We start from the raw sequence: 288,358 nt of genomic DNA, 5'->3' as shown, positions 1-288,358 counted from the left end.
CCTAGCGCAAGCTGCTTCCTCCACCTCGTGGAGAATCGTGAGAATGATCTGCAAACCACAGACACCAAAAATTGATAAAATACACAATATTTAAACAAACAAACAAAAAAAAAAACACTAAACAATTCTTTCCCGGGCCCACAGTGTTCCAGAATTTTTGGAAATAGCTTCCTGTTCCATCTGATCTGTCATAAGTGCTTAAAATCTTCCCTTTTTCTTTTTAGTAAAGAACATCGTTAAATAAACAAGGGATTCAGAGAAGCAACTTAGAGATCACTACTGAAAAGGAATGGGCAGATCTTAAGCTACTTGGAAAGTTATAACATTTATGAATTGTTTCATCATTAGAAAATGGGGAGAATCTTTTCAATCAGGGTGAGTTTCTTCATCTCACCATGCTCAAAAGTTTGTACCAGTAAATATTATTGTTACTACACAAGAAAACAACTCTGTTACCACTATTCTGGAACTGATATATTCTTAGTGGTTTTATTTCACTGGCGCTTATCTTTGTTTCATCAGCTGTCTTATTCTCCGTTATTTCAAGTTTACATGACAGTATCAGATTAATCTTCTCCTGATCAGCCCATTTGTCAGGTTCTACTTTACTTGATACCTTTTAAAATGCTTTTGTGGATTTAAAATTTCCTGTATTTCAATTCTGGTTTTGCTGGGTTTTTGTTTGTTTGTTTGGGCTGTTTTGGGGGCGGGGCTTAGGGGGGGTTGATGGGCTTTTTTTGGGGGGGCTTTTATTTTTGTATAAGAGTAATTAACCCTTCATTCAAATATATTTTGATAGAATTTAAATATCACCAGTTTTCCTGGCATATTCTTGCTTTCATTGCCTCAAGTTCTGTTTGCTCATAGACTGCTCACTTCCCTTACAAAGATGTTTTGGTTGAAGTATCCATAATGACACCCACCCCAACACAAAGTACAGGACCACACAGCTGAACTAACCCAATGTATTCACTGTGTGCTAATTGCATAGCAAGCAGCAGTGAAATTAGGTTTTAAAATCAACACTGCATTAAGACAGCTGGAAGAAATTCACACTTTGCCGTGCTTTTGTGTCTGTCTGCCTACAGAATCTATACATACTGTTCTTTCTGAAAGGTAGTCAAAATGTAGAATAAAAATGCTCTGCAGGGCAAATTTCAGCTTTTACACAGATTTTAGTGTTTACCAGCCCTCCATTCCTTCTTCCTTCTGAGAAAAAAAGGAAAGTTGAAAAAACCTCAACAAAACAAACACACTCCCTAAAGTTCTTTATCCAGGGATACCAGCCTAAACCCACTCACCTGGCTGAGGGCAAAGGAGGTCAGAGCCCTTTTTAGGCTCAGTGCATCCAGGGCAGGCTCTGACATCCACACCCAGCTAGTGCTGCATGTCCCTGGTTTGTGAGGGCTCTGTCCTGGAGGGTCTATCCAGTGCCACATGCAGGAGAGGAAACAGAAGTGCACAATCCCGAATACAATTTTTAGCAAGTACATGTACCCAACTCCCTGGCCCTGTAAATGGCTGTTCCCAATTGCCAGGGCCAGCAACACTTTCACTGCCACCTTTACAGGCAGTAGCTCCCAGCTGGATTTACCCTTTTCCCTGCTGTGGCTGTTCCTTGCCCAGCCAGCTGCATGGCAGATTGCCCCCTGGCTGCATCCATCACACCACAAAAGCACTAAATAAGTAATCATGTTTTTATCACAAGGGACAGATTCCAAAGGACAGAGAAAGCAGAGGCTCAAGTGTCTGCACAAGGACTGGCTACGTTTGCCATCTGTGCTCAGAGAGCAGCTGCCAGCTCTGCTTTCACCGTGAGCTGAAGGAAGAGATTGAGACTGGAGGGGGGAGCTGGCAGCTACTGCAGCAGTGGGTAAGAGACCAGGCAAAAGAGATTGTGGATGAGGGTGGACAGAGAATATTTTTCATGGTGAAAAGAGACAAGACATGTTAAAATGCAGAGCATTCACTGTATCCAGTGAACATTTTATGAATGACTGCCTGGAGTTGGAGCTACAGCATGTAGGAGACTTCCCAGCAGAGCATCAGTAGCTGCTGGCATTTGGTGAATGTTCATCCACAAGACAGCTCTGCTGAAGATGATTCCTACTTTTCTGACAGTTGTTATTTTCTGTAAAATACTAACCATTTGGCTGGTAACAATCTTTTAACATCTTTCTCACAGTAAATTCTCTTTCTAGGTCATAAAAAGCAAAAATTAATGCATTTTTCAATACACACCATCACTTATATGATCCTATAAAGTTCAATTGAAAACTGCAGCCAGTACTGCACACTTAAATAACCTTTCTCCACAATGTTAACTGAATATTATTAGCATAGAGTTGTTAAGAATGAACAGGATGCCTGGAGGTCACCTTGTCTAGGGCCCCTGCTCAAGCAGGGTCACCTGGAGCACATTTCCCAGGACAGTGTCCATATGACAAAGTACTGCAGGATTTCCACAGCACTGCTTGATGTCTCAATCAATCACTCCATCTTAAATTGCCTCATTTCTTCCCTAGGCTTATCGTTTTTAGTAGGTGCCTTTGGTGAAGGAAAGGGATGAGGCCATTGCTTCAATGCCCTCAGAGACCATTGGCTGCACCACTACAGACAGAGGAATAAATACAGTCTGCCTATAAAGATTAAAAGGATAATTACTGCAGCACGAAAAAAAAAAAAAAAAACCTGTGTGAAAGACCAGCTGACTCGATGCTGTGTAAGAGAAGTAATATCTGGGGGGAAAAGTCTTCACAATGAGACTTGGTTACATTTGTATAACATTAAAACCTCCTCTCATTACTCAAAGCCCACCAGAACCACCCCATTTGGCACAATTATTTAAGACTTTCTACAGCTGACCAAGCCCTCTACAAACTTGCCAAGCAAGAAAAGCCAATTCACAGATTGACACAAATTCACCTCCCCATTGAGGCCGTGAATCACCACATACATTAAACTAAATTTAAACTGATATGACTGTGGATAAATACATCCTTGCAAATTTTTTCCAGTAGGAAATTGACCCACGTTTGGTTTGAATTAAACTCACTCATTGCACTGAAACAAATAACTAAATGGAAAGATATGAGTCCCTTTGAAGAGAGTGCAAATCAAATTTGGGTGATAATTAGCAGCAGATAATTGAAACCTACTGTTTATTTGCACAGAACCTGAAGTTACTGAGCTACCTCCGGAATGGACAAATAGAGCTGCATATTCTGCTTTCCACCCTGCTTCTCATTTTTAAACCTCTTACAGCACATTGTCAACTCACCCATGTCAAAGCTCCTGCAACCTTGCTAAGTAAATGAGGGGACAGAGGAAGCAAGTGAAAATACCCTTTTTCTTCTGTTCTAAAAACCTTTAACAATTTACATTTGCTCCTTCTCCTCTTCCTCTCCATGCACACAACACCACTGGATTTCAAGGTCCATCTTGCTTTTGGATTGCAGTACCAACAAGCAGGTCTGTATTAGAGTATACATTTCTAAGGCTCCTGGTCACACCATTTGTGGCGTGGTTTAATCCAGTCTTCAGTCTCAAATTCTTTCAATGCCTGGACCCTGGTATAAGAGCCATAAAACTACTACTAACACCTTCAAGTCTGAAAAGCATGGCAGATGAAAGAAAAAAGTAAATAAATCCAGTTTTCCCTGCCATCAACAATCTTGCCCTGGTATTTATTTCTACCAAACCAGCCAGGTAAGGAAGAAAATACCTTCACTCTGATTGGGGTAAATGCTAAACACACCTGCACGCAAATAGCAGAGGGGGTCTCTTAGCTAGAGAGTTTACAAACTAAAGACAAACATTAATTCCTCCAAAAGTTACAGAAAATTTATGGAAAATGGGAGCACAGGTAAAAGATGATGATTTTTTGTAGGATCCTGCTTTATCAAAATTCCTCTGAAACAAACCATGCAACTTCTGACAGAAACATTGCTGAAGAAACAGGTCAAAGTGACTTAAGACTAAAGTATCCAGGAATGATTTATTACTTGGGAGATTAAAATTTGATTGCCAAAGGATAAAACAAAACAAAATCAGAGTGGGGTGGTACCTCCCTTTTAGCTTTAACAATATCATGAGTGTCAATATTTCACTTTTAAAAAAGCAGTCCTCAACTTCCTGGGAAGTGAGATTTAACTCTCAGAGGACTAAAACTTCCCTTCTCAATAGAGGAGAGTAACATCATGCGTTTTCATAAAGGGAATTCTAATTACTGCAGGTATCTTAATGTTGTATGTTTTCATAAAAACTCAAAATTAATCAAGTTTAACCTCAGAAAAAAGCCAGTATAGAAGCAAATAGATTCCATACCTTCCTTACCTCTTAATAAAGACTTACATTGTCAATGACACTCATTCAATAGCATGAAAATACCTCCCCCATCCCAGAATACTTTGGAACTCTCAGTTCTTAGCAATGTTCTTGCTCAAATTAATATCAAACCTTGCATATTAAATATGTTCTTGCACAAACAGCTTTCAAAATGTGTGTGAGCCCATCCTTGCAACTGTTAAAACACACAAACCCTCATCTGAGTAAAATATTCACTAAATCCATTCTTCACCCAGGTGCAAAGACAAAAAGAACAGTGTGTTTAACATTAATTATCTTATCTAATACATAAACAGATACAGTACTGTAAAACTTCCTGTTTTTTTTAAAATCAGGTTTAAGTCAATTAAATCTCAGACCCCCAAAAAATCCATCCTGCACACACCTACTCACCTTCCTGCTCATCTCTTCCGAACCCTGGAGCCTCATCTCCTTCAGCCTCATGTGAATTTCCTTCTTGGGACACAGAGGTTTCTACGTCCCTATTCCTGAGCACTCAGTAGAGCAATTTCCACAGGCACAGCAGACACTCTATTTGCCCTTGCTAACAGAGGCTTCCAAAACCCCTGATTCATTTTGCCATGAAAGCAACATGGAATCGTTCAACCTCAATAGTATTAAATCCATGAATTTTTATGCTGTTGGCCATTTGTCAGCCCCAGATACACCCAGCAATGCCTTGCTGTGAGATGAGCTATATCAGGTTTCCAGTGATGCAGACTCCACTCCCTGGGCAGTCTATTGCAGTAATGAACAACATTTCTTTCAGTGAAGAAATCCCTGTTATATCCAGCCTGGCACAGATTTGAGTCTTTGTTCTATCACTAGCTGCCTGGGAGAAGAGGTCAATCCCCACCCTCTATATATATATATATATATATGTATGTATGTATGTATGTATATATATGTATATGTGTGTATATATATATATATATATACACACACATATATACACACACACACAGAGACAGACACACAGAGACAGACACACACACACAAATATATGCGTGTGTGTGTGTGTGAAAAATACAGAAGAGTCTTAAAATTCTGATGCAGCTAGTTCCTCCATTTATAAAACACTTTTCCCCCACAAGGTAAGATATAAACTCTAGAAAAAATAAAATGGGGTTTATCCTCAGCATACAGCAGGGCAACTTTAAAGGTTTTTGCTTTACACCAAAAATATTGGTTCAGCTGGACACTCTGTGTCCTTTGCAGGTTTCCTCCCCTAGTGCAGGAGGCTCCCTCATGCTTACTTGTTGTTTCCCTATTGTAACTCGTTATTATGCACACTCTTTCCCATGTCCAATACGAGGACCAGTTGCAAGATTAGCAGCACTCGCAAATGCCAACCCAAAAATCACAAGTAACTCAGTATACCCACCACTACTTATTTGAAATCTGTGCACGCATTGCATCTGTGCACCAGAGCTGCTATGAACAGATCTTCACCAGACCTCCTTCTCTTCTTCTGTGATTTTCTTCATCCAAAGTGAGAGCTGACCTCTGGTCACAAAGACAATTTCAATTTCTTGAAGCTGTCTGACAAATGCATTGTTGTGAAAACTCCAAGGAAACGTGTGTATGATTTGAAAGGAAAATTTCAAAGGCTTATTAAAAAAAAACTTACTGAAGAGAGAAATTCCTCTAAGTTTTAAAATTCTTTACACTTACCTTTCCTTCTGCCAATCTGATCTTGGCTTTTTTTTTCCCTTCATTCAGATCCTCAAAATGAATGAGGTTTTGACTTTCTTAAATCAGCTGTGCATTAACACACACACCCAAATCTTCAGAAATTCTGCCCCATAAATTGGAATAAACAAAACAAGGCCCAGTATAAAAATGCTATTGAAAAGCAATTAAAAAAATATGCCATAAATTCTTATAAGAAAGATATTCTCGGGTGAAGACACCTGCACAGTAGACTTCACATAAAATGTTTAGGAATACAAAAAGTTTGCCTGGTGATTCTACAGCGATATGACAAAAAGAAAAGAAAAAAAAACAAGCCCAAGATGCTTAGTTATCCGGACCCAAAAAGAGATTAAAATATAGCATATAACTGATTTTATTCATTTTTTTACTGTCTGAATTCATGTGGGAAGCATTCAAAAGGTATATCTATTTTGTCTCATTGACAAAATAACAAATACTAACGATGAAGATCTCTACCTTTCAACAGAGCAGGCCCTACTCCAAGATGAAAGGCAGTGCCCTTTACCAATGCTCCACTTCCACAGCCTCCAAAAATAAAGTGAGGAAGTTCCAGGCGTAAGAGATTTAGTAGATCAGAGTCTCAGCATACTCTCTGAAAAACTCAATCACAGTAAGAAAAGGTTCATCACCCCTCTAATAAAAGCAGGAAGATTCCCTGTACCCCCTGCAATTGCAGCATCTTCTCACAAAATACCCAAACACAAGCATCTACAACCAAATGCACCTGGCACGAGTCAAACCAGCAGTGTGGATGCAGTGACCACTTCATCCAAAAGCCTTCTCACCTTCCATCTCCCTGAGGCATCAGGAAGATGATGCCTCTACCTTGTGAAAATACACCAGAGAAGGAGAGCAAGATGTCTCAAGAACCTTGCTGTGGCAAGACTTCTAATACCAATAAGGCAGGACCATTGACTCTCTTGTAATTTGGAGATTAACATTACTGAATGTTAATATAATGCCACACGCACCAAATCCTAATAGTGTATGCTCAGAGAGATGCATAAGGAGTATGGAAAGTTGGCCTACTAAGTATATTACAACAGAGCTGCATCATGAAAAGCAGAGGAGTAAGACTTAAAACTGACACCAATCATCTTTTGGAAATATGAATATTCAGCTTGGTTAAATCAAGACAATCACAGATAGACATTTTTTCCCAAATCTTTGGCTGTATTGCAATGGTTGTTTCAATTTGTAATCTCCAACTAAACATTTCCTATCCATGGATTAACAATATATTTACTGACTTGTGTCTTTTAACAGTATTTATCCAACATAACAAAATAAACTGCAATTTGTTATACTTTTTTTTTTACAAAACATTTTATAAATATTTTTACAAAATGTATACAAAGCAATTTCAAGTGAGACATACTTTACAAATGAAGGTATTTAAGCAAATAAAGTCCATACCACGCTGACAATAAGTGACACATCCTCTTTAAGTGAAGTCAGTCTGTAAGGCCTCCCTACTCTAACAGATAAATTATACCAAAATCTTCAAAATGAACATAGTTTTCTTAATTGCCAGTTTAAAATTTGTTTTAATATTAGGCAGTATTAAATAACATTGAAATCACAATGCTGATCCAGCAAAATAATGAAAACATGTTTAAAGTCATGCATATTCACAATACTTTGCTGGACTTGAGCCCATATGATTAATAGACTTCTTTTAAGCACCACAAAAATACAATTATTTCATTTACTGCTTCACCACGTACCAGAATTCCTTTAGAATTGAATTCAAAGGAGTGAACAACAGAACATTAACAATCTAAGATCAATCTTACTAGGATTGTTCAAGGGGTCCCTCTCAGCAGTTCAGAGAAATGTGTCTGACCAAATCAATCACAATTATTTTTTGCAATTTGTCATGTTTTATATGCCATTGTCCCTCCTTCCCAATGAGACCCAAGAGAAGACACACAACCTGATACTTCAGCTATGTATTTGCTGCAGAGAGGCTGGAAACCCCATACCCATTTTGAGGTGGTACAACAAGCAAGGGGACTGATGAATGTGCAACTTCACTTTTTTTTCCTCAAAAGAAAAATTTAACTAGTTAGCATACAGCTGTGTAACTTACTGCTCTCCTTCCTAAATAGTTCAGAATGATAAATTAATTAAATTTCCAAAATTATAAAATAAAATATGCATCAGAATACACAGCCATGAGAATATTATTAAAACCTAAAAAGGCAATAGGTGAAGACTATCTTGTCAGTTTTGCCAATAAGAAAACAACTAACTGCCTGAGAGTCTTTTCTGTGGACACCCAACCAAAAATTTAAAACTGGCAATACTTATTAAAATGACATACAACACTTGGGAATGTTGGGTTTTTACAAACATGTACTTTAAAATTGGCACAATTTTTTTAAATGGCAATAGGTAACATATAAAACCAGTACTTCCATTCATGTTGAAGGGGAAATGAATTTTAAGGAAGTTCATCTCTCTCTCATTGCTTTCTAGATTTGGTTTCCTTTAGTGGTCAGACAGTGGACTGCAGCTCAGTACTGAGTTGCACTGTAATGTTCTACTATCCCAAGGATCTAATTCTGCTTCCTTCCATGCCATTCAGATGGACTGAATTACACACCAGCAAACCTTTTGGTTTCTCTCCTGGCAATCTGACAGACAACCACAGCTTGTCACAATGAGCCTCTTACATCCTGAAAATCATAATCAGCAAGTCTGGAAAAGGGCTGGTAATGTTTCTGTGAAATGGTGGAGTAGTTCTGGGGGAGAACGTGAGCATACCTTAGAAACCACAAAAGCTGTATCCTCCTGAGCAGACATATGTACTACACACACGTGACCAACGTCAGCGCGCTTATGTGCACAGAAGCACTCATGACCAAAGTAAACTAGAACAAAGCAGCATGGGCAGCAAAAAAAAAAGTCATAGATTAAAATAAATAAATAAAATAATAAGATTCTATCTCAACAACATGACAGCAAGCCAAATGCAAACCATGCAATGGTTTCACTTGGCTTTACAATATGAATTAATAATTACACATTTTTTGATATGTTTAAACAATGGGATTGCTGATCAACTTTGGTCTGTACATATCTTGATAATAATGACTGCTACGGTGGATGATTTAACATTCTCTGACAGCAAAAAGCAAAAAAAAAAAAAATAAACACTGGCCTTTAAATTTACTCAGAGTAAGGCTAACATCCTCTTAAAATATAAGCTACAAATACAGTTTTCAAATCAAAGTGCTTTTGACACTTGGTCTAAAAAAAAAAATATCAAATAAAAAAAACATTTATACCACTTCAGAAAGACTCAAGGCTGACTACATCCAATTATAAAATGCAAAATCTTTTCCTCAAGAGATAACATATATATGTATTATATATATAAATTCATGGCTCTATCATGGCCTCATCCTGTACACTTTGCTATTTACTGGCTTCCATTCTACCTTCCTTAGTCAAGCATTTATTACTTCATATCATGCCACTGTGACTAAGATCATATAATATCATCCCACAGACTAAAGTTACCCACTACAAATATATCAAGTACTAGTTTCTGCTCAGAAAGCAATAGAAAAGCACTTAAAGTTTAAATTATGAAGCCTTGTAAACACACTGATGATTTCCTTCCAACTTAAGAATCCTAGAATACAGATTCATTAACAAAGCAAATAATCACTTCTGAATAGAGGTACAGTGGGTTTTCCAGAAAAACTAAAAATTTGATGATTCGTGGAAGAGAAGGGTAGGGGAGAATTGTTGCTTCCATCACTCTTTAAAAACATTTTCTTAATAAATATATCCTTTCAAATGACTGTGATTGTCAGTATATTACCGTATTATATAGGGCCTAACAACCTGCAACCCCTGTTACGTTGCAGTACTGCTCAATAATCAAAAGCACTATCATAATAATACTTGAAACAGTAAGGCCCTAACAGACTGCATTCTAACAAGGATTAACTTTACTTGGATATCTCACTGTAACCACAATGAGTATTGCTCTCAAACACAGAACAGAATCTAGTTTAGAAAGGTTAACCTTAAATGCATGTCAGGCTGTACTTGTGGTGTCATTCACATTTGCTTCTGCTAAGAGAAACATAACTTGTCCATGGTACTGTAACTATTAACACTCTAAGATACTATTTACAGCTGCTTCTAAAATAGAGTCAGTTTCTACAACACTTTCACTGTGGTCTGGAATAAATTTTTCCAGGCAGTTCTCTTGTGAAGCGATAGGTGAAAAATTAGGGAACTCTAATTCAACCGAGCCACTACTTGTTGCCTCATTTTGTGGCTGCCTCCCAGCCTTTTTAAGTTCCAAGATGTTTTTAAATGTAGTTTCTAAACTCTTACTGAGCAGTAAGTCTTCCTGGGGCTCACCAGAGCCTTTCCTGTTATCAGGATGCAAAACCTCATTCTTTGGAGAGCTTCTCAGAGTTTTGTCTTGAAGAGAATTATTACACGTTACCTTTGAGAAAGGCTGAACTGCATTCCTTGATATTTTATTGTGTGTTCCATGACTGCCTCTTGACACTATTTTTGACAAGTCTTCAGAACTCGAAGAATTCTCAGTGGACTTGGCAAGATCTTTCCCACTCATCCTTTCTTCAGAAAGAGACACGTATTGGCTCTCAGAAGAACAATTAGCTTTTTCAAACTTTAAAGCTTTAGTGAGGCTCTCGGATTTTTTAGTAGAAGCTTTTCCTTCTTGTGGTGTCAGAATGTTGTTAGGCACTATAGGAAGTTTACTGTGATTTGTGGACTCTGCTGAGCTGGATTTTGGTCGGTCTCTGGCTTGGGTTTTGGTAGTCTGACTTCGAGAAGGTAATGTTTTGCTAGACTGATGGTCACTTTTGCTGGACTGTGCTTCTTCAGCTGTTTTCTCAAATTGTTTGGCAGAACAACAAAAATCGGCCTGATAACCATCTGAAAATTAAGTAACAACATTTTACTAAAATTACCTACACATCCAAATAACTGACACTCCAACACAGTTTCTGTGTACTGAAATTCAAATAACATCCACAGTTTACAGATCTGGGTCTTTAAGAGATGTTCATATGCTTAAGTGTTCTGCTGCGTACAGTGCAGGAGATCAGCACTAAATTAATCAGCACACTGCTCACGCATGTGCACCATAAAACCAGATTAAGGGCACTTCCCAGCATTCTAACTATGCAAATATGGTCTCTGAAGATTAATACTCTCTACAACACAACCTGTGAATATCTTTTAAAATATGCAGATCATGCAGAACCTTTAAACAAATCGTAGCTGTAATCTTACACAATTAATGTGCTTCCAGGTGCTATGTTTAACAACATCCCAGATAAAAACACTGACATTTAAATGGCCATGGCACTCCAAGAGCAACACTTCATTAAGATGAACAAGAGTACTAATGCTTCAAACAGTGCTGGTCTTTCTGGTGCAAGCAAACTCAGAGATTCTTCCCTGCTAGGATGGAGGCACTGCAGGAGTCATGACTCATGTCAAAAGCAACTCAAACATCTCTCTGCCAAACAGGTAACAATATTTTTTCCCCACAAATAACTGTTTCAATCCTACAGCGTCTCTGGATTGTTTAAGTCTGGAGTTATAAAATGTTATCTTGCAAATGCTTATTCAGTATTTCACTAACTGGAATCCACAGCAATCAGTGCCTCACTGTGGCCACAACTATTTTTAAACACTCCACACTTCATTTCGAAGTTAAGCGTTACTTACCAGGATCCACAAGTGCAAGACGCTTTTCCCGGGTCAGAGATGCTCTTTCCTCCTGGTTAAACATCCTATCAATCATAACCATTTCTGCAGAGGGATTTATCCGCTAGAGGAAAAGGAAAAAAAAAAATCTCTGGAGTGACTCATATGTCGGTATCAAATCAAAACATTGATAGCTTAGTTAAATTTCAGAGAAAAGTAATAAACACATAATAAACTTCTTTTATTATGTATTTGTGAACATTCACAATTCAACAGTCCTGTCTCTGACCCAACCACTACTGAAACTCAGTCACGAAATATTACTCACATTGTACTGCAAATTTTATTTGGGAAAGACTTTAAAACAGGGAATTGCTATTCCAGTTGTATGAGCTGTACTTTTTTAGGACTGAGTATGCTTACTAAGCATTGTATACCACAATTTTTTTACTTCATACAGTATCATTCTCTTTTAGGGGATCAACCAGCAAAAACTTTGAACTAGGACCATCCTATTATCTTCCCTGCACTTCTCTCCTATCCTTGTAACTAGTTGGTGCAGAGCTGCACTTTACTGACAATGCCTTCAAGCCAGTTTGATTCATCCATCACAGAAAATGCTCACTGCACTAGGCTATAACATAGGCAACTAGTTTCAAACCTGAATGTTATGTGAAATAAACCTTTCAAAATTATTAAATGGGATTTGCCATACAACATACCAGATGCTAAAACAACAAATCTCAACCTCCATCCTCTCTTTGCATCTGCAAACACTTGCAAATATTTAATGGCTAGGATCTTTTACAATGCAACCGCTAGTTTTAAAACCATATTAATTCTAAGTTATATTATGTATTTCCATCTCTAAATATCTAAATGCCTATTACACTCGAATTCAAAACTTTTCCAGGTATGAAAACTAGCATCTCTGAGGTCACAATGGCATTTCCTGACCCTTGTAAAACACATTCTTTAACTTTGTCAGTTTTATTTTACCTCATACTTGGAATTGTGAAAGTACTTAAATCAGAAACACTTCTGATGAAGTTCCACCTAGCTTTTAAGGACAATGACTTCCTAAATTGTAACATGATTTGGCTCAATTATAATATGGCTGGAGGCCTCTGAATGGACAACATCAACACTATTTCAGGTTACATCAGCCACAGAAATACACAGAAATCACCCTCCTGACTATCAGAGGCTGTTTCGGTGTAAGAGCAAAGCAGAAGCAGAGAACAGAAGTTCATGCATCTGTTCTGTAGGTACTGTTTTAACAAATTTAATCCCATCCCTTAAACTAAGTGTACCTGGGTTCTACACCTTACCATTGCATCTTCTATAAGCAAACATCTGTATTTGTTCAGCATAGCCTGTGTCCTCTTCAGAAGCTGTGTAGCTACAGATTCAAATTCACTGTCCACTAGAAAGACAAAGTACACTTTCAAACACTGTTCTTCAATAACCTGCACAAATTTTAAATGATCCTTTTCTTATTGCTCTAATTTACATTAAGAATTGTCTCAATACAAACTGATTACAAACTTACTGCCAAATTTTAAAAAGAAAATTACCTTTTCTTAAATCTTCTTCTGTGGGCAGTGATCCCTGGCACACATGGTATGAAAGGAGTCTCTGAACTGCATCATTTAACGATCTGAATCGACTTTTATCTGGTGTCACAGCATGTACCTGATCCTTCTGTAACTGCTGCAGAATACTACAAAAAAATGAATGATATATACTTAACGTACTGTACAGAGTTTTTACATTGACAAAAGTAAAAATTAAGGTTTCTGAAACAGAATTAAAATGTGATAATGACTTACAAAGCTCCTTTAGTTAACTGTTTAGCAGCAGGCCTTTTCTGTCCAACTAAATGACCATCGACCTAAGTTCAAAATAAAAGACAAATTACAAGACAGCCCCACATTTGCAAAGCCTAAGTTTAAGGAGTGGTTTCTGTCAGTTAGGTACATCACCAACACTAACTGTAAGCACCACATAAGTATAAACACTTTCAACTATCTCCTGTTTTCATAGGGCACAGTGTATCCACAAAAAAGGGAAGTGACACAAACCAAATGTCTGAAAAGCTGTTTGTAGACAAATTCCACTGTTGTTCATTATACACATTTCACTAAGAAAGAGAAGATCAAAGTTAGCAGGTGCAAAGAAAGAGAGGTACAACTAAAGACTTTTACAAATAAATCTGCTCATACACACCATCTCTGCATTCCTCAGAAGATGTCATCTTGCCTGATATTGATGGGTTAGAGTATCTATGAGGAAAGCAGGCTAAGGTTGTGCAGTTAAATTCTCAAAAGCCACAGTGGATGGGGGGATTATAAAAGTCATTCTAGGAATTCTATTTCAGTGTCAATGCTACAGATATGCCCATCAGGTAGAGATCTAAGTAATTTTCTCCTCTGCTTAGATATTTAATGAAATCTTGATTTTCCTGGGAACACTCTCCTAAGACCTGAGGCTCTCTGAGGGGGTAAAGATTCATGGCAGGCACACTGGAAGAGTATTTGCCTCAAAAAGCCTCCAGCTTCAGAGCACAAAAGGTAGTCACCACCAAGCAAAATGAACATCTGACCAACTATTACACAACTAGGCTGACCTCCTAACTGAGGTACCTGTACCTTCTGCTCTACTTGTACATCAGTAAGACACAGAAAAACATTCCTGTCCTACTGCATTGACAAATACATTTACAAACAAAAATTTTAAGTCAGATCCTCTCCAAAATAACTCATCCTGGACAGTGTTTTTGTACATACTTGCATTATGTGGGAGAACTTTTGATGGTAAAAGAAGACTGCAGTAAAGAATAAAACAAAGACCAGGTGGAACTGTTCTGCTGCTTCTCACAAACCACTGTCTCCCAATCAGCTAGAGAACAGTTTGTAAGAAATAATGAGAAGAGTAGGTCAAACTATTGGCCAACTCAATGAAGAATTGCTATGTCATAGAAAATTATCTTCAGGGAACAGTACAGTCAGACTCCACTTAATGAACTAAATCTCAAAGCAGCATTCAGTGCACCAATTCGCAAAATAATCAACATTTACTATGTCAAGGTAGGATTTGTCAAGTTTGAGGGAGTTCATATACGCTACAAAAAACCTACAATGATTCCTTATTTGTTTACTCACTACCTCCCCTCACCCCAGTGGAGAGGAGAATTAGGAAAAAAAGTAAACCTTGTGGGTTGAAAAGAACAGTTTAAAAACAGAAACAAAAAAAAACAATATAGTAATGATAGTTATTTTAAAGTTGTAATAAAAAAGAGCAAAAGGGGGAATTAAGCCCCGGAGAAACAAGTGATGCTCAAAGCAATTGCTCAGCACCCTCTGAACAATGCCCATCCCATTCCTGAGCAGCTATCAGCAGCTCACAGGCAATTAATTCCTACATTTCCACGCAGAACGCCATGTTCCACAGAATGGGATATTCCTCCGGCAGTTTGGGCCAGCTGTCCTCTGTGTGTCACTGGAACAGCATGGGGCACTGGAAAAGCTGGGACTTGCAGAGTAAGCACTGCTCAATAACTAAAACACTGGTGTGTTATCAATGTTATTCACAGCCCAAATCCAAAACACAGCACTGTACCACCTACTAAGAAGAAAATTAGCTCTATCCCAGAAAAAAACAGGACAGACAGGGAAACATATAAATAGAGGCGTTCTTTACCTGTATACTCTGCTGAACTGATGATGATCCTATCACTTTTTCTTGTGGCTGCGCTGTTCCTAGAGATTGTTGTATGATTTTTCCTCCAGAGTCCTGTCCTATAAAAAGAAGTTTAAAAGATTCTTGTCATCCTAAGCAAGAGGGGAATAATTTTATATACCTATCCTGATAATTTCACATGAGTTTTTAGGAAAGCTACATCTTATGCTTGAAAGCATTAGTGCAACTGTCCTGTGGAGAAACCAGCTCATAACAATTATACAGGACTGATATTTTGCCTGGAAACAATAAAAATCCTCATATATAAATCACATCACACTATGGTACTGCAACATAAGAAGAAATTCAAGTTCTGTAAGTTTAGTGTCCCAACAATTTGCCTAAAATCATACAGTAAATTTTATCAAACTTTTCAATACCAATCCTCCCTCAAGTGAATTACCCAAATTTTTCTAGAGCTCCTGGAAGTACTCTTCAAGGACAACAAGCATATTTCTTCCCCTAGATTTTTTTAGATAGGCAGACCTCCTCCAATTGCCTTGCTTCATAATCCAAACAGCATCTTATCAGTCATGCTATCTTACAACCAAAACAAGTAAGAATTTATTGGGTTTTTTCCCCCCAAAGACACCCAGCATAATGTGCAGATTGTACAGAATTGCCTGGACAGCTTATACATAACAGTACACAAGGGGAAAAAAAGCAAGGTAGAGTGTAGAACCTTATTCAAAAGGTTACTTATGTACAAAGACATCAGGAAGGTTACTGCATTTTTCTGCTTGCCTTGAAGGTACTGGTTTTGTTCTTTCAGTAGCACAGTGCTGCTTGAAAAGCTGCTGTTTTGCCCTGAACAATGCATGAACTATTCTAACTGAAAGGGACGCATTCAAGACCCAAGTGAGTGATGACAGCCTGCACATAACCTTGTAATACCTATTTCTCTTCCCTCTGTAACTGAAGAAGTCACCACATTCAACATTCTAGAACTTTCATGGAATTTTAGCAGATGTCAGTATTTTGAAAATAAAGTATTTCTATTTTCCTAAGCTGGAAAAAAAAAAAAAAAAAGAAAAATGAAAGAAGGTACAATTTTGGATTTTAGAGAGGAGAGAAATAATTGCTAATTGCAAAGATTCAACTTTTCTCTCTACAAAATGAAGTGCCACAGTTGCGAAAAATCAAAGCACACAATTAATACTGAAAAAATATAGCTTCAATTCTTCTAAAAATAAAATTCCAGCGACCTTTAGAACCATATAAGCATGAGGCATCTATGCAAGTCTGACACACTGAAGCAGAATGAATCTCTGTTGCTGCAGAAAATTAAGAAAATTATGTTAAAAAGACCTTAGTTGACCTGATAGTGTGTTGCTCAGAAGATTTGTTAGCTGAGGCTGTCTCAAATTGTCCTGTGTCTTCGATGCAGAAACTGGTGATGTCTGGTTCACAGCCTTTTTCTGTGCACATACATGAAATAAAGAAAAAATTTTTTAAAAATCACAGTGAAATACTTACCGAAAGCTTTAAGAAAAACAAAGAAAAGGCACCTAAAATTCATCTCCATGTATACTTTTTTAACTTCAAACTCATCAGCGGTGAAATTTCACACATCTCAATCCCTCCAAGTTCAGGAATTTTATAAAGTAAATCAGAAGGGAACAGAAACTACACTAACAGCACAAATATATACCAGTTGCATTCTACAAGACCACTCATTTCCCACTACAAGTGGGCCTCAGAAAACACAGCTTCTCAGAGTTCCAAAACTGCAAGATGATGAAGTTGCTTTCCCAACAAAAAAAAAACCTCACAGTGGAACAAACCCTCCACTGCTTAGCAACTGAATGATACATGGTTTAGTATAAAGTACAATGTTTAAAATGCAAGTACAAACAAACTAAAAAGATTCTGGCAAATAGCGGCATTTGTTCTCTGTAAGTGCCCATTTACAGCTCTGAAATTTCAGCACAAGAACAAAATGATCTTTTACAGCAATAAGAATTAATCTGCTTTTATAACTGCTGAAACTCACTGACCCAGCATGTGAGCTGCAAACAGTAAGATGCAGACACATGAAGAGAAAGTCAGGCCTCAAACTACACATCTGCAAACAAAATGTTACAACCTGCCCCAGAAGTCTTGGCAAAGACTACAAATGTGTTTCTACAACATCTTCATAGTAATTTTTTAAATGTACATTATTTTCTAAGACATTATTTCACAGCAGATTTTGGGTTTGGTTAAAAAAAAAAATCCATCAGGCCTTTGGAAACAAAAAGATCTAAGTAAAAGGAGTAAAAGAAAAAAGAGAAAGATCTAATTAGTGCAAATGCACTATGAGTGTTTCAAAATGACAAAAATGACCAGTATTTCAAAATGACAAAGAAAAAAAGTTTAAAAAATGACAGAAATTGAATAGCTTGTTGTTAATTGTGTGAAAAGTCACCGAGTTAAAATTGGCAATTCACTCTAAGTTTATGATTTTTTTTCTTTTAAACTTTTGACTGTTTATAAGTTCGCTTATGAAAACAGAAAAATTTGAGTTGAATATATACTGCAAGTGTATCTACTGGACAAAATAGACAACATCAAACCTTAAAAGTGAATTCCAATTTTTTTTAAACACTAGCTTGACTTCTTAGAGGATTATTTTTAATGTTACGCTTTTACAAACTGCTTTCAAAGGTATTTCTTTTTAAGGATTCTAAGAAACATTTCTTGTCTTTGCATCAAATTTGAAAGCTTCTAACTTCTCCACACACACATAACGAAAGCATCAATATGAAAAATAACAAAAGAAAGCCCAAGAAGCCTTTTAATCTCTAATTTCATTAAGTCAAAACTTGAAAATGCATAGGTTTTAGTGAGGTCAAAAGATTTTAAAGTGCTAAGATTTTTAACCTGAGCCTTTACATCTGGCCTATGGTAAGGTTTACAGGAGAGCTTGCAATTGTATAAACTTACAATGCCCATTCTTTAAACAGGAGCAGACATAAATCAATGCTAAGCACTTCTGAAAACAATACTATAAATCACCAACAAAATCTTTGGGATTAATCAAAGTGGCAGTGTTGTTCACTGAGTGACAGATTTAGAAAATACCATGTGAAATGACAACTCTGGGTTACAGTAATTTTCAGCAGTTCCACAGTATTTGTAACTATACAAACCAGCAAATTAACATTCTGAGTATTAGCCAATTTTAGCACAGCTTAGAAGTCTTTCTTTGGCTACATTCTCAAGCAGCTTTCATACCTGACCAAAGGCAAACTGCTGTTGTGTTACTCCCACAGACGTGTGACTAAAGGTGCTGACAGACTTGGAGGAGGATGCTGGAAGACGATGCGATGCACTGACGGCAACTTGAGCTCTGTTCTGGCCCAGCTGATCTCCTGTAAAGTTCCCTCCCGACGCGACAGACTGCACGGATGCTCCCAGGCTGGGGTGCACTGAACCAGAAGAACTTGCAGCAGCAAATCGACTAGAAGCTGACATATTTGAGACTGTGGACTGCCCAGGTGACATGGTGGTGAAACTCGACCTGCCTTGGGAAACACTAGCTTGGCTGGGTGACAAATGCAACACCGTTGGCGAAGCCTGCTGCAGTGGCACCTGACCACCAACAATTTGGGAAGTTCCATGATTTACTATAACTTGGTTTCCAGGAGCTGTGAATGTCTGGCCTGAAACAAGCTGAACAGCTGTGTTCTGATTATTCATCATCTGTCCTGAATACGACTGGTTGGCTCTTAGCATGTTTGTAGAGTTCCTGTTGAGCATTACGTGCTCAGTAGACACTTGGCCAGGAACCAGCTGGGAAGGCTGAGTCTGAAGAAGTTGTCCATTTATGGCCTGGACATGATGAACTGAATTAGAATTAACAGACAAACTTGTCGGTATGAGAAACTGGTTTTGAGGTGCATGAGGCTGTCCCATAGGAGAATGGATAACAATACTACCTCCAGCATTGCTAACTGTCTGAGGTGTAACTGATTTTCTTGTATTTTGTTGTTGATTAACAATATTAACAGACATATGAGGACCAACTACTGAACTTTGAGGTGAGTTTGCAGAAGCAAATGGAATCCCTTGCTGTACATGATGTTGCTGTATTCCCAAGTTATTCACATTGTAAGCAGTCTGCTGACCCATCTGAATAGGCTTTGGTTGGATATTAATAGGAACTTTGTTAGAGTTTGGTGCCAAACCCCTTTGAATGATGATATTATGGACAGGCAATGAAGTCTGAAAATTTGTGCTGTTAAATGGAACAGTTACAGGTTGTGCTACGGGACTTGAATTTGAGTTACTGAACAGCGAGTTCCCGTTTGGAGTTTGTCTATGAACCAAGAGGCCACTGCTCATGTTCGCAGGTGTTTGCTGACCATTGCCCTTCAGTATTATCTGAGATCCATCTAGGTTATTGATGGTCATCATGGAAGGTTGATTACTAAACGAACCAATCAGCTGTATCTGCCCAGAACCACTAATCTGGCTGCTATTAGACAAATGCTGGCCGGGAACACTAATTCCGACGTGTTGCATAAAGCCATGTTGCACACCAACTGTATTGCTTGCAAAAGATGCTCCAACAGGTTGCTGTACCACTTGAGTAACTCCTATAGGTTGCAATGTCTGACCTGAGTAATTAGAAACATTAGAAGCCTGAGTAAAGGATGCTGATGAAGAAGGATGAAGCTGAGCTTGTGCAAACTGTTGGCTAGAACCTACGCTGGCATCCAAATATGCCTCTTCCGCCAAAGTCTGTTCAGTAATATTGGCCTCCTGCAAGGACTTCTGAAGAATATCAAAAGGCTGATCCTCAGTAAGATCAGGTAAAGGAGAAGACACAAGTTCATCTTCCAGAAACTGAAGGCTACTGGACAGCTGCAGTCCATCACTAGGCCCCTCTCCAAGCTGACCACTTACACCTTTTACAGACGACTTAGGATCAGTGTTCTGAAATGCAAAACAAGAAATAAATCACTTTCAGAAATTCCAGCATCTGCTTTGTTTCCTCTTTAGTTACTTTTCCATGCAAGCAAACTTTCTACATAGAATTATACTCTTCCCATAGCATGTGCAGGGTGATGCTGACCCCATACAGTGAGCCATCACAAACAGGTCATGGATACCCCGCTCACACCCTCAGACAGCTGGAGAGGCTTCTCTCCCTTCTCAAATCTCTCAATACACAGCACTTAGCTCTGCAGCTGCACTGTTTCAAGAGGACATGAAATGCTCTCTAAGTGCCATTTTCCCTTCCTCAAGCTGAGCACTCTACTGAATAAAGGCTAAAAGAAACGAGGAGGGATAACACCTCCACTCTAATTCAGTTTGGAGCAAGGCTTCAGTAGCAACAGTAGAAGCAGAGAAAAGGCTGAAGAAAGCTTTTCTTCCACTGACTTCTATCAAACAAGATTTGCCTCCAAAATCCTCCAGCATTTCTATTATCACTTACTGTAAACTAGTGCCCATTTCATAAAGTTAAGGCATTATGCTAATTCCTTGCTTAAAAAAATTTAAGAAACAAGAGAGTAAGGAGAAAAGTGTTACAGACTGTGGTTTATGCTCATAAAAAGATTGCTGAGAACTATAAACATTGGAACTACCACAAACATTAAGTGGCACCTTTAAAGAAAAAATTCGTCAAATCCACATCCATTAACACCATGATAAGGAAAATCAAAACCTATTTACTCTGACCTACTGTCAAGATTTCCCTAAAATAAAGTTCTGTCCAGAAACTCTAGACAACACAAGCATCATGTTTCTGCAGATAGAATGACAAATTTAAACGCATGATAATACTCATGATAGTTTTAATTTAGGCAAAGTACACCCTTCTAAATTGCATGATCACATCTCAGCTATTCAGAAGCAACAACCAGTTTCTTTTTAGGTCAGGATAAATGGAAACTGTGGGTGTGCAATTATCAGTCACACTCACACTCTGAGCCTTCACTCCTTGAAGGTCACAGACGCTTGTTTTCACCTCATGTAAACAGTGTGAAGATGCTGCAAGCCATAATTATCACCTGCAATGATGTCCCCACCCTAACTTCAGTTCCCCAAGCATACTTATTCAGAATTTTACCCCAATCTGATTCTGAAAAAAACTGTATTTTCTGAAACTTCAGTCATGTTTTAAAATATTAAAAGATTTTTCTTAAGATTAGATAAAATATTTCCAAGTTACAACTATTAAACTACAACAAGCTTTTAACATTTATGTTAATAGAGAAATTAAACCACTGCTTAAATGTGTCAGCGTCTGAACCTCAGGAACACCTAAAGCTACAAATCAGGTTCTCAACTGTACCTAGCTACCACTGGGCAGAGTAAAAAGGAATCACTCATTAGGCCATAATTAGGACTCTTAATGTCAGGTTCAGGGGGATTCCCTATTGCATCTCTAACTTGTCCCCAAGTAAAGGACTAAACTGAAATCTTTTACAACTGTGTAACTTAAACAGCTCCAGTAATGCTATTCCAGTTAGTACAAACAATATAACTGTTACTACAACCAATAATAACACTAATAAATAATATTACATGCAATCAAGATTAATAGCTTAAAACTCTCCCAACGGAACAGAGAATCCCAAGTTTCATTCCCTGCTCCCAGGAGTATTTAACACTAGAAAACAACTTCATTTGCAGAAACTGTAACCTTCCAAGTTAACATCCGAATCATTACTGTCCAGATTCAGAAGAGCCATGCAGAATGCCATGCTAAGTTCAAGAAGAAACCAAAGCCTCTGCAACTTCATGAATCTGCTGCTCAACAAGAAGAGTCTTATTCTCACTGGCTCCATGAATATGGAGCTCTCTTGTTCTCTTCTCTGCTTTCTTATGCTGTCCTATTTTACTGTAACAGGAGAATGGAAGCAGCCACCCAGTACAAGCCAGGTAATAGGGCAATGGCTAAGGAAGCCTCTCATGACAACTGCCACAGGAAACCAACCTGGAATCAGCAGAGGTGGTACAGACTCAACTCAGGGAAGGTTGGGATGGGGCATGGGGGCCAGTGTAAGGGAGTGGGAAGAGTGCTTTCTTTTCCTTCAATCAGTAGGAACTTCATCTTACTTGTGTTAGGTGTTGGCTGAGCATGCTTACCAGCTGAGGCACTGAACCCTTGACACTGAATTTGTAAACTCTGCCACTGAAAGGCTGAGACAGGCAGCAACACAGTCAATCCTACTTCATGGTAGCAATTCTCAATATATACAAGACAGAACTTTCAATATCTGCAAAAAATTTAATGACAAAAGCCTCTGAAGCATTTAACTTTTCAGGTATCTCATTTTATAAGCAGGGACTGTGAAATGATCTGTTTATGGCAACACTTGCTCCTTCCCAATGAACTGTAAGAATCTGTGTTTGTAATCAAGTCGTTCTTCACTTATGTCAGCACAGGAGAGAGGAGGGAAGAGAAGATGGCATTGGTTTTCCCTATGAAGATGTAAAAGGATGAGGACAGAGCATGCTGAGAATTAAACTGTAGTATGTCATCCTAGGAACAAATGCTAGGAATCCCTGCTCCTCTGATCACCTGTCTTCTGGATTACTTACTCCCAATTTAACACACCAGAAAGCTCTTAGCTTTCACCAAATATTTTATTTCTTCCAACTGCTATTCCCTAGGTGATAAACCCACCTTGTCCAGAATCTCCCACTGTCCCTCAAAATTACCCAAGGAAACTCACTTTCTGAAAATACACCTGAAGCACCTGACTCCTGCCTACCTAGTCATGCTCATCAGAAGGATGTCTACAAAGAACAACTAGGAAGTCTAGGCTATGACAAATGCATGTCATATGTCACCCTTTTTTCCCCAAACCTGTTTTTTTCTCAAACCCCACCTTTGCCAGTGCTGCATACAGAGAGCTTGCTAATGGCCACAGCCTGGTACCAAGTCAAAGCCACTGTTCCCCATCAGCTGAAAACTGGGCATGCCCTGTTACTCTCGGTACCCTACTCCCTCATCATTATCTCAACCAGCTTGTCTTACACTACTGTGCCTACAGGAAATTCACTAGTTCACACACAGATTAATAATTTTCAGAATTTCTTCATGCCAATTATTTAAGCCTACAAGTGAATCCATGTATCTGTTATGAACATGAGACAAAGAGAAAAGGTAACAGTACAACACAAAGAGGCATTACCAAGAAAATCCTATTCTATGTATTCAAATAACTTAATTGTGGGATTAACAATTCAGTTGTTTTAAAAAACACACAAATGAAACCAAAGAAATGTGGATCTGAAGGGATCTCTTAAGTCATCCAGTCCCATGATCTACTCAAAGCATGACTACCACCCACACTAGAGCCTTGAATTTATCACCAAGGATTGGGATTCCACAAGCTCATTGTGTGAAACGTGGTCCAGGGCTGCAAAACACTCCTGGCAAGAAGGAACACTGAAGACTTCTTGCAAGACCTAATGAATTTAAAGCAACTTCACTAACACTGAAGTTACAGGAAGGACACATCCCAAATTACCTCCCGAAGTCTAAAGAAAAAAAATACAAAAAGAAAAAAAAAAAAATCACTCATTTATTAAAAAAAATCTGCCAGCTCAGAATCTACATAAAGTAAGACACAAAAGGTATTCTAACACACACAGAGAGCATATGAATGACTATCTTTCAAGGTCTATCTTTGAGCACTACTACTCCTACAGTGACTAAAGCCACGAATGTAGTTTACTGGAGAAGTACACAAGAGAGTATTTTTCACTGCTCAGCAAGCTGCTTTACATATTTACAAAACACATCCCAAGGGTCCAGTATTTTTCAATTAATTCCCCACTGAAATACTTAAAATACCAACAGCACAAGATAGGTTCAGAGTAGGCTAGTATTCAGAGCTTTCACATGAAAAGGCTGAAACCCACATCTACTTCATTCAGTTTTATGAAAGCCAAGTAAAGCCATACAGAAGCATGCAATCTCAATACTAATGTAATTTATCTCCTCACCACTTACATTGGAGTTGGCGAAAATTGAATTTGAGTTGGCTACAGAATATTCTGCATTAGTCAAGTCTTCATTGCTCTGGTAAAAGACAAAAATAATGTTTAGATAATACACTCAATGAAGCTTATCTATGTCTAATACACAGCAATGTACTTACAGATTTACTACTAGGTCCATGTAGAAAATAATTCAGCGCTTGTGGGTCCCTGGAGGGGGGAAAAAAAATAAAGACATTAACACTTTTTGGAAGTCCTTTTTACTAATGAGGCTAAATTAACTAAGCCACATACTGCATTCATATAAAATCAGGTTTCTAGTAAAAACACATCTTTTATTGAATCCAATGCAAAGCAGAAAGTTTGTGTCATCTGGGGCTCTGTGTTTCTGTATCAGCACAACTTCCAGATGCTGATCATATCTGCTGCCATTGTAACAAGGCATTTCAAGCAAATAAACTATGTTGATCACAAAATTTTAGCTGCACTCTACTGTATTTGCCTTTATGAGGGTGATATTCATATTCTCTTGAAAAACATGGTATTTTATGACAGCACATAGTACAAAACCTCAGGAATACACTGCCACCAAATAATGTGAGAACTAAAACAGGTACCACCTCTCCTACAGCTAAACTGTAATGCCTTGTTTAGCTAGCATCTAATAGGGTATTTTCAAACCTGATTCTTTGACGGGTTTTCTGTCATTTTTGACACAAGTTAATAAAAAGTTATGATTGCCAGAGTAACAGTCCCCTCATGAAGAAAAAGTGGCACCTTCTCCAAGTGAAACCAACCATAGAAATAATTGACTAAATATTATGAATTTCAGTGTATTTAATTAACTTAGCACTAGCACTAAATAAAACTCATAAAATGTAGTCTGACAGAATGAGTGTCAGAAATTCAAACAAATACAAATACATTAATTTAGCTGTATGTATAGACCAAGTAAAAAGAGTAAAAGGCTGTGTTACATGGGATTATTATAACGCAATAATTATACAGCATTTCCCTTAGCATAAAGAGTAAACTGACATGGGTTTCTTTGATTTTTAAAACATGTTTATGGATTAACAAGTAATAATAAAACAATTTTTAGAAGCAGGAGATTATAATGTAAAAAAGTAGCTAAAATTGTCTCCTTCTTGACTGATGGTCCTAGAAAATAAAGAGGCATAAAGTCAAAGATCTTTCAAGCCCACAATTACTCTTCTAAAAGGACAAACACACCTCTACTCCCTTTTCTTCCTTTATTAAAAAAAAACCCAACTGTGTTCATGGGTTTACAAAAGACATGACAGTACTTGGCAGGGACTTTATTGTACTATTACGCTTTCAATATTGAAGTGGTTACATATATTTTAAAACAAATGTCATTTTCATAGTAGACTTCACAGAATTTCAAAAATTAAGGAGCACAGAACTCATGATCTCATATAGGGTTCTATTATGCTCGTGAATTTTATCAGTAAAATAACCAAGCTATTTAACACTAATCACTCTCACTGTCTTCCAATCGTGCAAAATGCAATTAAAAATTAAGAACACTTCATAACCTTAAATATTGTCTTTATTAAGGAAGGAATTTTAAATGGCACTTACCAAATCACAGATCAGATTAAAAAAAAAAATGTTTTCAATTCTTCTAGATGCTTAAGACAATAATTGCTGCCAGCAGCAGCAAGAACACTGTAATTTTTCACACAAGCACTCATCTGTATAGAGAGCACTTCATTTTCTGGACCACCTGTGATCTTGTAGCTGGATCCTCATGATTCATGCTCATGACAGAGCACTTAATTGTCACATGATCATCTTTATGTTCATGTTCCAAGCAGGAAGTGTTTTCACATGGTCACAATCAGTAACCTTGCACAACAGTTACTTCACAGAATGTAACTGAGCCTTTACTGGCAAATCTTTTGCTACAGCATCCAGAGCAAGCCTCAAACGACAGCAGCCACTCTGAGGCTGCTTTGGTCTTTCTGAAGCTACAGCTCTCACTGGTTTCACTAGAAGTTTTCAGGTGTGTGAGAAAGGTAAAAAGCACAATTATTTCCTACACTTAGTAAAAAATTCTCTTATGAACTGGGAATGATCTTTTAGCAGCTGCTATGAGACTGGTGTCAGTCTAATTTCTAGTAGAGTTGTTCAAAGTATTGGGCATGAAAAGCTCAATTCTCTTCTTGTGTTTTATATGCATTTATAGCATATTATCTGTTCCCGAATACTGACACAAATGATAGCCAAAGGAAGGCAACTTGTCACATATACAATCCACACAAAACTTGTTCAAGCTTCAGCTGTCCTAATTATTTTTTGAGATTGCCACATAGAATTATATAACTCCATATAAATCTGTTATGGAAATAAGGGGAGGGGTCCATTAAAAAAAAAAACCACCAACAACTCCCATGTCCATTCAAAGTCCCTGATTTTATTAAAATCAAGTATATTTGACCAAAATGCTGGTAAATTTTTGTTGTGAATAGGAAACAGTACAGAGAGCTATTCTTTTTTTCTAACATTTAGATGCAAATATGTATTACTAGTAGAAATTAAATATTTAAGTATTTCAAATTTAAAAAAAAATTTTACTCTTTCCTTAAAATACAACCCTAGTATTAAAAAATTATCTAGTTTCATTACTCAAAAAATTGACATCTTTGGGGATTTGATTAAAAAAAAAGTTATTTGCTATGAAGTTTGCAGTAGCATCCCTAGTAACATGCATCAACACTGATCTGGTATTAGCACTACCTGAGAAGAGAATCCATTCTCCATGAACACACATTCCTTAGCCTCTCCTGAGGAGAATGTCAGCAAGTGGACTGTCAGCTTGCATCCACTGGGATTAAAGGCTCTGCACTCCACACATCTCCACATGGAAGACATGAAGCATGTCTGCTCATTTCACTGCAAGTCACCTCATCTTTAGACAACACCAAGAAAGAATCATCTTCTAGAAGATGATTTTGCAAAATTATTATTCCCAACTTTTCTGCAATAATTCTTGTGGAAAACTTACCCAATAAGATCAAGGAGACAGGATTCATCATCGTCATCATCCATGACAACTAGAATAAAAGAGAAGGTGGATATTTGACGTGTATCACACAAAAGTTTGTTTTCAACAACAAAACCAATTTGGAATATCTCAGTATTTTTATTAAACAACTTAAGAAGTTGACAGTTGTCTACTATTGACAAAGTTTTTAAGTAGACCTGAACCTTCTACAGATGTCTGCTGATTTATCTCAAAATCAAATTCAGTCACATGCAAAGATTTATGAAATCCCATGCAATGTTTTACCATCTAGGGGGTTTTTAGAATTTTAAAATCAGAGAAAGACAAATGATTAACCAAGCTGATTAAAAAGAAGTTCTACGACTTATAGTAAAAATATCAACACTGAATGCAATCTAAGACTCCAATTAAATTGCTTCTATAGGAATTTATTCCCAGCTAATCCCAGAGAGGGAATAACTAAATACTACAGAGCCTACAAAGACTGTTACAAATCAGTGGCTGTAGCCACTAATTTGAGCAGCCAAAAAGGTAAATAAACTTAAGTCAATGTCACAAGGATGCTGCTACAGCCTAGAATCAAAACTAAAGCCAAAACATGAGTAAGCATTAAAAGAACGGCTGTTTTCTAACAGACCTTTCTTAGCAATAGCTAAGTGTCAATGTGGCCACTTCCAGTTTCTCCTCAGCAATATTCAGGAGTGTACTTAAACTTGAGTTTAACAGTACAGAGTTCTGACAGTCCCTTTAACAATGGGTAGGGAGGGAATTTATGTGCATTGCCCAACCTGAGGGCAACTATCAAATGCAGAGCACATTTAGCCTCACAGTGTCACAACCACCAACTCCTCACACACTGCCTACTCCATCAGGGACTACTGCACCAAAAAGTCTCACACTCACTCTCCCCTCCAACTGCTGCTCCTTCAAAGCTTCTGTTTGCATATTCTGGGTCCTCCTATTCACCTCAGAATATCATCCCCCTTGTCGGTAACTGTGAGGCTCCCATCTAATCCACCAGTTCAATTATCAAATGATGTTAGTGTTTCCAAAACTTCTTGGTACCCTGGCTTCCTTTAAGTTATCCAATCTCATCTTTACCATATTTTCTACTCACATCAAGTTGATCACTGCATTCCATGCTTGTTTTTTTCTCAACTTCCCTTAAAAATCGTGCTGTCATACTGATCACTCACTGTAACACAGTTTTGGCTTTAATTCATTCTGCTCTCTCTCTTATTTCTTGACAAATACAAACTTACTGTCCCTGACCAGATCCACATGAATCATTCCTCAATCTGATCTCCATAATGATTAAAACAGTGAAGGGACTGAAGCACCTGCTTACAAGAGACTGCGAGCACCAGGACTGTTCTGCCTGAGGAATGGAAAACCATGGGGGAATCTTTATCTTACATATAAATACCTGGTGGGAGAGTGTTAAGAATACTAAGCCAAACGTTTCTCAGTGGTACCCAGGGAATGAACAAGAGGCAAAGGGCACAAATCAAAACACAATAAACCCAAAAGTCTATGCAGACAAAAGAAAAAACTTTCCTTTTTTAAAACTCTGAGGGTAGTCAAATACTGGCACAAGTTTTTCAGCAAGGTAATGGAGTCTCCATCCTTGAGATACCCAGGACACAGCTGGACCACAGCCTTGACCTGCCTGCTCTGACCCTGAGCAGCCTGCTCTGCTCTGAGCAGGACAGAGGATAATGTGATCTCCAGATATTCATTCCCACCTTGGCTGTCCCATTCCCACCTTGGCTGTCCTATGATTCTGTAACCTCTTTCCTGAAATTTTTCTGTACTCCACTGGTTCTGAAAATAGCTTATATTGTAGACTAGCAGAGGGTACTGTGTCCTCGATACTGTAGAGCCTTATTTGGATTTTGTCTATCTCTGTGCTTTAGCTTACAGTGATGGTGAAGCAGAAATGGAGTGTATGTCAGTGTGAGGATTATTCAGTATCACCTCTCAGGGAAAACAGAAAAACAATGCACAGCTACAGAGAACTACCTCAATGTTGACAAAAATCAGCATTCATGAGGTGATTATGCACATTAAGAAAAGCAATTTCTCCCATGATTCAGCAATCCAGCTGCTTACTCTTGCATAGAGCCACCAGCTTGAGCACTGATATTGCAAATGGCATGACATAGTATGATGTCATAAAATTTAAATATAAATGTGTATTACTAAGAATAAATTAAAAAGCAATTAGCATTCTGTTTTAACTGTACTGATAGTACTACTTACAGAAAGCTGTTATTTCCCCTAACTGCTGAAAGCATACCCATGTCTCAAGAACAAGGTTCCAACATCTGCTAGCTAACCAAAAGCAAAAATTTATACAAAGTCAAAATTATCCTTGTTTTCACACTGCAAACCTACTTTTGTATATCCCAACCCATGTGTCTGTGGAAATACTGACAGCATTATTGTAACATCATAAAATGTCTTTCCTTTACATAACTAAATATTCTCTGTAATTTTATCATAATAAGGTTTCACTACTAGCTGAAGCGATACCACAGAACTTTCTTCAATTAATACTCTGGAGGTATTAAAACAACTGACACAAATTAAGACAAATTTGTTAAATTCACTGAATTCTTCAAAATTTGTATAGAGTGATCGGAAGGAAAATAAAAATGCATGTAAATACTGGTGTGAGAAAATCCTAATAGCAATACATAATCTTCACTATTACACCCACTACTGAACATACACTTGGCTTTACTAGCTAAACGTGATACAAGAAAAATCTAACCAACATACTGCAAACTCCTACCAGTTTAACCCAGATAATAAAGTTCTATTGTTCCACATGATGCCATATGGTATGGGACATTCCTTTGGGCAGCTGGGGTCTGATCTGCTGACTATTTCCCCTCCCAGCTTCTTTTACACCTCCAGTCTCCTCACTGGTAGGGTGCTGTGAGAAGCTGAAAAGTCCCTGACTTGGTGCAAACACTGCAAAGCAACAACTGAAACATCAGTGTGTTATCAACTTTATTCTCATCCTAAATCCAAAACACAGCTACTAGAAAGGAAAGTAACTCTACCCCAGTCAAAACCAAGACAATATCCACCCTTTATTCCAGACCAACCTCATCATGCCCAGGTCCCACACTTTCCAATGCATCCCACATAATTACAACCACCTTTCCTGTCTTTTGCCATACATGCAGACATACAAGCCCATAATCTATGGGCCACCCCTCAAAGATGTCCACTGAGTTCATTTAGTCCCAGACTTTGGGCTCCATCAGTCATATCATTCCTTCAAAGTGAAAGAGATGGTAAATGCTGTTGGGATTATTACACGCTGAAGTCTGGTTCTATCATCGCTGCACTATGCTCAGTTTCATCAGCACTCATTCTTCATTAACCTGAGCAACCCTTACAGCAATACCATAAAGCATGACATGGCATGGCATAAAGCAACCAGAGTAGTGATGAAATACAGTATTATAAAGCAATTAACATCCTCATTTGCTGTTCTACCCCAAAATCAAATCCCCTTGAGTACATACCAGACTTCCTCATCCCTCTGCATTACCCACTAAGGGCACACAGGTGCCCTTGAGCAAATCCAATCCCATGGATGGGTCTGCCATTGCCTGAGACAGGAACAACCCAGACTGCCTTCCACAACACAATTTTCTGTGTGCACTATAGGAAGTTTATCTACTTCTACAGTATGTGAAAGTTTTGATTGGGCAAGGCCAGCCCTTTTAGCAGATCCCCTATCCCAATGTCTTTATGTCCCAGTATACCTTGCTCTCAGAGCGGCCTTGAACAGTCCCTTGTATTGTTGGATTTTCCCAGAGGCTGATGCATGATAGGGAAGAAGATATATCCAACTTTTCCACCTAGGAGTCCATGAGGTTGCTGTGGAAATGAGTCCTCTATATCCTGTGCCTTCCATGTGCCAAATCCACAGTCCAATAAACCTAATAGTCAAACCCGGTTGTCCCCTTCCTTCACCCAGCTGGAGGCAGGGCCCTTCTAGTCCTGGTCAGTATTTATTATTACTTGCAAATACAAATCAGCCCCCACACTGGCGGGGCAGTATGGTAAACTGAAAAGGCCTTGGCTTGGAGCAAGCACTACTTTGCAACAACCAAAATATCAGTGGGCTATTCTCATCCTAAAGCCAAAACACAGCACTGTTCCAGCCACTAGGAAGAAAATCAACTCTGTTCCAGCCAAAACCAGGACACTGCAAGTTTAAACCTTTTTAACTAATGCCTGTTTTCAACAAGGATTACAAAACGATTAGTGCCCTGTTAATTTCAGCAGAGCAGCAGAGGCAGCAGCAGAGTACTTGCACACCCAAAAACAAATTCACCCAAAAGTCTAGTTCAAAAAGAGGAATTTGAGCAACATGCGACCTTGACACAGATGATCATTTAAAAGTGTGTTAACAAAAGCAAGCCTGTGCTGAGGAATTTTCCTAAAACCTTTCCTATGGCACAAGCAATAGAAAAGTTTGTCACTTTTCTTGCCAACTATCTTTTCTAGTTTTGTGTCCTCCTCACTGTTTGTTAACATACAGTGGGCCACAGCAATGAGTGATGTATGAAATGGGTATAACCCATATTAAGCCATGAGAGTTTGAAAATAAAACCTGCCACAATGAATGAAGTAAAGAGTTATGAAGCCTAAACCAGTGGTCTTGAAAGCAGGATGTGTGCAAGAAAATCCAGTGGGATGCAAGAAGAAAATATTAAAACTTCACTAGTATATGAAGTTTTAATATACACACAAATACTTATGTATGCAAATTAATATAAATATATTGGGGGTGCATGCTCAAAAATCTTGCCAATAGGGTGTGCAATCAAAAAGATTTGGAGACCATTGTCCTAGACCCTTAAACACTGATTCACTTCTACATTCGGCTCAGTCTTTGGAGACTTCAGCCAGTGGAGGCTCTAGGTGAGGCTTGGCTGGGCCATTGGGACCCATCAATGCATCCAGGGCCCTGCCAAGAGCCTACATTAGAGACAGCTGGGGAAAATACACTTATGGAAGAGTCACACAAACTGCCGGAACACTGTTACAATGTAGCCAATATCTAATTATCCATACTGGTCTACAGTGTCTTAAAAAAAAAAGCCACCAAAAAAATCTGCTTATAAGAAGTAGACCAAATTCAGCCCTGCTGGTGCATCCAACTAATTTACAAAGGGCAATCCTCACTAATTAGTCACAACCCAGCACAGATATTCCCTGTAGCTTATTAGCAAACCCCCTACCATTTTATTCTGTATCTCTGCTACCACACTGGTGAATATAGGATATATTGCAACTTGGATAACATGTACTTGTGCAAGAAGCCCTGCCTATCCCTTCTGGGAAATAACCAGAGTGCCCTTTATCACATGTTCCCGAACAGAACATAAGAGAAGTTGAAAGTAATAAAACTGACAAGGAAATCCCAGCTATGCAAGCCAATCCTCTGGGAGACTCTTATTACTTGGCCTTAAAGCCTCTGCCTTCATTTCAACACTCTGACCTACTACAGAGCAAAGAGCAAAGAGAAGATGAATAAAGCAGTCCTGCCCTCCTCTCATCCACTTTCCCTGGGTCAGCTCACAGCTTTGAAGAGTCATCTGGAACAAAAACTGATCTGATAAAATACATTGATCTGTTTCAACTTAGGCTGAGCTTCTTGATTGGTTCTGCCTTGCCACAGGGCTACAGCAGCACTACGGGCAGCACAAGAGAGGGAAGGAGGTAGGTGGATAGTTAAACACAGGGGAAGGCAGCAGTGCTTCAGTCACCTTAAAGCACGTGTGGGGCTGTAGCACATGTGAATACAACCACATCACCACAGTGAAGGCAGCAGGCCAGTGGAGCAATTATTCCCTTTCTACCAGCACTCGTGAGCTCCCAGCTGAAATCTGTTTGGCTTTTACACACAGACACTGCTCTTAAAAGAAATACAAATCAAAGTGAAGGAGTCCAACAGAGTGCAAGTAAAATCCTGTGGTCACATGAAGAAACTGCCTGTCTTCAGCCTGGACAACAGAAGGCAAACCCAGGTGCTACCTGCAGCCTGCTAAAAGGGGAACTAAGATGAGCCAAGCAGGTCACCTCTCACCAGCACACAGCAAGACACAAAGCAAGAGCCAAAACATGTAACACAAAAAATCCCAACCAGATGCAAAGAAAACATTCACAAACAAGATTGTTCAAGCAAGGGGGTGGAATCACCCTCTTTGGAAATTTTCAAAACTCAAATGGCCCTGACCAGCCTGTTCTAACTGTGAAGCTTGTTCTGCTTACAGCAGGGGGCAGGGCCAGGTAACCACCAGTGGTCCTTACCACCCTAAATTTTTAACCAACATGGTACACAATCCACAGTATCATGTAACACATGCAGAGCCTACAACCTCCAGTGACATTAAAACCAGATTTGCCCAGAAGCAGTCCAACTATTCACACACTTCGTATACTATCCATTTTATAAGAGCTGCAAACCCTGGATTTTAAATTTACTCAAGTTATATTCCAGCTTGCAACAGTATAATTATTTTTCTCAAAGTCATGTATAATTTCATACAGCCTTAATAGATCATTTCAGATACAAAGCAATAAACCTATTTTCACTTTCTGTGAAAAGCACAAGCTTAGACGAGCAACATCTAGAACATTAATTTCCAAAAAACGTGATATAATCAACATCAAAACTTGGTAAGTCACACATAAATCCGTCTGCAAAACTGTTGGAAAAATCTAGACTTTAGAGTTTTGTGCAAATGCACAAGATCAATTTCTGATTGGCAGCATGACTCCTGAGAGTGAACGCTGACCTTTGGAAATCAATGCTTTAGAGCAAGGTAATGACTGCTGTAGCTAAACCTTTAGAATGGGAGATAATCAAACTTGCACTCAGTAACATCCCCAGCACCTGAAGCAATTAGTGTTGGAGTTATGACATACACCCACTGATCCTCACAACTTCAGTGTGCCTTTGTACACATCCTGTCAGCAGGAATTCTGACAAGATCTCTCTCATGCTTTATAATGAACCTGTCCTATAAAATCTTCTAAATTGTTCTGCTGCTTTATCATTCTCCATTCAGAATTTTAATCTACAATCCCAACACAAGTATGGAATATCTGAAGAAATGCATTGCCACTGGAAAAACAATCATCACAACAACAAAACCAGAACAAATCAGTTACTGCAACAGTCACTGCAGAGAAAGGTACTGCTGTGAACTGAGCGTGCTACATCAAATTCGTGGCATTTTCAGCCCTCACAACCTTTCTGAGCATGGATGTAGGATAACTCTATTTAACCCAATCCATCCCTTGCTAAATTACACAAAAGGATTGCAGCAGCATTAAGTGACTCCACACTGACTGCAGAGATCAAACATCCAGAACTGAAGTCCTTCCCTCACACAAATTTCCACCAAAACTCTCATTAATTTCCACACTGCTAATATTTTGCTCTGTGTGCTTCTGAACTAGGGGGAAAAACCCCAAGCTGTTTCATCATTCCCTGGGTATTTTATGTGCACTTCAGATTGCTAAGGTGCTGTAAATACTGCCTGCCTTACCCTGTCAGTTCTCTCTCAGGTTCCTATCGAACAGGCAGCCTCGGATTCAGTGAAGGAAACTCCTAGACAGGGACAACCAGACCTCATTTGCATTCTCTGCAACACAGAAGTGTAAGAAAAGAGTATAAACTCAAACCCTTATTATCACTTAGTTCATTCTTACATTTCAAGTCAATACTACTTTTGAGCAATCTAGTATCTTGCAAAGTGAATTTCAGACTCTTGTAAGTAACCAAGACTCTATCTGATAATCAACTTAAGAGCTGCTTACCATGTCAAACCCTGTTTTCAAGAAATTGATTTTTACATGGATGGAATACAAAAATTGATATTAAGAGGTATTTCCACCTCCCCCTCTCATTATTGTAAAAAAATTATTTGCTGCAGAATAATGACAAGTACTCAATGGAAAAGAGGTAAATATTGAAAAATTCATTGCAAACTAAAACCTCACTCGGAAGTCGTAATTATCCAAAAATGGTCATTTCAAGAAAACAGGAGTAAGGGAAAATAATCACTTTTAAATGCACTTTGTGAAACACAAAGACTTACTATTCACTCATAAACTAACTATGCTGTACTTATATCCTACAATATGGAATTACTCCTTATGAACATTTTCTTTTCCAGAGTAATCAAAAGTTACTACACGATTACAAAATCTACCAAGAACTGTGCTCTAAAATACAGCTAAAAAACTAAGAAATTTGGAATTCTAATCTAGTGACAGACTGCCTTATGCGAGCATTGCCTTCTTAATATTCAAAAATAACTTTTCATTCCAAGAATCTAAATCTGAATAGAACTTGTAAGATGAATTTGCAATGCTTGAAATTAGCTGTAGAACTGAATTTAATCATCAATATTTCAGACATCTCTATGCCACAAAGTATGGGAAGAAATTGTATTTTTAAATATTCAAAAGAATGATGAAAAAGAGAAACATTTCACGAATCAGAAAAATAGCAACAAGAAAAGAAACACAAAAGTGCTTCCTCTCAGGAATTGCTAGGCACACCATTAGGCCTCTTCATGGTTTTTAAGATCTGGCAGAGGAACACCCAAGAGCATAGGATGCTTATACATCCAGCTCCATACACAGAAGGGTAAATAAAAAACCACAACCTACAATAGGCTGTTTATCCAACTCCTACATTTCCTTTTAGCAGGCCCTTAAAAAAAATACTGATTTGAGTTTGCCAAATGCGGCAACTTACCAAACTTCCAAAAACTACAGTGATATTTTAGTATGTTAGGGAAGGAAAGGAAATGTGCAGTTCAACTAACAGTATGTATGACAGTATGGCTAATCCAGCTACAGCCAACACACCAGGTACACGTGTGAACACCCTGTGTGGCTGTCTACAGTCAGTCTCCCTGAGATACACATGTTCAGCACACAATTTCTGATTTATTCAATACAATTTTTTTCCTACTGCATCCACAGCTGCTCTTGGCAATATCAAAATCCTAACAAGACTTTTATTAGGAGACAGACTTTTTTAAACCACATAGAGAAAATCTAGAGTAACCTCAGCCTGAAGGTCAGGATGCTTCCTTATCCCATGCGATCTCCCAGGCTAAAGGCTGGGCTCAGACCTTTCCTCCAGCAGTGACTATCCTCATCACTATGCTATGGCCTGTTTTGGGCTCTGTCCTCCATGCTGCTCCACCACATACACAATTCCTCAGGAATTTCAATATTCATAAAACATTTTTAAAGGTCCCAGTTTCATCCCACAAGATGCACAGGAGGCAGGATCTCAGCAGTTCCTTAGGAAGGAAACATTCATCTGCCCAGAAGATATGAGATGCTCTTAAGCATTTCTACAAACTACTCTATGCTATAGTACAGACTGTTAGTATGTGTTCTTTGTGCAATACTCCAAGAAATGTTCAGTCAGTTCCTCAGATGGTTTTTACTTTGTTTCTACTTGAGAATACTCAAGTTTCACTTCTCATTGTGAGCATACAGTTTACAGAGATGTTGAAAAAATATGCTGCAGGCCCATAGCTTCTTTATGAACTGAACATTTCTCAGTTCATTTATAAACCAATGTCCAATTAATACCTTTTCATTGCCACTCTAGTCCATACTAGTTTAAAAACCAAACTTTGCCACAAGCATGGTTCAGATGAGCTAGTTAGTATCTGCTACCAACTGCCAATAATTAGCTGAACAGCCCTTTACACTCCTTTCAGTATATCATATATATATTATACTCCTTTCAATAACTCATCCAGTTATTATGTTTGGGAAATCTGTTGAAAACTGAGTAAGATTAATTGACAGATGTGTAACTACTTCAGCAGTGCAGTCCATATCAACACCCCAAATCCAAGCTGAAAATTCTCCATGCTGTCCTTCTTGAAGCCAATGTCTTGCTGACTGCCAGTGGAAATTTCGCCACCTATTTCAGTGGGGCCAAGATAACTTCTGTAGTTGACTTATCTCAATAAATTCAAGCTCCAACATCAGATCTTGAAATTCCACACTTGGATCAAGTTCACAATAAAACTACTGCAAGTTCCACCTGAGACAAGGCATAAGATCAGACTTTACAAAAATAATCAGACTCTCGCAATGAAGTCAAATCCTCCTCTCCAGACCTTCCCTCTCCATTTCACCACCCCTTCTCAATACCTTCAATGAGAGAAAAGTTACTGTGTTAGGTTTTTACAGTGATTTTGCCTGCTTTCTGTTTCTTTTGGTAAGGATTCCCTTAACACTAGAACATTTTTAAACTAGTGCAAGAAAAGGAGTAAAAAAAAAACTTGATAGTCTCTCTGTGCTAGTTAATGACTGTAATCTTTATTTTGTCTAAAACCTCAACAATTTTAAAATAAAGCAAAATATTACAGACTGAGTAGTTGGGGTTTTTTTCAACTATGAAAGCAGGAACAAATTAACACTTGAAAAAAAAGATACACATATTCATTTAACTATGTGACGACCTGGAAAAAAACTCAGTTCAGGTTGGTGCTAATGCATTTATGGTGGTGTAACAAGGGCCCTGCCAAAAAGGCTCACTCTTTCAAATTAAAACAGTGGCAAGTCACAATGAATGTTACAACAGTTTATTATTGTCACTGCTTCTCCTCTACCATAAGAAAGGAAAACACACTTGTTTTTGTAGACAATCCCTATGTCTATACGGCAATAAAAAACCTTTCAAGTACAGATGCAGCTTATTCCAGCAGAACCACTGTAAGGAATTCTGCCAACTCTCTGAACAGTAACTACATTATCAAAGAGGCTCTTACGCCTGCTCTGTAGCCACTACTTAGACAGCAATGACACACTTTCACGCTGGCTGCTACATCCACCCTAAAAAGCAGCAGCCATTAGATTTACCACAAGCCTAATGCAGCATGAAGAGGCACGATCATTGACCATTAGAGCCTCAGTGTGAAACCCAACTGCAGTTATGCAGATACAACTTCTCTGGAAACCATGTGCAAGTATACCAGCAAAACTCTGGAAAGGCAGCAGGCAGCACACCCAGGCATCTGCACACTGCAGAGCTCTTCAGTTCTAGCCATGGGCCTACGTCTGCTGGAAAACTCCATGAATACAGAAAGGGACCTTGGAGGAAACTGGATATGCAGCTTATACCAGCACAACTTTGGGGCCTTCCTCTCAGTAGAACTAAAATAAATACATAAACTGTACTGGAAAAGAACATGTGAAGGAGCTGGGGCAGGAAAGCTGCACATTCATAAAGTGATGTAAATACTTAGCTACAGTACAACCATCTCTGTCGCACTGACCTCAACTGAATCCACAGTTTTAGCAAGGGCATTTTCAACCCCAGGATACAGATATCACACACAAAGCAAGCACTCCAAGTATGCACAAAACAAGCACACACCTGAACACCCGAGTATCACACCTGTGAGTTAAGCCAAGGTGTATCAATGGAAGCACAACCAGGCTACTGTATCAACATGGTGAGCTCTGCATTCCTCCAGCAATGTAAACAAGCGACACCCAATGCAAAGTGCTACTTGCAACAACAGCCACAAACTTTTAAACTCAGACAAAAACACATCTAAAAAGAACAGGTCTGGAATATTTAAGTAGTAGCCAACAAAGATCTCAATGCAAGATGAGAATATAGTGTGCTTTAATGCAAGCAGCCCGCTGCAGAGATTATATATAGTCATTTGGCAAGTACTAGGCCCTGAGAGAATATAAACCCGTCATTTTTATCCCATTTCTGCCATTTCTTCACTATTTTCACAAATTAATGAAGAAAATCACACACAGTCTTCCAGACATTCAGGCATAAGAGAGAAATTTTATTATTTATAAATATGCTACCATTAAAAAAAAATTCACTACCTTGATCCCAAGATTCCAGTTAACGAAAATAATCACTTCAAGAAGCAGCGAATTTAATGATTTCTGAAGTAGGTGAACAAATATTGTATTCCACATTCAAAATCTTTGTAAAGAATTTAAGGTTCATAGCCAGTGTTTTTTTCAAAGCTAAAATGCTAACAAGTCCCCAGGAAAGTCTTTATAAAAAGACAGTTTATATCCAGACAATTTTTTTGTATATTTTGAGCAATAAGTATATTTCAAAGAAATGTTATTTAAAACCCTTCAACTGGCAAAAAATTTGAACAGCCTTTAAGATTATTCCTGAATTTTAAAAAAATCTCCCACTTCTATCAGGAATGAGCAATGAGAATGGGGAAGCCCTCCTCTGATGTGTCAAAAAACATAAATCCAAGAACTACACAAGCATTCCACACTCCTTAGCGGGCACAGCATAAGCTGGTTTGGGCAGCACACTTTGCTATTCCCAGGTACAGGTGAAGTTGGTATTAAACTCAAGCCTCATGAGCTCCGAGCAGATCATACAGAAATGTTTTTTTAAAAAAAGGTGGTTTTGGAAAAAAAAAAAAAAAAAGTATTTGCAGTGCTCTTCCTACAAACAGCACCGGAAAAAAAAAACTTTAAAAATATATTAAGGTGGAGCTGTCAAATTAAGTAATTTGGAAAAAACAGCTTCCCCTTAGACATAAAGAAGCAATAAAAACTTGAAAATATGCTAGTCCCTTCCCCCACCAAAATATTACTAAGACTACAGTAACAGCAACAAAATAAGAAACCTACCCACCAAAAAATTACCTATGCACTTATTTTTGCAAGCACTACTGAAAACCTCTTCAATGAAGAATACATTGCCCTGTGCACTACACCGGATCATTTTTTAAAGGTGGATTTCTTTTTTAATGTCATGTTTTATTTTTCGGCCATCCTTCAGAAAAAATGTTCTCTCAAATATTTTTTAATTCCTATACGCTGAATGACAAGAAACGCGTATTTCAGAGGTAAAGAAAACAAGCTTATAAGGGCTGTTGGCACGATTGAAGCTGCGCGCACGGGCCCGTGCGAGCCAAGCCTGTTAAACCGCTCCTCAAGACGGTGACCAAGGATTAGCAAAGGAGTGGGGGGGGCACGGCAGGGAAGCAAGACTTTTAGGATTTCGGGGAGATCTCGGCTCCCAAAGCAGAAATGCTTCCCAGACAAGACACAGAAATATGGCCCGAGCTGGGCGCGACGGCACCGCCCCACACGGCGCGGCGACAGCAAAAAGGACCTTAAAATGGCGCCCGTGGGGGAGGAGAGCGGGTGAAACTGCGCAACAAACGCTGGCAGGGAGCCAGGCAGCGCCATCTTCCCGCTCCCCCGCGCAGCCGGCGCTGCCTGCCCGCCGAGCCCGGGCACGGCCGGGGCCGCCGCCGGAGCCGCTCTCCTCTCTGCCCTGCAGTCCCTCGGCCACCCCGCGCTGCCGAGGCCGGGGAAGGAGAGGAGCGGCGAGCAGGGACTGGTGAAAGGCAGAGGCCTCCACATCTCATTCCTTCCCACAGTGATTAGGAACAGCTCTAAGGAAATATAAACGTGCCCTCTAGACGTCGTTCGATTTTGCCCGGCTTTTAACATCTCTATACCTGTTTTCTGCCATCATCTGTAACTGAATTCTTTAATTAATACCAAAAAGCAAAATATAATTTACATACTAAATACCGCCCATGACTCAATAAATGTGAACAGTGACCATTTTAGAAAACCCCCTTCACAACCGACTACTCTTTTAAGCCACAAGTAAAAAAATCTATTTACAAAATATTGCTTCTTTTACGCAAAATAATCCCAGCAGCACAAAGGATGGGGTTCACATCCACTCCATAGCGAAGCCAAAGGGGTCACTCCAGAAAGAGACGCTTTATTATGTTTTAAAGAGGCGTTACAATTAAATATTTTCTCTCTCCAAAAGAAAAATAAAAAATTAAATAAATAAAATAAAAGGCACACCGAAAAACTTGATCCCGAAAAGGCGAAAAAAAGTCGCATTAGCCCAAACCTACCGCCCGAGCATTTCGCGCACCCACAAAAAGCGGCACCGTTTCCATTCCTCGGTTAAAAGCAGGAGGCACGGAGCGATTCGAAGGAAATTGCAAATAAAAAACCAAACAAATCAAATCAAATCGAGTGGCGACACCGAAAACGAGGAAATGAGTGAAAAATAAATCCCCAGCAGGTACAACTCTGAGACACAAGCTCAAAGAAAAGACAAGATTAGGGTGATGGCGAGTGGAAGGGGGAAAGAAAAAAATCAAGCCATGAGCGAAAAAGGAAAAAAGAAAAGAAAAATCCTTCCCAGCTGCACAGCCAGGAGAGAGACGAAGTGTCTCCATTTTCCCGACGAGGAGGAAGAAAAGACTGTTTCACAGACCACAGAGCTTTAGAGAAAAGCAAAGAAACGAGGGGGGAAAAAAAAGAGGGAGGAGATTTGAAAAGATTATTTTTCTTTCTCCCTCACACACTCTCTCTATCCCCCTCTCTCCCTCTCACTCTCTCACACACACACATACACACACACTCTCTCTCCCTCCTCTCCTCTTTCCATCCCTCTCTTGATGGCCATCAAGGGGGCGGAAAAAAAAAAAAAGACAACAACAACAACTAATTTTAAACCGGCTCAATCAATGAGTCATTAAAAGAGATTTTTCTTCCCTCCTCTCCTGAATTTGCATGGCATCAGCAAGAAAAAAAAAAAAAAAAAACCCACCCCAAACCTCTCCCCTCTCTGCAGCTATCAGCCTGGACCTGAAACCTTATCTCTCCCTTCAACCCCCCCCCCCCCCCGCGCCTTTATTTTAAGAAACAACTTTTTTTTTAAGTGCCCTCAGCAGCCACCACCACGAGCCTCGCGGAAAAAAAAAATTAATATATATAGTTCATTTCCATGTGAATCCACATCTGCCCAAACAACAGCCACCCACAAAATATCCCTCTTCTTCCTCCTCGTCTCCCCTCTCGCTCGCTCTCTCTCTAGATATATATTTATATACATAGCCCCAGAGCCAATAGCTCTCTGGGCTGAAACCTAATATCCTGGTTTTGGCAACTCCTGGTTGTTAATTTGCTCCTCTTTCTTTTCTGTCTGTCTGGAGATAGATTTCCCCCCTCTCTTTTCCCTCCCCGAAGGAAGGGAGGAAGGAGGTTGTGTGTTTTTTTTTTCCTTGAAATTTTTATCACAAAATTATAATACACTCAAAGGGAAACTCACCGTCATGAAAAAGCAGTGCCTTGTCAACGGGGTTTCTTCGCCATCACATCAGGGGCTGGCAGTGTAGGAGAGAGAGAGGGAGAGCGAGAGAGCGAGGGAGGGAGGGGGGAGAGCGAGCGGGAGAGGGAGCGAGCGAGAGAGGGGGAAAGAGAAAGCGAGCGGGAGGAGAGCGCGGCTCCGCTCGGCTCCGCTCCGCGCCCGCACCGCCACCGGCACCGCACCGCCGGGCCCGGCACGGCACGGCACGGCCGCGCAGCTCCGCCGGGACACAACGCCGCAGACCGGCGCCCGGGCACACGCACCGCCGCCCTGGCATGATGAGTCCCCAGCCCCAGCGCGATCCTCGCTCCGCGTTTAAAGCCAGGCCCTTTAAAAACTTCGGCTCCTTTTTTTTGGGGGGGTTGTGTTTTTCAGAAACTCGTAGGTCTGGAGACCTAGCCTAGGCTTCTGGCTTTAGGTTAAAAGTTGGGGTTTGTTTTACTTGTCTGTAACCCCAAACAAAGTTTTTATCCTATTAAAATTAACATTAACGTTAACAATTTGGCTGATTTCCTTCTTATTAAAGCTGTAAATCACTATAAGCTTTGTGGGTGGGAGGGGATCCCCAGAAAAATAAATCCAAGTGCAGGGGGCTCCCCAGAAAAATAAATGCAAGGTCACCTTGAAAAATACAAGATTTGATCCCCTGGCAAGCTACACTATTTTAAGTATTTTTAGATATGTTCTTATCAGCCTTGCTGGAAAAAAAAAAAATACACGAACTTCAACGACTTTAAAAAGTTTTGGGTAACCTAAAAATGTTAATTTGAATTCAAAGGTTATAGCATTGAGAGTTCATTAATGCTATTGTACAGTTCACTTCAGCTAAAAGCATTAATAACTTTGTTCAGAGCTTTTTTGTTATAGAAAACTATTCCAATTTCCACCATTCACTTCATTCATTGATTGAAAATTTAATTCTAAAAAATTAATTTTTTTTGCAAATAATTCAGAGAAGCTTGGTTTATTAAAAAACTATTTTGATTGAAAGCAGATTTTTAGCATGCAGATATATGTATGGTAATGCTTTTAAAAACAATAACAAAAAATCTCTAAGACCCTTTTTCTACTAGTTATAGTAATTCCCAAGGACTTTACTATTTTACTCCTAAGTAACTTTGTTAAAACTCCTTAGAGACAAGGATTTGAAGACTTTATTTAGTAGCACATCCTTCTTTATTAGCTCCACACAGCTGAAAAAAAACCCCTCTCACAATGTTTTAGGTTTTTTGAGCAACTATATCAAAATGGTTACGGGCAGTGTACTAAGAGGACCTTCTCAAAGAAGTTGGCCAGATTGCTTATCTTAAAATCTCACCACCTCAGCATTGTTTTTCAATTAGAACCTGTTTATATTATTTTTTTAATTAATCAACCAATTCCAAACTTTTGCCAAGGCCAAGACTCACCTACAAACCTTGTTTACATGCACACCCCCAGTAGAAAAGTGAGGTGAAGTTTCAGATCACTCCCAAAGTGGAAGGGTTGGGCCCAAGCAAACAAACCTTAGCACAAGTCCAGCAGATCCTTTGTGCAACCCAGACTGAACCTGCACGTGGCTGTGCCTTGGCCATCAGCCAGATTATTAACTGCACTTTTCATGCAGCAAGGACCCCAACAGCCACAGTATGGACAGAAACACCACAAGAGCTGTAAGCCTATGCTCCTGACACCAGCATTAGAAAATCCAAAAAGCCAACACTTCAAGGTTCCTAACTTCAGTAAATGCTTCAAGGCCAAACTCTGCCCTGAATTCAAACCTACTCAGCTTCACTGGCTTTAGAGAACATGGGCCAAGTGAGAACTTGTATGCGGGAACAGCACCAGCATTCTCATTTGGTTAACAGGAAGGAACTTTGCTTCAGAGGTTACAAGGCCGAGCATCTGATCAGTATGTTGTTATTATTACTCTCCCAGTCCTACAGAAACCACAAATAGGAAGTAGGTAATGCAATACAAAGAAGGAACTTTGGAAAAAGGAAGGCAAGTGATTTTGAATGGATTCTGTTACCATAAGAAACACAAGGAATCCTACATAGTTTTCCATGATGGTACCATAACTTACTTTCCCTGAAAGATGTTTCAAGGCAGCATTGGCAAAAACATTACTAAGCAGGAACAGTACAAAAAGGGAAGGAAAACCAACATCATCTACACAATGAAGCACCTTGCAGTAACTAGATTTCTCCACATCTACACCCATTTGCTATATTTGTTCACAGGTAGAAATGGTTACCAAAAAAATCAAGGGTTGGATGTAACTTTGTCGGTCATACTGAAGTACGCACTTCATGTTACCTTCAATACTAAGAGGTCCGAATGCAGTCATCAGCTTTAATGTTACCACTTTCAGGTGTACTGCAGAATTTCTCAGACCATGTTTGTAAAGAACTACTGCTTTTTCCTGGTACCCATGCTGTTTTAAGAGCATCACATGGTGTTTCAGAACTGGGTGTTGCTGCCCCAAGAGGTTGCCCCTCTTCTCAGTATCTTACTGCCCGAATAGAAAAGACCCTTTTATATCAACATTCTTCTACCTCAAGGTCACCTGCTCAGAGCTGTCATCTTCAACCAGAGTCCTCTGTACAATGCACAATCAGTTGCTGCCTTTCTTTAGCTTTCACCATCATATTAATACATTTTCTTTCCTGATACATTTTCTTTCCTGTAGCAGCTTTATAAGGAGCAAGGGGAAATAAGCACAAGAAAGGAAAGACCAATGTCAAAAGGAAGAAGAGAAATCTTTGGAACACCGAGAGACATTGGTGTAAAAACAGCTACTGGGAACGTCATGTGCACTCATCACACAACAAACTACTTGGCTGTATTTTGACACCAGCTGTCAAACTGTGACCATGCTGTTTAACAAATACCACTCTCATAGGTGTGCAAAGACACCAAATGACATTTGGAGTGATCTGATACATTGCCCTGAAATGACAGACTGTGGAGAGCTGAAAACTATGCTTAGATATTGAGAGGGAGAAAATAAGGGGGTACAAAACACCCTCATTCTTTCTGTCTCCAGGTTTCTCCTACATCAAGTCACTTTGCTGATATTCAGTCTATTTTTTCAGGTCTGCATCACATGCACTCCAATTCTTGTGCAATCATAAATTAGCACTCCAAAAAAGGTAAGGCAGCAATAGATTAATAATGAAGAATGTAAGGATTAAACTAGTGCACTAAAGGAATTATTTCCACAGCCATCCCAAGATTTTTGCATTAATAGATGGTTTGTAACCTCAACTCACTGCATCCTTTCAGGGATACACTGCATGGAAAAGAATGCCATTTGCTTCACTGCAGCCTTACTTCCCCAGACTGAATCCTTCAGCTCTATTGATGGCACTTCTTCCTCCCATGCTTTCTCTTTCCGTTCATTAACACATTTCTTATGTCAGCTCATCACCAGTCACACCTTTTACCTATCTACATATGGCTTAAATAATTATTTAAGTTTAAAAAAATAACTAAGCCTGAAGGCACAGAAACAAATAGGTCATCATTAAAGGGCACAGGCAATAGAGAGGTAGAGGTCACTTGAAAAATAGGGCACCCAAATACAGTGGCATGAAGGCAGACAAAGACTTTAACTTGGATATAAATGTAACGTACCACCAATAAATTCAGTTCAATATCCACCAAATTCTGAATAATTACCACCACTATTTTGATGACTCACCCATAAAAGTTACCTAAACATTACCATGTTCAGCTTAATACCATGCCTTCCTTGCCCAAAACAGTACTTACAAAACCTGGGTCATAATTGCATGATGTCATTTGTAAAGCTGCATGACTCCAGTATCAATCATCACACCAAAGACAGGACTACTTAACCAAAGGTATCCTAAGGGGTGATTGGTAAGGACATAGGTGGTAAGAGGGGGTGATGAAGAGTGAACCTCAGAACAAGAGATTTACACCAATACCAGAAGACAGACAGAGACAGACAGATTTCTGTGACTGGAGACTGTGTGAAGCCAACAGGACTGGTCTATGATGAATCTAAAAAGCAGATTTTGGAGAACTCTGCTTCTCTGAGATGGGGATCTGACATACAGCAGACAATTAAGTAGCAAAGAAAACATGGTGACTGGAGGTTCCAATTCAAAATTATTACTGGAACAGATCGAGAATTACTATATCATTATCTATGTTATTTAAATATAGTCTCATATTCTTCGGCTTAAAGTACCCTAAAAAGGAGAATTAAGTTTGAAAGATTAATAGCTCTCACTTCCAAGTTAGAATAATCTTAAGATATTCAGCCACTGAAATGTATCAGAAAAAAAATAAAAACACCCTCACCTCTGGAGACAGAGCTTTATTACAGAAATAATGGAGAAGTAATCTTGCCCAACTAACACTGCCAAAACTGATGGAAGAATTTAAACTAAAAACGATGGCAGAAACTGGGACAACCTTCTACCATATTCATAGTTAATTTGGCTAGCACAAATTAATGGAAAAAAAAACAGATAAGTAAGGATACAGAAATACAGATGAGTAATGAATAGATGGACAAAAGGATTTGGGTGCTTTTTGTTTTTGCCTTTTTTTTTAAAAATAGTACTAATTAAAAACAGCAGCCTGGCAATGAAACTAACAAGAGAAGCATTCCTAATACAACTGAGGTATTGTGGATGTTGTTTCAAAAAATATATAAAACCCAAAAAAAACAGGAGGAATTTAAGCAAAAAAAGGAGGCCTAAATCATGAAATGAGGTGATATAGGGATACAGAAACACAGTGGAATAGTAAATGATACCAAAGGCATTTGTGTCCTTGAAAGAAACACAGACCTGCTAAGCTGTACTTGTATAAGGACAAGACAAAATGGACAAACAGAAAGGATGTTACAAATAAAGCACCACCTAAGTCAGAACTTTTGAGACAGAATAGTTTTACTTGGACATGTCTGAGTCCCTGCAATGAAACCAACTGGGTAAGATTTGGATATGAATGAAGATTGCTGTAAAAGTAGTCTTTATATTATGACTAGAAAGGGTATCAATATGAATGGAATTTATTCTCAGATTTAGACTGGAGAACAAATGCTAATAATAGGAGGAGGAAGCCCTCATTCAAAATTATAGCTGACAGACTTTTTCCTAAGATGAATAAATGGCAAAAAGAATACAAGTATAGTTTTATCCACTAGGGAATATACTACAGGAGAGCTAATAGGAAAATTTCTATATGACTTGGAGTTAATTCTATTTAAATCACTCAGAAAGATAAATGGAATATGTTTGCAAGTAAGATTCACAATTCTAAAATAGAAAACTTTGATATGCTATTGAACCTAGGTGGTCCATTGAATTGGCTAGTCCAATAACCACAGTTTTCTGAAATGCATTTAAAAAAATAATTGTAAAAGTATCTGAAATGTAAAGTAAGGCAATGAAAAAAACTCTCAGAAACTCCATAACTAATAGAATAATTGCCTCAAAGGGAGAGTCCGTAAAGCAGTAACTGTAGCTTACATACTAAGTCTCCAGAATTTAACTACAGTCAATTAGCAAGTTAGGATTCTCTAAAGCAGTCAGCAGCTAGACCTGGACCAAACCTAAGTCATTTCCTGCTCTTGAGCTCTTGTGTTTAGCATATTTGGGCCTTGCTTTGTTAATCTGAAAGTACCTTTTGTCAAAGTGCTATGCTTTGAAGTCTGTCCCTGGTTTTGAAGGATGACTCATTTTTGTAGAAATGATTCTGCTTCTCCACCTTTGGCATTGGAAATATCATGTTCTCAGAAGGGACCAGTTCAGACTAGTTTCAAAACAAGTGCACCTTGACTGGTTGGAATATAATTAGTATCTTAAGCATTCCCAAGGATTACATTCAAAGCTTTGGCATTACTCACAGCAATTAAGTTGCACCAAGTAAGTCTCATAGTTTTAGCTTTAACACTCAATAAGTGATTTAAAAACACAAGTATTTTACATTGTCCTGCCTTTCCATATGGCCAGATATATATAAAGCACAACATTTTAGTGCAAACAAAAGCTTTAAAAAAAAAAAAATCAGTATGCCATACATAATGTTCAAAGAATTTCTTTTTTCCAAATGAACCGAGATACAGTAACTCAACATTCACTTTTAATGAAGCCCCATTGCACCGTGACAAATGTGCAGCCTACAGTATCTTAAATGAATCATAATATGGCTTACATCTTTAATGCCTGATCACAGTGCCAGAGGAGTTCAAAGAGCCCTTACTAAAACCATCAGTAGAAACGCTGGTTGCACAAGCCACTGAAGTACCTACTTTGTAGCCAGAAGTAATTACGTTGCTCTGCTAATCTCTGCTGCAGAAACTCAATCTAACAGACAGAGATCACATCTATCAGATAAGGGCTCCATGCAAGGCACAGAGGCTGCTGCTTTTCTTGAGAACACACACAGCATTTTTGCGTGTGTGACTGTGCAACATACATGCATAACACCTTCTGGAATAAAAATTGTTACTATTGGGAATACATACTGATGAGAAGGAATAACTCCCTTCCTTCCTCTGCTTGAGAGACTGCAAATCTACATCTTGAGATCACACCACATCTATGAGGTCCCTGACTTTTACAAGCACAGGAACCTCAGGTGTAAGAATCCATTGTTATGAGGCTGAGCACACAGTTGCCTCTGTGATCTCCCTTTTATTCCCCACTCTTCTTAAAATAATGATGGAACGAGACAGGATCTTGAACCTTCAGCTGAACTACACAATACATCTCACTTAAAAGGCTATGAGGTAATGCTGTTGAGCTATAGCAAATCAGTAGGAAATATTTCAGGCAGATAGCATTCATGACTGATAACCATGGGACACAGATTTAAACCTGGAAGCATGCACGGAGCTCATGTTTCCAGAGTTTCACAGCACTAGATCAAAGTAAACAAGTGCAACCTGCAACTTCACATAAAATAAATGACACTGTACGGTTCAAACAATGGCAGAAGGTCTTACTGAAATGACTGCTATCTATTTTCAAACCAGAAAGGAACAAAAGCACAGGCAAGAGAGGAAAAATAGGAAAAAAATATAACACAGAGAATTATGTACCTCACTTTTTCACATATCCTCAAACAGCCAAACTACTTGTTACAGCTTACCCAAGTGACTCCAATCCTGAGCTAGAAAGCTTACACTTTATTCAGGTGGTTACTGTCTGGCACACTAAGCAGCCTCAAAACATCGAAGCTGCTGCCAGCAAAGTCAGGAAGAAAATTGCCAGTCTTTGTATGACCACTAAAAAAAAAAAACAAAATGCACATGCCAACATAAATTATACAAAACCTCAAATTGTAAGTGTGGAAAGTAATTTTGGAACATGAGGATGAAACAGCTGGAAGAATTTTACAGCTCCCTTTTTAATTTTTCATTATGGTCATACATTTCACCTTCTTGTCTCTGGGAATATTTTTGCTTTTGACCAAAAAAACAATTGTGCACATTAACAAGGTGAAAAGTTTCCAGTCTCTCCCAGAAGTTCCTATTTACAAGGCTATTTGGTACTCATTAATTTAAACTTCCAATCACCTATAGAAAAAACAATTCAGAATACCTAGCATCCTAAGTGCCCCAATACGATAAGGAGTAATTATAGTACAGCATAAAATTAACATTTACTCTGTGCTGTGCACACTAACGTTTGCTTGCAATCCTTCCAACATGAAGTTCTTGTACCCAGTGCAGTTCATCTACTGGCTCACATCTGCATTAACAATACCAAAGCCATACTCCAGGAATATTTGTACATATGAAAAACAGCAAAAACCTTTTTTTGTCAATATCCTCACGTACAGGATAAGCACTTCCATCACTGTTACCACCTGTATTAGCTAGGCTTATGGGAGCATAAGGCAAACAGAGCCTGCTAGCTAAAATGAACCTTCCACATCTTTCAACAACATGGAAATACAGATTTTTTTTTCTTATGGAAAATTTATTGCACCGTATTCCTGCCTAATGGAACATTGCTGGTTAACTACAGGAGTGGATTTGACTATTTATTAGAAAAAAATACCCAATACTTACTACTAAATGTATAATTTAAACACATTGCTAGGAAAAAATATCAAGTGAGAATATTTCAATACCCTTCCTTTTTCAGGACCGAGACACTCCCATTCTACAGCATAAGAGGTTTTAATTTTTAAGACTCAATCTAATTCTTCAGAACCAAAATTCTGAACACTGCAGTACTGCAACAGATGTAATGCTGCATTAAGAGCTGTAATGCATCAAACACTTCACCTATCCCAGTGCCCATCCAACCTGCTCCAAAGTGGTACCGTTACATAAGGCCCCCTGCTATGCCTTTAGTTTATATGCTAACACTGTTAAGGAAAAAATACTCTCTATTTTAGTGTGAGTATTTTGCAAGGATTAAAGATATTTCACTGCCTTTTCTCTGTCATCCAAACTGGACTGACATTATTGCATGAAAGATTCAGGTACTCCACACATTCTAACAACATTATACCTTTCCTAACACAGAAATTAAACCACATTCTCAGGAAACAGAAACAACAGCTACTTTGAAGCTAAAGGTACTTTCAAAGGCTAACCTTAAGGGACATAATCTGTACATCCAAACAGGAACTTAAGGTAAGAAACTCCTGCTATTGCCAAAGAGAAGACAGAAAAATCAGATTATCTGCTATGGGTTTGCCACCTTTTTGTTTCAATTGATAGTCTTAGGTCCTGTGTCAATTTGTTACAAGTAACTTCAAAATGACAAGGGAAATGGGATGGTGTTTGCAGAAAAAGACAGGAGTTAGATTTGTTTTCACATTCCTAAAAAAGTGCTTAGTGTTAACTTTCTTTGCACAAATTAAAATCCAAATAATAGAGAAAAAAAAAATCTCAAATGAATACAGCAAAACAATAGTCACTTTTTTACTTTGCAGACAGTGCACTTAATTTCTGCTTCCTGCAGCAAATTTACTTTAAAACACTTCTCCTAATTATAAAAGCCTTCCTTCCCATGTTTCCATATAGGCCTCTGTGGATTGCTCATAGAGCCCTCCCTCTGGGGCACAGTAATCCACGGGCACTGCTCCCTCTTTTCCCTCAAGAACCAAACTCTCTTCTGGAACAAAACATTCCAGAAACCAAATCAGCAGCGAGGAAGAAATCGATCCACCTGGCAGCACCTTTGCAGTTACCTGCAAGGCTCAGCAGCCTTTTCCTCGGCCACTTCACTGCGGGAGAGGGAGGCAGCAGGGAAGGTTTATTAGAGCACGGAGCCTCCCGAAGGCGCCGGCCGTGTGAGGCTGCCGGGGGACCCCACCCGGGCAGGGGCCGCGACCGCCCGGCGCCTCCGGAGCACGGGGCAGCGCGGGTCGGCCCCGAACCGGCCCGGGAGGGCAGGTGGAGCTCTGGGCTGCGGGCCCTCCGCCCCGAGCCCGCCCGAGCCCGCACCGAGCCGGCCCTTCCCTCGCCCGCCCGGGCCCCGCCGCTCGCGGGAGCCCCCGCGCCCAGGGCCGGCGGCGACGGGCGCGGCCCGGGAGGGGAGGTGTGGGTGTAAGCACAACAGCAGGAAGAAGCGGGCAGCTCCGCGCGGGCACAGCGGGGGAGCGGGGCGGGGGCTTATTTATATCCCGAGAGCTAATTTGGGAAGCGGGATAACCCGCCCCGCACGGCACCTGCCACCAGCACTCACCCCATCCCGCGGAGAGGCGGCGGCCCCTTTAAGACCGCGGGGGACCCCTCCCTCCGCCCCTCCCGCCCTCCCCCGCCGCGCGCCTCCCGGGCCGCCAATCGGCGGCGGCGACGCAGCCAGGGCTGCGGGCAGCCAATCCGCGCGCCGCTTGGTGACCGCAGGGGAGGCGAGCGGCAAGATGGCAGCGCCGGGAGAGGCAGCGGCCGTAGCGGCTCCCTCGCAGCCCGAGGTGGCCGCGGGTTCGGCCGCCTCCGCCGTGGTGCTGCCGGAGCGGCTGCAGCGGCGGGAAGCGGAGCGGCAGCAGGGCGTGGAGCGGCAGCGACAGAAGAAGGAGGCGCAGGTAGTGAAGGAGGAGCAGAGCGAGTTCTTCCTGGCCGCCTTCGCCCAGGAGCGGGAGGCCGTGGAGGCGCTGCTGGCGGCGGGGACGCTGGAGGAGGCGGCCGCCCGCCTGCAGGCGCTGCAGAAGCTGCTGACGGGCAGCGTGCGGTTCCTGGCGCCCTACGAGGTGCGGCAGGGGCAGGAGACCGTGGCGCGGCTGCAGGGGGACCTGGCGGCGCGGCGGCAGCAGCTGCAGCCCAAGAAGAAATTCGCCTTCCGAGCCCTCAAAAAAGAAGCGGCCCCGGGCAGCGCCCCGCGCCCCGCCGAGTCCTCCCCGCCGGACCCCGCCGCGCCCGACCCCGGCCCCGGCCTTGCCGAGGGCGAATCGGGCGGGCCGCCGCTATGCGGCTTCAGCGGCGCCCAGGACGCGGAGCTGGAGCTCGGCCCCGCGGAGCTGCTACAGCGGGACGTGCTGCTGTCGGAGCTGCGCGGCTGCCGAGTGCGGCTCCGCGGCAACCCCAACACGCTGCGGGTGCGCGACTGCAGCGGCTGCACCGTGCTCTGCGGGCCCGTGTCCACCTCCGTGCTGGTGGACGGCTGCAGCGACTGCCTGCTGGCGCTGGCCTGCCAGCAGCTCCGCACCCACCGCACCCGCGGCTGCCGGGTCTACGTGCAAGTGACCAGCCGGGCCGTGATCGAGGCCTGCTCTGAGGTCTCCTTCGCCCCCTACTCCTGGAGCTACCCCGGTATCGAGCGAGATTTCGAGTCGTCTGGGCTGGACAGAAACAGTAACAACTGGAACCTGGTGGATGACTTTGACTGGCTGGCGACTGACAGGCCTTCGCCCAACTGGAGCCTGATCCCCGAGCAGGAAAGAATCGCTTGCTGGGACTGACTACGGAGGCAGCTCTGCCGTGCAAGAGATCCTCTTGTAAATGCACTGATCCACAAACTGTGGGACTTAATCCCCGATATGCCATTAAATGATTCCATTCTGTATTCAAATTTCGAATTACAATATATGGCTGGCTTTCTTAGTTGAAGCATACCAGTCAAGTAGAGTTTACTGTTCTGGCACAAGTTGCTGCTATACTCTGTATGTATCACTGTGGGATTTCCCAGTTTCTGAAGTACCTCATTGTGAGTTAAAACTTATTAAGGTGGGACAGAGACCACTGATACACAAACAACAATGAGCCTCTGTTAGAGCTGTTGTTCTGCTTTCACTCACTTAGGCAGACTCTGAATTAGCTGCATGTAGTGCAAACTGTACTGGAATGAAAAGATCAAATACCAAATTTCCCATGTTTGTGTAGTTCTCATGTTCTGATGGCAGCAGAGTGTATCTTAGGGGGAGTGCAGGGCAGTACTGGTGTGAGGTAATGGGGTGAAAAAAGGTTCTTTCAGAGGGAGAGTTTGTAACTGCACGGTGCAGCAGACTTGGCTGTGGTACAACGGTGAGCCAGTTTCTGCTGATTCGGGTTACATCTCTGAGTTGGCTTTAGGCTTTTATTTCAAATGAGAGAAGTCTAAAGGAAAAAGGTGTTCCAATAAATATCTAATGCTCTCCTAATATACTGATTACTCGAAATTTAGAAACCTAAGGAGTCTGTACAAATACTAAAGCTTCACCATCTATAAATGTCATGTCAAAGGATGCTGCTTCTGTAAGCAGCTCAGAGGCATCCAGCGAGTGCTGATGAACATCACAGAAGCTGGGTTAACTGTTCCTCTGCAAGCTGAAGCTTCAGGGGAAAGGTGTTCAGGGATGTCCCTCTAGTTTTCCAGACAACAGGCTTTGTGTGCTGTGATCCTAATTTGCAGCACTCTGCTGCTGCATGTGTGCAGTCTTGGCAGAGAGAGTCAGCAAAACAGAAAGTTGAGGTGCTATTTTCCAATTCCAGATTTGCATGTTACCATGCATAAAGTGCAGAATAATTTAAGTCTCTTCACTCCTGCTAAATAATAATAAAAAATAGCAGCACTGTGGAATGCAATGTCTTTACAGTGCCCTGTTAGTGGTGCTGAAGTGAGCACTGTCCATATATAAAGTATACATAGCAGTTTTAGGTTTCTAAAACCCCTCCTTAACTTGTAACATTTTTCAAGAAATATTTGTTTATTTTGCCTTAGCATAAAGCTTTTCTGTAAAACTTAAAATTGTTTTTGCTGTGCAGCCATCATCTATGTGCCTCTAACAGACACTAAATCTTAGCTGAACCATCAAAAAACTGCATCACTGCCAGGAGAAGTACCTGAAACTTCACTTATGTGCTTGTCTGGTTCTGAGCAGAAAATGTTTTTATATAAGTTGTTTTCAGCATATTTAATTTAAAGAGGGGGGGCAAAAAGGATTTGTTTTACTATTCCTGACAATTTTCAGTTTTGTTTACTTCTGTTAATGTATGTTTTTTGACTGAGTTGGATTTTGCATTTCAAATATACATGTTTTGAATTATTTTAGTTGTTCCTTTACTAGCGAGTCTTCTTTGCACTGACAGCATCATAAAATGATTTAAACAATACACCCTCAGTCTTACTTTAATGTACATAATTTATATCCTTTGTTAGAGGGATGTGATCAGTTGAGGCTGTCAAGTTATTTTAATTTTAACACATCCATCTTGGTACAGAACCTGATTTTGTAGTTAATTGTTCTCTAGATCAATCCTGTTAGCATCCTCTAGCCTTGAGATTGCAAAATGTTCAGCCTGTAAGAACTGCAGTAATGCCTTTGTTCTGCTTGCCCCAAGCTCTAAACATTTACACCTTCTTCCTGTGGTGATGGATCCTGGCAGATCCAGACAGGGAAAGAGACCCCAGGCAGGTACCAGGCTGCACTGAGGCTTCCCAGCCTTCCTCACATGGAAGTGCCACGTCCTGTTCCAGCTCTTGGCCCATGGCATGCAGTACTGCCTGAATAAACAGCAGGAGTCAAAACATGGAAGTTTAAACTTCAATTTCTCTCTGAAATTGCTTCCTAGGGGATGTTTTTCACAAACCAGTTATTGACATCCCAGTTCCTACTGTTTTCTTTCCTCCACATACTTAACTTTGGTCAAACCACAGTTAGCAGGTAATACTTTTCAGGAACATGGTGCCAGACAATTACCCTAAAGATTTAGCATTACCTTTGTAATACAAAACACATAACTGGCTCTTGGTCTCAGGCATGGTGTGAAACAAGGAAATTCAATCTGAGAACAGAAAGTCCAGAAAAATTTGGTCAGGCAAATACCTAAATGTGATTTATAGTTCTAAACATACAATTTCATATATATATATATATATATATATATATATATACACACACACAGAGTTGCACATGTTTCCATACACCTTTTTTAAATTATACTTTCCTGATGTAGGATCATAACAGAAATTCAAGACTGTTTTGAAACAACAGTCTGTTAATGTTGTATGAGAATTTAAGCACTAGCAAAGGTTTACTAGCATGCTCATGGGCTATTCAGTATAGAAATTGCAACTTTTTTGGGTCTCTAAGGAAGAGAAGGCAAACCCCTAAGTATTTCTAATCAGCTAGCAATCACCCTGCATAATGTACAACTGAAGTGAACAAAGTCTCTTCAAGAACTCTAGCTCTGGTTTGCATCACGGTGACAACAGTTCCACCAGGACCTTCTTTAAAAACCATGTACTTTAAAGAAATTAATGATGCTAGACATCACAAGGGGCTGAAAAACAAATGCCTGCTGGAGGCATGGGATAACAGAACATCAGCACCACAAACCTTGTGCAAATTTGCCCTGAAGAGAAGCGAGCAGGCAGAAAGTTTATGAAAATAGGAGGGGGACATTGATCTGCAGAACCCTTTTCCACAGGGAGTCAGGAAAGCAGTCCTGTTGCAAACATTCTTGAAAGACAGCCTAGTTGGACTGGCCTCCTCCAGCCAGTGGCCTCACCAAAGTCTTTAAGGCCAGTGAAGCTTCCTTAGCCCACCACAGGGCAGTTACTCAGCGTTGTAAAGCTCCTGTGTGTGTCTGTGGAGGGAATAAAAACAGTTCTGTGCAAACACACACAACTCTGAACCCGTGGGGGAAAACTGAGGCTGTTTTCCAGGCCACACAGAGCTTTGAGTGTTGCCATTCATTTGTTGAGGCACTGAGGGGTGGCACAGACCAAAACTTGCATCCAGAGAAGCAGCCGGGAGCTTTGCTGCTGCTTCCATGGGGCCATCCCCTCACCCCGAGGTCTGTCCTGAGAGGGATCAACCCCCCTGGGTTCCCTTTGGAGGACTGGCATTTCCCTCTGTTTCTGTTTCAGAGAAGCCCCTGCTTCTCTGAGTAACAGAACAGAAATGAAAGTTACTTCCATTCTCTCTTCAGCCAGCTCTCTTTCATTCAAATAGATTCTGATGTGAGCTGCAGTATAATTGTTTAGTGAAAAAAAAAACAGGTAAGAAATACATGCATAAGACAATTTCCTACACACTTTTATGCATTATATTTTTGAAGGCTTGGATTTTTTTTTTTATAAGTTTCTTATTTAAGCAATAGCTGCATGTAGACAAGGTTCAAATCATGGTGATTTTACCTGGAATTGCTTCAGGTTTTACTAAACAGCCAATTTCATCATGTACAAGGAAAGACAAGAATAGCAAGAAAAAGAATCTATGCAACTTGGGGAAATTTCAGCATTTCCATTCACATCATGATCTGATTTATCTGACTGACTGGGGGATCCACCTGTTGTTCTGAGATGTTTTCCAGCAGTAATTACTATGATGAGCTTTTTGTAATCTTCTTTTAATTCTCAACATATGTCTTTCCTGTTTCTGCAAATACAAATTTTGATTTCTAACTCTTATTTTTTCAGCAGTGAATGCTACACCCCAAGCATCACAATAATACAAACAGATACTCATAATGACCATCTTGGAGACGAAAAAAAAGCTATGTTTTCTGAACATGTTACACAGCCCCACATGAATGATGGCTGAAATTCTGAGATTGCCCAGAGCAAAACCACACCAAAACCCCCACAGTGTGCCCCAGCAAAGTGCAGGAGCCGCAGAGTACAGCAGGTCAAATCACTCTTCCTAGGATTTACAACAATCCCAGCAGTGAATTGAGAACTTGCCTCTGTTTCCAGCCTCAGAACCTGCAGTCACCTCACATGCCACAAAAATAGTAGCCTAACAAGTTACCTGTGTAAGGAGGTTTAAAAAAAAGTCATAATCAGACTTTTCTCCACCTGATAATCGTACAGTAAGGTACAGCATTTTTATCACATTGTTCCTCGAGAGTGTCCCTGTTCACACCACCGAGGTACAATTGAAAGCAAAACCATAGGTGAGGGTACCGTGTAGAGCAAACCTCTCTACACAATAGCTTGCCATCAAAGGTAGAACTAGACATCATTATTCCTGCAGTGAAATACAGCCACTCCTAGGGAAAGGAAAGGGGTAAAAAAAAGCCTCAGAAAGACACACATTTCATATCATAGAGGACTGTGAAAGAAAGATTGGGCCAGGAAATTATTCTTTTTACCGAGGGTGCTTCCATAGTTTAGGTCTGTATGTATTTTATATCTTACACCCCTGAAGATGTAAGACTTAAGATTCGTCCAGAGCCAAGCACCAGACTGTTTAACAAATACCAGATTAAATAGTTTACATTCCTCTCTCTTAACTGATAAATTTGTACCTTATATGTAGGTTAGCAGGCATAGCTTTTTGGAAAGGTATCAATATTGTGTTGTTATACATCCACATTATAATTTTTAACTAGATTTTGAATTTGAACAGATTCATGGTGAGATCAATAATAATTTGAATATTTTATACTACCATTTTTTCTCCAATATTGGCATATGAATTATACAGTTGAATTTAATAGACAACCTCTGAGGAGACCATTAACTCAAACATTCTTGCAGCTATTAGCTTTTATCTGCTATGGATCAATTTCAGCATTTTCTATTTGAAGAAGTAGTAAGTGCCAAACTAAAGACAAATCGCAGCCAAGAAAAAGCTTTTTAAGAAAAGCAGATGCCAGGCAAAAAAAGCTTTTTTTTTTAAACTATCCCCACCCAAAACCGCTTCTCGATGATCCCCCATCACCTTCCTCTCCTCCAGGCTGCTCTGCCAGAGACAGCCCTTGGCTGGCTGGTTTGTGCCGATGCTTGCACAGGGTTTGTCTGTTCCATGACTGGGACAATGGGGAAGCACTCATTCCCACTTTAAAAAGTGTTAACCAATCCCCTTGAAAACCCCCAAGCACGGCGAGTCAAGTTGATGGGTGGGGTAGTTTTTGCCGCTTGAAGTCCCCCGCTGTTGAAAACTACTTGAATAAACAGCGCTTTTCCTAATCCGGGCTGCTCATCGGCTGTGCCCGATGACTTTAGAGGGACCACCCGAAGTCTCAAAGGTCTAATTAGTAGGTGAGTGTCCCTTCCTGAACATCAGATCCAGGATTTTTCCTGATCATCTCCCATCTAACGCTAGCAATTTAGCAGTGATTTATGAGGAACCCTCCTGTTTCCTTTTTTTTTATAGGCCGATGAGTGAATCTGGAGGCATCGGTGAGCCCTGAAGCATGTCCTGCATGCTCTACTTCAATACTTTGATTGCTGAATTAGAGGAAACACCGTAGTGTATGCACTTCCGTGATTTTGCTGCATCAGATTTATCATGGGTATCTAATTGTTAAATTATTAAGCTGACAGATATTCAGATTCACCTGTGCTCCTGAATACGAAATGACCCATATCCAGAGCAGCACCAGGCTTACATCTGCTGCGGGCAGGAAGTATTTCACTGGTTATCCTCCTGACCTGCAGACCTGGTGCAGAATTCTTTTCCACTTTAATTACAGCTTCACAGTCATCACTGACAAAAAAGGAAATGGTTTCAAGTTCCTTTATCTAGAATTAACTCCAGGCTGTCAGATAAATACATTTTCCAAACTCAAGTCTCTTAGCTGAGCCCCGACAGAGTCAGTGAAACACAGCATGTGCTATAACGGTTGCGGGATATTTTGCCAGGAGAGATGCTATTTCAGAGCCATTACTTATTGCACAAAACCATGAATAGGCTCTCTCAAGGAACAGCACTTCTCACCCACTTCACGGCAAGAGGAGAGAATAGTCCCTGATGGATAATCACCTTCCCTCTCATCTTACACACTCACTCTTCACCAGCAAGGGCAGCAGCATTGCAAACCACCAGGCTTGCTTTAGAAAAATCCCAGTTACCAGCTGCTCTCCAGCTCCGTGCAACAGCACCAGGATGGGCTGGGAAAGGTCCACCACAAAAACCTTCTGTTAGGACAGGAAGAGGTAGTGAGTTTTGCCCTTCCCGAAGGAACCTTCAGCATTCCAGGATCTCAAATGATAACTGAGAAGCATCCACGGTACCACAGAGCTGCAGACCATCAAAACGTTATTTTTCAGTGCTTGGGCTTTTTAATTATTTGTGTTATTATTTCTCACATTCGCCTTCATCCTAGCACGTTCCTTCTCCTCTCTGTCCCCGGGGGCTGGTGGCCATGCTGCTGGCAGCCACTAGAGGATGCCCCCAGGGACTTGGATGGTGGCAGCAGCAGGTCTGGTTGACAGGCAAGAGAGAATCCTCCCAGTCCCTCTTCTGGAGCTGCTCCTTTCTCCCCTGCAGCATTAGCACCCACGCCCTCACACACCTGCAGGGATATTTTCCATTGCTGGGGGTAGCCTGAGGTTAATTTTGCGTTGCGGTGGCATGGGTGAGGCAGTGCAGGAATCTCCCAGCAGCTCCAAAGCCCTGTGGGGCGAGTGGGAGATGGTATTTCAAAGCAAGCAAAGCTCCTCGAGCGGTGGAACGAGTGGAAGCCCGGCCCCGCTGCTTGCCCGGCACCGCCGAGTGCCGCAGGGAGGAGGCGGCAGCCGCAGGAGGGGTCGGACCCTGCTCTCCGCCCGCCCCAGCCTGAAAGCACAGCCGGCTGCAGGTCCTTCAGCAGAGCCGCAGGACCCCCGGGATGCCTCCCTTGCACTCAGATACAACATCCCCAGGTCCCTCTCCAGCTACTGAGTTGAATTGCTCCCTGATGGAAGCTCCCGGGTGGGTCTCCTTGGGCAGCCCTGCTCCCCTCCCTGGCCCGGTGATTATCCAGTAAGCTGCTCATGCCAGCTCACTTTTTATGAGAGCACCTCTAGATTTCAACCCAGGGTTTACTTATTGAGTTTCCCTGCACTTTTCCTTTCTCCTGCTCTCCTGCCAAGACCCAGAGATGGTACAAGCCCTGGAAGTAAATAGAAAATGCCAAGCTTAGTTTTTTTAGGTCACCGTAAACTACGCGCTTATCTGCTTTCAGAAGACATAAGCCACAGGATGTCATCTCAAGTCAACACAGAAGGATAGGGCCTAGAACATAGGTCTGGCTGTAGACATGAATATATTGGGATCACAATGGGGAAGTGTATGTTTGTATACAAGCAGCCTTTTTTAATCCAGAGCCCCTTTCCTTTTTCCTCCTTCCATATTCTTCTGGCAACAAAGATCTTTTTATATCTCTGGGGTTTCATATTCCCCCCAGCAGCCTATCATAAGAGAGCACAAATCTACTAAATAGTAAAATGAGGGATTACTTCCACTCATCTGTTGACGGACATTTCTCCAAATTGGATCAAATGATTAAAGGTATTAGAATGACGTCTTGCAGATCCAGATCAAATCATTTGAAACCTTGAGAGCGTTTCTCCTTTGCTTGGAAGAAACCACCAGAAATAGTTGTAGGTGCTAATTGCCCATTATTCTCACTAATGTGAAATTGTTAACTGGGACCTTTGAATATTTTATTTACTTGAATCCTAACCAGGGGTCTTCAAGATGGAAGGACTGTGCAGCGGCTTGCTTCCCGACGTGCCCTTCGGGATCTCTCCCGACGCCTGAATGGTTCTTCCTCGAGTTGCTTACGCTGAGAAGAGGGGTCCAGGCTGTGAAGTCTTCCAACATCTCCCACTACAAAGATGGCACTGCTGAAAGTCAAATTCAATCAGAAGAAACGGGTAAAACTAGCGCAGGGACTATGGCTCATGAACTGGTTTTCGGTGTTTGCTGGGATCCTTGTTTTTAGCATGGGATTGTTCCTCAAAATCGAGCTCCGGAAGCGAAGCGAAGTGATGGACAATTCTGAAAGCCACTTTGTGCCCAATTCTTTGATATTGATGGGTATATTATCCTGCGCCTTCAATGGTTTTGCTGGAAAAATTTGTTACGATTCTCTGGATCCCGCTAAATTTGCCAAGTGGAAGCCTTTGCTGAAACCTTACCTGGCACTGTGCTGCGTCTTTAACATGCTCCTTTTCTTCGTGGCTCTGATTTGCTTTCTCATGCGGGGCTCCCTGGACAGCACCCTGGCCCAGGGGCTCAAGAACGGCATGAAGTTCTACCGGGACACGGACACCCCCGGCAGGTGCTTCATGAAGAAGACCATCGACATGCTCCAGATTGAGTTCAAGTGCTGTGGCAACAACGGCTACAAGGATTGGTTCGAAATCCAGTGGATCAGCAACAGATATCTGGACTTCAGCTCCAAAGAAGTGAAAGAGTAAGTGACTCGGTGGGGTTTGTATCACGTAGTATCCATGTTTGGTCAATGCTGGCCTCGAGTGCCAACAGGAGCTGACTGGAAGGGGGTCTGTGTAAAATGGGGTCTTGTGTAATAGATCGTCCCAAATGACCTGCTGGATTGCTTCCTCCCCTGACAAATTCCTCCAAAGTCATCCATAACACAAAATAAAAAGCACCAAACAACAATTCCCACTCTTACTCAGTGTGATATAGACTGGCTAAATAGTTTTTACTGTCTTCTACTTTATAAACCCATTACCTTGAGCCACACTCCCAAAATCAACAGGAAAGTATCAGAACTTTACTAATCCTTAAGCAGATGTCAATGTGATTGATTAATTTACTAAAAAAAGAATTCCTTGGAAATATATTCTTGACACCACTTTTAAAACTCCACTCAGATATTGGCAGCTAATCATGCATGGAAATAAATAGAGGCAAAAAGACTTTGCCAATAACTCATGTCCTTCAGATCCTTAAGATTTAGAATTTTATTTTTATATTCACTCAATGGATTGCTTTAGTGCTGTGATAATACTGAGCATCAATTGATGGCCCTTGCTTTACACAGTGGCCGTTGTAGCCATATGTATTTTAAGTTCTGTCCTGTGCCTAATTTTTTAAAACCTCACATGAAAGCAGCAGTTTATTGTTTCTATACAAACCAGACCAGGTTGTTGACCAGAAACACCTTAATGGCTTTGATGTCAGTGCCCAAAGAGGCAGTAATCCTAAAATCAGGTTAGATGCAGTAAGCTCAAGCAGAAAATAAACATAAGAACAAAATGAACTTTTGAAATTAAAAAAGTAGCATTAGGCATAAATGCCCACAACCTTTTAAAAAATGAAGCACCGGGGAAAGAAATGGTTATTCCGGGTTCTCTGGGAGCATCATTCATTAACGTTTATGCTCTGTGGTTGCATAATGGGCCCTGTAAACTGGAAGCAATCTGCCTTTTAAATATACTGCCTGTATTAAAAATGTCTGAAGTAATTTTGAAAAAAAGCTTTGTGGATCTCTTGGGATCTCTCGGGATCCCTGCCTGACTGTGTAAATGGTATTTATCTTGTGTGTGTCTCTCTGCGTGTTCTTTTGAATTGTTGGGTGGTCTGGTTGTTTTTGCAGTTCTGAATGAGGACTTTTTTTAGTGAAAACTGTTACAGATTTAATCTGTTGCACTGCAGGGTGTTATAACAAATACATTCACTATTGAATAAGGGGATGTTTCCATTGCCAAGGTATACCCATGGGTATAAATAACTGCTTGAAAAAACCTCGCCAGCATTATATGGAGATTTGAGAGCTGTAGCTTAATCCAGCAGCAGTGGAAGGGCAAGGCACTGAGGGAAAACAGGGTTATACTGTCCTTAATAACCCATGCCTTGTTTGGGACTGAGACTCTTGGTAATTTCTTTGTACTACTGAGGCAGGAACTAGGGCATTAAAAATGTACAAATGGGTTTTAGTGAACTCAAGGTTTGTACTGTGTGGTGGTGCACAATCTCTGCTCCCATTCCTGGTGGGATAGTCTGGCCCCTTTGAAGCCAATAGTAAAGCTCTCCTTAGTTCCAAGGAAGGAAGGAGTCTGTCCCCCACAGTGGGATTTTTATATTATTTGTAGAGCAAGGGCCTGATCCAATATCCAATTTCTTAGAAACTGGTGGAGCATTTACACATGAATGGGAATTAGACCCAATCCAGAGCACACTTTACATTTAGAGAGAAAACCTCAGCTGCCTTTGCTGTTTAGATATATTTAGGTCATGATTGCAAAGTGGAATTTCCCTTCACCAGGTTGATGGAATCACCTCTCTCTCTATTACACAATTTTAAAATATCCATATAGAAAGCTACAAAAGACACTCTAGAGGCAAAAAGATTTTTTTGCCTCTCTACACCACTGGGACTGTCCATTCTGTGACTTTCTAAGCAAAATGGCCTGTTTTAAAACTGCAGTCCTTTTATTATAGTCTTGCTGCAGAGGCAGTGGAACATTTGCCTTGCAAGTTATCTTGCATCTAAACATCTCCTAAGACACCAGGCTAAATGAGTGTTTACAGAGAACAACCACAGTGTCAGATGAACAATAGTTGGGGAGCTCCTGCAAGGACTTTGAAAATTTCAAGGAATTTTGAAATTTTGCAACATCTTATTGCTGAAGCACATTTCATGTTTTCAATACTGGCTACCTTCCCAAGCCACGAATAAATGCACATCCCCTCCCTGGAGATATTATCATCTAAAAGAAGCTATTAGGTTTGCTGGATCAATGGGTATAGTGGGTTCCAAGGCTGTTCTGAGTTCTTGTCCAAGCTCTGGTCAGCTCCAGCACTTCTCTTCCATCCGAACTATGCTGTGATCATAGTTTCTTTTCTGACTGCCCTTCCCGAGTTCTCTCGCCATTTACTTTTGTTAAAAATTAATTTCTTCGAGGAAGTGACCCAAAGGCGTGCATTTCCACCAGGAGGAGTTCATTACAGACTCAGTGTAGCCTTGACATAGAAAAGGAGAGAACGGACAGAGCGAGAGGGCACCCTGGACAAACACCGCTCTGTGAACGAGGGGACAAGGACAAAAGGCATGGTGGAAAATCCTCCTTGCCTTTGCTTTCTGTCCTCGTGCAGATTTGCTCCTGGATGTCTTTGTGCGTGTCTGTGTGTCTCTGTGTCTGTGTGCATTCACGCTCCCTTCTGCCCTTGCCCGTAGCCGGATCAAAAGCAACGTGGACGGGAGGTACCTGGTGGACGGCGTCCCCTTCAGCTGCTGCAACCCCAGCTCCCCCAGGCCCTGCATCCAGTACCAGGTCACCAACAACTCTGCCCACTACAGCTACGACTACCAAACCGAGGAGCTCAACCTGTGGCGCCGCGGCTGCCGGGAAGCGCTGCTCAACTACTACAGCAGCATGATGAGCTCCATGGGCGCCGTCATCCTCCTCGTCTGGCTCTTCGAGGTAACCCTTGCCCTCAGACACACTGCAGTCAAGGGCCAGCTCTGCAGCAGCAGCAGGGGGTTTTTCTGAGTGAAAATCAAATCTGGTTAAAATAAATTTCCCCGTTGTTTGGCTGAGAAAATATCTGATAGCTGAGGTAAGGGCTGAAAGGTCCCAGGCTGGAAACAGAGGTGGAGTGAGTGTGGGATCACAGATCCCTCTTAGCACGAGCCAGAGCCTCGAGTATCCCACAGCAAGAGGGGAAAAAGGGAGTGATCTTCTGTCCAAGGCAAGGTGCTGAGCAGGGAAGAGAGTGCAAGGGCTCTGCTGTCCAGATGCATTAATTTTACATGTGTCACCATTTGTGGGGAACAAGAAATACAAAAAGGCAGCACATCAGAAAGATGTGACAGTAATTAGTGGACAAAAAATGCAGTTAAAGGGTTACACCCTGAACAAAATGAGGCTTTAAGCCACACACAGTGGAATGATTTCAAGGCAACATGTGGACCTTCATCAGCTCCACCAAGGTATTTGGTCAGAAAAAGTGGTTTACGTGGAGCAAGTGGATTAAATTCATTTTATTCTACTTCCCAAAACACGATGCAAATGCAAACAGGTGCCAACACTGCCCAGGGCAGGTCTGTGGGCACCATAACCCAAAGTGCAGCTTGGCTGATAAAATGCTGTTCATCCAATGCAGTGAATCCCCTGCCTCTGGGAGATGGCCAGTTTCCTAGCCAGGGTGTTTAATCAACACTAATGCTCAGGGAGCGTGGGCTGGCAGTGGCACGAGGGCTGGAACGTGAGGTGCTGGATGTGGAGATCAGGCAGGACCTGCTGGTAAAAGGAAGGGTGCAGCTCCCTGGGGTGCAGCAGATCCTTTCCTATTCTTGGAATGGCTGCTGCAAATGGCATTGCCTATTTTAAATGATTCAGCTGCCTTTTTAAAAATTTAGATACATGCAAATTAAAAAAAGATGAGTTACATTTTGATACAAGCACTGGCCTACAGCCTTCCAGGAATGAAGATGCTTTTTAGAAAATAAACACCTACCTAAATCTGTGAACTGAAAAAAAAATAACCCATGAAGTTGCTTTGTTTTAAAAATAACTGCTCCGAACTGCAGAGCAATGAATTACCTCTTTGCACGGTTATTCTGCTAAGAAAAGAAAGAGAAGGTCTTTATTTTAGCCCAGATTCAAGTGCAAAGCTCTTGAAGAGAGGGGAATTTCAGCTGCCTTCACAAGTCAAAGAAACTCAAAAACTCAGGGGGAAAATGCACAAAAATACCAATGCCAGCTGCAAAAATCATGACTACATACTTCTGCTAACTTGCAAGAGATTAATGACAGTGATATGTTAACATTAATAGCGGTGATAAAAATGCAGTATTTTATGCCTAACTCTTCAAAGTACACCTGGGTATTTTTTTCAGCCGGTGGCATAATGAGAAATAAGATCTTCTCTTCTTTTCTTTGTCTTTTTCAAAATTGAAGGTGAGACTTTTTTTCAGGCAATCAGAGGACTTTTAGGGCAAAACTTGAAAGAAACAACACTGTCCTGGGTTACAATAACTTGCCCTCCTGAGTATTTATTACTTGCATGATATTCTACCATAAAAGGTCCAGATTTGGGTCTGAAATTCCCTTTGCTTTTAAGGCAAACTTTGAAGGTAGGAGGCAAAGCAGGAAACTGACATTAATTTAGTCTCCCTTGAAATATAACAACTTCCATTAAATTCCAGTCAGGATAGGAAACAATTTTATGCTGAGTAGGAGGGCAGCAGAGGTTCCAACTCCTGGCCAAGGTAAGTGTGGGTCTGAGCTGGGTGAGCCCAGGGGCAGTGGTTGTGCTGGCTCTGTGCTTCTCATTTCCACTTTGACTGACTTCTGGGAAGGTTCAGGAAAATGCAAAAGCAAAATCCTGGGTTGCTTTACACCTGCAGCCACCGTGGACTCAAACCAGGTGCTTCTCCAACCAAGCCCTTCTGGGGACTGTGGACAACTCTTCCAGCTGGGCTGCTGGAATTGAGGTGTGGGAAGGGGGAGAGAGTATGGAGGGGGAATACTAACCACAGCTGTTATTCTGAGCTGTAGAAAAAGGTAACGTGCCAAACAGGCTCAGGGACCTCAGGGAAGGCCATTTCTGTTTCACCTTTCTATGTTAGGCACAAGGAAGAATGAACCTATTTTGAAACATCAGAACTTCTGTTTGAAAAGAATGCTAATATCTAGAAGCTGCTTTTCCTAACAAAAGCTGTAGGCTTCCCTTGTGTGACAACCAGTCATGAGGATGACAAAAAAAGATCACACCCTGCTCTGGCTAAGCCGCCTCAGGCTAAACCCTGGCAAACAGATGGGCTTCGCTGCAGAAGGTCAAGAAGAGCAAGCCTGGATGTCTTCTTGACCTGCCTCAGCCAGCAAAGGGGAAGAGAGGGGTTCAAGGGTGCCCTGAATAAGGCATTTCAAAAGGAGTAGAGAGCTGAGGCTGGTTCTTGAGATGCTCCAGATCCTCCACTTGTGCAAACATGTGGATCTCAATAGGTCACAGCTGCCACAGCAGCCAAGACCCTGGGATTCACCTCATGTGCCACAGAGTGTGCCCGGGCTGAGCTCCAGGGGGGCACTGAGACATTCACAGGAGGCACGCTGCATGTCCTGTATGGAGAGCAAACCCTCTGATGCAGTAACAGCAGGAGTGAACCCTGGAGATCTCCAAAACCAGCCCACAGGAGCAGGGACCCTCCAGAAGGACACAGTTTGCTCAGCTGGCTCTGCTGGAGGCAGGGGATCCACCAGCCCAGCCCCTGCAGCCCTAGCCCTGGAGAAACACTGTGGCCATGTTCTGGCACTTTAAAGCTGCTCTAAAATGACAAGGAAATCATCCCTCAGCAAGACTGGCCTCGCCCCGGGGCTCTGACCCCGCAGCCTTCTGGGCTGGGTTGTGGTTAAGCTCAAACCTGCAACTCACAGACTGGTTAAGGCTGGAGGTTTAGCTGTGGCCTCAGCAGGGCTGAGCAGAGGGGAAGAAGGATCACATTCCTCAACCTGCTGGCAATTATTCCTCTAATGCAGCCAAGGATACTGTTTTCCCACTCTGCCACAAGGGCACATTGTTGGCTCAGGGACAGCTGGGTGTCACCCAGAGCCCCAAGGCCCTTTGCTGCCAAGCTGCTGTCAGCCAGTCACCCCCAGCACATACTGGGGCATGGGGTTATGCCTTCCCTGGTGCAAGACTTCAGCTAAACTGGGGGTCCCAGACTCTCCGTGATCATACAGGAGAGAGACTAATTTAGCAGACACTTGTCTCAAACTTCCTGGGCTCTCTTCTCATCTAGCAGAGAAGGCAGGCTCAGATCAGTGGAGGTGACAAGGAGACAGACATTTTGCATTGCTTTTAAGGAATCTCAGCTCTGGGGACTCAAAATCGTGCTTAGAAAGGTTTTTAAGGAAACAGAGTCTTAAACTGAGAGAAAATGTCACAAAATCTCTTCCAAGGACAGGTCAGACGCTCAGTGCTGCACAAGCACATTCCTTTTTAAAAGCATGATAATATTTAGTGACTTAAAGCCATCCAGGAAGCCAGTCCACCTACTTTGGCTGCCAAATAGTGGCACTTGGCAAGTCAGTCACAAAACAAAGCTCCTGCTGACGTGCAGCAAGGCAGCACAAGTAGAGAGCAACGTGGAGGCCATTTCCTGCACCCAGCCCTGTTAATCTGCACTTGCAACAGCCTTTGATTTCAAAGCTATCAGCCCCATGAGTGAGAGCAGCAAAACTGGGACTCAGAGTGGAAGGAAGATGTCAAAGGCTTTAAATCCCAAGACTAACGTGATGGGATTTGTCACTTCTTGTGACTTTTATAGAATAGTGCTCTAACTGATCTAAGTCATCATATTATTGGCTAGATGAGACTATTTCCAGACTCAGAGCCACTAGAAACTTCCTTAGTGACCAAAGTGTGGCTAGTCATACGTTCCTGTGTTAAGTACTATGGACATTTGCCTTTGGATATGGAAGTATTGGATGAATACCAAACATTGGTTTGTTTGACCAATGTTTTTCGCTTTCTGATCTTGAGTGAAGGCAGAGAAATGCAAACATCTGCAAAGGCTGAGAGTAGACAAATGTAGCTTCAGTCTTCCAAGAGTTTGGAGACACTGCTCATATACAAGTAGGATGACCACAGCAGACAGGCTGATGGATGGCCCATGGAAGCACCTGCTTGGGCAGTGCCTCGATGTGAATTCTGCCACTGGCCTTGCCATGTGGCTGCATCCCAGCCTCAAACCTGTCAGCTTCCTCAGCCATCAGGGTTGAGGAGGACCAGAAGTAATCAGTTCCTTGGGAAATTGGATAGTGTGACAGAAGCCTTGTACTTCCCTTAGAGAACAAATCCTGTGAGGTCCTGGCAGCAGTAGGTGTTCTCCATCTGAGCTTTACCCAGCACGTGAAGGACCAAACCAATCTTACTGCTAGCCCATCCCAGCTGCCAGCCCTGCCTCTTCTGGGAGCTGCTCTTCTGTCCTTCTCTACTTCTCTCATCAGTCACTTCACAAGCACCACAGGGGAGAGGTCAGATTGTTCTGAACAGTGTTAAAAGGCAGGAGACTGGCTACAAACACACTTTCTCTCTGGAGGCAGGTGCAGGGTGTTGCCAGTGTCAGCAGTGTTACACAGTACAGTAGAAAAAGTCAGGGATGCTGGGACTAGGTAATATTTAATCAGAAATATAAAATTTGTTTTAGGTGGAATCAGGGAAGGATCACCTGCTGCCTTGGTTTCCTTATTTGCACATACCTATATTAAAACAAAATCAGAATCTGAACCAGACAAACTAACGGCCCAAACCCTAACTCTGCTCCGTTCTGCAGAGACACTGATTCATCAATATCTCCTTGATCAGCTTAATATACTCACCAAACATATTAAGGTCAATGCAAAGTCAAAATATTTAGCTAAAACTAAGTGGGTGATGGCCAAGGACAGTGCTGCACATCCAAACTGCCTTGTGGACAGCCAGTGCACAGCAGCCAGGGATGCATTAAAGCCTCCCAGGAAGGCACCAACACTGAGGGGGCTCATGGAGAGGCCCCTTGGGCACATGGCCCCTCGGAGCAGCAGCCCAGGGCACAGGGAGGCTGGCAGCAGGAATGCCCAGGCTGCCCAGAGCAGGGCACAGGGAGGCTGGCAGCAGCAGCAGCCCAGGCTGAGAACAGCAGGGTCAGGGAGGCTGGCAGCAGAATTCCCAGGCTGCCCAGAGCAGGCCCAGGGAGGGTGGGACGGCGGTGTCCAAGTCTGGCTGACGCTCTCTGCCTCTCCCGTGTCCCGGCACAGATGTCGGTGATGGTTGGCCTGCGCCTGCTGCACACCTCCCTGGAAAGCATTGCCAATCCCGAAGACCCCGAATGCGAGAGCGAAGGGTGGGTCCTGGAGAACAGCCTGAAGGACACTTTCAAATCCGCGCTGGAGAACTTGAAAAAGCTGGGTAAGTTCAACCAGGTGGAAGCAGGAGCCGAAGGGGCCGAAGGAGAGGAAGGAGGGAAGACGCCAGCCATCACAACAGTCAGCTGAGCTGCTCACTGAGGTGGACTTCTTCTCAGAGAAAAATAACACAAACTGAGAATTGTGAATATATCCACATTTTAAAAGCTATGTATCAACCAGCAGAATACACATTTCTACGCACGTTCACTTTTGTACATGGGAGCAGACAACATAGTGCACCTTGGGATAAAACACTTATCCACAAAGTGAGTACACCATATCCTTTTGGGAATATGACCCCAACTAGGACTTGTAATATTCACATGTTCCCTTATCAGAGACAGTTAGTTCTTAAGATGAAAAAAAAATAAAAAAAAATAAAAAAAAAAAGATTGCTGGCATGACATGGCGATCCATTCCATCTTATTTTGAAATTAAAAGTGGAATTTGAAAAGTTAATATTTTTTGCTCAAATTGTTTCATAAGCGTACTTTCTGTACTTCAGCTTTTAAGGACAAACAGATTGGGTTTCTGGAGAGTAACATGATAGAATTCTAAGAAAGAAGGATTTCCAGAATTGTACATAACTTAGTATACAGGTATTTTGACAAACCTCTCATATGTGATTTTTGTTAATGTGCTAAGCAATGGTATTTTCTGCTGTATTTTTAAGACGTACATAGAACAAGGTGCAAACCTATGCTGAGAATTTATGTACTAAGCAAAAATTGTAATTTAATGAAGCAGCCAAGCATCATAAAAACAACATTCAGGTAAGATTGAGGGGGGTTATTTCTCAGGGGTTTTTGCAGGCTGTGTATCTTGAATGTATGTGTTGTAGACTTATGCTTCACCTTGTATTTAAATTCTTTGCGGAAGCTTAGAAGATTCATCTTTTAGTGGGTGGAATCCAGGCTATGAGCATGTGCCAGTAATGGTTACTCTGGACATTATACAGAGTATGTCATCTCATAACTTGCTCCAGAATATTCAAGCCCAACTATTTTTAAGGCAATAAAAAGACAAGCTCAAATCCAGACCCAAATCCAGGCCAAACACTTTAAATGTTTTCCAGGGGCCTAGAAAGTGGATACCATTCATCCACAAATACATCAAGCCTCACCCTTTCAGGCCAGGGAAAACTGAGTTTAAATCAATCCCCAATGTGCAAATTTTACTTTATCAGTGATGGAGTACTCCTCATCCTATCTTTTAAATCAAAGGGAAGGCACATTTTGCATAGGCTGCATCCCTCCAAACATAATGTCATAGCTGGAGGATCCTGTTCTCAAGTTGGAATAAAACATGGGAAGAGTTTGCTGTGGCGTGCAGCCTCTAATAAGGGAACAGAGCATCATCTTGAGTTTATTTTGCCAGATAATTTCAGCTAAAGGGAAGGAACCCCAGGAGAACAAGCCCCAGCCCCCTGCATCAACGATTGCAGACACCTCAGTCCCTCCCTACAAGCCAGGCACCACATTTACTTTTACCCTGGCTGTGGAAACCCTCTACTTCTCGGGGTGTACCAGGGAGAGGTTTCTCAGTGGGTCCCTTCTCCCTGGCTGGTGGCCAGCCCTCAAAGGGAGCAGTGTCTGCAGCTGCATCACCACTGCACAGACCCCTGGCTTTCGTTCTTAATCACTTGTGCACTTGCCCCAGCAGCAGTCAGCTCCTCCAGCTCCTGCCCCAATTCCTTCCAGGATGGACAGATCAGTTCAAGGCAGGACAAGCAGGGATGTGTCCGTCCATCACGCCGTAGTTTCCATCTCAGTGTCCAGGCTGTTTCAGGCCACTGCACGCAAGGCTTGATTTTGACAGGTGTCTGTGGTGTCCTTTCACTTTCTCAAAGCTGGTCAAAGCTTTCAACTTTAGTTACGGTCATGAATTTAGTTACAATAATGAATTAAAAAGTCACTCTTCTCTTCTGTGCATAAGACTAGGACAAGGGCACTGACAAAAGGCCAACTTGCTACTCACCACAGCCTATCGTCTCTTGCTCTGCTGAGGGACAGAACTGTACCAGCCAGAGCAGCTCCTCCCTGCTCAGCAGGACGTCACTGGGGCCAGCTGCCCCTCTCAGCTGGCCATTAGAGAAGAACAGGATTGTGGATGGCACACAATGTGGCCACATGTACCAGAGAAGAGCTTTTCAGAGGAGTCACGTGTGGATAGGAGCTGCGATACAAGGATTAATTACAGTCTCTCCTTGGGAGGCTTCAGCGAGCTGTGATCTATGCCAGTTATTTGACTAGAATAACTTTTCAAAGAGATCTAGATTTATTGCTGCCCTAGAAATCTGGCTTAGGCCACTAATTTAGACAGGACTCTCCAACTATTCGTGGTCTCTGGTTTTTATCAGATTATTGCTAAAGCACCATAATGAATTTTCAAACCATTCTTTCAATGCCACACTGGAGAAGCCAGTTCCCAGAGCAATGGTGTCAGGCAGGTAAAGAGACCATCTGAGACAGGTTTATGAAGAACAGTACTGGAACCAGGGAACAAAGAGTATGTGGGCTAATGCTGTCTAAAATAAAGCCTCCTGGTTGATGAAGATCTTTGTGACATCTTATGATTACCACAAGGTTGTAACATGACTGCTTTGTACAATATTACATGTAATATATCACTCGTCCAACCTTACACATACTTACTTGTGATACTGCAAATGCTGTTCTAGATAAAGATATTTCTGCTGACTGCAAATGTAAATTTAGGCATTAAAATGTTATTGCAAGCAAAGATCTCTTTAAAGAAAATGTTTAAATATATACAATTTAATACAGATTTCTTTAATTTGCATTTACTGCTGACTTTTTCCTTCTGATTTCAGTTTTTTGGATCTGTTTTACTTGTTCCTATATGTGGGAAGGTTTTCCCCACCTCTATATAATGCTCTGAGAGGAAGCAAACCTTCCTCTTTTAACAGCTAAGCTCAGGATGTGCAAGCAGACCCCTAAATCACCTGCTTTTTACTAGAAGCAAAATATGCTGTGCTATTGTAATGGCATCCTCTTGTAGCAGATAGGAATTAAAACATCTCCACAGCCATGAACGTGATGTTCTGGTCATGCTGAACCAGTGAAACCACTGGCATCCTCAGGGTCTTTGACAATCAGCTGGGTTTATAACCCCTTTTTCTCCCCCTGTTTAAATCTAACTTGCAATGGACATTCAAAAGAACACATTGTTCTTATTTTAAATTTAAGTCTAAAGCTCACAAAGTCAAATCTCCCTGCAGCAATCCGACGACTTCCAGAGCCATGCCCTGATTTTCAAACTAATAAACTTCAGAAGGATGTGAACTTAATTCATGCAAACCAGGCCACTTCTTTTTAGGTACCTCCATATGGATTAGCAGCTTAAATCCAAGTACCCAGACCTCAGAGTCAGCCCAAGGCCTTGAAGTGTCAACCCTTAAGAAATATCACTTTTAAGAGAATGACAAAAAGTACATTATTTTAGCGATGACATTTATTTGAAGGGACACAGAACATTGACTAAAGTGCTTTAAAGGAGGAAATATAAACAGCTTCCTTAAAGCTATTAGTTCCTAAGTAGCCTTAATACAATTGATAAGATTAGCCTCCATGCATTACATGGGCTTGGGCTTTTGGTAATACCGCACAAATACAAGTGTGCAGCTTAGCAAAGAGCATGGGAATGCTATATCGGGCTCACAGGCACCATGGGCCTCCTCGCTGATGGGCTGGGAAGATTTTCAAGGCTGATATAAAGAAAAAGGGATCCCAGCAAAACAGTTCCTGATTTACACCCAGCTTGCTTGTTTTGTGCAAGGAGCCAACGCTGTTCTTAGCATAATCAATGGAAAAAGGGGACGGATCACAAATGCTTATTTAAAAAAAAAAAAAAAAAAAGAAAGAGCATTATTAGAGATTAGTTAATTAAGAGATAAGGCCAGAAAAATAGAATGGAGCCATGTGATAACAGCCCCCTGTGGGGAAGGCACAGGCTTAGGCAAATTTATTTCTGGCAACAGCAATGCAGCTATCTAAAATCTGAAGTCATGGCTACGTGGACCATTTTCTGATTTATATCAGACCTATAGTGTTCAGTGACTGGCTGAAACACTGAAGTAGTAAAACACCTCTCTCAAAGCACCTGCATTTGCTTTCCCATGTCATTTCACAGGTATTTCTGAATCTGAATCCAAAGCACAGTTGAGAGGTGGGAGCTGGAGGAAACCCTGGCCTGGAGCTCAGCTTTGTAGACTCTCCATCACAGACTCTGCAGCTGGGGGACACCCCTTTTTGCAGTTCCTCCCTAACACTTGGGAGGGCTCCACAGAGGGAGGCTGAGCAGGATTCCCACCTCCCATCCCACCAGCTCCCCACAAAGAACATGCAAACTACTCCTGCCTGATTGTTTCTACCAAGAGCATAGTCCATAAACCACGAGGAAGTACATTTGAGTTTGTTCTCAAAGCTCTCTCCAGAGCAAAGGGTGGTGCAGGAATCAGAGGAACCAGTCATACAGTGAAACCAGGACCAAAGGGCAGGTCTGCAGCCTGCCACCAGACTGATGCACCCCCCTGCACCAGGCAACCAAGCACCACATCCCCAGGCAAAACAGGGTCAAGCATTGCAAAGCAGAAGTGAAGAGACCTGGGCATGTGGAACTTGGAAAGGCACAACTGCAGCTGGAGGGTGATGAAAGAACGAGAGCAAAGCACTAAATCTCAGGCACACAATTCCCCACACTGACTCCCTTGGTAATAGGGTGAAAATGCTTAGTTCTTGAAAAAAAAACCCCTCAGAAGTCACTTTGAAGTCTGTGATGATGCAGAATTTGATAGCAGCACCAAAGACATGCTGTCCTCCCCAGCTGGAGATGCACAGAGCCCTCGCTCCAGCCAGTCAGCAATGTCAGGATACCCAGACTGGAAGGAGACTCTGGCTCTGTTCATCAGTTCCAGGGCACACACAGTCCCCAGACACAAAGTTTTCCTTTTACAAATCACTTCCTGCCTTCCCAGCCACCCAAATAACCTGTCCAGAGGGTGGCACAGCTCTGTCTTAGACAGATGGATGTGAGTTTTCTCATTTACACATGAGTTTTCTCCAACACACACAACAAGCTAAGACAAAAAAATTACAAAAACACAGGGGGGACATATCAACAAGGACAAGGTGAATTCACAACTTTGTATGAATGAATCTTTCATTAATTACATAAATTAATCAAGAGCATAAGTAAAATTGATTCTGTAATGCTGCTGCTGGCATATTTTAAGTAAATTCTGAAAGCATTTCTTGTTTTCACCCCAGAATGTTAAATGTAATCAGGACTTAAAATTCAAATTTATTCTCTACTTCTCTAAGTTGGTTTTTTATTATTATTTTAGAGTATTTTAGATTCTTTTTGAGATTAGGTAATATTAAAAATGGATCAAATGCATTTCAGGAAACATTTTATTCAGGGAAAAACTTGCAGTGGTATATCTAGATTTCAGATAATTACTACCACACCATCTCCCTGACTCCAGTGGGAGAAAACAACTTTCTGTCCCCTCCCTCTTTGCAAGGTGGCACTTGAGCAGGAGTGCTGCTTACACAGGTAGACATTCCCAGTGCCACACACCCTCCTCAAACACCTCTCAGCCAGGTCCAGGTCTCTGTCACTGGTGAAGGCTTACAAGTAGATCCCAAATCACAGAGAGCAGGATTCAACCCCTTCCTTGTCTCACCACAACCACTGCTGCTGCAGCCCTGGAAACCTCGTGCACCTCAGCAGCCATGCCTGGAGCAGGGTGAGCACCCTGAGCACCCACTGTGCAATCACATGAGGTCTTGGGCTTGCTGTCCTAAATGGATGTGACACTTTGCAATGCCTGCATAACTGCTCTTCCACATCTGCCCAACGATTTGAAATGCTGCCCACTCAGAAATGTTTGTCTCACACATGTTGGCATTAGAAGCAGTTACCCCCAGCCTCCCAGCTGAACACTCTGTACTACTGCATACTCCAAGTGACACACATGTTGCTGGTGTAGAGCATTTACCACTCCATTAGGAAAAAAAACAACTCAAAATTCCTTGTTTTCAGCTCCATCCTGTTCAAGCTGACAGACTGGATCTTAAAGACTGCATTACAAAGTAGTACACAGGAAAAAAACCCCACAAAGTTCTTTGTTTCAGAGTTCATGCCATGCTCTAAGCTTTCAGCTATTAGAGCACTTTATGAATTACCAAAACATGACCTGGAAGGAATTATTACACACAGATGAGATGCCTGACTAGCTCAACAGCATTAAGTAGATGCTTAGCAATTACTGCAGATTTTTTTTCTTCTTCTAGTGTATTTGGTGCTAAATTGCACATTCATTCCAAGACTCTGATACAATCACTGCAAAAATACTCCAAGGCTTCTTGGAGCTTTATGGGGAGCAAAGAGCACCTTGCTAATGCAGGCATCTCTAGTTAGAGGACACCAGTGAATTACATCAGTGAACACATTGCTGATCCCCTCGCCCTCGTTATTTTTATATAATCTTCTCTCCTATTCATTAACACACTTTACCATCCTCCACACTTAAGAGTACTGCAAGTCCAGAAATACATTTCACACGTTGTTCCTCAAATACATGGTTGATTTCAAATCAACACTCAGGTTTTCTAAGTCACTAAAATATTCCACAGTGGTCTGCACCATCCCTAACCTGAGCTCAGCTGTCCCACCCTGCCCAGGGCTCTCTACCCAGTCTGGCTTTCCTTCCAGGAACCCACGCAAAGGACAAGCTGGAAAACTTACCACCTCCAAGCTCACGCTGTCTGAAAAGAGACTGTGAAAATATATATTCACAAACTGATGAAAAAGTAACATTTAATCATTGCTGTCATGGAGACGAAGATCAGTACTTGCCATTTCGTAGCTCCTACACCTGGCGCACTGCGAAACTCCTCGTACTCTCCCTCTTCTTTTCTCCTCCAAGAGAGGAGTGCTTGACAAATCTCTCCATCAAAGATGTAAGATTTGGGCATCTAATGTTTGCATGCCAGGAGAGGGGGAAAGGTGGCAGAAGAGCAGGAAAAGAAAAAAAAAAAAAAAAGAGGATGAATATGCAAAAGACTCAAGATAAAAATATGCAAGGCAGTTTTTATCTGTGGAACAAAGATTTGTAGAAGAAATGTTAAAACTGCCACGAATGAAGTATGAATAGAAATGTACATGTATGAAACAGCAAAAGAAATAACTGAGCAAGCCTTTAAAGAACAGCACGTATGGATAACAAGGGATGTGACTGACAGCAATAAAGTGGGAAGATGCTGAGAAATGTGTTGTTTCCACCCAGCCCAGGAAGCCTGAGCTCCAAATGGCCGTGGTACAGTCTCCTTCTCAGCAGCAGACCTGTGCTTTGGCAACGAGAGGGAGAGTGTGTGCTGTGTGCCATTCCTCTTCATGTTATTACATACCAGCCAAGGCACCCCAAACAGGAAAAGACAGCAGGTAGCCTTACTTGAGATTTAGGATGGGTGAAGCAGGATACTGAGGCAAAACACAGCCCCACACGTCCTGCTGAATCCCAAAGAATAGGAGACATTTCCAAAAGCCATTGCTCCTGTCCTCGTTGCACCTAGTCCTGGCCAGACTGCTTGGACACACACACCCCTTGGTATGGGTGGTGTGTGGGGGTGGCTACAGTGAACTTCAATAAGAGAAATCACCACACCCTTCTATAGTGTCTCAAGCTGAAGTGAGAGGATGTTACAGTACTGAGCTTTCATAAATAAATACATCATAAATACTCAGCTACTTCTCAGGGCAGCTGGTGGTGACAAGGAGCACTGAGCAGCATCAAAACACTCCCGACAGGAGCAAAGGGGCACAAGGCAGGGCCAATGTGTGGTAATCACAGGCCTCTGCTTTGTGAAAACCTGAACTATTTTACTGCAGCTTGTATTCCTCTATCAGCCTGTAACACATTTAACTAGCACACACTGACTACTCTATGGTGACAAACACCATATCAGCAAAACTAGCTCAATGCTGTTGCATAAAAGTCACACCTGAATTAGCCATTAGAGAGCTGATTCTCCCAGAACAGAACAAGGAATCACTATTTCTCCTGACCCTTAGCCTTCGAATAAAATGGAAAATTAAAGCCCTTCTTCCCCTTACTGGAAAAAGCTGCTTAACTGTCTGAAAAGCATAGCTCTGTGGGACTTTCAGTCAGGCCTCTGAGAGTTTTCCAGTGGATGAATTTCCAGAACCTGGTCTGAGGGAAAGCACTGACAGCTGGAGAGCCTCAGCCAAGACTGGGACCCCTAAGTTCTTCCCTGTCCCACAACAGCAGAATCCCCAGACCCCATGGGCACTGTTGGCTGGCAGCAAGGAGAGGCAGGGAGACTCCAGCTCCTCCTGGAGCTCCAGAGCTGCCTGTGGTGTGTGCTCTCCCTGCAGTCCCAGCAGCCAAGCAGGCAAGTAATTTTTTACAGTTATCCCAGGCTTAGAGTGATGCCCTTCCATCAGTCATTGCCAGTTCTCCAAACCAACAAATGACACTCCCTCAGGGCAAAGCTCACTCATAACTTGAGCTTATCAGCAACTGGAGATGAAAGTGGGCTATCCATGCATCCACGTGGCTTCCTTCAGTCACTAACAGATGGACAGCTTTTGTTCCAGCAATACCTATGTACAAAGTTCTTCCTGAGAGATCATTCCTGCATTTGCATGAGCACAGCCCAAAAAGAAACACCAACTCTACTCCAATTCCTCCACATTCAAATCCCAAGAGGGGAAAAAAAAAAAAAAAAACCAAAGCAAGAAGAATTCATGGTAAGAGAGACATTTTCCAAAGGACAACTTGCCTGTAAGACCTCCCATGGCTGCTAAGCAACCTTTGTGTGCCTGTCCCTGAGAAGTGGAAGCCATTCCACACAGCTTGAACCAGCTATCCAGAGAAAGAAGTGCCAAACTGTAATGTGTTAGGTGTGCCTGCAGAGGGGTGGCTGGCAGGCTCCCTGGCTTGCACCACTCCTTCAGCACCTGGAAGCAGTCCTGCAAAAGGCAAGCCTGAATAACAACTGAATCCAGTGTTTCCATGAAGTCTGCAAGGTTCTCCATGCAGCATCAGGAACTCTGGGGCAATCACCGCTGTACAGAGCTGAGGAACTGAGCAGCTTATGGTAGAGAAGGAGATGCCTGCCTATGGAAGTTCCTTTAATGCCAGTTAAGGTATGAAAAGCACCATTCCATTCCCACTGTGATGCAGGACTGGCTCAACAAAAGCTAAGCTGATTCCAATACAAAAATACTCAGTTCCCAAGACCCACAGAATGCCACAAAGATGAGCCCAGCATCTCTTGCTGTTACCAGAGGTGCCTATTTTTATATATTCTGCTGCTGTAAAACACCTCTGTACAGCAAATGTCTTACTTTGGAAGAACTTTCAATATGATTTCTGACATCCTCATAATCAATTTGGGGAGATTTAAACTAGGCAGACTGCAAGGTGGACAGAATCTTGGCTGGATTTTCAGGCTCAGAAGGTGGCAATGAACAGTTGGAAGCAAACCAGTTACAAGCAGAATTCCACAGGGGCTGATATTCAAGCTCAAACTGTTTAATACAGTCATATTTTACTTCTATAATCAATAATATCAACAGCATAATGGAAAGAGAGGGTCACCACTTCCTGCTGGAGGGAATTCCTAGAAAGAAGCAGAGGAGAGTCCAGGGCAGACGGGAGGCTGATTGAAAACTCAGTTGATCATGATACGACACTATTGTGAAGAAATATGAGGTGCAACCCCCCCTTGTACAATTTAATCTTCCAGAAAGGAAAACAGGGGGACTTAATTAAAACTTAGTGCTGAAGTTGGGTTGAGCATCCAGTTTCTCCTCTACACATTCAGGCCCCAGAGAAAATTTTCATGACAGAACTTCTAAACAGAACACCATCATTTAACAAAAAATAAAAAATAAAATACACTAAAAATGAGATGCCAGGGCTCAAGCACGAGAGCTGGCCAGGGTTCACACTGAATGACAAAGGACAGAAAAGGGTCTGTGCAGCTGCTCACCCCATGTCCACTGTCCCAGGAAAAGGAGTGAACTGTACAGTGCAGGAGCACAATGAACCCTTCAAGTCCAGGCTGCTCCCGTGCTAATGAAGTGGGAAGGCATGAAATTTACTTGCTTAGTGATCAGCATTGAAGACTGATTTGAGGGACATGGGAGGAAGCTGCAGAGAACCAGAGGAGAGCTGAAAATGGAAATAGTCTTGAGAATCCATGAGCACTTCATCTCAGCCAAATTCCCTGTAACATCACATGAAGTGGTTAGAGAGCTGTGGCAGCACTGGCTCTTGGCACCAGTCAGAAGGCATCAGGGGCTTGTTATCTTGGTTACAGACTTTGAGCAGAGTAAAAATGAGCCTCCTGTGGCAGACTGGGGGGAGTAAAAAATGTTACCTTCTAGTATGAACAGAGTAAATAAATAACATTACTAATGTGCGCCTCAACCCTTATCCCTTTATAAAATGTAACTTACAATCCCTTAAAAAGATGATTAGACTTTTTGGTAGAGGTCAAGAAAGGTTTAGCTGACTGAAGCAAGTGACACTAATAATATAATCATCTTACACTTATAGCCAGGGAATTGCAGATGTTGCACATCCAGGTATTTCTGTCAGCTTGAGATTAACAAGGGGCACACTTGAAGGAACAAGCTCAGCAAAATTCTAGAAACAACATTTAGAAAGTACTTATTGAACACTGACATGAAAAGCTCATACTTGTGCTTTCAGCTTTGGTTTGTATTTTGTTATGACAGTTTTGTATCTGGGACTTTTTGTGGGTTTTGGGTTTTTTTTCCTTCCCCCACACACATAATATATTCTAGATTGTACACATAATCCATAACTATTAACGTTATAGCCAATTTATTACAGATATTATTTCCCTGATACTGAAACAATGTTATATATAAATATTTCTACATTAATACAAACACATGCAAAACAAATCAGAAAACAGAAGTCTTGAGTAAAGAATGACCGAACTGCAAAAAAAAATTATAAACTGTGTACTTTGCAAGTGTTTGTGGTTGCAGTATCCAACTCTGATCCCAGAGGAAAACCAAAAAATCCTTCTTGCTGTCAGTATTTTGGTTTGCACAGAGAAATTTGTCAGAATCATTGATTATCTTTTTAATATTATGATTACAGGAAAAGAGTTTTTCAATGCAGTTACACATTATTTGAAACTGTGGCACACAGCATAAAAAGCAAAGGAATAGTAACATCACCAAAAAAGTGGGATTTCTAAGTACCTTGCACAGAAAATTGTGTGTCAACCACCTTAAGTAGGGAAGGGCAAAGATAAAGCATTAAATGTCATTTCCCCCTGCAACTTCTCCACGTCTCTTCCTAAAGAGTGACAGTAATATTTAAATGACCCAATCTATGACAGGTAACAGAGACAAAAGCAGTCTGTACTGATGGTAAGAAAAGGAAATCCACATTGGCCAAGTTTCTTTATTTGATACTTCACATCTTCACTCAATACTATTACCGAATGTTTGAAAAACTGTCCTGTACACCATGAATATACAAAATTTATCTGAAGCATTAAATCTGTAAAAATAGGAACAATTCAGTCAGACCAAGTGTAACTGAAGACCTGGCAGACAGTGAAGGGAATTGTTTATCTGGGCTGAGACACAGTCAGAAATTAAGACTTAACTAAAAGAACCACAGACTATTAAGGAAACAGAACCACGTAAATTAAGATTTTACTAAATTGTCAGAAGATAGGAGAGGGAAAGGTAATGGATTTTATTTTAAATCAGTAAGCATAATGTGATTTTTAGACACACCTTGGAGGTCTAATTACATACAACTAGAAAACTCACTGCCTTCAGGCACCCTCATATCAAGTGCAAATCTGCGCAGTTATAGAATATATTTATAAAATATACTATATGCAAACATCTTTACAGAGCTTTAAATCAAGCCAAAAAGTAAATATACTTGATGGGACAACAGGAAAAAAAAAATTAAAAATCAAAAATGTGGGCAGTGTGACTGTGGCCCTGCAAAGCCAGAGGAAACCACTCGGTTTTATGTGCAACAAAAAGAAGATGGGACTTTTGCACCTTAAAAGTTGACTGTTAACAAAAATGAAGAAAATATCTTCTGTGCTTCTGAAAATTAACATAAAATTAGCTTTCGTGACTTTTACATATTATTGTTATCTTAAAAAATCTTCTAAAGCACAATGTCAATCCTTGAATACCAATAACCAATCACGTAATTGAAAGTGAAAGGGTTTCCCAGCTAAATTCAAATTAAAAACTACATAATTCTAAGGAGTGCAATGCTCTGGAAAAAGCTTTAAATTAAATTATTTTACTTGTAAAGCTAGTGTTAGGTTTTTTTAGTTAGAAAACAACTGGAAGCAAGAAAGCTGCAAGAGTACAAATGACAAAATCCTTTTTAGATATACCACATGAAAGAGTGAATTATCCACTGATGCAGACAGAAACATCCATTTGCTACATTATTTGCTTCCTTACTTCATTCCATTGCATGTACACACAGCATAAGTATTAAAATGCAGAATAATAAATAAACCGGCTCAGATTACTCTAGCAAGGGGCAAAACACAATCTGCAATTGTGCTCTATCTAGTTTCTGGTTCAGCAGTCTTTTTCTCTTCAGTTCATGTGAAAAATCATAGTCAGACTTCCAAAAAGAGTCGTTCTTTTTTTTATCAGAAACTTAAGTTCATTTGCCCAGGTTCATAACCCAAGACATTTCTGTGAAGGAAGCACAGTGCAAATTATAGGACTAATAAAATTTGCTTACATAGAAAGAAGTTTACTTGATTAATGTTAACTGGTATCTTTATGAAATACATTGTAAAACAAGGATTAAATAACAGGACTGAGTTTGTTGGGGGTTTTTTCCTCAGACTTTTTTCTCATCCCTCCTTTGAAAAGCTTACTGAATTACAAAAATCTTTAATAAAGTTCCAGTCTTCAGCAGATAATCATTATAAATGCTGCCAATCAATGCCAACTAGAGTTTGATTTGCTTCTTGTGCATGTCCAATTTCCTCTGTAATACTGTGCTGCTGCCAGAGTTTTTGAATCTTTTTAAATCGTTCTTTGCACAGATGTAAGGGATTCCCACGTCTGAAAAGGAGATAACACTTATCAGGAATGATAAAACACTGCAACTAAGCACAAACACTCATGTGTGACATACTAAGTATCAGATGATCCTATAAAATACTACAATATTTAGATAACCCTTTAACATTATTCAGTTATCAGAGCAAATCAATAGGTATTTGGATGAGTAACCTGCAGTGCTACCTTGTCTGGTGCCCCTTCCTTACAGCTCAACAGTTCCCTCCAGCTTCTGGGAACCTCAAATCCAGCCCTCAGAACTCCAAATGCAGAGTTTTAGCAACCACTCTGGGTTGCACCAGTTCGTATTCTCTGGTTTTAGCCAGTTTCAGAAATAGCAAGCATTAACAATATCAAGTCCCTAAATGATCCTCACATAGGAAGCAGAGATAGGAGTTAAGACAAAGAACTACTACATTGAATAAAAAAATATCATAATATTTCCACTTGGTATTAAATTAACACAGGTTATAAAAAAAATGCACTAGACACAAATGCAATTTTCAGCCTTAGTTTCTAGTCAACTTCACAGATGCTAGAAAGATTTAACTTTAAGCAGTTTTCAGGACAACTGTTTTTAATCTGGGCAAGATCATCCATGAAATATTTTTGACCTAAACCCACATATTAACATTAAAACATCTGCAGATACTAGATGCAGCAGCAATGTCAAAAAATAATGTTACCTACATAATTAAAATAAAAAGATAACATTAGAAGTTATTTTACCTTATTATAGATAGTTCTATAATTCCTGTCTTTAAAAGACGCAGTTTTTAAAATATTTACCTGAGTCCCTGGTCTGTCTCTCCATAGTCATCAAGATAAGGAGGAGGATAAAAACAGCCCTTTGTTTTCCCAGCTAAAAATAGCACCTGACATTCTCGTACTCTGGAGAGAAACAGAGACAAGATTTTTAGGTATTGATTTTTAGGTGAATAGTGTCTCATACTCTCACAGACACTGCTTTTCCAATTCTCACCTACTTTCATTCTGTAAAATCTGCACGTACAGATTTTTAAAGGCACATTTTTTTAAAACTACATCTCTCATTCTCTTCCTGTTATAACTCCTCAGTAACCGTTAAAACAATGTAAATTCACGTATTAATATTTGCAGGCTGTGTAAAATACTCAAGAGAACCACATGAAAATAAAACAATTTTGCTTCTCATTAATCTTTGCCAAAGTGAAAACAGACATTATCTAACCTTTCCCTGTATGCAGGAAGATCACTAAAATTAATTTCTATGTTTTCACCAGCAACAGCAGCAACAAAATCAAAGTATTTATCTTCATGATTTTGTAATACTTGAGTAGAAATAAATGCACAGGCAAAACAAATTCCCTTGAAAATGAAATTTGAACTTTCTTTGAAATTTTTTCTTCAAAGCAGCCACCTCTGAACGTTACACCAAAGCATAGGAAGATGAACACACTTTAGTTTTTAGGCAACCCTGTTGTTAACAAAACACTGCCTGCAATCACATATCTAGAACTATTAATTTAGTGACTATACACGCCACCTAATCCAGCAATGAGAGGAGAGGTTCAGCTCCTTACCTAAGGAATATGCCCACTCCAGAACCACAAGTGTATGTATGTGCAGTACAGGCTCCAACATCTTCCCCTTCAAGTTCAGTCTGACAGCAGTAACTCTGAGAACACAGCATGGTCCCACACACAAGGCACAATGTTGGGGCTCTGCTTTTGTCACCACCTGATTTCGGACACCTTGTGTTAGGAAAAAAGAAAGAAAAAGAAACTCACTGTATGTGTAAACTCTAGATAGTAAAAAGATTCAGAAGCATTTTTGAACATTTATACAGTTAACAGCTAAAATTTCCATTTCACTGTTTCATTGAAATAAAGGGCAGTTTGGCTGATAAAGGCTATGTGCCCTTTATGATTCCATACACAACTTGGAGACTTTCAGGTTAAAGGTTTCCCAGCTGCTGAAAGGAGCAGCAGACTTTGGGGTGCTCTGTAACTGCACACAACTTACGAGAAATTGGATGCTTGGTTAATGAGGCAGCTGTAGTCGTCCGGAAGGTCGATTAATTTGTTGGATTCTCTTGCATAGCTAGAATAAAGCAATCAGCACTCATATTTCAATGAATAATACACAAGTGACTTCAAACTCATTCATGTTTTCCTGACTCATCTAAACAGCATCTGGGAGTAATTAATTTTTTAAAGTTTCCCTCTTTTCTGCCATTCTTCCAGTAAAATGGTAGCACATAAAAAGACCAACCCACAACTTCTCTCAAATAAACCTCCTCCCCTTTTCTTAGTCTTATTTTTTATGAATCTGAGGTGGAAAATACATGTCATTTGTATACTCTTAGCAAACCTAATTATGAGGTCACTACAGATAAAAATAAATATTTTTTCTCTCTTGCTTAATTTTATTTGTATTTTCTTTTTGTCACTGATATTGAATGGAAAATAGTCTGACTTTCAAGTTGTACCCTGAAGAGAATGAAATGTGCATGCCATGTAAAGGACCTATTTAATATCAAATACTTAGATATTTGAAATATATTTAAAAGTAACAGATACTATACACAAAATTCTAATAATCTTCAATTCTAGAAATAATACAAATTAGACTGTGAAATGCAAATGGAAGTAACAGAAGCAATGTACCAGAACATGCTGAGAGGAAAAAGAAATCATCACTGTCAAGTTAGACATAAGCCAGGGAAGAGCAGGTAAGAATCAGCAAAAGGAACAGATAGAAAAGATCCCAACAATCACATGTGGCAGAAAATCAATTACACAACCAAAATACTCTTACTGTGTAAGAAATTCTGTTAATGGTCTGGTGTTTCACAGCTTGAGTGTTAAATTTCTATTTTTATCACAGCCTTATTGTATGCATAATGTTAAAAGACTGCCTTTATGTATTTAGCCCAGGAGATTAAAAAGCAGGGATATGCTTTTAATGACAGCACTGTGAACTTCACATTAATTCCTAATTATTAGGATAATTGTTAACCACTATTTTTACCCAGCCTTCAGAAAGAACAACACCCTAAATGCTTTTCTATACCCACTAAGTATTAAATGCATTCTGAATTCAAAGTAATTGTGAAGCAAGAACAAATGTATGAAAAGCTGATTTTCTTTTCAGCAATTGAGTCAGTGTTGGCTTTACTGAAGCCAATTGGATTCTTTAAAAAGACAATTTAAAAAGCTCTTCTGTGCCTGGTATATTTAAAGAAAGGTTATACACATCTTTTAGCAGCATCGTATTTTTTGCATCAGAAGGTACAAAGTAATAGGAAACATGAGATGAAATTTTATGGCACATCAGTCTAAATAAAACCCCAATATTAAACTTCACCTTTAAAATCTATTAATTTAAGCAGTATTTCATTTTCTTACAATATTTTAAAAAAATCACTTCCTCCCTAATATCTTTATTATTCAACAAAGTAGAACAGATATTATGTTATTATAAACAACCATCAGAAAAAGTATTTGGAGAAAGCTGCAACATTCAAGTTTTTTTCCCTGTCTCTCCTTAAAATCTTTTATGTTTACCTGATAGCATGTCTCTTGCCTTCCAGATATCTTTTTACTTCATTGTTATTGCACCAACTACAAGGAAAAAAAATTGGCTTTTAACTTCAATAGATGATAGAAATACAAATGAGCAAAAAATCCAAAGTACATCTATTAAAAAACCAATACCACCAAAATGGTTTCTCTCCAAACACTTCCTTCATAAACACTGTTCAAGATCTGTGATTCACTTCCATAGGTATTCCTGGGAGAATGCTTACACTACTATCTTGTGCAGGATTCTTTGTTATATTAAAACTAAGCACAAAACTACCACTTACCTTTCTATTAACGTGTTCAGAATCTCACTGTTTTCTTGAAAAAGGCAAGTGAGGTTGTTTGGCAAGGAAAGATAGCTACATAAGTGTTCAAACTGGTTTGCTCCATTTACTGAAAAACAAAAAAGGTGTAATTCTCATAACTTCATATTTAAAATGTTTATTATGACCACCTTCAGATTTACATTCTATCCCTACATATGCCATATGTGGAGGCCAGTAAAGAATGTTACCAACATCGATCATCTGGGGTGTAACAGTGAATTTACAGAGATATAATAGTATATAATGGATATAATAATCCATGGTTTGGATTGGAGGGCACCTTAAAGACCATCTCATTCCAACCCCCCTGTCATGGGCAGGGACACCTTCCACTAGACCTGGCTGCTCAAAGCCCCATCCGACCTGGCCTTAATATTAATTATTAGCAGACGCTGATTGAATGAAATCAATGCAAGCAAAAGCAGGTCTCATTTGAAAACAGTAATCCATATAGGAGCTTTGAAACAATCAAAATTTCATTATTAAGAAGAAAGGAATCAATCTCTGTTCTAAGTAATTCAGAATAGCATTTACCTCTATTTTAAAAATACATTTTAAAAACAACCCTTTTTTTTTTTTTCTCTTTTTTTATTATGGTGACATGGTGCTGCACTGGTAAAAAACCCTATCAATTCAATCAGCTTCTTCAGACAAGAGAGTTCAAATGTAATTTATTTTGACCATTAATGTTTATGTCTTGAAAACTGATAAAGCAGACAATACCTTGAATTTCTGAGGGTGCTGGGACTCCATTTAAGTAATGAAAAAACAAAGCAGAACATCTCAGGAAAGGCATGATTCCAGCTTTTAGATTCCTCCACAGGTGCCAGCCTGAGGAAATTTCTTTCAAGGCACTTAAGAGAATAAAAGAAAAAAAATGTTTTCTTTTATTTAATCATTTCAGTTTGCGAGCTATATTTAGTAAGTCAGCAATCACACTGCATACTAAATTACTGACTTCAGCTGAAACAATCACTATGTAATGCATTTATTTCAAAGCAATCTCCAAGAAAAACAACAAACCAGAGATTCATAAAAATGTAACCAACTGAGACAGTAATTTAAGGAGAATTCTGCATAAACATTTCAGATCACAGAATGATTTGGTTGGAAGGGACATTACAGACTATCTCATTCCAATCCCCCTGCCATGGGCAGGGACACCTTCCACTGGAACAGGCTGCTCAAAGCCCCATCCTACCTGGCCTTGAACACTGCCAGGGATAGGGCATAAACAACTTCTCTGGGCAACCTGTGCCAGTGTTTCACCACCCTCACAGGAAACAACTTCTTCCTAATACCTAAATAAAGTTCTTCCTAATACCTAAAATCTACTTTCCTTCCCATTCAAAGCCATTCCCATCCTAACTGTACTCAGACACTGCCAATTCCAGATTCTGCAAACCGACTAAAAAAATTGTTTCCAAGCACAATCTTCGTGAGCAGGTACCTTCCTGATCATAGATGAATTTACAGGAATAGTTACTTAAGTGAATCTAGAAGTGGTGGGTTAGAAACAAGATGTAAGAGTTCCCAAGGTAAAAGCATCATCTTTGACAGCACTAGAATATGGAATTCAGTCAGAAGTTAATGTTCAGTTCAGGAGGGAGAAAAATAACTTAAAATTTTATCAAAAGATCATGGTTTTACCTTCCTGTACACTGGCAAAGAAATTTATACAGCGTAAGCACAGCTACTTCCTCTTCACTGTTAGTGTTTTCTTGGTCCATGCCATTCTCTTCTGAAGAAGAAATAGACAATTAACAAATTGTTTCCTATATACATGTTTACACAACAAGAATGTATTTTTTTCAAGTTCTGATGCCCAAACTAAGTGAAGTATTACACTGAGATAGAATATGAGGTACTGGACAGCAGTTTTCTGCTGCACATCTAATGTGCTAAGTTTGTGCTACTCTCAGCTCCAGTGAGGTGCTGGTTCAGCTGTTCAATTGGTTGGGTTTCTTGACATACTCGCTTGGAGTTCTTCCTTTCGGCAAACTACGCCTTATCCAGCTCCTCTTGCCAGGAGATACATCGATTACCTACTGTGCTAACTGCAACTCATTCATCACCCAATGCCTAAGCCAAGGGTGCAATAAACACTTCCAGGTACTGCTACAGTAGCTGGAAAGCCAGGATTCATTACTAGCTATGCTCCGAGAAACTCCTGGAGTAGAGCAATAAAGACAATGTGACTGAACTTTGATTCAGAGTACAATTTATCAATAATCTTTGAGGGCTCAAAGACAGCACCAACAATTCTATTTTCTAACTGTAAACTGCACACATTCACCAGCAGCACCACAGCTTTTTCCTAAGTAAACACTGGAGGAATTGTTTCAATAGAAGTTGAGACAAAGGGGCATTACCTGTTGATGAGGTAAGTAAAATTTGTATAATGTGTGCCATAGTGACAAGATGAAACAGGTGAAGATCTCCAGTGCCAAGACTAACCCCTGAAAAATCCTGACAATGTATGGCAGGGAAAGAGAGCACCAAGCTTACCTGTGAAAGAAAACAAGAAAGTTAGTACATTACTTCTCCTTTTGAATCTTCCCATTTTCTCTGCCCATGCTGCAACTACACCCCTTGGAGGCAGCATACTACATAAGGCTAATTTTCAAGCTAATTACATAGACATTATTTAAGAGAACAACAATTATCTGTCAGGAGACTTTTGAGCCTGTTTGTTTTTTGGGTTTGTTGTTTTGTTGGGGGGGGGGGGTTGGTTTTCATGCATTTTGGGGTTTCTAACAGACAAAGAGTATGCATTCTGTCTCATCTTACCACTTTTTAATTTAAAGAAATAGTACTTTTATTCAATAGGTTTAATACTTTGATTAATAATACTTTCATTAAATTTAAAAAGTCTTCAAAGTGTATTAAGTACTGAAAAAATACTAAAAACCTGAACATTTTGAAAAGCTCCTAACTCAGAGTAAACAGAAAGTTTTCAATAGTTTTTATGTAGTGCTTACTGGATCAAACCATTATTAATGTATATTAAGAAATACTTACCAATAAATGAAACATGTCAATATCAAGTATGCAAGGAAGATTCCCATTTTTTTCATTAGGCACCAGTGCTAAGTATTTTGGAGAGAAAAAAATGTTAACTGAACATTTACACATGGAAATATTTTAGTCTACTTCAGTTAAAAAATGAGAGCCATCTCCTTCATTTACATGCTTAAAGAACTTAAAATACAAATGTACCTGTTTATTACAGAGTCAATTCAAGAACTGTTCAACATTATTGGAAAAAAGTCTTGCCTATTTTATTGTGTTAAAACAAAACAATAGTGACTAAACAGGAACACTGACCATTGTCTCTTGGACAGCTACTCAAATAAAACTTCTGCAATTTCCTTAACTTCACAAGACTGCCTGAATGTGCCTTACATAAATCATTTGCCTTACTGACTCAAAAATTCATTGCTACAGTCTCTTGAATTCATCACTTTATCTCTAATTAAGGTAAAGTTAGGTGTTGGTCTCTACCTCTCTGTAGCATTTACAGTAACAACAGTGTTAACCAAAGCAGTCCAGCTGACAATAGAAATTCACACAGCTAATGAATCCCAAGCACCTTAATTTAAAAGCAAACACAAATTCAGCGTTCTGAAAAATGTTGCAAGATATTTTAAGTAACAATCAAGGAACAGTTGCTTACTTCTATACTCCAAGCAATAAAATCTGATTTGTAATAAAACTGCAGCTCTGGGTTTATTTTTTTTTTTACAATGCAGCTATAAGTATTAAGCTGCCAAGTTTAAAAACACTACTAGATTAAAAAATAGTCTCATCATGACAACTTAAAAATACTTCAGTTGAAGACTGCTGCCTTGCTGGCCAAAAAAATTGAGAGCTGAAGACATGTGACAGTTGGAAGCTATTTCTATTAGCAAACATTTCACCACGACTCAGATTTCAAATGCTTTTCTTTTTGTCAGCACATTGCCAGAGAGCTCAACCCAAAAATGTGAAAAATGTCTGTATCAAAAACATGGCCAGAGCAAGAGACTTTCAAAACCAAACTTATTTTCAAGAAGTCATCTTTATGTATTGTTTACAGAATACAGACAGATCAAAGGCTCAAAAATTGCATTATCTCTAGCCTGAAAAAATAAAATAGCAGAAACTTTTCCTTCATAAAAATAAAAGCAGTACAGTTGCTTCTGTCACTTGGAAGGAAGGAGAGTTTGGAAGAAATATTGATTCAAGTTTCCATGAAAACCCAAAACACTCAGAACACCATATAACCCAAAGTTCCCATCCAACAGACAGCAGCATTTTCTCTTCTGCCACACACAGAAAACAGCTCAACCATTACTGCTACAAACTGATGTCCACTAAGTTTTTCCCCATAAAGCTGCCAATTGTTTGCTGAAGTAGCTGGTTTCCATCTACTAGTAATTTCACTACATCAATGCATTTTAAAAGTTTCTCTGCTCTACTGACTGGAGATATTAAAAGTTATCCAATTTTATAATTCCCTTTCAGAGCTGTCCTCTCATGCGCTATTACTTCATTAGGCTGAACTTCAGACTTTTCATCTGTATCTACTAATACTTCAAGCTTGGAACATTTTGGCTGTTCTCATTACAATTCTCAATTAACATATGACATTACATAGTAAGTCCTGTCTTATCAGAGATCCTACTTTTCAAAGAGAGAGAAGTTTGCAGATGTATTACAGACTTCTGCAAATATCCTTTCCACACTACATTAATCTTAATTTCTTCATGTTTAAAGCTCCAGTGGATTATTTTTGTGAAGGACCACATTTCCTTCTCATTTGCTCTAGGTATCTTTCTCTAATGAAGAATCAACAGAACTCCTTCACAGCAAAATATCCATGCTTCTCTTGGAGCTGCAGTCCAAAAGAATGTCTTTTTCTTGACACAACACATACAGGTGGAAATACCAGCTCTTGGTTTATTACTTAATACCACCACATAAAAAAATCTTCTAATCAGTACTAACAGTCATTCTGAAAGCACTCACATATATCTTCACAAAAACACCAGTGTAAGGTGGCAAACTTACATGCTAATAGAGTACAAAAGTGACCCTGTACTGCTGAAAGAGATGAAACTGTCCAGTGAGCTGCTGCAAATCTCGTTAACGACGTAAGGCAGTCATCCTGTAAAAATAAAGAAAAAGATACACTGCCACAGTTAATGAAGTTCCTCAACATGAAAAGGTCTTCTGACTTAACAGCATTTTTCTCAGGCCTCTCAACTGCAGTTTATGGGGGCAGTTTGATTGTGTAAGTATATGACAGATACTTATGTTTATGCAAATAGGCAAGTTCCTTTTGGCATTCTTATTTTGACTGTTACCACGAGAAACTGCAGCTGTAATAAATTATGTGTTTATAGGAAAAAAATGTAACAGCTTTGCTAGATGTGGTTTTAAAACAGTTTAATGATCAGATACAGATCAACTAAACAATAGGGTCCAACAAATAAAACTTTCCAATAACCATAACTTAAAATGTAGACATTTCTGACTCATGAAGCAGAAGTCCCTCTTTTTTCCACCAATTCAAAGAGGAATTGCTACTTGTTCCTTACCTGTCGACAAGGTAAATGACCAAATAATGGCTTATCTTCATCAGCTAAAATTCGTTCTGGAAAAAAAAAAAAACAACAAAATTTGTTGTTGTGAGTTTAACCAAATTCTGAAAATCTCCTATAAAGGAGGCAAATGAACAGATCAGTACCTATAGTCTGTATTGTGTAAGCACAGCTGCCCCAGCACATGATAGGTACACGTGGGTCTTCCTCATTTGGATGAACCTTCAAGCCTACTTTGTAAGTTGCCGTACCAAAAGTTGTCAGCATCTCTTTTATGCTCTCAGAATAAGGATTCCTGAAACAAAGAAAACAATATTACTAATTCATTCTTTCCTCCACTGGCAGCATAGAACCTCTAATGATAAGCATTCACCCCACAGATGAACAACTGGAGTTTTAAAATTTAAGCGACAACTCCAATATCCTTCTTTGGATCTGGTATTCTGCAACCTCGTTTTTTTGTGACAGATACCTAACTATTCTTTGATTTTTTGTTTGGAACCAATCTCATTATTAGTGTTAAGAATATGTATCTTCAAAGACAATAAAGTCAAGGCTAAATTACAAGAAATGTGTGTGACTGAAAGGTAAACCTGTCATCAGCTGGGAGGAGAGTCTTGCATTTTGTGTGTAGCTGGCAGACCAAGGTGTGCACCACGTAACAAGTTTTGTTGCTTTCTCTTGAAGTGAAGAGAACGTGCAACCAAATACAAATACACCTTTACAGATGAAATGACATATTAACATTTCATAATCTTCTCCTTCATGTTTTACATGTTCTGCTGCCTATAATGATGAATTCTTCATCCAGCTACAAGTAGTACAAAACTTAATCTTCATGCTGAAATTTATATAACTGCAGCATGTTTCTGCACAGCAACTTAGCACATTCATGTCTGAAATTCTACTGAAATACTAAGGACTTCTGGGATGGACTTCAAGGTCATCATAATAATATTAACTTTTCCAATTAAAGCAAAATTCATATATTTGCCCTAATTATTGAGACATTCTAGCACAGAAGTTATGTTCTATTTTGACATTATGATTTCATGATGCATTTTAATGATTTGTTCATATGTAAATACATACTTCAGTTTGAAATCCGGTCTAAATCCTTCAGGTAATTGCAGCTGATCCATTTTTTCTGAATGACCAGAATGGCCTGTACAAATAAAAAGTAATAAATCACTGATTATTCACCCGTATCTAATTTCTACATTACAGAAGGGTGTGGAAGCAGAATCTTAACTCCATCACCAGAAACTGAAATCCCAAGCTGTTCTTGCCACTTATGCCATCATCTCTCTACTCCACTGTGGCAGAACCAAAGTGCTTGGTCTCTTCCATGAATATTAGAATATTTTCACATAAAAATATACAGATTTCTTCAGACTTACTTGCACAGTCTTCATTTTGAAGTAAATGCAGGGCTTTTACTTGCTGGGATACTGTTTTGATCCACTGAGATAGGTTTGGTTGGCTTGAAAAGTCTAACCTGTCAAAAAAAAAACCCCAAAAAGCTGTTAAAACAATCTGTAAGACAGAATTAGTATTTTATAGGTATTCCACCATCATTCATCTGTTTATCAATGGGCTTTTTCTCTGCTGCCCATGCATTTTTTTACAGTCAGTTCTTTTTCTGCAGGTTCTATGCTTTCCTAATATACAATAACAAAGTAAAATCCAAAAACCAAAAGAAGACAGGCAATCCACTTGAGTTTATCAGAACAGAAGACAACAAACATTCAGGAAGGTGCTCTGGTGTGTAGCTGGTTTGGCATCTTGTTTTTTTACATTTATTGAGGACATTTATCAACCAAACTGACCTGTTAAACAAAACTCTTGGTGGAGGAAGCAGAGGAATAACAGTGTTGCTCAAGCATTCACAAAGTGGGCAAAGAAATTCACCATTTTCTACATCATAACTTGTGTGTACTCGTAATCTCTGCTGTCTTCGTTGCTCTTTTGCTTGGACTGCATCAAAATACCTTTAGAAAAGAAAAGACATTAGTGGCAAACTATTATTACTTGAACATAGAAATTAAAAAATTCTCAGGAAGACACAGTTTTGCCTTTCCTGAAATATAGGTAAGAATATTATCAGAAGGAAAAATCTCTACCCTCTGACTGGTAAAGCATTAGTGCTTTTGGCTGCCGAAATCTACCAAAGTGCTGAAGTTCACTAGGCTGTTAAAATCATGGTTAAGTCTGAGCTGTAAATTAAGGGAAAAAGTGGATGAGGCAGAGAGATGTTGAAGCATTTTAAAAACCAAACCAAACCAATAAACGAAAAACCCAAACAAAACACCACAAGCAAACAAAGGCCCCCAAACAAAAACCACTAAAAACAAACATACAAAAACAATTTAAAAATGCAAACCAAACCAAAAAACCCAACTCATTTTTACATAATTTTTTTAAGAAGATACCATGAGCATTATCCTTGGGTGTTTTCTATTACAGGCCACAACCAAAACAGCAGTAGCCAAAAGAACTGCTGGCTGAACCCTCTATGAAAAAGGAACTGCATTCACTGCTTTGCTAAATGTAAATGCTATTCCAGAAGCCTCTGATGTGGTTTAAAGCATGACCAGTGATGACCCCAAAGTGATCTGAATACAGGCACCTAAGGGCATTTCCAGGAGATTATGGCAACCACAAAGGACTCTACACAAGCTACACAAGAAGATTAAAAACCTATCTTCAGTGAGCAGTGACATCAAAGACCACAAATGAAACCTGTGTGTGGTAATAGCCACAGAATCTCTGGGAGCTCCTAACACTCTTCATATACAAGGCAGAACCCAGAACCTGAAATTAGGCACTTCAGAAGCCATGCCAAGGAGAAAAGCAAGGGCCTAATCAAAGTCAGAGGCATGAATGGTTTGAATTTGTCACGTGGCATTAGCACCACACAGCACTAAGCATGTTTATATGCCTCCAAAAATCAAAGAATAAAAATAATTGCAAAAGGCTTTATTAAAATGCTAGGAAACAAAGGATAAAATTGAGTTTATGTTGAAGATGAACTTGAACCAGGTCACCAATGTTTCTAATTCAAATCTGCTGGAGGAGTTGAGAGTGCAAGGGGTGCACTGTCATTTAAAACCTCAGTAGAGAGCAGAAGCAGCAGCAAAAGCATGTCTAGCAGTGAACTGCAAAAAAACCCCAAAAAATCTGAGCTCCAGGTATATGTGCACCACAGGGAATTATGCATCAGGATAAACAAGGAAAGGCAATGAAAGCTGCCATGTATAGCTTTGTACTCTTCTCTACCAAGATGACAGTAAATGAAAATTATTTTGAGTATGTTTACAGCACTTGATTTCTACTCCTTTTTATCCAGCAGAAAGCTGTTTTAATCACTTCCTGAAATTCCTTTTCAAGTTTACTACATGGTAGGAATTTTGCCATTAAAATTAGTGCCATGAGGCAAACTGATAACATAACATGTTACTTGAACTAAAAACTTAAATATAGCCTTTACCTTTGCCAACAATGAGCATGCATAATATGTCCACAGCTACCCGTGTGTGTTCCACATGACAGATCTGGGTGCATGAACAAGGGGTCATACTTTTCTGTATTTAAAAGAAAAAAAAAACCAACAAACAACTTTGAAATAAACATTTATCATAAGACTTGATGGCAGATTAATGTTGCCACCTTTGCATTATTATTTAACTTTATCACACAAGTGTAGTTCATTTGAATAGGCATAAAACACATCACTAATCCATAACAGTCTAAACTGTTTAAATTATTTATAAGTATCACTTTACTTTGGTTTGGGTGTATGTACTGTACTTAAATGCTTCAAACCAAGCTTTCAGAGGTGTTGGGCCCTGGTACAAGTCCCCAAGATCAACCTGCAGTTTTGGTGGTTCAGCACCATCAAACAATGAATTCAAGGACACTGATCTTCACAATGGGAGTACAAAACAATTCAGTGCAAAGATTTCTATCTGTTTACACATACAGAACCCAGAGAAACCTTTGTAACAATGCCCTTGCTCACTGATCTGTTTCACAAAGTACCTAAATCCAAGATTTTTTTCTTATCACTAAGAGGCATTTTTGATGATATAACTGAGAGGAAGAAGCATCTTCTGCTTTTAAAGCACTACATTAACACCTCCTCTCTCAGATGTTACGGGCATGGTTTAAGAACAAACACTTCTGATCTTCAGGGTTTTTTCAACAGTTATAAATAATTTGTCACAAATGAACGGCAGAACATTGAGCTCATGCCTCACAGTGATTTACATTATTCAGCACACACATTTCTACCTCACAAAAAATATGGGAGTTTTGCCACTGATTACAATGAAGCCATTCACAAACAGTTAATGTAAGAAGACTGTCACTGTCTCAGATGAAAAAATGCTGTCACAGTAACCCCAACGCTCTTTAATATTTAAGATAACTATGAACAGTACTTACCAGGGTCTGGAGTACTTCTGTTTCTATTTTTAGACAACACAGTTGATCGCTGAATAAATGCTGCCAAGACCATAGCCCTGCTGTCCACTTTAACTTCTTGCTCCTCCTGGCACAATATACACATAACAACCTGTCTGGGTTCAGCTACTCTGGTTTGCTCTGGACCCAAGGCTGTGAGTTTTGCATCTGAAATTACAGGGCTAGAATATTTAAAGAATATTAGTGAGCAGATTATTTGAAAAACATTATAATTCAGATCATTACTTACGTGCATTTAGTGAGTTTCTTAAATTTATGATAAATGCTCCCTGACAAAAAATAGCTTTGGCATTTATATAACAATTCCTATGTGCCCAGAAGTAGCATGTATTTTCTAGAAAAAATTCATAACCCTCCCAATAGCATAACCCACTCCAGTTTAACACAGAAACTGAATCTGCAGCCCTCCATTATCACCATCCCTTAAGTGTTTGTTATGAATTTTGAAAACACTCTCCACTTTCCCACAAAATCATTAGCATTCTCTAATTCATATTTCCAACTACCAAACAGATTTTCTTCCAGATCTTCAACAGACACATAATCAACTATTTCCAATTTACTATGCTTAACAGCACAGTCTCTTCAGCATTATTAATAATTTACTGGGTGATTTTGTACAAAAAGCTATTTGCCTGTTTATGTTTATATTTATCCCATAATTCTGACAGAGAGGGGGAGGAAAGCGTTCCATTTACTGCTGGTCTTTTGTCTCAGAAACTAAAAAATATTTTTCCCTCAAGATCAAAACAAAAGAGCTTGTTAAAGTGGTAACAATAGGACAATCTGATGTAAACAATAATGAGAAAAAATTTAAACAAGATGCCCTTACCTATTTTCATGGGCTCCGGAGGTTGAAGTATCCAGCTCCTCCAGAGTTTGCTGAAAGAGTTCTTTGTTTTCATTAATGAAGTGCCGTTGCATCTCAGACATCTGGGCCATGATCTTCTCCCTGCGCAGTCTGGCAATCTCAGCTTTTCGCTTCCTCTCGGCTTTGTCTTTATCACGTGAGCTCTGAAATTGTATTGTTCACTCAGTCATTTCTGAAGCCTTGCTACAACTGATTATTTATTTTAGCTACTGCCATGTCTAACTTCTGCTGACCTCCAAACAATGAAAATCTCATAAAAGACAAAAGAAAAGTCTACCAACGTGTTATTTTGCGCCCTCTTTTCTTTAGCTTGCATTCAATGCCAGGCAGAACTGCAAATCTACAGGGGAACCTCTTCCCCTCAACCTTTAACTGCATTTTGCATTTCTCCTCCCTTTAAGCACTCCCAGGATAGAAGGGTAAGAGAGTGACATGTCTCCTCTCTGGCGCTGCTCTCCCTCCCCAGCAGCTGCATTCCTCAATGGAACACAACAGTGCTCCAAGGTCTGCCTGCAGTACCTAGAATGTCATGTTCACCTACACACATCAGCAGAGCTTTTCTGGAATGACCTGCATGGTAAAAATATATAGACAGCCATTTCTTTTAGCAACTTTCCATGGAGTCTGAAATCATGTGAGCAGCAGAAACATTCAATGCTCTGACTGTACTGCACACAATTCTGTGGAGTGGAATTGCAAAAGATTTGGAGACGACAATATATGAAACAAAGAAACACAGTTTAGGGACTTTACCAATAGGTTCTTCAAACAAATCAGTTTGATCTATAAACTGTGAGACAGATTTTCAGAAGTCACTGATATTTCCCATGTTTGATTTAGAGCTACAATTAGAAATATAGTCCTTTGCTAGTCACCACCCAGACCTGTTCCAGATCAACTTTTATAGATTGCTTTTACCTCCTCCATTATATTTCCTTCTGTCTCAACCACGGGACTTGAAGAAGAGCTTTCTCTTAGCTTTTTAATAGTATTAAAGGTCTGTAAGAAAAAAAAAAAAGCCTTTAATTTGCTTGGGTCATGAGAATACCATTGTATATACTATAATTCTGACTATACGATGTGCAGTATTGGAGTCCATAAGAACAAAACTAGGTACAATAAATACAGATGGGAAATAAGGAAATCATCCCAATGCAATGAGGAAAGCTGCAAAAATCTTATTTCCATGATTTTCATGGTAATATAAAATATATTTACCTTCAATATCCATCTGATCATGTCCTTGTGCACTTCTAGATGAGGTGCATTTTGCAGAGTTTCTAGCATAGCTAGTATGCTAGGGGAGTTATTGGGTGCTTCTCCTGGTTCTGAGAGAAAAATTACAATGAGAATTGATTATACCATTACTGGCAAATGAATCACTCACTAACATTAAAAACAAGAAATCCCAATGCTTGTTCAGCAATTGAAGAATTCCTTCAACAGACAGACACAATATGTAATTTTTAATTCTCCCCCATTGCAAATCTTTTCATGAGTAACTTCTAAATCCCAAAAAGTTTTGCTCACTGAATGTATTTTCTTACAAAAGAAATGCACTGTATGTGCTCCCTGGCTGTTTTCATTTTGGGAACCTCCAATACTTTTTTTTCCCCTACTTTAAATGGAACTTTCATGTGTTAGCAAAACAAGAGGCATTAGTCAGATGATAAAAAGGAGAGACAAGATTAAAATATTATTTAAGGATGCAACTATGATTTTTGCAATTGCATCTGATCACGTGCAGCAATCTTTATTGAGATATTAACAACATTAAGAATCAGATCTAGAGGGAATTATTCAACTTCTGGATTTCTCCTCTAGAAAATGCCTTTAGTATTGTACCATCACAGAATATTCACAAGTAGAAAGCATTATCTATACTTGATAACACTTTGATGGATAAACAAATATACTCTTTTGGTAAATAAAGTTTCAGAATAATAAAATATGAGATCCTGGCATTTTCAGTTATTTCAGATTTGTTATACATTTAAAAAGAAAGGCATACTTGATATTTTCTGAGTGAAGGTAAATGTTACAACATTCTCCTCACTGAGATTCTCCAGATGTTGTTTTTCTTCTTGTAGTGCCATTCCAATCAAATGCAAAACCTAGGTAAAAATTACAAATTTTAGTTCTTTTCTTACATACTTCATATAATCTTATTACATAGTTTAAGTAATTCATTAAGAAACAGGAAAGTCATATAATACAATTATATATTATGAATATATTTGAAGTTGTATTTCTGTATACAGAATTCCAAAGCTACATTAAACAGGAGCAACAGTGTTTGTTTGAAACCATATAAAATCTATATTACATACTTACCACCTTCTGTTTGCTGTCCTGACTAGTGAGTGAGAACTCAGTACTTCTCATCTTTCTCCCTATCCCCTGCATGTTACTATTAAAAGTCTCTGGACAGAACAAGCACAAAGCAGACTTTAAATCCTTTTTATACATAAAGTTTACCAACAAAAAATTAAAAATTTTAAGTTAAATTTGTTCTCTCTAGAAACACATTTTAAAATAATGTTAATTTTCAGGTCAGTGAAGAGCTGTAATCTCCTTGAACTTCAAAAATGTAATTACCCTATTTAGCACTATGACAGTCTGAATGGCATTTTGAAGCTGAGATACTTCATTCTTGGTGGCAAACTCTGTCATGCTGCAACAGCCATTTCACAACCCTATACAAACTGGCAGGATGCTCCACACACAAAGGTTTACTGATGCCTGGAATCAACACTGACACCCAGGTAAGGAAAGGATAATCACCTGAAAATTTGTAACACAACTAGTATGCAACAGGCCAAGTATCTACAGTAAAAGTGGCAAAACCTGATAAAAGTCTTGGAAGTTTTTTAAATTTGTTTTAATAAACAACAGTTAATTTCTCCTCAGTCTATCCCATCTATTTAACAAGATCTCACTAGATACAGGCCACCTCTTGCAGATCACGTCTCATATGCACCTTTGCAAGTGCTTCCAAGACAAAAGTGGTTGACTTGGGAAAGTTGCAGTACAACTGCACCATCACAGAGAAATGCCACAAGTTTCTGAGCAAGTGATAGGTCCCTAATGAATTTCACAGTTTTGAGAATGGCTGAATTTTAGTTCAGTCAAAAAAAAAAACCTAACCCACTTATTTTATACAAAGTTACTCCAAAACCTAGCATTCTTACATTACCTAAATGTACCTACATTGTTGTGATTTATAATACCAATATATCTTTCCATTTTCACCTTTTTTGTGTTATACAGAACTGCTTATGTTAATTTAAACTTAGCTGTAAAAGGTTATACACACTCAGTAAGACTGGATGTCAAAAAATTAATATTCAGTTTCAAAACTGGGGTTTCATTGCCAAATGTTATTTTAAAATGCATCAATATCTTAAAAAGTTTGGAGTTGGACCTTAAACCAACAACTCTGCCCAATGTAAACAGTCCCTGGATGGCAGTTTACTACTCATCTCTGCACACCCCAGAAAATGGTGATCATGACACCAAAATCTACCACAACCATCCAGGTTTCTAAAGATTATTATAAATTGCAAGGAACAAACAGCTCTGTTAAGTTTTCAAATGTGGATACATTTTCAAGTTAGAAAACTCTTTTGTGCACTTTCATGGTTTTTTCCTAAAGTGACTTAGCCCAAACTGAAAATAAGCAAAGGAACATCAAGGAAAAAAATCAATGGCTGCTTAATATGCAACAACTCAGATTAATGGGTTCTCTACCACAAAAAACATTACTGCCACTGATTCAAGCAGAATTCTTCCCTCCCATGTGCATCCCATTAGAAATTTACCTGGGTCTTACATTCACTTATAAAAATAAATTGCATCAAGAGGCAGAGGGGTTTCCTTAGTTTTGCATATCAGGAAAAACCACTTATTTCTCATTCACAGTATTCTGGATACTTCAGACACCAAGCAAACAACTCAAATCTATAAAATCATGCTAAAACGCTCTAATGAACATTCCTCCATTAGCATAAGCATTAGTTTAAATAAAATCCCCATACCCTCTGCAGCATGGACTCTGACCAGGCATAGCCGTTGTGCTCCACTGCCCACTGCAGTATAGTTCCCATAATGCAGAGCATGACATCAGACTGCAGGATGTTCACCAGGCTGGCAAAAAGTGGGCAGAAAGGAGGAAGAGCTGGCGGTGGAAGTGCTGAAAGGGAAATTGGTGTGTTTGACATTCCTCCAAAATTTGCAACATTCAATTAAAATGTCTGATTTAACAGTGCAACCCAAGGCAGGGGGTGGAACCAGATGACCTTTATGCTTTCTTCCAACCCAAACCCTTCCATGATCCTAAGGCAGAACACAGCTGCTTGATAAACAGTGCTACCAATAAAGGCTGCACCATTCAGCATGGCTTGTGACAGAAAAACCAAAGGAATAAGCTCTTCAGAAGGCTGGTTCCATGATAAATCAGATCCCTGACTATAGCCAGGGAGATGTAAGGGAAATTGCTTCATTTCTAACCAACTTCTACTCTAGTCCTGGAACAGGCTGCTAGTGGGTATAAATGTCAGGGCAATACACAGCTTGACATTGATTCCCTCTTCTCCCATCTCCTCTAAAAAATAAATACCTGTATCTTCTCTGTTCTGTCTTCTCAGCTTTCTCTGTGCTTCCTCTGCCTGAAATAGAACATTGCCAGCATTGCTCAAAATCTGTACCAATATGAAGCTAATAAAAAAAAAGGCATTCATGCTTTACTATATTGTTACTGTTTTTTCCCCACCCTTAAATAAACATGAAAGCTTTCATATCTTTGCAGTTTGTCTTATGTTCTACTTGTAAAGTAGGGCATGAAACTTCAAAATTAATCTTTCCTCTAGAGCCAGCCTGGATATTTTTCCTAGCCTAAAACTGTAAGGCAAGTTTGAGCTAAAATGACAATTTCCATAAAGGTAAGGGAAAATACAGATTGTTTTAAATACTTTCAGTAAAATAAGATGCAAGGGACAGACAAGCTCCTGAATGCTCAGAGACAAGCTCCTGAATGCCCACTGATTTCAACAGCTCTGTATAGGGCACAGGATCTAGTGGCACAGAAATCACTGGAAAATCTTGAGCAAATTCTCTAATATGCAGCTGATAAAACTTCTCCACAGAAGTAAGCTTTGGAAAAAGGCAAACAGGAAAAAAAAAGGCATAAAATAAGCCTCAGGAAGTTAAACTAATAGTTACCTTTGATTGTTCTGCCCTTGAAAAGTGATAGAAATACAGATTGAAGTTCTTGGCACATTCTGGTTTCAATTCATACAGTCCTCTGCCTGTTAATCCAGGTTTCCTACAAAAAAAATGAAACAAACAAAACACTTTATGTCCACTGCCTCTTAACATCTGACAATAAATAGCTAACTGGAACAGCTAACAAACACTGCCTCACAGGCGTTGTAGAAATTAAGTAACAGTATTAAGAATTCTGCACAAGATTAAAGCCATGGGAAATCACCATGACTCAGCCCTCTTTGTTTCATTCTCTCATTTTCACTAATTGAGACATTCCATTTCTAAAGCTGAATCATTAGAATAAAGGGAAACATACTTGAAACATGCCACTTCTTCGATCACACTTTCCATCCCCGTCTCTCTGTTCTCCTACATGGAGTGAAAAGGCAAGACAGCGTGTTACAGGAGTTCTTGGAATAAACACATTCAAATATCACACAACACTAGAGAAAGCATGCAAAATGAATGTAGTACAAAGTCATTTTACTAGCACTCAAGAGAATATTAAACCACATAAAATGAAAATACATTCAGGAACACCATCTCTGCAAAAGGTTCTTTGAAAAAGTCATGCCATTCTAAGTGGTTCATTTGTACTGATTTTCCCTGTCATAATGAATTCAGATGTAACAACAGCAGAAGAAAACTCTAAGTTAGCTTGCTCAGCACATTTTTACCATACACAGCCAGCATTCCTGATTTCTAGGCCTTTAAATTGAAATAAATACTGGAAAGTTAAAAAGACTAGTTACTGAAAAATGCTGAAACAACCACTAAAGGCAGCATGAAACACCAGCTCAAATATGTAACAATACTTCACACACAAATTTTCTTTCAATATTCCCATCCCTTTCCACCAATGCATATTTCATTGCAGTTACCAGGCCAGGGAAAAAGTATTTAGGACTGACAATATAATTTAGAACTCCAGCTTATATCAAATTTGCTCCTTCATACAACCTTAAATTATTCTTAAATAATTTTGAAATATGACTTTCCAAATTGTTTGTTTAAAATATTTAGAAAAAATAAAACTATTTCATAATTTATCATTAAAATTATAACCAGTACAGTAAAACATTAACTTTGGAATTTTGACTGTCTTCAAAAATAATTCTTAAAAGATTGCTTCAAAAATACTAAAAGGAGAAAGGAAAGCAAGCTTTGCTGTCCTACAGAAGAACTTATAACAGAATTAAGATAAATTATCCTGTTAATGTAAAAGAAGCATTTATGTTACACAAGTCATAATACAGTGTCTGATTCCATGTCTTTTCACTTATTGTTAGGCTTTAAAATATAACAGCTTATATTTCTGGATAGTTCTAACAACCCACTTCCATACATCTAATTCAGGGTGTACTAGCAGCCTGCAGAGGCTGCTGGCCAGATGGCCTGATTAGAAACAGTATTAAAAAGAGAAAGGAGCTGAAGAAGCTCTCAGATTCTTGCCTCTTTCATATGTTGTTCCTTCTTTGCCTCTTTCCTTCCCTTGCCATGAGAACTATTAACCTGTACTCATGATAACCTTGCTCTAAGCATAATCATGCTGCTCTCACTCCACATTAAGTGACATGAATTTGCAAAAGACAATTTTTCAGCAATCAGCCTTATAAAGTGGAAGCTGGTTCCCCCCTCCACAGCCAGTGACTTACATCTTCAGGGAGTGCCTTTACCAGTTCACTGTGAGCCATTGGCCTGATGCTCAGCTGATGGATGATCTCTCGCTTGATTTCATCTGTTGCATTTACTTGTCCTATTCCAGGGCTGAACCTTTCACCTGTAGAAATAAAATACTCTTTTTTTTTTGGTTTTAAAACATTTTTTTTTCTTTCTCTCTAAATTAAAGGCTGGAAAATATGGTGCCTTCTATGAAATCTTGTGCTCATTCACCAGTGTTCAAAAATTCATTACATTGACCTAAGCTAGTTCCAAGGCTTTTCTACTAGGAAAGAAGTAAGAGCTACAGGACGTTCACAACAGAACTGAACCTGAGACAGCAATAAAAAACTGCTCAGACCATTAAAGAGCCTAAATAAAAAAAATTAATTAATTATGTTTTGAACTTACCAACAATCATTATAATGAGGTATAGCATCTCTTCTATAAGAGTGTTATTTTGTTGAACAACATCCTGAAGCAAAACAATAAAAAAATACATTTTTCAATAATTATTCCATATGCTGAAAATACTTTTTCAGTGATTCAAAACATTGCCTGTTTTCACCCTTAGTACTCCCAAAACGAGCTATGCTGAAACACAGTCGTAAGTGCAAAAATAATGCAGCATTTTTTGACATTTACTAGTTTGACAGGTAAAAACATTTATGCATACTTCAAATGGGCCAAATGAAATTAAAATAGGATAAGTTTTGGTTTTTTATCAAGAAATAGCTCGGTCTCAGTACAACAGCATCTGATACACTTTGAAAAACACAAGTGAAGCTTTTCTACTGCAGTAGTGCATAAAATACCTTGTTAGTATTTTCTGTGCTAAATCTTTTGCCATAGTCTGGAGTACTAAATATCTGATAAAGTTCAAAGCGACTCAGCATTATCATCAGGAAGTGATTTGGATCCATCATAGACACACCTGTCTGTTAAAGAAAAAAGATTATAAAGGGAAAACAGATTGGGTGTTATCATAGCATGTTTGTATATTTATATATGATGTTCACTGTATATTCTTTATAAATAATAATATTCTTTATAAAACTAATTCCTCTCTCAATCCTATGAATGAAGACTTAACATTTAAGTTTACTCCCTTAGGACACTAAGAACAGAAGTGCAAGCCCATTTGACAAGCAGAATCCTATACTTTATCAAGAATTTCTGATGCCCTTTTAAGGGCATCATGCAAAATATTTGGGGTTGCTCCTTCTATCTTAAGCAGTCTAAACAAACTTCAAAGACTTCTGTTTGGTTGCTTTTATCTCTAAAATTTTGTTCCTGCTAGCTTATCTTCTAGCAGGCATAATATTACTTAGTATATACCACTGAAGATTTTAGCAACAAAACCCAATCCTCTAAAGAAAGGCTGAAGATTGTAGAGCAAAGCTTCCAAAACCTTCTTGGAAAGAAAAATACTCAAGTTTCAATGCAGAACAAACACTGACTTTCAGAAATTTCCATTTCTGAAAACTACTGGCTGAATTTTTTTCTGTTTATTAAACAAGGTATCCAAGTTTGCGAATTACAAATATTTCTTGTTAGTTTACTATTGTTGATGGGACCATCTTTAAAACAGAATAAATTTCTAAGAAAGCTCAAGGACATCTACTCAAATTGGGCAGCTGAAAATGATCATTAAAAATCAGTGGCAGATCAAGCCTCAGGGAACTGTGTCTGAAAGCAGAAGTATCCTGAGGCATGTTTATCCTATTGGGTATTGCTAACTCCAGTTAAGATTTGAGGGACTTCCAAGAAAATATTTTGCTGTCCAGGTGAACTATGCAGTCTGAGCTGCAAATTTTAGATTGTATTGCTCTCAATGTAGAAGTACTGCATCTGTCACAGAGCTAAATAGACTGCCACATTTGCAAATTATGTTCTGAAGGGGAAAACAAAAAAAAAAAAAAAAAATCAACACATACACTGACTGCATTTCTGATAACATGCAGATTCATGCAACAGCCAGTACAGCACCACCCATTAGTTAAAACATTACATTCTTGAAGATATGGCTTATATACACTAAACAGAAAATCCTGCACTTTTCAAATTGTAGTTAAAAAATAAGTATTACAACAATAGTTATTTCCCTTTAAAATCATTCCATAATTATGTAGATAAAATAAGAAAATTGAGGTCCTTCCACAAAAAATAGACATTTTTTCTTTAAAAAGGTTCTGATGAAAATAAACACAAAGACATCCTGAAAATACTTGAAAAAATGCAAACTGGTATACATGGTTACCTGAAGCATTACTATGTCCTTGTCAAACATCTCCCTCCTGCACTTCACATTATGATAGTAATAAATCTGAAAAAAATACCCAAAACACCACACCACAATCATTAACACAGATAATATTTCATCTAAAATTATCTTACTTCTGTAAAAAACAAACTTTGCTATACTGTGTTCATAAACAAAAAATGAATCTGTAATTTGAAAAAATTATACAATTTTATCTGTATGCAAAAAGCCTTCTTATAAAGCACAAGACAATCATAGTTGCTGACTCGGTTGTAGTGATGCAATGTCTGAATTACAAGCAAAAATATTTTTGACCTATTTAGCTTATGTTTTAATATATTTGTTTAGCAATTAACTGTTTGAAATTCACAGGAGAGAAAGCCCTTGCACTTGGAGAAATGGTTTTTCTTCGCTCCATGAATTGCTCTTTAATCATCTGAGATACCACCTTTCAGGAATTGCCAGTGTCAGCAAAATGTTAATACTGGGACAGAACTATACTTGACACCAACCATCCCGGGAAGGAACTCAACAGGACTGAGCCAGGCAGCAGCAGCACCACAACCACTGCATGGCACTGAAAGGTGGGAAAGTTTGGTTCTACTACAAGAGAAGAAAATTAAATAGGGCTGACAAGTTTCTGCATAGGCCTGGAAACAAACTTCAGCATGCTAAAGCCTCCTCTAGACACATACCATTTCCACCAGAATTACATGAAGACAGCTAGGCATGCCTTCCCTTTCTTCTCTATCATAATAATCCACACATATAGATGCCCATTCCTATTATCTGGGAAAGATCCAAAAGGAGCTGGCTGAACAGGAGCTCTCCCCATAGCCAAAGTAAAGAGAAAGGATTTGCAGACTGTGGGAGTTATGTTATCTCAACTAAATAAAGCTCTTAAGATCCTGACAACCAGGGGAAATTAGCACAGACTTATTTCACTACCAAAAGCTATGCTGAAATTCCAGATTTGATGTGTGTCTACAGCACTATGGGGCACTGCTATAATTGTACATAACTAGAGGTCTTCTTGCTGCAATGACAACAAGGACACCACCTCATGAAGATCCTTCAAGAGTCAAGAAGTGTCAGAATATATTATATTTGAGCAGCTTAATTCAGTCTCCTAGTAAATATACCTTGCAATTATCTAATGGAGATGAGGGCTGACGGGACTGAAGGAATTTTCTTTCAAATAAATCAAGTTAACACCTCACAGAATTATACCCTATTCCTGCTGTAATCTAAGTCTTGCTGAGAAAACCACTTGAGACAATCACCCTGGTGGGTGGTACTGACACCACAGCACCCATTTTATAGCTGTTATGCTTGAAACACCTAATTTATACAAACATCGAGAACATAAGTTTAGAAATTAAAGTCTCCAGAAGTATTAGAGCTAAAAGCCAAGAAACACTTCGTTCTACACTGCTTCTAATGCTTCTGTGGGGTCTTTGGATTTCATCTTCTTTATAAATAGCCATAATACCATAATGCTGCATATTTTTATATCTGAGACACTTTTATGTGGAGGTGATGAATGCATTACCACGGATGCGCAGATCTAATTCTGCACTTCCAACTGCTGCTGCACAGTACACAGTAAAAGAGCCTGGAGTCATTAACTGCATTAACTAAAACTCTACACACTGAGCACTAAGTTCAGTGGCTACTGCAACAGTCCTGAAATAAAAAAGCAACTTCTGACTAAAAAAAAAAAATCAAAGACTAGTTTAAAAGCAAAAATACCCAAATGATGCCAGTGCTGATAAAAACGCCTACCTCACATTGCCTTCCATAAGACTGACATAAGTAAAATTTTAAATCAGTACAGAAACAGAAGGTTTTGGGGTCTGAAAGACCAAGAGGTCCCTCCATACTCCACACTGGTGAGGTCCCACCTCGAGTGCTATCTCCAGTTGTGGGTCCTTCACTTCAAGAAATACACTGAGGTTCTTCCAGGCAACCAGCGACAGGACAAGAGAACAAAGCCTCAGATTCTGCCAGGGAAGGTTCAGGTTGGACACTGGGAAGAATTTCTTCATGGAAAGGGTTGTTAGAAATTGAAAAGGACTGCCCAGAGAGGTGGTGGAGTCACCGCCCCTGGAGGTGTCCAAGAAGTGACTGGAAATGGCCCTGAGTGCTGTGGTCTAGTTCACAAGGTGGTGCTTGGCCAAGGGTCAGACTCAATAATCTCAGAGGTCTTGTTCAACCTAATTGATTCTGTGATTCTGTGAAATTATCTGGAGAGAGCTATCAAAAAAGAATGATTCTCCAGCTACTGTGCACTTACCTGATTAACAAGAGAGAAGCCATTCCTTCTCCACATCCCTGCATGCACTTGGGCACATAGGACTAGGCATCGTAGAGGATGTTCTATTAACATGGGCGGGCTAAGTTCACTCTGCATTAAGAAAATGCAATATTTGATGTATATAGAGGAAATAATAGAAAATGAGACTGAAATGAAGGAGGATGATATTTGTGATCATTAAAATATCTGGGCACTACAAAAGGCAAGCAAATCCAACAAACAAGTTAGATGAGCCTATTAACAATCTTTCAAATCGTTGTTAATCACCTTTAAATTCTGTCTTTGCTCCACACAGCTACTGCACAAGGGCTTTAGTTTATTCCTAAAGACAGCAGCTTTCATATTTTAAAACATCAACACCAGCAATTTAATAACACTGTCATTTCATTTATTTCATTCAAAGGTTAACTACTTCTTTCCAAAGAGACTGAAATTTCTTCTCCCAGTTAGGTTTTATCCTCTTTCATTCCATCTTTTTTGACTAATAGCGTATCAATAAGAACAGGCAGCAGGCAAGAAGCAGCTGGGGAAGAAAATCAGAACCCAGCTGAAGGAGAGGAATCAGATCCTGCCTGGGGTTCCTAAAAACAGTTTCTATTACAAAAAGGAGGTTATGCAACTTGAGTCTTAGTTACTTTAGACAGCAATACTGCCTGTCTATGCTCTACTCATGAATTTCTAGATATTAATCTTTTAAGAGGCAATTTTATGTACTAGAGATATTCTGAGTAGAATTTACAGTACAAAGGCCCTTTGTTTTACTTAACATCATCCTACACTTACATAACCAACTTCGTGTTCAGCATTAATTATATTTAATGAATATACAACATTTAATTACATACCAGGGGTAGCAGCTCTGGAAACTTATATGCCACTTCTGTTTTACTCAGCAAAACATGCAAGCCTACAAAAAGACATGAAAAAACCAGGCAGAATATTATATACAATATTTTATGTGATTAAAACAGGACAAAAAAGGTCATCTGATTTACTGGCAGACCATTTTTCTGGACATAGTGACAAGTCACCAAATTTATCACCTTGGAGCTACACAGTTATTTCCTGAAGAAACATATTACAAAAAATACATTTTAAGAGAATTGAAGTTTTCCCTTTGTATCTGTATAAGCCTTGCAGTACAAGTGAGATTTTTGCCTTTTTTTTGACTCTCTCATGTCCCCACAGTGAGAGCCAAGAGTCCTTAGTCTGTCAGGACAAAAATCCAACAGCAGATACCTCAACCTTTTTATCAGTCCTTGGGGGGTTTATAAAATACCTCAGGAACTAGAATAAGGCCCCTACAAAACACAAGAAGATTTTCTGGTTTCCTTTCTTTTGAAGTTACAAGGACTTTGCTCAAAGATTCAAATATTCAAAGCCATTTGACACTGAGCTGCATGGCACTTACCTAAGAATTACCTTTCCCGCTTCATTATTTGTGAATTTATTTTTATCACCTTCTTTCTGATTCTGTAAACTAAAATTCACAAAGCTTTTTCCAACACAACTGCTGAACAAGATAGGCACAATACGAAGAGAAAAGCATAGCTCAATTTTCTGGTGACACATCTGTTTGATAAATCTGTTCTCTAGCAGAATGTTGATTAGGCTACTCAAGCTGACAGCTAAACATATTCCCAAACAGTCCACATTTTGTTGCAGTTCTTTTGTATCACTCAAGTGGCAAAAGCAGCAGTAGCTGCCTATAGTACAAATCCAGAGGCATGAGACAATCTCCCCCAGCCTGAATGATAACAAGTTTTCTGGTTATTATGAACATCTGGCCTAGAAGCTACCAAATAGCTAGAAAATGGCCAAAATTCATCCTATTCAGGCCTTAAACAAAGGTGTGTGTGACAATGCTTGTGTGTGTCTTCATGTACACACAAACACAAATCACACGTAAAGAACATTTTTCATTTCCTGAAATAATTTTCAACTGTTCATACCTGCAAGTAAACGAGAAACTGGGAGGTGAATGCTAACTTTTTCCTGAGAAACGCAGTATCTGATGGTCTCAACTGAATGTCCACACATACTGAGGACAATAGGCTGTTCTCCATCAGTAAACCCACTATGACACTGCATCAACACAGTCAGGCATTTCTTGTAAGCTTCAATCAATACTTTTTCCTAAAAGAAAGATTGCAGTTTAAAGAGATTATGAAAAAAACACAGCTCTGAAAAATAATAAAGACAACGTAATAAAGACCCTGAAGGGTTTGCAACTTTTACTTTTAACAACAGTCCTGCAAAATTAAGATAAGGAATCCAACAAAAGACTCAAATTAAGGAGGGAACAAACTGCAAAAGTCGTACTGGTACGTCTGATTAGAAAAGTACACACTAGGATGTTGCTGGGGGGTTTGGGTTTTTTTGTAACTGACATTATGGCAACCTTCTGAGGAATGATCATCCTAGGCTAGTAAAAACTGCACACTGACTACCAGTAACAGATTAATGCCAGCCTGAATGTTCAGGTATTCCAGGATCACTTATTCCACAGTCGTATTTTACCATGCTCAAGTTCTGAAATCCTGAAACACTTGGGGAGCAGAGAGACGATTTATAATCAAGGTGTATTTGGTAGATCCAAATACACCTCCATTCCCTCCTCTTTCCCTACTCCTCCATTCCCTCCTCTTTGAAAATTATAATCTGATAGATTTGTGAAAATCACAATCTTCAAATGTGTGACAAAACTCTCTGCAGTATTTGCAAAAAGCTTAACCATGTTCTTATCAACTGGTCAGTACAAACCACATTGTGTTCAAATACAGTAAAGATTTGCGTTTCCTCATAGAAGATGCCCTTGGCTTATGGTGAAGTTGGGTTTAGGTTTTTACGTGTATTAATATTTGGGTTTTATCCCTGTTCACACAGAAAAACAATTTCGAAGGAACTTACATCTAATGCACACCAGTCCTGCATCATTGAAATAACAAGTGTTAATTTCATCTGCAGTGTAAATGCTGCTTCCCACTCTGGCTCCATTTCAATGTGTTGTCCTACTTGACGAGTTATTGGATCCATACCCTACAACAAGAAGAGATTACACATTTTAACAACGTATCACTGAAATACAGTGACAGCATTAGCAGAGGTGTGAGACAGTGGTTAGCTATCCTCATAAACATATTGTTGCTGCAACAGGTAAAAAGAACCTTGGGGGAATGAAACCACAAGTGAAGAGGTCTATTTGTGTGTCAAGACCAATTTATTCCTCAATACAAGGAGCAACTCTTCTGACACTTAAGATGAACCAGATTTTGCTCACTGAATTAATTGTCTTGTCTGCCTCTGCAAGTGCAAAATATGCCCCAAATTACTCCTCTTGTTTTGAACAGCTCTTTCTTTCTATTGTCCTCTACAACAACATTTTAAGAAGCGAGGCAAGATGTTATGTTTCAGGAAAATGCAATGGCTCCAAAAGTGATACTGCATTGAAGTTATAAAATGAAGAGTAGATCAAATTTCTTCTATTTTGACATCATAATAGCTAACTTCCTGCTTAAATTTTGCCAAATTTTGTAGTTCACAGATTTACGTACCTGCATACATTTGAGTAATTCTAAGAAGGCATCAAAACCCTCCAGGAACTTGAGTCTCAAGTCATCTGACCACTCTGCTGGCTTACTTATCAGCACGTACCTGGGGAGATTGGAAAAATGCAAGTGTTCATTTTTGATTTTTTTTAAAACTCCTCAATTTCTCATATCACCACATAGTTAGCATACTTACTTGAGATCCAAAATAAGGCTCTGGACACGCCTGAATTTGAAAGCCTGCAGAGCAGTGTAACGTTCAAACTGAAACCTGCCTTGGATGTCACGGTGCCTTAAGTGGTCCATGAAAGTTTTGATGATAGTGGTCATGAGATTCTCTTCTGTTATTAGCATTCGAGCCTATGCCAAAGTACATTGAAATTTGCAGTAATTAACAGACACAGCTAACAAGATTTTCATATTGCACCACGAAGTTTATAAAATACATTATTTTTTTAAATCCAAAATAATTACATCAGTAATTAGAACAGAACACGGAAAAGCACTCTTTTCACAGAATCACAGAAGACAAAAAAAAGGAATCTAGTAAAAAATTATCATAAGCCAGATTTCTTTTTTCAGATCCTTTCTGTACAGAAGTCTCTCTATGGTAAGACCCCTTCTAACCTATATAATTATGGCACAAGACATGCTATTATGTGTCTTATAATTAACTTGTACCTCCCTTTAAGTATGTGTTGTCTCCTCTCATATAGTTTGAGCCCTTTAGGGGAGTGACAGCTCTTCTGTTTTCTGTTTACAAACTGTCAAGAGCTGTGGTGAGCAGAGCCTCTTCTGAGCCAATAAGGAACTGCATATGCAATTTCCACATGGAAATTTCATTAAATAACCTCTAATTTTCCTCAAGGTCTACTGCATATATCCATGTGTTGTATGAAACAAATCAGCAAAGTCTGACAAAGATTGTCTTCATCACTCAGCCTAACTTAAGCCAACTTCACAAGAGAGGAGGGGGGCACTAAGTTACTGCCAGCTCCTGCTCATGAACACTTCCACAATTCCCCCATTCTGCTGGTTCTCCAGGTTAAATGGGATGAGCCTTACAATCCTTGGATCTGGCTAGTAGACTCAACAATACTGGCCACTCTGATCTACCACAATGACACTGTGGCTCTTGACTAACGCGTCCAGGTTCTGCAGCTGCTAATGAGAATCCAAAATAATTTCTAAAATGCTAATGCAGTGGGGGAAAAAAATCTAATGATTAACATTTTCCTCCCAGAAAATCATCACCAACAGAGCTGTCCATCCACCCTCAAACCAAAAAACCACAGTCCCTTGAGAGCTCAAACTCTTAAATTACTAAGATCAGTTTGAAAATGTTACTGGAGGATGGTGGAGTGGTTTAAAATCTTCAACTTACTCATTTAGTTAAGAATGAGTGGCTATAAATATATTAAAAAATAATACTTAGTTCATGTGATAGAAGCTTATTATAATTACTTTCATGTCGTCTGTCTATTCTATCACTCTGCACAACAGTCAAAACGCATTTGCTTTGCTTTTTTTGCATGCTTTTAAAATAGAACTCATATAAAAGGGGCACTGTAATTACTCTGCCCTGGGAAATGTTTGAAATTACTTTTTCAAAAAGTAATATTGTTCCATCCCATCTGCCAAAGGGAAAAATACCATAACCATCTGAATATTAGTTGGTTAAGTCTAACTGTAAGTCTGAATATTGGCAACATTCTTACTGAAAGCATCAAAATTAAAAGAGGCAATACAAGATTGTCCTGAATCATGGGAACAAAATCCTGAGTTCCAGTTGAATTCCCATGAATATCACCCATCCCTAAGAAACTGAAGAAGTTTGCTCAGTATTGTGATTGCCATGCTACTATTGAATTTAAGAGCTCAATGAAGCTTATTAAATTTGGGAGCATTCAGAAGCATTTGTTTTTTTAAACAATTCAGGGTATGAAAATCAGACTTTTATTCCAGTACAGCTTCAAATTTTAATTTTTCGAGTTCATAATACAAGCAAAGACAGACTTAAATGGAGACTGGAATAAAAAAAAAAGTTTCCCAAACAAGCTGGTGAAGGACCAGCAGATTTAGTGAGCTGGGAGAAGTCACAGTGCCTGTAGCAATAAAACAAAAGTTAACTGGAATTCTAAAAGCAGGCACTGTCTTGAAACTCAAAGTACCGAAGGAAGTAGAGAGTACCATGAGACAATTTTTGCTTGCACTTGTGTTGACTGGAAAATGAACATAATGTGGATCACTTATAAAACTGCACCAGAATGGTCCTCTGAAACCATGATATGCAAACCATAATACAGACTTCTGCAAACAGTAAATGTGGCTCAGTATGAGAGGAATTTAAATGTCATGTGTATGCATCTCTAAATTAATATGAAAGCACCTTTCTAAAAAAAAAGTAAAAGAAAAATGTAAAAAAGAAAAATCAGAAACACCCAGCCCACTCTGGGAAGCCAGTCTGGAACTTCCCAATGTTGAATGCTTTAACTTCTAAACCCATAGCAATGTATGCAAACAGTCTGACTGTTCTGCATTTCCATGGTAATGTTAAAGAAATCTGCAGCCTTGATTTATGAACCTTGAGAGGCTTTTAACAAATAAAGATTTCCTTTTTTGGTCTTTTAGTACTTACAAGAGAAGGCACTGTGAATATCTGTATCGAGAGGTCAGCAATTGAGATCTCTCTGTCGTGGTCATCTTTCATAAAATCACTCTGCAATCGCTCATAGTTCTATTAAGAAGGAGGCAAAAAAAGGCAAGGAGTGCCAACTATCAGTTTTTAAAAGAAAGACAGGCACTACTCACCAGAGTAGGTACAGTGAAGAGTTGGACAGACAGAGCAGCCACCGATACTGCCCGTTCGTGATCATCCTCCATATAATCTCTCTGCAACTGCCGGTAATTCTAAACAACAAGGGGAAATTCACCTCTAATCCACACTGACCTGATTTTTTAACTTAAATGTCTGCTCTGGGAAACTTTACTGCCATGAAAAAGGGAAGAGTAGCTCTAATGGATGATTATTACGGTATTTTGTACAAAGAATATGACAACTTAATCTGCTCACATGTGAGATCTACTCACTCTCATTTTCACAATAAAAGCTACTATTTTATTTTCTCCTCAAGAGTCTGCAGCAGAGTGAGAAGAATTTTGCAGTGCTGATTTAAAGCACTTCGAATACCAGTTACTGCAGAAATACTAATCAGCGTGACTGAATTTCAGCACTATTTCTAAGCAGTGCTATAACAGCTTACACCTCAACAATGAGCAGTGATTAGCTCTTAAGAAGTGATAGCCTGCATAGCTGATGGTAAAGACAAAAAAATCTGAACTGCTTTAGTTCTGGGGTGTCTGAAAGGCCATTTCCTTCCCAAGAGATGAGATGCCATTATAACTAATATACTGAAGAGTAAAATAAGATTTCCAGCATTTAATTTCAAGTTTTCACTTCCATAAAAAGGAAAAAAAATTGAGTAACAGTTCATTTAAATCACTGTATGCTAACTAGACTCTATTCACTAGACATTTTTAGCATTTAATGGCTCTTTGTAAGAAAAATACTTACTCTCGCAAAGCGGATAGCAAAGAGTTTCTTGTATTTCAAATCCATAAGAAGACTGCTCATGAATAACTGGTGATACACATTTCTAGCTCCTGTCAACAAAAATTAATGAAATATTGCATGTCACTATTTTCTATCAACATATTATGGAAACATTTAGAAAAGTAAACTTCTACAGAATGAGGTAAATGTGCATTTCAGAGTAGAAGCTGCTTTGATTAAGTCTGTAAGGCGGTAGCAAAGGATAAAGAAGAACAACAAATCACAATTCTTCAAGAGGCATTATTTATTACTCCTGTATAAGATAATACCTTTGAATGTCATCAAATATAAGGGAAGTCATCAAAACAAGAACAGAACTGTGTTCCTTCACAGGATAAACAGGGGATTTAGATGGGAAAAGAAGAGAACACTATTATGAGAAGTCTTGGGAACTGCAACAAATTGTCCTAGTTGTGAACATCTCCATAACATAATCAGCTAAGCTATCTCTGAATTTCTAGTCTGTCTGGACAGCCTCCCAGAAAGTATTATCAATACAAATTATTCATCTCCATGTAGCTTGGAAACAAATGCACATATGCATAATTTCTTCTGTAGGTCACTTTTAAGTCAAAAGCCATGACACTATTTCCTTAATGCAGGAAACTATGGAATGTGAGAAAAAGTAGAGAAATATTGGTAATGAAATAAGGATGCACAAGTTACTCCTTGCTTACATGAAAGACATTATCCTAACAAAACCTCTATTAAAAATGTTGTAACTCTCCACAAAAGCACGTTCACATTACAAAATTTGCAGGGCCAGGAGTTCTTTCTCAAGATAAAGGTATTAGACAAACAAAACCTAAAATAATAATTTTCTCCATACTACATCCACTTTCCACCTTACTTCTTACTTATTTTATTGGTACTCCAAGAAATTCCCCAGGCAGACATATGGCATCATTCCCTACCTCTACTTTGTGCTCCTCTTTCTTACACCTGGCCTTACACTCTCCTTCAGGATACCAAATCAGACAGACAATAAATGATGGAATAGAAATTAACTACCTCCCTTTCCTCAAAATTACAACTTTTTTAGCTAATTCCATTATACCAAACAGCCTTTCAAGGTTTCAAGAGGTCTAAAACAACAGTAATTTTCACTGAATGTTCTCCGAACACTTAAGAATACCTCATGAACACAAACACAAGTCAAAGAAGACTCTGCCTTATCCCTTAAAAATAGGCATTTTTGTAGATATGAAATGGATGCTGAAATCCTATAAAGCAGACAAATCCCCAATTTCTCTATCATTTACTCCATTTCCATTAACTATCACTATCATTTGCATATATCAAGTCAGTTTTAATTTCTGACTACTTTGAAAAATTAGACCTAAAACCAGCCCATCTCCAAACAGTCTCTGTATGTTCTTCTCTTAAATACACTTGGGAGTGTATCATGAAGGGAGAGATTGTAACAAATTAAGCAAAATTATCCATAATACACCAGAGTAAAAATGATCAAACATTAGCAGATACAGTAAAAGGAAAACTTAGGCATAGCATTCTCTAGCATTTTCCAGAGCTCTGAGAAAACTCACCTTTCCACAGTTTAGAATCATACAGCATCAGCTTATCTACAAGAGAAGAATTTTCACCATCTGGCCCTTCTTGCAAACCAACCTGACACAATATCCGGCGAAGGCCATCTTAATGAAGAGAAATGGTACAAGTTAGTTACAGCTCAAACACAAACGTGGGTTATTTTGACATCCTGAAATTTTCATACAACACAGAAGCCCTCACACTGCCCCCTTTTTCATGACAACTGAATAACAGCACTCATATTTTGCTGATACAAACACAAATATTTCACACCTTGCAAGTTTCACACTAGCCTTATGGAACATAGTGAAAATCACCAAATGCATATGATTTGGTTTAAAGTTGTCAAATTAAAATGTGCTTCCTTAAAAACGGCTTACTAAAATAAGAAACAGTTTTACATCAGCCTAATTTCCCAGGGTTTAGTTTTCCTGATTAGGCTCCTATGAAAAGGAAAATATAATTCATACATGAAATGACTTATATATTTATGCTATCATTTTAAGGCTTCTCTGCATATGTTTTTTCTAATGGAAAGAAGCAGTAACTGTAATTATATGAACATGTAAGTCATAGGCCTGCAGACAAGCCTGCATCTGAAACACAGCACAGCCCAGACATGCTCCTGTTAAGAATGTTCAACCTGGCTTTGCACTGTAGGTAATGCATATTCCCATAGAACTAAGGGACTTACAGAGCCCTTACTTCCATACCCTGCTTGGCATCTCAGCTCCTCAGGCAGAGTGGGCAGTGGCTTAGTGCTGTGTACACTGCACCACGTGCTGCATGGTGCAGTAATATACACTCTGAGAACCCCTGCAGCAGTTTGGGGTTACTCCTTTTGGCCTTGCAGAGTTCAATTCCAACTACTGTTATGAAGGACAACAAATTAATGGAAACTACTGCAATTGTTCAGCAACTGTCAAACAGACACTTATTCCAGAAGAAGAGATATTTGCAAGGAAGGATGTAGTGGTCAAACTTCTGACTGAGTTCCATAGCAAGGTTTTTTCTGGGTTTTTTTGTTTGTTTTTTTTTAATGACAAGAATTTGTCAGCAAATTTGACAAATTGCTGCACAGCAATCATCCAACCTTTGACAGCAATCATCCAACCTAACTTTGGCACAGCAGAAGATCCCTCTACCTGTCCCTCAGCCATTGTTCAGGGACATTTCAGTGTAACCACCCAAGCAGCAACTCAATCCCCCCCAAGTCACAGATGAAGGGTAACAGACTGTTCAAAAGATTGATCAGAATTTAGTTGTTTGGGTGTGTTTGCTAAAAAGCTAAGGGAAACCAACTCTTTCAGAAGTGCATTTCACAAAACCAGACTCTGAGTATAAGATGCATACCAAGACATGGAAGGCAGTTCAAGTAAATGAGCACACTGGTCACAGACAAAATGTATGTGTGCTGTTTACAAACAAACATGCCTTCTGCCCTTCTGAATCGAAAAGAACTCAGCATTTAACAAGCTGAACTCTTCAGAACTTTAGAAACACTACATACACTACTCAAAATTCAGTACTTTCTTCTGCAATATGAGACACGAATGACATAGTCAAACTACCTTTTTGCAACTGTCATTTAGTGCTGAAAATTAATGACTGTGGCACCTGGCACAAATGATGTGGCACAACAGTGGACTTAAAATGAGAAAGACAGTGCCTGCCTACATGTTTCACTGAAATGAAAATTTCCCACAGAAGGAAACTTTCTTCATAACTCCTATCTACTAATACCTACTGTTCAAAAGTTTGATTTACTTATCTTTAAAATTTAAACATAAACTACTTATGTTTCAAAAGCAAGAACACGTTATAAAGACCCTGTGCATGAAATCTTGGTTTTCCAACTATCAGTCTAATGAAACATACAGTCTCTGAAGAAATTATGCAGAACACATGTGCAATATGAAAGCTGAGCATGCTTTGCTAATACCTCTTGCTAACGTTTCCAGATTAAAAAAATACAAATTGCAAGGGGGTCTGTATCTACATTTCTCCATCTCAGCAGTTTGTCACTTGGCCTTTTATTTCCTCCCATACCCTACACCTTTACAATCTTATTATTTACCAGGACAAAGGGGGAATGAAGTGAAAACAAAAACTGAGCATTCCCATAAAATCTGATACTGCGCATCTTGATTTCTTTGAAGAAACCTCTTTTAAAAAATTTGATTAAGACTTTGTCAGCTTTTATACTTACCAAAACCCTCCACAATTCCTTGCATTTTCTCTGTTCTACTTAGCAAAAAATCTGAAGCAATCGCTTTCATCTACATTCCTCAAATTACTTCTGAATAATTTTGTTTTATCTAATCAGACAAGTTATTTTCAGTTTACTGCATTCATTTAAAAAGAAGTAGGGACTGAAAAAATAGCTTTTTGGCACTCTGCATTTGACAGTGAGTCTCAGCTTCTGTTCAACAGCAACTAAACAGAAACGACTATGTAAGACTGGTAGCACTTTCACATGGAAGTTAGAATTCAGAACAGCACTCCAGTAAGAGAAAATAGAATGAAGTCTGACAAGTTATTAATAGCTTTGCCTTATACATTATATATCTCAAATAAGTAGACAAAATTGCTTCAGAAAATCAGCTCCTCTCACAAATATTCTCTATTTTATCTAAAAAATATCAATTTTGCCCACCTGAATATCCAATAACACTGCCAAGCCAAGTTAGGAGCTTCAGACCAAAGCTCTGATGGGCAACAATAGAGGAATGCATAACTTGCACTTTCAATGGCTTTGTCTGACGACTGGTATTTCTCTTAAAAAGAAAAGGGAAAAGGAGGCAATGCATATTTAAGTGAGGACTGGCATATACTTCTATACAGAAATGCAGCATTCCTGTGATTAATTTTGATAATTTATAATATTAATACATATTCTAATTACTAACACAGACATAGCAAACCCAAAAAAAGTCTGAATTTTGTTTACCCTATTAATATTTGAAGGACCTTATTATGCAATATCAGCATATTTAGGTCAAACCATTTTCCACTCTTGGCCTGTTATCAATGCTCACACTGATCTGCTGCATTTTACTGATAAGCAATCCCACGTTCAACCCAAGACAGCCATGTATGTTTGTCCCTCTCAACATGACAGGCAAGTCATACTGCACCCCATCATGGAAACTGACTGAACACAGACTATTTTCAAAAATACAAATGAAATACAAAGAGTTAAACAAAAAAGAATGTACTCTCATCTATGTGTTAGAAAGCATAATAGTTAGATGATACACATAAAAGCCATTTGTTCTTTGCCTACATGGGCAGCAAGTTAAAAATATTGCACAACATTATCTTTAAAAATATACTAATGCTTTCAAAATATCTTCAGTAGTTAAAGAACAGTAACTCCAGTTGCAGCATTTGCTTTTCAGAGGTTGCAGTATCACACATAAACTATTTATTTCATGTGATTAAGTACTGGACTACAGCAGTTAACAAAAAATTAAAAGAAAACATTCTTACATTTTTACATGGAAGAATTTTGCAATATATAGATATTAATATATATACCTATATAAATGCATAGATGCAAAATGAAAGTATTTGCATTTTTACACTTGGATTCAATCAGGGATAATTTCCATAACTGCTGCTGTGAAAGACATAAGCAACTTCACACTATAGGAGAAAAACTGTAATAATTTAATCTCACTGATATGAACTAGCATGTTATTTTAAAAGATACATTCAAAGTTCCTGGCCACATCTGTTTTATGAAGGAAAAAAATTGTCTACAAACTTCTTTTTAGAAAATTATTTTGGGTGTCAGGTAGGCCATAGTACGGAAAAAAACCCCAACAAAAGATCAACAACAACAACAACCCCGTAACCCAGTCTTTTGATACCTCTACTCTATTGTAAATAGAATCTCCAACACTTTGAATCATTAAAATACAATGAGTCATTATGATAAGAATATCACAAACTGGGTAGCAAAACTCCTTTTCCTTAAGATGAGGCAAGTAAGGAGATAGCATCCCTTACCCCCATTACTTACCACTATCACTGATTTTGCCTGATCACAGTATTGGAAGTCTCCGTATCGAACAGACCTACGGCCCTGCAAATTCAGAAAGATGTAAAATTACCACCAGCTCCTAAGCAGGGAGTCCCAATTCTGTCTTCTACATTAGTATAAAAAGCACAATAAAAGCCTCAGATGCATGCTAACTACTCTGCCTTTCATGCTAGTTTCACTTTTTAAAGTACTGTATATAGTTAGAGACTTGGATTTCCCAAATGCACCCTGTACTTTTAAAATGAAGATAAAATTGTATCATATATTCATTTACCTGTTACATTAAGTTTTCTGTGTATAACATTGTTCTTAAGATGAACAATGAAAAGAACTACGCTTCTTTTATTAAAATACTGAAAACATTAGTGTAAGATTGATTAGTGCAATACAACAATTAGTACAAAGGCATTAATCATTAGTTTTGATATAACTTGAAGATATTTCAGATATTTCAGTGCCTTTTAAAAAGCAGATATTAAAGTTAACCGGTCTTCTAAACATACAACAGAAGCACTTGTTTTATTCCAAAAGAAGCTTTTCAGTCTTTCTCTACTGTCAATCCACACATCAAAATAGATAATTGATTGAATTTAGAGCGTACTGCAGACAGGAAAACGCACTGGCATTTTAGATCTGATGCCAAATCACTGCTTCAGGCATAACATTCTCATTTCTTTCACATACATGCTCATGTATCTATATATGATGCATTCATGTATGCATTTAGAAGCAGAAGGCATCAACAGTAGGGAAAAATCTGAGTGTATCCCACAACACACAGCACATGCTCAGGTCAGCTCATATTCAGGGACAAGATGCGAATCCTTTGGTTACCAGTATCACAAAAGATAGACCAGTGATAACACAAAACCAAAATCTAGTTCAGGGTTAAGTAATATGAAGTGGTTATATTTCCTGCTCCACTGACCTCCCTGAACTACTTTAACCACCTAAAATAACACTCCCATTTCCATCTGGGAAAAGAGTTCCTCCCCACACTAAAACCCAAAAAATAGGCACAAGACAGTAAGTCAAGTAAAAAAGATACTTTTTTTATGTCAGCTGCTTACAGGTTCATTGCAAAAATAACAAGGTGCAGTTACCCAATGAAGTTTCACTTTCTTTGAAAAAATGAATATCAGCCACACTACAAACACAGCTCACAGAGTCCTTCTGAAACTGAAATACTAGTTACAATTATATTCAGCATATAGTGATTCTGAACTCCCTGTTCCTCCTAAAAACTCTGTTAAATGCTTTTACCTCTTCCTGCCACTGTAATCTGACAATTATGAAAAAGAAAATTAAATTAAATTTAAGAAAGAAACCACAAATCCTGAAGAGTTCCACAAGCACCAGAAAAAAAGCAGTCAGTTATGGATTTTATCCCTCACACTTAACTGGTGTTATTCTGAGAAGCATTTCCTATGTTTGGAGCATATTTAGGGGCTCTTTCAATGTCAGCTCCATGGTTCAGCCAAAGCCGCTGCCCATTTTTGACAGAGGAGTGAGAAATACCTTGGTATTTACACTTAAAAGACCTACTAGAATACATTTACATTGAAACATATTCAGTATCAGGTCTGGTTTGGACTGGCCAAATACTGTTTAGGCACAGAGACATTTAGTATTTAGTATTTAGGCATCTTAGGGTGGTATGACACACAGGACTCAGAGACTCACATTAACCACACGCTTTGGGAAAACAGACTTAAGTAAGTATAGTCATAAAACAAACATTAGGTCAAGGTAATTAAAAAGTTCTATCAATTAATTCACTTACATCTCTATCTACTGTTGTTGCAAAACCAATGGCTTCCTTCTGTGTGCAGTTGACAGCCTTTTGAAGAGTATAAATAACTTGTTCATAGGTATGGACTTCATCATTAAACAGCATGCAGTAGTAAGTGTCACTCTTCTCTCTTCAAAGCAAAGATTGAATTTATGTCACTCAAAGCAAGGATTGAATTTATGTCATTTAAAGCAATGTTAAAAGCAAAAGCAAGAGCAAAGGAAAAAATATGAGAAATACAAATCTACTACAATGATTATATACAAAATATTTCTGACAATTTCAGGAAAGGCGGAAAAGATCCTTAAAATCAGAACCTGCATTTTCAAATGCATATATCTGTAAACGTTTAAAAGGCAGAAGACAAATATTATACTTACATCATTTCTAGTCCAGGCAATTCATTTTCTTTTTCCCATGTTAATATATCTACTGCATATTTAAATGTAATAGCAAAAATATTATAAGCTCTTGCTACCATATCTTCTGGTAAGTGCACAAGAGGATCCTGCAAAGTAAATATAAATAGCAAATGAGAAATTAAATGACATTCAAAACAAACTGTCAAACTTGCACCTCTCTTTATCAGAGATGATGTAAGCATCTTTAATGATGTCTTTCTTTAAATGACTTTTCAGTTGAAAGGAACAGTCAATAATCATCCTGTTTTCTTCTTCCAGTTCTACAGTGACAGTCACCAAAGCTCTAATCTAGCATTCAGTACCTGAATGTTAACTTGCCTCTGATCACCCATTTACATTTTCACACATTCTTCCATTCTCAGACTCCTTGTTCTCACTCCTGCACACCTTTTAAGATAGTTCTTTGGAAGAACTTTAACCTCAGCTGCATTAAAATGTGCTTCTGCTATGCCTTCAAAACCATAATTTCAAATCCCTTTATCTTTTGTTCCACTTATCAATATTAGTAAACTGCAGAATAAAAAGGACCATGCATCTCTTGTCCTGTTTTATATGCAGCATGCATTAAAAGGCATAAGTCTTATCTATCCAGGCTTATACAACATGCAGCACACTGGCATCATGATTTATGATGCACGTCTCCTATATGCTGGGTATATAAATAATTAACTTCTGAAATGTAAATAGGTGTTTCATAATGATCTGTCCACATCTCAGTCTTGCTCACAAAGAGCTGCTTCCCTTTTGTCTGTGGACCATGCACCCATTTGTGCCTGCTCTGTGCTCTCCATTTGACAACTGCAGCAGCCCCCACAAACTTGTCCTGCTCTCTGCGCCAGAGCAGAATGGAGGCTGCTGCAGGTGAGGGAATGAAAATGTGGAGGGGGAGGAAGAGATGAGCTGCCTCAGTCTGCCAAGTCAAATGGACCACTTTTTGGAACAGCAAATGAGAACCACTGGCAAGTGCAAGTGCAAGTACCACTGCCATTTCACTCCAGTCCATCTCAAGGATGGTGAATAGAAAACATTATAAACCTCTTCTCTTAAGGAAGTTGTCTTTTACTCTATCAAAATTTTGAGAACAGCTAGCTCCTCTTCTACAAACCTGGAAAGGGAACTCTGCATGGCCTGCAGGTCACCTGGATATACACCATACACTGGGTCACTGACTTGATTCACCATTTGATATTTTGACATATGTGTTATTGCTAGACAATTAAAATATTTAACAGTGGCCCAGTTTCTGGTTTAGGATTACCTAATACGAAATTCTGTGCTCCACTACAGCTTAGGTTGTATAAAAATGGTCACAGTAAGAATTTCTCAACTTAAGTCTGCATCATCTAAATGAGGCTCTTGACAGTCAGCAATTCACCTGTACTAATAAAGTTTATCCTCTCCACCCAAAGACTCTCTGGGAATATTTGGAAGCTTTACAAGAGTGGTAAGAATTGCCATTTCTCTTTCTTTTTTTTTCCCCTTCATTAAAAATTATGCAGGGTATGAAGAACTATCAGCTACCAAAAGCAAAGGCAAACCATAAGCAGCAGCTTTCCTTCCACTCCCAACACTTTCAACAAAAGTACATATCAGGGCAAGGCAGAAAATAGGCTCCAATAATGCTCAACAAATCATCCTTAATCTACCTCAAACACAACACTGCATAAGAGCTCTCAATCTTCCTGGTTTATGGGGAAGAAACACAAAGCCTGCCCAGAACCTTGATTTTTCTGTCAGGCACACTCACTGTGTGAGTATCTTTGGGCACAGAAGTAGCAGTCCACCCAAGATTTCATAACAAGCCTTTCCTAAGGCTGCTGACTAATGTAAACTAGCATGTAGATCAAGTGGTGAGTCCAGCAACAGTGCTAGAGTCTTAGGACTGAGAGAGTGAGAACAGATTTTAGAAAGACCACTGTCACTGAAAATACAATTACGGTTGCTTCACTTAAACCATCAGATCAACAAAATCACTACCAATGCTTGCCTTAGATGTTCCCTTTTAAAAAAATCTCGCAGAAGTTATACTATGTAAGAACAGATGTGAGTGGCTAGGTCAGAAGCCCAATTAGCCACACTCATTCCTGAGATGTAATAACAGATAAGAAGATTATAAGCAGAAGACAGAATGCTTCTTTAGTCTCCAGTAACTTAAGACACTAACACTTCCCACACCAAAGATGGTACCTACAATTTTAAATGGCCATTGGTAATCTTTCCTTCCACAACCATGTTAAATTTCCTTTCAAACATGTATAAACTCTAAACAATATTGTTTTGCAGTGGTTAGTCCAACTCCAGCTTGAGTTCTTCCTGTAAGATGTGGCATGTCCTTTTGCATTTAATATGTCCAAGTTATTATGCTCTGATTCTGTGGTAAAGATGTGTTCTCTATTTACCTTCTCCATACCAAACAAGCTCTTTTAGAGACGTCTATCTTACACCTCCATTATGAATTTCCTGTGACAGCAAGATATTTTGATTTTTAAAAATCTGTGCACTTCCCTTTGGTAAGAATCAGAGTATTTGTTGCACAGACAGCTGAATTTGGCTTCTTGGTGCACATGTATACATACAGATCTTTTTTTTTTTCTCATGTGGCAAAATGCCTTGACCTCTGAGAATATACAGAAAAACAAAGAAACAGAACTAAAACTGCAGAGGTGACCCAGAACATACAAAATGAAGCCTTTAAGTAGAAAACATTCTAAGGAATTTAAGATATATAATTTCTGTCTAACACTGTTGTTCAAATATTACTATTAAAGTTCCTACAGCCTCTCATGCAGACTAAAAATAACCTCAAGTGAACGATTTCTATATACACACACATATACACAGCTAACAATGTTTTAAAACATGATGCCTCAATTGTAATTACCTCTTCTTCTGCAGTTTCTGAAGTGTTAAGTTCATGCTTTTGACAGTAAGGACCTTCCTTCCAAGCTTCTGTATCACCACAGTCACAGAAACCTCCTCCACCTGATGTTGTCATCTAAAATTATTTAAAAACAAAGCAGTTCATGTGAATATGCATATATATCATATATGCACATTAAGAAATGAGCAGTCACAGCTGTACCACAAAAGCAGTATCACAACACCTGACAGCTGAAAGCTTGTCTACCTCATCAGTGTGCCTATGTCAAAAGAAAAAACCCTGAACAACAAAACACCTTCAAACACCTCCATTCTGCCCCACCTGAAGTTTTCTAATTTCCTGAATCAATGACTTGCCATGGCATCTGTACAAATTCTCAGAGTTTTAATCTACAAACCTAAATCATTTACATGGCACTGTTATACACTGAGTGAAAGATGTGCTTTATGACAAAAGGAATTGAGAGAGTTAAACTTTTCACAAATGTAAGCACAGGGAAAAAGCATTGAAAAATTTTAATGGTATATTTACACTGTTTAAATAAAATTTATTTTAAAGACTACCTCAAGTTAATAAGTGTAATAATACTTTTAAAAATCATACCTATTAACTGATGCGTAGAATAATTCTTTTACCTATTTTTGGCATACTTGATATACTCTATACATCCAGGCACATCTCACAGTATCAACAAAACTAGATGGACATTTGAAAGAACACTTGCTTATACTTTTGGATGTTACCTAGACTTGTTAATTCAATAGGATCAAAAAGTAAAAACCTATGTAACAAGAAGTAAGTTGGTAGCAGCAAATTTGGCAGGGTGTCTTGATAAAAGTTCTTGTGCTTTGAGTTTTTTCCTGAATCCTAGCGCTCAATGTGACCATGCAGTGAACAGATTTACATTAGCAGCAGTGCAGTATTGTAAAAAACAGATTTACAGAAAGGCTGCATTGGTAGTTTTCACTTAACTTCTTATTTAAAAACACACCAACGTCTTCTTGGCTTTGTTTTCAGGGTTTTTTAAACTAATCTGTACTACTAATAATAGTATATTACCAAAATAAACAGCATTTACAGTTTTCATTTTCTATTTAACTTCAGGTCTAAGCTTTACATGGAAGTGGCTTCTTAATAAAGGTTTTCAACAGCTTTTAAAAACAGTCAAACACAAAGAACAATTCAAAACCCAAGTCTAAACCTGTAAAATTCACTAAAGGGTGTGTGTTAAAAATAACATACATTTGTAAACTTAACTGTTGCACATAAAATTTAATTGCTCAATATTTTAAAGGGTTAACTTCCAGAAGTTACACAGATGAAAACACTCAAGTTCACAGAGGATTACTGCAGACATTCGGAACTTTGTGTTCATTCAGCATTTGGAAATTCTGTTTACATTCTCAAACTTGAAACTGTTTCACAAACCCACAAAATCACTTATAACTGTTCCATTTTCCTGCAAGATCACTAACCCTGTATCGGTGCTCTCTGTGAATGCTTCCAAGAAAGCATTCCATGCACAACACACAAGTTGGGTCAACTGCGCAGTCTCTGAGAACAGCAACAACAGAAAGAAAAAAAAAAAGCATTAAACACTTGCTTTTGCCTTAACACATTTTACAATAGATAATTTTCAAATATCACCAATATCAACCTTTCAACTAATGTATATATTACTCTGAAAGAGAAAAGGTATGGCTTTAAAGAGGGTAAACAAATTAAATAGAAAAAAAAATCTCTCACAACAGAAGAGCCTTTAAAATACTGTGTGGGTAGCATGTCTAGTTTGGGTAATATAGACATTGCCTTCAAGAGGTGAGACAAGTATACAGGCAAGTAAACAGATGAATTACATAACCCAGAATAAACCCAAGTAAGTTCTCTCAAGTACAGAGCACCAGCATTAATGATCTCCAGCAATCAGAGAAGACATTTTTCACTGAATACTGAGAAGAAAGATCACACACAACAGACTAAATCAAACCTCTGCTTCCAAGTTCAGCCCTACAAGCTCACTGATGAGCTGCAAGAACACAATTTGATCAACCAGGAGATCAGAGACCATAATAAGGTCTTGTCTATAAACACTCCTGTATTAGACAGAAGGAGTATTTCTAGTAAAATGGGCTAAACCAATGAGACAATTAGCATTATATTTAACCATCTCCCTGAAAAACACTGAAAATGTATGAACTCATGTAATGCAACTGACTTGAAGGCACCTCAAGATTAAGGCAGGTGGGTTTTGCAACATAAAAAAAAATAGCAAGAGAATGACTGTCTTATGATGATGGTTATTAAAACCAGAATTCAGGGAAACAACTTATTTTGTTTAAAAGAAAACACTAGAGATCACATGAAATTTCATTATCAAAAATTCTCTTAATTTCATGTAACCAAAATAGATGATGGCAACTATGACTTACTATGTGCTTTCTCCAGAGGAGCCACTAAAGGTGAAAATGTCAAAGCAAAATTACACAATATTCTCCTCTTTTAGAATAGTTTATGTCCATGGTATTGTTTTTTTAGATTAAATAAAACAAATAAACTACCACATAATGCAACAACATGCATGCAGGATTTGGTAAATCAGTTCTAAAATACAGAATGTTGATTCCTCAGAGCTCTAAACTCATGGCAGTATACTTACAAATTCAGTACCATTTGTCAAGTAATTTCTCAGACAAGTAACTGTGCCTATACCTAAAGCAGAAGGAGACCTGAAAGTTGTACAGCTGCACAGAAAATCCACTGCTTTTTAACGTGGACTTGGAATATAATTCTTTGCTGTATTCCACAAAAGCTTAATTTAAACTCTCATTAATCTTCATTACCAGCTGTAAGTTAAAGAAAATTAGCACACAGCAGGAATCAAATGTTTCCTGATCAACAAAAAAAAAAAAAAAAAAAAAAAGAGAGGGACTCTATCCTCAGTATGTTAATGATCAAATACTGTTCATATGGAGCAATGAAAATGTTGGGAAGTCTGTAATCTTCTTCTAAACACACTTGCTTTTTCAAGACCAACAACTCAGTACGTATCTGAAGTACCCACCAGTTTAATCTTATCTCTCTCATTATAAAGAGGTCTCAAAGCATTTCCAAACCCTAAGGCCAGTAAGGTATTATGTTTCTAGAAGAGGAGAACACTAGAAAGAAAAATTCTTCCACTATCATCCTCTCCTTGTAAATGAAGGGGGTGGAAACCCAGACAAATAAACCCTTGAAATTGGAGAGACATTCTGTCCCCATGTCACCTCATCAAGTGTTCAAGTGTCCCAGTGAGTGGTAGAAACCACACAAAATGACAGGAATTTGTGACACAAATAAAACTTTAAACTACAAACAGTTCAGAATATAGAAGATGAAAATGAACCTACAGCTAGTAATACAATGGCTTAAAACTGAAGATTCTTTTAAATACTTGTAATTGGTTAGGAACTTTCTGTTCTCTTTCAAGTAAAAGCATTTTTAGAGAGATCTAGAGATAGGGGTAGGGAAGGAGCTAGAAGCTGATACGCTTGTTTTAAGCATCTGATAGATTTGTTTAGCAGGCCATGGAAAGAGGTCTAAAAAACAAGATCAACCCTAACAGCTGATACTAAACACCCAAAAGGCACACACATACACTTGCCCACTTACTTCTGATTAATGCCATTAAACCACCCTGAAAGGTCACCCCAAATTCTTTCTTAATCTTGCATTTCTTTTCTACAGAAATCACTCTACATTATACTAATTAATATTTTTCCATTTATGTATCTGCAGTGTTAATTTTCCGTGATCCTACTTGCCATGAAAGACTGCAAGGTTGCTTAAAAAATATATTTCAGTTTTTAACTTTTCATTAGGACAGTATATTCTTATTGCAAAATGTTCCATGACTTCATAAATCATAAATACTTCACAATGTTAAGTTGAACTACCTGCAAGAATACGTAGGCTCTCCCACTTTAAAGACGCGGCCACACAGATGGGAAGGTTTGTTTGCTTGCTCAAGCTTTGGAAAACCAAATGCAGGATCTTCACCACAAAGATACCATTCCAATGGTCCCAGCAAAACGTGTTGTGCCAGCATGTCTTCTCTCTGAGGGGCAGGGTTGGGACCCCTGCAGTAAATTTTTGGTACATAATAGGCCAAATGCTGGTATACTTCTTTTTGAAGGTCATTTGCTTGCAGCCATTTCTTTTATATTAGAAAAAATGAGAACACAAATTCTTCATTAATAAACACACCAAACATAGTTCTAGCCACATAGGTTATTTTATTTCTATATGAAATATCTAAAATGTCATTGCAAAACTAGAAAGGCATGCTTCCTTTTAGGTGTTAAATCTAAATGATCACAAAAGACAGACGTTAGGAAAGGAAGAATTAGTTTCCTTGCTCACATTTTATCCTTTTGACATACAGAAGATTTAAGAGAAAAATTCACTAAAGTTTCCCTCCAGGATGAATGGCCAGTAAAATGTTGGCAGTGATTTTTAGGATACAGTGATTTTTTAGGCCTAGACTATGTTGTTCACATTTCTCTGGAGTGCAGACAGTTCCTGCCAGCTTGGGACACAGAGGATCAGTGGGAGCCTGGAGTTGGCAAGGAACAGAGACAAAAAGTACATGGAGAAAAGCAAACACAGCATTAGGTAACAGTCCCTTTCTTATTTAATTTCAACAAATCACCTGTGGAAAAGAAGGAGTTTTGGTTTCTCCTTCAACCAAAGTAACTCATCGGAATTACTATTTCAAGTGTGATGTTAGATCCATGAATTCTTGCACTAGGTTTGTGAGGCAAGGTTTTGGTAGCAAGGGGGCTACAGGCTGGCTGCTATTAAAGCTGCCAGAAGCTTCTCCATGTCTGAGAGGCAGCACCAGATGCCTCCAAGATGGACCCACAGCTGGCCAAAGCTGAGCCCAACAGAGACAGCAGCAGAACTTCTGGGATAACAGATTTAATAGGGAATAGCATATTTAAGGGGACAAAAAGAGCAGCTGGGAGATGTGAGAAAGAATATCAGAAAATAACAGCTCTGCAGACACTAAAATCAGTGTAGAAGGAGGGGCAGGAGGTGCTCAGACACGAGAGCAGAGATCTCCCTGCAGCCCATGGAGATCCAGCAGGGAACAGAGATCCACCTGCAGCTCATGGGGGATCCCATGCTAGTCACAACAGCTGGATGTTGCTAAGAGGCTGTGACTCCCCAGTAGGAAGCCAAGGCTGGAGCTGGCTCCTGGCAGGACCTGTGAACCCATGAGAGACAAGCCCAAGCTGGAGCAGGTTTGCTGGCAGGACTGGTGACACCACGGGGAACCCACACTGGGCAGCCTGTTCCTGAAGGACTGCACTCTCTGTGAGAGACCCAGGCAGGAGCAGTTCATGAGGAACTGTAGTCCATGGGAAGGACTGACACTGGAAAAGCTCATGGAGGACTGTCCTCCATGGGAGTGAGCCCACACTGGAGCAAAGGAAGGACGTGAGGAGTCCTGCCCCAGAGGAGGAAAGAGTGCAGGGACAACATGAGGAACGGACCACATCCCCCAGTGCTGCTCAGGAGAGGAGGTAGGGAAAACACGAGTGAACTTGATCCAGGGAAGAAGAGAAGGATGGAGGGAAAGTGTTTTTAAGATTTGGTTTTGTCTCTCATTACCCTGCTCTGATTTGATTGGTGATAAAGAAAATAAATTTCTCCCCTCGCCTGTTTTGCCAATGGCAGTAACTGGTGAGTGACCTTTCCCACTCCTTATCTCCACCACAAGCCTTTTCTTGTATTTTCTCCCCTCTCCAGCTGGGGAGAGAGAGAGCAGCTTTGGTGGGTATTTGGCACCCAGCCAAGGTCAACTCACTACAATTCTCCTAGTCAATCAATTGTAAAAAACAATATTGGCCGTTTTTAAAAGGCATCAAACCACAGAACTGCCCTTAGCCACTTAAAAACTCACAGCTTCCCCTAGTTTGTTTCCCCCCACCCCTCCCCCGTATATACACACATAATAAAAAAAATACTTGAGGAGACAACATTTGTTTTATTTCTGCCTTGTGGATAACAAATTTAGAAAGGTTTAAACTCTAAGTTAAGACTGCAAGGTTTTTATAAGGAACAAATGGGAGCAAGCAGATACTGCACGTGTCCACTGATTAAATCTTGTGTTACATAAACAGCCTCAGCATGCTATTTCTCATTGTAAATGTGACAACCAGATACCCCCTGGCAAAAAAAGAGTTCAAAATCAACCTAAAACTGTACATGGAAATGCAGAATTAATTATGCCAAAATAAATGGGTTTGGTGATCAAATATTAGAGCTTGATTTACTCTGAATTATTTATAACTTACTCTAAAGAACTTATGTTTGAGATAACACAGTTGTAGTAAGTTCCTCAGGATACAGACATTCAGAGTCAGCTGAGCATCTGTGCAGACTGACTGCATTTTTGCCTTTTTTTAAAATATACTGAAGTAGTTTCATTTATTAGATATGTTTTTCTGAAGCAGAACTTGGTATTTTAAAAAACCCTAATTCGTCAGGGTGCTTTCTTCACTTCTCTTTTCCTAAGTTTGACTAAATCTTTCTATATTCATCCAGCTTTGATGGTAAAAGCCCAGTTTTTTCCCAAGGAAGTCCATGGGAAGAGGCTGCCAAAAAGCCATAGCCAAGAATCTAGAAATCTACAGATTATCTCACCATTCCCACCACGATTCAGAAAATACCATAGGAAAAAAAAAAAAAGATTAAAAATAAAGTTTTAAACAAGAATTTAATTTTTCCCGCCAGTTCATTCATCTTTTCCTCTCCTTTCATCAGTTTTGCCAAACTGTTACTACTGCCAGGAACCAACTCAATCACAGTGGCAGTGACTTAATATTTTCCATTATTTCCATTTAATAAGCTTGGTTTTGCATTATTTTCTATAGCATGTCCTAGCTATTAAACTGCAGGAATTTTTCAGCAAAATATCTTTAACAACAATCTTTTAATTCAGCAGTATATTACTAATTTCTATCGAGAAAACACACAGTGCATATTAGCTATACTACAAGCTCAGACAAATACCTAAGCAGAGAAAATTCTTGTTCCTCGAGTAAATGTCTTTCCCATCCCAAAAATTCTGGGAGTAGCTGTCTGAGAGTTAGGTGTGGCAATGATGAACGCCATCACACTTAAATCTGTTTGTGGAGCCAGTTCTATACACATAACTGCACACACAGTTTTGAAAATCAGATCCTGGATGAAATAATATCAGAAGGAAATCCAGGCTACTAGGACAAGGAAACAGATGTGACTCTAAGAGGTGCCAGGAAGGCAACTCACAGGTCTGCTGTGCAAGTAAGACTGTTAATAGAAATATATACATAGGTATAACACAGGTTGCACTGCCTTTATCAATTGCTACCTGGGGAGCACTGAACTCCAGAAAAACTACTCAAAACTTTGGAATTTGTTCTTTCATAAAAGCATTCTGCATTTAGGCAAGGTTTCAATTAGTATTTGTCTTTCTTCTACCCTGAAATCACACGAAAGACAAGCTAATATTCTACTCTCCCAAGAGAGGTTTTTTATTAAAAAGATAAGTGTATTCCTCTTCACTTCCTCCCTCTTCACACTTACTCTCCTGCAACAACTTTACTGCCCTGGGGGGAAAAAAAAAGTGCAAAGTATTGATCAAACAACACCTTACATAAGTAAATACCTAATGGTTCATCAGGGTTTCTATTAAATTCCCATCTAAGTAAGAGATACCAGGAGAACAAAATGTAGAATACTAATAAGCCATAAAATAACTCACTTGTCTGTTTCAAAAGCTAAAAGGTACAATTTATGGGGTTTTTAGCTACACAAAAAAAAAAACTTTCATGTAGGCTCATGTTATGTTAAAGAGAACTAATTTTTATTATTTTTGTTCTTTGGAAGTTTATCATTAAGTTGCTGCCATGACAAACTGAAGCCTTAAGTGCAGCAACTATTGTCTTGGAGTAGTATTACTTTGTTAATAATAAGCTATCAGCAAAGTAATGCTATCAGCAAAGGAGGCAGAAAAAACACACTAGATTTGAATGACAGATTTCAGAACTGGAGCTTGTGCTGATGTGCTTGATGACAAAAAAAAAATGATAAAGAACTGACTACATTTAAGCTGGCACTGCTACCTACAGCAAATTCCTAAATGTGCTCCCCTGGGCTCATGATTGCTTTGAGTTTACCTACAGTGTGACCCAAAAAATCCATCTGCTATTCACACAGACAAGGTAATTTGGGCTCAATTTGGACTACTTTATAAATGTTTGATGGAATTATTTGGTTTGCTGTAGAGAAGAAGCAAGACTAATCCTGGAGCTAAACTAGCTAGCATACAGCTAACTGCACATTTGCCCATCTAATCATACCTTTGTCTGCACTGAAGATACAAGCATAATCTGAGGATAATCTGAATTATAACAGCCTTTTATTTTCATTTGGAAACAGCCAATGTAATTCCGACTGAGACACACACAGACAGCTCTTCAAGGTTTTATCCTACCAATACGCACATGAGCAGTCTCAAAAATTTAACACACACATCCAGCTCCTCAAATGCCCAAGTGTCTAAATGGACAAACATTTGTCAGAAACAAAACTTCCTCCTAAGACTTTACCCTCGAAACTACATTCCTCTTTCAACTACTCTTTGTAAGAACAGGAAAAGTATGTAAACAGAAGTAGATTTCTTCAAATGTTACACTGATTTTACTAATATTTCCTCTTACAAACACCTCATTCTAATAATCCTAAATTTAACTACTGCAAGCTTTTCTAGAACCGCATCTTAAAGAGTGGGGAGGAAGGAAAAATCCTGTAATGGCACTTTAACACTGAAAAGCGCATTTGGAGTCAGACATCCACCTAAATTAATTGGGGGGGGGATATCCTCAGTTCTAGGCGTGATTGCCGGCAGAGAGAGGCGAAGGGGCAGCAGAGGCGGAGGAAGGTAACTTCAGGAAGCAGTTACGGAAGGGGCCATGTGGCCGGCCGCCCCCGGCAGGGGATGGCCACGTCCAGGCGGCTTCCAGGGAGCCACCTGCGCCAGCCGGCACAACAGGAAAAGCTGGCTGATCGCTGCCATGGACTTCGTCTGCTGCAACAGCGACGCTGGCGACAACAGCGCGCCGAAGCCACAGCGGGACACCTCTGCCGGCCGGGGGTGCCCTCAGAGCCAGCCCCGGCAGGGACACCCCCTCCCGGAGAGCTCGCTCGCCCCGCGGAGCGGCCTCGCCCCGGCCTCGGGAAGGCCCCCCAGGCCGGTGCCTGTCGCGGCCTCCGAGCCCCCACTCCCTCCCTCCCCGCGCCGGGCCCGCCGCCTCACCACGGCGATCTCCTCGGCGGAGCACTCCAGCAGGCTCTTGTCAATGGCCTGCACCTCCGCCTCCAGGTCCGCCGCCATCTTCTGCCTCCTCCTGCCCCCTGCCCCGCGCTGCTGAGGCCGAGACCGGGACAGCCGGAACGGGGCCCGGGCGGCCGCCCAGCCCGGGGAACACACACTTCCGCCCCGCCTCCCGCACGTCAGCGGCCGCCGCGCCGCGTTCTGGGGGCTGCAGTCCTTCCGCGGCGCTGCTCGGCCGACACACGGCGTTCCGTGCTCGGGGCCGCGGGAGCTGCGGGGCCGGGCCGGCAGTCGGTACCCGCCCCCGGCCGCCTCCGCGGGCCGCCTGCCCTTCTCGCCTCACGGAATCCCAGGATCACGGGATGGGTCAGGCTGGAAGGGTTCAACGTCCCTGCTCAAGCAAGGTTATCCCAGAGCACATGGCACCGGTTTTCTTTCAGACGGTTCTTGAGTATCTCCAGTGAGGGAGACTTCACAACCTCTCTGAGCAATTCGTTCCAGTGCTCAGTCACTGCACTGTAAAAAAGTTCTTTCTCAAGTTCAGGTGAAAGTTCTGTACTTCACTTTTTACCCCTTGCCTCTTGTGCTATTGCTCAGCAGCACTGAGAAGAGCCCAGCTCCATCCTCTTGACACTCTCCCTTCACATCCTGGTAGACATTGATGAGGTCACCTCTCAGTCATCTCTTCTTGAGGCTGAACAGGCCCAGCTCCCTCAGCCTTTCCTCATAAGAGAGATCCCCCAGTCTCTCGGCCATCCTCACTGCCCTCCGCGGGACCTGCTGCAGAAGCTCCGCATCTCTCTTGTACTGAGGAGCCCAGAACTGGACACAGCACTCCAGGTGAGGCTTCACCAGAGCTGAAAGGAGGGGCAGGATCACCTCCCCCGACCTGCTGGCAATGCTCTTCCTAATGCACCCCAGGATTTTGTCGGCTGCCTTGGCCACAAGGACGCTGCTGGCTCATGGACAGCTTGTTGAACAGCAGCACCACCAGGTTGTCGTTCACCAGTCTCCCCCAGTGCCAAGCAATGTCTGGGACTGGGGACATCTCCAGTGCGGCTGGCAAAGCTGGGTGCCCGCCTCAGCTGAAATGCCCTTCTCAGCGCTGCTAGTGGGCAGTGAGGGCTTCCTGGAAGCTTCTGACACTCCATGCAGGTGGAAAGAAAATAAACCGGTAAATTACATGAATGCGGCGTCTACGGCTTTAAGACAAGTGTTACTAAATAGCAGAAGCTATAAATTCTGTTGCTCAGCTTCCAGGGGGTGACCCAAACTGAGGCGCGGCTTGCTCACTCAAGTAGGGAGGCCAGTCTGCCTCTTAAAAAACAAGGCACCACCATGAAACCCAGCAAACAATCATCCTCCATTACTCCTTTTCAGCACATACAGGCTCAGCATCTTGCGAGGCCTTTCTGAGAACCTGTTGTACCGCTGCTGTACCCATGGGCTTGCCTTGCACCTCTGTAATTACAGCTGGGCCCAAACCAAGCAGACGTGTCTGACCGTGTGGGCAGCCGCGGGGCACCTGAGTGTGCTGAGGTTTAAAAACACACCTTCCTTCACTTGCTGGCAACTTTGCATGGACATAAGCACAAACTGAGTACTATTTCTACCTCACACCTTCTATCAGCCTTCATGGCTAAGGATCTGCCCAGCAGGACCCTAACCTAGCAAATCCTGCTGAGGAAATCTCTGCTCTGGAGAATTTACACTTGCAAATCTAGACAATGCATGGGAGGGGAATAAACAGGTAGGAAAGGCAGACCAAGTCACAACTGCCTGCAGTACTAGCTGAAGGCACCTTAAAATGTTGCCTTTGCCAAACAGTGCTAAATTACAGCAAAGCTGTGCATTGAGAGTGAGTGCAGCTTCACTTATGTTCCTTATATATATCTTATATTCCTTAAAACTTTGTAAGCATTCTCATAGTGAGTATTCATGGTTGCTTCTTCCTTTTTGTTATCTCGTTTTCTCCCCCTTCTCTTCATTCTTCCCTCAATTAATAATTTAAATATCGAGTTTCCGAAGAATAAGCATAAATTCTTTTTGCATGTACCCTTCCTATATGCAGGGTACATATTTTACTGTACTTATTTTTATCTCCTTTGCCATTCTTAAGTAATTGTTCTTAAAACGCAGAAAATAATTATATATTCCTTAGAAGATCAGTAAAGCCCACACTATTTCTCATTCATGCACTGTGCATGCCTAAGGAATACAGAATATGAATCTTCTTTGGAAAATAGCACAGGGTGAAGGAAAGCTGTATGACTTAATTGTTTCCCTTTCTGGGCTGCACAAAGAAAATGTTAGAAAAATCCTGGAGTTTAGTAATGTGAAAAGCATCCTATTTTACCTAGCAAAGTGGGCAACCCAAACAGAAATTAACCTACAGAAATTTACCCTACAAAGCCATCATTTCAATATGAACATAACTTCCTGAGTATCATTTTTTACAGCTTTGGGAAGAATTTTCCATAATATTTAGCCTGTGCCATTGACTTTGTAAGCAAAGGCACTATTCAAATTCAGGAGTAATAATTAAGGTTGAGGAGACCGCCTTTATCTTCTGCCAAAAAGCCCAAGTCTTACCAAGTCAATTATCAGAAACTGAAAAAGAGAATTAGAGGCAATTTTAATGTTTCAGCAGGGTTAAAAACCTTCATGGCATTTCTCGGCTCTAGCTGAGATGTTTCTGGGCCTCACCATGCTTTCAACACAAAAGATAGCCCATAGAATGCTACAGACCATGGTTATGAAAGATGCAGATGTCATCCATACCTCTTTCATCTCCCAAGCTGTCTGTTCAAGTGCTGCTTGTCTCTGCCATTAAAAAACAAACAAACAAACAAACAAACAAACAAAAAAACCCAAAACCTAAATGATAGTTTGACTGGGGATCAATGAACTTCAATGACTATTTTCAATCAATGCTGTGTCCGTTAACACAATGTAAAAATGTGCCCTGGTTTAACCCCAGAGAGCAACCAAGTGCCACAAAGCCACTTGCTTACCCCCCAGCCAGTAGGACTGGGGAAAGAATTGGGAGGGTAAAAGGTAGAAAAATTGTGGCTTGAGATAAAGACAATTTAATGGGTAAAGCATAAGCTGCACTTACAAGCAAATAAAAACAAGGAATCAATTCACTGCTTCCCAAGGGCAGGCAGCTGTTCAGCCATCTCCAGGAAAGCAGGGCTGGATCACGTGTAGCATTTATTTGGAAAGACAAACACCATCAAAAAGTTCCTCCCTTTTCCTTCTGTTCCCCATTTTATACACTGAGCATGATGTCCTATGGTCTGGAATATCTCTTTGGTCAGTTGGGGTCACCTGTCCCAGCTGTGTCTCCTTCCAGCATCCCACGCACCCCCAACTTACCAGCACAAAAAGCAGAAAGATGTGTAAGCCCCTCTCAGCAATAACAAAAAACACCTCCATATTATCAACCCTGTGTTCAGCACAAATCCAAAATAAAGCCCCGTACTAGAGAACCACTGGGAAGAAAAATAACTCTACCCTGTCCTAAACCAGCACAATAGGCATAATTGAGGAAATATTAATTGTCACAGGGGAGACTGATGGTTCCTTTCTTAAATCTGTTTTAGAAGGTACTAATGAAACACCCACTAGAAGACTGCTTCTTGATGCACCAGAACTCACCCATGGCAGCCAAGCTGAAGCCCAGCTGGTTTGAAAGAGAAACAACCTCCTGGAGAAGATGCTCCAGAGGACTCAGCATACAATAATTCCTGTTATCCTAGCTGAATGGTGCTTCAACATGTTCATCTTCAGGGCCTGTTGCATTTGCAACTAGAAATGGATGAAATCAAGAGGTAAAGTGATGTTGGAGAGAATTTTTAAGCAGCTGGTTTGCTGGTGTGTTCACTGTACCTTAGATGCAGTCGATTTTACATCACTGTACTAATTTGAATGTAAATAAAAAAATATTGCATATCTAGACTGCAGGGATAAATGTCTATAAAGAAGACTCAGAAAAACAACATGCTATTTAATGGAGTTTTAGGGAAATCATTATGAAAGGTGAGTTTTGTGAGAAAGATTCAGAAATGCTTCAATTCTCTGTGAAATGTTTCCTGGTGCAGTTAAAAAACATTTTAAAGACATTTCCATGGCTGTTCACTAAAACAATGATGCACTTAGAACTTAATTTGAGGTTTAAAGCAAATGATCAGCATTTTGCTGCATGAAGTTGATATTACATACCTATATCTAAAGACATCACTTTGAAAAGACATTTGTATCTCCTAAATCTTCCCTAAGTCAGCAACCCTTTCCACCAAAAAAAAAAGCATGTGTCTAAATGTAGAATTCCGGTTTGTATTTTCAGTAACAGTAATTTTGATGAAGCTGTTTGCTTAGTAGATACTGAAGGACCATAGTGATTTTTACATAGCAAATACAATTTTTAAAGCCATTATCATTTACATGGTTTCCCTCCCTTCCTCTTCGGTGCCAGATGAGGTAGGTTTGTAGTCACCATCTCCTTCATAGTCTTCAGATAAATTCAGATGGTAATTCTTTTATTTCTGTACTGCCAATTCCAAAGACAAATTATGCTGACCAAAATAGAATTTTTCCTGTGATAATGTTAATTAAAAGATGAATTGTGAATGAGGTGAACAATGACACCCAGTACTTGGTGGATTGATAAGACATAGTTCACTAAGTAAGACATTATTCAGAACAAAAGAGCACACGGTAATCTGCAAACACAGGTTATTTTAGGAATTTGGTTCAGAATTAGAGTATTAAAAATACTATCTGACAACCTGTAGGCGATTCTTTGTTCCTTGGAGGCACCAGTGCTATAATATCAGCCCTTTTAGCAATAAATCTGAATAAGCTTATTTCTTTTCCCTGCTCTGTCTTTGTATGAGCTTAGATTATAAGTGTATAATATTCTAAACATGATGTCAAGGAAAATTATTTTTAAAAATATACTGAAAGCAGAGCATATTGCATAATAGCAGCAAATATAGGAGGCATAATGAAAGCAAAAAGATACTGTGGCCATGTTCCTGTCTGGTGAACGCTCTCTGCAAGTCTAGCAAAGGCAGTTACATAACTGATTTTTATTGCATTAGGCAACAGCAATATTGCTAAGCAAACCAATGTGCAGAATTAGAAAGCTTCTTCCACAGTGGAAATGAAGAAAAAAGACAGAGGAAGGGCTCTCACATCCAGTAAGAAGGCAGGACAAGAGGATGTGCATCTTCATTAGTGGATCATGTCAAGGGGACAACATGATTTATTTTCATCACGCAGTGCCTTAGAAAAAATACAGTGCCAACTCAGTCCGTGATAATTTCACTGCTTTCTGCAGCGTAACGTGTCAGCAGTCTAGAGCTCAAGCTGGTGAGTTAAAACATCAACCTCTAAAAGAGATTTAACAGGAGCTAAGATAATAGTCTCTAATGAATTGTACAGGGGGAAAAACTAACATGGGAGCAAAGGGGAAAAAAACTGCACATGCAAAAATGTGCCTGATCTCATCTGTTTTCACTGTAAATTCAGAACACTGCTAGTGTGTATTTAGACATAGCAGTTAATACAGGCTGGGGGATAAACAGATCAAGAGCAGCCCTGCCGAGGACTTGGGGGTGCTGGTGGATGAAAAGCTGGACATGACCCAGCAATGTTCACTGGCAGCCCAGAAAGCCAAATGTGTTTTGGGCCACATCAAAAGCAGCTTAGGCAGCAGGCCAATGAAGGGGATTCTGCCTCTCTGCTCCCCTCTGGTGAGACCCCTCCTGCAGTGCTGTGTCCTGCTCTGGGGTCCCCAGCACAGGAAGGACATGGACCTGTTGGAGGGAGTCCAGAGGAGGCAGCTGAGATGATTAGAGGGAGGGAGCACCTCTCCTATGAGGAAATGCTGAGAGAACTGGGATTGTTCAGCCTGGAGAACAGAAGGCTTCAGGGTGCTCTAATTGTGGCCTTCCAGTACCTGAAGGGAGACTACAAGAATGATGGAGAGGGACTTTTTACAAGAGCCTGTAGTGACAGGACAAGGGGTAATGAATTCAAACTAAAGAGAGTAGGTTTAGATTATATATTAGGAAGAAATGCTTTATTGTGAGGGTAGTCTGGCACTGGAACAGATTGCCCAGAGAAGTTTTGGATGTCCCATCCCTGAAAGTGTTCAAGGCCAGGTTGGATGGAGCTCTGAGCAACCTGGTCTAGAGGAAGGTGTCCCTGCTAACAGCAGGGATTTCAAACTAGATGATCTTTAAGGTGTCTTCCAACCCAAACCATTTTATGACTTTAGGATACAAAGAGGTCTGTGAGCTGGTAATAAGAAAGTCTATGTTTGTGGTGGTCAGAGGTGGTCAGCTTCAACACCTAGGAACGTGCAAGAACCACTTGAAATTTGTTCTGTATAGCTAACGTCCTTTCCCTGCAATTATTGATGCCAATGAATGTACAGGCTTATGTTGCAGGCTTCCCCTTCACGGGATTCTCTTTCACGTGGTTGACTACTTTTTAAGTTTGAACAAACTCAAATATTCTTGAGACTTCTGCCACTCGTGTTTGTGTGGCAAACAAAGTGACAGGAAGGGGGGAGGGGGGTATACATAGAGACAGTATACATAGGCAGGAAGGGGGGGGGGGTGGTATACATAGAGACATGAATATGAAGTGTATGAAGTGCAACTGTTGATGCTGTGTTGCCGTAGGACCAGACCTTTAGAACCCTTGCACTAAGAAAGAGCAGTCACGGTATTTAGCATCCACTGCAGCGCAGGCAAGTGCACTGTCAAAGCTCGGGGCCCCAGAGCTGGTCCTGCGGGTGTAGGATGTGGTGGGGTAGGCAGGTTAAGCAGTCCTGCTCAGCCATGCCTGCAGGAGAGGCGAGGGAAGAGCCCCGTTCTCCTTGCTCTCCCCGCTGCCGGCGCCAGGTGTCGGCAGGCGGCGCGGGCACGGCGCTGCAGGAGCGCCCCTCTCCCGCCGCTCCAGCCCGCGCTCCCAGCTCCCGCTCGCTCCAGCCTGCAACCGGAAGGGTGTGGGTGGGTGCTGGGGCTGGAGCAGCCATGAGACTTCATTTTTTTATTTTTCCCCCTCCTCTCAAATCAAGCGTTAACTGCTTAGTGACTGTTACTTCGAGAAATTCAAGGCATTTTTGAAATGAGTCAGATGTTAGAAGAAGAGAAATGTGCTGTGCAGTGCCTGGGGGCCATGAATAGGGCTTTGGGTGGTAGAAGAGACAGGGCAGGGAGAAAGCAGAAGTGGCCAAGTAGTTGCCTGCAGAGATGGATGGCAGGATGAGTGCTGCAGAAGAAACTGGAGCAACCTCCTGTAGCAAGGTCTCTGCCTTAGCACTGCAGAGGAGCTTCTGAGGGTCGGGAGCAGCTGGGCATGCTGTCACCGATCGTGACACGCGGTGACAGTGCTTGTTCTTGGCTGATGGAGACCAGAACTGATACAGAACCACTGGAGAAAGAGTTCTTGACTCCATCTAAAGCCACATTTATGGGCAGTTATGCAGGGGATGCACAAAGGAAATGGGAACATACGGCCCACAAGCAAAAGCAGGGTGGATGAAAGATTTACCTGGGAATATGAAAATGCTCTGAACAAGTGAACTAACTCTTCTTCTTTCCCCTTCACTCACACAACGGAGCAATTTTAAATTAGAACAGGTTGTAACAGATTTAATTTAGATCACCATGGTGCCTAGTATAATGCTACGGCATATTCTAGTTTATCTTTTCCCCTGATTTTAAAGGGCTAAACAGTTTTTAAATTGTGGATTTGTTATAGAATGTATGGCTGCTAGGCAGTCCTAACCAATTAGAATTTTTTTACTGCACCATGATTAATTTTGTTAGATAAAACCACTGAAATACAGCTGAAGGTAGAAATAAAAAGCATTTAAGTGCTCTACAGTCATGATTTACTCTTCAGAGATGCATTTAACGCTGTCTCCGGCAGAACAGCTTCATCCATTTTCCAAACATTCATTTGTTTATTTCAAGATTAGTCTCAGTTATAAACAGACATTAAATCACCTCCAGGCCCTAATACATTGTAATGAAGTATTGTAAACCATGTAGTATGTTGGTTTAAACAATGTAATCAGAAAGCAACAAAACCATTTTCTCCTGGTTCTTGCTGGCTCCCTGACTTCTGTCTGTTCAAAGAAAAGTTCTTTTTAGTCTGTAAATGTCAAGGTCACTCAGAGGTCAAGTTTGTGCTTTTGAGCCATGGTTCCTTTCAGGTTATTGGCTTTGTTTTATTACTGAAAGGAACCATCCATTTTGGCATATAGAGCAAAGAAGTCATGTAATCCTATTAAATACAAAACCAACATGTAGAAATAATGGTGGGGGTTTGACAATTGCACAAAAGCCCCCTTTTTCTGGCCATAGTTAAGCCAGCAGTGAGTAATTAATGGGCCTTCCACGAGCCTGTCTACAGTGGGAAAACTGCCTAACTAGTTTTCAAAACACTTGCTCAAAAACTGGCCAAGAGCCCCTTTTGGGCAAGTTGGCATCCTTCTACTGCGATGCTCAGGAATGGGAGAGAGACAGAAGCGCCTACCTGTCGCTTTCCAGAGCAGAACATGGCACAGAAGGAGACAGGCACAATCCTAGGCAGAGGATCCTTGGAAACAGAGAGGATTAATTAACAAAGGAGGAAAGCATCTTTAGAGAGTTAAGGATAACAGGAGGTATTTTAAGTTATTAGAAAATCAACTTGCTTTGTTGGCAGGAAAGAGAAGAAGTCGAAAGTGGAGGTTACAGTATGCAAGTTGAGATGTAAGTGGATCATTATGTACTGGGCACAAAAACTAAGACATAAAAAATTAACAACAACTAGCTCATTAATTTCTCTATGAAGAATGTTTATGCATAGTGCAAGGTCAGTAGAAGAAAAAATTAGGAAGAGGAAATTAGGTATAATCAGAGTTTAAATTGGAGCAAAGAAAGTGTAGAATGATTTAAATAAAACTGTCCTCAAATTGGTATCTACATAGAGGTTACTGGGGGAAAATGCTGAGGATTTTCATGGTTAGTTAGCTAGGATCAGATGTGAACGATGGGCTTGCCAACGCTGTCTGTTCTGCTTGTCACTTCTTTGAGGACAGTCAGCTACAGTATGTGAAAACAACTGAAGGTTGCAAACCCCAGTTTTCATAAACAACATTCATAACACTATTTTCACATCCCTCAGACAAGCATATAGGTTATCACAACTTTAAAATCTCTGTCTGCTGGCAAGACAAAACATTACCATCCTAGAGTGTATGCAAACATAAGAACTGACTGGATCTATTACTAATAAAGAGAGATGAGCTGATTGAGAGTATAGATAGCAATTGCAGATTAGATGAAAAACTGCACGAAGCATAGACAGGAGCTGCAGAAATGAACCCCAAGACATACAATTGAATATAACAAACATTAGAGAAGTGGAAATGGGAAACTGAGAGATCTATATTGCCTGGATTGTGAAAATAAGACTTACAAAAGGCCAGACAGTAAAAGTTTCTGGCCTATCATATTGCAAGGACAGATAGACAATAAAGATGCTTGGAGTTTAAGAGTGGAACAGGTCCAAGATCTTCCGATAGTCTTCTAATAGGAAGGGAAAAACACTGGCACACCACCAGGGAAGGGCCTCCACGCAGGACTGCTCCTTAAACACAGACTCAAGAGGGTTTTGGCAGACACTTCAGTGAGAACAGCCTCTAGTGGCGCAGTCTTAAAACAAGTCTGGAAGAAGTCTCTCTCAACCCTGGGTTTGCTTCTTGAGTTGAGCATAATTTAAGAAGGCCATAAGTTCAGTATGAGTAATTAGGGCTGAATTTACTTTTTGCCCTCCTCTGTTCCCAGCACATCACTCAAGCAGGGTATGAAAAGTGAAATACACCCACAACTCCTCATCTGGGGATTTCCTCAACTGATAGACAATCAGAGTATAATTAGCTCCTTTACCCCTGTCTGAGGTGCAGAGGAATTATCAGTGCCTCAATCTTCAGCTATTGGCAGCTGCTAAATTAGTCAGTAAACTGGCATGGGACTCATCCACAGAGCTGTACTTGTCCTCCCAAGGGGATTTAGAGGACGTGTTGGCATGATAAGAGAACACATAAGCTGTAAAATATATACTCAGAGAAACACAAATGTATGTCTTATTGTTGTTAGAATTTCTGAATAAAGTGAAATGGATTCTGCAGACCAACACATCAACTAAGGCAAAAGTTGATTTGAGAAACCTGTTTTACCTCCCCATATTTCTTCAAGCTTTTCTAGCAAGCTGGCAATGCTGTGGGTACTGCAGACTTAAAAGATGAGCCTTCTGGTCCCTATGTTATCCAGTCATTATTGCTGGGTTCCCAGGGAGCTCTCAGATATGGGAGGACCAGCACATACTACCCACGTCTAGAAGAAAACTTTGGAGACTTTTATAGGAAAATTCCACACTTTTGTGACCCAAAAGAAGGTATCTTCTTTTTCACCTGTGAAAAAAAAAAATCTCATGTCTAATTTGCACCGCTGCCTCTTTTCTCAACAGAACAGACCCAAAAGTCTGAGAACTTTAGTCTCACAGACCTAAGCTTTCACCACAAGCACTACAGGAGATTGTTTTGGGGATCCCCTGTTTAATTTCCCAACTGACATACTAATTTGGAGATTCACAGGCCATTTGAATGTGATGGAGATAGTTTCCTCTCTAGAAGCAAAACTGGTCCATCAAAAATCTTCACATGTTTACATATGCCTGGATTTGTCATCTGGTGCCCTTCAGCTGCTGCTGGAAAAACTCTCTTCCAGCTGCTGCTGGAAAAAGCAGGTTAATTTTGTTAACCTGCTTTATAGGGGTTCCCTGCAGTTCTTTGTCTTACTGCAGATGTACAGTAACTTCACTGCATTTTCTGCTTTCTGTTTTTCTGTGCAGCTCTCTCACCTCTTCAAGTGTTTTGGGGCCACCAAACGAAAACAGTGACACAAAAATGTAAAGGAGCTTGTCTTCTACTGTAAGTGCATTTCCATCACTGTAAAATTATGAAACAGTACAGCTTATTTCTATCTGATGATGTAAAGTGCCCTACATCACTATAAACAGAATATACTGTATAAATATTGGATATATAGTATGAGTCTAGCCATGTGAGTTAATAGCATTTGTAATTCTTGACAGCTGTATCCATACAGTATAAATGCATATCTGCCCACTGTCACATATGTAAGAAACAAATAAGTAAGACACAGTGAGGCCTTGAATTAACTGGTATATATGACTATAAAAGACTTGTATAAAATTCAGGTTACAATTCTGAATGGGAAAGTTCAGAGCAGAAGATGTGGATGGCTGTTTTAAACTCCTTCAACAAAACCTACACAGGGTACATTCAATTTTGAATTAAATCAGCAAAATCATTTGCTTCTGTGCTGAGGAATATGAAATAGAAAACAGAAATGGCTGAAAGCAGGGTGATGGGATGACAGGGATAGTTCTGATCACAGGTGCTGTTCCACACAATATGCAGTATGCTATTGCCAATATTGCATCCACTTCCAACAGATAAAATTCTGAAGAAGGAATAAAACTTTAATCTTCATATCATTTGCCAGTGTGACTCAGACATATTGCATGTTGCAATAGAGAACCACAGTGACTTTATCATATTTGTATTTAGATATTATCCTTCTGTTACAGAAAGTTATTTAGATTAACTGTAACTTAGTTAATATGCCAGGCTTCCTTCTCCTCTCATCATACATCTTTTCTATAACCTTTTATCTTTAGAAAACTTTTGGTTGTAATCAGCTTTATTTTTCCTTCTGTACTCAAAAGTAGGATTTCTCTTCTTCAACAAACACATTAGAAGTTAATACAGCTCTCTGTAGCAAGCTGTCCTAAAGCCTCTTTTTAATATATCAATTTTACCACATAACAGATTTTTAAAGCCAAGATAAAACAATTCAGAAAGATTGGTGGGGGCGTTCAACAAAAGTACTAGGAGACAGTACCTTAAATCCATAATTTCACTGGATTTCGCTGGATTTCAAGTTTATGGTGCCTCTGTAAAGGCAGTTTTCATTAAATAGTGTAATTTAATTGAATCTTTGTCTGCAAACAGGACTATGTATTTCTTTCCAACAGAACAACAGCAGCAGATTTAGAGTAAGGTGTGCTTCTTCATAGAGCAGTTTTCAGCTGTTACCACTGGGAGCACATACAAAGCCAGGGGATAAAGCTTCTTGCATTTCAGCCAAAGCTTCAAACATTTCAAATTGGGCATAAGATTTACTTGAACAATATTGGTCAGTCATTAAGACATAACAAGCTGCAAAGACCTAGGAGAATTTTTTCATACTTTACCTCTGCAGTTACATTCCTGGATGACACTGGACCACCTCTGTTCCCTGCTTTAACCATCTGTGAAATGGAGACAGTATTACTGGCTCCTGATTGTATTCCCAACTCAGAGACACAGTCAATGGTTTTAAAGTGCAGAATAGCTCAAACCATGCCATCAACTTAAAATCTGGAAATTATTAAAAAAATATTTTCACTTATGTTAGTTTTATAAAGATTCATCAGTTTTATATGTTTATGCATTCATAATTTACAAACACATGTAATTTATGTAATGTGTATATATTAAACAAATTTTTAAATTTACAAATACATATGTCAGTGTATTGTATAAAATAAAACATTTCCTCTTTTCTGGCATGTGAAAAAGCCACACAAACTGGAGCATTGCTCAGTAGGACAAGATCCTGCAAGATGGCCCGTGTCACTGTGTCTCTTGTGCATACATGTGTATGCCCACGGATTATTCCTGACAGCACGATAGTATAAGCAGCTCTTCCAAGAGGAATGGGAACTGGCACAAACCAAATGAAGCAAGAATGTCTCTAGCTCTTTCTACTCTCTAGGGCTCACATACAGTTGCAAAACACTAATAGTGTTACTGAAAAAAAGTCTTTAAGTCATCACTATTTCTCATTTGCCTATCTGTAATTTCTTTACCAAAATATTCCTAAACACTTTACATGGTTTAATTTGCTTCAGGGCATCCCTGTGTATCTCCCGTGTGCCCAACTGCAGGGAGAAGCAGAAAGGTCAAAGCCATGTCCTACCAGGAGCTGCCAGGAGGCTCCCTCATCCAGTCGCACCCAGCTCCACCAGCACTGGGCCAGAGCCCCAGGGGCTGAGCAGCTGCTGTAGGTTGTGCTGAAGGAGCAGGTCAACAGCTCAGTGTATGACTTAAGAGATGGGCAACTCTAAGCTTTGCTAAAATGTTCCTGAGGTTGACGTTGAGAGAAAACCAGTGCTTTTGCATTTCCAGAGCTGTCTGCAGTGCAAACAGCTGTGCAGGCTCAGTTTTCCTTTTGCTTTTGTCCACTACCTGGACTAACCTTCTTAGAGAGCATCTTGTCTGTCAGATGAGATAGCAGCTGTGGCTTTGAGACAATTAGAGGCAATTTAAAGTGGTGTGGCTATAAATCCCATTTTTGAACACACAGTCCTGCCTCCTTTTCTATTGCTTGTCTGGCTGACTCAGTGAAGCTATCTATGGGAAAAATGATAGGGCATTTCTGCCAGCACTGGAAGGTGATCTGGCTCACTGGGGAAGTAGTGTCAGCGTTGGGTGCAAACAGGAGGCAAACCCATGGAGCTGGAGGCAGTAATTTGCATAAGGGCTAGCAGGACCTTAGACATCACCATTCACTTTTGTTTTAGCATTCATGAAAAGATTCATAGCATCATTCAGGTTGTAAAAGACCCTTAGGATCATTGAGTCCAACCATTAACCTAATACTACCAAATCCACCACTCTCCCTTAGCACCACATCCTGCACATCTTTTAAATCCCTCCAGGGTTGGTAACTCCACCACTTCCCTGAGCGACCTGTTCCAATGCTTGACTACATATTCCATAAAGAAATTTTTCCTAATACCCATTCTAAACCTCTCTTGGTGCAACTAGAGGCCATTTCTTCTAGTTCCATTGCTTGTTAATTGAGTGAAGAGACCAACCCCTACCCTGCTACAGCCTCCTTTCCAGTAGCTGTGGACAGCAATGAGCTCTCCCTTGAGACTCCTTTTCTCCAGGTTAAATGGCCCTGATTCCCTCAGTTACTGCTCATAACACTTGTGCTCCAGACCCTTAACCAGTTCTGTTGTCCTTCTCTGGACATGCTCCAGCACCTCAATTTTTTTCTTGTAGTGAGGGGCCCTGTGAGCAGGGGTTTCACCAGCAGTCTGAATTAAAGCAGCATGCTTTCATCTCCTCCCCTCCTTGGCACATTTCCTGCACCATTCCTTATGTTCTGCAATCAGCAAACCAATCTGGCTAAAAGAAAAAAAATAAAATTAAAAATTCTTACTTCCAGGATTAGTTTTCAAATGGCAGCAGCATGGGCTGAGATCATATTAGGCTGCCAGTGAAATCCATGACTTTGCCTCATATCTGGAATCAGAGCAGCCAGTTCACTGGACAAGAGGCAACTTGGACCAGCAAGGCTGGGCTGTTGCTCTTCTGACACAGGCCTGTTCCTCACCTGGGTGGTGGAAGTGGACAAAGGGAAGGACATGGTAGTTTGCAGTAGCTGGGGTCCTGATGCATTTCTACTAAAAATTATTCATTCTCTAGAATGAATATTTTCATTTCATAGAAATTATTCCTTTATACTAAATATATTTAGCTCCATTTCAACCCATGGCCATTTTTTCTAACTTGCAATGGATGCAGTCAGAAGTGACACTGAAGAGGTTAAGCCATTTTATCCTGGAAGCTCTCCATATCCATATTCCTGATGACAGGGCATAAGAGGGAGAAACACCACACCCCAACGTACGTGAAAGAAAAGAGCACCAAGGCAAGTTAACATTACCTTGAAACAAAGCAGAGGTAATGTTTCCAGGGACAACCTAGAATTATGCATTTGTTGTTCTCTGAGCAAACCCATTGCCAATAGTAATGCATTTTTTTGTGTGTGTTCAGGTTGTGGGAAGCTGTGTCTACTTCCCTTGCAGCAGAAAATGCACAGGGAATGTTATCATAGAAAACACACGTTTTGCTTTTTAAAACTATTCTACCAGTCCCACTCCTGTAGGACCCCAGTGTGTCTTAAACAGAAAGAGACAAATGACTGACTAAATCCAAGAGATTCACATGATACTAAACTGATTTAGTTGCTGGAAAGAACCAGCAACTTCAGGCTGGGAAACCCACAAATTGAAAAGAAAAATCAAGGTCAAGCATTTAACGACAGGGTGGATCAGTAATTACACCAAAAGAACAGGTACCAAAGGGCAGATTTATCATCTCTTGAAATTTCCATAATGGCTTTTATTTTTTTCTGGAAAATAAGGCCATAATCTCAATTACAAATATAAAGTCCACATTATGTCGAATGTCACATTCTGAAACTGAACTTGCTTTTAAACCTAAATCCATCAGTACAATTTATGGCTCAAAAGCTCCCCCTTGAAACAAATATAAGCCTGTCATTAGTCTTGTTCAATGAACTCAGATAATTACAGTCTGATTTTATTTTTTTTTTTTAGGATAACATCCACAATTCAAAATTCCACCTGGGAACAGGCATCTAAAACCAAGAAACTGGATGAACATGTTTTTTGGCTGCTGTGACTTTGACCAGTAAGATACTTGCATAAATGTGATTTTTTTTTTTTTTTTTAAGGTGTCTGACGTGGTTTTATTTTAATGACTCCAATTGTTGAACAAAGGTATGTTGCTTCCTACCATAGCCATAGTATGTTTTCTTCAGCATTGTCTTTCTTGGAAAGCCTACAAATTCAAGGTGAAGCCTTCTAAGAAAAACTAAGGCATTTGGGAAAATAATGACACAGCAATTCTGTGCCAGAAAGGAATGAACCAGGAGGATGATCAGAGACCTCTGTCACTTCTAAACTTCTGTAATGCTTTCATTTCTGAAACAGCCCCGCTTAGAAAAAAATTAAAATGCAGTAATTGCTAACAAGACTCTGACAGAGTGATGGCAGTTACTGCAAGACATTTGCTGCTTTTGTGTTGTTCGGAAGCGCTGGGGGGGTTTGGAGGCAGCTGAGCCACCGTGCCAACTTGCTGCAGGGCTCCCCTGGCCCTCCCCGCCCTGCCGCCCCCCAGCTCCCCCGTGCTGATCTCCCAGGGAGCTCACCAAAATGGCAGGAACTTAGCCCAGACAGGGAACAGTGCTCTGCCTTGGCGAGCTGAACCAGCTCGGCGGGCAGGGAAGAGAGGGCAAGGTCTCCCTCTTCTGACAGCAGCAAGCCGGCGGCTGGGCCGGCCAGGACCCCACCCCGGCTTCAGAGCTGCCAGCTCACCAACTCACCGGGTATCCCTGCCGAATCCTTGTTGAACAACATCGCGACAAGCCCATAGAATCATTCTGAGGTTGAATACTGTAAACCACAGTCTGATTTTTTTATTCAAAAGTGGGAAGCTTGATACTCAAATCCTTAAAAGATTAGAAGAAGGATCAGGAAAACTGAGAATACAAGTTAAGGTTTTGTGCTTTTGATGGAGACCAACTCATAACTGGCAGGATAAACACAAAGAATGCAGTCTGGCTATAGCCAGCCCACACAATTTTATGGAAATGTTGTCCAGAGCTAAGAGTTTTGCGTAGCTAAACTTGTTATGGCAGAGTAAGATGGGTCCAATTTATAACATGTCAGAAGGCTGCTTGATAATCACAGAATATTCTGTGTTGGAAGGGATGCACAAGGATTAAGTCCAGCTCCTAAGTGAATGGCCCATACTGGAGGCAAAGATACAATCTTGGCCTTACTAGCATCATGCTCTAACAAACTCAGCTAATTATTCTTTGTTGAAATTAGACATTTGCTTCTCTTTTGAGTTATACTTGTGTTTCAGGTAAATAAAATAACACCTAGCTGATTCAACAGACATTTGCTTGTATTGATTAATTGGACAAGTAGAGATGCTGAGACAAACCTAAAAAGACTGTTAAATTTCATTGCTTATTTTTAGAGGTATTTTGGAAATCACAAGTAATATGGGCTATTCTGGGTTTCAGACTAGACACAAAAAACAAACAGAGGCAAAGCACATGTTGAGTTGTGGTTTTAATTCTATTTTCATCATAGTTTATATGACTTACGACTCCAGCAAGCAAACAAGCCAACCATTGAATCCAAAACTCAGCATAGATTTAGCATAGCTCAGCACAGAGAACTTACAATATTGGAATGGTATTCTTCAGTTAAGTAAAAATAAAATTAGAAAATTAGGAGCCGGCGAGGAAGAAAACAAGACTTTCTCACATTTGTGCATAGTTCAAAGAAATTTAATAGCCAAGGAGTGATATCATACTTTTTCACTCTTGCTCTAATCTACACTGTAAATCAAAACAATTTCATAAAAGGTTAAATTATTAAGAACAGTGGGCCGATGGAAGTGTCATGCAACCAGGAAACCAGGATGACCATAAAAAGAAAATGAGGCTGCTGGTAACCATTATAATGTAAGGCTGAATCACAAATGCTAACACCAAAGACCTTTTTCTGTTCCAGTTATAACCCTTGAGAGTTTTGTCTGTTGGGGCTTTTTTCCCTCTTTGAAGGCAGAAGTAGGCCTATAACCATCCCCGTTTCAGTTTCTCTCTTCCCAGCTATGGTTTCTTACAGTCTGTCATTGTCCATGAGCTTAAACACAGCACTGCATAAACTGTATGCATCACATATCTGTCCCCAAGATGTAAAATCCTTCCCTGCGAGGGAACATTTTGGTGCAATCTAATGCAAATGCCGAGCCCAAGGGAAGAAGGACCGATGAGGTATTTCACCAAAACGTTTCTGTAGACTTTAAAAAAAAAAAAAAATCATTTAGGACGACCAATGGCAAAGATCAGTGACCACAGGAGCAAGTTCCTACATCGCTCGCTGTATTAGAGAATTAACTTCTAAATTAACCGAAGCGGAGGAGCCGCCCTGGAGCCGGAGGCGGCCCCGGCAGGCGCAGCAGCCCTTCCCCGCTCAGGGCAGGAGAGCTCCCGGGTGAGAGAGAGCCCGCCTTTACCGCGGCCACTTTCCCCCTCCGGCGCCCCGGGGCTGGGGGAGGCCGGGCCACAGCGCCCGCAGCCCCCGGCCCCGACACGGCTGCCCCGCTCCGGATGACACCCCGGCGCCGGGGGAGCACCCCTGCATCCCAGCCCCTCGGCGGCGGGACCCCCTCGGCCCCGGGGCTGCCGCGGTGTCGTCCCCCGGCGCCGCCGCCCGGGCGGGAGCGGGAGCGGTGCCCGGCCCCAGCGCCCTGCGGCATGCGGCGGGATCCCGCGGCAGCCCCTCGCCCGCACCCCGCCGACCCGGCGGGAGCCGCTGACAGGTCGCCGCCAGTGGCCCCGGCACCTGCGCTGCGCTCACCGCCCTGAGAGGAGGGGCTGCCCGCCAGACCGCGGCGCGGCGGAGCGGGAGGGAGGGAGAGAGGGAGGGAGGCGGCGGCGGCGCACGGCCGGCGGCGGGCGGGCCCCCGGGGGCGGCGGGCGCCCCTCGCCCCGCCGCGGGGCCGGGCGGCCGCGGCGCCACCGACACCTTACTTCCTGCTTCGCTACCCGGGGCCAGACCCATCGCGGCGGAGGGATCCCGCCGCCTCCCGCAGCCTCCTCCCCCTCCTGCTTCTGCTTTTCCCGGCTCCCTGCTGCAAGGAAATTATTTGACAGCGATTTGCTGACACCGGGGATTTTTTTCTTTTTCTTTTTTTTTTTTTTTTCTTTCTTTCTTTTTGCATCACGGACTCGGCACAGCTCGGCGGGCGGGGGAGGCCGTGCCGGAGGTAAGTGCCGGTGCCCGGAGCCTCCCCCGGCGCGGGGCCCCCGCCCCGCTCCGCTCCATGTGCCGCCGCCACCGGGGTGGGTGCCGGGCAGCGGGGCCGCGCCGGGCCGGGCCGGGGGAGAGCGTTTCCTGGCGGAGCGATATTTGTTTACAGGATGGGCGCCGTACTGTAAGTGAAGTAGGACCGAGCCCGGGGCAGCTCCGTAATAAATTAATATCGCGATCTGCTCCCGCCTCGCCGACACCGCCACGAGCCCCGCGCCCGCCCCCCTCCCCCGCCCGGCTGCACTTGTTGCAGACTTCGCGCCAGGTAGGGGCAACGCTTCGCAAGTTTCGTTTTTGCAGGAGCCGGTGCTGCGCTGGAAGGAGAGGAGGGAAAAAAAAAAAAAAAAAGGGGGGGGGTGGGGGAGGAGGGAGAAAAAAGTTTGCAGCTCGCAGTTGACTTTCGGTCTGCAGCGCCGAGGCCCTGCCGGCTGCCGCCGCCTCCTGCCCGTCCGGGCGCGGGCGGGCGGGGGGCGCTGCCCGGTACCTGCCTGGGCCGGGCGGGCGGCGGGGCCGGCGCGGGGCGCCCCCACCGCGGCGCTGCTGCGAGTCCCGGGCGCCGCCGCGCCGTGCCGGGAGCAGAGGCGGGGAAGGGCGGCTCGGCGGGGCTCGCCGCGGAAGTTCTCCGAGCCGCGCTGCCCGTCACGGCCCCGGACACGAGTGGGCGAGCCACGCGCCGCTCCTCCCGTCCTTCGTCCCGCAGCGCGCTCTGTGCCGTCTCGGTATCAGTGTTGGGAACGGAGCGGTCCCGGGGCTCGGCTGTGGAGCCCTTCCCGGGCAGCACCGCGTGGGGCGAGCTCGTTTCGGAGGAATGGGGATTTCTCCCTCCATTCCTGCGGGAGAGGAGCGCGCGGCGGGCTGGGGGCTGGCGGGGCGCTCCGGTTTTCCGGCCCGTCAAAATTACGGGGTGGTAAGGAGCAAAAACTGTTAGCCAGGTGTTTTAATACCGGAGAGGAGATTTGCAAGTGAAATTAATCGGCAGTTAACCAGTTAATAAGTGGATAATGCCTATTCATCCTTCTGCTGACTTTACAGAGTGGTTTTCACGTCTGCCTGTCAACTAACCAGGCTTGACTGATCGACACATAAACCTAGCCGTGTTATTGCCTTCATCCAGTAAAATCTGACCTGCACTTGCTGTCCTTGTGCATCAGTGCTGGTTGTCATTCAAATAGTTACAGGTGAGGTTCATACATTCTTACAGACTGACATGATGGCAGCAAAATACATAGGATGACCCATAGCTTAAATATTTACAGAAAATATTGTGAAGTGTTTAACTGCATGATTAATGTTTTAAGCATGTAATCACTGAAGGGGGAGTTTTATGCCGTTGGTTGCTACAGTTTTACTGTGAGTATGGGAAGAGAAGAGAGTTCACCAGGGTTGGCCTGGCTGCTCATCAGGGCCGCTCTGCTGCCTGTACCCATCCTGCTTGGGCCTCTGGCCTGCAGAGCTGCCCTGGGGACCAGGGATTTGTCTGCTGCCCTCACTCAGGGTTTAGTGTCACGATGAAGTGACCCATCATTACAGTGCCAGCGTGTGCATGAGTTGTTCCTGCATGCGGTACATGCAGCTCTTTGCTGTCATTGCTTATCTGCTTTGTGGTCTTGGACGTTCAGTTGGATCAGAATGGAGCCATTGCATTAATAAGGTGCATCTATCTAGAAAGAGCCCATTTCACTTCATTGTACATTGAAATGACGGAATTTAATATGCCCTTGTTGGTACCTTACCTTTTTTCTAAGTGTTGTCACATTTTACAATAGAAGGGGTGCTGCATGCGTGCTCTATACAGCTTTGCATAAAACAAATAGACTTTCCTAGAATTTAGATAAGTGATTTTTTCATATGAAGAAAATGTGTTGTATGTGTTTTTCTTTCCTCTGTAGAGGATAGTCTGATAATCTTTGGAAAAAGTAAAGGCTGAGGTATACCCTACTCAGGAAGTTTTGGTGCAAATGAGCACTCTAGAACAATCTGTTCTACCATTGATTAGCAGCTTGTGTTTCTGAAGTTGGAGACCTCAGTGAGGACCTGAGCAGCACTGTGATATGGTGGTCATAATCCGTGTATCTTGAAAAGCCAAAAAAACTCAAATACAAGTAATGCACTTCACTGTGAAACTTGGCCTGAGTGTGAACTGAAGGACTGGCCTCCTGGTGATAGGATAACACTGGAGCTTAGTCACACTGCTCTGTCAGTGTATGTCCTGCTGTTGGCATCCCTCCCCGGGAAAGGGGGATAAGGCCACAGGTAGCTAGGCAGGCATCCTGCCTTCAGTGTTTAGTATCATGGGCCAGCATGAGAATAAATAAACCACAGCATGACTAACCTCTCTACCTAACATTGACTCATGTTGTATTTCGATAGACTGAAAAAGTCTCCATGCCTAAGCCATTTCATTTTCTCAACCTGTATGTTACTGATGATGACCTGCCTATTGAGAATCCTCCAGTATTCATGAAGACCATAAAGCAAGTTCTTGTTTTAAGCTTTTTTGCTTCTAGGTAGTGTGCAACTAGCTTAGATGGAAAAAAGGAATTCCTAGATTTTAAACTCAAAGCTCTGTTGTTTCTTTTCTTCTGGCCATTTTAATCCTTCAAGTGATACAATGAGACTTGCAATTATAAACTGGGCTCATAACTTGGCATCTGGAAGGGAGTGTGAGAGAAGTATAAGAAGAGCAGTTCTGTAAAGTACTGTAGGTTTCCTAAAACAGTAAGTTAATATTTTCCTGTGAATATTTTCTTTTTTTTTTTTTTTGTTTGTTTGTTTGTTCTAATCAAGTGGAGGATATGTTACCTAAAAAGCAGCCAAGTGTTTGAGAAAGCCCTTCTCTCTCTTTGCCAATATTGTAGTGGGACAGTGTAAAAAACAAGGGCCCTGCATTGCGCCTCCTTAGTATGTGTCACAATAACTGTGAGATAAGGCAGTTTCATTTCAGCTTCCTTAGAAATATGTATTTGTGTTTTTGTTTTTTTTAAAAAAAGCAAGCAGCGTTTGACAAACACAAAATAATGGTTGGTGTGGAAACAATTTGTTTCCTCCCCTTGCATTCTTTTGAGAGCTGAACAGTTCCAATAAAAAATTATCATCAGAATTACAATTTTTCCTGTCCTTGAAATTAACGGATCCTTTTGCCTGCCCTCCACCTGAGAGAAGTAGGCAAAAGTATCTTCAAGTGCACGTGTGAATTCTGCCTGGAGTAGCTGCCACACCCTTGGTTATTTACATAAGGTGAGGAGCGCAAGTGGCCACACTGACTTCCATGGCACTGCTTGCAAGAGTAGAGTTACCGTCTATGTAAGTGGGGAGGGGCTGGGGGGGCTGCATTCAAAACTAAAGAAAAAGGAAGGCAGCAAATTCCTTCACATATGCTTTGCTGTAAGTGAAGTTACAAAACCTCTTCTTAACTTGTCCATCTCTGAGAAACCTATTACTGTAATCAGTTGCAGGGCTGTGAGGGGAAATCGGCCTTCTAAGATAAAGACTAAAATAGCACATTCAAATATATTTTAAGAAAGGCAACTCTTCCTTCAAAGAGTAGGTCTGAACCTGGCTCAAAGAGCAGTAGCAACAATTTTATTGGGTTGTTTTTGTCTTTAACAACTCTTTGCTTGAAACCAAGCAGATTTAAGAGATTCACTGAAATTACTTTGGAGCGGCGTGCGTTTAGGCACCAAGTTAACTTAGGGAGCTTGTGGGAGTATCTCCTGTTAGATCTGAAATGAGAGAATGGGCTCTTGCACCATCATCTCCTTGCTGCTGCCACGGTATGTCCAGGCTGGCCAGGAGGACAAAGTGGGTGACACAGTGTGCCTGCAGCTCATATTGACACCAGTTCTTGCTGGATGTTGGTTTCTGTGGGCAGAAGGAATAGTGTTTTGAAAGCAGTTTCTTTTCCCTCTTTCTCGCTTGCCTGTGTCACTCTGTGATGGTGGGGATGTGGGCTCACCTGGACCTGCTCAAAACAGCAGCAGAAAAAAAACCCCAAACCATCGATTTGTGTGGGGAAAACCTGGAAAATGTGCTCAGGCTACAACCTGCTGCCACAGAAACTTGAAGGAAAATACATAATATATGTTACTTCTTGAGAGGATAATGATTTGGGGAACGCAGGACATGCTGTTAAATATATGCCCTAATAGTGTGTGATTTTTATTTTTTTTTTTTTTAAGTTTCAACTCTTTGCATTAGAGTGGGGGTGTTGCAGGGTTTTGGAGTAGTCCTGGAGCGTTAGGTATATTTTGAGGTTCTGAGTGAAATGAGTCTTGTGGTTTCAGCTTACTCTGTAACAAAGAGTAGTGTGTCACACACAAACAGCCCACCTAAGTTTTCATAATTGACTGATGATTTGCTCTGGAAAGGCCCAAAATCCTGATATGAGCCAGACTCAAAAGGTAGTTGATTTTTAAAAGAAATTTCATTTTAGTTTGTCATTCTCCACTTTACAGTCTAAATTTTGTTAGAATTTCAGGCAAATTGCTTCACTTCGGCTTCCCATCCACTGCTCAGGTGGGCTCTTGTCACTTCCCAGGCACATGGTGACAAGTGCCAAGTTTCCACACCCCACCAATGTCTAAAGCAGCCATCCTGGGTCTTGTCACAAATTTTCTCCTGTCTCTTTAGTTCAGCAAGAAAATGGTTTCTGTCTTTCCCCTCCCTCCCCTCATCAACTGCTCATGGTAAGATTTTTTATAGAGCCCGCATTGTGATATGTCCTTGAAGTGCAGAGCTGCAAGGTTTTGTTTTCCTTTGCCATTTTTTCTCTTCATGTTTAAAGTTCATTGCAGCTATAGCAAAGCAAGATTGTTGTAGATGGTCTTTTTGATTCCTTCCCCTTCCCCCACCCCTGTGTCAAAAATCTCATGTTCGGTAAAAAGCAAAAACTCAGATTTAGGTACTAAAACTTAAACCAGCTAACCCAGGAGTGTAAAGACTGCAAAAATATATATTGGGAAGGATTGCCCAGCAAAACAGGTAGGTGTAAGCTAAATGTTAAATTATCAGCACCTCCTTTTTAAAGGATCCCTGATGGTGAGGTTTTTGTTCACGCCATCTGGCTAGAACAAGGCTTACCAGGACTCTTAAAGGACAGGGGCCATTTGAGGTGCAGAATTTATATCAGGTACTTTCTTTTTAAGTGAATGTCAAATCCTAGATAATTTCAGCGTCAGACTGTGAAAAAAAAGTACCCAACGCTGCAAAGCAAGTTTAAAACTTGAGAATAGCTGAAATCCTCTGTCTTAAAAAAAAAAAAAAAAAGTAATTTTTGTCTTTGTTCCCCACTCCCTCCTCTCTTCTTCTCCCCCTTCCCCCCACCCCCCAATTTTCATTGATGGGGAAGTTTCATTTCCTTTATTTATATATTTTTAGTGTATGTGTGTTTGGGGGGGCATGATGGTAGATAGGAAGGAAGTCTGTGTTCTAGATTTTATATTTAAAACTAAAAAATAGCTAATGCTGGTGTGTTTAGAAATGACTCTAACTACATTTTCCCCAGTAAACCAAAAATTCTGCTGGTGAATAGTGAATATTATTGGGCATTGAGGGGTTTCGCAATACTTCTGTGTGGGTGAGGGTCCTGTCTGAGTTCAGTTGTACTAGCAGGGAAGTGTTTTTCCCAGTACTGTCATGTCTCACATGCCAAATCAGAACTAGAAGTGCATTTTCTTGAAAGGATCTCTATTTACACTTGGAGGGTTATGCCAATTACAGCTACATTCGGCTTTTTTTTTTAATTTTTAATTCCACACATGACCTACATAGTAACTTCTTTCATTTTCTTAACTGAGCACCCACTACAATCCTGGAATGTCAGCAAGGTATACCTGCTGTCCTGTGGCTCTAATGCATATGGTTCCTCTTGCAAGGCTATGATCTTAAGTGGGTCCTTGTGAAATGAATGCTGCTAGAGCTTTGCATAACTTGAAATAGCCCTATGTTCTCCAGGCAGAATTGAATACACTTTATTGGGGAGCAGGAAATACGCTATGAAGTATGTTGTTCATATGTAATAATATTTTTTTCCTCAAAAGAGATCCCATGTACTTTAATTCTGAATACAATTTTTAAATACAGCAAGTTAGGAAATACTGCATTGCAAATCTGTGAAAGTTTGGAGACATAAGATGAGGTGATTTTAATAAACACTTTGATCAGAGACTAAAAGTTAAGTACTCTTTTGGGCAGTGCAGCGGTTCATGAAGAAGGAGGAGGTAGATGGGGTTTCTTTGGCAAGTGTCTGTAGGTGCTGGGTGTTGGAGCAGGAGTGCAGCTGGTAGTGCTGCCTCCTGGACTTGTACCACCAGTGCTTCATTCTGCTGCTGCCTTGCTGTCTCTTGCCACTGGTGGAGAAGATGTCCTAGCGGAAGATCTTGTTTGTACCAGAAAAAAACAACTCTGACTAGTAAATAGGGCTGTTGTTATTTTGTAAGCAGATTTGCTACCTCTTTGCTCTTTTTGTGATGTTAAAATTAGCATTCTTAGCAACAGTAGCAGTGTATTAAATAAAATAATGGATGCTGACCAGACTTTACACGGTTCACAAGTAGGAGTACTTGGAAGACCCTATATAGCTAAACTGAGCTTTCTTTTCCCTAAAATGTAGGCTGCCAAAGCCCTGAAATATTGAAGATATTGACTTAAAGTTTTGTAAACATCATCTCAATTGTTTTTTTTTGGTCTGCCTCTTTTATATTTTGTTTTATCCTGAGCATGGAAGCTGGACTTACCTTGCAGAGAGATGGTGGTGTTTGAGTTGGCCCCTTGCTGCTTTCCGCAAGGAGAGGGCTGCACGTTGCACATTTTTGGGAGGCTGAAAGCATCTTCAATGACTCCTAGGCCACAGTGGGCCTTGAAATAGCCCTGAGCTCTGTGGCCATTACCAGAGCTGAGCTGGAGCCTGTAGTCACCTGAACCGCAAGTACACGCCACGTATAGCTCAATGCTGAACGCAGGGGTTTTATTGCTGCTTGTCCCCCTAGTATATTGGAGGGAAATGTGTGGAAGCAGTTCAGATGTTAACTCACTGGCATGATTTTGGGGGTTTTTTGGTTACCTTTCAAAAGCTTATATTTAGTGTTGCAGAGGAACCCTTATGTATCTTGGTGAAGCAGAAGAAATGCTTCATGTTCAGCCACACTGAGCGGTGCAGCTTTGCAAGAGATCTAATGCTTTGGCCTGCCATGCAGTTCAAATTCAAAGGTCTCCCATGTGGTTGCTTGCATGTGTCCTCCTATCTCTGTTTTGTATCTGCAATTTCAGTATATGCTTCCAGAATGATTTTTTTATTCATTTCCAATCATTCTTCAAAGATAACTGGCAAAAAACATCAGGCTGGTTGTGATTTTACAGCAGTAGAAGGTAGACAACTTTGATCTTGTTAAATTAATTTTCTTCATGTGTGGGCTGAGTGTGTAGTGAGCTGATTTAGTTTTTATTGATCACTGTAAAAATGTGAATTCAGCATCAGAGCAATGATAATAAACAAGTACTTGCAGTGATATTCTAATGAGTTTCTGGCAAAAATAAGGCGGAAAACCGTCTCAGAGCCTAACGTGCTTTAGTGGTGAGATGTTGAACCAGGATACTTTATTTGAAAGGGTTGAGTAAAGCTGTTTGAAGTTCTAACTCTCCCTGGCAACACACTTGCCGCGAGCAGGAGCATGCCAAACGGGGCAAGATGCAGTCTTTTCATGGAGGCATTTGAATGTCAGAAATGGCATTCTTGCCTCTGTCTGGAAGGGCTTTCACCCCCCTGATCACACTAGGGTAAGACAGGTTGTAGGAACAGAGTGTCTGCTTTGTTAGAAGGTGTCTCTGAGCACAAGCAGTGAAGCACTGATGACCTTTCCCCATCCTCAGGAATGCCCTGCAAACCATCGCCGTGTCTTCCAGTAGGTCTGCGTGGCAAAGCATCAGGTACCGAGCGGGGGAGTGGAGAGAGGTTTCTAAATTAGCAGGCAATTTATGTCTGGAGAAGTGAGATTCATATTCATAACTACGTTGAACACATATTTCTGAATATGGCAGGGGCATATCTCCATTTAAGGTGGCAGTAATTCCTCTAAGCCAAAATATTTGCAGAAGTATGGGCAGGCAAATTCTCTCTCATTCTTCCACTCAGGCTGTGTTTCCAAGACTTGAAGAGGTTTCTCAGTTGTGATGGTGAACAGTGATTCTCTGTATTTTTTTTTTTGTCAGTTAAGCTTGTTTTATGCTGTCAGAGTTCAGTAAATTGGTATGCGAGCAGCATGGATCACAATGAAAAGGTATTGCTGCTATCTGTATGAGTGTGATGGCATTAGAAAATGAGAGGCAGAATTTTTTTGAAGTGAGAAAAGGTTTTTTTAGGACTATGAAATTTTGTAAGAGATGGTTTATAATTACTTTAATACTTTTCTAAAGTTGCTGCTATTATAATGAAAGAGCATGAATAAGAGAATATGCCTTGCAGGTAAAATGAAAAAAGATTTCACCGTTTATATACTTGAAAACCAAAGATGCATTGCAGAGGATGAATTTTACTGCTTCTATATTGCTTGTAGTAAAAAGTTGGTCTTTGAAGTTGAAAACAGCTTTAGATTTAAAGAAATAATACACCTGAAAAGGGAGGTTCACAGAAAAAAAGACATTGGATTAAGTACTGCTTTGTTAATGAAAAGAATGTAAGTTAAGCCAAATGTGGTTGCCTGCATAGTAAGGTACTGCTTAACATGAGTGGGAATGATAAAATTAAGTCTTAGCAGACTTTTATTTCAACGATTTCCAACTTTCAGAAGTTTTAATCTGGACGTTGCATGCACATACATAAACGATAGACTAATACCACAGAATTACTCTAATTTTTGAAAGGAACTGTACTTTGATGCTGGAAGTCTGTCAGCATACAATCCCTAGGCTAACTGCATGATCGTTAGTTAAAGTAGGGGTTCATTAAAATAACATGGGCTCATCTGGTTTTAAAGGCCACCTCTCAGCCAGTAGGCGATGGTCCAAAACGAGTAAGGTTGCAGTTCAGACATTATAGGGCAATGGCACATAGATTGCTTCATAAAGCTGGCTGATGGGAAGGCTTCTGTCAGGTTCTGTTCTCAGTATTGGACCAGATTTTTCAATTTTTAGTCATCTGTAGCAAAGCCTGCTCTTATTATATTTGGTTGAACTACCTGTGTGACTGTTTGAAAGAAGGTGCAAGGTTGGGTCTGCGTATGACTGACTGCAGCTCCTTGTTGTACTTATTTTACTCTGTAATAATTGTATTCTTCTAGTTGAAGTATCATAATTACAAAGTGGATGATGGGCTTCAGTTATGTAAGGAAAATCCTTACATTTAAGCCCCACGCTATCGTTTGCATAAACAGCTCGTTTTCTTTATTTTTTTCTTCAGGTAGAACTTTTACTTTCAGGTTATTTCTGGAAAATCCGTACTGCTAATTATGTAAATTGCAAGAAACAAAAAAAGAGAACAAAAGAGTGGGGCATCTTATTTTAGGCTTCAGCAAATGCAAAGTCATACGTGGCCATTACAGCTATCTAGAATATGTACCTGCATTGTTCCGCTACTGCTTTTGTTACCAGTAAAACTTAAACTGGGCATTTCTCGCCGGCTTTGTACATTGGATTGCCAAATGTGGGAACCGGGAAGTTTTTCCAGTAGCAGGGTCAGCTTGTGCCCCCTGGAGAGTCCCTCCCTGCAGGGCTCCTTCCTTGCATAGACAGAAGTTTCTTGCTGAAAGCAAATGTGGGCTTTCTTTTTTTGGTATGTTTGTTTTTATGCTGTTGTGTAGGCAAGCGTGCGTTTTCTTGGGGCAATCCCCTACAAGAGCAGCAAGTTTTTGTACCTGCACCTTTTGCCTGTTCAGGCAGTAAGAAGCTCTCCTTGAATGGAGGAAAGGCAGATTTCACACCTGCCTGCCGATCAGAGAGAGAGGAGAGTGGAAGAAGCGGTGTTTGAGTGAATGAACAAACTTTCAGGCTGACTCAGTGATACACGTACAGGGTACGCTGCAAGGATTAGTCACCAATTTACAGTAAATCTCTGTGGTGCTTGCTGGGGATGTGTCTCTATGGAGCTGCACTTAGCAAGCCTGCTAGACTGAGAATGCAGGTAAATGTTATTTCCACAGTATTTTCCCAGTGAACAACAACAACAAAACGCAGTGAAACTCAAAGGCTTGTAAATTTCTAAGCTAAAGGCAAAAAAAAAAAAATCTTTTGGCTATATCATGGTGCTGCTATCTTCATCTGTGAAACTGGTAGGAAAATGAATAAATTATGCAACGACCTCTTTTTTACTATTTAGAAACCTGTGCTTACATGTTATTAGTACTGTTCTACCCTCTTCTGTGCGGGTTGGTTTTATCTTGGGTTGTTTTTCTTTCAGTAGGTAGGTTTCAAGCTGCATTTGTGTAAAACACCAGTTTACATTATGGCAACAGAATAACAATTACAGGGAAGGATATTCATCTGTTGAAAACACTATTTTCATTTGCCAAACAGAAATTTTGGGAAAATTACCCTCCAGGTTAAATTTTCTTACAAATGTTCTCAAGTTCTGAAATTATTTACTGGCATAAGAGGTAAGCACAGTAGTTACAGCAGAGTTCCTATTAAGAAGTTACTTCTTTGGAGGGAAAGAAGTGGGGGTTTTAATTTAAAGAAAGCTATTATTTTTAAAAAATGGTAAATTTTTTCTGCAGCATTTCCTGAGTTACCCAAATTTAGGGGTTTTTTGTATTTTTAGATTGTTCTTTCACCAGTTTCTTCTGTTTGAAGTTTTTTGTTTGTTTTTTCTTTTTTTTTAAATTAATTTAGCTGAGCATCTTTCATAATTCTAAGATGCCCTTTCTCTCTGATCTTCTGACCTGTTTTGCTTGGCTTGTTTAATCTGTCCTTAGAGAATAGTTAATTTTGGCCATAATCCTACCAAAAAATCCTTTACAGCTGTTAGAGCAAGATTTTTTTTTCCTATTCTTTGCTTAAAATTACTTCCTCCAAAATAAAAAAAAACCCAAACCAAACATCTTGTTGAAGAGTGAGAACCAGACTGCTGGCACTGCTGGGTGGGACAGTGCTGAGGGTGCATGCCTGTACAAGTGGTTTGGCTCACTGCTCTCCTGGTGAGCTGATCCTGTCGAAGGCTTTGAGTCTTCTGAGGAGCAGGAGCAAAGGCTGGAAGCATTATTAAGTTTTGGGGTTATCTCACGCTGTTTATTTGAAATGGAAGCCAAGCAATTTACTTATCTCTGTATCTTGGATCTGAAAAAAAAAAAAGATTTTTTTTTTCACTAGCCTATGTGTGGAAATGACATCACAGCTTACATCAGCCATGCTAAATTCAGAGGTTTTTTCTCCTCCCTGTTGGGTTATTAACTGAGCATTAGCTCTGTGCTGCAAGTCTTGCTTTGCTGACTGTGGCACGTCGATAACTTCGTCATAAATGCTCTGAATTTTGTGCAATGAGGAGAAAGGAAGATCTGGTGTAAAGCCTTTTGAAACTGGTGGGAATGTAGCTCCTTTCCTTGCTGTGTGTGCCTCCAGACTGGGTGGCCCCCTAATGCCGCGCCGTTCCCAGGATCCCTGCTGCAGAGGAAACATCCAAAGGACGGCGCTGTGCCTTTTGGCACTTCTGGTGACCAGGTCAGGAGTTTGCTGTGGCACATTGTTGGGTAGGTTATGTCCCCATAGCCCTGCAGGGCAAAACCTGCCCTTATGGGACTGAGTAAGTTTTGAACTAAAGCTCTTAATTTGTTGCTGAATGTCCCATGTGCAAAGCTGAGCTCCCTGTCAGGGAGTTGAGAGCTCCTCAACTCTACCAGAAATCTCCAGGTGTGGGAGCTGCCCTTCTGGGGTTGATGTAGGGCTACAGCTGTGGCAAAGTGTAAAATGGAGGCATAGGGGTTTCCTGTGAGAGCCTGAGGACCTGAGAGGAGGGAAACAAAAATCAAATTAAAGTTGACATTTTGAAAAGTTGATTGCTGTGTTTTTTAATCATAAAGCAATTTTTAAAGTAAGTCACTTTCCAGAGGAAAAAGAAATACGTTAAGAAGAGGGAGAAATGTTGAATTTGTGCATTTAAGTGCAGCAGACTTGGTAGCGAGCTGGTGGTGGTACCAATGTGCACAGAGACAAAAGGACAACCATTGTTCTAACTCTCCTGCTAAATTTTTAGCCATAATTCCCTATATGTAGAGCATTTTAATTTTTCTTTACTATTTTGGGAGGGCTGAGGCTATGGGGATGGGATTCATCCCAATAAGTTAAAAAAAAAACAACAGTGAAACAAACTCATCTGACACTTCAATGGATGTGGAGAGATTTCCCTTCTTGTTGTGTGTCTCAGACAGCCCTCTCTGCCCTGGGAGAAAGACAAGGAGGCCTCCAGGGACCTCCAGCAGGAAGAGTTGTAGGAACAGCTCTGTATTGGGCTCATGGCATGCGAGAGTCACCGATATCCATTCACACACTTTGTATTTTTTTACATCTCTTTTTCTGCCATAGCCAGGAGCAGGGGGATGCAGGGGGAAGGGCTGAGGGATGTGCTGGGTTGGTGTAACCCCGCGCGTTTGAGCGGTCAGTGCTTGCACACGCCACGGAGTGCTGCAATTACTTGTCTTTTTAGAGCTTGCAAGGAGAACTTCATTGCTGCTGTTACTTGTGTGGCCATATGCTATTTTTTTTTCTTACATATGTTCTCTGATAATTGTCAGTAGCAGGTGCCTGTGAGCCAAGGCGGAGCGGTATTTAAAAATCAGATGCTTAATGGGATTAAAGAATTGTGCGAGTTGAGCACCAGCAAAAAGATCAGGTTGAAAGCATTGGCCTCTGGAGGTCGTGTTCCTCACAGAGCAGCAACATGGTTGGCAGCAGTGCCGGTCTTTCAGTTCCACCATCCACTTGTAGACCTTCTTGTGACCTTCAAGAAGTAGTCAAGAGGTCTAGTTTTGGGTCTTTATATGTGGTTTGGCCAAATCAGAGAAAACACAAAGTCCCTTCTGATGTGTGTACCAGCCCCCAGGAACAGAACTGGATATGTGTTGCATCCGTTCTTGGTGACTTGGGTGGTACAGGGCTGGTTGGAGATGTGACATGAAATCTCAAGTCTGGCAGACTCCCACTCTTTGAACCTACCTTTCCCCCTGGGTTTGTCAAGCATCCCGAGCTGTTCAGGTTGCATAACTGGTTGCTGTTATATTGCACATTTGTGCATTGCTTCCCATGGATCATTGCTGTGATAGTAATTGCTGATGTTGCATCTCCTTCCATCATCTGAGAAACAACCACCAAGAGGAGGATCTGGGGAGATTTGTACTTACTCTGGACTTGGAATGATTCAGCTGTGTCCGCTGAAAATCATTCTGGGGCATTGCATGACCAGAATCCCCCATTATCCATGATATTGCTATCACATCATCTTCCTATCTCCACAAATAGCTCTCTGAATTACCACTCCTTCTGTGTTTCTGCTGGGGGGAACTGGGTGTAACAGATGTCTAGGTGACCAACAAGTCAGAAGTATCTTATATTTCAAAGTGTCAGGAAAGACATAACTCCCCTAACATTTTTTTTTGGGGGGGGTGCGGGGATTGGTTTGGGTTTTTTTCTTCATTTCTGGTAAAGAACTAGTGAAATATAGAGCACATATGGAAATGGCAGACGTTGTTGGGTTTTTGATTTTTTTTTGTTGTCCTTGTTTCTAAAATTAAGCACACAGGAGTTTGTGAGATCTTGCAAAGAATTTAAATCATATTGCACAGTCATGTGTTCAAGGAATCTTTTTAATCTAGTCACATATATAGTGAACAGATTCAGATTTTAAAAAATACATTGCAGTAAGGAGAGGTAAACCAAACAGAATAAAGACAAAAGGCTGCTAAATATTTTTGACTGTACTTACCTAGTTTAGTTTGCTGCCAGTATTCTGTTTCCTTTTTGTTTGGTTGTCCTTCATGTTCTTCCTATGTAAGAAAGAAACCTGTAATATGAGCTGTTCTGCATATCCCTTGCATAATGTTGGCAACTGAGAACTGAATCACACGACTTAAAGTAGGTCTGTCTCTGTGTCAGAAAACTAACAGTTTCTCCTTCCTGTGGGTGGACATCCATGCACAGGGGTAGTAAGCTTTTATTCTGCCATGGTGTGTTTCTGTAGTATGTTTCTGAGCTGGATCGTGGGAGGAGGAGTGATCTCACAGCTTGACCACAAGTGCACTTGGCAGTGCTCACATGGGCAGAGCTGGTTGCAGAATTTGGGTCAGCGGGACAGTATCCTGGTGAGCTGTCTGGCACGGGACCCTCTAGGACCATCTAGCTGTATTAATTTACCCTAATTCATGCTATATATAATAGAAAAAAATTTCTTGGGTGTTTTTACTTCTGCATCTGCAGAACGTCGACCTCGGACTACTACAAAACCTTTGAAATCGTTTTGATGGCATGTCCTACACCACTTCAGAGCACAAGCTACTCAAGTCAGACATGCTGAAGTTAAGTTTAGGCTTTGTAACCAAAAGGATGTACAGCACATCATCAACTGTACACCATTGTTTTACTTGTTTCTCATGGTGAATTTAATGAGGAAGCCGTGGCAGATACATACATATACACATATGCACAAGGCAGATCTGAAAGCAGTGAACACAAGCATACATGCATTGTGTTGTAATTGCTTTCTCTTGGGGGTTTTGTTATTGTTGTCCCTTTCACAAACTGTGAACGTGTAATTTTTCGTGTGCTGTTCTTTCGCCCTCTCTCCCAGAGAGGCTCAATCTATCATGTTAAAAGAAATCAATAAAAAGTCTAGAGGTTTATTTATAAAGTAGAGAATAGAGAGAGGGTGCAAAAATTCCATTAAAATGGCAGTTTAGCACTAGCTACATCTCTTTGGGACTAAACTCCAATATTTTAAACTATTAAAATTGTTACAAGAGTGCTTTTAAAGTGCCACAAATCACAGTAAAGCTTTCTAGTTGAAACTTGCCTTTATATAGTGCACTAGAATTTAGCTTATATATGTTTTTGGAGTGTCTGATGGATTCTGCCCTCAAACACCATTTTAGCATCCATTTTAGAGCTTTATTACAGTTAATAATCTTACAGGTTTATCCTCAAGGGGAAATACATGAATGTAAGAAGTCAGAATTTATTTTCCTTCAGAAATGTGAGTGTATGTATGTCTTTGTGCACATGCAACTCTGAGCAAATTAATTATTTCTGAGAAGTCTATGGGCTTCTAATGTAATTCATCAGGATTGCCTGGCTTGGCACATGCTACTTGGTAACAGGAACTTATAAATTCCAGTAGCTGTGGGCTGTTTTATGACATAGCACTTTTCACCAGTGATGTGATGGTCATCTATTCCATGTTTTCTATCTAAAGAAATAAATGTGTCCATGTGCTCATAAATATGATGCTGGAAAGTTTATGGGATAGTGTCTGTGCTGAACCTCTCAAATATGAGAAGTAGTGTGTCTGAAGTGTAAGCTTTGCCTCCACTCAGCATGTTTTTGAATCTTTTTTAATAGCTGAGGAAGATTGATTTTGAAACTTGAGTTTAAAATGCAAATGGCTCTGTATAGTTTGGTGTTGTACCATCTTCTTTCCTGGGATAAAATTGTTTCTAGCAGAAATGCCCTTTATTTACTTCCAAAAATACCCATTAAAAAATGGTGAACTCTTATTTGGGCTAAGGTGGGCTTCTCCTTCCCCAGAAGACAGTACAGGCTGTTGGAGAGCAGCATGGCTCTTGGTAGGGGCTGTGGGAGCAGACTGCATAAATGAACATGGCAGAAGGCAAATGAGAAACTCCAAGTCACCACATATTTGTGTGTGGTAAAAATCTGCACCCTGTCACACAGTCATGTCTGTACATACAACTCAATAACCCAGCCCATTGTTCCTGCGTTGTTCATCAATTTTTGCTTTTCTTACTGATCCACAGCCAGTTTTAGCTTATTTTTTGCTGTTGATTGTGAACATTTCCCTCTTTTCCTTGCTTGATGATCCCAGCAAGCTTAAAAACAGCAAAACTATTAACACTGCCCTTTCACTGTTAATTAACATCTGAAGTTTCAGAAAAAGGGCTCTAACCTGTGTAGTGTTTGTGTGGTGGAGATGCTAAAGGGAAACTACTAAAGCTTACTTTTCTAAGCACAGACAGCTAAAATCTTTTCTGTAAGGAGCTTCTCAGTGTGGAAAAGAAAGCCTCCAGTTGTGTTACACAGCCCTGAGCAGAAGTGGTAGGTAGTATCTCTGCTTTTGGAAAAATAAGCAAGTGATGTTAATGAGGATAAAGCAGAACAGCATCATTCACAAAAATTAGTTTCCTCTGAAGTCTGAAGTCAGCAGCCCACTGAAACTGGGATTGCAGGTGGGGTAGTTAGGTTTGGCCAGATTGTGTTTGCTGCCAGCTAAGGCTGGCATCCCAGCTCTGCTCTTCTGCTGGGGGGGGCTTCTCTTCCTTCCTCTCCCTCCCCCTGGGTTTGCTCAGACATGTTGGCTCCCTCAGCTCTTGGTGCTGGGCAGTGCTGGTGTGCCCAGACCTGTGCCAAGCACCTATGTAAGGAGGAGAGTCTAGTGAGAGGTGTGGGAAGAGGCAAGTGAGAGAAGGCAGCACAGTCCAGAGCGTTAATCTGCAGCCTTTGGAAGGCATTTGTGAGGTCAGGGTGCTGCAGCAGTGTGGAGGCTGCCTGAGATCATTTAGGAAGTATGATGTCCTTGAAGAGAAATGAGGTTCTCTCACTGTGCCGTGCTCACAGAGCTGTTGTGGCTCTGACTCCTTGACTGTGTCCCTGTAGGCAGAGCAGCACTGAGCTTTGAACATCCTGTAGTTCAGGCCACTAGTTTCCATTTCTTCTCCTTCTTCCCAGTGGTGGACATGTCCTCAGTCTAGCAGGATGTTTGTCTCCTTGCTTGCACCATGGACCTTTTGCAGATTGTAGTAAAAAAATCTTGACAGAGTGTTGGTGGTTGGTGCTGTCCTTGAGGAGAACGTGCCTGCAAGGGGAGGCTGAGCTGGCTGTGAGCAGCTGGCACACACTTGGTCTAACAGGTTAAATCTGTTGGGTTGGATTGCTCCTGCTTCTAAAATGTCCATGGGACAAGCACTGCTTTTGGCCAGCTGCTCTTGGAGTGAGTCTGGTCATACACTGCGTCTGGGTCTCACAGTCTCTGTGCTGGGCTTGAGGCACCAGCCAGCTCCTAAAGAAAGCCCCCAGTCCTCCTAGCAAGATTTCCCTGTTATATTTCCTATTGTATTTCCTATTTGGGGCATGGTGGTGCCCTACTTTCCCCACTGGGGTTGGGGGAGGGGGGTGGTGTGAAGCCATTTCTGTGGGTTTGCCATAGCGAGGAGGTGGTGTGTTTTAGGATGTTGTGATGACCTTGCTGAGTCAAACAGCTGTTGTGTAGCTGCTGGTGACTGGAAAGGATTGTCCTCCTGCAGCTGTGATCTTTTATGAGTTTGAGGTCTGATTTTCCTAAGTGTGGCTCTCTTGAGACACTTAAGTCACTATTTAACCAAACTGGCAAAACCACATGTCTTTGGCTTTGAGGAGTTTTCCCCACCAGCTCTGTTGATCTCTCTTGATGCTGTGGGAATACCTGCACTGGCCCTCCCCTGTGCTTGGGGTTGAGCCCACAGGGAGGGAGGACTCTCTCAGCTTTTCTAATGCTTATGGCAGAAGGGAGGAAGTGGTAGATACCAATCTTGCCCTCTCACACAGCCTTCCACACGCATCTTGCTGCTGGTGGCCACCCAAACTGTCCCCTAGAGATGCTGCCCTACCATGACTAATTTCCTGGCTTCTAATTTGAAAATGCAGTTACCAAAGTTGTGCCAAGTTCCAGCTTTTGTTATAGATGAAAACCTAGAAAGCGTACTTCTGGGAAGAGGGGTTGGAGATTGGTTGGTTTTGGGTGTTTCTGGTCACTGGAAGACAGGAAGGGGATTAGTAAGTGTTGAGGATTTTACTAATTTAATTGGTGTACCTTGATTTCAAAATCAAGACTTAGTGCATTGGAAGTAGTAGATGCAAAGTCTGTAAGGTACAAGGACTAATCAAAACTGTGATTGTTAAAGATTTATACTGTCACTTGTAATGCCATAAAATCTGAATATGATTGGTGAGATAATCAACCTGTGTGATAAACAGGTTATCTTTCTTCTGTTGTTTATACAAATAGTTCTGTTTGTAGTATTTTGTGGACAGCAGTATTTAATGACTGTGCATGTTAGACATAACTGTTAGTTAAATGTCCTTGGGAAATATTTTAACTAATAGATGTACAAGCATGTGAATGTAGTGAATTCTTTATGAATTGTTTTCCCAGCTATAAAAGTGTTCTAGTTAAGGGAAATAACTTTTCTTAGTAAGTAAATGTTACTCTTAAGGATAAGATTTGGTATTTTCTTGTGTGTTTTTCCTTTGGGATATGTGTGTGTGTTTTAAAAGAGTGCTAAGTGAATAAAAATTCATGCTTGGAGTATTGGTGAGTTGGTAATGCAAGGTCAGATATTTGTATTACTTATACAGCCACTAGTTTAAAAATAAACAAATTCTAATATGCATTTCATGTATATAAACAACTACAGATGTTGTAAAATACAAAGCACAGAGCAGAATAACAGAGGTAAGCTTCAAATGTAGATGCACAGAATTAACTGAGATGGCTGGGGAAGCAGATTTAGAAAAACAGGTATTGAGGTGGCTCCTTTCTTTATTTGAGCAATTCAATTGTCAGAAATTGTCTAGAAGGAAATTTTTATGGCTTGTACAGTTTCAATATCTGAAAACTGTTTTTACCAGATTTTGCATTTATTGGTGGAGCTATAAATAAATGCAGAATAATTTTGCTGGGCTTCATGGAGTTTTTGCAGATCAGTATCAGCCCAACAGCTCTCAGAATCTGGCCTCACTTTCTCCTTGGCTGGAAGAGCCAGTACTTAAAAACTGTGGCAAAACTAGCTGAGCATTAATCTTACACAAATTGGTTAATGAGGGGCTTTTTTGTTTTGTTTTTAATTAAAAGATATCTTTTTCAGACAGACAGTTTCCTGGGAATGCTGGGAGAATTGGTTAACTAAGCAGTTTCCCGTTACCAGTCTTAGTCCTGGCTTTTGAAAAAGCAAAATGCAGCCTCCCCCCTGCCCCAGCCTCTGAGAAGCCCACCAGACAGACAGCCTTTCCTCTCCAGGGGCACCCAGCCTGAGCACCCTGAGGGAAATGTGCAGCACAGAAAACTCAGCAGTTTGGTAAATGAAGTAAAGGGGAAAATAAAGTTCTCGCTGTTTCAGTGTGGAAATCAAGAGAGAAATATCAAGGTTGGCTGTATGTTAGCCTAAAAATCAAGGTTAGGAAGTTCCTTGAATAGTATGAACTCAGCTTTTTTGCAGGGAACTGCTTTTAGATTGCCTAGCTCTTTAGGAATTGGTTGATAAATTTTAATTTTAGCAAAAAATGAGTCAGTCCGTTACCTAAAATAACATTTTTGTTAATGCCTTGCCCCAGTGTAAAGCATTTGAAGTAAAAAAAAAAAAAACAAACCCACTTTTTTTTCTGTATTTCTTCTGTCTTTAAAATTGTGTCTATGATCTGCCAGCAAGCTGTGAAATGGTTGTGACAGTCACTATCTTGACTTCAGCCCTGTATGGAGACTCCACGGCAGGGAGTGGAATCATGTGATAGGCAGAGTAGTGAAACACATCTTCATTGCTGCATACTCCATTTAGCTGCTTTCTGCCCCTTTCCCCGTGGGCTTTGGCAGGATCAGGACCACGAACTAGCTTCTCCCTACGCTGCTTGTGACCCTGGACTGAACAGGGTAAAGGAAAGAAAAGCTGGACTGTGTACTCATAGAGACATAGCAAATAAGAGGACACTTCACCTCTTATTTTAGCTTCTGGAAGTGCAACTTTTATTGAGTTGCTGTTAGAGGAGGCTTGGTGAGATGTAAAATGGACTTGTCCTGGCTGCCTCCAGTGATCCCAGCACTGTGGTGCCTGTCCTGTGTTTCTTGGGTTAAGAAAAGTAAAGCGAGGCAGCAGGAAGCAAGGATGTAAACTTCTCAGAAGCAGAAGGAAAATAATGACATCACTGATTTTTTTTTCAAACTTTGAGCAGTCTTAAAGTTCTAGAGGTTTTTTCATCATATCTATTACATGAGGAAAAATGTGTATTTTTCATAGCACTTGATGTGATCATATTTTTAACTTTTTACAGTGCTGGCATTTACAGACATGGCAACTGCTTTGAAATAGTGTTTCTTTTATTACAGACCTGATTAGTTGGGAGGGAATGGGAATTAGAAATTTTTATAACAAGTACTGGCAGTATCTCATGCACCGCCCCCCCCCCCCTTAAATATCTTCCGCTTTTATTTCTTTTTTTTTGAAGTCATTATGTGAGGTGCATGTTATCCACTGAAATAGAAGTACATGAGGCTGTTGTAATTCAGCATTCTTGTGAAGTAATCTGTTTCAGCAAGAAAAAGGCTGTGAAACTTTTAATAAATGTAAAGAAAAAAATGTTCTGAAAGTTTTTGACTCTGGAAACCCACTTTTTCCTCTGAAAATTTTACTTGTTGGTGTAATTCTTTAAAAAGGTTGTACTCCTTTTGAAAAAATGGATGCTGAATGAATATCATGGATAATACAGAAGCCTTTGTAGGATGTTCACTGACCTACCTAAAAAGCCCAAGAGAGATAATTACAACCTTTGGTAGTCTACATGTAAATGCATTTTGCAAACGATTTTCCTTGCAAAAAATACAAACCAAGTTATGTTTTGGAATCTGTACGTATGTAGAAAATGGACTGTAAAAGAGATGCCTATTTTAGGCAATTTTTGATGAGTTCCAGATTAAAAAAAATAAAATTATGGCATATTAAATTATTAGGCATCTTTACTAGGGTGGTAGGAAGATTTATGGTGCAATGAAATATTGCTGCAACCTAATTTAGAACTTGACAAATCTGGTTTTATAGGGTTGAATTATAAGGGATACCTCATTACTTGTGGGGAAAACTTCTATAATTGTTATTTTTGGCACCGTGGTCTTCTCTTTGGTTGAGCTGTGCTCTGTAGAAGCTGCTTTGGGCAAGATGTCTCAGCTGATCCTTTTTCAAGGGAGCTGTGCAGAATGAAGTCATAATTAAGGATCACATCCTGGCAGGCCTTTCTTACCACGTGTGGTTGCTGATTTCAAGTTAAATGCTTGCTGTCCTCATTGCTCTTTGGTCAGAGATGTAGTGTTTCTTAAAATCACAGATTTGTACTTCATTGTGAGATGCTCCTTACTGATAGTGAATATCAGATACTCTATATACAGTATCAGTAGTTACAGAAAATTTAGCTCCACCAAAATTACATGTGTGCTGCCTTTTTTTTAATCCTCTGTTCCTTTCCTCTGCATGCAGGCCTCTTGATTGCACAAGGGCATGCTTTGAGCTTAAAGTAAGAAGCAATTTATGTGGAGTATGACCTGGCATTATGGCTTGCAGCAGTAAATAGAGAACATTTTAAAAAATCCATTCTCTTTTTCTGTTTAGGAAGTCTATAAAAATTTGGGATAGCAAATACTTCGATCCTCTTTGGCGACTGCTGACAGTATTCAAACAGTGCTGTTTACGGGTTCTCAGTTGAGGAAAAAACCCAGAAACTAAGTCTGTGCATTCAGCTAAACTGAAGAGGAAATTTTACCTGGAAATAGTATTTCTTCACAGGGCAACACAGAGTTTCTTGTGTGCATTGTTTCCCCCGCTGAACTGACATGCAGAGTGATGGATCTTAAGCAAAGTGCACACACGTGTAACTACATCTGTATGTACATACAGGAGCATGTGACAAAGGAAAACAAAGCCACAGGCTTTGAGTTCAGACAGTAAATCTTTTGAGGACCTTTTCTCCTCATTTCTGTGCAAGAGAAGTCTCCTCTTCTCCCAATGCTGTGTGTTACCTGACCCTGTAGTTCCACAGGTGTGTGTATGAGGTGTTGTGCCTGCCCCACAGGAGGAGTAAGGCATTGCTGGATGGCTTATGTGGTCAGGTATGAGTAGCAGAGGAAATGTTTGCATTTAGGAGACTCTCATATTGAATACTGAAATGTCCTGCTGGCAAGCACAGCTTCATACGTTGAAGGAGAGCAGCAGTTTGGTGGATGTTGAATGTGCACTATGTTACGCACTTAGCTTCAACTATAAACCATTTGCTGAGTTTTAGTGACTCTGATGTTTAGTCTTTGCCCCCCCGACCCGTGTTTAGACATTAATAGCCAAGTATTTTGCCTCTGTATGTAGCCTTAAGTTGCACTTTTTTCTGATGTAGTCATCAGATCAAATTATTTATAAAATGAGGACATCCTTTTGGACTTCATGTGTAAACAGTCTTTTAAATATATGCACAAGCAGAGAGATTCTTCTCTGTTTATCCACAGTTGAAGGCTAAACATTAATAAACGCTAACATTAAATAGTGGGTTTTTTCCCCCGCCTCGTTCTTCACTGAATTTTTCCCTTTAAGGTTCAGAATCCTTCTCTAGATTACCCAAAGAACTTTCCCTTTGCCCTTGATCAAGATACTGGTTGTAGTATGTCTCTGGTACTGTGATTATTGTGAGCTGGAGTAAGCAAGTGGTTTCTCTGGAGTGGTTCTTGCTGGACAGGTATTCATCAAAACCACGTCTGCAATGCTGGCACGTGTGTTTGAGGGTAGGATCTGCTGTCTTCAGGCAGTATGGGGACTCCAGGACTCTTTAATTCTGGAATTACCAGTGAGAACTGGAAACATGCCACCAGCTCACCAGAGTACCATTTGAAATTTCCTTGCAGCTAAGTTTGTCTTGGGCTTGACTTACTTCTAAGTTATCTCAACAGGCAACACATTTGTAGTATGGATTTGGGGTTGCTGAGGAGGGATTCTCAATAAAGATCAGAGGTGGCTGATGATGTCTCAAACTGCTGCAGCAGAGAGGCTCTCCTTTTGCTCTCTCTGCTTTTTGAATCTGTTTTGCTGGAGACCTGGGAGGTGCCCATCCAAGATGCTGCCTTCAGCTGGAAGGGGAGGTGGAAAAGCAAGCTGTAGAACGGGGTTTGAGGAACGTGCATCTTGCATAGTTTTTAAAGGTACCTACTGCTGCCAGGCTAATTTAATTTGTGTGTTTGTTTCAGCTTTCTGGCTTTTGTTTTTTGCCTATTTTAACCAAACTTGAAACGTCCTCTCAGGCAATGACAGCAAGGTTTGCAAATCAAAACCAAATCTGAGCATAGCACTACACTTGAGTGAGCTGTGCTAATCTAAGACAAGCTTCTGTTTCCTGCTTGGAGCTTCTCCCCCATGCTCTCGTTTGGCACATGTACAGCCCTGTGTGCTAACAGGCACCTCTGAGGCACAGATCAGTTAAAGAAGTGTCTGTGGTGGCAACTGCTCCAAGCTCAGTATTTCTTGTGCTTACTGGCTACCTACTCAGGGTAGGAAGTAGGTGTTTGGAGTCATGTAGGCTAGAGAGAAGTCCTGCATTTGTGAATTAACAGCTGTAATGCAGTGGTATCAGGTCCTCTTTGTGTTCTTATGATCAGAGAAAAAGCTTAATCTGCCAATGAAAGTATTTCCCATAAGAAGTCGGAGTGCAAGCACAGTGAGCAGAATATTTTAGGCAGTGAATATGTTGAACTGATAGAGTCCTGCATAGCCCAGCGCTGCGGTTTGCATAAAAGCAGACCCTTAAAGACCCTGTGGTCTCATGTTCTATCAGCAACTCTCTGACTGACTTTCACTTTCCCTACAGTACACGAAGAGATAGAGAAGAGAATCTGCCATCAGTTTTCTCTCCAAGCATTTTTCCAGACAGTTTGGCCTCAACAAATTGTACAGCCTCCCTCTTGTCTGCGTGGGAGAGTACAGACTGCTGCTGGCGGCAAGGAGGAGAGATTAACATTCATCTGTTCTCTCCCCACTCGCTTTTCCATCCCGTGGGCATGGGAGACTTATGAATGTTCTGCTCCTTTGGGGTGTGTTTCTACTCACTGCCCTGATGGGAAGACCACAGAGACACCGGTAAGGTTGTGCAAGTTTCACATTGCTGATTAAATAGGCATAGGAGGAAGTCAAATGCAGTGTTTCCCTAGAAAAGGTCAGAGGGGAAGATGGAAGGACTGGCATAAGCCTTAGGTTGCTCGCTTGCTCAGAGATCTCCTTTTCCAGAGTCTGTGCACTTTGAGGGCTTCATGGAAAGTCTGCCTCCTCACTTGGGTCTTCCATGGAAAGTGTGTTTAGACACACTTTGAGAAGTCTATTCCAAGCAGAGATACTTTCTTCTTTGATCTTTACTCTCTGTTTTGATGTTGCACGTATAGCCAGAAAATCTGATGGGGAATTTGGGGAAAGAAATTATGGGAGGGGTTTGGTTATTTTCGGGTTTTTTTTAAGGAAAGTTTTTTCTGATGTAGAAGCTGAAGTTGATACTGTGTAAACGTCTACAGTATCAGTATATAGCGATGGTATTGCACTCAAAAGTAAGATGAGGAGTTTTACTTTCACTTTGTGGCATTGTGAGGGACAAGGAAGGGTTTTGCAAACACATCTTTCTGAATGACCCTGCTGCAAGGGGAGCTCTCTCTGCCATTGTCCTTTGGTGCCCATTTACCCTACCCAGCAGTCAGGTACCCTGGTGGGAGCACACCGTGAGGAGTGGTGTGTCTGCTTGCTCCTGCTTCCTTCTGCACAACACCAGCCTGCCCGTGCAGGAACAGCAGTGGCCTCGTTGTCCCCAGCATCTCCTGCTGCTGCCAAATTAAGGGGTCTCTCTCTAGTAAGAGCCAGGTATTCCTTCTCCTGCTGCTCCCCATCCTAAATGGGCAGTGGTTGATAGTCAGCATTTGCTGATTTAGCACCGTGGAAGGTTTGTCCTTGATGAAATGGAGTTGGGAGGTCTTGCTCCTTCCTCAGTTAGGAGCTCCTGCAGGAGAGAGGGCAGTAGGCCACTTCCCATCAGTTCCAGTGCTAGCCACTGCCTAGTGGGATGTGATGAGCCAAAGTGCCACTGCCACTGGCTTGGAGGTGGTGGAGCTGCCACTGGCTTGGAGGTGGACAGCAGTTGTGAGAATTGCAGAATCTAGGGAGCCTTACGAGTGAGCAACCAGCACCTTGCATGAGGTGGTGGAAGAGCTCAGATGTGGTAATTTTTTGAAGGGGACAGTGAGGATTTTACCTGAGGTATGTATGTCTATTGCTTACAGTGGCAGGGAATTTCTACAGAGCTCGTTTGAGCTTCTGAAAGGATGTTGCTAACAGGCATCAAGTGTGGTGAGGTCAGTACAAGAAGAACAAAACCTCCCATTCAGATAAAAGCAGGGGAAGGGAAATACTGCCACGTGTGGGACTGCTTTAGGCTCAACTGGTCTGTGCAGTAATTTGTGCAGCTCTCCAGAAAGGTACTATGGGTTTGAGCTTCCCAGCTCAGACAGGTCTATGTTCATGTTCCAGGCTTTGGGAAAGCAGGAACGTCACCATCTGTGTCCTACTTCATTTGAAAAAGAAACTTGAAAAAAATCTTGAATGCCAGCCATCTGCTGATAGTGCATCCAAACTTTATCCTGGTATCTGGGGACAGAGGAGGAAGAGAATTTCTTAGGGGAAAGGCACTGTTGAAAGAGAAAGAGCTGCCTGTACCTGGGGTGCTCCTGGATCCAGAAACCATCAGGAGAGCATGTGCAGGATGGCTTGGCATCTCAGTGCAGCCACTTTCTGTAGTACCAAAACAGTCTGGCCTAGAGAGAGTGAACCCGAGTCCCACCCTGCTGACAGTCTGCAGCACTTGGTTTATAGATTATTAAGAGGAGATTTGAGCATTTCTGTGAAGTGAATGCTCAGTCATGAGTGGTTAAAAGCCACCATATTGATGTTTGACACAAAAGGATAAGTTACTTTTTCCTTGTAATCTGGTCATTGGGCATAATGTTGTTTCAGAAATACATTGGGTTGTGGTTTTCTACAAGCTGCCTATGAAAATAGGCCCACAGTCTCAGTGGGAACTGATATGGGCCCTTGGCTGGACACAGAGCAAGAGCAGACTTGCTTCTCTTAAATTCTTATTTAAGAATTTAAATAATAACAAGTATGCAAATGCTCACTGAATTTTGATTTGGTTATGAAGGTGCTTTTTCTGGAGTCATTTTTCTATGTTGTATTCTCTTCACCCCTGTATTACAGCAGTTGAGTGCTGCTTCTGTCCTGGTGGCTCTGTGTGAATGTGAACACAAGTAAGGCAGTAGAGAGTTAAAAAAAATCCATTAATTAAAATATTTACATTGGAAGCTGCAAAACATTTACTCTTTGAGTAAAACAAACTTCCCCATTGTTCTTGTATGATTGCTACAGTTGCTCTGAAAATAGCCAGGAAGAGGTTGTGCTCTGAGGAATTTTACTGGGTTGGCAGGGGAATAGGAGGGTAGGGATACTGAAGTGGGCTCTTGGTCAGTAGCTCTCTTTGTTCAGTCTTTCTGTAGTGTGGAGAGAAGATCTCTTCTTCCTAAGGAAAAAACAAAAAAAGAATAACGAAACAATTTTTTTTTTAAAAACAAACCCCCTAGTGGTGTCATGAATCGTCATATTATTCTGGTAATGCCAAAAAAATTAATGATTATTAGTATAATCTGAGAAAATGGTATTTACAGGATGAAGGGTTTGTTTTTTAGCACTTAGGAGAAAAAGGAAGCACCCCAGAGCTGGCAATTTGGACGCTGGCTGGGGACCACATGCCGCCATCCCCTTTTTGCTGGTGGGGAAATGGCACTGCAGTGTGGAGAAGGATGTCACCTCTCTGTGGCACTGAGCCCCTGTGGGTTCCTGCTGGGGTCTGTTGACATCATGGCTGCAGCTGCTCGGTGTTGAAAAAAAACAAGTGAGGGTGCACCTATTTCTTTACTTTTTGACTTTAGGCACAGGGATACCTTTAGTAGCACCATAACAGAAGAGGTAGGCAAACATGAAAGCTCTTTGCTTCAAATGCTTCAATTCCCACTGTATCTTCCCCCAGATATCTGGATTGAAAAATTAAGCATTGTTTGTTTTTAATAGTATTCTCTTGTGTGCCATTTCACCATTGGACTTTTCAGACCTTTTCCATTCTGGCACTGGACTAACAGGCTTCTGGACTTGGTGGGCAGGACACTGGAAGGGCTAAAAGAGTGTGAAGGGATTGGTTTGCTTGATTTTTTAGGTCCTTGATTCACACTTCTCACTCCAGGCAAACTCTTAAGAGTTTTTCAGATTGCCAGATGGGAGGTCTCTCTTCTGCCCTAGTGAGTCATGGACTGGCTGGATTGCAGGTCATGTCGTCTCTTCTTCATAGTGCTGTGGCAAAATGTTTGCTCAAGCCTGAGTCTATCCAGACTGTAAATTTTATTGACAATTTTCAGGTTGCAAATTTTTTGCTTAGGTGTGTGGTATTCTTTCATCTGACCCCAAGTATGCCAGACTGTGTCATGTTTACTTATATTATAAAAACACCCTGGTTGCTTTGAAAGGTTGGTCTTGAAAGGAGTTAGGAAATTAAATGTACTTGTTCGGGGTAGGCATCATTTAAACTTGAGCATGAGAGTTTTGTTCCATTTCTTGCATGTTTTACTGGTTTTTAAGAGATGCTGACAGTTTCTTGGCCTGGAGATAAAAAATGCTGCTTACCCAGGTTTGATAGTCTGATGGAAAATTGTCTCCACAATGTATAACACCGCTGGGATTATTTCTAGCCATTACCGTTGGTCTCATTTTACAACTGTTCACATTATGTAATTTGATGCTCATTTAATTTAATGAGAGGATGCTGCAGACTTACTTATGACTCTGCAGGACAACCTGGATGCTTTGGCCACCTCTGTTAGCCCTGCCAAAGGAGGAAGAACATGTTTCTTACAGGGCATGTTACAACATCTTTAATGCCTTTATTATCCGTGCTTCCCAGATTGCCACAAATGGGAGGGCGACTTGCCTGGGGTGTAGATTATACTGGAATGGCAGGAGAACTTTAACTTTTTTTTTTTTTTCCTTGAACTGCTTATTAGACTTCTGTTGTAAGGTTATCAGGAGGTATTAATGGGCTTTTCCTTTTGTTGCAGATGGAATTTCATGACTTGCTGTATTTTGAATAGGACGAGGAGATGTGTCTGATAAGGTAAGAGAGAGGGTAAGATAAACATGTACACAAAGCTGTCACACTGGATGGTTTTTTGGATTGAGGATAATTTTTTTTTCCTGGCAGAACCATGCAAATAATTGTGATAATTATTTTTAAGTTAAATCTGCCTCTAAGCTTCTGAGCAGAAACCATTTCTGTTCTATACAGCTTGTGACCAGTTCTTTGTCCTGGTGAACTGATGTACAAAGGCCAGAAGACAAAAAGCGATGCCCTTGCAGGCACAGGGGTTAGCAAGATAGTCATGCTATTATTTTAGACCTTTTTTTTTCAAGTAACAGAGGATGTAGAGAAGTTTTTCTTTCGTTTTGAGATACTGCCTCCCCCACATCCCCACCCCAGATATTTAAAAGTTCAAAAGATCTTTGAGCTGTTTTAAGTTCTACACTTTAAAACTTGTTTTTCTTGTCGCAGTATTCTCAAATTTGGACTGGTTTTTGTTAGAACAAGAGTATATATGTGTAGAAATGCTCTAGATTTGAGTTTGAAATTAATATTTGCTGTCCCTAATGTGCTGAAGGAAGCTGCAAGTTTGCTATCTTTTAAAATTTATCTTCTAATAGCATTTTTAAAAGGTAGTGTTTAGGTGGATACTTTTTTCCTTATGGTTTCTACTTCAGAGGTTGCCACTGTTAGAGAGGAGTAGATGTCTGTAAAACTCTTAGGTGCTGGGAGAACCATATTCAAACAACAAAGAGCCAAGCACAAAAGTACCTAGAGATTGTCACTGTCTTTCAGTGTATAATCCACACTGCAGCTATCCAGCTCTATCACTTGTTTGTTTCATTTTTGCCTCCCCCTTCTTCCTGAGTTCTGTACAATTTACAGGCCTCGAAAATCCCTATTGTTCTTTTTGGCTTTTGGTTGGAAAATGTCATGGAAACAGCTAAATGCATGATGCCATTGTATGAGGATCAGGTCTAAATGACTTCTTCCTTGGATTCAGACATTTAGCTCTTGTAGATGCTCTTGAGTTTTTTTGGTTTGTAAGGGGGTTTTTTTGTTCTTTTTTCATGTAAGTTTTGTTTTCCAAGGAGGGTGGATTTATTTTTAGAGGGTGACTGCTCAAGCAAGAACTGAAAACTTGGAATGACTCTTGGCACTGTGTGGTATATGCAAGAATCAAAGACTTGGTGGCTGCCTGTTTTTTCTTTTTTTTTTTTTTTTGCAAGTATTAGATATTTTGTCCATTCAAACCACCCTCTTTCATGCCACTGTTGGATCTTGTTATGAGTATTTTATCTAAAGTCTTACTCTCTGCACGAAGGTGGTCTTGTGTGTGTATGGTTGGTGAAACACAGCTCTCCAGGTGAGAGAGCTTGCAGTGAGCAGCGCTGTTACACAAAGCACCTCGCATACCTCATTTGTTATGTAAACAAGCTGCTTCACTTGCACGTGTTCCAACCAGCCCTTCTATCCTCCAAGAAGGGGTAATTAAAATTGTTTTCAGGACCTCTTAGAATTTCCAGCCCAACTGCCCTGGCACCCCTGTGCACCACCCCTGTCGCACGGTGCTGGCGGCACTGCGGTGGCTGGAGCCAAGCTGTGCCCACTGTGGCACTGCCACTGGGGTATGTGTGCTCTTGTTGAAAAGAAGCATAGCTAGGATGGGACAGGTAGCAGTGCTCATGTTCAGGTTGCTTTGTTCAGATTCAGTTCACTGAGAAGTCTGTTTGTCCAGTGTCAAAGCAATGCTGGGGACTTCGCTGTGCGTCAGCAATTGGGACGGGACAGTTTGGTGAGACAACAATTCATTCAGCTGCTGGTGTTTCCTGAAGACATTATTCTCATGTATTATATATGTATTATGTTGTGTACATACATTACACTCTGTAATTTTGTGTATTGCTCTCTTCTGTGGAGTAAATATTGACAAATCTGTGTGCTGTAGCATGGGCAGCTCTTGCAGCACAGCAGCTGATTGCTATTGTTCTGTCTCTCCCAGTGCAAGTTCACTCTCCCCTTGTCTTTTAAAACAACCACTGAGGAGGCTCTGTTTCTAGCAAGCTCTGCAGCTTGAGGCCATGACACCTCCTCTCACCACTGCTTTATTGCCAGCCCTGGGCACGTGCAAACTGTGAGGTAGATCCCAGCAACTGGTCTGGCATTAAAATGAGATTGTGTGGTGAAGAAGTAGCACTTTCCACTGGCTGTCGTCTTTCACCTCTAAAAGGAAATATTCTGTGCTCATTTTGTATGATACCTTCTCAGTGTAAAGTTCAATTCTGAGTTAGGAATGCGTGTATTTTGCTCTCCTTTCTCTAAGAGGTCTTTCTTTATCCTTTCCCCAGCAGCCTGGGCTGGAGAAATGCTTCTGTCCCACTCCTGGTCCTCCTGTGTTGCAAGAAGTGTCTGTCCTGGTCATGTTCCTTCTCAAGGCTGCAGGTGTCACCCATTCTTTGAACCATCCCTAGCTACTAAAGATGTCATCAGTGTTACTTTCATTTATTTCATTTTTTTAACCTCCTGCTCCCTTTCTGCATTCCCTCTCCTCATTTACATTTAGGTTTTCATCCTTCCATACAGTCATCTGGATTCTGCCCCAAACATGCCCTCAGGTCTTGACTGTGCCTCCTATCAATGTTTTTCCTTGGTTGCTTAGTTTTCATGGATATTTCCTGACCCATTCCCTTCTGTTTCTTCTTCAGGACGAGTCAGTATGATGAGCTCCCACATTTCGTGCTGCCATTGCAATTAAAGGGTTTAGATACCATTTAAAGCAACAAGAGATGGTCCACTCTGTGCAGAAATAATTTTGGTTTAATGCTAGCCATGGTGACTTCCTTGTAATAGCTGGCTTTTGGCTTCTGTTCTCCTGATTACATGACAGGGTGGAATTAAAAAAATGAATAATACCTCTTTTGATATTCCTGAAGCCTAGTGATGAAATTATGAGACTTGGCAAGCATGCAGTGATGTTGATAGGTGCCAGACCTCTCACCCAATATTTTCTTTTCCTTCTCCCATATTTCCCTGTGCCTTTATCTTGCTTCCTTCCGAGCAGTCCGGAGCCCTTGTGAATTACGAGTCCAGTTTCGCATGAGGTCTGCCGGATTGCTCAGATCATAAATATAAAATCATTCTATAAGGCCTCATCTATTTTCAGAGTTACACTTATGAGATAAAAATTACTTTGATCGCTGGAACAGCATTGTGTCATTTTTGAAAGGAAATGACAAGGAAGTAACTGTTATCAGGCCTATTTTCACCCACTGTTATCTTAGACCTGACAAATGGTGTCTGCAAGGTCTCTTAACAGTTCCAAATTAGGTTGCCAATTAATATTGACTATCTAAAAAGCAGTAGGTTGATGTATATTCTATTATTAATAGCTGTTAATGCCCTTCGTAATAGTAATCTGTTTTGCAAACATTTTCTGGTTGTTCTTTTCTAACAAGTCTTGGCAGTGAAACCCCCGATTTTACGCATGCAGAACCACAGTAACTCGTTGAAGTGTTTGTGTGGGTTTTGTTTTTTGGGTTTTTTTTTTCATTTTGGGTGTGTTTGTCTTGTTTACTGCGAGTAACGCTTGATTTTGATGAGACCAAATAGAGGCAAAGTCTATTCGGAATTACTTCTGTCCAAACTGGTAAATTGTGGTTTCTTCTTGTGTTAGTGCAGGTCAGCACAAAACTCTTGCATCACTGCTAGGTGAATTTTAATAATTTCCTTTGACATTGCCAGTGAATACTTTTGTCTCTACAGAAGAAAAATTTCACAGTAAGAAAGGTAATTTGAATAAAACAGTAACAGGTAATTTGAGTTTCTTTTCTTTTGCTACTTAGCTGTTATGTCACAATATGTGGAAAGTACCTGGAAAGCACAAGGAGAAAGATGGGAAATCTCATGCATGAGGAAAAGCCTCTAGATAAGAGTGTGTAGGGGGAGAATATATACATAAATGTAGACATCAAGGTAAATGCTTTTTTCTTTTCTTTTTCTTCCAGAAAATTTGAATATTTGCACAATCTGATGTTGCAAGTTTTAAATGCTTAACACTTCTAAAAGAATAAATTACTCCAGTGCCTGAATTTGTAGATAACTGTCAGCTTCAAAGGATCAAGTGAGTTGGAAGGAATGTCTGGAGAGCTCAGTATAGGCAGGTATCAGGCAGAATGGAGAAATGAGGGGAGTACAGCTAATATAACAGAGACCTAGATGTAATTTTATACATGAATTAAGACTAATTATGCTACAAAAAGCAGATTTCTGTGGTTCTGCTTTTAGTGTAAATGTAGGGTACTCACTTCCCCCTCCACATCTCTGTCACACTGGGTTTCCCAAGCTGCTTGTTACAAGAATTGTGTTGCTTCTGTAAAAATTAAGAATAAAAATTCACCTATTTAATACTTTTTCCAACTACCCTTACAAAAAGGACTACCTTTGGCTTTGGAATATCCTTGTTGTGAGCTGTCTGGCTCTCTCAGAAATAATAACTTTGCACTCTTGACTAAGCAATTAAAAGAAGCTGAAATCAGTACTGTAAAATGCACATTAAAGCTACAGGGATGAGATGGAAGGAGCTATTTCAGCTTCTGCTTGAGAGGTGAACTGATCTGAAGTTCCCCTTGGAGTGTGTAAAGCACAAAGGGGAGGGGTAGGTGGGGTGTGTGGTCTCTGGGGTGCTTGTTGCCTGTCTTTCACTCCACCCAGTGATCCAGGGCAGGGTACTAAACCTGGCCAGAACCACTGGCTTAGACTTCTCCATAGGGTTATCTTCCTGACCCAGGTGTTCTGGGCTACTGGGGGTATGCCAGGGCAGCTCCTGGGGTTTGCAGTTGTCCCTTCAGGCTGGGCACTCACTGGAGCAGGACTGTGGGGTGATGGGAGCTGGCTGGACACACCCTCCTTTCATCCTTCCTCAGTGTTGGTGGTGTGACTGGAGCTGGGAGACAGGGAGTGGGAGCCGGTGACCTTCCCCTGGTGACACACAGGGTACCAGCTCTGCAGCTGGGACTGGCTGCCAATTTCAGTGATTGAAAATAGCTCTGCCAGCCAGAAACTTCCAACTGCAGCTCTGCTAATGACTGGTGGTGTGGTTTTGGGCAACTCCCTTGGTTGTCTTTGAGTCAGCTCCCCTTTCAGTAAAAAGAGGATGATACTTACTGTTGAAGTGATTAATTATGGTTCTTCAGATGTCGGAGTCCTGCCATGTATTCTTACCCTTGGTATGGAGAACCTTCTCTGCTTTTGTTAAGCCTGGCTCCAGGAAGATGACCAGAGTGCCAACCACCACTACCAGTCTTTTGAATCTTGGCCCCTCTCTTCTTCTTTTCCTTTATCTCTGCATCTCCCTCTTGACTGTCCATTATTCATATCAAACCTTTCCTGAATTAAAGACAGGGTGCCAGATAGAGTTAAAAGGAAAATTTCAGTTGAGGCTCCTAGCAGTGAGGTTAAGGGTTTGCTGCTGGTGTAGTGAGATACAGAAATGTTCTGCTTTTTTCTCTGAAACCCATTCCGTGTGAAGGTTGTGCAGTTTCCAAGCTCAGAGCTGGCTGCCAACTTCAGACATGCTTGTAACTTGCTGGCTTTTAAAAAATATATAAAATAAACAAGTCTAAAAATAATATTTGGGGGAGTGGCTGAGTGAAAAATTGCAAAATTCACATATGACATTAAATTTAACTTAACCACCCCCTAGATATTTAAATGAAAGGAAGGTATTAGTTAAGGTACCCAAACAGAGCTCAGAGAACACCAAAAGCTAGTGTGCTGGTAATCTCCCACAAAAAATGTTTTGTGTGGGTTCATGAGTGACCTCCAGGAGCAGGTGATAACTTCTGCTCCAGGTGGAAGAAAGGATGTGTTGAAGGGGCTGAGAGTTCTCCCTGTTCCACCCATTGGGGTGTTAGGAGCAGGCAGCTCCCAGTGCTCCTGCTGGGTGCCTCTCTGCAGCTCAGGCAGCCGAGCACACAGGGTGGAACTCTGTCTACTCCCTGGTGGCCCTGCTGCTGCTCAGACAGTAGCCAGGGCTCTGGTGGCTTGTGGACTTCATAAAGCCCAAGAAATGGGCTCTAGTTTTAGAAAACAGAGTCTTTGAAATGCATTCAAGGGCTTCTGTCCCCAAAATGAGCATCTGGTGTCTGTTCATCCTGTCCTGCTAGAGCAGATCATGAACTCTCACTCAGTGATTTCTGTAGGAGTCCATAACTTCTGCTGTTACCTTATAGAGCTGTCCTTTCCTGACTGTAAATGACAGGAGGAGGCCTGTCCCATTTTTGTTTATCCATGGAGAGATGTAATACAGTACCTGGATGTAGTATAATGCATAGTGCTTTTGTTAAATACAAGTTGCTATCAGTTAAAAAGTGGAGACACATAGATGGATATCATAAACTTTGTTTCTCAAACCTGCCATTTCCACACTTGGAAATCACTTCACGTGCCGTGTTTATCCACACAAAAATTTGAATCTCCAGCAGGAATTATCATCAGGTAGAGCAGCAGAACAGTAGATTGCTGTGTGTCCTGGAGCTCTGGCAAAAGCCTTGAATACCCTGAACTGAGGCCTTGGAGCACTCTGAAGACAAATGAACCTTGATTTGAATATTCTAAGGGTGTGTAGGGAGCAGCAGGTGCTTCTGAGGAGTTGTGCTCCAGGAGCCATGCTTGTTGGAATTAACCGAATGCAGAGGTCTGTGCTTGTGAATGGACACCACTGCTGCAGTGGGAAAGATGTAAATGCCAAAGGAATTGCACAAGATTTTAGTCAGCTGGATAAGATAGAAAGTGCTTCTTGGAGAAACTGCATTTAGCAAGCTTGCTGTCAATGAGTTTCTGAGATACTATGCATCATATCAATCAACTGTAATTATGTACAGTCAGGCAGAGAAGATTAATTCTGAATTCTTCAAAACCATTTCATCTGACCAGAAACATCTTTTGGGGGCCTAGCTTTGGCTAATGTGCTCTTTATCTTCTGAGTAAATTTTGGTAGAGACATTTGGCCATTTTGTTGGTAAGTCACTGATAACCATTATCCTCTTGGATAAGCCAAATATGCAGACTATTTAAATTCTTGATATAAGATGTATTCTCTGAATCTTTCACTGTTCTTGTGGTATTTTCTTTTCCAAAGTGAATAGACCAGAAATGCGTGTTGCCCTTGTTGTTACTGTTTTTTTAGATAACACTCTCCATCCCTGCCTTGCCTTATACAAAATAATGCTCTTATCCATCCAGAGGTTACGCTTTCTCGCTTAGCTGCAGATTTGTGCAGGAAATTTAGTGTCTAGATGGTGTCTGCTGTAACCCCCAGTCATTTTTTACAGGATTGCTGCCTTCCCAAATGCCGTTCCCCAAGGGTATCTCTTGGAGTTCTTAATTTTTTTTTTTTTTTTAATTCCTAGAAGTTTGTCATTTTGTGTCATGGCTGTATTTAAACCAGCTGCTGCTCTGACAAACTATATCTAGCTAAAAGTATACTTTACCACAGAGTAACCTTACTAGTGTTTTGCTTCCCATTGCTCCAGGTTTCATGTTCTGTACAGATGACAAGAATTGGTGTTATGTTTTCCTTCTGATCCCTGGTAATGGCAATGGACAGCATCCCATCAGGCCCCCAAAACACCAAGAAAAAAAATATAAAGAAGAGGTACATGGTGTCATTTCAAATAACACAGGATTTTGTATCATTGAACTTCTTGTACTCTGCAGTTTAGGTTTGTGTGAACATAATTACAGCTTTGAATTCTTTCTTTTAAATATTGCATGTATGTGGGGGAGTAGTTGTTTTGTTTTTGCTAAGTAGCATTTTTCCAATTGCATTCATACCACTTGTGTTCTTTTTTGAAGGTTAAATTTAATATTGATAGGGTTTTTTGGTCTAGTTTTTATATGAGATTAAGTACCAGACAGTTGCACATTTACCATCATCTAATAGTCAAATGGTACAGTCTCAAAAAGACTTGGCTAAAACTAAATGAATAGCTCTCAATTTCCTGTGGGTGTGGGGTTTTGTGTGTGTGTGTGTGCACTGCTTACCAATAAGGAATGGAGCAACTTTCTTCTGAGATAGCTGTGCTGCCAACTTTTATACTGCTGAAGTAATTTTGTTAAACAGGAGGAAGAAAAAAACTTCATAAATTGTCAAAAGGAATTTGACTGCAAAGTGTGCCAGCAGGGTTGGGTCTGTTTTTCCTCCTCCATTTTATCAGGAGGGAAAGTAGGCTCATTGCTTTTGTACTTTATTGGCCTGTTGCTTTCAAATGGTGAGCCTTAACAGTATAGTGCTTTCATGATTTATTTCAACAGTTGCCTGTGACTGTAGTTTTTGAACACACCTCATGATGATTAAAAAAGTCCAGACATTTACTTCTGTAGAGAAGTTGTACACAACCTCATTTTGGGCATCTCACTGTGGAGGGGCTCAGTGGCCTTGGGGCAGTGTGGGAAGGCTGTGGGGCTTTGAGTGATGGTACCAAGGCCATCTTCTGCTGGTCAGGGAATGCTCTGTTTGGTCGGTCTGTTACAGGCTCAGATGAATTTTACCTCTAATATATTCTAGTGTTGTCACTCTGATCCTGTGCATTGCTGGGTGTTATTCTAATGATGGCTTGCTATTTCTTCTGCAGAGGAGAAGTGTGCACACTCTGGCCCTTACCTGTCTGTGCTGTTGAAAGACAGGGAAATGAGTAGACCTGACTGTGTACCACTTAAACTTCCTCTGAATTTCTTGAGTAGACAACTTGGAAGAACAAATTCTCTCTGTCATTTTTCTCTCTGCTTTCTTCTCCTGACTTGCAGCTTAAAATATCATCCCCTTTAGTAGATGATGAAGTTTTCATTTGAAGTATTCTCTGAAGTTGAGTTAGTTACACCATCAGTCCCACTAACAAAGCTCAGTGGAAGTAGAGCTTTTTTGTAGGATATCCAACAAGCTTTTACTGATTGAAGAACATGCCTGGGACACACCTGTGCAGCTTGCTGTGTAACTTTTTCCTTTTATGATCTTTTTGATGGCCCGTGCTGCCTAGAAAACTTGGCATTTCTACCAGGAGAGATTGTTGGAGAACTCTCCAGGGATGTCTGTGTGATCTCTAGTAATTGTTAAATGTGTGCTCCATGTGTCACTGGCTCAGGGAGCAGCTGTTGTTCCTCACTTCTGGTTTGAGGGTCAGAGCCAGATGAGGGTGTGTTCTTGCTTCTCCAGTTTTCAGATGTGGTGTGAGGGAATGAAAGGAATAAGATGGCATGCTCTGAATAAACCTGATGAAGAGTGAGTCTTGAAATGATTTGTAGCTCTGATTACTTTTCACACACAAAGAAGTGAAAACTCTTGTTTAATGTAGCCTTCAGCAGGATCAGTAGCTGAGGATCACCTGGAGAATGATGTGGAGTTCTGACATTGGTTTCTGGGGAGACCTGGTATTACAAGTAGCAATGGCCACCATTCAGCAAAACCATAGGTGCTAGTGGTTAATACAAGGTATTCTCTTACATTATTGAAGTGCTTTTATTAAAACAAGAAAGATGACTGGATGGCCAGATGTTGATGGATCCTGGTGCAAGAATCAAAGCATGCAATACTCTTTAGGCTCTAGTGAGTCACATACAGTGTGGAGATCCTGTGCTGTCTGTCATGCAAGACAAGTTCACATTTGCATAGACTGCCTTTTTTCCATGAATGGCTTTGGTGTCTCTACTGATTAAATTTTAAATTATTTCCTTATGTTTTTAGCTGTTGATGTAATATTAAAGTGTTACTCTTTTTCTGATTGCTTGTCCTCTTTCATATATGGGTATATTTTCTTCTTTATTAAAGAAATACATTTTTATTTAATTGTAGAATAGCTCCTCAAGAATAGTTGAAGGTGAGAGATAGGCCTTCTATGTTACTTTTCTCCTGTCTAAAACAAATTCAGACTTATCTGATATTTACTAGCAGTCTCTTGCTGATCCAGAGAAATACTCTTTAAAGACCAGGTCCTGAGAGTATTCTTTTCATTTGGAAGAAAGAGGTTAACATGAGCTTTTCATGTTCAGGCAGTGTGGCTGGGACATAGAAACACAACCATCCAGATTGCTCTAGGTGGGAATGTGGTTTGTATAAACAGTTTTCTTAGCAGGTGCTGAACTTTCTCCTTAATCATTTAATTACTTAATTTTGGGAAATCTTTGGGGGAAGAAACTGTCTGGGAAGCTCTCCCAGACACCTACATAGATGAGGCATTAGAGAAAGGGACGATGACATCTGAAGTTGGATGCAGGGCAGGAAGCACTGGATCAAGGGTTGGCCAGAAATGCTGAAATACAGATTTTGGGGAGGCAGGACATGAGGATTTCTGATGGTTAGCCCAACAGCAAGTCACTTCAGCCTCAGAGTTTCCACCTTTGTGAGACAATTTATAGTACAAGCCTCAGAAGTACTGTGAAAGTACTAAATTACTGCTCTCAGTGGAAGATCACAGGATGCTTTGAATAAAGCTTTACAAAAGTGCACCGTGTTCTTACACACAAACTATTTGGTATTAATAGTATCTCTTAAATGACAAGGAAGGTGAAATGTGCCAGATTTGTGAAGCTGGAGAAATGTTTGCTCATTATTTTGAAAGAGTTAGAAAGTGCAGATGGAGAAGGGAGGATTGAAACCTAGGTTTGGAGCAAAAAGTCCTTTGGGCTGTCATCATGGATGTGGCTTGGAAATCCTTCATTTTGCTACCTTGTGTCTGCCAATTGGCTTTGTAGGTGGCTGAGCATATTTCTGAGCAGGTTGGGAGGGAAGAGGGTGTTCACCAGTGCGGAGTAATGCAGGGCAGAGGAAGCTGCTGCGCAAACTCTCTCTTTGAAGATGTGGCAAACCAGGAACTGCTGTGGTCCTTTTCTTAAATAGGAAATACATGCAGCCACCAAAGAAAAGTGACTGGCTGGAGCCTATGGTAGAAATATGAAGTTGCAAGAAGTAGTCTTTCAGCCTACTTTGGTGTTTGGATAATAGTTCAAAAGCTGGAAAAAAGGCCGATGTGCAACCTGCCTGCAGAACAGCAATTGGCAGCTTTTCAACCTGCATGTCCACAGAATGATTGTGCTTTCATGGAATCACAGAATGTTTTGGGCTGGACCTTAGGGATCATCTCATTCCAGCACCCTGCCATGGGTATGGACACCTCCTACTAGACCAGGCTGCTCAGTGCTCCATCCAACCTGGCCTTGAACACTTCCAGGGATGGGGCATCCACAGCTTCTCTGGGCAACCTGTGCCAGTGCCTCACCAGCCTCACAGGAAAGAATTTATTCCAGAAGTACAGTGATGCCTTTAGCCATGCTGCTTGTGCCACTGACATGAAGGGACTCTTCATAGTGGGGGTTCATTGCAGCCCTGTCCATGGCTTCAGAGTGTCTCTGTCCTGCCCATGCTCCAGGTCTCCTCTGCCACAGGCTTGATGTGGGCTTACAAAAATGGTTTGGTTTGCTTGAAACCAGCTCACAGAGAATGGGAAAGATTCCCATTGTCTCAGATGGCTGGAGCCTCTTGCTCTATTTCAGTTGGGTTGTTAACAGTGAGGTGTGACCTTTCTGTGGGCAGGTGAGAAGTGAAAGTTCTGCCTCTCCCTTGCTTGGATACTAGCATGCTCAGAAATGAGGAAATAGCTTTAACTTTGTGATGGAGGCCAGAACACCAAAAAAGCACCTAACCCACCTATTCAGAGAAGTGAGTCAGTCCTCAGCTTGGTTATTTAGGATCAACTACGTGATGGTCAGGGTGTGTTCTCCTGATGGACAACTTGGCCATCCTTTGTTAGGTATGGCAAATGAAACATTTCATTTTAAATGAGCTGTGGTAGATATGTCCTAATATCCTAAGGAAGGCTTTGTGGCTAGTAATTAATTCTGCTGTTGGGCTAGGGTTCATCAAAGGGTTGCATAAGTTTTACTTAGGCAACAGTAACCTAAAGAGTTGTATTGAAATTTCTTTGACCTTTGTTAAAAAGTTAAAGCCCTATTAAAGTTTAGCCTGGGAGAACACCTTTAGGTCTACATTATATTCCCGTTCTAGGAATAAATCCATACAGGAAACACAGCACTGAGCACTTTGGTCTGGCATCTAGATCCTTCTTTTAATGGGAATCCTCTCATAAACGCTGGAACATCAGCTGACCTCGCCACCTCTGACTCTGCTGTTATGATGGGTTCAGATTCTTTTGCCCATGCTCCCCTTCATGCTGCTTTTCCAGCACACCACTGCAGTGCTGGTGCCATTTGTCTAAAAGATAAAGTGCTCTTACTCTAAAAAAGCAAAAGTAGTACAACTGAATTGCTACTTTTGTCTATAAATATTACTGCTATTTAATAATGATGATATAAGTTCTCTTTTGAGCTGAAAGCAGAAGCAGCACTATGTTCTGAGTCAAGTTCAACCACAGGGGTTTTTTATTGTCATTAAATGCCTTATTGTATTTAAAAAACCAAAACAAATATTTTTGTTTTGGAAGAATGAGTATCTGATATGACAGCGTAGAGCAAAAGTTTATTATGCATATACAGTTGAAATAAGTTAACTTGTTTAAACTGTATTGTAAAAGCAGTGCTTCTGCATTTGAAAAAGTTTCATGACTTCATATAACCATATCAACATGTTTCCATAGTTAATTTCCAGCCTACAATTCTATTATGCCTTGCCTAATGGAACATCATAATATTAAGTAAACCAATAACCCTAATGTTAATGTTGCTGATGCTTTATTAGATACTACATAAAGGAAAAAAACCCAACCAAACACCAAAACAACAACAAACTGCAATCCTGCACTGACTTAACCAGGACATATTTTAACTCGTTGAGTTTTTTTGTAGGGGGAAAGTGGAGGTCACATCTAAAAATCTGCATCCAGTGCTCAAAATGGACCAGCACACACTGTCCTGAACTGTTGTATACTGTTGCTTGAGAGGACATCAAATGTGCACCCAGTGCTGTTCAGTGCTTTTCTGCAGAGAAGAACAGGCTTTATGCTGGGACTTCCACCACATTTATGTATGTCCACATATATACAGCAAATAGAGAATTAATGTAGTGAGTATGAACAGGTGATGAGGCAATGTGATTACTTGGAAAGGAAAGGGAGAAGTAACAGCCTAGTACTGGTAATTTTACTGAACAAAGCTATTTCTTTCTAAATTTGAGAATGCCACCAAAAATCAGGCATACAGCAAATATGTCCTCTGTCACACAGGGAGTTAATTTCCTTGTGGTGTGGGCTTATTTGAGTAGTCTGAATGTTAGCACAGGCCAGTCCAGCTCTGTACATTATGCAGAGGGTAGGGCTTGCTACATTCAGGAGAGAGTTTACATTGGAAGGGAGCTGGGGTGGTGGGAAGAAGCTAACAAAACACAGAGGCCTTGCAGCACTGCTGAAATACTGGATATGTTTCTTGGATGCAAAAGCCAAGCGTGTCTTCTAGGAGCATATAGTGTTTTACCAGTGTGTGATGGCACAGGATCATTACTGGAATACAGAGGCCAGTTCTTACGTGCCTGCAGAAAGCTGAGAGATTGATTACAGTTGGAAAACCTGTTTTACTGTTAAACTTTTCTAAATAAAGAGCTTTGCATGCTTGCATCAAGTGAAGTGGATGAGTTGTATTTTGCAAATATCTATAGAGGAAAAAAGGTACAAAACTCTTCAGTTTAGTAGGAGGAGGTGTAATGAGATTGAATAGCTGAAAGTTGAAACCAGAAGAATCTGGGCTCCTTGTAACACACAAATTATTAAACAGAATAAATTATTGGCTCAAACAGCTCCCTTTGGACGTGACGGATTCCTAATCACTTGCCTGGGAACTGGACGACGTGTTTTTAGCAAGGGAGTATTGCTGTGTGTATGTTTATGGCTAGCCATGGATCTGCTTGTAGGTCTGTGGCACACCTGGGGTGGAAGGTAGACTGGTGATTGCAATGGTCTCTTCTGTTTTCCACATCATCCACTGTCATCTCTAGGAGCTGGTATGGTTTTCTTGGTTTGCTGTTTCTTGTCTCTCTTTGGCAAATCTACTGGGTTTTGATTTGTGACTTGGAAGGGAGAAAACAGAATTTAAGTCCTGCCCACCCATCCATGTGGAGAATGGCTTCTGTAGCTAGATTACAGAGAGTCTTGAGGGGCTTTGGGGTTTTTTATTTAATAGTTGAGGATGTGGGGGTTTTTTGTTTGTTTCTTTGAGGAAAATTAAAGGAGTCAGATAAGTCAAGTTTTGCATGGGTGCAGGTGTCCTGCTGGAGAAAAGAATGGGACAAGCAGAATAGAGAGGAAAATGAACTTAGTATCAAGGGGTTTATTCAATTTTTGTTTGATCTTATGGGAAATAGGGCAATTTGCACAGGAGAGAGTTTCCATCATTAGGCTGGTTTTCCAGATTCACTCCGTATTGGCAGATTATTTTTCTTTTCCTGGTGATTCTTTGTTCATCCATATAAAATAAAATCTGTGTTAATCTAATTTCAAATAGAGAAGGGTTTCCTTCTCTGTGTCAGACTTCTGGCACACTTTTTACAGTGTATTGCCATGTGTTTCACAGGGAGAGGGAGATCAACACTAGTTGTGTTGCCTGCCTGCCTCTGGATGTGCCTCTTTGGGTTGGAGTAGGGGACACTCCCCATGGAGTAGGGGACACAGTTGGAGTAGGGGGCACAGGTTGGAGGTAGAGATGTGCATCACTGCAGCACCTGGGCAGTGGACCCAAGGTGGCAATTCCATATTATTCACAGGGGTGAAAATAAAATTAATGCATGCAATTTAAAAGCAAAGGAGTTGCACATCTTGCTTGGCCCGACAGTAGCCATGCTTGTGTAGAAGACTCTATCTGGAGATACAGGATATATTAATATATCCTATATTGTGTTGGTGGGGAAGCCTTTGATGGAGAAAGAAGTTTTGTATTTTAATGACAATCCAATATTCTCATTGCATTTGTGATGTTACAGCAGAGCTCTGTTTCGCTGAATATGGGAAGCTTCCTGAGGATGGTGGAGAAAATGCCACTGCCTTCACTTACGACACGTATTATGTGTGAATTATTTATGGTACTTCATTGCAAATGGAATGTTCTGTAGTATATTTGTAAATAATGAATTCTTTATGACAGGACATCTGTGCCCGTGGATCCTGTGTCATGGAACTACTTTTCTAAATACACTTAATGATAAGATATCTATCCCTTTACCAGGCTGTCCTGTAATAAATTATCTTTGTATTCCTGCTATATGTTCTCTCTTCTGACTCCTAAATGATATATGGATAGATATATATGTAGAAGTTTGTACTATTTCTTGTCAGTTGATGTGGTGTTAAATTCACTTTATATTTAGAAGGTACCTTTATAAGTAAACAGTCTGATTTTTGTGTTCTGTAAAATGGAATTAGCGAAAGACTTTCGTACCTGATAAATTAGGTTTGCTTCTTCTAACTTTCCTAAAGAGAACATATTTTGTAAGACTACTTATTTTAAAAAATTATTACTTTTTTAATTAATAAGAACTACTTTCTGGTTATGCCAGTAGTTTGTGGGGGTAATGAAAATGCTAAGTTGCAGTGTATAGTTCAGAATGGTGAAACAAGAAATGTGGGATGAATACCTGTTTGGCCCAGTACATGACTTTGGGGATAACATTTTCCCTTGCTTTTCTGTGCTGCCACATTGGGGGACCTGAGATTCATCACCAGTGTGTGGCTGAAGGGGTTGGCATCGCCTGTGCTGACCGACTGACTTGTGCAGCTCTCTGGTCAACCAAGCCAGTGAAGAGATTCCAGTTGGAAAAAAATTTTTCACAAGGGAAAGGCCATTTCAGTAACCTGGTTTTGTCGGGTTTGTCAGCATCCCATTTCAGTAACCTGGTTTTCTGTGTGGTGCACAGTTGGATTGGGCTATCTCAGTGAAGGGGCAGCTGCCTGGGGTCAAGGCTGGGAGCTCTGCAGGGCAGATGTGCAGCAGGGCCCTGGGCCAGTGGGAGGATGGCTGTGCGTGGTCAGCATGGTGTGAAGTGTGTTTGGAGTGACTGCAAATGGAGCAGCTCCATTGCCATCTTACCCACATCTGCTGAGCCAGGCTGATCTGTTGGTTACAGTGCCACATGGATAAGAAATGTGCCAAGAGGGAAAAACGCTTTAGTTTTGGGATGCTAAAAAAAATAAAGGAATACTGCATTTTCAACTTCCAAAAAGGATGGGGAGTCTTCCATTAAGTGATCTTCTGCATGCCTAAACCTCCTTCCATGCGAGCCTGGTCCCCTGCTGTTCTCTCCTGATTCCCCCATCACTTCTCTTGCCTTTCTTCTCTCTACCCCATAATTCCTCTCAGGAACTCAGTACCAGTGACCAGTTTTGCAGCTCATGTACTCTTGTAAGCCTTTTGAATCCCCTCAAAACGAGAAGTTATTGCTGGGTGCCTGCCTGGCCCCGTGCACTGCTGCAGTTGCTTAGCAGCCATGGGAGGCTGCTAAGGGGAGGAGCTGCTGGGTGTCCCTGCATCATCTGCAGGGACACAGGAGAGCTCACTTATTTCTGGGGAGCTCTGGTAGCATCTTGCTTCTGCCTCTCCTGCGTGCTCACACACAGCCTCAGCTGCCTCTGCTCAGCAGCTTCTCACCAGCTGGGAAATGGAGTCTCCTGCCTTCACGCAAGCCTCGCTGCTTGCAGGCTCACTCAGAAAGAGGCAGCAGAACCATCCCAGGCCTTGGTCCAGAGCATGCTGAATGTGCTGCAAGGATGTTCTACTACCTCTCGAAAGAGTGGCTTTAGTGAGGTGCTTCAGCTCACAAGGTGGTGGTTTTGCACACTGACCTCTTAAGTTTTCCATTTTTAGTTGGAGGTTGCTCATCACTTCTCATTGCTCTTCCTTGTGGGCTCTGACGGAGTTCTGCTCAGGGTTCCTGCCTTACCTTGGAGAAGTCTCCAGCTTTCAGCCAAAAGTTGTGGCCTCTTCTGTCACCAGGAGTGGTAGTGAGGGACACCAGCCCCTGCCTTGGCCACCCTGCTGCAAGGTGGTCGAGGTCTTGGATAGAGGATGGGCTGTGACTGGGGAGGCTGAGGTGTCCTGGATTACTCTGAGATTGCCCCAGGGGAAAAAATTCCCTGAAAACACAGCAGGTGGTCAAAAATGATGGTGTCTGTTCAACTGCCATGGCAGTTTTGTTACACTTTAGGGCTGGAGGCACAGGTCTTTGAAAAAGTATGGATACTGAGATGTCATTTGTAGAACTTCAGCTTTGCTCCAGAGGGGTTTCTGTAAACCTGACCAGAGAAGAAAGAACAGTGCCTCAAACCCCTGATATATCCAATTAACCAGCTCACTGCATATCCTGCCCTGGTTGTAAATGTCAAGGTAATGAACTGTTTTGGAGCAGAGGCTGTCTCAAAAGCTGTGAAGTGTCCACTGCAGTGAGATCCTTCCTTGCTTATTGCTTCTTTAGGAACATTTATTTCTGATGGGCATCTCAGATTTCAGAGATGTGAATGATGCAAACAGAGCGGCTGTTGGCTGTTAGCAGTCACAAATCAGCCAGTTTGGTGTGTCATACTTTTCATCTTAATGCAGATTCCTAGATAGCCACAAACCTAGAGCTGGAGGAACAAGCCACATGATTTATATGAAGAAATATAGTAGTGCTTGGATTTTCTTTTTATAAGGCTAATTGTGTTAATTTGCTTGAGACACAATTATCTCAATGGGATTGATTTGTTTAATTAACTCGGGATGCCTGCAGGTGAAATAGTGAGTATAAATAGAAGGACAGTGGGGAATGCATCACTAATGTTTGTATTGCAGAAGGATTGACTCATATGTAAATGAAGTGCTGCAAGCCTGCCAGGCTAACCTAGTTCTGAGGTGGTTTCTAGATATTAAAAAAAAATCTCATGCTGTCATGCATAGCACAGGGCTCATACACTCAGGAATAAGTTGGTGAGGAGTGTACGCCGTAGTACTGAGGACAAATGTACCTTGCTCCTGTTGTAAATACCTTATGTATGAGCACTTCCCTGAACACTGCGGGGCTGAAGGACGTGGTTTGTACCACACCACTGTGATGGCACTGCCCTGGTGCAACCCAGCAGCTTCTTCAGTGTGTCAGTCCTCTGTGGTGAGAAATCAGAGCAGTTTCTTGTTCCTAGCGTTGCAAAGGCCCCTTCTGAACGGAGCACACGAGTACCCTGCATGTAGCATTCCTGGGATGAAAGCCTTGTGGCAAAGCTTTACATGTTCTCCTGCTCCCAGATTCCTCTGCCTTACTGTGTGGACATACCACTCTGCAGAGGATTAGGTGTCTCAATAGACCAGTTCTGCAGCCTGTGTGCGTGTCGTTTGCCTGCTGTTTGCCAGGGCTGTTCCCGACACTCTTAACGTGTCCCTTGTTCTAAGGTAGCTGGTTATGTTCACGGCCCAAAGTGGAAATGCTGTGTCTTTTCTGTCAGTTTGGTCCTGTACCGTAAAAATCTTAATTTCTCCAAATATAGAGGACAGATTGGTATTTCTGATCTTTTCCCTACCTAGAGTAGATTACTAGTTTTCATAAAATTGTAGTCTTTCTCTGAATCCTTCGGAGATCTTCGTCATAGCTTGTGGCAAAATATTGTTGAATATAATTGAATTGAATGTTGAATATAAACAAAATAAAACTAGATCAACAGAGCACTGCCACAGAACCAAACCAACTAAAAAAACACGTTTCCTTTTAGCAGCTCTAAATGTATTGCTGTTTAAAAAAATGCCTTTGCTTCTGCATGACAAGAGTGTATAGGAGCACTGTTGTCTTTACCACAATTCCTTTTTTTTATATCCTCAATAGTTTATCCATCTCCCATTAGTGTGGTTGCTTCAAGCTTCTCTGTTTCCTTCTCTACAGAAATATGTCTTTGTTCCAAATTATTCTTGTCCCCATTTTCCGAGGCTTTTACTACATCTGCTATCTCAAGAAGAGATCAGATGATAAGAGCTGAACACAGCACTCTGATGGAGAACATGCTTCTGATTTATGCTGTGGCACAACAGTCTTGTACTTCTTATCCTTTAGATAATCATGTGAATGCTTTCGTCTTGAAAATGGAAAAAAAATTATATTTCTAAGTTGTAGCCTTGTGTATCTAGCAGTGTGTTTCCTTTATTTGCTAAACACTTGATTCAAATATTGAGTTACTCCAGAACTGTTAAACCCAACAATCAGTTCTGAGTGCTTCACATTTTTCATTTAAAAGCACTTTGCTTTTTATTGATTTACAGTGGATATAATTTGCCCCTTGGTCTGGCCTTGCATGGTTCATCTAGAATTCTTTCCAGTCTTCTCTGGTTTTGAACAACTGTACATTTTGTCATCTGTGGGATTTTAGCTGTTCCGATTTTTGGTGGGGAGGGGAGAGAAGGTGTTGCCTTCCTGTTTTTCAGTTCATTCAAGAGTGTATGATACACTGCTATCCTGCTTTAGAGCTGAGGACATCCCTCCCTTGACCCCTTTTTTGGAAAACTGTTTGTTTTGTTCTCATGCATTTTCTGTGTCTCTCTGCTGCTTTCAAATCTACATGCATGCTTTCCCTAATAAACCTCAATTTTCTTAGTAACATAAAAGGATTTTTTCAAATACTGTTTCAAGTGCAATTCTCAGCCTCTTTGAATCCATACTTATGTTAACAAGCCAAAACTACCCATTAACAACAAAGAAAAAAGTATGGAAGTGTTTATCTGTTGGAGAAACTAGGCTTGGAAAATTTTATTTTGTCAGAAGTATTAGAGCTGTGTGCACCAAGTCTGTAGCTCTTCCACCTTCAGGACACTCTTGCTCCAGCCTTTGTCTTGATTTTTGTTACATCCTAAATCTTTGCATAGGTTCATTTTGTTTTGAATGCAGAGAACTGTTTCTGTCTTCCTGTCACTTGAAATAGTCTGAAACTGTCCTGCTTTATTATTTTCTACCTGAAGGAAAACTGTGGTTGGGGTATTTTGGGTGTTGGGGCGGGGAGAATGCTGTTTGGTTCTTGCACCAAGTCCCCCAGCTTTTCCTCCCCTGCCTCGTTGCTTACGTATCACTCAAAGCCATGACATCTCTTCTGTGTTTTAAATGTCTTCTAAAAATATTGGAACCCTCAAGAAATGTCACACTTCTTCCATCTTGCCACCAGCCCAGCGAGTGCTGTTACTCTGCTGTCAAGGTAGGGACCTCAATCCCTGTGGTGTTTAACACAGATGCTGTTTTGCCCTGGCTTGCAAATGTGTGTTTCTGTCCTGCCTGTCATGTGGGGTTTGCCAGGCTTTTGACTAGAACTAAGTTTACCCAGTAATGCCAGTTTATCTTTTTCAAGTTGACGCTACAAAGGCAAGTGGTGGGGAGCCTTTGTCACTCACATCACTGATCTCCCAGCATCTGTGGTTGTGAGCAGGGGTTTGGTTCCCTTTTGCCTGTTCTGTTTGGGTTAGGGTAAGAGGGCAGTATATGAGGATGATTTGACATCTGTTGAAGGAAAAATTTCAAAGAAACTTTCCTAAAGTTTCCCTGCAGCTTAGGAGTTAAGGAATAACAGCTCTTCTCCTAGGACACAGTTTCTGACCCAGTTATGTAGAATTCACTTTCAGGGCTTCATTGACGTAAATGAATTTTGGTTCTGCCTTAAAACCACTGCAAGAAAAGGTCTTTGTCTGAGTTTCAGTTTATGTTTGGTTTTTTTTAATCTGTTACACCATTGAAGTATTAAATAACTTAATACTGCAAGAGCTTATTCTTTCCAGTCCATGGCTTTCCCCTGAGGAAAAAGTAAATATGCCTCCTGAGAGACACTTTGAAAATGATGCTGCACAGATGTGCAGGGATGCACACGCGCACATCTGTCCACCCAAACAGCACCCTGAGCTCCGCCCTGGAAGCCTGTGGTGTGAGGGGGGAAGATTGTGGAGGAGGCACAGTAAGCTGATCTGACTGGAAACTGTCTAATGCTGAATTTCATTTCAGAGACCGTGGAAGTATCATGTTTTTACCATGTACTTATGTGTTCAAAAACATTTTTCCAGTGCGTGTTATTTCTAAATTACTAATTACTTGTGCAGAAGAGCTGCAGTGTGCTTTTCTACAAAATTGCAAGGAAGTTTCTTCCAAACTCTGCTGGAGAGTGAACTAAAGCATTTCTAGGCATTTTGTTCCTGTCTATAACTTGAATCAGGAAAACAAATGAATGTGATTGGTGCAGTTAATGGCCTCTCAGGTTTCTTGAAGTTAGGTTCAGAAATTTGCACAATAGATTATAGTAGATTACTGTTGACCAGGTAAAGAAAAGTGATTGTGAAGGACATGTCAGGCACTTCAGAGGAAGTTAAATTCAAATGGAAATAATTATTTCTCTTGAGCTGGGCATTTACAGGAATACAAACTTAGTAGTGAAGCTGGGTGGAGAGTACAGGTTGCATCTGCTGCAGGGACTGCTTGGGGTAAGGCAGTACTGGTAGGAAAAGTAGCAGGGGGGCCTGGACATGGACTAAGGAATATGTTGATTCAAATTCTGGGTTCATTTTTTACAAGTCCTCTAGGATGATGTTGTGAAACTGAAGAACCATCAGAAATATAATGGAAAACTAGGAGAGACACCAGGTAAAAAAAAAAAAAAAGTCAGAGAACAAGGACGGTTTGGAAAAGGTTCAAGGTTTTTGATACAACAAAGCCTATATGTTGCTGCTCTTGAAGTATGCCATGCAAAGCCCCAACTGTCTCTTCACTGCAGGAATGCCTTTTTTTCTCTGTGGTATTTTAGAAGGCCACATCTTCAAGTGAAATTGAATCTGACTTGCTTTTGTCTTTATATTGTTGACACTGAATTACTTGCTTATTGGATACATGCTTGTCAGGCAGACCATCTAAGATGCCACTGAGGGTTGGTAACCTTGAAGGATATTTTCTATGTGGTTTTAATTATAATACGTTCTGAAACAAAAAATGCCTTTCTCCATATTACTTTATAAGATTTAAATATTTTTCCCCTGTTGCCCTCACTGGAGTGCAGAAAATAGGTTGACTGAAAGGCTGACTATCAAATTAAATTTGTTCTTGTTTTAAATAACTTTTCACATTACATCTCTAGAGATTTTTATCCCTGTATCTGCAGAAATGTCATTTGAAATTCTTCTTCCTCCAAGATTTTACCAGGGCAAAATTTCAAAAATGTATGCATTCATTTCCTTCACCCTCTTTTTTCCAGTTCTACACCAAGTTGTGCCTCTCCCTTCTTTTGGGTGTCCTTTCCCAGTGCTACTTACTCAGGTGAGTTTAAGCTTGGGATACAGAGGCGTACCGGCTTCCATGAGGCAGCTCTAACACTCCTCTGCGTGTGTATGGATTTCTGTTTGCAATAAAGCAGCTTGTTTATACCTGCTGTGCAAAACATGGCTGGTGACTGGAGGAGCTTCTTAGCACTCCATAATATTCTGTGTGAGGGGAGGTGGTTAGAGTTTGGAATAACTAGTCCACAAAGTAGGACGAAGCTGTTTTAACAGGAAAACTTGCTCTATTTTGCATCTGTTTCTTTTGAGTGATCAGTCAGGGAAAAAAAAAATCATGATTTTTTGCTCTTAATTCTCTGAATTCCTGTAATGTTCAGAAAAGATGTGAATAGAATTTACAGGATTATTGAAGATTATGCAATGGTCCCATATCTGTGAGCAGTTCAGGGAAAAAAAGTCACTGCTACTTGTACTGTCACTTAAATATGATATGAGAGAGACACTTCCCTCCCCTGCTTCCTGCCTCCTTTTATGTTCTTTGCAATGTGAATATACTAACATCTATTTGAAAGTTATTTTTGTCACCTAGGCCTTCTCTTTCACATTTACCTCAGAAGCAAGGCTTGCATCTTGGCGGCGTGTGTTTGTTTAATCTGAGGGAGAGCAAAACTTGTTCAGATGACCGCAAAAGCAGAAACAATTGTTTGCCTTAAGATCACAGTGTGCATTTGTTTATCTCACCTTTAAGGGGTTTTGTAATCACTTTTTCCCAGATCCAGAAGATAATGTCCTAGGAGATAACAGCTAATAGATGCAAATACTGTGTGAATTATACTTACACCTACTTGCATCAGTCACCCTGTGGGACAACAAAGGAAGGAAAAGAAAACAGATAGTGGTCCTTGTTCTGTGCTGTGTTGAGGGCCCTTGACTTGCTGTGAGACAAACAAACAAAATGGATAGATACAATAGAGTAGAAATTGCTTTGTGTTTTTTCCACTCTCAGCTCTTCACCGCGTCTGGTTTTGCGTAGATGTGATGGAACTGTTGGTTTTGAGTGTTAAATAATATACATACTTATATAAGAACAAGCTCAATCCCTTTTTTGTGGGAGTGGTACTGTGCATTAGGATCCTTTTTTTCAGGCACGACAGCAGCTTTAAGGGCTGCTGAGATGCTGGTGAGTTGTTTTCCTGACGATGCTGCCCAGTGGGCAGGGCTCCGTGGTGCCCAGGGGTTCGCTGGCCTGGCGGCGCACGCGGCGCTTCGGCACATTCCCGTCACCGATGGAGGTGCTTCTTGAGGTGGTCTGCTCTGGGTGGGCAGCTCTGTGTGTCTGGGGGGGATTTGGTGTGTTTAGTGTTAAATACAATTCCAGAGGTGGCTCTCTTGTGGTCCATGTCTAGCACAACAGCTGGAAAGTATTGGATCTTTGATGTTTGCGTGGCAGAGAGTTTTCCCTCTTCTGTGTTTTGTGCCACCTGCCTCTGCCTCATCCCAGCCTGCTTTCCTGTAACCTTGTCTTCATTACAACAGGCTGTAGCCCCTCTACAAACGAGATGATGTCTCTAAGATGCTGATAATGGATAGCTGTAAAAAGGCTTAACTGAACTTTCTGCTGTTGCAGTTTATTTCAAAAGACAGAAGTATCAATAATGGAATGTTCTGAGATGTCCTAAGTTTACGCTTCTGGTTGGACCAGCTAATTTCCTTAGACAGCTGACTTGTCCTTGCAATCAGTAGAGAGAAAGGGTCTTTTCTTTAGGGCAGCTCAGCAGAAACTGAATTTCAGTGCTCTGGTTGCATTCTCTTCTAGAAATGTTTCCTTGCGTTTTCTTTTTTTTTTTTTTTGTTTTCTCCTTTCTTATACTGGCTGTAGAGGAAACCTGGAGCCAGGAGCCAGCCAAGCTGTTGGTGGTATCAGTTGCACAACTGTGCCCACAGTTAATCAGGTAGGGCATCTTTGGAGAGTGACAATGAAGGCATTGGTTGGAAGACCTGTATAAATAGTTTGCCCAGCATAAAGTGTTTTTTACAGACTTAAAGGAATGCTGCATCTTAAAGAAATAAAGATCTTTACTTCTTGCTCTTCTAAATGCAGCCCTTTGTAAATGACAGCAATTCAAGATGGTTTCCAGAATCTTCTCTCTGTTAAGAGCAAAATACAGATTGAAACTAGTCCTGTAGTCAGAGGGGTTGCAGAAATTAACACATATCTCTTACTGCTTTCAGTGAAGTGCTCACTAGCATATGAGCATCTGTACACAGGTAGATCCCTCCTGTGCTGCTGACAGATGCTGCTGATAGGCATTTTCTATGTATCAGGAACTCCTTCAAAGTGTTCTGTCAAATGCTACCCCAAAATGTAGGTGGTTCTTTCCTAAGTGAACCAACAAGCCAGGGAGGGGAGGATCTTTTGAGAGAGCATGCAAGTGTTTGACACAACCTTGTGAGTTTGAAAAGATGGAAAATTCTTAATCTGGAACAATTTGGAAAAGTGCTGTTAAACCAGGCAAAATTTATTTTGTTTTCATTTCAAAAATTAAATTAGAAATGACTGTAGGAATTTTCCTCTATGATGTTCCACGTTGAATAAAAGCCTTGGAGTTGGACAAGGCTGCTGGATGAGGTCCTCTGGGAAGGGGAAACTGTGGGAGAAATAACGTGGTCTGAGCCTGTGTGAGCCCTTTGAGCATGCAGTTCTGCTGTTCATTACTGGGGTTGGTTGTTTCTGGCTGTAAACTGTGAACTGAGGGGTAGAAGGGTGAGGGTGGTGTCGCTCCAGCCTGGGCTGCTGGCATCTGAGGAGGCAGAAGTGCCATCTGTGAGGGGCTGCACCTCAGCCCTGTCACCCAAAGGGTTGTGGTGACAAAGTCGAGTTGGTGGCTGGAACACGTGAAGTCAGTCCTTGGTGATCCTGCCCTGGTTTCAGGGAGACATCTCAGCCATTTCTGGGGAGAATTCAGTTCCATGTTGCCTGCTTGTGTGCACTAGTTTCTCTCACATATGGATTTTGTGGGAGAAACCACAGGGGTTCCCTACAATTCCATTCACCTCCCTGTGTGCTGCTGCTGCTGTAAATAGTGCAAAAGGGGTGCCTGGGCAGGTCCCAGCTTTGCCTCTTAGAGCTGTGCTTCAGTCTGGTTGGAGTCAGTAAATGTGATCTTTCTGAGCAGAAAAGACACATTTTTATGTCTGGTGGTTGCTTCTTGTTTTGGGAGTGGAGAGAATGGGTTCAACTTTGTATTTTTGTGGAATGTAGATTTAAATTATTATTAAAATGAGATCTTAGGAGAAAGTGTTTGTATATTTATAGGGGGAAGAAGAACTTTGTTAGATAGTTCTTTGAGGTAAATGTACTTGTCAGAGAATTTATTATTTTAGTCCTGTGGTCTTTCTAAATGCATTTGACATGATCGTTATTCACTTGCACCATTTGTTTCCTGTCTCATTATATAAGTTAGCAAACCACTCTAGGGTTGCCTTTACTTTTATTTGCGTTAGAAACTGCACCATAAAAAATGTTCTCATTGGGTTGCCTGCTGCTGAGCCAAGAGCTGTAAATAAAGTGGTTTCTAATTGAAATCCAGGAGAACCACAGAAGCATCATAATTAATGTACCCTCTGTTTTTTCTCTCTCTTTTTTTTTAATATTACCACATGTCTTTTTTTTATAAAGTGAACGAAGCTTCTCTTCTTCCTAGCTACCCTTAACTTGAAATAGTCACTTCTTGCTGTTTGTGTTTCCATACACTTTTCTGGACAAATGAATTCTTGAGGCTGGGGAGCTTTTTGTTTTGTTTTGTTTTGTTTTGTTTTGTTTTTTTCTTTATTTTTAAATTTTTTTAGTTACAGAATTTACTTATCAAGAAGAACAGTTTTGGACAAAAGCAAGGAAAAAAATATTTTGTGAGTAAGCTTGGTGTGAGCATGTTGGGATCTATGGGCAGATATTCCTGAGAAGTGGTTTTCTACTTTTGACTGGGAGGGTGGGCACATGTTGCCACTCATGTTTTAATGGAATACTCCATCTGCTGTCAAGCCAAGTCTCTTTCTGAACATGAAAGTTTTGTGCCAAATGCAACATCAAATCCAGATAAAAGTGGTGGGGTGTTTGCTTCAGCACTCTGTAAATGTTAAAACCCAATGTGTCTAAGAGGGTGGGCAAATCCGGATCATCTTGTGTATCTGGATCTTTGCTTTTTTTAAAATGGCAAATGCTTGTCATTCCAGTTGGGTTTTGATTTGAAACACATAGGCAGGTATTCTTTTGATCTGTAAATGGCTGTTTCATTGGGGATTTTTTAGCTGACTAGTTTCATATTATCTGCTTTATTCGTAGAGTTCTCATCACAGATTACCTAATGTGTTGGATTCCTGTCTCTTGTGCTGCATGTTATTTTTACCCTCTTTGCAAAGGCTGGTGCTATGCCACCAAAGAGATTTTTTTTTTCTCCCAATGTTAAGGAGATGCAGCAAGTCTGTCATCCATTAAGGTTCAGAATCCATAATACTCATGCATTTTGCTCTAATCATCTGCAGTGTGATTTTTTTTTTTTTTTTTATTCTGCATATTGACAGGGTAATTTTTCCTTCAGCTATGACAGCCATGAATCATTTGGCAAGTTACTTGATTCACATGGATGTTGATTTTTTTTTTTTAAAGTACCTGGTGGGGATGGCAAGAACTCTTTTCTTGCTGCTTCACCAGATTTAGGAGTGGGAGCTGTGAGGGTCTTTGCTTATTAGAAACAAAGCAGATGAGCCCTGTGAGACTAGAACTGGTTGTCTGTGGTGATCCTTTAGGCATTGGGATGGAGTCAAAATCCTGAATTATGTTTGGATTTCCCATCTTAGCTAAAGTCTTTCAGTTTAGGACCTTCCAAAAGCCAGGAACTCCCTGGAAATTTTGGCATTCTCAAGTCCAGGGCAACTTCCTTCTGATAATAACTGAGGCAGTTTATCTATCCATTTAAAGATTTGGCTAAAATTGAAATGGAAATTAACCTACTTGCCAAAGTCTTGCCAAAGATTCTATTTTTATTGAGCATCATCTTCTTGTTAAGAGCCTGTTGAAGCTGAGAAATAGAAGTGAGATCTGGAAGGAGTAGGTGATGGTAATTTAAAATATACTAAATTGTTCAGGTAACACAAACCAGAAACTTCTCAGTGGCTCAGTGTTCTATTATTGTGGGCATATGAAATACACCATTCTTGTGCTTGTGTGAAAGGTCTGTACCTGGGACAGCAGGCCAGTGAAGTCATGTCCACAGAGATATGGTACCATTTTTGTCTCAGGCTGAATGGACTGTGTAACCCCATAAAGATGTAAAAATAGGCATCAGCCACAGACTGCATGTGGAGTAGAGTGAACCTGCATGTCTCTTTCCACTGGAGAAGTTGTACAGACTGCACTGGATATTTATGCTTTGAAAAGGATGGACATCTATGGGGATTGCCAGATCACCTCTTTCTCACCAGATTCACCAGAAACCTTGAATTAGAGAGGTCTAAGGTCTGTTCTTCTCAGGATTTCATGTCTTAAGTAGTCCTGTGTTGTCCAGAGAAAATTACTAGTCCTGTATGTTTTACTGTAAGAAATATTTTTCAGTTCAGGACTTCATAGCTCACACAAGTGAATAAATCATCTGAATCTCATGGTCAGGTTTTTCTGACAAGAACAGGTGTATCTATTGGAAATAAGGGCATAATCATTTATCAAATGGATCTCAAGACTCTGCTGTGTACTTGTACTGTGGTTTGTTGATCAATGTAGAGAGCATGACCAGCTGCCTCAGCACAGAGTACCAGAGAGGTGTTTTTCTTCTTGCACAAACATGGAAAGATTTTCTCCATTCATCATCAGTCCTTGATGGCTTTGTGGGGAAGGAGAGCACTCCTGGGTTGTGGCTTCTGCTGGTACAGCAGGGGCAAAAAGAGGAGGCTGGAGCTGGCTGTGGAAGGCACACCAGACCAGCACTCTTCTGTTTTCAACAGGTGTTTGTATTGTGCAAAACCACTGTAATAGTTTTTGAGAAGAAAACATAATCTGTGTGCCAGAAGGGCACTGGGGAGTGATGGCTCACACTTGCAGGGCTTCAGAAAGTGTCTGAAAAATTCAGGGTCCCTCTGTGAAGATGACTGTGCCATCTCTCTTCTGGAAAAGGGCAGGAGATCTCGAAGGAACAGGGCATTGCAATTGGTCTATTAAGACCATTTTAGCCTTGCAGAACTCAGGGAGGATTCTGCAAAAGAGAACTCTGGACTTAATGAGATTGCAGCTGAAGCTTTCAGTGGGCAGAGGAATGTCAGTCCATTCTTGAGTCTAGATGTGGTGGCATGGCTTAACCTCAGGCAGCAGCTAAGAACTACACAGCCACACTCCAGTGGGATGGGGAGGAGAATCAGAAAAGGTAAAACCTGTGGTTTGAGATAGGAACAGTTTAATAATTGAAAGAAAGTAAAATAAAATAATAATAGCTGTAAGGTAAAAGGAGATAACAAAAAGAGAGAGAAGGACAAGAGTAGCACAGCACAGCTGCTCCCCACCCACTTACCCATGCCCAGCCAGTCCCTGGGCAGTGATCCTCCCCCCAGTGTTATACCAGGCATGATGTTCTGGGGTATGGAATATCCCTTTGGCCAGTTCAGGTCAGCTGTCCTGGCTGTGCTCCCTGCCAGCTTCTTGTGCACCTCTGCACTGGCAAAGCGTGTCAAAACTGACAAGTCCTTGACTAAGAGTGAGCACGACTTAGCAACAACTAAAATGTGAGGGATGATATTCCCTCTCATCCTAAATCCAAAACACAGCATTGTACCAGCTACAAGAAAGAAAATTTCCTCTATCCCAGTGGAAATCAGGCCACTAGCTAAAGTAATAGAAAATAGAGAGAGATGGAGCATTTGACATAGCTAGGCATTGCTGGAAAATATACAGTAGGATCATATGAAACTGATGTGGGTCCTGCATTACCAGAGACGTTAATACAGGGAAAGATGAGGTAAAGAATGTCTTAAGATTTTTCTGTGAAATGGTCTTCCTCCAAGGCAAGGCCCTGTAAAAAAATGAAATGAAAATTAAATGTATACTGGGGTTCTCAATATTTAAAAAATAAAATTAAAAAAAAAATTAAAATTAGGCTTATTGAAACTCTCAACTCTTTTCAAAGATGTAGATTTTCATGCTGTCATTATCTGGTACAGCATCTGATACAGACTTTTCTCGTAGCCTGAATTTGCAGTCCAGAAATGCTAAGAATATGACAGAAACAGTACTCTTGATTATCTTTTGTCTTGTGCAGTTACTGCTTTTCCAGAAGGCTTGTCTTCAAACCTCCCATAAGGACAATTGGATTTAATTTATTTTTTATATGTAGGACCATTGCCTATTAAAAAAATAAAACATTGTTTTGTACAAGCTAAAATCATATTACTGTTGTTCTAGCCTGATTCTTGGCATCTGAAGGAAAACAAATCTTTGTGCATTAGGTATTCAGAGGCAACTTTAAATCATGTGTGCAGTGCCTTCATTATATGTTATCCATTCTTATTGTCTTTCAACTGAAGGACAGTAATAAGAATTCTCCATTGCAAGATAAAGGAACAAATGTAAGGTTGTTCATACATTGGAGAAAATATTTTAATAGCCTTGTAACCCTACCTGGGAGGTCTCTGCTTGGAATCTTTATCAGATGAAGCTGCTGTTGAACACCTGCTAGCACTCATGCAGGCTGGTGCTTTCCTCCTGGGGGTGCACTTTTGGGGGAAGGCTGTTCGGGCGCCCTGGCGCTGTGCAAGGTTGGCAGCCCACGCCTGAGTAAAGGCCATGAGGTTTGGCCAGGGGGAATAATGGTGTTTCCCTGGCAGGAGTGCAGGGTGTGCCATTGAAGCTAAGTGCAGGCAGACCAAGACAAGGCTCAGCATCTCTGCAGGACCTGCAGGCACCTGTAGCACCAGCCTTCCCTCTCACCGTGTGCCACCGTGCTTTTGGAGTGGGAGTGGGTGTCACCATGGCAGGGATTCTCAGGAGACTTGTGCCCCTGCCATACCTTCCCTTGTATCTGGCTGTGTTGATGCTTTGGGGAGCTGAAGCACTGCCTGCTGAGGTCTCCTGGTGCTGCCTGAGCTGCTTTTACTTCTGATTTGATCAGCACACTTCAATGTCTCTCACCTTTCATCTCTACTGGAGTTGTTTTTACCTCCTCTTTAAGCATTTTTAGCATCAACTCACAATCCATCCCAACTCCCATTCTACAGCTCCTGGTTATGTCATCTGGTGCTTGCAGTGATGAGGGTTGTTAGAAATGGCATTTTTGGTTGCGTTTTTCAGTCGTGAAGTCCACAGTCAGAACTGAAAAGGCCTGAGGTCCTTGGCATTACCTTTCCATCCTCTCGTTGTACTGCTTGTAGCCCCTGTTGCTTGGGCAGTTCCCAAGGGAGCTTCAGGGGGGAACATCCATGCTGCTCAGAGTCACAAATTACTTTACCAGTCAGATGTCTTGAGTAGATAATCCAGAGGTTTGAATCTGCTGTAAATGAAAAGTGAACAGAAGGGAAACCACGACCATGTGTGTCAGCATCACCATCTTCTTTCCAGAATCCTGTGATAAATCTGATAACACTGTTCTGAGAATTGCTTGCCTACTAATTATTGGAAAAGCATTACCTTTTCTTTGTGTCTGTAATTAGCATTTCAGCTCGAGTCTAAGGCCTGATGAAAAATGAGTCTGGTATGCCACAGGTTCAGTAAATGATGAAAAGCTGAAGTCTGTGTTTGCTTACTTTCTTTCTCCATAAAACAAACAAAACTTGAGCTGATCTCTGAGTAGAAATGGTGTCAGAAATGATGTGGTCTAAAGAAGGAGGTTGGTTTTATTTCTCTATTTCCTCATCGGGTGGCTCACAGTACACGTAAACAACGCAATAAATAAATAGTCCAATCTTAGCTTAGATAACCATGAAAAATCTGTTTATGTGTTCCTAAATCAGAAGACAGAAATGCATCTCCTACAAACTGATAGGAGAATTATAGAGTAAGTCTTTAAAAGCATGATCCGGAGCAGCCAAGATTTCCAGATAGCACACTCTGAAATTTAATATCCATGTAAAACAGTTGATAATACATGTTGATGTACAAATATTGTATGTCCATTGAGATAAGTCTTTCAGGGACAGAGAAAATTTAAGGCAAGCTCTGTGAAGTGGTACTGAGGTTCTGTCTGCTGTGCTGGCTTGTGGGGTTTGAGATGCAGAAGTTGGTACATGGCCATTTGAACAACAGCATGTCTGAATGCAAGACTTCTCTGAACAGGGTTTGTGCTAATTGTGTTATCTGGTTTGTTTAGAGATATCAGCTTGCTCTGGAGGTGTTGGAGGTCTTTTGCAGACTATTTTGAGATACAATTCATAGAGGCTTGTCTAAATGACAGCAGATGGGAAATCACAGAATTTAGCTCTAGTCTGATGTCTCAAGGAGAGATAAACCAGTGGGCAGACTGTGGAAGGTTATTCCAGAGAGGAAACCTCAATGGCTTAAGTAAACAGGACTTGAGAATATGTCCACTGTTCCTCCGAGCAACCAAAACTTAGGAGGTTCACTTGGCACAAATCCTCTTGCTTGGAGGACGATTATATGTAATTCATGCTAGATTCAGGTCATTGTGACCTCAGACACAACTGGGACATGAAATGAGACATTATCCTCTGGCTCCTCTTGTGGAGCCCCCAGTTCCTCCACCTTCATGCAAAGCACTGTGCCAGGGTGCCATGGGGATCATGGGGAAATGTGGGCAGAGCCTGTTGGCTCTTGCATTGTCTGGGACAGTAATTCAAACTCTATCTGTGACAGAGCTGAAAACAGTATGAGTAGGTCAGGCATACATTGCTTTCAGTTGGAGGCGTGAGGCTTGGTAATATTTCAGTAATCCTGAAAGATTTCTTGGTCAGTTTGTGAGACAGAGATGACAAGCAGGTTTGTCATCATCTTCAAAGTGTTTCCTACTTATAATTGAGAAGACAAGGTGCTGTGGTAGTGATGCTGTGATGCCTTCCCTGGTTCTTGTTAGGCACTCACTGGAAACTCCTTCCTCCTGTTCTACTAAGAATCAAGATGGCATTTTGGTCAGAAATAAAGCTTTAGCTGTTAAATTATTTTAAAGACCCTGTTCTTCCTTGCTCTTCTGTTCTTCATCTCACCTCTCCTCCCCCCCAAGTTGTTCAGAAAATAAAAAGAAAACCAAAAAAAACCTAAAACCAACCGAAACAAATAAGCCCCCTCTCGCCAAATAATTATCTTTAGCTTTCCCAGGAAAGGAGGCATTACTCTAATCCGTGGGGGGTTGTTTATATTTCTCTCAAAGAAGCATTAAGCAGGATGAACTTGCTTCTTGCAGAATGATCCGTGTTTACTTTGTCACTTCTGTATCAATGAAGCGCCTCTTGAAGGATTTCTGCGTGCTTTGTTAAGAGCTGGCAAGCTGTAGAGAGTGTTGTGCAGCTGGACCTGCATTTAGTGTGGGCAGTACCTTGAAGGTGAGGTTACAGGGCTGGGAACACTCCTGCTCCAAAACTGAGCTTGTTTTTGAAGGGTAATCACAGAAGCCACTGCTCAAAGCTTCAGAGGCTGCCTGTCTGTGCCTGGAGGATAAATGGGTGGAACGGTCCTAGCTTAGCTAGGAGACCTTTCTGGGAGCATTGTTGTTACTTTTGCAAGTATTGAACGCAAAATCTCAATTTGTTACAAAAAAGTGTCCATAAATTGTGCCTGGCCCGTGTTTCCTGCTTGCAAGCTGAAGGCACTGAGGTGTTAACAAGCAGTGCCCTTTGCCCTCTTCTCTGCTGCTTCTGGTTATGTGGAATACTCAGAAAGGAAACTGAGGATTGGCACATAGTACCCACCCTACAGGAAAGTCTCTGTTAAGGAGAAGATTACTACAGGGATAGCTAAGAGCTTTTTATGTAATGAAGAAGAAAATAGTCAGTGGAGCTAATACTTGTGGGGAATAAATTCTTCATAGAAAGTTGAGAAATGTTCTCCTGAAAATGGTAAAAGTAATTGTAAAAGCTGAATGGCATGGCATTTAATTATGTAAGGAACGAAGGAGGCTAAAAAAAATAATAACCTGGTATATCAGAAAGCAATTTAAAATATAAGCTAGGGAAAATGGAATATTTCTGTCACAGTAAGATGAATTCCACCACTGGCTGCATTGATTTAATGTCTCAAGTTTTGTTCCAAACAGATCTGTAACTGGAAGGGAATGGGGGTGTGGGAAAGGCATATTTTTGTTCCCTCGGCCTCCCAAGCCAACCCGTTCCCCTGCTCAGCAATGGTGAGAAAGATATGGATAAAAATACAAACAGGATTTAAGAATTTAATTAGCTCTGATGGTCATCCAATCTCCAGTTGTCTGGTAATTGTCTCTTTCAAAGGGATCATTTGAAGCAGAGCTTCATATGCTTTGTGAATGTCAGTAAACTAAGCTTGTTAGTGTACAGTGCAAAGGCCAAAGCTGAATTCTTCTGGGTATTTGCAGCCTTTAATAAATAGCACGGCAGTGCCGAGGAGGAATCATTCCTTACACCCACTCGCCCTTAAGATGTTTCCCTTCAATTCAGAAATTAATATTCAGTTGAAAAGTTATTATACATTTTATGTCTTTCAAAATATTCTTGGCAGTGCATAGGAGTCAGTCTGCAGAGGAGTGGGATGGGTTGGGGTTTTTTTTCCCCACCCACCTTCTGCAGGGAAGATCTGGAGCCAAGAAATAGCTGTTAGACTTTCAGGTTTGTCAGCTTATTTGTTTGAGGTTGGGTCTTTTTTTGTTCTCATAGTGCTGTTTCCTGAGCTGTGGAGCTCCTGCTCCATCTTCTTAGGGCAGGGTTGGCATATTAGTGAGAGGTCCAAACGTCAGGTTATCAGGCTGTTGGCAAGATCTTGCTGTGACATGTTCCCAGCTCTGCCAAATTGGAACAATTAGGTCTAAAGCTCATTATGGGGAGTGCCCACTTAGATTTTTTTTTTTTTTTTTTTTTTTTTTTTTTTTTTTGAGTGATTGGGGAATTTCTTTTAGGAGAGTGGCTGGTTTGCAGTAATTTTGCAAAGGAAAATTATAGTTTGAGGTTTTTTCAAGGAAACAGAGTTGTTTGTTGGTGTCATTTTTGGCAATGATTTTGTTTGAACAGTTTTAGTCACTTCATAGTTTTAAGTAAGAAACTGAAATTTTGCAAGAGTGTGGGATTGAGGTATTAAGAATAACGAAAAGAAGGACTGGCTGAAATGTGTTGCAGAACTCCTTGTACTGAACGATTGGATGATAAAATGCTGGAGGAAATTGCTTGTAGATAAATGAAAGCCATGCATGGAGGAGGAGGGCAGTCACAATACAGTTCATGCCTGGTTAATGCTTCACCAGGTGTTAACTGCTCTGGAAGAGGTTTCCTGGTTGTCCTGTAAAAATGGCAGTGAAATGATAGACAAAACAGGTGCCAGTACTTGTTACTGAAAGAACAGAAAACAAAACAAAGTATGGAAGTGCTGCTGTGTAACTGTGTGGTGCTCCTCTGTCTTCTATACCATATGTGGCTCTGGTCCTCCCTGCCTCCCATTTCACCTCCCCCAGTCCACAAAGTGCTGTAAAAGAGAAGAGAAATCCAAAGTGTGGGGTGACAACCACCAGAAGTCCATGATCTGGAAGGAGACGTGCTAAAATGATGAATGTCACAGAAAAAGAGATGGGGTGTGAGCATCTGCTGTCCTTCCAAGGAGGGGAGCAGGAGGCAAGCACAGGAGAGCTGTGAAGGAGAAGATGATGGGCTCTGCAGCAGCTCTGGGGCTCCTGTACCGCCAGCCACGTTGCTCTCTGAATTCAATAAGGAGAGGACAAGAGGTGGTTATGTGGTAGGAGGTACAGAGGAATTTCCTCCTGGATGGGCCAAGCTGAGCCCTGCTGGAGGGAGCTGGGTGACATTCTGGCCAGTGCCAGAGAGCAGGTGCAGCTGCCAGGGCAGCACCTCCTGCGTTATCCTCTGGTGTCACTGTCTCCTTTCGTGGGAGTACCCATTTGCTTCGTGTGGTGGGGATGAAGGTGACCAGTACCCCAAGTCAAAGACACTTTAAACATGATGTACTGTATGTGTACCCAAAGCCTTGGACCCTACATGGGGTCCAAAAACCTATAAATCTTGGGATTTGCAGTCTGTCTGTGGAATAGCATCTCATCTGTAAGATGCTTTGTTTGTCTAAGCCATTTTCTCTGAAAATAAATGTCATACAATATTCCTGAAGCATTTCAAAGATGCAGAAATGAGCACATAAAAATAATTATGCATGCATGGAGAATCTTGTCCTTAGAAGAGAATTTGAATTCCTAGAGTTTTTCTAGGAAGGTGCAAGCAAGAAGCTGCACATGGACCAGGGAAAGGGAACAAATTCATGAGGCTGATGATTAAGGGAGGACTGCCAGTATATGAGGAGAGACTCTGCTCTGATATAGTTGTGTTACCTGAAGTAATGGTGTATGATTGGTGATGATAATTCTGGTACTGGTAACTATTTTGTTCCTGATTTAGCCAGTTGATATTACAGTCTTTGTTGGTATTGCTTGTTTAATACACAAACTCAGTTGTTGTTCTTATGTTTCTTATCTTACAATGGCTAATTTTTCCCTTTCCTGCTCCAAAACTAATTAAACACTTTTTGATCATGACCAAGCAATTTATGCTCTTCAATACTATGGTTCCTTTTTTTCCCTTTGGTATATTCTCAGAATCAGGTTTTGGATGCTCTGGTGATCTGCAGGAAGTCTGGGTTCCTAATTGTAACACTTTGGTTAAGTTCTTAATGCCAAATAATACAGAAGTTAATGCCATTTAAGTGAATCATACAGTCACAGAATCCTAGAATGGTTTGGGTGGGAAAGGACTTTGAAGATCATCCAGTTCCAAGCTACCTGCCCCGTGGTGTTTTGGGGTGACTTTATGATACTGCATCCCCTATTGTCTGCTCTGTGGCCAGACATGAGTCCTTTAAGCTCCAGGTGGGAGAGCTGGGGGAATTCCTCAGCACACAGTTTGTGTGCAGTGCTCACAGACTCCCTGGGGTTCTCTGTGCTGTGTTGTCTAGCATGGATAGAGGGAGTCCATCTCTGCTTTTTGGCAGGACACATCCACTAAACCAGGTTGCTCAGAGCTCCATCCAGCCTGGCCTTGAACACTTCCAGGGGTGGGGAAGCCACTGATTATCTGGGCAACCTGGTCTGGTGCCTCACCACCCTCACAGAAAAGGATTTCTTCCCCATATCTAATCTAAACCTACTCGCTTTCAGTTAGAAACCATTCCCCCTGTCCTGTCACTAAATTTGCTTTGTGAAGGCTCCTGCTGACCTAATTCAGCTCTCATCTATAAATCTTCCTCTCGTGTGTTGCAATAATGTGCAGGCACGTTGGAACTTGGATTTTCCTTTAGTGTAACCTGACTGGAAAAAATCCCTGTCTTTGGTGTGATGCCTTGAGTTCTACTGCCATCCTCCATTTTATTCCCGGGAAAATACCTACTTTAACTTGCAGTGTGAAGCTTTGCTGATCAATATGTTACAAGCATAGTAAAGTTCAAGAAATTGCCTCCATTACTATCTTGAGATGAGAAATTGATTCAGCTGCATTCTCTTTCTGCTAATTCATCTGTGCTTTACATTCCCATTAAAGGTATTACGTGCTCCTTATTTTCCAGCAGCGTCATCAATCCTAATGAAGAGAGAAGACTGAAAATTTATATTGTGTATGTGGGATAGCTGATCTCTGACTTAGCTCTTAATTTGTAAATTTTGCTGTAGGCTTCACTTCTCAGCTTCTCTTTATTGTGCTTTGTTTGTATGCAAAATCTAAGGGCTGGGATGGAAGCAAAACTGAAGAATATGGCAAAGGAGTATAAAATTAGATTGCTTTCTAATCTAACCTCAAAAATAAGATGGTGGTTAAAATTCAATGGAAAGAATTAAAATCTCATTTGTAAATTTGATGTCCATCTGCACTGTTTGTTCCTGCATTAATTATGTTGGGACTGTTTTCAGTATTTATCTGCCATCAGTTCTCTACCTCTGGCTCTGAAATGTTCAAATTTTTACTTTTTATCTGTGTTATTATGTATGAGACCTTTGCACATGTCTGATAATTTATGTAACCCTGCATTGGGGTGGTACTGTAGCTCTAATGATGAAAGTGATATAGTGGGAAAAGCAGCCAGGACAAATATGAAAAACAGGAAAGGGCTTTTCTGGGTTTTTCAGTTGTTGTTTTTCCTAGTGTCCATCAGCCCAGCCTCTGTAGGAAACTACCAGGAATGGTTTTTCTGCACAATATTTTGGCATTTTTAGTCTTAATAGTAGCAACATTTGTTCAGAGCAGATGGATAAATGACAAAGAAAGCAAAACTCTATATTGTGGCTTTGGTCATGGCTCATGATATAGCAGTTATTTTTTAAATTAAATTTCAACATATTGTCAGGTTCTAAATAGCTGTGTTAAACTGAGGCAAAAAAACCCCAACATTTTCCCTCTTGGCTCCACTGATGTTAATCTCAGGTTTTCTCCATGTGTCTGAATATTTTTTCTTACAAACAAATGGTGCTCAGCTTCTGGTCAACTATAAGATTCAATATGCCTTTTATAAACCTAGAGGTGTTTAAATAGCAGTGTGAAAACCAAGTCACATAAAGCATTAAGTAGATGTGAGTTTATTAAAACCTTATTCCAACAAAGATTCATAGACTTGCCCAGAAAAACTATAAGCAGAGAGGATGCAAGTGGGTGATGAATTTATGAATTTCAGCTCAGCTTGTTTCTTGAAAGATGTGGGTGCACACAGGTTTTAGTTACTGGGGCTCAACATGATAATGTTGTAATCAAAAACTCACTTAGATCCAAGAAAATCCATGTGGTGCTACCAGCATTGACCATCAGCTGAGGTGTTCTGTTAAAGAGAGACATTTTAGGCAGGTCAGGCTTTGTGAGGGGCTCTGCTCTCTCTCATGGTGCATGCTTTGATGGGTTGATGTCTGTCTTGTGCTCTCCTGTTTTCTGTGGCCTTTTGGGGAGGGGAGGATGGAGGGGGAAGCAGAGACTGGCACTGGGCAGGACAAGGGGGTTGCTTGGGTTCTTCTCCCCCAGCTTGCTGGATAACTAAGGGAGGGCACTTTTTCTGTGCAAGGATCTGCTGGACTTGGGGAGTGGCTTCGTGCTGTATGTGGCAGCATCACATTGCTTGGGACCCACTATCAGAGATTTTGAAAGAATAATTTTAAAAAGCGAATGTAGCATGACAGTGAGAGGAAGTAAATGTTGGTTGCTGTCACTGAGGTTCTCTGTGATCATTTCTACATTTTCTTCTTAAGCTTGGAATGACTTCCCAAAACTCAGCAGAGCTCAGTGCAGATGATGTGTTTTCCACTGATATCAGTGAGCTGTGAATTGCACCCCAAGTTTCCAGGCCTGTTTCACAGAATCATGGAGTACCAGGTTGGAAGGCACCTCAAGGACCATCTAGTCCAGAAGACCTTGCACATTTTTGTTTTACTCTGTAAGGTTCCTGTTAGCCCACTCTTCCAGCCTGCTCAGGTCATTCTGCAGGTTGGCTCTTCCTGCTGGAGGGTCTGCTGCCCTGTTTGGCTTGGTATCATTGGCAAACTTTATCAGGTACCTTTGATTCTGTCTCCAGGCCACTCATGAATGTATTAAACAGCAGCAGGCTCAGCATTGGGGGTCCACACTTGTGTCACTTTGCCCTTGGTGAATCCATGCTGGCTTTTCCCAATCACTCGCTTCATCTGCTTTGTGATAACCTCCTGCAGGATTTGTTCTTTTGGGATGCCCCCCAATCCCCTTGACTTCTCAAAGATCACGTAGAGTGGCATCACAGTGATTTCAGCCAACATTCTTAACACCCTCAGGTGCTGAGGACCTTCCCTCAAAGCCATCCAGGCAGTAGCATTGACAAAAATATACATGTTGTTTTCATGTAGGTAATTTAAGATGCCTTGTGTAGATACCTCTTCTGCACTGGGTGGCAGCCTGATTGTATCTCCCACATCTTTGACTTTCATTAATCCCTCCCTTCCTGGTTGCTCTACCTGCACTTGTTTGTGTGATACTTGTCTGGTAGGTTGCAAGCTCTTCACCCAGAGCATTCACCCTGCCTCTGGGTTCTGTCAAAGCAGCACGAGGTGCTGTGAAATCTTTGCGGTCCCTGCAATAGAGGCAAGATGTTGTTTCATTGATTGCATCAACAGAACCCATTCCTCATTTTGCAGTAGGCACCAAGCTGAGTAAGAATAAAAGATTCACTTACTTGTATTCCGGTCTGTAATTTGAAGGTCTGTGTCCATCCCAGAGATTTGACAACGAAGTAGTCTCTCATAATCAATAAGGGAAAGGGGTTCCTGGTTGTTCTTTAAAGGAGTTGGAGTGGTGCTGATAGTTGCCCTCTGCCATAGTGGCTTAAAAGACAGAGTAACCTGGAGATACTGTATTAAATAGAAGTTAGTTTTTTGTTGTGTTGCAATAGGAAACTCATTGTCACAAATCTGCTCATGCTTTGGGGCATCGGTGCTGGGAGATGGTCACATGTGGGGAAAATCTAATTTCCATTCTTTTGTTTTGTTTAGATACGTCACTTTGAGATCACAGAATGAAAGCAGCATGAAATGTTATGGCAAAGACAGCACAAGAAGATACAAGAATCTCACAAATCCTCAAAAATCAGGTAATGTCAGAGCATCCTATGTCCAGTTTTTCAAAGGCTGTCTTCTTTAATAAGGTTCAGTGCTTTTTGACAGTTTTTCAAAATTTGGGCTTCTGAGTCCCTGTGAGTTTATTGATGGACTTTTCAGATCTGGTTAGTTGTGTGTTGGCTGTGTATCTAGTAGAATATTATTTGTGTTCCACAGTATGTATGACACAAGAGATATACACACATATCTTAAAGGACTACTTCGCCTATATTGTCTCTTACAAGCAAAAGGACATTAACTTAAGAAAAAAAGAAGCGGCAACCATGGTGGTCAGGTGTTTTTAGCCATTGAATTTGACTTGGCTCCATTGCTAGGCACCAACATGGCCTATTTTGAGGGATGGACTTTTCAGAGGGTCCTGCAGCTCCATTTCTCAAAACTCTCTCCTTTGGGGGAGACACTGGGCTCAAACTAGCTGTTCCCTCCCCACAAAAAGCTTAGCCATATACTGTTTTCCACATAATACTATTTGTGCTTGATTTTTTTGATTGTTTTTCTCTCTCAGGATGTTTCCTCCTTGCCTGTTTTTGCAAATTCTAGCATATGTCCTTTGCCTGTTTCAAAGCATTTCCACTTAGAGAAAAAGGCAATCTCGTTGCACTCTGCAGAGAGTAAACACTGCAGAGGTCAGGAAGAAACTGCTTAAGTGCATTACAAGGGTGCTCACCTTAAACTAAACTTGCAGGCTTATCATGGCTGTGGTCACAGCAATAGCTGATGGATTAATGTTTGGAAATTTCCCCCTCTCCCCCAAATCAACAGCAGTGACCAGAGGTTGTGATGTAGCCACCTACAGTAACTGAATGAGGACTGACCTCTCTGTCCTAAGTTCATTTCATGTTTGTAGAACCAGGATCTTGCTGGGGAATAACAAGTGGGTCAGTTCAGTAATAGAAGCAAACTAAAATATGAACCCAAAGACAATTTTGACGAGAGGACGTGTTTATTTTCCAGGAAGCTTTTGAGAGTCTTGCCCTTGATGTAGGACTCGGCAGAAGGGACGACAGTTTGTCTCAGCTAAAGCAGTCAGTAAACCCAGGTTGGCTGAAGAGATTTCAAATCAAGTATCACTTGATCTAATATGCAGTAGGGTATTAGCAAATACTAAAAAGGTAAAACTGCTGTGTTTGTCACAGTAGCACCTTTAGTTAGTGCTGTCTTTGGTGTGCTTTTTAGTCGCTTAGTCATGGAATGTACAATTCAAGTGCCATTCTGGCCTTAAGTCAAGGTTTGCATTTCGGTTTTATTTCTAATCAGTATTGTGAGGAGATTACATCATTTTATGTTTGCCATTTTTATGAAGTAATGTGTTACCTGCTTCTGTTGCAGTTTTCCAGACCCTTCAGAGTACCTTGAAACAATTCACCAACAGCAAAGATAATCAGATTTGTTGAAGCAACTGTCTTTGTTTCTTTGGGACTCATGAAATTGTATCTTCCTTAAACTAAATTCAGTTAATGGCTTTATTTAGAAATCAGCCTTCTCTTTTTGAATAACCACAATAATTTTGCTAGTTTGGGGAAAAAACCATTTTCATTAAATTACTAGTGCCTTAGAATGCATTTTTTACATAGATCAAAACAAGAGGAAGATGTTTCTGTTTGTCTTCCTCCTTTCTTCTCCTCCTTTTCTAGAGACTTTCCTGAGATGATCAACTGTTGTTTTTCCTGTTGGGTTCATTGGGTTTGGTGTTTAGTTTTTTGGGTTTTTTCCTTGGTTTTTCTTTGCTGTCTTTTTTTTAACTTCGTTGAAGTAGAGAAATTGCTCAGTTCTCTCCCAGTGCCATCGTTGTTCTCCCCTCCCCCAAGTCCAATGTGTTTTTTATTAAACTGAATTAGGACATTCTAGTCTCTCTTAAGAGTGGAAATGGGAACAGCTTAAATGAGCAGCCACATGAGACTCAGCAGCCTTTCCAACTGCACTGCAGAAGCTTAGCTGCAAAGAGAATGATAATTTTTGAAGGATTTGTGCAACTGTTGAAGAACTACCAGCATTAATATTAAAAAGCAGCTTATCCGTTTTTCCTTTTCCATTTAAGACTATATAGCTTTCTTACTATGCTTGCTATAAAAATCAGTCTACTAAATATTTTGCTTCCTTTCAATCCTCTTCCCTTTTGTAATTCCTCTATTTGCATACTTTCTCATATACTGAAGTGGGTTCTTTGTTGTTGGTTTTGCCTAAGAACGTCAACCTCTGGGTTTGAATGCAGATACAGGCGTGGGTTTGAGATCTCTGCCATTCAAAACCAGCCAAAACTGAATTGCAGCAGAAACCACAGGAGCAGTTGTATCCAGGATTGGGATGAAAAGGTTTTCATCCCTAAAAACATTTGTCCTTGAGGTAGCTGTAGAAAATTTTTGGTCCTTGAAATCCATATTGCTACTTCAGTGTTTATTCTAACCAAAACAGCCATGAGCCTGATATCTTCTGACCCTTACTTTCAGTCTCTGCCTCTCTTTATTGCTATATCAGATGTCTTCAGGATTTCTATAGATGCTTAAAAAAAAAAAAAAGCAGGTCTTTGAGTTATCATCTCACCTCTCTTTCCCTTTTCCTCTCTGCTGGCTCACCCAACCACCTTGCCTGGCATTGGAAATTATTCATTCTCTTTGAGTACTGTGCTGATTTTTTCACAGGATTATATTCTTTGCCAAGAAAAAAAAAAAAGAACGGAGCAGGGGCTTGAACTCTGGTTGCGTAAAAAGTTATGAGGGCAAACCTGGTATCTAAGCAGGGCACAAGAGCACAGGGGGCTCTGAAATATGCCACTCTTAATTCTGTGCTTCTCAGCCTTCCAGCCTTACTCTGGTCTGAAGACCTAGGGACAGTGCCAGCTTCACCCCTGGGAGCTGTGTGTGTGCAGTGCAGGTGGGTCTGTTCTTGGGCAGCGCTGCCTTACTTTTCAAAGCTGCTGCTCTGGGTGGGGTCACAAGTGGTGCAGTGGCCAGCTGAAAACCAGGCCTGTCTGTGCCCAGCTTCAGGGCTGGGTTATGGTCAGGCACTGGTGTGAGCAGAATGCAGGCTGTCAGGGAAGGAACTGCTGTTTATTCCTGTGTCTATCCTAAAGGAAATCAGAGAGCAAGATGATGTGAATGATGGCTGTCTTAGTTTAGGAATAGCTTGGCAGGAGATCTGACAGTTCTCAATAACAAAACAGGTCAATAAAAACTTTCCCATAAAAAAAGGCTAAAAAATGAATAAGAGAAACACTGGTTTGTTTCTATGGACGCTAAGTAGGGGAAAAAATTTAAATGAAAGAGAGGAAAGGAGAGCTTGATTTTGGCTTTCATATTACCTAAGTTAAGAAGGAAGCTTCTATTCCAGTGGCAGAAAGGCAGTCACTCAAGAGAGCCCTGTCAGCCTGTGACTGAGGGGTGGTAATGCACAATTAAAACACGAGAACACACAGCAATGACACGTTTCTAAGCAGGCCTTAGGTGTTATAAAACAGAGTTTAGCCTGCTAAGGGTGGTGGTTAACTGTGCTTTAGCAGACATTTTACCATCCCAGAGGGAGGGAGGGACACAAGGAGGGATGGTGCCCAGCAAATGAGTATCTGATAATGCTGTTGCTTGTGAGTAGCTACAGATACTCTGTCCTGCAAAAGCTGGTTGAACATGGAGGAGTGTGGGCTTTTTTGCTATCTTATCCAGTCTTCTTTTTTTCAGGCTAGCTAGTAATTAATCTATAAAAGCATGTAGATTTTTAGCTTAAAGGAACAGCTGAAAAACTTGAAATAAGTTGAACAAACTGTAGGATCCAATTCCCTTTTGATACACAGCCATGCTGCCTACTGAGATGGGTTAGATTAGAGCTGTAATAACTTTGCAGCCTTTTAGTGAGTCTGCTTCCTTCAGCATTTGCTCTCGTACAGTCTTTTGTCATCCCTCTCCATTAACTCAGTTCTGAAACTGGCTCTGGCTGACATTCAGCCCTGGTTTTACAGCACACACCCAGCCCAACTTTTATGCATCATCTTATTTGTAGTGGATGTCTCGTTCTGAAATTCATGTGAATTCAGGCAGTTCAATTGTGTGACTGTCATTTGATCTGTAATTTTACTCGAGTTGAAAAATGCTGCGGGTTTTGGCTTCTGTGGTGTGTGATGGAGCCAGAAGTGTTCATTTTATATAACTATCATCTTCTTAGTATTTCACTGCCTGATGTCTTCTCTATGTTTATAGAATGGCCTGGATTGGAAGGGATCTTAAAGGCCATCTGATTTCAGCCCCCCCTGCTGTCAGCAGGGACACCTTCCACTAGACCAGACTGCTCAGAATGCCATCCAGCCTGGCCTTACACACTTCCAGGGATGAGACATCCACAACTTCTCTGGACAGTCTGTTCCAGTGCCTCATCACCCTCACAATAAAGAATTTCTTCCTAGTATTTAATTTAAACCTACTCTCTTTCAGTTTGAAGTCATTCCCCCTTGTCCTGTCACTACAGGCTCTCTTAAAAAGTCCCTCTCCATCATTCTTGTAGGCTCCCTTCAGGTACTGGAAGGCCACAATTAGATCACCCCAAATCCTTCTCTTCTCCAGGCCGAACAATCCCAGTTCTCTCAGTATTTCCTCATAGGAGAGGTGCTCCATCCCTGTAATCATCTTGGTTGCCTCCTCTGGATTCACTCCAACAGGTCCATGTCCTTCCTGTGCTGGGGACCCCAGAGCTGCTTTTTGGCTCTACAGGGATAGAGTTTACAAAAGAGAAGAATTGGATCACCTTTATTGAAGACTGGTATTTCCTTCCCACTTCAAGTTTACCAGAATTAAGTTATGGCATGCTTCCAGGAGAGCCTATTTGTATTGCCTTTCAGTTACTTGTGTTTGAAGAGGGAGACAGCTGGAGTGTGTAAAGGCATTTCAGTCAGCTTGGTGGGCCCCTGGCTTTCAGTCTGGAGAATGGAGCTGTGCAAGTTGCAGGGGACCTTGTTGAAATCATGAGCAAAGAATTGGAGCAAACTCTTGTCTCTGTTGAAATCAATTGAACTACCATTAGCATGAGTCCAGATTTCATCCATAAACTTAAGTAGGGTATTTCTTTTTCTAGGCAGCCTACAGAAATGTTTCTGTCTGCTGGCATTTGTTTTCATGTTTCTTTGTAACGATTGCATAATTGGGATGTATCTGTAATGTCAGAAATGTAATAGGTTAAGTAGCATAAATGACTGTTAGGAAGAGAAGAGACACAGAACTGCAGAACCGTGGTTGCATTTAACTCCTGCCAGTTTAGTTGTTCAGTTTAACCATTTAGTAGTCAGAGCTGTTGTGCTAAATGGCAGTGATGGGTGTTTAGGCACCAGTGCTAAACACAAAGAAGAAGAAGAAGCACCCTTTTCTTCCTTTCTCTTAAATGGAAATAATTCAGTATACTGCTAATGGTTTCTCAGTTAGCCAGAGACTAACTTTGCTACCCCTGAGCCTTAATGATGTCATGATAGACTCTGGTTTTAATCTGACAGGAAATGTGTACTGTTAGGATTTTGCTAAAGCTGATAGCAAATGCTGTTTATACAGCATCAAGCCCTTGAGTTGAAGCCTTTAGTTCAAGTACTAAAAAAACATTTGGTATCTAAGGGACTGGTTGATTACTGATTATGCTTTTATCAATGTGCATATCTGGGTTTTTTTTCTATTACCTGAAGGTAGAATAACAATGCTTTTTAAACATTTGCATTTTTTTCTCTTCAGATCAGTGATGCCTTTGAAAGGAATGTTTTCATCTTTCTTTTATTTTTATTTTGGGGGAGGGGAGATGGGTGTTTGAAAACAATGCAATTTTTTCAAATATGATTCTCATAGTGACTAAACTTTCCAGTCCTTTTGTGACTTGATTGGTATTTTAATGTCATATCCCATTATATTCTTTAAAGCTTTTTACAAATGTTTCTGTATGACTCTGATGATAACTCTGTAATCTACCTGACAGCAGCATGTCCCACCTCTCAGACCAGAGCTGAATTCAGTATGCTAGAGCTGCTGGAGTGGAAATGTTAATGAACAATTTTTAAATTTATTTTTCTTATTCTGAGAGAGGGGAAGAAAGGTGTCTGTGCTGATGCCACAGATATAAAACCTCTTGACTGCTTTCCAGTGTCCTGCAACCTGTGACAGGTAACCCCCAGGTGAAAGGGTGCAGTAAGTGGAATTTGGCACATGTCCAAGGGACATCACTTTCTTTGGTGACTACAGCACTAGCTGTGGCTGCTGGTACAATCCACAGCATCTGCCACTGTGGTGCTCCTGCCTGTGGGAAGAGAAGGGGTCAGGGGCCTGGTTGGCCCCTTGATAGATTTTTGTAATGAAGTCAGGTTGTCTGCTACCTTATGTCTCTTACTGTCCTTACTCCTGGAATTCTTGTGGTCTTTTAATCGTTTCCTGGAGACATTTGTTCTCCCTCACTGGTTTGTATCGTTTCTTGTCCTTTGACTAATACTTGTCACTTCAGACTTCAAAAAGAAGGGCTAAATTCAGGGAACTTGGTGTAAATTACAGCTCTGCTGATAGGTGAAATGGGACATAGCTCCTCTGCAAAAGGTGTGCCTACAGATCCAGTAGTACTGTTTTTATGGGAAGATGTGTTCTGAGCATCTTGACTGAGCTTCCTTAACTTGGCAGGCATAAAAGGAGTTGCACGTTCCCTCTCTTCCTCTAAATGTTGATGGCCTTTCAGCGTGAAACACCATACAGTGTTTATTTTTATGCCCTTTTAATGTTTTGTGGAGGGTTTGTTTAGCTTCCCTTCATAATTTTTAATAGGAAGTCTTTGAAGTTGGGTCGTGGATGAAAAACCCTGTTGGCAGCCTGACTATTCATTGTTGACTCCTATCTTCTTTATTTGTTCATCTATAAAAATCTGGAAGGGAGTGTGTTCAGAGAAACTGTGAAGCAATGTGTATTTCTGGAAAGGGGAAATAAACTTGCAATTATTCTCAGCTATTATTTGTCACGTGAAGATGTTACATACAGATGTATGGTTGCAGATGGTTTACACAAAAACGATACACACTGCAAACGCTCTTCATTGGGAGTATGATTTTCTGTTATGCATTATGCTAGAATGGAAAAGGTTTTTTTCTGCCTGCAGCTATGTATTACCCTTATTTGCTGTTGCTAGCACAAACTCTCCTTAATATGCATCCAGCAATGGTTAAAATTTTCTCCATCGGTGACTTCACATTTATCCTCGTCGATGGAGGATACTTCTAAGGTTAGAAAGGTAAGGACATCAGTGTGCAGGAGTCTTTGGTGGAGAGCACTGCATTTAGAAAATCAGATGTGAAGGAAGCAGAGTTAAGGTTTTGGTTTAATATTTCGTGTGTTCTTGTTCAAGTTCAGGGTCTGCTTTTATTTTACAATGTATTTATGAGTGCATAAGCATTTTGTACCTCCGTGCATTTGTGTGACTGTAGACACAGGGATCGCTTCATATTGTGGAGTAGTAAAACAATCCTATCATGTGCTTATGTATTTTTTTATTCTTCAGAAACAGTACAGACATCTGTAAAACGTTGAGTTACAGTTTATACACTAAAAATTATAAAAGGCTGCATTCAGTATAAATTTGTCTGTTAAAATCATGCAACATAAAGAAGGAGGGGTGAGAATGTAGAACAGAAGTTGGAATTCAGCATTCCTGATGTAAGGTGACTGGTCAGAAAAGATTTCAATTGACTGGTTTGATCTTAGCAGACATATTCCAGGTCAGTCAGCCTCACCTGCATCCCTGGAAAGGTGATGAAACAGCTCATCCTGGATGTCAGCTCTAAGGGTGTGGAGGAAAAGAAGGTTATCAGGAGTAATCAACGGGGATTGACCAAGGAGATGTAATATCTTGACCTATCTGATAGCCTTCTGTGATGGAATGTCTGGCTGTGTGGGTAGATAAGGGGAGACCAGTGCCTACCTTGACTTCAGCAAGGCTTTTGACACTGTCTCCCATAACATCCTCATAGGTGAGCTCAGGAAGCATGGGTTAGATGAGTGAGGTGGATTGAGAACTGGCTGAAGGGATGGTCCCAGAGTTTTGGACAGTGGTGCAGAGTCTGATTGCAGGTTCATTACTAGTGGTGTTCCCTAGGGGCCATACTGGGTCCAGCCTTGTTCAACTTATTTCTCAGTGGTCTGGATGAAGGGACAGAATATCCTTTCAAGTTTGTTCCTGATACAGAGCTGGGAGGAATGTCTGATTTGCCAGAAGCCTGGGTAGCTATTCAGCAAGAGCTGGACAGGCTGGAGAGTTGGGTGGAGAGATCTTAATGAAGTTCCATGAAGGCAGGTGCAGGGTGCAGCACCTGTGGAAGAATAACCCCCTAAACCAACACAGGAGGCTCAGCTGCTGGAAAGCAGCTGTGTGGAGACTGACCTGGGAGTCCTAGTGGACAACAAGCTGTCCATGAGCCAGCAGTTCCCTTAAGGTCAAAGAGGCCAAGGGTGTCCAGGGGAGCATGAGGAGGACCATTGCCAGCAGGTCAGGAGAGGTGATCTTGACTCTGTTTTGCCCTAATGGGGCCTCATATGAAGTGCTGTGTCCAGTTCTGGGCTCTCTAGTTCAATAAAGGCAAGGAACTACTGGAAGGAGATTAGTGGAGGGTTGTAGAGGTGATAAGGGGACTGGAGCATCTCTTATAAGGAGAGGCTGTTTAGCCTGGAGAAAACAGGATTTTATCAATGCTTAGAAATATCTTAAGGCAGGTGTCAAGTGGATGGAACCAGGCTCTTTTCATTGGTGCCCAGCAACAGAACAAGGGGCAATGGGCACAAACTGAAACACAGGAAGTTCCATCTAAATATGATTAATCCATCCTTACTTTGAGGGTGTCAGAGCAGTGGAACAGGTTGCACAGAGAGGCTGTAGAGTCTCCTCTGGAGATATGCACAGGTGAACCTGCTTTAGAAGGGGTTTGCAGAGATAATCTGCAGAGGTCCCTTCCAACCCCAGCCATTCTGTGATTTTGTGAGTCTCTGACTTGCCTTGATAGTCAACTGACTAAAACTAGTCACGAGAGCACAGTATATGGCTGACTAAAACTGCTCGAATGTTTATATTCTTTATGGGAAAAGACAGTTTTGAAGAATAAGCTTTTATTGGTTTGGCAGAACGATTTTATCGGAGCACTAGAGGAGAGGCAGGATAATAGGATGAGATGAAGTAATCTAACTGCTCTGAAATAGCCCAGCTGCTACAATTTTGCATCTGATTATGTATTTCAAACAGAGAAGATTTTACAGTTTCCTTTGAGGCAATAACAATAACAGTTTATGGAAAGAGCCAGCACTTACCTTGTCTTTCTCTTACTCTGCAGGTGCTTGGCACACTGAACTTACTGATCTGTGTAGGATTTGTGCTGTGGTCCATTCATTGAAGATGTGAAACAACATCGAGTCTGAGATTGGAATTACTGACAGACTGGAGGAAATTTCAGTCCTTGTGATGCACATGGACATGCTGAATTCTAAGTAATTCTAGCTTCTTCTCCCCTCCCCTCCCTTCCCCTCACTCAGCTATCTCAGGGTTCATAGAGATTTCAATGGTTTGTGTGCCTGTAAGTTTGGAACAGAAGTGACCAAAAATGGGGGACCAGCAATTGTATAAAACTAATCATACTGCCAACAACAACGAGAACTTGTACTACGAACAACACCAAATGAACTCCCTTCCATCTCTGAATCATAGCTATGGGACATCTGTTATGGATGCTCCCCAGGCGTCCCCCCTCTCCCCTCCATTTCCCCAGGATTCAAGGGACAGTATAGCTTTGCCTGTAGGTTCAAAAAGTCTCGGGTCGATGGATGCATCTAGACAAACCAGTTGGACACATTCTGGCTCAGGAAACCACGTCCCAGCGAGGAACAGCTTGAATAATCAAAGCGCAATGTGGAGCCCCCTCGGGCAGGGGGAGCCCCATGACGGATACCAATATTCTTACCCACAGCCCAGTGAAAACCGGTCGCAAAAAATTACCAGTGGAGTCCTGCACAAATTGGACTCCTTTACACAAGTATTTGCTAACCAAAATCTGAGAATTCAAGTCAACAACATGGCTCAGGTTCTGCACACCGAGTCTTCAATGGTGGATAATTCCGGTGACAGTGCGCTCAGGCAGCTGCTGTCCCAGAAGCCGGCGGCTGAGCAACAGCCCGTAGCTTCCACCGTACAAAGATACCAACCAGTGCCACAGCAAACGCACCAGAATTTTGCAAGCACACAGCAAAAGCAGCAAATGCAAGTCATGCAGCACCAACAGTTGTACTACGACTACCAGCAGCACTTATCACAGATGCAGATGCATTCTGCGTTCCAGCAGGGACAGGCACACATTCCGCAAATGCAGTCCCAGCAGCTCCTACCGCAACAGATGCAGCACTTGCAGCAGCCTCAGTACTACGGCCAGCCCCAGCAGGGACACCAGCGGCTCTCGATCCAGGAGATGCAGCAGCAGCCCCCGGCTCGGCAGCAGCGGCAGTGTCCGGTGCAGCTCGCTCAGTATTACCAAACACCACCTGTCATGCAGCAGCTACAGCAGCAGCAGCAGCAGATGCAATTGCCGCTTCCTCCGTATCACAGGGAACCCGATCCAAAGACTATGCATGAGCCACACCAGTACTCTCAGGATCCCGGTCATCCTGTACAGCTTATCCAGTTGGGAGCAGTGCCTCAGTATTGCTTCCAAGATCCCCACGAACAGTACAGGCACTTGTACCCCCAGAGTTTACTGCAGCAGCAAGAGCAGCAGAAGCAGTACCTGAGCGAGAGCAGAGTGCCATCCCTGAACTCCCACATTGGCCTCACTCCACCAGAGAGCGCCGAGGATCCCGCACGGCAGGAGATTAATTCTGTAGCTAACGCTGTCCCTCATCGAACTCTTTTGCCACCCCCGGGAGTTCATCTGAACAACAAAAGCTCTCAGCAAGACTCTCCCAGCACCACGTGGCCTCAGGTAGGTGGTATTTTAGATCCATGCCCAGCAAAATGTGTTTGCAGAACTGTAGCAAAGTGTGGAAACTAAGTGGTTTCAGCAGAGGCAGAAGGTTAGGATGTGAGCTGTGGGCATCTCTGGGATGGGGAACTATTGGGAAACTTCATTACCAGACTTTGGTCTACAGCTCAGGGTTGGCTTTGGGCCAGGCTGGCAGCGGCACAGAACTGTTGCTGCGAAGCTGCTGCTTTCCTTGTGAGAGGCTTTGGGAAGTTTTGCCTCAGTTTCTGGGAAGCAGGGATGCAGTTAGAACAAAGCCTGCCTGCTCATTTTTCAACACTGCAGGCTCAGTTCAGGAGCAGTTAGTCAATTCTGTTTCCAAAAGTAGTGCTTCTGGGTCAAAGCAAAGGCTTCAAACAGCAGGTGAGTGAAGTAAACTTGAACTAGCAGTGCTCACAGGGGCAGATTTGATGTCTGTCTCTCAACTCAGAGGCTTTTTAATAGTAGTAAAATAGTATGTAAAATGCAGACTTAATGCTGTGAGTACCTTCATTTACACAATATTTCCTGAAAAATTATTTTCTCAACTCTTTCCTCTCTTTTCCATTCTCCTGTTTTGAAAGCAGGTGCAACTGTCAGATGGCAGACTGCAGCCACTGTCCCCAGAACAAAGGTATTTTTAAAAGACTCTTTTTGTCTTTCTAATAAAAGATGAGAAATGCAAAAGAGATCTGTATTTAGAGGGAAAAGCATACAGTCTGGGTGTGTAATAATTGTTGCTCTTCTAGAAGCACCTTTAGTTTTGTGCTTTCTGATTTTTAAGTTTGTATGATTTTCAGCATCCCACCCATAGCAATAGACTCAAACAAATACTTTCTTTATATTAAAAAAAAAAAAAAAAAAAAAAAAGGAAGGAAACTAAAGAAAAACCAAAAGCAAGGGAGCTCCAGTGTTGCGTTTATAAGAAAAGGGCTGCTGTATGGTCTGGATTTGTATCTTTGGCAGCAGAGATCTTCTGTTTGTTTCTTAAGGTCTCACCTCTGAAGGGCCAAGGGGTCCATCACAGTGGTTGCCTACCATAAATTAGAGGCATTGTGTTCGAGTACTTGTTAATTGCTGTCACAGGTGGGGAAATGCAGGTCTCTCATGGTAGATCTCATGGATCTCAGATTTTCTGTATTGATGAGCATGTCCTGCTCAAAACTTCCCTTTTCCCCATCTTGGAAGCAGCTGATCTAGGTTATTTGCCACATATTCCACAGCAGTCACCACGTTCTTACTTGTGACTTCATTACCATCTAGCTGTATAATTTTATTAACTTCCTTGATTAACAAAGCTCCCTCTGCAACAAAGGGAACATGCCAAACTAATGTTTTTTCTTCTGTTCCATGCTTTAAAACAATGAAAATAAAAATAGTGGCCAGAACAGAGAAACACTTCCTGAGAGAGCTGATGCGAAGAACAAGCTAATGTGTTCAATATGCTTGAAGGAATTTAAGAGTTTGCCTGCTCTAAATGGTCACATGAGGTCACACGGAGGAGTAAGAGCATCTCCTAACTTCAAACAGGTAGAAGTCCATTTGACTTCAGTATTTGGCACAGTCCTTTTGTGTTGATGTTTGCTTGCTTTGCCATGCTTTGCTTTGCTGTCAGAACTTGTTCTTCTCAGCACTGTTTTGTTATGTCATACCCCATGGAAGTAGAAGTGCACATAATTCTGTTAGTTTGTAGGCCAGAAGTCTTGTTTTGAAGACAGAGGCAGTGGTGGAGGACAGATCAGTGTCTGTCCTTCTCTGTTTCTCTGCACGTTACAGAACACCCTACCAAATCACGTCAGGAATGTCTAATTTTTTTCCTCCTCATGTTTGTTTATTATATTAGAAATACCAGGAACATCAAGTCTTCCTTATTTTCATTTGAACTACTTGGATGACTAAGGAATATTTCTTGGAAGCCTTCCCAGGCTTTAACTGGAGGAGCAGAATTGTTGAATTTTTGACAGCTTTCTTCCAAAGTGTTTTAGTTGTAATAGGTATCAACAAATACCAAACCAAAAATGTGTTTGAGTTGTTCTGCATAAAAATAACTTGCCCTGTCAGTCAGTCTTTATCCTGATATTTTAGAAATTCTGTCCTAACAGGGTATACCATAGGAGGGCAAAAAGCTACCAGAGTTCCAGAGTTTGTGCTTCTGTGTTTGTAGCGATAAAAAGAGACACCTTTGTCTCCCCTCCTGCAAGTTACCTTGCAGAGATGCTGCAGGTGATTATTTGTCACCAAGGCTGAATCCCACGTAGGAGTCACAAGTAACCTTCCGACCTCATTTGAGGCAAAGCAAGAGTCCCAGGAAGGAACACTGTCGTGTGTTTTGTAACCCCGGCCACTTCTTTTCAGCCACGGTGCACACCTTGCGTGGTGCATCGATCCAGAGCAGCGCTCCCTCCCTGGGCTGAAAGCCTTTAATTGTCTGTGCAGGATGAAGGAGAGAAACCACCCCAGCAGCCGCTGTCTAAAGAGGTGGATGGCCTCGCGCCCATCGTCATGCCAGTGTCTGTCCCTGTAAAGCTTCTGTCACCTGAGCCCAGCACGCAGCCCTCTGCCAGCAGTGCCACAGTCACAGACAAGCCTGCCAACTCTGTGTCAGATGACGAGATGCCCGTTCTCGTGAAGATGACTTACTCTCCACCGTGCAGTCCAAAAGTGGCCAACCCCTGCTCATCCTCTGTGAGTGCTGTGTTTCTTGCCACTAACTGTCCTGTGCTTGTTAAATCCCTTTGCTTGTAGTGCTGCTACTTTTTAAACCATCTGTATTTTAGAATATTTTCTGGAATCTTTATGATTCCTAATAAATAAAAAAAGTCCTGTAGCATCAGAGCATTTCTTCTTCAATCATCTAAAAATATTAATTTTCCTTTGCTGAGGAATCAAGATCTCAGTTGAAAACAAAGAATTTGAAATTGGAATGTGATATTCTTTCATCCCACTAGAACAAAGGGATTTACTATCTTTTTACTGGTTTTGTTTTTTCCTTTTCAGGCTGCTTCATTGTTACGTTATTGCTTAAAATCGGCAGTTTTATTTCTTCCTGTTTTCTGAAGTCAGATATATGTGCTTCTCATTTCAGCCAAAGAGAGTGCAGTGCTTAGAGTGTGTGCTCTAAGCAGTATGAAACTCGGAGTTCTGCAGTGAAGTAATTTTTTCCCTTTCTCCCTGCATGCATCACCTCTAAGGGTTAATCACTGGGATTTCTGATACAGAAAAATAGCTCTGGTTAGTGCTTACATTTCCCTTATAAAACTGAAATGGTCAGGCAGCACGAGGAATTGATGAGTGCTTGAATGAGATGTGAGAATGCTCATTATTATTTTCCTGAAGGAGTCCTGAAGCAAGCAATATTTATTTCGTGTTCCGGTGCAGAAATGGATTCTGCTCATTCTTTCAAATCCATTTTGGCAGACTACGCCATGATAAGGGATTACTGGGGAGTATAAGTACTGTATGGTATTATCTGTACCATGCAGAGAAATATCCTTGTGATATTTTTGATTTTCCTTCTCCATGTGAGGCTGATGGACAAATGAGGAATCAGCATTATACCAGCATGGGTGACTCCTTACAATATTCACTCCTGACTCTTCCTTCAGACAAATCCACTAATTTTAAATATATATAATATATACATGTGCATATAAAATCTTTCCTCTTTTCCTTTAAGACAGAGGTTTTACATATAAACTTCCACTTTACTGTGAAAGCTGTCATTTCGCAATATTTAGTAACTCAGCAGTAGAATTCTTCATTTCTATTTCTAGTTCCACTAAAGAATAGGGACAGTCTTTTTTGAATCCTCAAGTTCTGAGTGGGAGATCTTCTCTAGAGACACCAGAGTAGGTGGCTTGGACTTGTGTATTTCTGCGACATATATAAAGTGACTGTGATTAAATCTGCCAGTGTTTGGCAAAATGCGCATTCATTCCTTCAAAATTATGCTTGTGGGTCTTTGTTATTGCCCAAGCAAACCAAACTCACTCAGTTCCCTCTCTGGACCCTATCTTTTTTATAAGCAGTAGCATTGGAAACATTAAAAGATCAAAAGATCCACAGTTTCCTCCTCTTCTGTAAAGAGATTGTGCCATTGGAGAGGGATTTTTTTTTTAATACCGAAGAACTGAAGCTGTGTTGCATTTATTTATGCTGTGCTTTGAGCTGGCCAGAAAAGCTCCCACAAAACTCAAGGAATCAGTAAAACGAAATAGTGAAAAGGAACTAAACATTTAGCAAGGCTACAGGATGGTGAGCTGAGGCTAGCAGTCATGTGACATCCATCAGGATCTGTCCAGAGTGGATCTATCAAGGTGCAGCAGCAGGGCCCAAAAGTATGCATTCTGTCTTGGATAATGGGAATCAGTTACTAGAACTTCAGAAAAGTAGGGTGGTTCTTCAGGGGTGGTAGTGCACTGAGAGCCCATGGACACCACTATCTCCTTCACTGCTCAATGTGACCTTTTCTGAAAGCAGTGTTGGCATGGGTATGCTCTAGGTGAAGCCGTGTAGGAGATGGAGGTGTTTGGGATTTCTAAGATGTTGCATTGGTTTGCTTTACAGTTGTGAGAAAGGAGTACCAGCTCTTTCACACTTGGAGAGCAGAACAGAATGAGCCCTTAATCAAAGACATGGCCTGCTGGGTCTCTTTTTTAGATTTTGGGTTGTTTGGGTTTTTTCCCTCGAGTTTAGGGTTTTTCCCCCTTTCTCCTGTATGAACACTTAATATTCACCATCTTGATGGACTTCATCTGTCATTACGGGTAGCTTTCACTGTTCTGAATGTCCATTATCAAAAAAATCCTCTGCAAAGCTGCATTTTCTTCCCTGCAAAACCAAAACCCTTCCAAAACTAAATTTTTTTTACAGAGAAAAAAATGTCAACAGCTGTTGGAGAGGATGCAGCCATGATCTAACAAAGAGGACAGGACCTCTGTAATCAAAAACATTTCCTCAAGCTGGAACTTATTAACATAAGGGATAAAGGGTGACAGTGCTAATGCTTGTTTAACATGATTTTTATTGGGTGAATGTGATTCTCAAGAACCACCCATGGTATAAAGACATATGTTGTCTAAACATACATTGTAGTAATTTGCTTTACATAGTATTATAATTTACTAGATGATGCAGATGTTCTGGAGTAACGCTGTCAGAATTTTCTTCTGCTTCCCAAATTTATTCTAAAGATGGCCTACAGCCTAAGTACCTAAAAGCAGTACATTTAATAATCTTGTGTTCATCTACCAACTTCTGTGTGTTCTTAAAGCAAAACCTGAAGACCTGTTTCTTCCTACCTTATCCCCATTCCCCAAGAAATCCAGATTCCAGGTTTGCATAAATTCTGTGCCTTCTGCTTCTGTATACTCGAGGGATTTGTTATTAAATTATTTTTAACATTCAAATTCTAGAAGTCTGGGCATGGTAGCAGTGTGTGAATTTCCCAAGTGGTCATCTACTACCCTTTTTTCTCCAAGGAAGCAGGAGAGAGTTAAGTTCAAGATTTGTTGCAGCTGGACTGTAATCAAGCTGATGGGAATGTAGTGATAAGAGGCAAAGAATTTGAATTTATTACATTTTTCTTCCTTTCCTGCTGCTGAGTACTGCAGTAATTTCACTGAGCTCATGTGTCCTTCCTGGTCTCACTAAATAAATGCATTAGAAAACCTCTCATATAAAGTTTCTAGTAAACTGTGCCTGGGTAATGAAGTATCTCCCACCAGCCTGTGTGCATGTTCAGTGCAAATAGAAGTGCCCAGAGTGTCTGGGTAGCGAGGAAGAAGGGTGTGGGAGACTTGTGGTCTGGGAGAGGAGTTCTCTGCATTTTCATAAGTTGACAGCAGCCTCTCCATGTCTGCCTCTGTGGGTCAGCCCTGCCTTGACCCAGAGGCCTTGCTGCTGGAGGTGAAGGGTAATTTGTCCTGGTTTTTCTCACTCTTTTCAGGTTTCTGTGTAGTGCCAGGTACTGCACTGCCCAGGGTTATTATAGTGGTACCTGAATAACTGCCTGGTGGTAACAGCTTTTCTGTGGCCATTGCCCAGAGCTGTAGAGAATTGTGTGCAGACCACATTTAAGCATGCCTGAATGATAAAATTCTCTGTGCTTTCATTTAGGAAGCTAGCAAAAAACCTCATCCAAGTGCTGTAAAATCGGAAGAGAACTTCAAACCGTTGCAGGACAAGAAGAAGTATCGGCACAGACCCGAACCTCTCTTCATACCTCCTCCTTCCTTCAACCTCAGCATGTCCCACTCGGGTGCCACTCTGTACCAGAGCCAGCTTCGCTCTCCCCGCGTTCTGGGAGATCACCTGCTGGACCACACACACGAGCTGCCCCCCTACACTCCGCCGCCCATGCTCAGTCCCGTCCGGCAAGGCTCTGGTCTCTTCAGCAGCGTTCTCACTTCCCACAGCACATCCCACGCTCAGCTGCCACTTACTCCACTGACACCCACTCCACGGGTGCTCCTGTGTCGGTCTAGTAAGTATTGCATTTCCAGAGCAGCAGTACAAAGGAGGAACTACTGTCCTCTCTTCTCCTGTCACCACACTGATGGGGTTTGTGTCTGCTCACAGGCATGACCAGTTCTGCTACTTCACAGGAAAAGTCCATTTTAGTGGCAGTTTTGCCTTGGAGTTTGCAAAGTTAAGGCATAAACAGTGAGGCTGTGATCATTCCATGTGTTCTGCCTCAAGAAAGGATCACATTGCCTCTCATTGCATCTGGGCCTTCTGAAGTGGAAGTAAAAGACCTAGTTTGAGACATGGGGTTCGTGTTAAGTATTTTTTGTTCAGTACTTCACAAGAAAAGGTGTGTAATCACTCAGAATCAGGGCAGTAGAAACCTCTGTGAATTCAGACATTTCTATTACCTATAAAAATTTAGACTGTTTCTAAGTGTCAATAAAGGGTCGTTTTTGCATCATAGACTGGAGTAATGTTGGCGTTAGTAGAGAGGTGGCAGTGCAGCCTGGGAGGGTCACCGGCAGCAAAACAGCAATACTCAAATTCCAATCTCTGTTTCAGATAGTATTGATGGAAGTGTCATTCCAGTGACGCCTGGGCCTGGAGAACAGACTGTTGAACCGTAAGAAAAACAATATTTTTTGTCATCGCTTTTATAGATTAGCTCCAACCTAGACCCCGTGGCCTGAAGTGTTTTGAACCAGGCAGGAAGTATTCAACTGCCTGAAATCATGTTGGGTTGGATGCATTTAATATTTTGGTGGATGGTGGCTAAGGACATTTGGAGCAAAGTGGCTGTGGAAAATTTAGGTGTCGTGGCTCAAAGTTAGTGATGGCTGGTAAGAGTGCTGTGAGGAAAATGTGCCAATCCAGTACTCTTGCTTTTGTAGATATATTGTAAAAGTGGAGCTTTGGAGTGGTGGTGTTACCTGGTAGGTTCCCCATGGCAAAGTGCAAACAGGGTTGTCCTTCAGCAGTAATGGCTCTTTTTGCTCTCTGCTGAAGAGTACCATCCTCTGTGGAACAGAAATTTGCTGTTTCTGATGTCTGGCCTCTTTGCTAGTCATGCATATAAATTAGCTTGCGTTGTCCCTAAGGTACGATGTCTCAGTATGGCTCAAATTGCATATTGAAATTTTTGTTTTTCCCCAAGAGATCAGTTCTCTCTAGTATTCAAAATACTTATCCCACTGGGAGTAAAGCATTGCGTAAAGCAATCTGACACAATTTCCTGCCACTTCAGTGCAATAAAAGTTTGTTGGAAATAAAGTGAACGCTATTCTGACTTTTGTATTTTCTACACATTGTGTAGTTGAATACTTATTTATTTATTCTTCCTTACAGGCGAATCAATATTGGGTCCAGGTTCCAGGCTGATATTCCTGAGCTGCAGGACAGATTGCTAATGGAGAAAGATGTGCACAATGCTACTTTGGTTTGGAAACCATGGCCAGAACTGGAGAACAAAGTTTTCCAACAAAGAGGTATAATGATTTGCCTTTTTAGAAGTTCCTACGTCAGCCTGTGCCTGTTGAAGAAATACACATTGATTTCTCGTGTCTGTACTGAACAAAATGTTCAAGAGAATATTAATTGCTGAGAGTACAGAGCAAGAGACTAGAACTACATGGTATAGGTTCAGAGCAACAGCATTATATGGTGGCATTTAAAGGGAAGTCTGGATGAATGGTTTTCTGGCAGCCAAGGGGGAAAGGTCATTGCTGGGTACTGAACTGCCTGCTAAAGGCAGCTGAGAGGCAGCTGATGTATCCTGGGCCTGTCCTGTGACCATAGCTGACAGGAAATGTGGCAGGCTTGGTGGGTTTTACCAGTCCTGAGCAGAATTTTTTCCTGCTTCTAATATGTTATATCTTCATTCTGTTTCTCCACCCTGGCTGGAGCCTTCTTGGCACAGCAATGTCACTGGTGTGTGCAAGTCATTGCCTCACAGGCAGATCTCTGGCTCTGGAGTAGCCTGTCCCATCCCAAGGATGGGCTCCGTTACATCCTCTCCTCAGTGATCCTAAAACAAGTAGATGAGATGTTGAGGAGAAAAAGTGTGAAAGAATCTGCTGCCCTGAACTATGTAGTCTTTGAGGGGCATTACAGAATCATTGGCTCCAGATGTTTGACTGACAGGCTACTGTATTAGCAGTAAAATGTTGACTTGTTTCTGACAGTGGAAGACCTTTTAAATATGAGCTGTTCCAGTGTGTTACCTGGTGGAGGAACTAACTCAGAATACGCTTTGCACTCTCTCTTTGAAGCAAAAGGAGATATTATGGTAAGATAAAAAAGCTGAAAGGGGAGATATGATCCTCTTCTGCAGATAAATTAGCATGCTTTATTAAATGGATTTAGATATGGTTATATAAAAAAGATTTCTGATTGATTTGAAATGATGCTTTAAACATCCTGTAACATTTTTGGGGAATGACTTTTCCCTTTATTCTCTAATAAATTTAAATTTCAAAGCAGTGCCTCTCTGAAGGCTTACTGTATATTTCATATAGATAAGATTACTTAGTTTATAGCCTTGGGGCTTTGAATGTCTCCCAGTGCTTGCTCCAGCCCTGATATTTCACGGGCTTTATATTTGGTCACAGAGAGCTTAGTCCTCTTCTAGCCCTTACAAAAAAAAAAAAAACCAACCTTTTTTTGGAGCAGCAATCACATCTACTTATTTGTTCAGAACTGTGAGGTAATTGAACACAGTTCTTATATAAATAATGCATTTCAAATATTTGCATTAGTTTAGTGATGGGAATGTTATTAACTAAGGCAAAACATCCATTTTACCCAGTGTTAGGGGAAGGCAAGGCCCCTTGCACCAGTTCCTGGAAAGCCAATATAAAACCAAATGCAACAAAACATGGGGGTGGAATGAGTCTCACTGGATTGGCTAATACAGTGGGTTTTAGCTTGTGTCCCAGTTTCCTTGGGCCCTGTATCTGAGAGGTCTGAGAATGTCAGGATGTGGAATTTGCTTTACAGAGAGTATGCATTTTCAGGGGAAAAAAAATTAGGGATCCATAAATCCTTTGTTTTCCTGATCTGAAGGACGATTAGCTATATTTGCAGTCATTCTTGACAGATGTTGACTTACACAGATATTCTAAAATATTTTATGCTATAAATATTAATGCTGTCAAACCAACCATTAAATATTCGTATTAATTAACACTGTCAAGTCAAACACTATAAATGTATTTGTTTGTGGCAAGCAGAAGGGAGGGAAGGAGCTGGAAGTTGCTAAGTAATAGTCACATTTGTGCTCATTAAGGCAGGACAGGTGCACATTAGATGCTCTTCTGTGAGGTACAGTATTAATGGGCCTTGGAGTAATTTGATGTGATTTTATATGACAGGAAAGAGAAAAGGGAGAAAATTAATTCATATTCTCATACCAAATAGTCTTCTAAATGCAGTTTTGTGCCACAGCTGATTGCTTTCCCTAATTCTGTTTTTCCCTGCTTTTTCATTTAGGTTGCTCTTGAAAAGCTGCTGTTGAGAAAGCCAGTGAGGTTGAAGTGTCATCCTTTGTCAAATTACCACTATGCTGGTAGGTTTCCTTGTGATCTTTCTATCTGTTCCACAGTCCAAGCCTGGCATCCCAGGCTGGAGCATGGGATCACGTTGCACTCTCTGCTGTCTGCTGCAGGGATGGCAGCATTTAATAGAGATGATGTGGGCAGTTCCAAGGGTACTCCCAGAGCTGTTTGTTGCAAGTTTAGCAGTTTTATACATGACTGACAATGTACAGAAGCTTTGCATCCGTGTTGCTGTGGAGGATTCTACGGATTTAAAACTGCCTCGAGTGTTTTTTTTTCTCTTTTAAACTGAAATTTAACAATTTCATCTCCTTTTAAAACTGCTGCTATTTGTAATTTATAATTTAGTGTCATTAGTGTCTTAATTTTCTGGTACATAAGCAATCTACCATCCTGCCTGCTTCTTCCGAGGTGATGGTGCACAATAAATGAATATGATAATTACAAGTATCCTTTCAAAGAGGCAGTGCTGTAACTCTCACTAGGATCTTAGTGCTGCTTACAGAGCCTCTGTGTGGGGATCTAGTCAAAAAAGTCTGAGTTGGTGTGAAATACAAATGTGTTGTTAAGCCTCTGGACTTCAGTTGTGTCACCTGAGCAGAGATGGCAAATGTCTCGCCTCTGCAGCCCCCCATGCTATTGCTTAATGCTTTGTAGTGGCTGACAGCTGCTGAGACACTGAATAGGGTTTTGCATAAGACATTTAGAACTTCATTTCCAGTTCAGGCTCAATAAGAAACAAGCCAAGAGTCTCCTGGTGGTCAGTCAGTCACAGTGTCCAAGGTCATGTACTCAGTTCAGTTACAGTCACTGTGCAAGGTAAGTATAGAAGCAGTTTGCTTCCTGGCTGTAGCAGCCCACTGGAAGAAAGACTTCCAAGTAACAAGAAGTCTTTGTAAAGCAGCTCCTTAAGCCCTTGACCTGAGAACAAAAACAGAAACATGTTTGATAGTAGCTGATAATGAATAAATGTGAACGTCAGGTTTTCAGTTTTGTCTGAGGGAGGTGCTTGGTGCCTGTGGTAGCAGCTGTGTTGCAGCCCAAAGGGTGGACATGGGAATGGATGGGGAAGGAGGACATCAGCCAGGAACTTCGATCAGGGTCTCTTGCTGGAAGAGATGACACCAAATATGTGTGAGACAGTTCAAGGGCATGAGAGCAGGAAGATGAGGAGACATCCCACAGCCTCTTCATCAGTAAACAATCTAATTAGCAGAGCAGATAAGAAATTTCTGTCTGTGTGGCAGAAGAAGAACAGTCTTTACTAAAGCAACTTCACAGTAGTTGCGAAAATAATTCATTGGATTCAGGGAGGAGCCAAGAGACTGGTTTTTTGATCTTTCACATGAGATGATGCTAATCCTTGGTAAATAGCACTGAGACCTTGTGGACACCTTTGAATCCCTGTTTCTTAAGCAGGAAAGAAAGTTTGATTGTGCTTATCACAGCACAAAATAAAATCTCACCAGTCTGGATCCAGGTGCCATAAAATAACAAGACAAAGCACTACTTTCTAATGCTTTTGCATGCAACATGTGATTGCAGCTTATATTGACAGCATTGCTCTAGCACTGTGCAGCAGCTCTTGAATAACAGTTTATTTGTGATTGATATTCAGCCACTCGAGGCATATGAGAATTTTTCACAATCTAGTCCATGAATAGCTTTAATGTGACTTCAAGTGGCATCAGTTTGGGATAACTTCATGTTTTCTCCTCCATACTCAGAAATCATGGCTCTCAGGCTTGCCACATTTAAACGTGGAATACATTGAAACAAAGCATGCTACTCGCTCATGAGAGTTAACTCATTAGAATACCACAAACAACAGATACTCAAGCTCATCCTTAGCATTGCCTTTGAATGAGGGTACAGGCTCACCTTTGAAACTTGTTGGCTTGTGAAGGAAGCCACTTGTAACTCTTGAGGATTTTCTGGTGTGTGCCAAGAGAGCTGGACATGCTGACCCAGGGCTCCTTGGAAGAACACCCTAATCTCTGTCCTAACACTTTGCCATCTGTCAGGATGGTGTTTAGGAAGAGAGAGGGAGGACATACCTGATACATGAGGCCCACTTTTGCAAACACTTGAATTGTTCTCCTTTGAATAGTGGAGTTTCTCAGGTCTGAAGTTCTGCAGTGAGAACTCCAGGAGAGATGGTCTCTGATGTAGGGAACTTCAGGCAGTCTGGAAGCTTCTTGTATGTGCTGTGACAGGGTTGTGGGTCAGACCCAGCATATGTTGTGCAAAGTGGATTTCAGCTACCTCTCCATGGGGCTCCCTGGGTGTACATGTAGCCCCCTTGAAACCCACAAGTTGGGCCCAAAGCACTAAAATGAGTAGAAGATATTTAATGTCAGTTAAATATGTCAGTTTAATGTCAGTGCAAAAACAGTATGGCAGGTAAAACAAAATGTAGAATAAATATCTAAACATAAAGACCAGCTTTAAAATTTGATCAGTATTCTAAAGCCCCAAATTCTTTTTGCTGCATTGCAGATCTCTCTCTATGCACGTTCTCTATATCTCCCTCAAGCTAACAAGAGCAAAAGTGGTTTCCCAGCAACCAGAGTTAAAAACAGCTTTTCTTCTGTTTCTTTTCCTACACAGGATTTATTCTATTAATTAGGTTACTTCCAATTAACCCGCATAATCTTATAAGGGTCTCTGCTAATACCACAGCTATTGGGGAAAGTATGCAAGGCCCAAATATTCTATAGGTACACAATAAAATTAGTTCATGGAAATGATTCCATGTTATTATTTTTATTGTGTTGTCTTTTTTGGAGGGGGGGGGGTTAGAAGCGAGAGAGCAGAATGACTAGGAAAAAAGAAAATCTCTTCCATGTTGTCATGCTTTTTAAAAGTTATGTTTTGGCATAATAGAGTAGCCTCCTGGACTGAATGAGTGCATTTACCCCTGCACAAAGGGAGGGTAAATGCTCATGACTGACAGCTTGTGTAAGAAGGCAATGATGCTGGTTCTGGGTGGGAAAAGATGGAAAGGCAGTGTGTCAGCAGAAAGATCTCTGGGTGATAACAGAATAAGTAAAACTCATGGCTTGAAGCCAGTGCCTTTCTCTGATGCTTAAGAGAGTTTTAAGTGTAAATCTCTGTGGAAATAACTAATGCATGCTTATATCCAGTACTGGAAGAGCCTACAGAAAACAGGTTGCAGAAAAGTTAATTTTGTAGTTTTCATCATAAAAAAGAGTGGTGAGATACCTGCTCTGAGCTTGTAAGCCTGGAAGCTGATGCTGAAAAACAAAACATTTGCAGTTAATAATATTGCTGTTTTTTAAGATAAAAGTAACTTGTAGAGTTCAATACCATTTGTGGTGCCAAGACCCAGGTTGATTGAAATCAGTGCAGAGGCAAGCATTTCTATGGAGAGTAGTAACATTGACAGGAATATGAGGGATTTCTTTTCATGAAAGTATTAGATGTTTCAAAAATTGTCAGACTGAAGTAGATTCTTCTCATGGTGTAAGTAATTTCAAAGGCATCCACTTTATGACTCCTTGCATATCCTTCCTTTAATGTATGTAATGCTGCCCACTCCTAACAAACAGAACATTGCTTTGATGCAGCACAGCAATCCTATGTTCCTTCTGTTTGCTTAATACTGAGAAAGCATAAATTCAGTTCAATTTAAATGTTGATTTCACATTTTCATGGGCAGTTAGGCCAGGGGACCAAACACAGAATAACAATATTCAGTTTTATATACAGCTTCCATTAAATGACAAAAACCACTTTGTGCATTTTGCACATTGCTACAGTGTCTACCTGCTTGTGACCTCTGCCACAGAGGATTTAAAGGTCCTGTCCCAAACCATGCAAGTGAAGAGCTGCAAAAGGATCTTACAAAAGGAGAACAAAAGGATATATGAACTTCTGTGTCATCGAATGTAAAGTGGCATACATGGGAATAAAGAATTCAGTCCTTACATAGGAAATCATGAGCTCTGTGGTGGTACTTCTCAATTAGAATAAAAGTTTGGGATTGTAATGCTAGTTCTAAGGAGGTATCAACTGTATTTTACAACAGCTAAAAAACTAATCAAGCATTAAGGGGATAGAAATCATGGTGAGGCCACTTTGAAAGCCTGGATTTTATGTGGACTTCTGTGTGTCTTTCTGGTCCTCTTGTCTTTATAGGAATGTTTTAGTACTGGAAAGGTTCAGTGTGGGACAGCAGTAAGGATCAAAGGTGATAGAAAGGGCACACAATTCTGAATAGCATGGAGGTGATGGTCAAGGTTGAGTTCACTTTCTCCTCCACTTGAAGAATGAAGGGTCATCCAGTGAAACTACTGGGAGACAGGAAACAAAGAAAGGGAGGTGGCTCTTCATGCAGAGGGTCCACTGATCTGTGAAACTCCTTGGCAAAGGATGTTTTGGGTATGAGAAGTTTAATTGGTTGAAGGAAGAGTGGCTCAGCACTTACAAGGGTAGTTACTAAACAAGCAAATTGCAACAGACTCAGGAAATCCCCCATGCCCAACATGGTCAGAGGCTAGGGAAAATTATGGAGAGGCATTTTTATTTGCTTGCCCTGATCTTACTGTTTCCTAGGCAACTTCCTGTCACCACTGCTGGAGACCAAATACTGGTTAGATGGACTTCAGGTCTGAGTTAGTACAGCCATACTTGTATTTGGGTAACAGCAATCATTCCCATGTGCTTGAGACTTCTGGTTCTCATTTCAGACATGGCATCAGCATGAAGGTGGTGAGTTTTTATCGTTCCTAATGATTTCACGTTCTTTTCAAGGCTCTGACAAATGGACACATCAAGAAAGGAGACTGTTCAAAGAGGCATTGTCCACCTACAGCAAAGATTTCATATTTGTACAGAAAATGGTAAGGTTATTTCTGTTCTGTCAATTGCTGGGTTTTTTTTTTCCCTTTTGCTGTATGATGTTCCTCTTCATTTTCCCTTCAGTGTCAGAACAGCTGGTTGCAGGCATAGAGGCAGCGGTGGTTACAAGGACACCAGTAGGAGTGGTGTATTCATTGGTTGTACCTGTGCATTAGATACCAGTAAAAAACTGTTAGAAATAATTAAAAGTTGTTCCTCTTGTTATTACTTGAGAAAGTTTCCACACCTGGAATCAAAATCATGGCATTTTATGTGTGGGACAAGTATGGTTTTCTCTTATCATCTGGGTATTCTCTGGCAGTTTGTTACAAGGTACCAGAGTCACTGGCATTGAGCCTGGTGCCAGGAAGGGTTGAAACCTGTTAATAAAGAGAAAACATGTTTGGGCTTACTTTTCATGTTCTGCCACAAAGCAGAAAAGACAAGTTTATAAATCTCAGGGCACAATACCCTACTTGTTAGCTCAAATGTTGAAAAATATGTGGATTTATGTGAGTCAAGTCTTAATTCCTAGATTTCTCAGTGGTACTGTACAACTGAGCTACAAGACTACATTCTGAGTAATTTTCTGTCTGGAGTTTAGAGAATCACAGAGAAATCTACTGAAGTTGAAAAAATCAATGCAAATTTTACTGGAAAAATATTTTAAAAAGAATTATTCTACAAGAGCATTCCCATTGTAGTCAAACTGCCTTTTTTTTTCCCTCTGTTTGAATGTCTGAGGAATAAAGCCTACCTGTTGGAATATATTAAAATTCTGTTGAATGAAAGCAGAAAATTAAGACAGGACTATTTCTGCAATTCCTTAACTACAGGTGAAGTCTAAGACAGTTGCACAATGTGTGGAATACTACTATACCTGGAAGAAAATCTTGCGTTTGGGACGGAAACACAGAACGCGCTTAGAGAAGAAAAGAGACGAATGCTTGGTAAGTCTAAAGGAAGATGAGAAAGTTTAACACTTGATAATTTTGGTTTGTCCTTTTTTGAGGAGGAGGTTGAATTAGGTGACATAGGTATCTTCCAATAGAAATTAATGCATAACTCTAAATTATGTTCTGTATGAATATTTTGTGACCTCAGCTACCCCAAGATTTGTTTGGCTGGACTGCAACCAGATTAAAGTGCATTATCTAACTGTAGTCCAGGGAAACCTCTGTAAATTATGCTTGTGCCCATGTGTGCTCCTAAAGACTGCTCTAACATTCCAATACAAATACCACTTGGGATGTGTTGGTTTGTGGGTTGGGGTTTCTTTTGGTTGGTCATTTTGGGGTTTTGTTATAGTAGCTTGACTACAAGTACAGCATACATGGCCTTTCTGATGGCAGGAGGACAGCACTGCACCTGGCATCTGCAGATCTTTGGAGCCACAGCTCCATAATACACATGGAGGCTGTCTTGAGCACTGCAGAGAAGCTTTATGGGCTATAGCTTATCCATTATGGGGTGGTAGCTCCAGTAAGACCAGAAGTTCTTTCAGGATGGTAAGAAACAGTGATACTGGGAAGCACACTTGAGTAAACAACATGCCGTTCCAGAACTGTGTATGTCTTAACTATCCAGTGCTGTCTGACCATATTTCTAGTGTTCCTTAATTGCGCTGTCTGTTTTAGACAAGTGGAGAAGAGGAAGTGTTAGAGGAAGATGAGGAGATTGAAGAAGACAGAAAAGAAGAAAGGGAAATGCAGAAGTCACCTGACCCACCAGCAATCTCTCTTGTTGGACCTATAGATCTACCTGCCGTTCAGGGTCTTTCACTGTCTTCATCCTCCTTCATCTGTGAAATGCCAAACTGTGGCGCTGTACGTGAGTTTAGTATACTTAATGGGGAGAGGGTGGTGGTGGTGGTCGTATGTGTAAACTAGTGAATTTGATTTTGACTCTTTTAATTCTCACCCCACAAAATAGAAACAGTTTGATCTGTACAGAAAACTGAATTCTGAGATGATGTACCTTTTAGAAATACTAGATGGCAACAGCTCCAATTAAGTTACACAACTTTAATAATAGGACGGCTCACTGCTTTGTTTTATTGTGACTATCTTCAGTTATAGTGGGATATTGCTGAAAGCAAGCACCATTTGAGCGAGTAGATGGTGCATATTAGTCATGTACACTTGTTCTGTTGAGATATGCATTCAGCATCCTACTTTCTGCAGTTCCAGTGTTGCCTTGTGATTTCTTGGTGTTGTTTTTTTCCCCTCCCCTCCACCCCGCTCCCTGGCAGGTGTTCAGTTCCCGACAAGCGCTGAATGGCCATGCTCGCATTCACGGAGGTACAAACCAAGTGACGAAAACACGCTGCACCATTCCCGGCACGAAGCAGAAATCCGGTACGCAGAGCGGATACTGCTCCATCAAGAGCTCACCTGCCCACAGCACAACAAGCGGCGAGACCGACCCAACAACAATTTTTCCTTGCAAGGAGTGTGGCAAGTAAGTGTGACTGTCTGCAGTACAGCATCGCCTTTGCCTGTTGAGATTCCAGATCAGCAGTGCTGTGAACAAACTTTGTATTTTGATTGTCTTGGAAGAACTTTTCCTCCTAGATGATATGTTCTCTTACCAGAACTGCCAGAGATAGGTTTGCATGACATTTTGGATGCCCCTGCAGTACTTACTCCTATTTCCCACTTACCTGCTAGAATTTTTACATCTGACATTCCAGCTTCCTGCTTCATCACTGACTTGGATGTGACAGTGGGCAACTTTTTCTGTGTTTCTGTGCTTGAGCTTGTCCATCATGGTAATCCTTCACTTTCTCCCTGTTGTGCAAGATGGTTGTGAAACTGATAGAGGGAAAATTAGGATGTGCATAGATACTAAAGCCGGTGTGGCAGCTACAAACTACCTCTGGCAAAATCAGAGTAGGCCATTTTGATACCATCAGGATGTATAAATCTGGTAATATGTCCCTGAAATTCACACCATGGCATTGCAGACTTCACTGACTTCTATTTCAGGACAAGGAAGCAAATGTACTGATAAGCTGTTGAGTCTTTTTTGGCTCATTTCATCAAATGCAGTGCATTTTAATCTGATTTTCTTTTTTCCTTTAAAATTTAGGGTCTTTTTCAAAATCAAAAGCCGCAATGCTCATATGAAGACTCACAGACAACACGAAGAACAGCAAAGGCAGAAGGCTCAGAAAGCTGCTGTAGCAGCAGAAATGGCAGCCACTATTGCAAGAACTACTGGGCCAGCTGGGCATAGTTTGATCCCCTTGGATCACATGAGCTTGGTTAAACATGTTGAAAATGTTGGTGACATTGATGATGATGTTGTTCCGGATCTGGGTGATGTCATGGAAGAGAATGAAGTCATGGATGCTGACCTCTTACTGGATGATGAAGATCCAGATCTACTGCAGGATGATGCTGAGTTGTAAATAAAATTGTTTGATAGACAGCTACTGAGCACACCCTGAATGGATCAATCAGGAAACCTGGACTGCTTGTTTATTCCCACTGATTGTAAACTACCTGTTGAAAATTATAATTCTTTTATCCAGGTCTAGAAAAAAAAATCTGCTTTTTTCCCTTTTTTTTTATTAATTTGTGTTTTGGGGGAAGAAATAAATAATTGGTACAAATATTCTTATAAGGTGTTTTTATCTGAGCTCTTTTTGCTGATAACTTCCAAGGCCACTAATTACACAAGTTCATGGTTCTGCTATCAGTTCCTACCAGATGGTCCTGGTAGAATCTTTAGTCTTTAACTCTTCCAAGTTTCATTTTACCCCAATTACAAGAATAAATTTCACACACTTCTGATGAAACATTTTTTTTTTCTATATTGGATCATTTCCAGCATCTTCTAGAGAGTAAATGTCTTCTTTCTTAAAGATACGATTACATTTTTTGTCTTAGTGCTGCCATTTTAAGCAAGATGGAGGAAGAAAAGATTTGGTTTAACTGTGAAAGAGTTAGTAATATCACAGTTCATTTTCAGTTCTGTGTTGGTTACACAGGACATTTTAGACATTCCATTTTAGCATTCCATTTTGATCTGCTGATTTGAAAATGACCTAATCTCCAGGATTGAAGAATGAAAATGATTGTTCTATGGTTCACATCCTCTGATGGGAGCACTGAATGGGGAACGCTGCCTTGGTAATCAGATTGCACTGGAAATATTGTCCCGTGACAATAAATCACACTGTGGAATAGCCATCTCTGTGGTTTTAGGGGAGTGTGTGCTCAAGCAATGCTTGCTCTCTCGCCAGGCAAACACAGGGAAGCATTCTTGCCATTGGAAAAGAGACTGATACCCTTTCAGCACCTGGGTATATGTGTTATTCTTGTGCCATTTTCAGTCCTCTTCATTACATCAAATTCAGCTGTTGTTTATTTACTATAAACATGCTGCAGAGGTGAGTTAATGTTGCTGTTTAATGACCATTTCTCCTCCCTTAGGTTCAGATCTACGTGCTGGACACCTGACACCTGAGTTTATATAAATTTAGAATTGGTTCTCTGATTAAACAGGATATGAAAGAATTGTACATTGCAGAATAAAACAAGGAAGAAATGGAGTTAGGTTGAGTGGACCTTTAATTACGGAATACAAATGCTGATTGCAGAGCTCTCACAGGCAGCAGCAGTGATTTTCTTGTGAATTTTGCACAGTAGAGAAGTATTGTTAACTTTATAAAATATTTTATAAGACTTATTTCAGATCTTCCAGGCTTCAGCTTTGTTTGGGTTTTTTTTTAATAAGTTGGGTTATATTTTATTGGGTTCTTTTTGCCATATTCCTAATAACTTCACCAGAATCTGAGGGATGGTGGGTCTTATTTTCTACTTGTTGTCCTTGTTTAACTATGCAAAAGGAGGGTAAATCACAGCACTTTTATAGGAGTTACCGGACCACACAAGTTCAGAGCCAGTGGGACCCACTGACAGAGAGAGGTGCCTTCTCTGTCAAAGCCAAATATGTGAAGCCAAATGACCTCAAGTTTCTACTTAAGGTCGAATGTTCTGATGCTAAAGAACAACCCTTCAGGAGAACGGAAATAACTTCTCAGTTTCTGGTTAGTGAAGTTTCTGTGTACGTGGTTGTTTTAGTGTTCTGTGGGGTTTTCCAGATGTTTTTGCAATAGGGTTTGGCCAGTGGGTGGAATATCTCCTGTCACATAAGAGGTGATGTCCTCAGTCATTGTACCCTTGAGCTTCAGGAGATCAGGCAGCAGCAGCCTTTTCTTTCCCAAGCTGCCACTCAGCACATTCCCCAGCAGTTTCTGTCCATGCTGAGACATTTCACAGGGGCCATATGCAACCCAGGTTCAGCAGACTGGATGCTCAGCTCTGTACCACCAGCAAGACCCACTGACAAAAAAATCTCATAGATACTGCAAGTCTTCGTGGTTTGCAAAGTGGAGGCTTTTTGTGAGCACTAAAACGTGTTGGCTTTCAGGAGTCTCTGTTAGAAACAGCCCAGCAGAGTCTATTCTTCCTCTCCCAAGCTTGTATAATTTTGAACCTTTAAGGATCTTTGTGAGAAAGGCTCTACACTGGAAAATGGACAGGTTTTCAGGTTCTTGGTGGTTAAAAACTGTTTAAGCAAAATGATGATTGAAATCAGAGTTCTGCTTGAAGAACTGAGTGAAATACAGTAGAAATTTAGGGGCTTAATTCTGAAGAGCAGCTCTATATTAAAGACTCTACAGTGACACTTTTTTAGTAACAGTTGCACAGGACCTGTGCTAAACTTAGTACCTATAAATATATATATACACATACATATGCCTGGTTAAGTAACATTAATTGGGTGCTGTTTTATTGTACAGCCAAGAATAGAACAATGATAACCAAAGAAGTTATTCATAAAGGAAAAAAAAAAAAGAAATGCACATTTCCTAAGCAGTACATGATTTAGGCCTCAAACATTGACTTCGTCGTTAAGTGTTGCATTGGCTGATGTTAAATGTGCTGTTCTGCCTATTTGTACATGAGTTGAACATAGTTTTGTTTCAGAAAACTTTTTTCTTGCTGATGGTTGATGATGGAAAACTATTCAATATTGGAGCTAGTCCTCTTTGATAAAACGTGTACATACAGAAAACATATTTTATGAGAAAAATCTTATTTTCAATATTTAACTGTTATTTTATTAGAAGATGGTTATGTAAATATTTTAGGCGTTTTAGTGTAAAAAGCAGACTGTAATTTTAGGTGGCAAAGGAAGTAACAAAATAAAATATATATATACATTTGATAGAGCTTGTGATCTATGCTGGTTTCAGGTTCCCGTGTTTAGCATTTGACTTGCACACAGCTTAATTTCAGGTTAATCGCACTCTACACTACCTACCTGGTTGTGTGTATTTAAGGATGGTTAGTGGCATAAATTAGCACTTAATTTATTTCCCTACCCTCTTTAAAGATTTGGTGCCCATCAGAAGCTTTGTTGTATTATCAACCGGTATCTGTAGGTATGAAAAGAAAGGGGTTTATGTGCCATTGCCAGTCATTTTTATATATCGGTAAAATACAGCCGAATGGGTTTTCCTCTAACGGGCTTGTATCCCTTTTTGAAATATTTTTAAGAGCGGGGAGAAAGCTGAAAACGAGGATTCGTGAAATTGGCTTTGTTTCGGTTTGGTTTTTTTGGAAGGATTCCAAGAGAACAGGACGGGGAGCGCCTGAGGGGCCCGGCAGCCGCCGCTGGCGGGAAGCGGCTGAGGGGGAGCCGCTGCTCCGTCGGTGCTGCCCCGAGGCAGCGCTCGGGGGAGGCGAGAACCGGGCTGGGGAGCCGAGCTGGGGCTCGTACGGCTCCTGCGGCGCCGTGGGAGCTCCCGGCTCGGCTCCGCACCGGCGAGCGCTGCCCCTCGGGCCGAGCCGCCCCAGCGGGGAAGGAGGCGCCGCCGCGGCCGCGCTTCTCCTTCCGGGCGAGGCAGGGCGGGCAGGGGCGGAGCCAAGATGGCGGCGGGCTGGCTGTGGCGGCGGCTCTGTCAGGTGCGGTGTGCGGCGCGAGAGGGGACGCGGGAGCGCCCGCCTCCTCCTCTTCCTCTTCCTCGGCGTCTTCATTCCTGAGGGGAGTGGGAAAAGGGGACGTGGCAAATGCTGTCCTTCGGGCTCCGGGAGGGCTGGGGCTGCACAGCGTGGGGCTGTGTCTCTGCACGCCCTCATCGCCTGGCGGGTCCTCAGAACTCTTCGCGGCAGTTCTGTGGTTTTCCCGCAGTTAGTCCGGGTGCAAGGGATGGTGAAGAATAGGCGGCTTGGATTTGGAGGCCGTGTGCTAGGCGAGTTTCTAGTCTAAAGTTTCAAAGCTCGGAAGTTACCACGTAAAATAATAGGAAAGCGTAGTGCACTGATGATGTTTGCTAGTTTGGACTTAAAAACAGTGATTGCTTTTTCTCAAATTGAGAAAATTGGATTTTCCGAAGCCCTAAACTCTCTTCTGTCTATGCGGTGTGTTCTGGACTTGCCTTTCAGCGTCTGTCTCCCCCTGACACTTCAGAGGCTCTCAGCCAAAAACAAAATTAAGGCTATTTTGGACTAGGAGAGGGGTAATTATGTTTTGTGCAACGTCTTGGTTCTGTTATATTGAAGTCTTTGAGTGTCATTTCCACCTTCTATGATGGCCATTAGCAAGAGCACATCATTAAATCAGGCAGTGAAGCTGTTTACAAATTCCTTCCCACTGAATGTCATATCTAGCACTTGAGGTATTCAGTGTATCATTTTGTCAAAATTTGCATAGAGCACCTTTAATTTGGTGTTACAAAAACTTTTGAATTAATGCAGATCTGCTTAATTAGTGACAAAGGGAGATGGCATGTGGTAGGAATAACATGCACAATCATAGAATATTGGAAAGGCTGCAGACCTCAGTGTGTGGGATAGGACTCTGTTGCTTCATCAGGTTTTGTTTTATTCATTTTTATTGCATTAAGACTGAAATTTTTGTACCTAAAACCACATAGTACAATACACTATGAGTGCATTTATCTTTGCATGCAAATAATAAATTCTTATTACGAAGTCAAGTAGTTATAAGTAAAAGAATACATAGCATAGACTGCATATGCACAAGCATTAAAAAACCCAAAACTGATAAAAAATTCAGTTATAATTACAGTTAATAGCCTTACATTTGTCATCTGGGGTCAGATTCTGTGTCATGTACTTGCATAAACAGCTTAAGCCCTGCACTGAATAGTCTTTTATGCTTATGGCCTGTCTGCTTCCTGAAGTGGTGTCAGCTGATTGTTACTGTGCTTTGTATTGGCATTGAATGGAAGGAAGGCAGCATTCTGACTTCAGGAAGAGAGACTTGAGGTGCAAATGTCAACATAATTTTGCCATAGAGTCATAGGCCTGGATTGGAAGGGACCTTAATGGCCATCTATTTCCACCCCCCTGCCATGTGCAGGGTCACCCTCTGCTAGGTCAGGTTGCTCAGAGCCCCACTAACCTGGCTTTGGACACTCCCTGGGATGGGGCATCCTCAGCTTCTCTGGGCAGCCTGTCCCAGTGCCTCACCAGCCTCACAGTCAAAATTGTTTTCTAATCTCTAATCTGCCTCTACCCTCTTTCAATTGGAAGCCATTCCTCCTTGTCCTGTCATTATGTGCTCTTGTCCCTCTATTTCATTAGATATCATTGAGTAATTACTAGCTGTATTTCACTACTTTTAGCTGTTAAGGCTCAGGTGGTTCCCTGCATAAGCTTTGAAACCTTCTGAATGATTATCAACTACAGTGACAAATATTCAGTGCTCCTACAATTGCCTATTTTGTTATGCACTTAAAGAATGTAACAGCAGTGCCCCTGTGAAGATCTGGATTTGAAAGGATTGCTTAAAGGCAGTACCATAGTCAGCGTTGTAAACAGAAATCTCCTCTGCCTATTCCTGCAGACATCTTCTTTATGGGAAGCAGTCTTTGTGGATAAATTGTGACTGAGGCAAAATCACTTCAGAAAAGTTTTGCTCACTGCTGATGTACAATGAATGTATGATGCATACTGGAAAAGGTTAGGGATCTAGTAGCATCATAGTGTCAGTTATGCATATCCACAGGCAACTACAGTAAGATTACCTGAAAAAGTGTAAAGTCTAGCTGTTTTCTGATGATTTGATTAGACAGTCACCTGTATAACTCCTGGGTGGGGTATGTCTTCTCTCTTAAAGCTGTGACTCCAGCACATGTCAAAAAAGAGCATCAAGGGGCAAGATAAGTAACTAATTTGGCTTCAGTATTTTGCTACAGCCCTGAGGTTCTGATAAGCGAGAGTTCCTTTTTCTCCCCCTCAAGCAATCAGTCTATAACTTTGCCAAATTAAGAATTAGTGAAAGGAAGCTAGAAGCCACATAATGTTCAGAAGGGAACAATTATTCTAGTATGAAAGCTAGTAGTGTCATATAATTAACAACATTCCTTTTCCAACACAGAAAATCATGTTATCTTTTAAACATGGTTCATTTGCTTCTAAGAAGTATTTTTATTTAAATGTTCTCTTCAAAAGAACAAGTGTTCAAAATCACAAGGAACTTTTTTCTTAAAAAATCAGTAAATTTCCAGTTAAATTCACAGACTAAATTTTTGCATTTATATGATATTGCTTTCAGTTGCTTTTTTAAGTCCTACTTAGGCTTGTCACTTGACAAAACTTATGTATGTTGTACCATGAAAGTAAAACTGAAGACAAAATATTATTGTACGCAGAGATGGCATCAGATGCCACAAAAATACATTTTTCTGTTAAAAATATGCTAGTGATTGCTATTCAGGTGCCTCAGTGGTAAGTGCATACTGTTACTGTGCCCTTAAAGTGCTTATTTTTTTTAGGTGCTATTGTATACTGAAATACAATTCCATGCTCCTGTTTTCCTGTATTTTCCAATGGAGCAAACTTTCTAGTTTGTCAGATCAGTGCCTAGGAATGTGCTGTGCTTTGGTGTGCAAAAAAGAAATCTTTAATAAACCTGTATTAACTGGCTGCTTTCTGGTTTGGGGAAAATCACCATAACATAACTTATCTGTTTTATACAGGGATCAGCTTTTCCTGTCAGTTATGCAAGCAGAATTATGCAAAAGCAGTATTTTCTTTTGTAAGTGTAACAGCCCCTCCTCCTTCCACTGCTCCTCCATAGTCCCTGAAAAAATCAAATCCAACTTTTACAACTTATTTTATGCTTTCCCCATGACTTTATTTCTAGGAGCTCCAACTTGATGGGAGCGCGGCTGGCTGGATCCCATGGTTATACACAGGAGCCTAAGACTAATCCTTTGGTGAGTGTTCTGTAGCACAGTATTTTATATATTTTCTTAGTAATAAGAAGGACATCTAGAAAAACTTGAATTCTTTTCTGGCAGCTTTTTGAAGGTCTGCCTTAGTGATGTCAAATTTGTCATAGAGAAAGAAATAATTTATATTATTGGTATTTGAGATCTGGTTTGGTGTGGGTTCTTTTTTTTCCCTAACAAGATTTCAGTAGCTCACAGTTGCCTCTCAGTAACTTTCTCCCTTTTCTGTGCAGCTATAACTCTATGAAATACCAACTTTTTGGCCGTATTCAGTTCAATGCCTGCGGCAGCTTAGCAGCCTTTTGACAAGGGCTTCAGAAACATCTGACAGGCAGTATTAGATCTACAGTGCTGATCCAGCCTTCCTGCTGTGGCTGGTACATGCTGCATTTAGTGTGCTAGACTGCCTAGGAGTGAACCTCTGGGAAAATCAGCACTTCTGCACTCATTAAGGCTCTTCCAGTGATCACAGTGAGCCCAGACCGTCAGAATTTGAAGCTCTAACTGAAAGTCATAAACTTGCTCTTGTACAAACATGAAGGTTAATACACCTGGGGAAGACTACTGTGTTTAAAGTAGTCTTAGAGCTTAGTACGGTGAGAATTCTGGTTGCTGTCCATAAAGGTCTGTTTAATTTCCATACCCAAGCAAACTCTTGGGTATTTGCACACTGCTCTATAAAATACAAATAGTGCTCCAGACTTGCTTCAACAATGAGTTTTGTTCTTGCTGTTGCTAGTGTTGTCTTCCTTATATCTATCTGGCATTCCTTTTTTGGTAGAAGAAATTTTACCTAAATGTTCAGAAGTTAGCTGTCTCTTTACACTTTGCCTTCCCTGGTAGAGTGAGACCTGTCAGTCAAGGTAATACAGGCAGATTCTGTTAGATAAACTAAAATAAGCAGCTCAACAGGTTGTGGGGTGTTTTTGCTCTTTTACAAATGGGGCATGCAGGCTAAGGAAATACACAGTGCATGCATTAATTAAGGAGAACGTGGTGTGGTAACTCTTGTCCTTTCTTCAAAAATGCAGGTGTCTATTTCAGATGAGCCAGAAACACTGTACAAGAGATTGTCCATTTTAGTTAAAGGCCACGATAAAGCTGTGTTGGACAGCTATGAATATTTTGCAGTGCTTGCAGCTAAAGAACTTGGCATCTCTGTTGAAAAAGTGTAAGTAACTGATCTGTAGAGTGATATGGAGTGAGATGCTTCTTCTGTTATCTACTGTAATTCAGGTCCTCTGCGTAGAAGCATTTTTTTTCTAAGAAATGGCTGTAATCTGACTTTTTTCCCTCAGATGATAGACCTAACACTTCTTTGATGACAGGACAGTGATGAGAAAGCAGCAGCAGTTCTGCACTCAGTGCTGCCATAGTGGAAGTGCTTTTTATCTACATGAGGGCTACTGACACTACTTTCAGTACAGCTGTCAGTGCTGTAGCTTCCCTGATCCAGTGCTGGTTAATACCTGAGTGTTAGCCATGCCCATGTGAGTTAATAACAAACTGTACCAGTGTTTGATATTTCCTTGTAGATCTTCTAAATGTCAAATAAGAACAGAGATTTCAGCATAATCTTTCAGATAAACTTGTATTATCATCCTTTATATAACATGAAAATTTCTTTTTCTTCTTTGCTCAGAGATAAACCCCCAAAGACAATAGAGCGATTTACACTTCTCAAATCTGTACACATTTACAAGAAGCACAGAGTTCAGTATGAAATGAGAACACATTACATGTGTTTAGAGGTAAGAAAGAAGGACACAGAATTGTTCTAGGGGCACAATTCAAAGATGCTACATGCTAATGCAAGAATGAAAATGTTTTGGCGAGGAGAATGCAGGAGAATATTGGAAAACAGCTGACCTAGTTATATAAAACACAATGTGAGTTATGCACAGCCTACATAATTTTTGGACCAAAAAGTTTTTTATTTTTACCATCATCTTAAGAGCTGAAAAAATGGCTAAAGAAAGTGAGGTAGAATTGATGTGTGTTATGCTCTTGGTTTACAAAAATCACTGGGATGAGAGTTTTCTCAGGAAGGGAAGAAGATGCAGCTAAATGATTGGCATTGCCAGTCACTAAGGGTTCTGTTCTCTGTGAATTGGTCTGATATTTTTGAGCAGACATACTTTTGTTCTGTGCAGCATCCTGTGGCAAACTAAAACTGCATGTAGGAAATAGAAGAAAGGAAGCATAGGCAAACCACCAGCTCTGTGGCTGATGACACAGACATCTGTATGGTTTAGAATGCAGCTGTGGTTGACTTTCTTAGAAGAAAGGTTTACTTCCAGCATTTTGTGGCTCCTGGGTGTCTTACTGTATATTTGTACAGTGCTTAGCAAAATGGGACTTCCAAGTCCCCTGACATGAGTGCAGTATGAGTGGCTGCCCACAGACCATAAGCCCTATTTTTGCCTTCCAGGAAAACCTAAAGGATCAGTAATTCAGTGTAACCAGGAGAAACTAAAAAAATCAGTGTTTCAGTAGAACTCTGGAGTTGCAGGATTTATAGCAGGCTTGAATTTTGGCAGTATAGAAAAGCTGGTGATTCTTGTGTAATCTGTAATTAATTTCATCTGATACCTGCAGTGTCAAGAACCACCACTTCTATCATAACCAATGCATGTGCTTCCAGGCAGCATATGCAGTTCTGTGGGATGAAGTAACTACTTTACACTTGCATGAGAGTTGAGTACAGATGAACTGCTTCTGTTTGGAATATTATGGAAGTTGGCTTCCTGTAAGATGTTTGGTCCCCATAGCAAGGGCTAAAGAAGCCAGGGCAATATTTTTTTTTAAATTCTGTTTGAAGCATTATTAATAGTTGTTCATTAAAAAAAAATCTTTCTGTTTTAGTTAAAATACCTAACAAGCAGTACTGCTGCAGTTTACTTGGAGTACGTGCAACGAAACTTACCTGAAGGGGTTGCCATGGAAGTGAAAAAGGTCAGTTTCCACCCCACATTATTAACTGTTAGAGTCCTGATGCAAGTACTGAAGTCTTTAGAAAGTCAACAGAGAAAATGGGTGTAGTTTGATAGGAAGATTTTCCAAAATATTGGATGGTAAAGAGGCTGTATTGCTTGGAAGTGCCACTAGATGGCATTTTAAATCTGATTAATGTCTCAAACCAGAATAAATAAAGCAGGCAGATGTTAGCTGACTGGCACAGTAAGTGGTTGTTTTTCTTTCCTTTTAGACTAAGATAGAGAAAATACCAGAACACATTCAGAAACCTGTTTGGGATACACTACCTCAAGTAGAAGAAACTGAAGTAAAGTCATGAACACACCAGGTACTTGGCTCCATTAGTACTGAAATTCATTGCTCCTATCAACTCATTTACTGAGATGGTCCATTGTTAAATAAAGGTTCTCTTATAAAGAAATTGTATAAACTCTTGTTTCATCAAGTTTTTTTTGCTCATAACTCCAGTACATGTAGACTGAACTGCTATAAAGAGAGAAAGTTTTACTGTGTTCTGTGATCGGTGACTGTGGTAATTTATAATAAGTTTTTAGAAAGCTGAAGTTTATTTTTACTTATTTGTGTAAAAGGATGTGTATATATATACATAAATTCACCATCTCCTTTTGATACTAGATGGCTTCTGAATGCTCAAATTTTTCCAAATCCACTTCACATTTGTGTCATGTTTAATAGTAAGGATGCCAGACTGTTATAAATTTATCAATTTTGCATAAACTAGTTTGTCAGGTAACCTATTTCCCATTTTCTTTTCTCTTACTTATACCACATTTCTCCATTTTTGCTTCCTGCCACATTTCTTAGCGAGTGCTAACAGCAACACTCCAACCATTGCTTTAGGTTTTCTCTCAAATAATCTTCCTTCATACTGACCAGCTCCTCTGATTTTTCAGTCAGAAAATTTGTAGTTGCAGTATTTATAGACTCAGAGTTTGAGCATGCTCTTTTGTGTTCGTAGGAGTCAGACATCCAAAGTTTAAATGATCCCTGTCTGAAGTGCCCACTTTTGCATCCATATAGCAAAATTATCAGGATCAGCAATTTCATTCCCTTAAACAAAGGCAGTGTATGCCACGTGGGCTGTTCCATGCATCACAGCAGAGCTGTGTGCTTCACAGGAATGTGCATCACATTCCTACCCTGCAAGAATTCCAGTTTGAATATGAAAGGAGTGATGTACAGAAAGGGAAGACATGAACTCCTTTCTTATGTTTCTCTTTGCTACAAGCCAGTGTTGTAGCTTACACATCTTTCTTTTCATTATATCCACAGAAGTGCATACAATATAAATAAATAAACATTCAACTTTATAAGCTGTATACGAGAGTCCATCATGTAATTTACACTGCCTAAGAAACTTAGGGCAAAATGATTTGAAATTTTAGCTCTCCATTCATGAACTTGGATAGAAAAGTGTGTGATCAACACATTTGTTTCAATTAAAAACATACACAAAAATGAAAAAATCTCACAAGGGACAGGGCAAAACTGAGGTGGAAAAGCAGGTATGAAGAAAGGCATGAAAGGGAGTTGGTGTAAGACAAAAGAGTGAATTCAATAAGCCAACAATCAGGAATCTGTTCTGTTCATATTAGTAGAGTTCTCTAAAATAAAGGAAGTGGCTTTTATAAACCATCTGTCTCTGGAACGTCATGCAGATAAAAGTGCTGGAGATGCACAGGTAGAAGCAGCACATTTCTGCTGACAGGGTTTAGTTGTGGTTGCTGACAGAATGGGGTCAGCAGAACAGATTTCAAATAATGAAAGCTTTTCTCCTTCCTTTTCTTTCCAATATTGTTGCTGGAATCAGAGATGCTGGTGCATAAAAAATCTGTAAAAAGAACATTGCTGGTGATACGTTACCATGTTAGCAACTAGGAGCTCCAGGGTGATTTTACAAGTTCATTTAAAAGATTTTATTTAAAATTTTCAAGTGGAGAGATCTAATTTAAGAAAGAGATTATCATATAACAGTGGTTACATGTTCCCTGGTCTATGGGAATCAGCATCAGTGATGCTTTACTGCCTGTGCCTCACGACAGAGAGCTGAGGTGCTCATTTCCTGGGATAAACATCTGAGACAAATGTCAATGGCACCACAACATTTTAAGTAGTTTAATCCTGAACACCAAATACTGTCCAAGTAGGATCCTTCTCACACAAGGAATTGGGAGGAGGGGGGAAGGAGTTGAGCAGAAAGAGGGAAACAATTCCAGGAATATAATTTTTGGTTTCAATGGTTAAATTGAAGTCAGGATGGAGAGAGGAAAAGGGGGTGACTTCAAGCTACAGGACCAAATCTTCTAAGCTGCTAGAAAAACTTCCCCATTCTGGTGAAAAGAAGTGTGACTAAGTGGCCACAGAAGCAAGTGCTGGCATTCAGAACAAAATAATGAGATCCATGCATTTTTAATTCACAAGGCAATATTAAAAAGCAGACTGAAACACCACAAAGTAGTGTGAAATACCATAGCCAGAATTTTGGAAAGAGTGTACAAACAACACTGGAGTCTGAGCTACAGGCTTACTGTCACCAAGGTCCTATAATTTTCCCTTTTTAACACACAAGAATGCAATCCCCAAAGAGTTCCTGAGCTCTCCTGATTCAGCTCTGAACAAACTCCTGCTCTTCCTGCTGTCTCCCAATGCCAAATTGAAAGTCAACAAGAAACAATTTTGCAACATAAAAATGTACTGCCTTTTTCACATCCCTGACAGAAGTGGGATTGATTGGCAATATTTTTCCTCTTATACAGCATGACTGCCAACTTCACCCTGCTAGTTTGAAATCGTTTATTTTAGTGTTGTTACATAACATGATAGCTATGCCAGAACCTGCCAAGGGAATTTCTGCTGCTGGGCACAGCCAACTGCTGCTGCTGTCTGTGTGCTGCGGGGTACTGGGTCGGTGGAATGATTTGGTCGGTGGAATGGTTTGGATTAGTACAATTTCCCCCAGGCCAGAGGGGTTTATTGAAGGGACTGACCATGGGATTAACACCATGCAGGAATAACTCCCGGAGGCTTCTGTGTAACTGAAGTGCAGTTAATGTGCTTCAGTCAAATCCATGGGTGCCCTCAGGTCGAGACAGTCAAGAAACTACAAGCCAAATGCTAAATGCTCTTTTCCCCTGAAATACTCCATGCCTCCAACCTATTTGGAATTACATTGCTCTCACTTGTACTGCCAGAGACAAACTGAAACCTATTGTGTGTGCTTTGCAAATTACAACATTTATAGTCCTTTGTTACCAAAGATTAGAGACGTTTCAGCTAGGTCATACAGAAACACGGAGATATGAAGAACTTCTAATGCAAAGAAGTGAAAATTAATTTACTGTATTTGACACAATTTATGGTTGTTTTTGAAAAACTCTCTCACCATGCTGTAAAGCACGCTTAAGCAGCGCTCAGTAAGATTCAGCAGAGACATGTTACACAGATTTTAGTGGGGTTTCATTTGGAGCATTTGACTGCTTTTAGAATAAGGGAGCCTGAGTATCAAGGACTTGCGTTGGGTCTGTTCCTCTAGCCTGACTGTAGAAGTTTTTCCAGAAAATGCGTAGCTTTTAGCACTGCAGATCACGGGTCAGTTGGAGAAAGTGCAGCAGTGTCTACCCGCGCTCCGTGAGCCCGAGAGCAGCGCCAGGCTGCGGGGTTGCGGTGCCCGCCCCGCTGCCAACACGCTGCTCGCCGACCTCAGCGCGGCTCCGGCAGCGGAAACGCGTCACGGCCCGCACCACACTCGGGGTGGCGGCGGGCCGCAGCGTCGGGACGGGGTTGCATTTGGACACCTCGGTCTGGGACAGGCGTTCCCTGCCGGTACTTTGTGTTCCCCAGCGCGGATCGCAGGTACAAATGCGCGCCCGCTCCCCGCACGGCAAGCGGGCTGCCGCCGGCGGGGCGAGGCTCAGCCCCGGAGCTCACCCCCCTCTGCCTCTCCTTCCAGCCGCCCGCGGCCCCGCCTTCCCCGGCAGCAGCGGGCGGCGCCGGGCTGCGGGCACCGCCCCGCCGTGCGACGGCGCAGCGCGCCGGGCACCCACGTGGAGCGGGCCGGGCCGGAATGGGCAAGCGGCGAGCCGGGCGGGAGCTGCTGCGCAGCCTGAGCAAGAAGCAGAAGAAGCACCTGCGGGAGTTCGGCGAGGAGCACCCGTTCTATGACAAGTGAGTGCCGGGCTGGGCGAGCCCGCAGGGGGCCGCCCCTTCCCCGCGGTTCGGTGCCGGGGCTGCAGGGCCGAGGGGCCCCGCTCAGCCCGGGTCGGCCCGGGCGGCCGCCGCTCCCTCTCACTCTGGCCCTGGGCTCCGAGGGAAGGAAGGGAGCTGCAGATGCATGGAGCACTGCCGCTCGCGAGCCGGGAATCTCGAAAGCAGACCGGAAAGCAGGAAATGTCTGCTCGGATTTTCTTGTAACAAATGCAAACTCTTATGCTGCAGCCCGGAGGCTGCCGCGAGGAGTGGGGGAGCGGAGGACTCCGAGGTGGGCTCCCATTTTGATACCAGGCCGGTCTCTTGGCTTGTCAGGCGTCCAGCTTTCCCGCTGTTTACTCCATGCTCTTTTCTGATCTCGGAAAGGGTATTAAAATAGAGTAGCGAAGATCTGTGTGACTGGAGCTATTCCGTCCTCGGCAGGATGCCCGTCTGCCAAAATGACCACCTTCCCTTTGTACCCACGTGTGAACTTCTGAGGAAAGAGCTGCTTAGTGCCGATGCTCCGTGATGTGGGCTGCTGCTGTAAAGCCTGTGGGAGCAGGCACGCAGTGTTAAGGTCTGTGTGTCCCCTGGGACCCTCCTGGCCTGTGTGGATTGGGGTGGAAGGCCTGCTGGAGGGAATGTCCTGTGTGTCACCCTGTACAGTGATGCTCAGTCCCACGCAAGACTCTGTATCTTTTTGAAGGAATTGAAGTTAGTTTAAGCCCAGCTTGCACAGTGGCTTCTTTGAAGAATTGCAGTCCCAACGCTGGTTTAATTGATGCTGGTTTTCCTTTAGTTTGTGTCTGTTTCCCACTCTCCAGACCAATATTTAATGCTAGAAGTACTCTCTGTCTTTGGTTAACTTTTTTACAAACTACCTTTGTAGCTAGATTCTTTTAATTCCTTTTGAGACCTCATCTTCTGATTAACACTGGATTTTATTTTAAAATTTTTATTGATCAGTTGTAATGCCTGAGAACTTAGGCTTCATGTACAGAGGATCACATCACCTGAGAGGGTGACCCTTAAGGTTTACCTTAAGGGTAAACACCAGTCTGTTTTCTTAGGGAGACATGTGTGATGGTTTGGTTTTAAGCTTTCTTCTTTTTCTTTAAACTTGCATAACTGATCAAATCACTCTTCCCCTCATTTATTTCATCATGTGTGTAACATTACTGGCAGAGTAAAGTATGTTAGTGCTTTCTTTTCAGGGTTTCTGGAAGACCAGAAGAAACTCAAATATGTGAACTGGTAATGTGTTTTTATTCCTTCCTTACTTTTATCTTTGTGTAGTTTAGTTAAGTGAAAAACTTAGCATTTCATGTTTGCAGCTTATTCAGGCTGATTAAGTTGTTCTCCTTAGAAAACCAGTATTTAGGAGAAAAAGATGAATGTGTGGCTCTGAATTGTTCTCTGTAATGTCTGCCTCTAAACTGTAACCATCAGAGGGCAGAAGCAGCAGGAAATAAGAGCAGTTCTTAACTTTTTTGTGTATTGGTCACAGTGAAAGTTAGAACACACTCTAAGTTGTTTTAATAATGTTGGTAAACGGAGTGTTGCATGAGTTAGGAGACTTTGTTCTCTCTTGAGCAAAGAAATATGTTTATACTCCTTCTTCAGATTGCCAGTGCTTTAATTTTCTTTCAGTCAGGATTTGGTAACCTCCTTTACCATCAGATTAATAAAAGACTTCAAAGTTTTAATTTGGAAAAATTACTCTGTTTAATTTGTTTCCCTTAGCAATTCTGTGTGTTAATGTAGTATTTACTGTGTTTTTTATTTTTTGGGCTAAAAGAAACTAAGAAAGGAGTTAATGTTGTTGTGTTGATACTCATGGTTTCACTATAGTTTTGGCTATAATCTGGAGATTGGTTTGTGCAAGCCCAGGACAGAACTGGCTCAAGTCTGGCTTGCTTGAAGTGTAGAGCTGTACAGCTGAACCAAACCTGACCAACTCCCCAGGGAACCATTGCCCACTGACAGCTGTTTCACTTACCTTCTTGAAAGCCAGAAGCATTTCCAGCATGCTCTGTCCCTTGTATGGGTGCCTTTCTACAATTTCCAATCCGTGTGTGGTTTTCTTAGAAGAATCTGATGCTGGTTCAGTAGATGCTTTGTGTGTGGAGATCAAATGTCCTCACTCAGCTGAGACTGAAAGAACTGGATTTTGTGGTGCTCCAAGTCCAGTTGGTGCAGAAAGAGGCACTTCAGTCTGTCTCCCAAGATGCTTTCAAAACCTAAATGGAGGTGTCCAGTAGAATTATTGGCATAAAATGCTGGGTTTTGAAAAATTCCTTTGCATCTATGTAAAGGTTTAATGTGAGAGGGGAAACATGATAGTGCAAGTAGAAGTAAGGTATTTGCCTGCTACTTTATAGGCGTTTATTGTTGTTGCTTTACACTTGTGTTTTCCTTTCCAGTCTGATGATTCTGATAAATCAAGTAAAGAAAGTGATTCAGAGGCTGAAGTGGAACAGGTCTCTGGATATCATAAGCTCCTGGCTACCCTGAAGACCTCGCCTGAGTCTGAGAGTGAGGAAGAGGAAGATGAAAGTGAATCAGAAGAAGCTGAGGAAAGTGAGGCAGAAATGGGCAGTGAAGGGTCCCAGGAGACGGGAGAAGCAGAGGAAGGCACAGAAGATAAGAATGACATTCCAGAGGAGAAAGAAGGTAGTTTGTCTTTTCCCATGCTTCTTTGATGAACATTGTTTGACTAACGTATGTTTTTAGCCAGGATCCTGGTGTAGACTGTCTTGTTGGCTGGGTGCTCTTCTGCCTTGGAGACTGTTGCTCCATTGGCTCTGTGTGGGTGGGAGCAGCAGCTGCTGAAGGATTTAGCAGGGGAAAGGGTAGCTGTGCTCATTTTCTGCCAGACAGCCTGCTGCTGCTTCCTCAGATGTTGTTTGTGCGGCAGCACAGAGGAAATCCACATGGAGCAGCAGACCAGGGGTTCTCACCCACTCATGGGAGACACAAGCTGTTCTCTCGAGCAGCATCTGGCTTGGCTGTGCCACCGAGAGGAGGGAAAGGTTTGCCTCACAGAATGGGAAAGAATATGGAAATGGGAAGGAAACCTCCGCCTTTACGGCGAGGTGGCCTCATTCATGAAATCCTCAGAGACATGCTGGGAGAGAGGAGTCAACCTCTAATCATTTCCAATTATTTGGGGTCCTCAGAAACTTAAATTCCCCAAACAGGTTACTTTAATTTTGTCTGGTGGGACTACGTTTTGTGTTATGTAACATTTGGCGTGCTAGCCAAAAGTCATCTTTATGGTAAAATACAAAGCCTGCTTTTATCTTTTTTGATAGAGTTTTGGGAGAAGAAAATCAGTAACCCAAAGGGAAAAACATATACAGACAGTAACTTTTCCAGGAGAGAATAACCTGTTTCTTTCTAACTATTGACAGCCACAGACACAGCAGAGCAGATGCTCAGCCAGGAGCAGGCTGATGGCACAGATACCTCTTGTGACCCACGTCATGGAGTAATTGAGGAGTTTACTGATGTGAAACACGAATCTGAATTTAGCTTGGAAACCAATTTCATGGAAGAGGAGAGTGGAGATTGCAATGCAGATAGGAGAGACAGCAGTTCTTCACAAGCTCTTCCAGAAGGTAAAAAACTGTGTGTTTGTGTTTAAGGATCTGCCTTTAGAGAAGTATGTGCAAACATGTTTAAATTGTCCAACACCCTAGCGATGGGCTGTACAGCTTCCAGGTTCTTCCACTACATTATTCATGCTGCTCACATGTCAGCTGGTTACATAAGGGACCCTTAACACTAATGCAGATGTGTAGCCGAACCATTTGTTCTCTGTAGCCCCTGGGGACTGGGATTCCTGTGGGGTTTCTGCTATGACTGGTAAAGCTTAAAGTATCAGGAACTAGAAAAGTGTGTGGAGGGTATTATCTTGTTCTGCTGCTTTAATGGTAGTTTTAAAAGCCACTGTAATACAAAGAGCTCTGCAAGCCTGCACTTGACTATGGAAGATGTTCTTGGCACAAACAGCTCAGTAGATAATCACAAAGCTGACCTGCGAGGGCATCCTTCACATCTCAGTGGAGTTAGAGGTCAGATTCTGAGAAGCTTGGAGCAGCCGCAGTAATTTAGACAAATGCTCAGCACTCTCAGAATTTCGAAGGTTATGCAGAGGTGTCTGATTGCACCAGGATCAGGAGAGAATGAAGCATCAGTAGAGCACATGTAGTGCCTTTTAAGGGTGTACCCCAGAACCTCAGAGCACTGATGGATGCATCTGAAGCTCCAGTGTTGGAGTTGTCCCACCATATGTAACAAAATAACTGTGTTGCAAGGGTGTGCGATCCTTCAGCGACATGGCACGCACTGGTGCTTGTACAGCTTCTGCTCATATTTAATGCTCTGTGCCTTTAATATCAGATGGCATAGTTTGAGAGAAAGAAATATGTTTGTAGCATCCCTAGTGATGCTGGCTTGTCATCTTGGAGCAGCAGCTGACATTAGATCTGGGAGGCAGCCTGGGTGATACATGAAATGTGTGGAAGCATCAAAGGGCCATGTGATAGAAAAAACAGCTCGTTCTTGTTACCATGAGAATATGACTTAGGCTGCTGGCATTGCATTTTAATGAGAACAGTAGCTCTCCAACTGCATGCTAAGTATCCTAACAGCTTTGTTCCACCTATAAATGATGCACTACTTCTCAGTGGGTTCTTGCAGCTTGGAAGTATCTTTATAATCTATTGCAGAAAATGAATCACCTAAGATAGCAGAAAGAGGATGAATTTCTACTCTGGTCCCAGGGTCACTAAAATTCCTGGAAGTGCATCCCATTACTCCCTCTACTTTATTGGGGAAATGTTTCAATTGGTAAAACTCAACTGAGGAGAGAGCCTGCAGTACAATTAAATGATATCCAGTTCACTTCCATTTCTGGAAAGATTTTCTCAAATTTTTTTTCAGTGTCATGATCAGTAAATGTCTTGACTTTTGCCCGGCTAACTTGTGTGTGGGCTGGATATTTGTTGGCAAGCACCAGTGTTCCCTAATTAGTTTGCTTTATGCAGTGAATGCTGCTGTGCTGCAAGCAGGATACAGGGCTTGGCTTTCAAAATTAACTTTGCATGTGACTTTGTGCGTGCCAGTGTCTTTGAGTATAATGTGATTTAACAGTTCTTTGCCTCTCCTTTCCTTTCCAAAAAGAAATGCTGATTAGATAAATCAGACTTTTTCTCACTCCGGGCAATTTTTGCCCCCCTTCTCCAAAACTCGCCTAGTATTTCTCTGCTTTATTACAGACTGTGTTCATATCACTGGCCAAAGCCCTGTGCAGAACTGTTTGTAAATTAGGAAGGTTAGCAAGTTCAATTGGCACTTTACTATTGACAGCCTTTTTCACCTGCAAGCAATGGATGTCCCAGTGGCAAAAAATTGCCACTGTTTTCCACTACATATTGTTTTCCTGTCTAACGTTTGATTAGTGCTTGAAAATTCTAGTACTTCCATAAGTGCTTCTTTTTCTTTTTTAAAAGCAATCTGTCAAATCTGTTCTCTCTGTTCTTTGTAGAGAGAATTTGACATCTTTCTCTCATCTCCAAGTGCTTTGAAATAACTAGTTTTAATTGTCGTGTTGGCCAGCATGGAGACTGTTCATCTCATTTGCAAATCCATTCTGCAGCTTGATTCTACTATTAGCTGCAATAGTTCTCAGGCTATTCTATTTTTTTTTTGTTGTTACTGTAAATAGATCCATTTAAGCAGCACATGGACAAAGAACTCGAAGAAAAGGAAATAGAGAAAATGTCTACGCTTCCTAAAACTTCAAGTCAAAGTCAGGTAATAATTTTCTGTAGCCATGCAGCATTCCTAAAGATGCCTGGATCAAAATAATCCTTTTTTTATACAGATGAAGTAGATCACATTTGTTATTATTAGCTGCTGGCACTAACTAGAATTATCGAGATTTTTTCACTGTGTTGTTGTTTAACTGTTTTCATCTTCATTTACTGCTGAGCAAGAGTTGCAGTGTGATGTCTGCTGTTCTTGGAGGCATATGCTGACACACCTGAAACACACAGCTTTAGACTTTGAGCTGTAGTCCCAAAACCTTGACAAGGGGTGGAAACAGGGCTTGTTTCTGAGCAGTGACAGCACAATGCCAGGGATGTGCTCTGCAGCTGAACTTCTGAGGTGACCATGTACACTTTTAAAGGTATTTGGGATGCACTTTCACATTCTTGCTTCAGGATGGCTCTGTCCCTGTACACATTTACAAGCCAGTGAAGGGGAATTTATAACTTATATTACTTTATTACTTAATTCTGGCAATGATATGTGAATTACAGTACCAGAAAACCACCTCATTGCTTGACAGAGAATATTGGTTTTCAAAATACTCATTTTTAGACAAACCTTTGCTTCATAGCTTTTCCACATCTGATTTTGTTTTGGAGACTTGCCTCCCATTCTGGTCAGCCATATGCTGGGTGACATTCATTGGAAGATATCCAATGGTTAGTTAGTCAGAGAGAAAGCTGTGATTTTTTTAAATTTAATTTATTTTTTTGGCACATGGTGGCCAAAATTACCAGTGCCACCTGAAGCAATGCATGATATATCTTTGCATGAATTGCTGTAGCTACTTTACGGGGACAGTTGGGGACAACTTGCATGGCAGAAGGCTTAAAGTTTAGAGTTTTCCCCTACTACACCGATAGCTGTTCAAAATCAGTCAGGCACCCAACAAGACTGCATTTAACAACTGTATCACAACTTCTGGGATTAGCCCCTAATGGGTTTATTTTCTTCTTTGATCAAAGTGTGTACCTCATTGGGGTCAGCTGGTAAGCACAGTTGGACTGCAAGGTTCTCATCTTGACCCTGATTTGAGCCACTGATTTGCTGTGTGAGTTAGGCAGAAAATTCCTCAGTTTCCTCTGGCATGGGAACAGTTACAGACACATCATTGCAAGATCATCCAGATCTACCAAGCTGAAATTTATTGTTATTTATCTTGGCAGACTCTCAAAGGGATTGCATATTGAAAAAAAGGTTTCCACTTGTATTATGAAAAGATGATTTCCTTAATCTCACAAACTTGATTAAAGTCGATATCGCCAGCTGTGGTGATATGCTTTGAAGTGTGCAAGGTTTGGTACATACGACTCCTCAGTGTTGTTGGATTTTTTTTTTTCCAGTGGCCAAGGCTGGGTCAAGTAATTTTTTCTTCCACTTTGGAGAAACATAAAACTTTGAAAGCAGACAAAGAAGTTGATGTCAAACAGCTTCATCTCCACAAGCCTTTGGAATCCACTTGGCCAAAAGTGAACAAACAGTTTCTGTCTGCAGTGGACAAACCAACTGATTCCTTTTTTACCCCGTTACAAAGAGAGCTCTTCTGTATCATGAATTCCTACCGGGACTTGTTCTACCCGGAAAGAACTGCTCTGACAAACGGAGAAGAGGTCCGGCACGCTTACTGCCTGCATGCCCTGAACCATGTCCTCAAGGCCAACGCCCAGGTGCTCAGCAACAACGCCAAACGGAGGGATCGAAAGCCAGGCACCGACACCGATGACCACAGGGATCAGGGGCTCACCAGGCCTAAGGTAGGAGAGCTCTGATTCTCTCATCCCCACCCTGGCTGCCTGCTCAGGCTGTACAAACATCCTGGTAGCTTACCCGCAAGTATTTTTGTTGCTGCTCTCTCAGGGAATGTGTTCCTGGGCATACGCCTTTCTACATTCCTTTATTGTGCCTGGAAGTTGTCCTCTGTGGCCAGGGAAAATGCTGTGTGAGAAGCAGTGAGCTCAGGGTTGTTAGCCAGTCTGGTTCTGTGCCAAGCCATGAGTTTGACTTAATCTCTTTTTTTGTCCTCCTGTCACCACAGACTGACAAGTTTTCCTGCTTCCATATTTAAATCTGCCAGCACCGGCAGGTGCCTCCATATCAATCTTCAGTATCCGTGCAGGTAGTGTAGGCTGTCACTCAATGTGAGATGTGCCAGAAATTCTTTTTGTCCTTAGGCCCTTGTAAGGACTTGCCTGCGTGAAAGGATCTTTCTGTACCTGGGAGTACCTCAGGGAATCCCAGGCCCGCTGTCCAGGTCACCTGTCATAGATGGCGAGGTGGGCCCCACACCAATCCTCCCTGGATTCACAGCATCCTGTAGTTGATAACCAGGTGGATGCAGCTATGGCAGCCTGTCACCAGTGTGCCAGCTGCCTGTTGAACAATTCCAGAGATCTGGGTTTCAGTCTTTGCTGCATGCCTGGCAAATCTCTGGTTTCTGTGTTGACTCCTCCATTAGCCATTTATATTTTGGAGTTCTGTGCAGAAACTGTTGCCACCCATCCAAGAGCCAGCCCTTGACCCTGTCTCTGTGTCACAGGAGCTTTTGCTTGCCTGGAGAACATGCTTAGTTTTCAGTTGCCCTGTATTGGTACCCTGAGTGAGCTGGGCAACCAGGCTGAGCTGCTGGCCACGACCAGTTCAAGAGCAGTGCATCCCAGTGCATCTTCCCTCCCTGCTGCTTGTCAGAATGGTTTTGTTTGGATTGTTGGGATGCCCCACGGGGGCAGATCCAAGCCAGAGTTTAATTAACGCTTAATGGTGAGCATTTGTGTTTTATGGGTTATTCTCTGTCACTGTTGATCTGCACAGGTACTGATGATAGTGCCCTTCAGGGAGTGTGCTCTGCGCATTGTGCATATTTTCATCAGTCTCCTCGAAGTGAATGACAAGAAAAAAATAGATGTGAGTAATAAAAAGCGCTTCAAAGGGGAGTTTGGCTCTGACCCGGAAGAGAAGCCCCCCAACCTGAAAAGACCTGAAGATTATGAAGCTGTCTTTGCTGGCAACATTGATGACCACTTCAGAATTGGTAATAACCTACTGAACAGATGATTTTTGGCTTATACAGTACTGCTAAGTAACAAATTTTTCCCAAATGCCTTAGAGCTATCAGGGCTGGAAGTTTGGTGAGACTCTAAGCTGTGTGGTATTCCTGCTGGTTTTGCCCTGGCAACCTGGATTTTTCTGAAATTCTTTCTTGCCTTTCCAGAACTTAAAAAGGAAGAGAAAATAGAGAAGTAATTATTTGCACATCAAGTTCAGAATCATTTAAAATGCAATGACAGCTTTATTCTAGGAGGACTGCCCACACCTCATTTTGAAGATAGCCTTGATTATGCAGCAAAATCTTTTCATGTTTAAAAAAAAAAAATCTTTTGGGTTTAATTAGCCGTTCACAATGTCTCATGTAATGGTTGGAACAAAATTAAAGCTCAGTTCTGAGCAAAGCAGTTTACTGCTTTGTTTCCCATGGTTTTCATGGAAGGAAATGGGTAGCCAGCAAGTAGGAGTGTTGGACAAGCAGAAAATGTGAGACTGTTTCATATAATATTGTAAACTTATGCTGTTTAGTAACTCAGTATGCATAGAACTAGCTAGTGGCTTGGTTCCTGGAGCTGTTAAGATGAGAAGGCAGTTTTTCTAACTTGACAGATCAGAGGCTTTTGAAATACTGCACCTTGAAAGATAAATTGGCACCCCAAGAAATGTAATGATACAGTGGAAGATGCGTGCAGGTCACAGTCATTCTTTCTTCCTTCCCCAGTGAATATCTCCCAGGCTGAGAGCATCTTACTTTCAGTAGCATAATAATTTTCCTTTCAGTCCTTTCCCATACCACACTCTGCTTGTTCCACTTACTAAGTGTTAAGACATGATTGAAGAAACTTTCAGTGCTGTTAACTTGCAGAGGCAAATTATAGAAGCAGAATAATTTCTCTTTCTTACTGTGCTGCACACCCTGTTACTTCTGCACAAAGATGTAATTTAAAGCACATTTGTTATGCCTTACTGAAACCACCATTCTTTCACATTTTTAAACAGAAAAAAGACTTGATGTTTCTAAACTGTGTATATGCTGTGACAAGTAATTTCTTCTTCCTAAAAATTCAGCCAGTTGAACCTTTCTTTTTTTTCTTTCTTTTTTCATTTTTATCCTTGGGTTGAAATAGACAGCAGGAGGGGTCCCTACTGCTGTCACTGAAATTCTTGGAAGGGCCTTCAGCTGAAGCCATGCTCTCTGCCTTCAGATGGACAGGGAGAGAAGTTGGAGAGACTTTGTTGTGCAGATTGAAGGGGGTGGTTTGAATGTGTCTGGACTAGCTGCATTTTTAAGACCAGGAAACTGTGGGTTCTAGAAATGCTGCCACGTAGTTACGACACAAACTCCTTTGATTCCTTCCCTTTCGTGTCTGTAACATGAGAGGTGATGCATAAGCTGGTTCAGAATGTACCCTGCAACATGTGGTGTGAGAAGCAGTGTAGGTGCAAGACTTTAGTCACTGTAGCGTGAAGAACCTTGTCCTTTGTGGTTTAGTAGCAAATCTTTCAGCCTTGTGAATAAAGGCAGTTGATAGTCAAGAGATCCAGCCCAAATCTTTTATGACAGATGAAAGTAACAGTTACTATAATACCCAAAGTTCAGGATTCGGGGAGAAAGGAGTAGTAATAGTTTCTGCTTTTTTTTTTTTTTTAAGTTGTTCAGTCTCCTCATCCTCCTGTTCAGCAGAAAATCAGAAACAATATGTTTCTGTTAAAAATTTTCATTCAGATTATGAAAAATCTTTTAAAAAATAATACAGAAATGCTTTGCCAAACTACATGAAAATTTTCCATGTGCTTGTCAAATGGGGGTAGGGGGATAAGCACTTCTTGGGGAAAGGAGAGTTTTAGACATATTAGTTGTGTCCAGCTATATTCATCAGTGTAGGGAGAGGAAATGGGGGAAATTACTGTTCCAGAGCCTCCTGGAGGAACGTGGTTCATAATTGATGTTAACTGAGAAGTTGCTGTTGGTGTTGTTGGACAGGAGTTGCGATCCTGCAGAAGAGCATGAGACTCTATGCACCCTTCTACTCCTCAGACATCATCATTGCTTCTCCCCTGGGCATCAGGACTGTCATTGGTGCAGAGGGGGAGAAGAAAAGAGACTTTGATTTTCTGTCATCAATAGAAATCCTCATCATTGATCAAGCAGACATTTACCTGATGCAGAACTGGGAACACGTTCTGGTGAGTTTTCCATATATGTATTCATTTTTGTGCTGTGCTGTGTCTTACTGGTCTGGTTACTCATTTTTGGCAGTGAGCAGTATTGGTGTTTTTACTGACTTGATTCTAGATGTGGATGTTGATTTCTTTTCCTCCCTCCATCCTGATATTTTCCTTATACTAAGAATATTCTTTCTACAGGTTCTGGGTAGTATTCAGGACATGTTCTCTCTAAAACTTAGTTTGGTGCTTTAGTAGTGTATTTCATCAAAGGTGTTTTTTGGACAGTTTTTATTATCTTGCAGCATTAAGAATGATTCCTTTAATCACATCTGGGAGAAATTATGCCAGCTGTCTGACTGCCCAGTGTCTTAGATTGCAGCCGTGTGAGGAATCTGTGCAGCCTAATTCAGGTTCCTCCAGAAAGCAACAGGAGCTGGTGCATGTCTTCTCTGATTGCAGAGATGCTAAGCATTAGTCATGTACAGAGTTAAACAGTATGAAGGGTTTCCTGTACTTTTAATGCAAGTAGAGCTCTTGGATTGTGGCTAGTCTGCAGCAGTACCCCTGCTTTTTGGCTTTTGGTTAATAGAAGTTTTCAGGATTGAAATGGTAGAGTTTCTTTTCCACATAAAAACACCTCTGAGATTCCCCGGACCAGAAATGTTGACTACATGATGTAACTATGCATTTTGGATGAGTCCAGAAGGTCCTCTTCCCTCAGGAGTTGCAGAAAGGGCACATGAGCCTACACAATACCCAAGGAATGAGTCTTGGAGCCTGCTTTCTGTTTGTCCCTTTAGGTGCACCTGCCTGCCAAGTGGTGGCAGGGATGCCAGTCCTAGGCATTGTTCCCTGAGGATAAAATGTGGTGAATTTCTTCCAGCTCTACCCAAATGTGATGAGAGCTGAGCTCTTGGGCTTCTTTTAGCTCAGAAACCTTGAGCCCATTGACTTTAATACAAACAAATCCATTATACTTGCCCCAGGAGAAGATTAGAAAGTTACTGTCCCTTGTGACTAAAGAGATGGTAGCTTTCAGTTCTGTGGCAGGAAATCAAGTAAACTGCTCTTGCTGTGGTCAATAAATTCCAGACAGTGGTGTCATGGGAGATGCTGCTTGTTTATATTCTGTGCTGCCTTGCTGGTCCCTGCCCTCTTTCCCACTGCAGTTAAGGCTTTTGCAGGCAGTCAGGGATGTCAGCAGTGATGTGTCTTCATCTGTGTGTGCAGCACCTGATGAAGCACATTAACCTGCTGCCTCTGGATTCCCACGGGGTGGACTTTTCCCGAGTGCGGATGCTGAATCTCAACAACTGGTCCAAGTACTACCGGCAGACGCTGCTGTTCAGTGCCCTCCAGGACCCCCAGATCAACTCTGTCTTCAACAAACACTGCTTCAATTACGTGGGGCAGGTGAGTTCACAGAGCAGCTGGAATGCTGGTGTGCAAGGGAGGGGGAGAGGAAGAGAAAACCCAATTGCAGAAAAATTCTGTAACTCGGTTGCTGAAAGACCGTGTGCCTATCATTTCCCTCACCCAAATGTTTCACTGTGAATCCATGACATTGCATACTGTGCCAGAGGCATGAAGAGCTGCTCCTCATGCAGTGATGCTTTTTTGATACTTTTCTTTCATAGTAGCTGCTGTTTAATGTCATAAATCGGATTTTGGTTTTTTTTATTTCACAAACTCAAGTTATTTTGTTTTATTTATTGTGTTGTTAAATGGAGAGCTCATCTGCTTCCCTCTTTTTATCTCCTGCTGTGTAAGATGCATGAACAACAGTATTTTGAAAGAAACAGGAAAAGTAAAAACTTCAGGAGACCATCTCAGATATACAGGGCATAAGCAGTCATTGTGCATTTAACAGACCTGGTTTGTCTACCATGACTGTAGCTTTGTATTGGAGCTTTTGTAAAAACAGCCTTGTGCACTGCTTTTCTTAAAAATAGCCTTGTGCTGTCAGATGTGAGCTGCAGAAAGCCGGCTGCAGCGTGCCTGCCTTTGGAATGCTGCTTCCCTGAACGTCCTACTTCCTTCTCACAGGTGGCCATCCGCAACGTGCCGCTCACTGGCTCCATCAGCCACGTTGTGGTGCAGCTTCCTCATGTTTTTCGGAGATTAGAAGCTGACAGTGTAACTTCTGTGATAGATGGAAGGTACTGTGTGTCTCAGACTGTTTTGCTGTGCCCTAATGACTGCAATTTCAGATTTAGTGGAGCGTACTGCAGAGCCCACTGTGGGTTCACCACAGAACTACATCTTCATTAGTCCTCAGGTGCAGGCCGGGCTCTGCACAGGTGGAGGGGACTGCTGACCTTCTCCTTGCCAAAGGCACTGGAGAATACAGTCTGGGGAAGAAATACCAATCTACCACAATTGTGTAGTGCTGGTAATGCCTTTTATCTTCTACGCATGTAGAAACCCCATGAAGTAAAAAGAAGGGAAAATGTAGTGAAAATCTTTGGCAGTCTGTTGTTTGATGATACTCCTGTCTGAGCTCACATCAGTATTAGAAAGCTGGTTTCACTCTGGTTAAAACATATTTGATTTCTTAATTGAGGTTTCAGTTTTTCATCGACAAAGTTCTGCCCGAGTACCGCGACGCCATCATGTCCCACACGCTCATCTACGTCCCGTCCTACTTCGACTACGTGCGCCTTCGCAACTACTTCAAGAAGGAGGACCTGAATTTCACTCACATCTGTGAATACAGCAAGAAGGCTGCTGTCTGCAGGGCAAGGCGCTTCTTTCTCAAGGGAGAGAAGCAGTTCTTATTGTTCACTGAGCGTTTCCACTTCTACAAAAGGTGAGTTGGACCGAGTTTTCCCTCTGAGTTGCGTGTGTGCTGTTCTGAAGGTAGACTCTGACCTTAGTCGTAGATGGACTGTGCTGCTTTTTGAATCTCTCGGATCCCTCTGAGGACTTCTTTGACTGAAGTAAGAGTTGTTAAGTTTACTTTCAAGTTCTTGCCTGTTGTCAGCAGTCCCTTTGCAGGGACTTCAGTATTTTGTTATGAGCAGAGCTTTATTCAGGAAGGTGAGTGCTGCCAAGTTCCAGTGATGTCAGGACAGGATGATACAGACTGCAAATGGGATTCATTGGGCCTTTTATTTGTGTTCATCTGTGCCACAGTAATTATATAAAATTTTGGAAGGAGTATGTAATTGGTTCAATAATGCAATACAGCAAGCTGAGGCCACTTGGAAAATTTGTTACATCCTGACTGGAGCTGCTTTCAAGTTCCTAATGGAACGGGATTTTTTTTCTATTAGCAGATGTGTTGGCAAATACGAAAAGTTTTATGAGGCTTGATCTGATCAAGCTTCACTGTATTAAAATTCAAGTTGCAGAGGCTGACCACTTCATAAATTGATGGTGGTTGGTACTTTAGAGGAAGTCATTGTGCCTGGCAGTGTGAGATTTTCCTCCTAAATTCCACTTCTCTGTCTAGTCTTCAGTCTGTGACACAGGGTTTGTAAAGTTGAGCTACAGCTGATGTGCATTGAGATTGATGGAAATTGGAAGACTTGATAGACGACTGATGTTTTACCATGCATATTTTGTAAAATTTGCCTCAAGTTTTTTGGTTTTTATTTTTTTCTGCTACAGGTATACGATAAAAGGCATTAGGAACCTCATTTTCTACGAGTTACCAACATACTCCCACTTCTACAGTGAGATTTGTAACATGCTGAAGGCCACAGACAGTGGGGTGGATGCTACTTGGACTTGTACTGTGCTCTACTCCAAGTATGATGCTCAGAAATTGGCTGCAGTGGTTGGCATAGACCGCACCGCTCAAATGCTACAGTCCAAGAAGAATGTGCACCTTTTTGTTACAGGAGAAAATGATTAAGTGATTCTGCAGACTGGATGAGTGGATGGACCTGCATTTTACTCCTAATGCAGATTTTTATATTGCTTTTTAAAAAAGTATTAAACTTTCTACTCCCTTTTGTTAAATATTCTGTTGAAATTGTTCATATAGTATTAAATTTTGTATTTCAGTACTCTGCCCAAAAAGAAATGAAGGGTGTCATTCAAAAAAGCAGGGCTTAGAAGGTGTTTTCTGTGTAGAAACAAAATCAATCCAGAAACTATTCTTCATGTATATTAAAAAACTCATGGTCAGTAAAGATTCATGCAGTGATAAATAGCTTTTGGTTGGACTCTTTCATTTCATTTTCAGGTGTAGCAAACTCACCTTCTTTTCTCAGAGGGAAGTTTTTCTTCTTGTCTAGGGTAAGAAAAATGCCCAAGTATTAAATGAGTCTGTAAGCTTATACAAGGGAGGTGCAGGCACAAGTGTGTTTCTATAGCACAAGTGTGTTTCTGAATGAGAGTTGAACTTGCTTCAGGTTGACACTTGTGAGAATCCTTAAATGTGCTTGGGTAGGAGCTATGGGATTTGTGGTTTTCTTGGTGACCTAAGTATCTCTGCCTCCTATTTCCAACAGACCCCCTGGCTGGTCAGTTTTACCAGGGATAAGTACAAAACCAGGGGATTGCAAATGCCTCAGGGATGCTATCTGGCACCACAGGTGAGGTGAGGTGGTTGGTTTGTCTGGTTTTTCACTTGATGTTTGCAGATGGACATGGAAGTATCATGGTACTGCCTTTTTCTTTTTCTCCTTCCGGGAAGCTAAGTCTAATTGAAAGGGAGTTAAAATTAGAAGGATTTGTTTTGGTTAGCATGTGCTAGGACTGCAGGAAGATTGTTCTCCGGAGGGGCAGGTGAGCCCTGCGTCAGCCCCAATGCAAGAAGGAAACATCCTGTAATAAGCTTTGAGGGAGTTCTTGTCTAGGAGGCTTAAGTAAACAGACCAAAGTGAAATATACTCCTTGAGTAAGTGAGGCACGTGCTTTCTGCCAATTTTTGTCGTATTCCTGAGAAGCTGAACTCCAGTAGTTGTCATTTAGTAGACATGAAAATCCATGCAGTTTCTTGCTTTCAGGTAATGTCTGTTAATTTTACATACCTCTGCTGTAGTACACAAGAATTAAGAGCCAGCTCCAGCAAACTTCTCCTGGTGGACATCTACAGCACAGAGCATAGTGGCAATCAAGGATTTTTATTTTATGGCCCAGGCTGGATGTGGGAGAATTATGGCTGTGCATATGAAAACAAGTGCACAAAATAGGATTAAGGAATTTCCTTTCTACACCGGATGTACTTAGCAGAGATAATAGCTGACCTCTGAGGAACCTAAAGTGGGATAGCTGCTTAGGGAGATAACATGATGCAGTGCAGCTCCTGCTTGAAGAAGCAGCAAGAGTTTTGTGCCAGAGCCTTAACTCTGCAAGTATTTTTCTTCCTACACTGAAATGTAAAGCAAAGTCCCTTGAAGGGAGTAAGGCCAGACTGTAGACTGAGGCCCTCATGATTTTTTTATCAGCTACCTGGGTTTGTTCCTAAGACAAGCATACTTGGAAATTTGAAATGTATATACCAGTGTCACATTTCTGATGTTGATTGCTAATTATAACTCACTGATTGCCAAAGCAGTTGTAAATGCCTCTTCACTGCCTTCGATAGGTGCTCAGAGCTGCCAGCACAGAGCCTTGGAGAGCTCGTGCATGAGGGTTTTGTGCCCTGACAAATTCTTACTTGCCTTAGTAGGGAGCCTCATCAGCCAGCACTGATCCTAGGCAGGAATTCTGCAGAGCAGCCTGTGGTAGTGGTCAAACAGTTTGCTGATATGGGGAGCTCTTCTCCGTGCTGGTGTGAAGGTTCCTTTTTATCATCTTAAATAATTCCCTGGGGCAGGGGTTTGTCCAAGACTGGTTCCAGAGATAGTTACTGGGAGATGATGAGCACCAAGGTCAGAGTTGGGCCCATCCTGGATGTGTTCATGGATACAAGTGCTTTGCTTACTGGGACAACTGCTGGCTCCAAATGAGTTCCTTTAGAGCCCATCCTCCTGGTGATAATGTGGCTTTCAGAAGGGTGGCTGAACCTAATGCATTTGTGTGGGGACAGTAAGTTTTAGAAATGGAATTTAAAGGGTTGGGTTTTTTAAACTGTTCAACCCTTGTGCAAATTCTGACGCAAATGGAATAAGAAAGGTGTTAGCAAGTATTATATTTTACCTGTTTTTACTTGACAGCATGCAGTCTGCAGGGTGAGTATTTCGCCATTTTTTCACAAGAATGCACCAATGATGAGTAATTACTCATCTTGACTAAACAAATGTAAAACAATTTCCTCTCCATTTTGACCTCAGTACCATACCTTTGTGAGGGTGATGGTATTCTTAAGAACCCATCTTTCGGTCCTTGTTTTAGGAGGATCTCAGGGTACTGACAACCAAGCCTGTATTCTTTGGGAAGTGTGCTGTACCATAGTGTGAGAGTCAGCTCCCTGTTCCAGGCCCTGGCTGCTAACACAGTGGTGCCAAAGCATTAGCACCTAGCTTTGGGAAGCTCAAACCCAAGGGTAAAAATAACTGGTGTTAAGATGTTAGACGAGAATTTCTCCTTAGTATCTCCTGCCTCAGGAAATTTCTAAGGAAATCCTACTAATGGATGACCAGGAGAAAGACATACCTGTCTCTGTAGGAAAATTGTTCTTGCAGCTAAAGAGTTCCTGTTCTAATGGATCATTTTTTCACTAACAAAACAATCAGGATAAGAGGTCTATTACATTTTGTTGCTCCTTTCAAAGATTACAAAAAGGTTTTTTTTTTCCTCTGAAAATGTGTTTGCAGGATAGGAGCCAGCCTTCTGCTGCTGCCTGTATTAATGTGGAGGAGGGAGGGAAAGGTGACTTCAGGACAGTCTGTTTCCACGCTGGAGAGCTGCCTCCTGTGAAGAGGCAGGTTGTTGGTTTTGCAGCAGTTATTGGGAAACATGGGACGAATCACATGAGAGAGAAATTGGAGCATTCCTGTTAACAACAGCAGAATTAACAATTACTTTACAGCTGTGCTGTCACAGGCTGCCAGGGTTTCTCAGCTCTGCATTAGTCATGCTCCGTGGCCTCAGCCCCAGGAGTTACTCTCCAGGGTTTGGGGATTTTTTGGGCTTGGTAACCAAGCGTGTCTGATGAAACAGTTTGTGGAGGGGGCAGTTGAGAAACCATCGTGGGGGGATGTAGGAGCAGCCTGTGCAGAGAGGGAGAGGGGTGTGAGCAAGGATGCAGGATGCAGTCAGCCCCTGCTCTCCCCCAGCTGCCTGGGCTGGAGACAGCAGAGAGGGCTCCTTCCTTCCCCACAGGGGCCAGGCCAGAGATCTCCCACAGCTCTGCCCTGGGAAAGGGGCAGTGCCCTGGGAGAGGCCACTGGGCTGAGCCTTCTTCCCCTCTGCAGATGCCGGGTGAGCCTTAATCCCGCAGGGAAGGTGGAGGTGCTGCTGGCTGAGCTGGGCCAGGCTGCAGCCCAGGAGGGAGCCACAAAGCCAGAAGCCTGACTGGAAAACACCACACAGGATCTAAGATACATGTGTATTGCTGGAGCCAGAGCTCCTCCTGGCCAGCAGGGTGCTTTTGCCCACACTAAATCCAAGACATAGTTCAGTCCCTGTGGTTTAAAATCTCATCTTCTGTGCTGAGCTTGACAGTAAAGGGTAATTAAATAGCCCAGGGCTGGTTGTATTTTAATTAGCCATTAGCTTCAGTGGTGCTTGAGGGTTGCTTGCTTTATCAGGTGGACTGGGAGTTGGGCTGAGACCACCAGCTCTGGGATGGATAAACAGCTTACAGGTGAGAGCTGGTAATGGGAATTGGTTACCTGAATGGAGGTGAGGGAATGGCCGTAACATTGAGTGGTACTTAAGGAATAAATATTTCATTATGTGAGAGAGGAGCAGGAATTTCAGTAAAAGACATGAGAGAGATGAAGGTAAGGTACAGAAAAACAACACACAGGACAAAACCAGGATTGTAAACATAGAGCAGTTGACAAAATAATTATGTAGTCACAACTAAAACCAGGAATTTGACCTTGTTCTTTCAGACAAAACAGGAAAATCACACAGAAGTCCTAGATGCTGTACATGATGTGACATTTCCAGGGTCAAACCCTTACCACTGAGAGTGGCATAAATCTAAAGAGATGTTGCCAGAATTGCTAAACCAGAGGTTTATCAGGATGCTGTAAGGTCTCTTATTAGCCCCTCCTTTATGCTTTTACAAAAGGGGGACTTGGTAGCTGGGACCATAACTGAAAAACCATTACTAGTACCTTGTCATTACTCATAAAGAAGCAGGAATTTCCATTTTATTTACTTGCCCTGGGTGCCATGTGTCAAAAGCCCTCACTGAGATTTAATTAATATGTTAGTAAACAATATTTAGTTTTAAAAATGTATATATTTTAAATAAAAGTAAGAAAAGCAGAATAAGTTATGTACGAAGTCATGAGCCTAGATATGACATGGATAAATGGGAACCAGTTAATATAATTTATTTGTACTTTTACAAGGTTTTAGAGAAGTTCCTTGATAAGGGAGGCTTCTAAATTATTTGGTGAGGCTGAGGAAGGATCGCAGCAGCTCATTGCAACAAAATATCTCAAAGTTACTCTGTGCCATGTTCTCTGTTGACTATCTCTGTAGCACGAATGATCACATTTCCCTCTCTAACATTATACTGTGAGTTGGACTGGCCTCACTCATTAGTTAATCACAGAATTAATGCTCCTTTAGCCTGGGGAAGAATTTGAAAGGAGGGGAGCATATCTGGCCTTGCAGCTGTTTGGAGCTCAGCTCAACAGGGAAGACCTGTCCAGAAAAGCCCATTGGAGCATCAAGAAATGGATGATCAGTCAGGAGGTGTCTTTGTGAAAAGAAGCCTTGTGGGTTCCTCTGGTGCAGCCAGTGCTGAGTAACTGGAGAATAAGCCAGGTTTTCTGACAGCTCATGTTTCTTAGACATCACTGAACACAGCTCTGTGACTTAAATATTGAAGTGAACTGCCCCTAAGCATGGTCTCACCCTTTCCCTGTCAAATTAAAGGACACATTTAAATTAGCAAACAAAATTACATCTGAGGTTCCAGGTCTGAAACCTGGCTTGCTTCTGCTCTGTTGCCCTCTCCCAGAGCAGAGGAAGACCCAGAGGTAATTTGCATCACCTTTTCTGCCATTCCAGATCCTTCAGGCTGCTTTGTGCTTCATTTCTCCCTGCCATTCTCCCACATGGGTATTGTCAGTGGAGTTGGGTGGAATGCAGATAAATGCTGGTAAAATGCAGCTAACCCAGGAAAAGAGCCCCTAAGGAATAAATTAGTGTCTGAATTAATTCCTGCTACAAGCTGGAAGTTCTCCAGTAACTTCAGAAGCTGCTTGCTTGAGTCCAAAGGAAGGAGAGATCATTCAGAGATGGAGGTGCAGAAGCTCTTGAAGTGCTTACAAGCTTTGTGAAACCACTCACCTGAACTGGAGGTATGGCAATGTTTGGTGGAATTAGAAAGAATTGTCTCCACCACATTCATTCACCTTGTCAGGGATGAGGAGAACTGAAGCAGAAGTCAGAATCTCACTAAGGTCCTGTTTCCAAAGAAGGAAGACCAAATGCTAGTGCTTCAAATTTGAGCACCTAAATGTGCCACATGAGGTGCTTCTGAGAGGGAAAAGAGCAGGGCAAGTCTCTGTTTCTGGGAGGAGTCACAGCGTGGGG

At 41.0% G+C, this 288,358-nt stretch overlaps 7 protein-coding genes across 27 annotated transcripts; 5 read left to right on the top strand and 2 right to left on the bottom strand.

The window, feature by feature from the left end:
• Nucleotides 1–7,360: 7,360 nt before the first annotated feature.
• BICRAL (BICRA like chromatin remodeling complex associated protein) lies at nucleotides 7,361–52,412 on the bottom strand. 7 transcript variants are annotated; one of them, XM_059841140.1, is made up of 13 exons: nucleotides 42,663–42,858; nucleotides 35,077–35,172; nucleotides 27,491–27,539; nucleotides 24,621–24,669; nucleotides 24,473–24,541; nucleotides 18,733–20,436; nucleotides 16,835–16,934; nucleotides 15,478–15,575; nucleotides 13,608–13,669; nucleotides 13,353–13,498; nucleotides 13,107–13,201; nucleotides 11,797–11,899; nucleotides 7,361–10,995 (listed from the first exon to the last, which is right to left on the bottom strand). In XM_059841140.1, the coding sequence occupies exons 3-13, from the start codon at nucleotides 27,532–27,534 to the stop codon at nucleotides 10,193–10,195; spliced, it is 3,273 nt and encodes a 1,090-aa protein (XP_059697123.1). In that variant the 5' UTR covers nucleotides 27,535–27,539; nucleotides 35,077–35,172; nucleotides 42,663–42,858; the 3' UTR covers nucleotides 7,361–10,192. The 7 variants fall into 7 exon arrangements, with proteins under 7 accessions (XP_059697123.1, XP_059697124.1, XP_059697126.1 ...); XM_059841141.1 differs by lacking the exon at nucleotides 42,663–42,858 and adding an exon at nucleotides 41,458–42,080; XM_059841143.1 differs by lacking the exons at nucleotides 35,077–35,172; nucleotides 42,663–42,858 and adding an exon at nucleotides 52,373–52,412.
• A 112-nt stretch (nucleotides 52,413–52,524) lies between these two features.
• TBCC (tubulin folding cofactor C) lies at nucleotides 52,525–55,148 on the top strand. The gene has a single exon (XM_059841136.1). It carries the CDS (start codon nucleotides 52,551–52,553, stop codon nucleotides 53,583–53,585), a length of 1,035 nt encoding a protein of 344 aa, XP_059697119.1. The 5' UTR covers nucleotides 52,525–52,550; the 3' UTR covers nucleotides 53,586–55,148.
• A 6,360-nt stretch (nucleotides 55,149–61,508) lies between these two features.
• PRPH2 (peripherin 2) lies at nucleotides 61,509–71,367 on the top strand. The gene is made up of 3 exons (XM_059841148.1): nucleotides 61,509–62,235; nucleotides 64,966–65,212; nucleotides 70,532–71,367. The coding sequence occupies exons 1-3, from the start codon at nucleotides 61,655–61,657 to the stop codon at nucleotides 70,766–70,768; spliced, it is 1,065 nt and encodes a 354-aa protein (XP_059697131.1). The 5' UTR covers nucleotides 61,509–61,654; the 3' UTR covers nucleotides 70,769–71,367.
• Nucleotides 71,368–82,164: 10,797 nt separating this feature from the next.
• Nucleotides 82,165–137,547, bottom strand: UBR2 (ubiquitin protein ligase E3 component n-recognin 2). 2 transcript variants are annotated; one of them, XM_059841147.1, is made up of 47 exons: nucleotides 137,372–137,547; nucleotides 131,961–132,220; nucleotides 129,504–129,582; nucleotides 128,029–128,142; nucleotides 125,106–125,233; nucleotides 124,717–124,855; nucleotides 122,913–122,975; nucleotides 121,542–121,662; nucleotides 118,882–118,989; nucleotides 117,296–117,384; nucleotides 116,533–116,631; nucleotides 113,918–114,081; nucleotides 113,728–113,827; nucleotides 113,084–113,212; nucleotides 112,126–112,309; nucleotides 111,019–111,080; nucleotides 110,153–110,263; nucleotides 107,854–107,919; nucleotides 106,409–106,531; nucleotides 106,005–106,068; nucleotides 105,590–105,714; nucleotides 104,251–104,303; nucleotides 103,890–103,992; nucleotides 103,288–103,336; nucleotides 102,707–102,861; nucleotides 100,681–100,783; nucleotides 99,888–99,997; nucleotides 99,588–99,668; nucleotides 98,631–98,812; nucleotides 97,760–97,959; nucleotides 96,804–96,897; nucleotides 95,143–95,304; nucleotides 94,714–94,811; nucleotides 94,406–94,478; nucleotides 93,460–93,608; nucleotides 93,311–93,366; nucleotides 92,781–92,877; nucleotides 90,750–90,817; nucleotides 90,101–90,236; nucleotides 89,379–89,469; nucleotides 88,452–88,582; nucleotides 87,687–87,795; nucleotides 87,385–87,441; nucleotides 85,841–85,918; nucleotides 85,399–85,569; nucleotides 84,626–84,727; nucleotides 82,165–83,839 (listed from the first exon to the last, which is right to left on the bottom strand). In XM_059841147.1, exons 1-47 carry the CDS (start codon nucleotides 137,447–137,449, stop codon nucleotides 83,698–83,700), a joined length of 5,256 nt encoding a protein of 1,751 aa, XP_059697130.1. In that variant the 5' UTR covers nucleotides 137,450–137,547; the 3' UTR covers nucleotides 82,165–83,697. The 2 variants fall into 2 exon arrangements, with proteins under 2 accessions (XP_059697130.1, XP_059697128.1); XM_059841145.1 differs by lacking the exon at nucleotides 116,533–116,631 and adding an exon at nucleotides 116,360–116,458 and having other exon boundaries at nucleotides 137,372–137,546.
• Nucleotides 137,548–155,979: 18,432 nt separating this feature from the next.
• TRERF1 (transcriptional regulating factor 1) lies at nucleotides 155,980–256,470 on the top strand. 13 transcript variants are annotated; one of them, XM_059841123.1, is made up of 18 exons: nucleotides 155,980–156,188; nucleotides 184,344–184,399; nucleotides 206,581–206,642; nucleotides 224,260–224,357; nucleotides 233,696–235,330; nucleotides 235,933–235,982; nucleotides 236,725–236,878; nucleotides 237,785–238,033; nucleotides 241,466–241,832; nucleotides 242,378–242,438; nucleotides 243,161–243,300; nucleotides 243,997–244,100; nucleotides 245,303–245,378; nucleotides 250,144–250,232; nucleotides 251,067–251,180; nucleotides 251,868–252,056; nucleotides 252,482–252,690; nucleotides 253,321–256,470. In XM_059841123.1, the coding sequence occupies exons 5-18, from the start codon at nucleotides 233,963–233,965 to the stop codon at nucleotides 253,640–253,642; spliced, it is 3,492 nt and encodes a 1,163-aa protein (XP_059697106.1). In that variant the 5' UTR covers nucleotides 155,980–156,188; nucleotides 184,344–184,399; nucleotides 206,581–206,642; nucleotides 224,260–224,357; nucleotides 233,696–233,962; the 3' UTR covers nucleotides 253,643–256,470. The 13 variants fall into 13 exon arrangements, with proteins under 13 accessions (XP_059697106.1, XP_059697113.1, XP_059697112.1 ...); XM_059841124.1 differs by lacking the exon at nucleotides 155,980–156,188 and adding an exon at nucleotides 156,342–156,497; XM_059841126.1 differs by lacking the exon at nucleotides 155,980–156,188 and adding an exon at nucleotides 157,275–157,410.
• Nucleotides 256,471–257,101: 631 nt separating this feature from the next.
• MRPS10 (mitochondrial ribosomal protein S10) lies at nucleotides 257,102–263,912 on the top strand. Its single transcript, XM_059841135.1, has 7 exons — nucleotides 257,102–257,210; nucleotides 260,252–260,310; nucleotides 260,419–260,491; nucleotides 261,538–261,677; nucleotides 262,149–262,257; nucleotides 263,372–263,461; nucleotides 263,715–263,912. Exons 1-7 carry the CDS (start codon nucleotides 257,175–257,177, stop codon nucleotides 263,799–263,801), a joined length of 594 nt encoding a protein of 197 aa, XP_059697118.1. The 5' UTR covers nucleotides 257,102–257,174; the 3' UTR covers nucleotides 263,802–263,912.
• Nucleotides 263,913–267,509: 3,597 nt separating this feature from the next.
• On the top strand, nucleotides 267,510–282,899 carry UTP25 (UTP25 small subunit processome component). 2 transcript variants are annotated; one of them, XM_059841133.1, is made up of 12 exons: nucleotides 267,510–267,667; nucleotides 268,906–268,945; nucleotides 270,115–270,364; nucleotides 271,105–271,311; nucleotides 273,423–273,511; nucleotides 274,873–275,283; nucleotides 276,338–276,557; nucleotides 278,556–278,758; nucleotides 279,971–280,153; nucleotides 280,787–280,899; nucleotides 281,304–281,549; nucleotides 282,353–282,899. In XM_059841133.1, exons 1-12 carry the CDS (start codon nucleotides 267,567–267,569, stop codon nucleotides 282,597–282,599), a joined length of 2,310 nt encoding a protein of 769 aa, XP_059697116.1. In that variant the 5' UTR covers nucleotides 267,510–267,566; the 3' UTR covers nucleotides 282,600–282,899. The 2 variants fall into 2 exon arrangements, with proteins under 2 accessions (XP_059697116.1, XP_059697117.1); XM_059841134.1 differs by lacking the exon at nucleotides 267,510–267,667 and adding an exon at nucleotides 268,032–268,268.
• The last annotated feature ends 5,459 nt before the right edge of the window (nucleotides 282,900–288,358 follow it).

The sequence above is a fragment of the Haemorhous mexicanus genome, chromosome 3 (genome assembly GCF_027477595.1).
Source record: "Haemorhous mexicanus isolate bHaeMex1 chromosome 3, bHaeMex1.pri, whole genome shotgun sequence".
Lineage (NCBI taxonomy): Eukaryota > Metazoa > Chordata > Aves > Passeriformes > Fringillidae > Haemorhous > Haemorhous mexicanus.
The sequence above is the reverse complement of the archived record's forward strand: the minus strand, read 5'-3'. Positions and strand labels throughout refer to the sequence as shown.

What these genes read in the sequence shown, in the direction of transcription:
- BICRAL (XM_059841143.1), bottom strand. Translation starts at nt 27,534, where the DNA reads ATGGATGATGACGATGATGAATCCTGTCTCCTTGATCTTATTGG. An exon ending in ATGGACCTAGTAGTAAATCT is followed by an intron (nt 24,542 to 24,620) that starts GTAAGTACATTG and finishes GTCTTTTACCAG; the next exon opens with AGCAATGAAGACTTGACTAA. An exon ending in CAATTTTCGCCAACTCCAAT is followed by an intron (nt 20,437 to 24,472) that starts GTAAGTGGTGAG and finishes TTTGCATTTCAG; the next exon opens with AACACTGATCCTAAGTCGTC.
- TBCC (XM_059841136.1), top strand. Translation starts at nt 52,551, where the DNA reads ATGGCAGCGCCGGGAGAGGCAGCGGCCGTAGCGGCTCCCTCGCAGCCC.
- PRPH2 (XM_059841148.1), top strand. Translation starts at nt 61,655, where the DNA reads ATGGCACTGCTGAAAGTCAAATTCAATCAGAAGAAACGGGTAAAACTA. An exon ending in AGCTCCAAAGAAGTGAAAGA is followed by an intron (nt 62,236 to 64,965) that starts GTAAGTGACTCG and finishes CCTTGCCCGTAG; the next exon opens with CCGGATCAAAAGCAACGTGG. An exon ending in TCCTCGTCTGGCTCTTCGAG is followed by an intron (nt 65,213 to 70,531) that starts GTAACCCTTGCC and finishes GTCCCGGCACAG; the next exon opens with ATGTCGGTGATGGTTGGCCT.
- UBR2 (XM_059841147.1), bottom strand. Translation starts at nt 137,449, where the DNA reads ATGGCGGCGGACCTGGAGGCGGAGGTGCAGGCCATTGACAAGAGCCTG. An exon ending in CAGAAACTGCAGAAGAAGAG is followed by an intron (nt 125,234 to 128,028) that starts GTAATTACAATT and finishes TTTACTTTGCAG; the next exon opens with GATCCTCTTGTGCACTTACC. An exon ending in GCTTCTCTCTTGTTAATCAG is followed by an intron (nt 107,920 to 110,152) that starts GTAAGTGCACAG and finishes TATTTTTTTCAG; the next exon opens with ATTTATTACTATCATAATGT.
- TRERF1 (XM_059841118.1), top strand. Translation starts at nt 233,963, where the DNA reads ATGGGGGACCAGCAATTGTATAAAACTAATCATACTGCCAACAACAAC. An exon ending in AAGCAAAAGGAGATATTATG is followed by an intron (nt 244,101 to 245,302) that starts GTAAGATAAAAA and finishes TTTTTCATTTAG; the next exon opens with GTTGCTCTTGAAAAGCTGCT. An exon ending in GTCAAATTACCACTATGCTG is followed by an intron (nt 245,379 to 250,143) that starts GTAGGTTTCCTT and finishes GTTCTTTTCAAG; the next exon opens with GCTCTGACAAATGGACACAT.
- MRPS10 (XM_059841135.1), top strand. Translation starts at nt 257,175, where the DNA reads ATGGCGGCGGGCTGGCTGTGGCGGCGGCTCTGTCAG. An exon ending in TGTGGCGGCGGCTCTGTCAG is followed by an intron (nt 257,211 to 260,251) that starts GTGCGGTGTGCG and finishes TGTTTTATACAG; the next exon opens with GGATCAGCTTTTCCTGTCAG. An exon ending in CAAAAGCAGTATTTTCTTTT is followed by an intron (nt 260,311 to 260,418) that starts GTAAGTGTAACA and finishes CTTTATTTCTAG; the next exon opens with GAGCTCCAACTTGATGGGAG.
- UTP25 (XM_059841133.1), top strand. Translation starts at nt 267,567, where the DNA reads ATGGGCAAGCGGCGAGCCGGGCGGGAGCTGCTGCGCAGCCTGAGCAAG. An exon ending in AAACTCAAATATGTGAACTG is followed by an intron (nt 268,946 to 270,114) that starts GTAATGTGTTTT and finishes TTTCCTTTCCAG; the next exon opens with TCTGATGATTCTGATAAATC. An exon ending in GCTTCAATTACGTGGGGCAG is followed by an intron (nt 280,154 to 280,786) that starts GTGAGTTCACAG and finishes TCCTTCTCACAG; the next exon opens with GTGGCCATCCGCAACGTGCC.